The sequence below is a fragment of the Oncorhynchus clarkii genome, chromosome 6 (assembly GCF_045791955.1).
Source record: "Oncorhynchus clarkii lewisi isolate Uvic-CL-2024 chromosome 6, UVic_Ocla_1.0, whole genome shotgun sequence".
In the NCBI taxonomy this organism is placed as follows: domain Eukaryota; kingdom Metazoa; phylum Chordata; class Actinopteri; order Salmoniformes; family Salmonidae; genus Oncorhynchus; species Oncorhynchus clarkii.
In genome coordinates this window covers 9,540,153-9,820,152 of record NC_092152.1, presented here as the reverse complement: position 1 = coordinate 9,820,152, position 280,000 = coordinate 9,540,153, and the positions used below count along the sequence as shown (strand labels likewise).

The 280,000-nt window shown below is 43.2% G+C and overlaps 8 protein-coding genes across 17 annotated transcripts in view; 2 read left to right on the top strand and 6 right to left on the bottom strand.

Moving 5' to 3' along the window:
- The window catches only part of LOC139410599 (pikachurin), a 44,106-nt gene extending 28,959 nt beyond the window's left edge, over positions 1–15,147 (bottom strand). Inside the window, exons 1-6 of one of the 2 annotated variants that reach the window (XM_071155906.1) lie at positions 14,645–15,147; positions 9,002–9,111; positions 5,561–5,647; positions 4,907–4,933; positions 2,473–2,590; positions 339–474 (exon numbers count right to left, since the gene is read on the bottom strand). In XM_071155906.1, the coding sequence (XP_071012007.1) occupies positions 339–474; positions 2,473–2,590; positions 4,907–4,933; positions 5,561–5,647; positions 9,002–9,111; positions 14,645–14,750 (584 nt within the window). In that variant the 5' untranslated portion in view covers positions 14,751–15,147. Of the gene's footprint in view, positions 1–338; positions 475–2,472; positions 2,591–4,906; positions 4,934–5,560; positions 5,648–9,001; positions 9,112–14,644 lie in introns of those variants that run through there. The other variant, XM_071155905.1, reaches the window with a different exon arrangement.
- Positions 15,148–50,821: 35,674 nt separating this feature from the next.
- Positions 50,822–52,194, top strand: LOC139411900 (glial cell derived neurotrophic factor b). The gene is made up of 2 exons (XM_071158652.1): positions 50,822–51,020; positions 51,689–52,194. The coding sequence occupies exons 1-2, from the start codon at positions 50,822–50,824 to the stop codon at positions 52,192–52,194; spliced, it is 705 nt and encodes a 234-aa protein (XP_071014753.1).
- Positions 52,195–81,677: 29,483 nt separating this feature from the next.
- Positions 81,678–100,718, bottom strand: LOC139411899 (kinetochore protein NDC80 homolog). Its single transcript, XM_071158649.1, has 17 exons — positions 100,597–100,718; positions 91,435–91,530; positions 91,268–91,348; positions 88,852–88,969; positions 88,513–88,685; positions 86,976–87,078; positions 86,468–86,557; positions 86,292–86,385; positions 86,075–86,175; positions 84,686–84,830; positions 84,232–84,437; positions 83,926–84,078; positions 83,746–83,835; positions 83,557–83,649; positions 83,135–83,265; positions 82,505–82,607; positions 81,678–82,367 (listed from the first exon to the last, which is right to left on the bottom strand). Exons 2-17 carry the CDS (start codon positions 91,521–91,523, stop codon positions 82,239–82,241), a joined length of 1,899 nt encoding a protein of 632 aa, XP_071014750.1. The 5' UTR covers positions 91,524–91,530; positions 100,597–100,718; the 3' UTR covers positions 81,678–82,238.
- A 7,639-nt stretch (positions 100,719–108,357) lies between these two features.
- On the bottom strand, positions 108,358–123,857 carry LOC139411898 (kinetochore protein NDC80 homolog). The gene is made up of 17 exons (XM_071158648.1): positions 123,746–123,857; positions 115,664–115,759; positions 115,497–115,577; positions 115,148–115,274; positions 114,748–114,920; positions 114,528–114,630; positions 114,035–114,124; positions 113,859–113,952; positions 113,641–113,741; positions 111,984–112,128; positions 111,530–111,735; positions 111,224–111,376; positions 111,044–111,133; positions 110,854–110,946; positions 109,666–109,796; positions 109,040–109,142; positions 108,358–108,901 (listed from the first exon to the last, which is right to left on the bottom strand). Exons 1-17 carry the CDS (start codon positions 123,751–123,753, stop codon positions 108,773–108,775), a joined length of 1,923 nt encoding a protein of 640 aa, XP_071014749.1. The 5' UTR covers positions 123,754–123,857; the 3' UTR covers positions 108,358–108,772.
- Positions 123,858–124,017: 160 nt separating this feature from the next.
- Positions 124,018–166,683, bottom strand: LOC139410598 (NIPBL cohesin loading factor a). Its single transcript, XM_071155904.1, has 48 exons — positions 166,525–166,683; positions 164,306–164,370; positions 164,010–164,163; positions 163,698–163,863; positions 163,472–163,572; positions 162,401–162,515; positions 162,016–162,170; positions 161,679–161,806; positions 161,404–161,494; positions 160,758–161,219; positions 159,395–160,381; positions 158,976–159,146; positions 158,434–158,616; positions 154,477–154,548; positions 154,289–154,378; positions 154,067–154,167; positions 153,889–153,975; positions 153,506–153,734; positions 153,066–153,217; positions 151,888–151,968; positions 151,416–151,516; positions 150,310–150,442; positions 148,316–148,398; positions 148,039–148,174; positions 144,030–144,173; positions 143,773–143,859; positions 143,404–143,630; positions 139,911–140,013; positions 139,377–139,475; positions 139,026–139,172; positions 138,603–138,737; positions 137,758–137,856; positions 137,548–137,601; positions 137,312–137,420; positions 136,858–136,988; positions 135,338–135,478; positions 134,967–135,060; positions 134,612–134,766; positions 134,334–134,424; positions 133,723–133,896; positions 133,153–133,343; positions 131,780–131,887; positions 131,305–131,505; positions 129,188–129,334; positions 127,322–127,698; positions 126,817–126,991; positions 126,407–126,592; positions 124,018–124,944 (listed from the first exon to the last, which is right to left on the bottom strand). The coding sequence occupies exons 3-48, from the start codon at positions 164,071–164,073 to the stop codon at positions 124,591–124,593; spliced, it is 7,617 nt and encodes a 2,538-aa protein (XP_071012005.1). The 5' UTR covers positions 164,074–164,163; positions 164,306–164,370; positions 166,525–166,683; the 3' UTR covers positions 124,018–124,590.
- An 11,019-nt stretch (positions 166,684–177,702) lies between these two features.
- On the bottom strand, positions 177,703–218,508 carry LOC139410597 (excitatory amino acid transporter 1-like). Its single transcript, XM_071155903.1, has 10 exons — positions 217,869–218,508; positions 216,148–216,443; positions 214,757–214,894; positions 201,039–201,243; positions 200,376–200,418; positions 189,565–189,839; positions 188,326–188,559; positions 188,032–188,226; positions 186,617–186,751; positions 177,703–183,621 (listed from the first exon to the last, which is right to left on the bottom strand). The coding sequence occupies exons 2-10, from the start codon at positions 216,326–216,328 to the stop codon at positions 183,414–183,416; spliced, it is 1,614 nt and encodes a 537-aa protein (XP_071012004.1). The 5' UTR covers positions 216,329–216,443; positions 217,869–218,508; the 3' UTR covers positions 177,703–183,413.
- A 12,314-nt stretch (positions 218,509–230,822) lies between these two features.
- Positions 230,823–246,861, top strand: LOC139410596 (G-protein coupled receptor-associated protein LMBRD2B-like). Of its 9 annotated transcripts, none has more exons than XM_071155898.1 (18): positions 230,823–230,957; positions 231,230–231,483; positions 231,744–231,844; positions 233,802–233,900; positions 234,012–234,179; positions 234,326–234,536; positions 235,212–235,286; positions 235,422–235,535; positions 235,693–235,876; positions 236,443–236,624; positions 236,925–237,058; positions 237,291–237,396; positions 243,203–243,300; positions 243,538–243,644; positions 243,887–243,933; positions 244,197–244,296; positions 244,515–244,611; positions 245,538–246,861. In XM_071155898.1, exons 2-18 carry the CDS (start codon positions 231,310–231,312, stop codon positions 245,599–245,601), a joined length of 2,061 nt encoding a protein of 686 aa, XP_071011999.1. In that variant the 5' UTR covers positions 230,823–230,957; positions 231,230–231,309; the 3' UTR covers positions 245,602–246,861. The 9 variants fall into 9 exon arrangements, 7 of the variants coding, with proteins under 7 accessions (XP_071011999.1, XP_071012002.1, XP_071012003.1 ...); XM_071155902.1 differs by having other exon boundaries at positions 230,867–230,957; positions 234,326–234,561; positions 235,213–235,286; positions 245,538–246,858; XM_071155895.1 differs by lacking the exon at positions 230,823–230,957 and having other exon boundaries at positions 231,026–231,483; positions 234,326–234,561; positions 235,213–235,286; positions 245,538–246,858.
- Positions 246,862–252,445: 5,584 nt separating this feature from the next.
- LOC139410595 (sperm flagellar 2) overlaps positions 252,446–280,000 on the bottom strand; it is a 57,755-nt gene continuing 30,200 nt past the window's right edge. Inside the window, exons 23-38 of the mRNA XM_071155894.1 lie at positions 265,669–265,807; positions 265,319–265,456; positions 262,966–263,129; positions 262,380–262,448; positions 262,021–262,150; positions 261,772–261,934; positions 261,230–261,355; positions 260,545–260,683; positions 260,162–260,391; positions 258,412–258,518; positions 257,084–257,266; positions 256,586–256,678; positions 254,490–254,660; positions 253,653–253,847; positions 253,040–253,162; positions 252,446–252,714 (exon numbers count right to left, since the gene is read on the bottom strand). Of these exons, the coding sequence (XP_071011995.1) occupies positions 252,649–252,714; positions 253,040–253,162; positions 253,653–253,847; positions 254,490–254,660; positions 256,586–256,678; positions 257,084–257,266; positions 258,412–258,518; positions 260,162–260,391; positions 260,545–260,683; positions 261,230–261,355; positions 261,772–261,934; positions 262,021–262,150; positions 262,380–262,448; positions 262,966–263,129; positions 265,319–265,456; positions 265,669–265,807 (2,236 nt within the window). The 3' untranslated portion in view covers positions 252,446–252,648. The remainder of the gene's footprint in view (positions 252,715–253,039; positions 253,163–253,652; positions 253,848–254,489; positions 254,661–256,585; positions 256,679–257,083; positions 257,267–258,411; positions 258,519–260,161; positions 260,392–260,544; positions 260,684–261,229; positions 261,356–261,771; positions 261,935–262,020; positions 262,151–262,379; positions 262,449–262,965; positions 263,130–265,318; positions 265,457–265,668; positions 265,808–280,000) is intronic.

The following is a 280,000-nucleotide window of genomic DNA, read 5'->3' as shown; positions in this document are numbered from 1 at the left end:
AGATATTTGCTTGGATGTACACTAAAACAGACCACATCTAGGCACATCTGGGCTCCCGAGTGGCGCAGCGGTCTAAGGCACTACATCTCAGTGCAATAGGCGTCCCTACAGTCCCTGGTTCGAATCCAGGCTGTATCACATCCTGCCGTGATTGGGAGTCCCATAAGGTGGCGCACAATTGGCTCAGCGTCGTTAGGAGAGCGTTTGGCCGTCATTGTAAATAAGAATTTGATCTTAACTGACTTGCCTAGTTAAATAAAGTTTAAAGAAAAAAGTAGAAGACTGACTAGAATTGTTTACCACTAAGTGTAAGCTAAATAGTCACTGTATAAACGTACCTGATGTAAGCAACAAGAAAGTGTAGAACTGGTGCACTTCCCTCACTCTCACCCTGTGTCCACGACAACGCAAGCTCTGTGTCCGATACGGCCACGACAGTGGGCTGTGTGGGAGGGGACGGAGGCATACACATCTCTGCAGATGGGAAAGAACAACCCTGTCATGTGACATTTAAATGTCCCGCTGAACTCAATGTAAGATCATGCTCGATGTACAAAGTCAAATAAATTCATCCTAGAGGGGGAATTACAAGGAAGGAAACAATAAACAACAACATGACAACAGGAAGAAAATGAATATACCACCACATCCTGTATACCATACATGATATTAATATACCACCACATACTGTATACCATACATGATATTAATATAGCACCACATACTGTATACCATACATTATATTAATATAGCACCACATACTGTATACCATACATGATATTAATATATACATACTGTATACCATTATATTAATATAGCACCACATACTGTATACCATACATGATATTAATATAGCACCACATACTGTATACCATACATGATATTAATATACCACCACATACTGTATACCATACATGATATTAATATACCACCACATACTGTATACCATACATGATATTAATATACCACCACATACTGTATACCATACATGATATTAATATACCACCACATACTGTATACCATACATGATATTAATATACCACCACATACTGTATACCATACATGATATTAATATACCACCACAAACTGTATACCATACATGACATTAACACAGGGTTTCTTGTACTTTTTCTTCACACAACAACAACAAAAAGTTGACACTAGAAAATTCAGGGGATCCAACTTATAAAAATGTATATTCCTTATATATTCCTTGTGTATTACCGCTGTGTGTTCATTATTCACAGAATGTTAGGTCCCGCTGGTTATCTTTACACACAATAATGTATAAGGTGTAAAGGGATCTTAGTTGACACTAAAAGGTAGTGTTAAAAAAAAAAAAAGATTACAGATTTTCTCAAGGGACCTCATTTGAGTTTCAGACCCCACGTTTGGGAACCACTGCATTAACACATACACATCAAAATCAAATCACATATTATTGGTCACATACACTTGGTTAGCGGATGTTACTGGTCACATACACATGGTTAGCGGATGTTACTGGTCACATACACATGGTTAGCGGATGTTACTGGTCACATACACATGGTTAGCGGATGTTATTGGGCCACATACACATGGTTAGTGGATGTTATTGGTCACATACACATGGTTAGCAGATGTTATTGGTCACATACACATGGTTAGCAGATGTTATTGGTCACATACACATGGTTAGCAGATGTTATTGGGCCACATACACATGGTTAGCAGATGTTATTAGTCACATACACATGGTTAGTAGATGTTATTGGTCACATACACTTGGTTAGCGGATGTTATTGGTCACATACACATGGTTAGCAGATGTTACTGGTCACATACACATGGTTAGCGGATGTTATTGGTCACATACACATGGTTAGCGGATGTTATTGGTCACATACACATGGTTAGCAGATGTTATTAGTCACATACACATGGTTAGCGGATGTTATTGGTCACATACACATGGTTAGCAGATGTTATTAGTCACATACACATGGTTAGTGGATGTTATTGGTCACATACACATGGTTAGCAGATGTTATTGGGCCACATACACATGGTTAGCAGATGTTATTGGTCACATACACATGGTTAGCAGATGTTATTGGGCCACATACACATGGTTAGCAGATGTTATTGGTCACATACACATGATTAGCAGATGTTATTGCGAGTGTAGTGAAATGCTTGTGCTTCTAGATCCGACAGCGCAGCAGTATCTAACAGGTAATATCTAACAATTCTACAGCAAAACCTAATATCTAACAAATTCCACAACAAAACCTAATATCTAACAAATTCCACAACAAAACCTAATACACACAATCTAGTAAAGGAATGGGATTAGAATATATAAATATAAAATATATGGATAAGCAGTGACAGCACACCTCAGACAGGTCTAGCTTGTAGAGTAAAAAAAAAATACAGCACAGTATTGTGGTCACCTTTGCTGTCACCTCTGCTGTCACCCTTGATTACCTTGTGAAGAAGTGCTGATGTCCCTGGGCATGCTAGGTCGGCCCTCGCCTGCCCATCCATATGCACCAACACTAACTCTGTACTGGGTGGCAACTTTAAGGTTACCAATGTCCACATCCTAGGAGAAAGGGTGCGAGAGAGTGAGAGAGTGCATAGTAAGCTTGTCTGCTTTGAAACTTCCATTCACACACAGCACCAGTCAAAAGTTTGGACACACCTACTCATTCAACGGTTATCTTTATTTTTGCCATTTTCTACATTGTAGAATAATAGTGAAGACATGAAAACTATGAAATAACACATATGGAATCATTTAGTAACCAAAAAAGTGTTAAACAAATCAAATATATATTTTAGATTCTTCAAAGTAGAATGCATACTCTTTGTCACGTCTGCTCCTGGCGCTCGAGGGCGTCAGGTTGCCCTGCATCCCGCCTACCTCGCTGCAGCGGGATTGACAGGTGTCTTGCCTCAGCCGGATTGTCTGGCTTCCATGCCTCATCCGGCTCGCCAGGCTCTCACGCTCCTGCCGGTTTGTTGGGCTCCCACGCCCCAAGCGGCTTGCCCAGCACTCATGTCTCGGCCGGTTCACCCAGGTGGGATGCCGGGTGACGCCCCAAGGGGGGGGGTTACTGTCACCTCTGCTCCCGCTATTCCCTCTTCCCTGGTGCTTGAGGGTGCCAGGCTGCCCTGCATCACGCACTCCTTCCATCCATTACGCACACCTGCCTTCCCTCGTCATGAGCATCAGCGATATTGGACCTGGACTCAATTATCACCTGTTTATTTCCTCCCCTATATTTGTCAGTTCCCCAGCTCTGTTCCCAGCTGTTGCATTGTATTGTTTTTATCTGTAGTATTAGTTTGCTGACGCTGTTCCTGTCTTGTTCCATGTCCGTTATTTATTACATGCTTTACTCCCCATACCTGCTTCGTCTTTCCAGCGTCATTCCATGTGACACTCTTGGCATTCTCTCAACCAGCTTCACCTGGAATGCTTTTCCAACAGTCTTGAAGGAGTTCCCACATATGCTTAGTACTTATTGGCTTCTTTTCCTTTACTCCGTGGTCCAACTCATCCCAAACCATCTCAATTGGGTTGAGGTCGGGTGATTGTGGAGGCCAGGTCATCTGATGCAGCACTCCATCACTCTCCTTCTTGGTCAAATAGCCCTTACACAGCCTGGAGGTGTGTTGGGTCATTGTCCTATTGAAAAACAAATTATAGTCCCACTAAGCGCAAACCACATGGGATGGCATATCGCTGCAGAATGCTGTGGTAGCCATGCTGGTTAAGTGTGCCTTGAATTCTAAATAAATCACTGACAGTGTCACCAGCAAAGCACCATCACACCTCCTCCTCCATACTTCACGGTGGGAACCACACATTCGGAGATCATCCGTTCACCTACTCTGCATCTCACAAAGACACGGCGGTTGGAACCAAAAATCTCCAATTTGGACTCATCAGACCAAAGGACAGATTTCTAATGTCCATTGCTCGTGTTTCTTGGCCCAAGCAAGTCTCTTCTTATTATTGGGGTCCTTTAGTAGTGGTTTCTTTGCTGCAATTTGACCATGAAGGCCTGATTCACGCAGTGTCCTCTGAACAGTTGATGTTGAGATGTGTCTGCTACTTGAACTCTGTGAAGCATTAATTTGGACTGCAATTTCTGAGGCTGGTAACTCTAATGAACTTATCCTCTGCAGCAGAGGTAATTCCGGGTCTTCCTTTCCTGTGGCGGTCCTCATGAGAGCCAGTTTCATCATAACGCTTGATGGTTTTTGCAACTGCATTTGAAGAAACTTTAAAAGTTCTTGAAATTTCCCTGATTGACTGACCTTCATGTCAGTCAAAGTAATGATGGACTGTAGTTTTTCTTTGCTTATTTGAGCTGTTCTTGCCATAATATGGACTTGGTATTTTACAAAAAAAGGGCTATATTCTGTATACCAACCCTACCCTGTCACAACGCAATTGATTGGATCAAATGCATTAAGAAGGAAATACATTTCACAAATTAACTTTTAACAAGGCACACCTGTTAATTGAAATCTATTCCAGGTGACTACCTCATGAAGCTGGTTGAGAGAATGCCAAGAGTGTGCAAAGCTGTCATCAAGGCAAAGGGTTGCTACTTTGAAAAATCTCAAATATAAATATATTTTGATTTGTTCAACACTTTTTGGTTACTACATGATTCCATATGTGTTATTTCATAGTTTTGATGTCTTCACTATTATTCTACAATGTAGAAAATAGTACAAATAAAGAAAAACATTTGAATGAGTAGGTGTGTCCAAACTTTTTACTGGTACTGTACATACAAAGACTGTAGATAAGATTACATTAGACAACAATTATGTAACGTTAAAGTTTTACACTCAAATATGTTTGGCACAAGTAGCACAGTTCTGTCTGAATACTACTTACAAAACTTGCTTGTCCATCCAATTGCCCCTAAGAGAGAATAAAAGCCAAAATAATAAATAAGTAATTATGTTGGATTAAGTAGCATAAAACAGTCAACTATTTGTTTTCCAAGAAACACTATGTCCTCAAAACAGATTAAAAAAACGTATACTTTTAAAAGAATTCCACCAGATGCCTAATCATCTACTTCTATCACCCATTTATTTGTTCAGTTACTGTCAGGACAAATCCATACTGTTACAGTTACTGTAAGGACAAGTCCATACTGTTAGAGTTACTGTAAGGACATGTCCATACTGTTATGGTTACTGTAAGGACATGTCCATACTGTTATGGTTACTGTAAGGACATGTCCATACTGTTATGGATACTGTAAGGACACATCCATACTGTTACAGTTACTGTAAGGACAAGTCCATACTGTTATGGTTACTGTAAGGACAAGTCCATACTGTTATGGTTACTGTAAGGACATGTCCATAATGTCCATACTGTTATGGTTATTGTAAGGACATGTCCATACTGTTATGGTTACTATAAGGACACATCCATACTGTTACAGTAACTGTAAGGACATGTCCACACTGTTATGTCCATACATATACAGCTAACAGTATCACTGCCATCACTCTGAGGAGAGGACACATTACTTACGGTGGTCAGCATGTCCAGACTGAGAGGCACCTCCAGCGTCACGGCAGTACTCACTGGCCGACTGTTCCTCATCTCTGTGTAGAACACCTGACAAACACACACATACACACGAACGCACACACACACACGCACACACAGCCTGGGTTCAAGATTGTGCAGTATACTATCGTCAGGCTTAGAAAATGTACAAGGTGGCAACAAGGTGAAGTGCCCTTCTGTGAAGTGGAGAGAATGGTAAGTGGGGTAGTGTATGGCAGAGGTGTGTGTGTGTGTGTGTGTGTGTGTGTGTGTGTGTGTGTGTGTGTGTGTGTGTGTGTGTGTGTGTGTGTGTGTGTGTGTGTGTGTGTGTGTGTGTGTGTGTGTGTGTGTGCGCACATGAATGGCATGTATGCAAGTGTGTGTGTGCATGTACTTGTGTGTGTACAGGTGTGTGTGTACAGGTGTGTGTGTGTGTTTGTTTGTGTGTGTGTGTGTACGTGTCTCACAGCTAAAGCCTGGGTCCAGTACAATAAGCTTCCCTTTATGTGAATGAGGAGCAGAAATATAATCCTGTCCTCTCTTTATGTGAATGAGGAGCAGAAATATAATCCTGTCCTCTCTTTATGTGGAAGAGGAGCAGAAATATAATCCTGTCCTCTCTTTATGTGAATGAGGAGCAGAAATATAATCCTGTCCTCTCTTTATGTGGAAGAGGAGCAGAAATAGTATCCTCTCTTCTCTTTATGAAGAAACAGGAGCATCAATGCTTCTTGATCCACGATGGTAATGAGGCCTTAGCTGACGTTCACCACAAGGTCATCAGACTGCTGTCAAATAAGAGACACGGTGTGTCCCAAATGGCACACTATTCCCGACTTAGTGTACTACTTTGAGTAGTGATGGGGGGAAACATCGATACAGTTACATATCACAATGTTAAGTGTTGATTTGTAAAAAATGATATGGACACACTGAACACACAGATCCATAGATTATGGCCTAATTAATTTATTTTAATTGACTGAATCCTTTATATGAACTTTAACTCAGTGAAATCTTTGAAATTGTTGCATGTTGGTTTATATTTTTGTTCAGTGTATATACAGTTAATTCGGAAAGTATTCAGACCCATTTTGTTACATTACAGCCTTATTCTAAAATGTATTAAATCATTTTTTTCCCCTCATCAATCTACACATAATACCCCATAATGACAAAGCAAAATCGTTTGCTAATTTATTAAAAAAACTGAAAAATGACATTTACATAAAAATTCAGACCCTTTACTCGTACTTTGTTGAAGCACATTTTGCAGCGATTACAGCCTCAAGTCTTCTTGGGTATGATGCTACAAGCTTGACAGACCTGTATTTGTGGAGTTTTTCCCATTCTTCTCTGCAGATCCTCTCAAGCTTGGATGGGGAGCGTTGCTGCACAGCTATTTTCAGGTCTCTCCAGAGATGTTTGATCGGGTTCAAGTCCAGGCTCTGGCTGGGCCACTCAAGGACATTCAGAGACTTGTGCCGAAGCCTCTCCTGCATTGTCTTGGCTGTGTGTTTAGGGTCATTGTCCTGCTGGAAGTTGAACCTTCACCCCAGTTTGAGGTCCTGAGTGCTCTGGAGCAGGTTTTCATCAAGGATCTCTCTGTACTTTGCTCCGTTCATCTTTGTCTCGACCCTGACTAGCTACCAGTCCCTGCCGCTGAAAAACACCCCACAGCATGATGCTGCCACCACCGTGCTTCACCATTCGGATGGTGCCAGGTTTCCTCCAGACGTGACGCTTGGCATTCAGCACAAAGAGTTCAATCTTTGTTTCATCAGACCAGACAATCTTGTTTCTCATGGTCTGAGAGTCTTTAGGTGCCTCTCAGCAAACTCCAAGCGGGCTGTCTTGTGCCTTTTACTGAGGAGTGTGTTCCGCCTGGCCTCTCAACCATAAAGGCCTGATTGGTGGAGTGCTGCAGAGATGGCTGTCCTTCTGGAAGGGTCTCCCATCTCCACAGAGGAACTCTAGAGCTCTATCAGAGTGACCATCGGGTTCTTGGTCACCTCCCTGACCAAGGCCCTTCTCCCCTGATTGCTCAGTTTGGCCGGGCGGCCAGCTCTAAGGTGAGTCTTGGTTGTTCCAAACTTATGCCACTGTGTTCTTGGGAACCTGCTGCAGACATGTTTTGGTACCCTTCCCCAGATCTGTGCCTCAAAAGAATCCTCTCTCGGAGCTCTACGAACAATTCCTTTGACCTCGTGGCTTGGTTTTTGCTCTGACATGCACTGCCAACTGTGGGACCTTAAATAGACAGGTGTGTGCCTTTCCAAATCACGTCCAATCAATATAATTTACCACAGGTGGACTTCCATCAGGTTGTAGAAAAATCTGAAGTATGATCAATGGAAACAGGATGTACGTCAGCTCAATTTGAGTCTCAGGGTCTAAATACGTATTATTATTTCAGTTTTTTTATTTTTAGTCAAGTTTATAAAATGAGCTTTGTCATTATTGGGTATTGTGTATAGATTGCTGAGGAATTTTTATTTATTTAATCCATTTTAGAATAATAAAAAGTTAAGGGGTCTGATGACTTTCCCAAAGGCACTGGAAATATGTTTTTGTTTTGTTGCTAGGTAGCGTTAGCAAGAGCTAGTAGGCTGTACCTACACCTAAACTATATTTTTGATCCTGTAGCATGTTTTCCATCTTCTTTTTAAATAGTGGGCCAATATGTATTTTATTTCCATGAGTGCTCCGTGACTAATCAAAACTAATGTTCTCATGGTCTCTCTGCAGCAGACATCCACCACCGTGCTTATTATGGAAAGGGGGATACCTAGTCAGTTCTACAACTGAATGCATTCAACTGAAACGTGTCTTCTGCATTTAACCCAACCCCTCTAAATCAGAGAGGTGCGGGGGGGCTGCCTTAATCGACATCCACGTTTTCCCGGTACATATAGTGAGCAATATGTTTGGAACATCAAATCGCAATAAAATCACAGTATCGAATCACAATACATATAGAATCATGAGAATCGCAATACATATCGTATCGGTACCTAAGTATCGTGAGATCCCGGGCCATTCCCAGCCCTACTTTTGACCAGGGCCCAGAGGGCTCGGATCCAAAGTAGTGCACTATAAAGAGAACAGGATGCCATTTGGAATGCGGCCATTCACACAGTTGCAGATAGAGACAGTTATGCTTGACCTCATCTCATGTAACATTAAACAAATAAGTCTGCTTGAAAACATCCATCTGTTCTGGGTAGTGAACTGCACACCACGTTCCGTGTACTGTGTATGGTCACATTCCAGACCCACGACATTGCTGTCGAGCTGATGCGGGTATCAGATTGCAATATCATATGATATGTTAAACCAGGCACTGTGAGATGTGACAGACGACTGCAAAGTGGTCGGCCCGAAACGTGACCACTGTGTCGGTGTATGTAAGCCAACTGTTACCTTGTAGCCTGTGATGGTGCTAACATGACGCCGGGGCATCTTCCACCGCACACTGAAGGCTGTGCAGTTCACCATCTCCAACTGGATGTCCAAAGGAGGGCTGAGGCGCTCTGTATGGGACAGGAAATGATGTCATCACAATGAGTCAAAGTTAAAAGGCAGTGGGACTCATTAGGCCAAAATACCAGCAACAGTGTGTGAAAACCTTGTGAAGACTTACAGAAAACGTTTGACCTCTGTCAATTGCCAACAAAGGGTATATAACAAAGTATTGAGATAAACTTTTGTTATTGACCAAATACTTATTTTCCACCATAATTTGCAAATCAATTCATTAAAAATCCTACAATGTGATTTTCAGTATTTTTTTTTCTCATTTTGTCTGTCATAGTTGAAGTGTACCTATGATGAAAATTACAGGCCTCTCTCATCTTTTTAAGTGGGAGAACTTGCACATTTGGTGGCTGACTAAATACTTTTTTGCCCCACTGTAAGAGTGATCTACAACCAATATGTAATCATAAATACAGTACAAATACTGTCCCTCTGTGAATGAGTTCAAGAGTCAAAACGCACACATTCTGTTATAAAAATGATGTGTTTGACTGCCGCAACAGATACACTGCTAATATTTGACATGACAATGCCTCGGCAGACTACCAGAATTTTCAGAAGACCTAATGAATCTCTTCATATAATGCCCTTCTTGAGTAAACACCCATAGAATAAAGCTCTGATGCAAGTCTGGGGTGTGGAAGTGACCACAGTAATGGTGTATTCCACACCCCAGACTTCCGAGGTGATTTCATTTATATTTCAGACAGCACCTTTAATAAGGCTTATTGAATGATGACACAAAAGATGCATTTGCTCTGCCATGGCTAATAATCACAATCAGCCCCATTCTTCATAGTAAATTCCTTGTGATGCTGATGGTCTCATTGGTCTTTGCCTAATTATTTTCCCTGATGTGAAAGTGTGGAGAGTTAACACTTGTGTCATCAGTATGGCTCCTGAAGAGGACACATAACTGGGTACCCTTTCTGTCTGAATGGATCTCTGAGCGCTGAAATGGAATCCTATTCCCTATATAGTGCACTACTTTTGACCATTGCCCATGGGTAGTGCACTATGTAGGGAATAGGGTGCAATTTTGGGATACAGACAAACCCAGGCAGCCAGAATAAAACACTACATAGTAGATACATGTACCAAAACTTCCGCTGTGACTCACTCGCTGGAACCTAATGTCAGCACTGCACTTAGAACAGACCTTTTCAGAGCAGTGAGAATAGAGGAGGGGAGGGGAGAAGAGAGGAGGGGAGGGCAGAGGAGAAGAAAGGAGGGGAGGGGAGAGGATTAGAGAGGAGGGGAGGGCAGAGGAGAAGAGGGGAGGGGAGAGGAGAAGAGAGGAGGGGAGGGGAGAGGAGAGGAGAGGAGAGGAGGGGAGAGGAGAAGAGAGGAGGGGAGGGCAGAGGAGAAGAGAGGAGGGGAAGGCAGAGGAGAAGAGAGGAGGGGAGGGCAGAGGAGAAGAGGGGAGGGCAGAGGAGAAGAGAGGAGGGGAGGGCAGAGGAGAAGAGAGGAGGGGAGAGGAGGGGAGGGCAGAGGAGAAGAGAGGAGGGGAGGGCAGAGGAGAAGAGGAGGGGAGGGCAGAGGAGAAGAGAGGAGGGGAGGGCAGAGGAGAAGAGAGGAGGGGAGGGGAGAGGAGAAGAGAGGAGGGGAGGGGAGAGGAGAAGAGAGGAGGGGAGGGGAGAGGAGAAGAGGGCCAAGCAAGGACAGATTTCCACTGGGGTAAATGTCCGATAGGGAGCAGACCTCCATGGCCAAATGGAAAGGACATGTAGGGAGCCTGCACTGCTCTCTGAGCAGATAATGCAGTATGTGAAGTTGACTTGTTCCTGTCCCCAGGTGCACTTGGGTAGGTCATGTAGAACTGATTCTTAGAATCAAATTTAATAGAATTGAAATTATAGAATAGAATAGAATGCTCACGGATCTCCATGCAGACAGTACATGATGTGATAATGTGGGGGTCTGTAGTAAGATGTAGTGATTTAAGATCGTTTTTAGGATGTTACAAAGCATTTCCCGGTACGTTACACCAAGACTGTGCAGCGTCCAGGATAAAAAAAGACAGTTATGTCACACAAGAGTTTGTCAATCATCCTTTTGTTTCCCTTTCCTCAAGCTACTATGTTTTTCTGAAGAAGACTAAAAGGCAACTTTGCAAGCCTTTAAGGCAGGGTTCCCCAACTGACCATTTGAGGCAGGGTTCCCCAACTTGCCTTTTTAAAGAGGGTTCCCCAACTGTCCTTTAAAGCAGGGTTCCCCAACTGGCCTTTTAAGGCTGGGTTCCCCAACTGGCCATTTGAGGCAGGGTTCCCCAACTTGCCTTTTAAGGCAGGGTTCCCCAACTAGCCTTTTTAAAGAGGGTTCCCCAACTAGCCTTTTAAGGCAGGGTTCCCCAACTGGCCATTTGAGGCAGGGTTCCCCAACTGTCCTTTTAAGGCAGGGTTCCCCAACTGGCCATTTAAGGCAGGGTTCCCCAACTAGCCTTTTAAGGCAGGGTTCCCCAACTGGCCATTTGAGGCAGGGTTCCCCAACTTGCCTTTTAAGGCAGGGTTCCCAACTATCCTTTTAAGGCAGGGTTCCCCAACTGGCCATTTGAGGCAGGGTTCCCCAACTAGCCTTTTAAGGCAGGGTTCCCCAACTGGCCATTTGAGGCAGGGTTCCCCAACTTGCCTTTTAAGGCAGGGTTCCCAACTAGCCTTTTTAAAGAGGGTTCCCCAACTGTCCTTTTAAGACAGGGTTCCCCAACTAGCCTTTATATCTGTTTGGGCTTCTTGCGGTCAACTTGAAGTATACAAACTATTTGTAATTATGTTGCGGTTCGCTGACCAGCCGCTCAAATAAACATCGGGCAAAAACGTCGGCTGAGTCTAGTTGATGATCCTTTAGCTTTAAGGCTAAATTAGTCCGTCATTTTTCAGATGCCGACAGGTAGACAGGTTCCAACAGGGTTCTTCAGCTGTCCCCATAGGAGAACTATTTTTGGCTCCAGGTAGAATAATTTTGGGTTCATGTAGAACCCTCTGTGCAAAATGGTTCTACCTGGAACCAAAAAGGATTCTTCAAGGGGTTCTCCTATGGGGAAAGCCAAAATAATAATTTTAGGTTCTAGATAGCACCTTTTTCTTCTAAGAGTGTCGACTGTCTCAAATGGCACACTATTCCCTATGTAGCACTATGTAGGAAAAAGGGTGCGATTTGGGACGCCGCCCCCAGTCTTGTGTTTTAGAGGGGATGTGATTCATGTGGACACGTCCCTGTCAACCTCCTCGTAGAATGTGATCAGAATGACTGGAAACACACCGCAGAATACAAAGACATACCGCCGTCGCTGCCCGAAAGAGATCAGGATACAAGCTGTGTGTCAGAAACAACTGCTCTGAGCACAGTCTACACTACAGGGAGATATAATAGTCTCAATCCAAAAGCCTTAGAGGTCAGGCGGACAGAGCAACACACTATCACAGGAAATAGAGAAAGGCACAGTAGACTAGAACCCAAACTTTGTAGCACTTAATATCCATGAAAGACATATTTGTTGTTGTTGTTGATGAAGGTATGCTCTGATACACTCCTGCTGACCAACATCAGGTCACCAAGCTGCAGTAAAATGAACACACTGCAACATTCTGAATGCTCCTCTATAGTGATAATGTTCATTGATGGCCAGTGAGCAGGCCACAAGTTAACGGTTACTAATTGAGATGAATGTCAAATGAATAACTGACTTAAATAACACCTGTGAGGTGTTATAAAAGTAGGCGGGGTTTCTGTATAAGCACTTTGTGACAACTGCTTATGTAAAAAGGGCCTAAGGATAAATACATCGATTGATTGATTGATTGATTGATTGATTGATTGATTGATTTAACAACAGAGTACGGCACATCCAAGGATGTCGTTCTTTGACTGCAGTAAGAGGGACATTTTAACTTGGTAGTCATTATAGTAAGTATGGTGCAGTAAGTTTACATCTCATTATACAGTAGGACTGGTGCAATAAGTTTACATCACATTATACAGTAGGTCTGGTTCAGTAAATTTACATTACATTATACAGTAGGTCTAGTGCAGTACGTTTACATCACATTATACAGTAGGTATGGTGCAGTAAGTTTACATCACATTATACAGTAGGTCTGGTGCAGTAGGTTTACACAACATTATACAGTAGGTCTGGTGCAGTAAGTTTACATCACATTATACAGTAGGTCTGATGCAGTAAGTTTACATCACATTATACAGTAGGTCTGGTGCAGCAAGGTTATATTACATTATACAGTAGGTCTAGTGCAGTACGTTTACATGACATTATACAGTAGGTCTGGTGCAGTAAGTTTAAATCACATTATACAGTAGATCTGGTGCAGTAAGTTTACATCACATTATACAGTAGGTCTGGTGCAGTAAGTTTACATTACACAGTAGGTCTGGTGCAGCAAATGTACATCACATTATACAGTAGGTATGGTGCAGTTGGTTTACATTACATTATTCAGTAGAACTGGTGCAGTAGGTTTACACTGAATTATTCCGCAGATCTGGTGCAGTAGGTTTACACTACATTATACAGTAGGTCTAGTGCAGTAAGTTTACATCACATTATACAGTAGGTCTGGTGCAATAGGTTTACACAACATTATACAGTAGGTCTGGGGCAGTAAGTTTACATTACAGTATACAGTAGGTCTGGTTCAGTAAGTTTACATTACATTTTACAGTAGGTCTGGTGCAGTAAGTTTACATTACATTATACAGTAGGCCTGGGGCAGTAAGTTTACATTACATTACACAGTAGGTCTGGTGCAGTAGGTTTTGCCAGAGTAATATCCGTCACTCTGCAATCATGCCACTTTGTTAATAAGTACAAGAGGGCACATTTTTGTGTTTTACGTTTCAAGGGCTGTGCATTTTTTATGGTGCATGTCATACAGTGGTTAGACAAACTGTAGCTGGTAAGGGATGTGTAAAATGGAGGAAGGGAGGTGTAAAGCCTCTGTGTGTGCCCATGTAATAACCAATGCAGCATGTGTGCTCAGCACAGGAGTCTTTGGGTATCCAAAGGTCCTCATGTGGTAAATCAAGTCATACAACACATACACCAAATATACCATGTTCCTCTATTCTCTCAACCACTACTACTCAGTATAAATTGTGTACTTCTGAAAATCCCCTTCCTTACTGACAGGAACAACACTGACATGTGCCTGGCACTTGGCAGCTAGTATGAGAATGCGCCTGTCACCTAGTATGATAATGTGTCTGTCACCTAGTATGATGACACAGACTTGTTTCAGATTAGCGTTATTATGAGTTATTACCATATAGTAAGTAATATGGCTAATTGTTCTACTGTATTCCAAAACATGTAACAATTCATGTACTATATGGAAATGACAATCAGAAAATTGGTCATAGTTCCTTTTGATTCTGCTGTAATTGATGTAGGCCAAATGAATATTCACAAAATTATAATATGTATGATTTTGTCTTTGATGTTAATTAAAATCAGAAGAAACATCTCTTGACCTAGGCCTACATATCAATCGAGAATATGATCAATAGTCAACTTACCCGATCTTCGAACGTTTGTCCTTTTCGCAGAAAAAGAAACGTTGATCATGCATATTGAAAAAAACAATATATAAAAAACGCTCCTCTGTTTACTGGTAAACTCCATATCTTTGTCTAAAGTTAAAAAGGTCAAATGGTCATTTTAGGCTACATGCAACAACAAAAAACTCCTTGCGCTTAATTATAAGAACTGACGAGAGACGCAACTGATCAAAGTTTCTGATGACAAAGACAATTAGTCATTCAAAGTTCCTCACAACCTGCTCTCAAAGAATGCAAATGAAAAGGAAATGATGTTTGGAAGGCAACTGAGGTTTGACACGGATAAGATTGCAAGCTATTAAGATCAATTGAACGCACCACGAGTTACTGTGACATTGTCGACGCGCAAATGGAGACAAGTGTCCTGCGTAAACGTTAAAAAAAACACAATCTGGAATTCCGAGTGGGTACTAATTTTACGCGCGACACTCTTCTTCTTGTCATTCGTCTTGTGATTTAGAAGTTTGCGAAATGGCAGAGGAGAGCCGAAACGTGGGGACATTTAGAGCTAAGAGGATAACAGGAGTCTAATCCACCCAGCTGGAGACTTGGCAGCTCACTACAGCCACTCAGACTAATATAGAAACACACTGACCGCGCGCGTAATAGAAAACAAATAAACAATGAATTAATGAATTAAATTCAATATTTCATATGAACTTTTAAAGAGAATTAGGCTTTTTTGCACAAAAATTGTAAAAAACAAATTACTGGAGAATGAGAATATAAAGGTATTGTAGTCTTCCATAGGCTATGCTACTGTATGTAGTGCTGACTCTAATTTCAAAACAATGACCCGCTGACTCGGGTATAACTAATTTGACCAAGTAAAAGGACTGATTGGTAAACTCAATTTTCTTGTTGGGAAATTACTTGGGTTCTCTCGCTGTGAGTTAATGCTCACTGGTAGATACGTTTTCTGGGGAGATCAGACAAATGGCTTAAGTAAATTTGCCAATTCCCTCCTCCCCCATAGAAGAATCCCATGAAGAACTCCTGTCTTATTTCCCCGGGAAATGTATTGTTACTTTATTGAAAACATAGGCCATCTTGCAAAGCACATAATAAATCCAATCAAAGCTCTTCATAAAATAGAAGATGTCTACTCTGTTGTGATAATCCTGCTCATCATAAAGTTCAGAGGCCTCCTTTCAAATGTCCCGTATCAAACCGTTTTAATTATTCCATGAGATAAATCCCAAATGGCACCCTATTCCCTATCTATATATTACGCTACACTACTTTTGACGAAGGCCAATAGGGCTCTGGTCACAGTAGTGCACAATATTGGTAATAGGGTGCCAGTCAGGACGTAAATCCATGTCAAACACATTCTATTATTCTAACATGGCACAGATACACCTTGTTCGGTGTGGAATCCATGTTGTGGGATTAGTCTGTTACATCTACACTGACAACGTCAATGACTGTTCTGTGGTCAGTCTTATCAACACTCCTCTTCAACCTCTATTATTTTCCCCTGCAGGTCACCACAACCGTAACCTTCCTTGCCTGGGAAGGAAATGAGGAATCACAAGGAGAAGTCAAGAGGAAATTGTTGAATTCATTACCGAAGCACAGAAATATTCTACTATTTTTCCTCTATAGGGTTATAGGAGAGTCAAGTTGATCTCTTATTTTCTAATGAAACCAAGATAAGAAAGTCGAATAGAAAAAAAGAAAAATGAAAGAAAGTAAAATAGAATGAGATACAGTCTAGGGTTAGTCTACACTGAGTAGACAAAACATTAAGAACACCTTCAGTCTAGGGTTAGTCTACAATAAAAATATGAAGAACACCTGCTCTTTCCCTGACATAGACTGACCAGGTGAATCCAGGTGAACCCTATGATCCCTTATTGATGTCACTTGTAAATCCACTTCAATCCGTGTAGATAAAGGGGAGGAGACAGGTTAAAGAAGGATCTTTAAGCCCTGAGACAACTGAGACATGACTTGTGTATCTGTGCCATTCAGAGGGTGAACGGACAAGACACAATATTTAAGTGCTTTTGAACAGGGTATGGTAGTAGGTGCCAGGCAGGAGCACTGGTTTGTGTCAAGAACTGCAACGCTGCAGTTTATTTAACACAGCAGTTTCCCATGTGTATCAAGAATGGTCCACCCCCGAGAGGACATCCAGCCAACTTGACACAACTGTGGGAAGCATTGGAGTCAACATGGACCAGCATGCCTGTGGAACGCTTTCGACACCTTTTTAGAATCCATGTCCAGATGAATTGAGGCTGTTCCGAGGGCAAAAATGCAAGTATTCAGACCTCTTGACCTTTTTCACATTTTGTTAGGTTACAGGCTTATTCTAAAATAGATTTTTCAGAAATGTTAGCTGATTTATATTGAGAAAAAAAATGGAAATATTACATTGACAGTGGCAAGAAAAAGTATGTGAACCCTTTGGATATACTTGGAATACCTGGATTTCTGCATAAATTGGTCATCAGAACTAGAACTTCATCTAGGTCACAACAATAGACAAACACAGTCTGCTTAAACTAATAACACACAAACATCTATATGTTTTCATGTCTTTATTGAACACACTGTGTAAACATTCACAGTGCACGGTAGAAAAAGTATGTGAACCCTTGGATTTAATAACAGGTTGACCCTCCTTTGGCAGCAATAACCTCAACCAAACGTTTTCTGTCGTTGCGGATCAGACCTGCACAACCGTCAGGAGGAATTTTGAACCATTCCTTTTTACAAAACTGTTTCAGTTCAGCAATATTCTTGGGATGTCTGGTGTGACCTGCTCTCTTGTGGTCATGCCACAGCATCTCAATTGGGTTGAGGTCAGGACTCTGACAGCGCCACTCCAGAAGGCGTATTTTCTTCTGTTGAAAACATTTTGTTATTGATTAACTTCTGTGTTTTGGGTCACTGTCCTGTTTCATTACCAAACTTCTGTTGAGCTTCACTTGGCGGACAGATAGCCTAACATTCTCCTGCAAAATGTCTTGATAAACATGGGAATTCCTTTTTCCACCAACGATAGCAGTCTGTCCAGGCCCTGAGGCAGCAAAGCAGCCTCAAACCATGATGCTCCCTCCACCATACTTTACAGTTGGGATGAGGTTTTGATGTTGGTGTGCTGTGCCTTTTGTTCTCCACACCGTGCTGGGTGTTCCTTCCAAACAACTCAACTGTAGTTTCATCAAACCACCGAATATTTTGCCAGTAGTGCTGTGGAACATCCAGGATGCACTTTTGCAAACTTCAGATATGCAGCAATGTTTTTTTGGACAGCAGTGGCTTCTTCCGTGGTGTCCTCCCATGAACACCATTCTTGTTTAGTGTTTTACGTATCGTAGATTTGTCAACAGAGATGTTAGCATGTTCCAGATATTTCTGTAAATATTTAGCTGACACTCTAGGATTCTTCTTAACGTCAATGACCATTCTGCGCTTTGCTCTTGCAGTCATCTTTGCAGTACGGCCACTAGGGAGAGTAGCAACAGTGCTGAACATTCTTCATTTATAGACAATTTGTCTTACCGTGGACTGATGAACACCAAGGCTTTTAGAGACTTTTGTAACCCTTTCCAGGTTTATGCAAGTCAACAAATCTCAATCTTAGGTATTCTGAGATCTCTTTTGTTCACGGCATGGTTCACATCTGGCAATGCTTCCTGTGAATAAAAAACGCACATTTTGTGAGTGTTTTTTATAGAGCAAGGCAGCTCTAACCAACATCTCCAATCTTGTCTCATTGATTGGACTCCAGGTTAGCTGACTCCTGACTCCAATTAGCTTTTGGAGAAGTCATTAGCCTTGGGGTTCACCTACTTTTTCCAACCTACACTGTGAATGTTTAAATTGTGTATTCAACATAGAAAAATACAATAATTTATTCGTTTAAGCACACTATGTTTGTCTATCGTAGTGACTTAGATGAAGATCAGATCAAATTTGATGACCAATTTATGTAGAAATCCAGGTAATTCTAAGGGGTTCACATACTTTTTCTTGCCACTAAACATAAGATTTCAGACCCTTTACTCAGTACTTTGTTGAAGCACCTTTGGCAGCAATTACAGCATAGTCTTCTTGTATTTGGGGAGTTTCTCCCATTATTCTCTGCGGATCCTCTCAAGCTCTGTCAGGTTAGATGAGGAACATTGCCATACAGCTATTTTCAGGTCTCTCCAGAGATGTTCGATCAGGTTCTAGTCTGGGCTCTGGCTGGTCCACTCAAGCCACTCCTGTGTTGTCTTGGCTGTGTGCTTAGGGTCATTGTCCTGTTGGAAGGTGAAACTTTGCCCCAGTCTGAGGTCCTGAGTGCTCTGGAGCAGGTTCTCATTAAGGATCTCTCTGTACTTTGCTCTGTTCATCTTTGCCTCGATCCTGACTAGTCTCCCAGTCCCTGCCGCTGAAAATCATCCCCACAGCATGATGCTGCCACCAACAGGGATGGTGCCAGGTTTCCTCCAGGCGTGACGCTTGGCATTCAGGCCAAATAGTTCAATATTAGTTTCATCAGACCAGAGAATCTTGTTTCTCATGATCTGAGAGTCTTTAGGTGCCTTTTGGAAAACTCCAAGCGGGCTATCATGTGCTTTTTACTGAGGAGTGGCTTCCGTCTAGCCACTACCATAAAGGCCTGATTGGTGGCGTGATGCAGAGATGGTTGTCCTTCTGGAAGGTTCACCCATCTCCACAGAAGAACCCATCAGGTTCTTGGTCACCTCCCTGACCGAGGCCCTTCTCCTCCGATTGCTTAGTTTGCTATAGGAAGAGTCTTAGTGGTTCCAAACTTCTTCCATTTAATAATGAAGAAGGCCACTGTGTTCTTGGGGACCTTCAATGCTGCAGAAATGTTTTGGTACCCTTCCCCAGATCTGTGCCTTGACACAATCCTGTCTTGGAGCTCTACAGACAATTCCTTTGATCTCATGGCCTGTTTTTTGCTCTGACATGCACTGTCAACTGTGGAACCTTATATAGACAGGTGTGTGCCTTTCCAAATAATGTCCAATCAATTGAATTTACCACAGGTGGACTCCAATCAAGTTGTAGAAACATCTCAAGGATGATCAATGGAAACAGAATGCACCTGAGCTCAATTTTCAGTCTCATACTGTAGCAAAGGGTCTGAATACTTATGGAAATAAGGTATTTCTATTTTTTATTTTAAAAATGATATAAACATTTCTATAAACCTGTTTTCACTTTGTCATTATGGGTATTGTGTGTAGATTGCTGAGGATAATTTGTTCATCTTAAAAGGGTTAGGGTTAGAATGTAGATGCCTACCGTATGGATGTATCCTTTTAAAAGGGTTAGGGTTAGAATGTAGATGCCTACCGTATGGATGTATCCTTTTAAAAGGGTTAGGGTTAGAATGTAGATGCCTACCGTATGGATGTATCCTTTTAAAAGGGTTAGGGTTAGAATGTAGATGCCTACCGTATGGATGTATCCTTTTAAAAGGGTTAGGGTTAGAATGTAGATGCCTACCGTATGGATGTATTCTCTTAAAAGGGTTAGGGTTAGAATGTAGATGCCTACCGTATGGATGTATCCTTTTAAAAGGGTTAGGGTTAGAATGTAGATGCCTACCGTATGGATGTATTCTCTTAAAAGGGTTAGGGTTAGAATGTAGATGCCTACCGTATGGATGTATTCTCTTAAAAGGGTTAGGGTTAGAATGTAGATGCCTACCGTAGGGATGTATTCTCTTAAAAGGGTTAGGGTTAGAATGTAGATGCCTACCGTATGGATGTATTCTCTTAAAAGGGTTAGGGTTAGAATGTAGATGCCTACCGTATGGATGTATCCTCTTAAAAGGGCAGTAATTATTATTTTTGACTATTACATACAGGCCGTGATTGGGAGTCCCGCTGGGCGGCGCACAATTGGCCCAGCGTCGTCCGGGTTTGGCCGGAGAAGGCCTTCATTGTAAATAAGAATTTGTTTTTAAATCACTTGCCCAGTTAAATAAAGGTTCAATAAAACAAATGTTTTAATTATGTATTGATAACTACACCATATTTAAATGATATTTTTTGGGAATACCTATTATTCTTGTATTGAATTGACTATTCACAAGATACTTTAGTCAAACTATTGTTCACAACCATACTGAATATACCATCCTCACAGAGAAAGCCTCTATGGCCTCTACTTCTCCGGTCACATTCCTACAGCAGACATCAAATCAGACACAATTCCTTATTTTTCAAACCAATGTCTTTGTTCATTATCACATCTTTATAGGATCCTGTGGTGCCCCTGGCTACTAATGTGGCCTCCTTGTATTCAATTTAGAACTCTCCAGAGCAAAATGCTAAAGAGCAAGCCTGTGTCCCAAATGGCACCCTATTCCCTACGTAGTGCACAACTTTTTACCAGAGCTTTATGGGCCATGATCAAAAGTAGTGCACTAAATAGGGGGAAAGGGTGCCATTTGGAATGCAATGATCTCTAACGCCTTGCATACACATCATATCTCCCTGCAAATTAAGACATCAAATTCAGGAACCAGCACCAAACAAACTAGCTTGATGATTTGTGCAATTGTTATAAGCTCTGAGGAGAAAAGATAACATTGTTGTTAGTCATTAAAGTTCCATACCCATATACCCAAACCACCCAGTCATCAGTGTTATGGCTTTTTCTCATCTGTCTTCACACAGCAGTATGGTTTCTCTGTCTCTAAAGGCTGGTAGACGGTGCTCTGGGTTTGGCAGAGTGAGAGTTCACAGCAGTATGGTTTCTCTGGTTCTAGGGGGTGATAGATGGTTGCCTGGCTACCCAAACTCCTTGCTACGGCCAAACGCTACGCCACAGACGTTAGTTTCTTCTCCGCAATGACAATGAATCTGGATGAGTACGTCCATAATGATTTCTATAATGGAAATCCATTCTAGACCATCTGATTGGTCCCAGAAATGGATGAGTTGGGCCAGAGCCAGGACACACGTGGGTAAATCGCTGTTTAGAAAATTCGGCATTGGCATTGATACTCTGATTGGTTAGAGATGATCCAATCGCTGATGACTTTGTTTTGTACAACAGCCCTCATTTTGACAAACAACTTCAATGATGGCCGTCTCAAGTGGAAGCTTGTAGTGAACGATAGAGCAGAAGAAGAATTCAGTTTGAGTCGTCAGATAGATGGTGGGGGGGTGTCACAACAGTATGGTAGATATAGATGCCTCTGTCCTGGTTATGCTGGCCAGCAGGGCTGGACTGTTGTGAAAAATAGGCCCAGGCATTTCTAATTTCCTTTTTACCTTGAGGCCCCCACAACCGGACCCGTTTTTTCCTCGAGGCCCCCACTATTAGCCAGATAATGTTAATTCTACACAGGTAAAGGCAGGTAGTGGTTAAGCGCGTTCGGTCAGTAACCGAAAGGTTGCTGGTTCAAATCAATGAGCCGACTAAGTGAAAAATATGCCGATGTGCCCTTGAGCAAGGCACTTCCCCCTAATTGTGCCTGTAAGTCGCTCTGGATAAGAGTGTCTGCTAAATGATTCATATTATAATGTAAAACCTCCCAGAGTCCATTTCTTCTGGCCAGGCCTAACCCTGCTGGAAACAGGACATCTGCTCTGATGAGATACAGCCAAGAAACCCAATGCACAGGTTCTAGACTACACAACCTGGAGGAGCAACCACGAAATCTGGCAATATTTAATGTCTTATTGAGAAAGTTTATATAAACTAAAAGAAGAGGACACGTAACAACAACGTCTGACCACCATCTTTCTGTGTCATCCTCAATGATTTTATGTCTGCACCTTGTCTGTGATATGTGTTTATAAAATGATCAAATAAACATTTTACCAACAAACCAAAAAACGGTTAGCAGTGCTGCACTGTCATGGAGTTATAATTTTATTAAGGTCATTGCTGTGAATACGGCGTTTTCGCCCCGTTCCGCCCCTCTAGAAATATATTTCTCAAAACTATAGATCCAAGTGATCAAGTTTATGCGCATGTGTTATTTTACGCACCATTGCTTTCTATGTAGCTAACCGCTCACACCTCCCTTCACATTTCTCTCTTTACTCACCCTCTTCTGAACCACTAGCCTATGTCTCTGAATCATATTTCTGAACAGCTGAAATAAACAAGCAGGGCGCGGTCGCTGCACATTGCATTGGAGCAAAAACAATCTTCGTTTTGTGTGATGATGTAGGTCTCTTTGTCATCTTTGTAGTTGCTGCCATATCGTAGCCACTAGTCAGAGTTCCTGAAAAATAACATGACAACAGTGACTGCCTGTCTGCCTCCTGCTTAGCCAATGTTTGCCGTGATGATGAAAATAATAAGACGACATCGCAAATTAGACTGCGTGTCTGTGGGCGCGTTTAAGTGGTAAGGCGAAAGCAACTGACTGTAGACTAAAGTCAAGGAGTGTAGTCGTGGAAGGTGCATCTGCGGTTTCCCAACGGCAAGGCTCAGATCAACATGGCAGCGTTGCCATTTTTTCTTAAAGTTTTTCTTTATAATATCGAAATAAACATGCCTCACATACACTCACAAAAATGTAAATCCTACACTATAAGACCAACAGTATGTGGACACCTGCTCGTCAAACATCTCATTCCAAAATCATGGGCATTAATATGGAGTTGGTCCCCCTTTGCTGCTATAACAGCCTCCACTCTTCTGGGAAGGCTTTCAACTAGAAGTTGGAACATTGCTGCAGGGACTTGCTTCCATTCAGCCACAAGAGCATTAGTGAGGTCGGGCACTGATGTTGGGGAATTAGGCCAGGCGATGGGGTTGTGGTCAGGGCCCTATGCAGGCCAGTCAAGTTCTTCCACACCGATCTCGACAAACCATTTCTGTATGAACCTCGCTTTGTGCACAGGGGCATTGTCATGCTGAAACAGGAAAGGGCCTTCCCCAAACTATTGCCACGATGTTGGAAGCACAGAATCGTCTAGAATGTCATTGTATGCTGTAGCGTTAAGATTTCCCTTCACTGGAACTAAGGGGCCTAGCCTGAACCATGAAAAACTGACATTGCTTCCAGAGGCAGGTTGGAACTCAGTAGTGAGTGTTGCAACCTAGGACAGACTATTTTTATGAGCTAATGTATGTGTGATGTGAAATGGCTAGCTAGTTAGCGGTGGTGCGCGCTAAATAGCGTTTAAATCGGTGACGTCACTTGTTCTGAGACCTTGAAGTAGTGGTTCCCATTGCTCTGCAAGGGCCGCGGCTTTTGGGTAATGATGCTTCGTGGGTGACTGTTGTTGATGTGTGCAGAGGGTCCCTGGTTCTCTCCCGGATATGGGCAAGGGGACGGTCTAAAGTTATACTGTTACACTAAGTTCTTCAGCACTCGGCAGCTCCCTTCTGTGAGCTTGTGTGACATACCACTACGCAGCTGAGTCATTGCTGCTCCTAGAAGTTTCCACTTCACAATAACAGCACTTACAGTTGACCGGGGCACCTCTAGCAGGACAGAAATTTGTCAAACTGACTTGTTGGAAAGGTGGCATCCTATGACGATGCCACGTTGAAAGTCAATGAGCTCTTCAGTAAGGACATTCTACTGCCAAGGTTTGTCTATGGAGATTTCATGTCTGTGTGCTCGTTTTTATACACCTGTCAGCAACGGGTGTTACTGAAATAGCCAAATCCACTCATTTGAAAGGGTGTCCACATACTTTTGTGCCTTCGGTAGGTATTCAGATCCCTTGACTTTTTCCACATTTTGTTACATTACAGCCTTATTCTAAAATTTATGAAACAGTTTTCTTCCCCTCATCATGTTACACACAATATCCCATAATGACAAAGCAAAAACACGTTTTTAGCCATTTTTGCTAATTTATAAAAATAAAAAAAATAACATAAATATATCACATTTACATAAGTATTCAGATCTTTTACTCAGTACTTTGTTGTTGCACCTTTAGCACTGATTACAGCATCGAGTCTTGGGTATGACACGACAAGCTTGGCACACCTGTATTTGTGGAATTTCTACCATTCTTCTCTGCCGATCCTCTCAAGATCTGTCAGGTTGGATGTGGAGTGTTGCTGCACAGCTATTTTCAGGTCTCTCCATGTTCGATCGGGTTCAAGTCTGGGCTCTGGCTGGGCCACTCAAGGACATTCAGAGATTTGTCCCAAAGCCACTCCTGTGTTGTCTTGGCTGTGTGTTTAGGGTCATTGTCCTGTTGGAAGGTGAACCTTCACCCCTGTCTGAGGTCCTGAGTGCTCTGGAGCAGGTTTTCATCAACAATCTCTCTGTACTTTACTCCATTCATCTTTCCCTCAATCCTGACTAGTCTCCCAGTCCCTGCTGCTGAAAAACATCCACACAGCATGATGCTGCTACCATCATGCTTCACCATAGGGATGGTGACCGGTTTCTTCTAAATGCTTGGCATTTAGGCCAAAGAGTTCAATCTTGGTTTCATCAGACCAGAGAATCTTGTTTCTCATGGTCTGAGAGACTTCAGGTGCCTTTTGGCAATCTCCAAGAGTGATGTCATGTGCCTTTTACTGAGGAGTGGCTTTCATCTGGCCACTCGACCTGATTGGTGGAGTGCTGCAGAGATGGTTGTCCTTCTTGTAGGTTCTCCAAGCTCTACAGAGGAACTCTAGAGCTCTGTCTGAGTGACCATCGGGTCATTGGTCACCTCCCTGACCAAGGCCCCTCTCCCCCGATTGCTCAGTTTTGCCGGACGGCCAGCTTTAGGAAGTGTCTTGGTGGTTCCAAACTTCTTCCATTTAATAATGATGGAGACCACTGTGTTCTTGGGGATCTTCAATGCTGCAGAAATGTTTTGGTACCCTTCTCCAGATCTGTGCCTCGACACAATCTTGTCTCTGAGCTCTACGGACAATTCCTTCGACCTCATGGCTTGGTTTGCTCTATCCCGGAAGCTGATGACAAATCCCGCTATGCCCTCCGACGAACCATCAAACAGGCAAAGCATCAATGCAGGACTAAGATCGAATCATACTACACCGCTCTGATGCTCATCGGATGTGGCAGGGCTTGCAAACTATTACAGACTAGAGAGGGAAGCAAAGAGCTGCCCAGTGACACGAGCCTACAGTACTAGATGAGCTAAACTACTTCTATGCTCTCTTCGAGGCAAATGGCACTGAAACATGCTGTCCCGGAAGACTGTGTGATCACTAGGGATGAGTATCGTTAAGATTTTAACGGTATTGCTACTCTTACCGATACTGCTTATCAATCTGTACTTTAACGGTATTCTTATCGGTTCTTTTTGTTATTTTTTACGAGAAAAAATAAAATAAAAATTAAGAACAGAATTAACGTTGCTTTATTTTCTGAAATGTTAAATAAATCAAACAAACAATTATTTACAGCAAAAGAAACAGCAATGTTTTGAACAAATCACTATTATACAATCTAATGTTGTGATGATGGAAATGTAAAACAAATTAAATAAACTATATTTTCCTGCTAAATAAAAGACAGTCGAATAGAGCAACACGGGGGGTCATGCATGTAGGCTGCAGAAGATAAGACAGCCCATATAGAGCAACACGGGGGGTCATGCATGTAGGCTGCAGAAGATAAGACAGTCGTACAGAGCAACACGAGTGGGTCATGCATGTAGGCTGCAGAAGATAAGACAGTGGTATAGAGCAACACGGGTGGGTCATGCATGTAGGCTGCAGAAGATAAGACAGCCGTATAGAGCAACACGGGGGGTCATGCATGTAGGCTGCAGAAGATAAGACAGTCGTACAGAGCAACATGGGTGGGTCATGCATGTAGGCTGCAGAAGATAAGACAGTCGTACAGAGCAACACGGGTGGGTCATGCATGTAGGCTGCAGAAGATAAGACAGTCGTACAGAGCAACACGGGTGGGTCATGCATGTAGGCTGCAGAAGATAAGACAGTGGTATAGAGCAACACGGGTGGGTCATGCATGTAGGCTGCAGAAGATAAGACAGCCGTATAGAGCAACACGGGTGGGTCATGCATGTAGGCTGCAGAAGATAAGACAGCCGTATAGAGTACACGGGTGGGTCATGCATGTAGGCTGCAGAAGATAAGACAGTGGTATAGAGCAACACGGGTGGGTCATGCATGTAGGCTGCAGAAGATAAGACAGTGGTACAGAGCAACACGGGTGGGTCATGCAGGTAGGCTGCAAAGGACTAGCAGTTCTTAGCAGTTCTTCTCGAGAAAGATCAACATATTTGCCTTCTCTGGCAGAAGTCGGGACCTCTCCTGGCTTATTGTATTCCCTGCAGTTGAAAATACCCTCCTGCAAGGTGTGGAGGCTTGAGCACAGAGGTAGCTTGTTGCAATGTTTGTGAGGAGGGGCAGAGTAGCTCTCTTCTCCCACCACTACATCACCGGCTCTTCAGCCATGGGGATGGGAGGCAGGCCTTTGTAGAGCTCGACCTCAGAGAGGTTCTCCCACAACTTCTCTTTGATGGTTGCCACAAACGTTGTATCTTCATGCTTCACAGTGAAGTGCTCTTCCAGTTTGTGGAGGATGGGTTTGATCTGTCCACAGGTGGCATTCTTTTCACATGACACACACAGTGTGGATGTATAGAGGATTCTCATGAGCTGGACAAACTCCTCAGACTTATGGAAGTCCTCATCCTTCACACGATCCAGGTTGTCCTTGGTCATTGCTTTTCGCAATCATGGGTCCAAGGCTGCTGCTTGGATCGCTGGATACTGCTCCATGAATCTTTCTATCATTAGATAGATTTCCATCTGGTCTTGACATCAAGGATGAGTGAGTGTTGTGGAAGGCCTGAAACAACAAAAAACAACATACATTTAATTACTGCACACTTGAATATTTAATTAAATTGTTAAATGTGGGAATTTCAAAATAATACTTCAATAGATTGAACTGTATTCTTACCAAGGACCTACTGCTTTTCCTTCAAGACTGTTTTGGACACCGAGCATCTCTTAAACCACACAACCAGCTCTGATTGGGGCTGGATATCGAGGATCTCTTAAACCACACGACCAGCTCTGATTGGGGCTGGATATCGAGGATCTCTTAAACCACACGACCAGCTCTGATTGGGACTGGATATCGAGGATCTCTTAAACCACACGACCAGCTCCGATTGGGTTTGGATATCGAGGATCTCTTAAACCACACGACCAGCTCTGATTGGGTTTGGATATCGAGGATCTCTTAAACCACACGACCAGCTCTGATTGGGTTTGGATATCGAGGATCTCTTAAACCACACGACCAGCTCTGATTGGGTTTGGATATCGAGGATCTCTTAAACCACACGACCAGCTCTGATTGGGTTTGGATATCGAGGATCTCTTAAACCACACGACCAGCTCTGATTGGGGCTGGATATCGAGGATCTCTTAAACCACACGACCAGCTCTGATTGGGTTTGGATATCGAGGATCTCTTAAACCACACGACCAGCTCTGATTGGGGCTGGATATCAAGGATCTCTTAAACCACACGACCAGCTCTGATTGGGTTTGGATATCGAGGATCTCTTAAAACCTCTTACTTCTACCCCCTCCTTTTTCGAAAATTCTGTTAAAAATCGCGCAACTTTTCAGCGTCCTGCTACTCATGCCAGGAATATAGTATATGCATATGATTAGTATGTGTGGATAGAAAACACTCTGAAGTTTATAAAACTGGTTAAATCACGGCTGTGACTATAACAGATCGTGTGTTTCATTGAAAAACGCAAGAAAAACTGCTCTCTGAAAGCTAAAAATAATTTCCATAAGTCACTTCCACGAGTTGTTAAAAGAGAACAGAATTTAATATCGACCTGCCTGTAATTCATACAAATTCCACACGATGGCGCCATTGTCCTCATTTTCAATTGAATTAATTGTTGGAAAATCCATCTATCTGGCATCCATTTTCCCAGTCTTGACCCGGATGTAGTTGATGAAGACATTATCAGCCATTGTTTTGCAAGTGAAGACCTATTGAAAATACATCGCCCTGTAATCATTTTGATAGATTATAAACGTTTACTAATACCTAAAGTTGGATTACAAAAGGATTTCGAAGTGTTTTGTGAAAGTTTATCGTCGACTTTTTTAATTTTAAAAAATTACGCATCGTTTAAAAACAATGTTTTTTTCTGAATGACACAGCTTCCATACAAAGCTATTTTGGGTATATATGGACCGATTTAAACGAAAAAAAGACCCAATAGTGATGTTTATGGGGCATATAGGAGTGCCAAGAAAGAAGCTCGTCAAAGGTAATGAATGTTTTATATTTTATTTCTGCGTTTTGGGTAGCGCCGGCTACCGCAAAATCTGTTGTTTACGTGTCGTGCTGGCATTTTGGGGGGTGCATGCTATCAGATAATAGCTTCTCATGCTTTCGCCGAAAAGCATTTTAAAAATCTGACTTGCTGGCTAGGTTCACAACGAGTGTAGCTTTAATTCAATACCCTGCTTGTGAATTTTGATCAAAGATTGAGTTGTAACGAGTACATTTAGCATTTAGCGTAGCGCATTTGCATTTCCAGGGGCATACTTGAGACGTCTGCGTCTCAAGTATGGTCAAGAAGTTAAACCACACGACCAGCTCTGATTGGGTTTGGATATCGAGGATCTCTTAAACCACACGACCAGCTCTGATTGGGTTTGGATATCGAGGATCTCTTAAACCACACGACCAGCTCTGATTGGGTTTGGATATCGAGGATCTCTTAAACCACACGACCAGCTCTGATTGGGTTTGGATATCGAGGATCTCTTAAACCACACGACCAGCTCTGATTGGGGCTGGATATCGAGGATCTCTTAAACCACACGACCAGCTCTGATTGGGTTTGGATATCGAGGATCTCTTAAACCACATGACCAGCTCTGATTGGGGCTGGATATCGAGGATCTCTTAAACCACACGACCACTGTTCTGTTTCGGGCTGCCCATTTATCAATGGAAGTAATTTGGTAGATTTTCTGCACTGCCAGATTCGATGTGTGTGCAAAGCATCCTATTTTTTAGCATGTGTAGCCTCTTGATGGCAACATCCATATTGCCAGCATTATCAACAGTCACAGCTACAATCTTGCTCGGCTCCGTCTCAAACTCTTCCAGCATGTCTGAGTTTTCCTCTGCCACAACTTCGCCAGTTTGCGATTTGTACACTGCCCTGGTGTGAAGGATCTTCTGTTTTACACTGCCCTGGCTTGTGTAGTGCACTGTAACAGTGAGATAGTGGTCCTGACAGAGCGCTGGTCCACCCGCCTGATGTGATGGCTATCTTTGGCACGTCCTTCAGCTCAGTGATGACTTTGGCCTTTTCTAGGTAGGAATTAAATGTAAATGAAAAGTGTCACTGAGGTAACTCCTGGACGGTGGGGTATATTTGGGGTCGAGTGCCTTTGTCACGCTGGTATAAATGATTCGGGAGACAGACACAGGAATGTGTAATATTTTTTTTTATTGTACCCAAATTACGGCATGTCGTGTAAAGGCGAAGACCAAACAAACACTATACAAAAACACAGGGTTGAAACCCAAACAAAAGAGCAAGGAGTACCTCGCATAAATAACACACGCGCACAATGATTAACACACTGCGCAATCCAGAAGGGCACGAAAGCCCAAAAAACACAGCACAGGTACTCACACGCACCAACGGACATTGTAACAATAATGGACAGCCCAATGGAAACCAAAGGGCACACTTATACCAGTACTAATCAGTGGGAATAGGGGACAGGTGTGCGTAATGAAAGTTCCGGAGGGATCCGTGACAGCCTTGCTCATGAGGTAGGATAAGGGAGGTAAGGCAATAAATGGGCCATGGTGGCGAAGTAATTACAATATATCAATTAAACACTGGAATGGTAGATGTGCAGAAGATGAATGTGCAAGTAGAGATACTGGGGTGCAAAGGAGCAAGATAAATAAATAAATACAGTATGAGGATGTGGTAGTTGGATGGGCTATTTACAGATGGGCTATGTACAGGTGCAGTGATCTCTGAGCTGATCTGACAGCTGGTGCTTAAGCTAGTGAGGGAGATATGAGTCTCCAGCTTCAGTGATTTTTGCAATTCGTTCCAGTCATTAGCAGCAGAGAATTGGAAGGAAATTCGGTCAAAGGATGAATTGGCTTTGGGGGTGAACAGTGAGATATACCTGCTGGAGCGCATGCTACGGGTGGTTGCTGCTATGGTGACCAGTGAGCTGAGATAAGGTGGGGCTTTACCTAGCAGAGACTTGTAGATGACCTGGAGCCAGTGGGTTTGGCGGCGAGTATGAAGCAGGGCCAGCCAACGAGAGCATACAGGTCGCAGTGGTGGGTAGTATATGGGGTTTTGCTGACAAAACGAATGGCACTGTGATAGACTGCATCCAATTTGTTGAGTAGAGTGTTGGAGGCTGTTTTGTAAATGACATCGCCAAAGTCGAGGATCGGTAGGATGGTCAGTTTTATGAGGGTATGTTTGGCAGCATGAGTGAAGTCAGAACCGTCCAGAGTAGTGATGCTGGACGGACGGACAGGTGCAGGCAGCGATCGGTTGAGCATGCATTTAGTTTAACTTGCATTTAAGAGCAGTTGGAGGCCACAGAAGGAGCGTTATATAGCATTGAAGCTCATCTGGATGTTAGTTAACACAGTGTCTAAAGAAGGGCCAGAGCTATACAGAATGGTGTTGTCTGCATAGAGGTGGATCAGAAAATCAATAGCAGCAAGAGCAACATCATTGATGTATACAGAGAAGAGAGTTGGCCAAGAATTGAACCCTGTGGCACCCCCATAGAGACTGCCAGAGGTCCTCCGATTTGACACACTGAACTCTATCAGAGAAATAGTTAGTAAACCGGGCGAGGCAATCATTTGAGAAACCAAGGCTGTTGAGTCTGCCAATAAGAATGTGGTGATTGACAGAGTCGAAAGCCTTGGCCAGGTCGATGAATACGTCTGCACAGTAATGTCTCTTATCGATCGTGGTTATGATATCGTTTAGGACCTTGAGCGTGGCTGAGGTGCACCGATGACCAGCTCTGAAACCAGATTGCATAGAGGAGAAGGTACGGGGGGATTCGAAAAGGTTGGTAATATGTTTGTTAGCTTGGCTCTCGAAGACCTTAGAAAGGCAGGGTAGGATGGATATAGGTCTATAGCAGTTTGTGTCTAGATTGTCTCCCCCTTTGAAGAGGGGGATGACCGCGGCAGCTTTCCAATCTTTGGGAATCTCAGACGATACAAAAGAGAGGTTGAACAGGCTAGTAATAGGGGTTGCAACAATTTCGGTAGATCATTTTAGAAAGAGAGGGTCCAGATTGTCTAGATTGATTTGGTGGGGTCCAGATTTTGCATCTCTTTCAGAACATCAGCTATCTGGATTTGGGTGAAGGAGAAATGGGGAGGCTTGGGCGAGTTGCTGTGGGGAGTGCAGGGCTGTTAATCGGGGTAGGGGTAGCCAGGTGGAAAGCATGGCCACCCGTAGAAAAATGCTTATTGAAATTCTCAATTATAGTGGCTTTATCGGTGGTGACAGTGTTTCCTAGCCTCAGTGCAGTGGGCAGCTGGGAGGAGGTGCTCTTATTCTCCATGGACTTTACAGTGTCCCAGAACTGTTTGGAGTTTGTGCTACAGGATGCAAATTTCTGCTTAGGCTTAGCTTTCCTAACTGCCTGTGTATATTGGTTCCTTTCTTCCCTGAAAAGTTGCATATCACGGGGGCTATTTGATGCTAATGCAGAACGCCACAGGATGTTTTTGTGCTGGTCAAGGGCAGTCAGGTCTGGAGAGAACCAAGGGCTATATCTGATCCTGGTTCTAAAATTTTTGAAATGGGCATGCTTATTGAAGATGGTGAGGAAGGCACTTTTAAAGAATGACCAGGCATCCTCTACTGACGGGATGAGGTCAATATCCTTCCAGGATACCCGGGCCAGGTAGATTAGAAAGGCCTGCTCGCTGAAGTGTTTTAGGGAGTGTTTGACAGTGATAAGGGGTGGTCGTTTGACCGCAGACCCATTACGGATGCAGGCAATGAGGCAGTGATCGCTGAGATCTTGGTTGAAAACAGCAGAGGTGTATTTGGAGGGCAAGTTGGTTAGGATGATATTTATGAGAGTGCCCGTGTTTACGGATTTGGGGTTTTACCTGGTGGGTTCATTGATCATTTGTGTGAGATTGAGGGCATCAAGCTTAGATTGTAGGATGGCCGGGGTGTTAAGCATGGCCCAGTTTAGGTCACCTAGCAGCACGAGCTCTGAAGATAGATGGTGGGCAATCAATTCGCATATGGTGCCTAGGGCACAGCTGGGGGCAGAGGGTGGTCTATAGCAAGCGACAATGGTGAGAGACTTGTTTCTAGAAAGGTCGATTTTTAAAAATAGAGGCTCGAATTGTTTGGGTACAGACCTGGATAGTATAAGACAGAACTCTGCAGGCTATCTCTGCAGTAGATCGCAACACCGCCCCTTTTGGCAGTTCTATCTTGTAGGAAGATGTTATAGTTAGGGATGGAAATTTCAGGGTTTTTGGTGGCCTTCCTAAACCAGGATTCAGACACGGCTAGGACATCCGGGTTTGCAGAGTGTGCTAAAGCAGTGAATAAAACAAACCTAGGGAGGAGGCTTCTAATGTTGACATGCATGAAACCAAGGCTTTTACGGTCACAGAAGTCAACAAATGAGAGCACCTGGGGAGTAGGAGTGGAGCTAGGCACTGCACGGCCTGGATTAACCTCTACATCACCAAAGGAACAGAGGAGTAGGATAGGGGTATGACTAAAGGCTAACAGATCTGGCCATCTAGTATGTTCGGAACAGAGAGTAAAAGGAGCAGGTTTCTGGGCGTGATAGAATAGATTCAAGGCATAATGTACAGACAAAGGTATGGTAGGATGTGAGTACATTGGAGGTGAACCTAGGAATTGAGTAATGATGAGAGAGATATTGTCTCTAGAGATGTTTAAACCAGATGATGTCACCGCATATGTGGGAGGTGTAACTAAATGGTTGGTTAAGGCATATTGAGCAGGGCTAAAAGCTCTACAGTGAAATAAGACAATAATCACTAAACGGGACAGTAATGGACAAGGCATATTGATATTAGGGAGAGGCATGCGTAGCCGAGTGATCATAGAGGTCCAGTGAGTGGTTGGGCTGGCTGGAGACATGGTGATTCAGACAGCTAGCAGCAACTAGCAGAAGGGCCTTAGAAGGACGTCGCGACGGAGGAAAGTCTGTTTTAGCTTCCGCCTACATGATGTTGGTTCCTGTTTCAGTCATGTCTTTGGTCACGTTCGCATGGGTCAAACAAAAACACCTTAATGATTGGTTGACAATAGAGCCCCCCCCACAATGCAGGTGATGGCTGAAGGCTGAAGAGCAACTGCAGAAACTTGCAGTAGACTGCAGTCAACCTTTGAACTTTGATCACATGATTTCCGTTAAGTTCATGCAAGTCGGACAATTTTTATCCCCATAATTCAACACGTTTTAAAAGGCCTTGCAAAAGTAATACGCTCGGACGTGCCCTGTGTCTTGCCTATGTTTGATATGTTGCCTCCCCACTTGAGTATTGCATTGGGGCAAAAAACTATTTGTGAGATTGTGCAAAGATGTTGATCATGTCTATTATGTACAACATGTAAATACAACCACCGACTTTTTCCTCATTTGTGATGCTCAACTCAGCACGTCAAGGCCACTACATCTCCAGTTGAGCAATTCAGCGCGTCAAGGCCACTACGTCAGTTGAGCATCACAAATTAGGGAAAAAGTCGGTCATTGTACTCAATAAAAGTTTTTATTAAAAGTATGAATTTCAGCACCTCCATGAAGAACTGTAGTTGTACAGGACAAACATAGGTACAGGTAAGCATTTTCAGAATTTACCATTATTTTTTTTAAATATGTTTTTTGCATTTTACCCCCTTTTTCTCACCAATTTTGATCTTGTCTCAAGGTCGAGTCATGCGTCCTCCGAAACATGACCCGCCAAACTGCACTTCTTAATACCCGCCCGCTTAACCCGGAAGCCAGCTGCACCAATGTGTTGGAGGAAACACGTTCAACTGATGACCGAGGTCAGCCTGCAGGCGCCCAGCCCGCCACAAGGAGTCACTAGAGCGACATGAGCCAAGTAAAATCTCCCCGGCCAAACCCTCCCCTAACCTGGACGACGCTGGGCCAATTGTGCGCCGCCCTATGGGACTGCAGATCACGGCCAGGTTGTGATACAGCCCGGGATCGAACCCGGGTCTGTAGTCACGCAGAATTTACATTTTTCCAAGAATTGACTGATGATGGCTCAATGTTGTTGCTAGCAAATCGCATGACCAGTTAAGCCTAACTCCCTTCCTAAAAAAAAAAAGAACATGAAATCGTGCTTCTGCTTAATAGCCTACTGAGGCAAGGAACGCAATATCCGAGTCGACCATGTCCTTTGTATACAACATGAAGTTTGTAGGCTACACCCGACCAAGGTGTTCATTGCCGATCAAGAAAGGGGAAGCGGCAGGGGACCGAGCACTGAGCAGCAGCTAAATAGGCAGAAGAGTGGGTATAGAAAGTGGGCTGCAGCAGCAGCATAAAAAAACATCTCAGTATCTTTAGCCACGGCAAATCGGGTTTCCAGAACTGCCACCACTCCGTTTTATTAAACACAACAAACACATTATGAATATTAGGATTGTTGTTATGATTATTTCCCGAGGAATGGCCTTAACTGACCCTGAGGATTAGTAGTAGTAGATTAATCCTCCATCGTGCAAGTAAGGGTGTAATAATTGGTTGACCTGCAGTTACAGAGGTTGACCCACTAGTGATGTCATGATGTAATCAAAGAATGAAATCCTGCATGTGTATTATAGAACTCTATCAAAACAGAAAAACAACATTCAGTATGTTAGTAAGAGACTGCTTCGGGACAAGTGCAATGTGTACGGAGACGGAGAGATCCCAGCTAACCAGTTTTAGTTCCCAGAACATTGTGGAAGAACAAAGGAGAACCTTTAGGCAACGTTACAGGAACGTTCTGTACTCGCTGGGATAGACCTTTACTCTGTCTGAATGGGACAGACTGTAGTTCACAGGATCATCATAGAGACAGGCTGATAGAATCCTACTTCTTTCCCTGTGGATTACTTCCTAATATATCACTGTCAATAAATCTCACAATGGAGATTATACAGTACATTGGAAAGATTAGAAGGTGCCCTAGTGTCAAGGTGACCATGTGCTTGTGTATTGGTTAAATTAACTCCTCAGCTTGAAATACCACCACCCGTGCTATCAAATCAAAGCTTTTCGGTGGCGCAACAGACTAAGGTGTTGACAAGAGGGCAGTCACATGTGTTCCTGAGACAGAGGATCCAATATTGAATGCCAGTGTGGGCTCATGAGGAATGAAGTGGTACTGTTAAGCAAGCAGCGTGGCGCCTGTTACACTCAGGCCTCTGTATCGTCTGCATGCAATGATATGAACAGGCGTATCACACATCTGTTTGTTGCCTACAAGCAGATAGGTGTTTGCCCCCTGTAAATCCAGTCAATGACCTTTCTGACTTGTTTCTTATCTATATATTTATTTGTCTCAGAAAGAACAAGCAAAGCCAGAATGTAACAGGCCTAGATACACAACCGCTGGTCTCTAAAAGGAAACGAGATGACACAGTAAACCCTTCATGAAATTCTACCTTCAACTCCCTTCTCTGCTATGTGATATTATTTACTTCCATATAAAATATCCTAGTCTGCCCTCTAGTGGACTTGAACTGTAAATGTAAATGTTTCTGAAGGTAAAAACCCCTGTGGGTCCCAGTGAATCAATAAACCAATTGACTCTTCCTGAAACAACCATTAAAAAAAACAATACCCCTTGCCTATAGAATGACATGCTAAACTCCTGCTACATGTACATTCATATTAGATATGAATAGGAGAAAACTGTAGGCTCGGATGGTGATGAGTGAGCTATGCCCGTTCAATGGGAAGTCATCATTTGGCCACTGTGGCCACTGTGGTTGCAAAATAGCACCACTTGACCTTGTCCTCCACAGCCACGTTATGTTTCCACCTACAATCTGGTTTGATCTAGCTTGCATCCAAAATGGTGCCCTATTCCTTACATGTAAGGGCTGTCCCTACTACAGCAACCCTTGTCTGCTACCTGAACGTCTCAACAACACAAAGACCCACATGATATCTGCTGGGAACGCAGCCCTCCAATGGGAATAACAGCGATTGCTGTCAAGATAACACTTCTAGCCAACTAATGAATGTCCATGTTGAGATCTTGAGAGGATAGTTAGTTGTGGCTATTATTCCTTTCCATCTCATATTTCTCAAATGAATAGCAACACCTCACGGCGCAGCGCCTTCCCCCTATTTGACCTAGATAGTTTGTGTGTATGTATTGATGTTTAGGCTACGTGAGCCTTTTTAAAACATGTATGTAGTTCTGTCCTTGAGCTGTTCTTGTCGATTGATGTTCTGTATTATGTCATGTTTCCTGCTTTGTGTGGACCCCAGGAAGAGTAGCTGCTGCTTCCGCAACAGCTAATGGGGATCCTTATAAAATACCAAAATGTCATAAAATCAAGGCGGAATTACAAGAAACCTTCAGGACCATTTTTTTAGGCCTACTTGAAGACTAATAAAATATCAACAGTAATAATGGGATGATCTAATGATATTTATTTGCTGTAAAGCATCTTCGTTTTTAACTTCAACTTGAGATCTATCACTTTCCCTGGTGTGTTATCGTCATCACTCTGAAAATAAACTTCGTAATGGCTGCACTTCAAAACGACTGCGTTTCAAAATGGCTGCGCTTCCAAAATGGCTGCACTTGAAAACACGCAGATGGAAGCATACAGACACACCCACACATACAGTCCATTCAGAAAGTATTCAGACCCCTTCCCCTTTTCCACATTTTGTTACGTTACAGCCTTATTTTAAAATTGATTAAATCCAAAAATGTATCATCAATACCCCATAATACCCCATAATGACAAATTGAAAACGGGTTTTTAGAAATGTTAGCAAATGTACTAAAAATAAAATACAGAAATACCTTATTTACATAAGTATTCAGACCATTTGCTATGAGACTCGAAATGGAGCTCAGGTGCATCCTGTTTCCATTTATCATCCTTGAGATGTTTCTACAACTTGATTGGAGTCCACCTGTGGTAAATTCAATTGATTGCACATGATTTGGAAAGGCACACACCTGTCTATATAAGGTCCCACAGTTGACAGTGCTTGTCAGAGCAAAAACCAAGCCATGAGGTCGAAGGAATTATCCGTAGAGCTCCGAGACAAGATTGTGTCGAGGCAAAGATCTTGGGAAGGGTACCAAAAACAGGTCTGCGGCATTAAAGGTCCCCAAGAACACAGTGGCCTCCATCATTCTTAAATGGATGAAGTTTGGAACCACCAAGACTCTTCCTAGAGCTGGGTGTCCACCCAAACTGAGCAATCGGGGGAGAAGGGCCTTGGTTGGGGAGGTGATCAAGAACCTGACAGAGCTCCAGAGTTCCTCTGTGGAGATAGGAGAACCTTAGAAGGACAACCATCGCTGCAGCACTACACCAATCAGGCCTTTATGGTAGAGTGGCCATACAGAAACCACTCCTCAGTAAAAGGCACATGGCAGCCCGCTTGAAGTTTGTCAAAAAAAACAAGATTTTCTGGTCTGATGAAACCAAGATTGAATTCTTTGGCCTGAATGCCAAGCATCATATCTGGAGGAAACCTGGTACCATCCCTACAGTGAAGCATGTTGGTGGCAGCATCATTCAGGAGCGAGGGAAAGATGAACGGAGCAAAGTACAGGGGGATCCTTGATGAAAACCTGCTCCAGAGCGCTCAGAACCTCAGGCTGGTGCGAAGGTTCACCTTCCAACAGGACAACGATCCTTAGCACACAGCCAAGACAGTGCAGGAGTGGCTTCTGGACAAGTCTCTGAATGTCCTTGAGTGGCCCAGCCAGAGCCCGGACTGGAACCCGATCGAACATCTCTGGAGAGACCTGAAAATAGCTGTGCAGCAATGTTCCCCATCTAACCTGACAGAGCTTGAGAGGATCCGCAGAGAAGAATGGTGACAAGCAGACAAGCTTGAAGACTAATTGCTGCCAAATGTGCTTCAACAAAGTACTGAGTAAAGGGTCTGAATACTTATGTAAATGTGTTGTTTCAGTTTTTTATTTTTAATACATTTTCTAAAAAAATCTAAAAAATGTTTTTTTTTGCTTTGTCATTATGGGGTATTGTGTGTAGATTGGTGAGGGGGGAGGGGAACAATGTAATACATTTTCGAATAAGGCTTTAACGTAACAAAATGTGGGGAAAATAAAGGGCTCTGAACACTTTCCGAATGCACTGTATATACATTCATGTTACATATACATCACAAATGCTGCTCTCATACTCTTATTTAGTATTGCTAATACTGCCCAATTTAAACACCGGCGCCCACAACCCCTCCTTTTCTATATATGTTTATTAAATATTGGATTATAAATTGTGTCTTCCTGTATTATACTTATGCTGAAATGTTCATTATATTCTAATGAGCCATTTGACTTCATGTTTGTATTCTTCTATTTTATTATGTCTTATTTTTGTTGCGTTGTCGAGAAGGAACTTGCAAGTAAGCATTTCGATTGGACGGTGTATCTAGCATGTGTATCCTGTACATTCGACTAATTAAATTGAAACTACAGTATGTGAGGTAAAAGCAACATGACCTCTGTGTCTGCAGCAGAACATGGTATGTCTCCCAGTAGGCCTCCTGACTCAAGTCTACTACAAAATACTGTTGCACTTCTGCTCCTGAACCCAGGGAACCAGCTGGACCTTAATACCAGTACATGTGGTGTGGATTACATCAACATCACCAGCGGCCACTTTCTCCCCCCGTTTAATCACACCCCCATTACAACTGTCAGATCGTCCCTCTAGGAAGCTGAGTACAGCAGGGGTGCAGCCCAAATGGCACCATATCCCCTATATCGTACACTACTTTTAACCAGGTTCCCACCTAAGTTCACTACTGTATCTAGGGAATAAGGTGACATCTGGAACGTAACCCCAGGAGTTTCATGTTAGAGGCATAATGGAGGTAAATGCCCCTTACAATTAGTCGTGTGAGTGAAATAATATCTAGACTGCCTTTCGGCCTCTGTCAGTCTTGTTGTGTCCCAATTATCTTTCCTGAGCACGTGCACTTGTTCATTTCCCTTCATGGATTTGAAGGGAAATGAATGATGTATGGAAACTCCCACTAGCCTATGCCTACACCAATCCAACGCTTTTAAACTTGTGGGGAGTAGAAAACGATTGCACACTTCAGGAGGAAAGAGATATCATTGGGACACCCCCATTGAGTCCAGCAGGGGAGGAAGTGGGTGCCTTCTTAGTGGAGTTGAAGCATGAGGGTAATTGCTTTGTTTTTTTTCTTTCTTTTTTTCAATCAGCAAGGAGTCTAATTGGTGAAGAGGGGACTCTAACGACTAGACTTGCTGTTGCACCCATCGACAATGTACAGTACTTTATATGGGAATTGCATTTGTATGACCAGTGTGTCCCACTGGTTGATGCTTATTTATAAAAACCCTCTTAGGCCTCACCCCCCCCCTATCTGAGATATCTACTGCAGCCCTCATCCTCCACCTACAACACCCGTTCTGCCAGTCACATTCTGGTAAAGGTCCCCAAAGCACACACATCCCTGGGTCGCTCCTCTTTTCAGTTCGCTGCAGCTAGCGACTGGAACGAGCTGCAACAAATACTCAAACTGGACTGTTTTATCTCGATCTCTTCATTTAAAGACTCAATCATGGACACTCTTACTGACAGTTGTGGCTGCTTCACGTGATTTATTGTTGTCTCTACCTTATTGCTCTTTGTGCTGTTGTCTGTACCCAATAATGTTTGTACCATGTTTTGTGCTGCTGCCATTTTGTGTTGCTACCATGTTGTTGTTATGTTTTGTTGCTACCATGTTGTTGTCATGTTTTGTTGCTACCATGTTGTTGTCATGTTGTGTTGCTACCATGTTGTTGTCATGTTGTGTTGCTACCATGCTGTGTTGTCATGTGTTGCTGCCATGTTGTTGTCATGTTGTGTTGCTACCATGTTGTTGTCATGTTGTGTTGCTACCATTCTGTGTTGTCATGTGTTGCTACCATGTTGTTGTCATGTTGTGTTGCTACCATGTTGTTGTCATGTTGTGTTGCTACCATGCTGTGTTGTCATGTGTTGCTGCCATGCTATGTTGTTGCCTTAGGTCTCTCTTTATGTAGTGTTGTCTCTCTTGTCGTGATGTGTGTTTTGTCCTAATATAAATATATTATTATTTATTTATTTTAATCCCAGCCCCCGTCCCCACAGGAAGTCCCTTTTGGTAGGCCGTCATTGTAAATAAGAATGTGTTCTTAACTGACTTGCCTAGTTAAATAAAGGTTAAAGAAATAAAAATGTTTTAAAAAGTGTCACTTTGGTAATTCATAACACTGCATCTCCAGATCTCAACCCAGTGAACCCTGAGACAATGGAACGTCCGGATTCTGCCCCTCTCACAGCTTTCGTCAATTATTAACATTTGGTGAATAAACACGATTTAACTGGAGAAATATGTCTTACTGATAGAAAAGTAGTAACAGTTTTCTCTGACTGGGAGATTTTCATAGGAAAAACAATGAATGTATTTTCTATAGACAGAAATACACAAAATACTGACGTTTACTGGCCTCAGTGAGTGACTGGGGAAAAAGTTCACTGAGAACAAATGTGGTATTCCAAAATGTTGATCTATATATCCTTCTACAGGATTATACAGGATTATACAGGATATAACTTCCCTGAAACAATTCATCTTCAGGCCATTAGGATCCAAAGGCCTTGACAACATTACAGCCTTTAGTTCTCTCTGGACTTTGTAACAAACATATGAGGTGAATGCAGTGGTGTAAAGTACTTAAGTAAAAAATACTTCAAAGTACTACTTACAGTAAGTCGTTTTTTGGAGGGTATCTGTACTTTACTTTGCTATTTATATTTTTGGAAACTTTTACTTCACTACATTCCTAAAGAAAATATTGTACTTTTACTCCATACATTTTCCCTGACAACCAAAAGTACTTGTTACATTTTGAATGCATAGCAGGACAAGAAAATATTCAAATGCACTCACTTATCAAGAGAACAGGTGGTCATCCCTACTGCCTCTGATCTGGTAGACTCACTTATCAAGAGAACAGGTGGTTATCCCTACTGCCTCTGATCTGGTAGACTCACTTATCAAGAGAACGGGTGGTCATCCCTACTGCCTCTGATCTGGTAGACGCACTTATCAAGAGAACAGGTGGTCATCCCTACTGCCTCTGATCTGGTAGACTCACTTATCAAGAGAACAGGTGGTCATCCCTACTGCCTCTGATCTGGTAGACTCACTTATCAAGAGAACAGGTGGTCATCCCTTCTGCCTCTGATCTGGTAGACTCACTTATCAAGAGAACAGGTGGTCATCCCTACTGCCTCTGATCTGGTAGACTCACTTATCAAGAGAACAGGTGGTCATCCCTACTGCCTCTGATCTGGTAGACGCACTTATCAAGAGAACAGGTGGTCATCCCTACTGCCTCTGATCTGGTAGACTCACTTATCAAGAGAACAGGTGGTCATCCCTACTGCCTCTGATCTGGTAGACTCACTTATCAAGAGAACAGGTGGTCATCCCTACTGCCTCTGATCTGGTAGACTCACTTATCAAGAGAACAGGTGGTCATCCCTACTGCCTCTGATCTGGTAGACTCACTTATCAAGAGAACAGGTGGTCATCCCTACTGCCTCTGATCTGGTAGACTCACTTATCAAGAGAACAGGTGGTCATCCCTACTGCCTCTGATCTGGTAGACTCACTTATCAAGAGAACAGGTGGTCATCCCTACTGCCTCTGATCTGGTAGACTCACTTATCAAGAGAACAGGTGGTCATCCCTACTGCCTCTGATCTGGTAGACGCACTTATCAAGAGAACAGGTGGTCATCCCTACTGCCTCTGATCTGGTAGACTCACTTATCAAGAGAACAGGTGGTCATCCCTACTGCCTCTGATCTGGTAGACTCACTTATCAAGAGAACAGGTGGTCATCCCTTCTGCCTCTGATCTGGTAGACTCACTTATCAAGAGAACAGGTGGTCATCGCTACTGCCTCTGATCTGGTAGACTCACTTATCAAGAGAACAGGTGGTCATCCCTACTGCCTCTGATCTGGTAGACGCACTTATCAAGAGAACAGGTGGTCATCCCTACTGCCTCTGATCTGGTAGACTCACTTATCAAGAGAACAGGTGGTCATCCCTACTGCCTCTGATCTGGTAGACTCACTTATCAAGAGAACAGGTGGTCATCCCTACCGCCTCTGATCTGGTAGACTCACTAAAAACAAACGCTTTGTTTGTAAATTATGTCTGGTTATCTGTACATTTTGAAAACAAAAACAAAACTGTTTTACTTAATATATGAAATTTGAAATGATTTTTACTTTTACATTTGATGCTTAAGTATATTGAGAACCAAAAAGTTTTGGATTTTTACTCAAGTAGTATTTTACTGGGTGACTTTCACTTTTACTTGAGTAACTTTCTATTAAGGTATCTGTCCTTTTACTCCAGTATGAGAGTTGGGTACTTTCTCCACCACTGGGTGAATGATGTTGATGAAGCCAGCGTGATCTAAGGCATTTACAAAAAACAGCATCAAGCGTGGAGCAGAGCAACCGCTAAACATTGACATCTCTCTCTGGGAAAAACAAATGCTGAGCCAGAGCAGGTCAAAACTGGGAGTTGATACTTCACCTTCAAATTTAGCCAAATGGGTTGGTCCATCTTCAGCCCAATGAGCCAGTCTAAATTGGGGGTTTTGTACAAAATGATGATTAATTAGCTGATGAGAGTAGAGAGGACTGTACCGTGATGACAGTAGAGAGGACTGTACCATGATGAGAATAGAGAGGACTGTACCATGATGAGAGTAGAGAGGACTGTACCATGATGACAGTAGAGAGGACTGTACCTCTGATGACAGTAGAGAGGACTGTACCATGATGAGAGTACAGAGGACTGTACCATGATGACAGTAGAGAGGATTGTACCATGATGGCAGTAGAGTGGACTGTACCACGATGACAGTAGAGAGGACTATACCTCTAATGCATGCCTGATATGACAAAGATCCTTTCATCATCCTCTCCTTCATTTTTTATTCTGTTATTTTTTACTATGTGACATTAAGTAAGCCTTATCTGAGCCAGAATGGCCCATCGGTCATCTCCTGTTTCTGTAGCGTGAGTGAGGCAGCTTGATGTACAAGTACACCCCCTGGACAAGGTGAAATGGAAGGCACAAAAGCCTTGTGATAAACCAAGGCCTATCTTGACCACTAAGCTACAGAGACACAGAAACAGCTCCAACTCTAGCCCTGCCATTTGGATGCCTGTCAGGCACTGTGGCTGCTGGTAGCGTTTAAAACCTTGGAAACTGGCCAACACTAGTAAACTGCTTTAATTGACTTCTACAAGACTACACACAAGTAGAAGCATATAGTACTTTGACAAATAGAAAAGGCAAACACTAATCATTTGTGTTCTTTGTACATGTGGAACATGACAACACAGGGATATCTCGCTGAGATATACCCCAAACCGGGGGTATTCAACTCTTACCTTACGAGGTCCTGAGCCTGCTGGTTTTCAGTTCCACCTGATAATTCATTGCTAATACCTGGTGTCCCAGGTCTAAATCAGTCCCCAATTAGAGGGGAACAATGAAGAAAAGCAGCAAAACTGGCTTTGAGGTCTAGAGTTGAGATTGAGGGCCCTAAACTATTAAGCTAAATGTGGATAGGCCTATCTCAGAACACCGTATTAAAGTTACACAGAGAGACAGGGTTGTGTTTGACGAGAAACAAAGACCTCCTGTGGAAAATGTGCTTATATTAATGATGTCTTGTCTAATACCACACAAACCATCTAAATGATGAAGACAAACAGACTACAAAAGGGAAGCATAGCCGTGAGCTGCCCAGTGACACGAGCCTACCAGATGAGCTAAATTACTTCCATGCTCGCTTTGAGGCAAGCAACACTGAAGCATGCGTGAGAGCATCAGCTGTTCCAGAAGACTGTGTGATCACGCTCTCCACAGCCGATGAAAGTAAGACCTTTAAAAAAGGTCAACATTCACAAAACTGCATTGTTGGTTTAGGGCTTGTAAGTAAGCATTTCACTGTAAGGTCTACTACACCTGTTGTATTCGGTGCATGTGACAAATAACATTTGATTTGATATAAATGTTTATTCCTCAGTAAAAACACAAGTTACTTCTTATCATAAATGATTTGAGTTTACAAATGGACTGTTCTAAAGGGCAATTCCTTTATCATGTATTTATGTTGTGGGTTGGTTATGGACTCTTTTGTACTGTATCTGGGAAAATATAGTGTCACGTTGTGACCATAGTTCTGTTATTTTATTCTTTGTTTTAGTATGGTCAGGGCATGAGTTGGGGTGGGCAGTCTGTTTGTTTTTCTATGTTGGTTTTTGAGTTCAGCCTAGTATGGTTCTCAATCAGAAGCAGCTGTCAATTGTTGTCCCTGATTGAGAATCATACTTAGGTAGCCTGGGTTTCACTGTTGGTTTGTGGGTGTTTGTTTTCCGTGTGGTCCACACGGTACTGTTTCGGTTTTCGTTCGTTCACTTTATTGTTTTGTATTTCAGTGTTCAGTTCGTTTCATTAAATATTACATCATGAACACTTACCACGCTGCGCTTTGGTCCGATCCTTCTTCCACCTCTGAATGCCGTTATACAGTGGGGCAAAAAAGTATTTAGTCAGCCATCAATTGTGCAAGTTCTCCCACTTAAAAAGATGAGAGAGGCCTGTAATTTTCATCATAGGTACACTTCAACTATGACAGAAAAAAATGAGATTTTTTTTTCCAGAAAATCACATTGTAGGATTTTTATTGAATTTATTTGCAAATTATGGTGGAAAATAAGTATTTGGTCACCTACAAACAAGCAAGATTTCTGGCTCTCACAGACCTGTAACTTCGTCTTTAAGAGGCTCCTCTGTCCTCCACTCGTTACCTGTATTAATGGCACCTGTTTGAACTTGTTATCAGTATAAAAGACACCCGTCCACAACCTCAAACAGTCACACTCCAAACTCCACTATGGCCAAGACCAAAGAGCTGTCAAAGGACAACAGAAACAAAATTGTAGACCTGCACCAGGCTGGGAAGACTGAATCTGCAATAGGTAAGCAGCTTGGTTTGAAGAAATCAACTGTGGGAGCAATTATTAGGAAATGGAAGACATACAAGACCACTGATAATCTCCCTCGATCTGGGGCTCCACGCAAGATCTCACCCCGTGGGGTCAAAATGATCACAAGAACGGTGAGCAAAAATCCCAGAACCACACGGGGGGACCTAGTGAATGACCTGCAGAGAGCTGGGACCAAAGTAACAAAGCCTACCATCAGTAACACACTACGCCGCCAGGGACTCAAATCCTCCAGTACATGTCCAGGCCCGTCTGTTGTTTGCTAGAGAGCATTTGGATGATCCAGAAGAAGATTGGGAGAATGTCATATGGTCATATGAAACAAAAATTGAACTTTTTGGTAAAAACTCAACTTGTCGTGTTTGGAGTACAAAGAATGCTGAGTTGCATCCAAAGAACACCATACCTACTGTGAAGCATGGGGGTGGAAACATCATGCTTTGGGGCTGTTTTTCTGCAAAGGGACCAGGACGACTGATCCGTGTAAAGAAAATAATGAATGGAGCCATGTATCGTGAGATTTTGAGTGAAAACCTCCTTCCATCAGCAAGGGCATTGAAGATGAAACGTGGCTGGGTCTTTCAGCATGACAATGATCCCAAACACACCGCCCGGGCAACGAAGGAGTGGCTTCGTAAGAAGCATTTCAAGGTCCTGGAGAGGCCTAGCCAGTCTCCAGATCTCAACCCCATAGAAAATCTTTGGAGGGAGTCGAAAGTCCGTGTTGCCCAGCAACAGCCCCAAAACATCATTGCTCTAGAGGAGATCTGCATGGAGGAATGGGCCAAAATACCAGCAACAGTGTGTGAAAACCTTGTGAAGACTTACAGAAAAGGTTTGACCTCTGTCATTGCCAACAAAGGGTATATAACAAAGTATTGAGATAAACTTTTGTTATTGACCAAATACTTATTTTCCACTATAATTTGCAAATAAATTCATTAAAAATCCTACAATGTGATTTTCTGGATTTTTTTTCTCATTTTTTCTGTCATAGTTGAAGTGTACCTATGATGAAAATTACAGGCCTCTCCCATCTTTTTAAGTGGGAGAACTTGCACAATTGGTGGCTGACTAAATACTTTTTTGCCCCACTGTATATAGGCCTAGAATTTTTATCCTGAATGACATGAATCCAACTACAGATGTTTTTTGTCAGTGGAAAGTGAAAGCCCCGGGGGTAGTTTCACCTCGTACAGATCTAGGATCAGCTTCCCCTCTCCCAATCCTAACCTTAACCATTAGTGGGGGAAATGCAAACCTGACTCCAGATATTATATAGAAACCTGACCCCAGACATTCATAGAAACCTGACCCCAGACATTCAAGAATAATTCATTATATTTCTAGGATTGTCAAACATTCCTTAACCATGTGCCCACATTTGTTTTTCAGTTAAATCCTGCAACTGTTTTCACTATCCTACCTGACATTTCGGCCATTCTTATCTTCACATTATCAAGCCATGTGTTGAGATAACCATCAATATGTCATATCAGATCCTAAGTTACAGTTACAATTCCTTTGAAATTGCTGTAATCAGATGAACTCACATAACATGACATTGTAATGACACCGTGTGCGTGTTCCAAATGGCACCCTATTCCCTTTATAGTGCACTACATTTGTAGGGCTCTGGTAGAAAGTAGTGCACTGTATAGGGAATAGGGTGCCAATTAGTGTTCCAAGTGGCACCCTATTCCCTTGATATTGCACTACATTTGTAGGGCTCTGGTGGAAAGTAGTGCACTATATAGGGAATAGGGTGCCAATTAGGATGCATTCGGCCTTTGACAAAACCATGGCATTTTGATGTACTGTATAGTGTTTGATGTTGAGGGAGGAAAATGCTGTTCTAAATATAACGTGTGTACAAATGGCTTTTCAATTGACCAGTCGTGCTCTTTACGGCTGGGTGGGTGTACACAGTAGATTCACCGTAAACAAGTTTAACGACATCTGGCAAAAGGACACTTGACACGCACGCAATGACACACAAAGTCCCTGACCACTCTGTTCTTTGACCTGGTATATGGAGACCGTGATACGGCCTCAGGAGGCGACTCCCCCTATACAGCTTCATTCATGGCAAAGTCCTAAGCTTACTCATTAACACTCCTCCTACCCCTCTTCTCTCTATCCAGTGTTTCCAACAGGGTTTCCTATAGGCGGGGCAAAGGCTTTAAGCAATATTCCAAACTGCCAAATATTGACACCGAACTGAAATTCTCAAGTCAAACTTTGGAATTGGGGAAGGACTTCTCCCTGTATAAAGGACTTTTATGTGTATAAATAAGTCAATGGCATTGCATCAACTAAGTTCCCTAAAGACTAAGACAGTTTGTCTTCCTTCTCATGGAGGTGTGTTTTAGGTTAAATGTCTAAATTACACCGATTCTTGGCAGGATGTTCAGTCCAGTGAAGTCATATGATACCCACCCGAAGTAAGCGATATGCGTCCACAATTACTCCCCTGGTGGAAAACGTTATTTGCTGGTCAAGCTCCGTTTAGAGTTCAAACTCAGAAGGCAGAGAAATAGGTCGCTTGGCGAATTTTAGTGGGAACGTGACCAAATATTTCAATACAATCTTCGAAGAGTTGATTCCTTTCTCTTTCTAAACATGCCTCATCCAACATAAATCTATAGCTCAGAAATCCAAGCTGAAGGCATCTAGTGCTCTGTGAGGAACTGCTCCTGTCTTTCTGTGCGCAGGCATTTTGGTAGAGGGACTTGTTAATGAGCTCCCTCACTCTCGCCGTACGTATGAAGCAACTGTTGAAACAGAGTGAGCCCTCTCTTTTACTATCAGCACACAGTGAGCGTAACCCCTCAACAAACAGTAAACCTCACATTTCATTTGGACCTTTATCCATATGACAACATGGATGATGATTGTGGCTGTCCTGGGCCTGTATAAGATGGATGTCACATCAGGATGACATAGGGGGCCGTTCGGGCACTGTAAAGTATTGTTCGGGGCCGTATTTGTGGAGTAACTGTTTTTCTGGGTGATTTGAGATGGGTTTTTTTGTGCTTCCAATGACTGTGTTTTTGTATTTTAATTTAATGTACAGTGCATTCGGAAGGTATTCAGACCCCTTTCCCTCATCAATCTACACATAATACCCCATAATGACAAAGCAAAAAACAGTTTTGAATGTTTTAGCACATTTATTTTTTTATTTCACATTTACATACAGTAGGAGTCAAACGTTTGGACACTCCTACATGTTGAGATGTGTCTGCTACTTGATCTCTGTGAAGCAATTATTTGGGCTGCAATTTCTAAGGCTGGTAACTGTAATGAATGTATCCTCTGCAGCAGAGGTAACTCTGGGTCTTCCTTTCCTGTGGCAGTCCTCATGAGAGCCAGTTCTTGAAATTTTCCAGTTTGACTAAGCTTTATGTCTTAAAGTAACGATGGACTGTTGTTTTCTCTTTGCTTATTTGATATGTTCTTGCCATAATATGGACTTGGTATTTTACTAAATAGGGCTATCTTCTGTATACCAACCCTACCTTGTCACAAAACAGCTGATTGGCTCAAACGCATTAAGAAGGAAAGAAATTCCACAAATGAACTTGAACACAAGGCACACCTGTTAATTGAGATGCATGAAGCTGGTTGAGAGAATGCTAAGAGTGTGCAAAGCTGTCCTCAAGGCAAAGGGTGGCTACTTTGAAGAATCTAAAATATATTTCGATGACAGCCTACCAAAAGGCAAAAAGCCTCCTGCGGGGACAGAGGCTGTGATTAAAAGATTTTTAAAAATAATAATAATAATATTGGACAAAACACATCACAACAAGAGAGACACCTCAACACTACATAAAGAGAGACCTAAGACAACAACATAGCAAGGCAGCAACACTATGCACAGTAATCACATGGAAATTAAAGATATCCTAAATGCTCATGACCTCAAAACAACTGTAAAATAGGCCTATAGTGCAAAATCATAGTATCTCCAGGAAATGTGTAATATGCATCTTTAAACTAACTGGAGTTATGAGTCTCTTCTTTAATCCGATGTGCGCAACCACATCATATTAACAACATTTGAGAGTGGATTCATAAATACAGTTGCCTACGGTTTTCAGTATTTCTCTTGAAGACAACCACTGCAATCTACTTCAATAAAGTATGTTGGGTCATTTCTCATGTAGGATAGTGACCGAGAGCAGCACACTAGAGAGGGCGGATTGCGAGACGTCAGCACTCCCCAACCCCACTGTATAAATCTGCTCCACCCGCTGACTCCCTCGACACCAAGACCAGTAGGAGCTGCGCGGATTTCTGAACAATGAGGACCACCAACACTAATCTCGAAGCTAGTTTACTTCACACTAACTGGTTTACCTACCCTGAGAAAGACTTAAACGAAATGGAATTGTACTAAACAACAACTATGGTGTAGATGAAGCATTTTCTTTTTCTTTGGACATAATTCACATTGGACATCGCATAGGCTACCAGTTTATGCCAAGCAGTTATTATTGGACACTTTGTAGAAGTGTAGAGTAGGTGAGTGACTGACATCTGGAATTGAGGAAAAAAACGGTCGCTTCGCAGCGCATGGACAGGTTGTCATCGTCAAATTGGATTGAAATTCTATATTATCCTAATTGTTAAATCTTTCAATGGGTTTTAGATATTGAACTCTAAAACATATTAATTTGTATTCAGCATCTTAAAAAAAGTTGGCATGGACCTGATATAAATTGAGGATAACCATCACCCACCCATAGGCTTATCGCCAAGGGAAATGTTTACTCGGTATTTATGTTCCAACGGGAATTTCTTTGACCCAGGGCAGGTTCCGCAACTGGACTAAGTTCTACAATGAAGTTATGGGACACATTTACCACCTGTTTCGTGCTGCTGAGCAGCGTACACACGAGCCCTCTCCGGAACCGACCGTCCACAAAAAGAACACGCGCTTCAGAGAGTCTCCATGACTTCCCGCCAATGCAGCTCAGTATATTTTCAACCAAAAGTCCAGAAACAGCCTACAGGGAAGAGCGATCTGTAGAAACACAATGTAAGTTCAGACATTCTCATTTCTGGAATTAAATCTTGCTACATAAGTAGGCCACATCACTGACTTGGCTGCAATAGGCTTGCCTCTTGGTCAGACTGGTTTTGCACAACACATTTAATAGTGTTATTTGTTTCAGAAGCACGAATATTAGAATAGATCATTCCCAATGACATAAATACAAATACCAATTGAATGTCCTGAGTTCCCGCACTAACACCCTGGACCAGAGCTAGGTATCAGCTAGGTGCACGTATCTTATCATCTGACCAACATTCAGATGACAGGACCAGTCAATAACTCTAAAATCACACGACTCTCCGTCAGATGTAAAGATGCACTCAAATATATTGACGCCCTTGCACAGTTCGCTAATTATTCTAAATAGCCATTCAAACAGTTTTGAAAAGAGAAAACAGAACAATCTGCTCCATTGCCACAATATTTGACCACATCTGTAGGATAATTTCAAAGAACATATCTTGTAGCCTATTGGTACACAAAATATCGTAGTTTTATGGGAATTCCCCCTTCTCACTTTGTGTGCATAAATGATATACAATTTCTGTGAGAAGTTTTATACTGCTGCGGATTAGGTATGTACCCAGTCTTTTCAGGATGTGCATAGTATATACCGCAGACTCTAATTTGCTAATTTCTCTCTCTGACAGATAACATGGTTGAGCTTCAGCCAGAGCAGTTTGAGGATGTGGTGGATTTCATCAAAGTCACCATCAGTAGACTGAAAAGCTCGCTACACCTGGGCACGGGCTCAAGGATACGAATGAAACGAGAGAGAAGGAAAGGAGGGAAGGGAGCAACCAGAGGAAAGGACCAGAGGGAGAGGTCTGGGAGCGGACGAGGGAGAGGGAGAGGGGGCAGAGGACAAGGCTGTCTGCTCAAACAGATCCACCTGAATGTGACTGACCTGGGCTTAGGTTATCAAACCAGCGAGGAAATGATCTTCCGGTACTGCAGCGGACCTTGCAGGAACTCGGAAACGAACTACGATAAAATCCTCAACAACCTCACCCAAAACAAGAGGCTCCTGCCGGAAACGCCACCTCACGCTTGCTGTCGACCAGTCGCCTTTGACGATGACCTGTCCTTCCTGGATGACCACTTGATGTACCATACAATGAAGAAGCATTCTGCCCGAAGGTGTGGCTGTGTCTGACCTCTAGCCTCTTGTGTCACTAAGAAGAGAGTCAATAGTAGTGAGAGAACATGGCTTGGATCAAAACCAAGATACATATTGTAGAGGCCATCCTGGATCCATTAAAGGTACATGAAATGAAAGGGCCTACCAATGCTTTGTGTTGTTGATAGGATGATTTAAGAGGCATGCCATACCTCTCCATTGATGATTATATCCCACCACTAACTGATGACATCAAAATCAGGATGATTATATCCCACCACTAACTGATGACGTCAAAATCAGGATGATTATATCCCACCACTAACTGATGACATCAAAATCAGGATGATTATATCCCACCACTAACTGATGACATCAAAATCAGGATGATTATATCCCACCACTAACTGATGACATCAAAATCAGGATGATTATATCCCACCACTAACTGATGACGTCAAAATCAGGACGATTATATCCCACCACTAACTGATGACATCAAAATCAGGATGATTATATCCCACCACTAACTGATGACGTCAAAATCAGGATGATTATATCCCACCACTAACTGATGACGTCAAAATCAGGATGATTATATCCCACCACTAACTGATGACATCAAAATCAGGATGATTATATCCCACCACTAACTGATGATGTCAAAATCAGGATGATTATATCCCACCACTAACTGATGATGTCAAAATCAGGATGATTATATCCCACCAAACTCAGGATGATTATATCCCACCAAAATCAGGACGATTATATCCCACCACTAACTGATGATGTCAAAATCATACTTACTCTATGGATGGTTTTAGATACTGACAATGGACTTAACATGTACAAATAATACTGAAGTACAGTGTGTACAATATTTAGAAATATTTAATTAACTTATTCTTATTTATTACAGTTTTTTATAATAAAGGAATTATCTTCTTGTTATTTATTTCTATGTAATTTCCTCGATAAGTGCCAAAGGTTTATTAAGTAATGGATAAAAGGTCCATATTATAGGGTTTTGGGGAGAGTAGGCTATTCTATATCCTGGGCCCAGTTTTTTTTAATGCATGGAAACAGAATGAATAGAACAGACAAATCGTTGACTTGAATGTGGGCTCCCGTCCTATTTGTATGCATTTAATCCTATCCGATGGGCGAAATCCGCATAGATAACTATTGAAAAACTGGGCCCTGGGTACAGTACCAGTCTGTTTAGCATGGCCTGTGTGTCGTCTATTATTGTCCTCCCGCATCCTGCTCGACTTCGATATAACCATAGTGGTTCCACATCATCATCATCATCATCAAAAAACATATCAAATCAAATTTATTTATATAGCCCTTCGTACATCAGCTGATATCTCAAAGTGTTGTACAGAAACCCAGCCTAAAACCCCAAACAGCAAGCAATGAAGGTGTAGAAGCACAGTAGCTAGGGAAAAACTCACTAGAAAGGCCAAAACCTAGGAAGAAACCTAGAGAGGAACCAGGCTGGCCAAAAGAGACCTGCTATCCTGCTCTGGTCTTCAAGGTTTGTGTGCTTGTGCTTTAGTCAGTTGATTGTGTGTTTTTTTTGTTCAGACTAGTGCGCTTGTCTGTATTTCAATTATGTTATTCTGGTAAAAAAAAAAGGGAAGGTGTTCTTTATTATTCAGGGTTGAAGAGTTGTGTGCTGATCTTATTAAGTTGTATTACTGAACCAAAGTTCTCAACAAAAAAAATTATACAATATTTGTTTTTTTATAACTTTTTATTGGTTCCACCCGCTGTGTCTTTGGGTGACAACTGAATGTCAATTCATAGGCCATATCACTTTTCTTTTCCATTTTAGATTATTAGTCATTTAAAATAGTTTGCTGGTTGTAAATCAATACCTGGGAATCTTCCGGCTAGCATACATTGAAGAATGTATCAACGCCAGTGGAAACAGATTGTAGAGAGGTGAATTAAACAACATGATAGGTGAATGAGGGGAGAAACACTTTCTTTTCCCATGCTTTCGAATACACCACTAATAGGCCTACAGTCCAATTCAACATTGCTACATTTTCCAAAACGACTAGCCAAAATATTTTGGACGGCACTACATAGGTCTATCCAGCAAATTAATTTCAAAAGGGTGTGGATGAAATGACTACACCCTAGGTTTGACAACACCTTTAAGATCCTTCGCTGTACAGATCCTCCCTTTTTGAGCTCTGTAAACCTTATGCAGTTGAGAAAAAGAGTCAGATTTGTACTATCAAATCTGTCCTTACACATTGCATTGTTAGGCTCGGGGCTGTGCATCACTCCTGTGCCCCAATCAGGGCCCACTGCCCTCAATGGATGCCCTAATGACATAATTTCCCTCTCCACTTCTTATGGAATCTTATAACATGTCTGTCATTTCTGGTCCTGATGACATGGTGTGTGAGGGTAAAGCTTTGTGGATTATACTACAGGGCTACTTCACTGGGCATTACACTCCTCCATGGGTTTAGTTTAGTGACGTCTGATCCCCTGACTGGCTACATGCTAACCACTGGGGACTTTGCTATGATCCTTTAAAAGTATAATATTGATCTGGGCAATTATTTTGTACGCCTGATTCCCACTATAGGGCCGACCCGAATCGCACTGCGCTGGCTTAGACACAGTTCTTAACACGTTGTCCTCTCCAACACTGTTCCAACAACTATGGTGGATGTGTAACCAGGCCAGACCAGTACATCTCGGCTTGGCCCTGTACTGTGAACCAGACTTTACTATCTACAAATACATAGGCAGGTCTACACAGTGGCAGGTCTACAAAGAGAAAGGTCTACATAGAGAGAGGTCTACACAGAGAAAGGTAGGTCTACACAGTGGCAGGTCTACAAAGAGAAAGGTCTACATAGAGAGAGGTCTACACAGAGAAAGGTAGGTCTACACAGAGAGAAGTAGGTCTACACAGAGAGAGGTCTACACAGGGGTAGGTCTACACAGAGAGAGGTAGGTCTACACAGAGGTAGGCAGGTCTACACAGAGAGAGGTAGGTCTACATAGAGAGAGGTCTACACAAAGAGAGGTAGGTCTACACAAAGAGGTTGGTCTACACAGAGGTAGGCAAGTCTACACAGAGAGAGGTAGGTCTACACAGAGAGAGGTCTACACAAAGAGAGGTAGGTCTACACAGAGGTAGGCAGGCCTACACAGAGAGTGGTCTACACAAAGAGAGGTAGGTCTACACAAAGAGAGGTAGTCTACACAAAGAGAGGTAGGTCTACACAGAGGTAGGCAGGTATACACAGAGAGAGGTAGGTCTACACAGAGAGAGGTCTACACAAAGAGAGGTAGGTCTACACAAAGAGAGGTAGGTCTACACAGAGGTAGGCAGGCCTACACAGAGAGAGGTCTACACAAAGAGAGGTAGGTCTACACAAAGAGAGGTAGGTCTACACAGAGGTAGGCAGGCCTACACAGAGAGAGGTCTACACAGAGGTAGGCAGGTCTACACAGAGGTAGGCAGTTCTACACATAGAGAGGTCTACACAGAGAGAGGTAGGCCTACACAGAGAGAAGCAGGTCTACATAGAGAGAGGCAGGTCTACATAGAGAGAGGTAGGTCTACACACAGAGAGGTAGGTCTACACAGAGAGGTAGGTCTACACAGAGAGAGGTAGGTCTACACCGAGAGAGGTAGGTCTACACAGAGGTAGGCAGGTATACACAGAGAGAGGTAGGTCTACACAGAGAGAGGTCTACACAAAGAGAGGTAGGTCTACACAAAGAGAGGTAGGTCTACACAGAGGTAGGCAGGCCTACACAGAGAGAGGTCTACACAAAGAGAGGTAGGTCTACACAAAGAGAGGTAGGTCTACACAGAGGTAGGCAGGCCTACACAGAGAGAGGTCTACACAGAGGTAGGCAGGTCTACACAGAGGTAGGCAGTTCTACACATAGAGAGGTCTACACAGAGAGAGGTAGGCCTACACAGAGAGAAGCAGGTCTACATAGAGAGAGGCAGGTCTACATAGAGAGAGGTAGGTCTACACACAGAGAGGTAGGTCTACACAGAGAGGTAGGTCTACACAGAGAGAGGTAGGTCTACACCGAGAGAGGTAGGTCTACACAGAGAGAGGCAGGTCTACACAGAGAGAGGTAGGTCTACATAGAGAGAGGTAGGTCTACATAGAGGCAGCCGTTTCAAACGACATTGTCTGTTTCATCAGTGTTGTCTGTTTCATCAGTGTTGTCTGTTTCATCAGTGTTGTCTGTTTCATCAGTGTTGTCTGCTTCATCAGTGTTGTCTGTTTCATCAGTTGTTGTCTGTTTCATCAGTGTTGTCTGTTTCATCAGTGTTGTCTGTTTCATCAGTTGTTGTCTGTTTCATCAGTGTTGTCTGCTTCATCAGTGTTGTCTATTTCATCAGTTGTTGTCTGTTTCATCAGTGTTGTCTGTTTCATCAGTGTTGTCTGTTTCATCAGTGTTATTTTAGACCAGGAGAGAAAACCACACAAAGGGACTAAAATAAAGTGCAAAGCAGTAGGAAGAAGAATGGAGAAGGGAGAGAAGGGAAAATGAAGTCCAATCTTATCAGATGGGGGAAACAGGGAAGCTTTCATGTGAACGTAGCGACAACACGAGAGGGAGGTGAAGATGGAGGGCTGTAGAAGAGGTGGAATAGAAAACATGAGATGTAGTGTGGTTGACATGTGATCCAGCCCTCCCCGTCCCCATGGCCTTGACACAATGACTCAGCCCCATCGACACAACAGAGGAAACAATTACACGTCCAGGAACAAAGAGGTGACCAGATCGTTAGATGAGCTACACCACGGACTATTGTTAGGGTATCGTAGGACACTTGTAAATGCGGGACAATACCCAACGACAGAACCTAGACACCGAGTCCAACCAGCTATCTGGTAACAGAACACAGGTGGTGGTAAAGCAGATGGTAAATAAATGTCTGAGTGACAACACACTCCTTGTCCCCGGGGGTGTATTTCAAAAGAGCTTTTTCAGATACAAACGGCAATTTCTATAATCAGGACCAAATGGTTGATGATCAGTAGACTTGGCTCTCTCTCGGACGCTGCCATGCGTCAATGTGTGAAAAGACAAAGAATGTGGAAAAAATGACCTCGAACATGAGGTGGGAGGATGATAACATCAGATCGGGGGGGGGGTTAGATCTCACCCACAGCCATACAGTTAGTCAACCTCACCATTACTCTTACATGCACCCCCACCCCCTCTCTACAGAGGTCAAACCCAGAGCAAGCCACGGTATCTCTCACGCAGCACCACTTGTCTACTAAAATGACTTGTCTAGTTTCCTTAGAGATTATGTGTTTATTATCCTGCCTTATTTTTTACATTGGAACAAGGTTTCGTAAAAATATAGATATTACATGATTATGGAGAAGTTACTTCCAACTTTACAGTAATAATACTTGTTTTGGCTGCCTGGTATTTTCTGATGAGGTGTAAACTGGAAATGTAATGTAACCTTTTTCAGGTGAGCGTCAGTCAGATGTCTGACTCAAAGCAGGCTTATTAAATATTCAGGTGTGCCAAGCCGGGGGAAACCTGAGTGTCTCACACCTGTGTAACGCTAAGGTGTCTCCCACAGTACAACCAGCTCCCCTCTTACACATAGACTGACTGAATTCAGTCAGAATGTGTCAAGTTCCCCCCATGGACTGCATGCACTGCTGTGTTTCATTGTCATTATACTATATGTGTTTAAGTGTGTATCGCTCTGCATGTGTGTGTGTGTGTGTGTGTGTGTGTGTGTGTGTGTGTGTGTGTGTGTGTGTGTGTGTGTGTGTGTGCGCGCACATGAATGGCATGTATGCAGGTGTGTGTGTGCATGTACTTGTGTGTGTACAGATGTGTGTGTGTGTGTGTGTGTGTGTGTGTGTGTGTGTGTGTGTGTGTGTGTGTGTGTGTGTGTGTGTGTGTGTGTGTGTGTGTGTGTGTGTGTGTTTATTTGCATGTGTGAGACTGTGATTTAAATTAATGCCCTTGAATTTGAGTAACACACGCACAAACACACACACACACATACAAACACACAGAGAAAGAGCGACAGAGAGAGAGACAGAGAGAGAGGAAGAGAGACAGAGAGAGAGGAAGAGAGAGAGACAGAGAGAGAGGAAGAGAGAGACAGAGACACAGAGAGAGGAAGAGTGAGAGAGAGAGAGGAGACAAAGTGACTTTCCATTCGGGAGCCTGGTTGTCTCTGTGGTTCATAGTTAATTGCTCACAGGAGACAGGAGCAGTGTTTGGTGGAAACTGTCCATACTCCTCCTGCACAGTACATTAAGCAAAGAGGTTACTGCTGACGGCCTGTCTCTTTCTCTTTGGACTGAGCGGCATGGTGCCGTGCCATCCAGCAGCACACAGAGGCACACAGAACTCTGGTCAGCATGGGAAGCACTTCTCCTGGGCGTGACGGTGAGGTGGCCTGTCTCTCCTCTCCTAGACCACATGACCAGCAGCAGCACAGCAGAGTCACAGAGGAGACAAACTGTCCTCTAGCTGCCCTTTGGGGGGTCTGATGGAAACACAAGAGAAGAGGGGACGGGAGAGGGCAGGTGAGAGAGGAGAGAAGATGGGACGGGAGAGGGGAGAGGTACATGCCCTGGTACAACCCCTGTTAGCCTGGGATTGGAGCATGAGCCCCCCATGAAGGCACCCTATCCTGTATGGGCTCTGGTCAAAAGTAGTGCACTACATAGGGAATAGGGTGGAATTTAGGAAGCAGCAGTGGACTACGGTGTCACTACAGCTCAGAGTTCCAGGAGAAAAAAAAAGAGTTCATTAAGAGAATGACGTTTCGTCTTTACACGATTGAGAATCGAGTTTCCTTAAGCAAATGCTTGACGGGCAACGCTTGGTCTTCATTAGACATTAGGATGGGGTCCGAGACAGACACTCCAACCTGACTGAAAACACCCAAGGCATGTCAACAAATCATTTTTACTGGTATTCTTTTGCATTGTACACATTCACTCATCGGACGGAAGGATCACCGAAGGCCTTCCAAACAAGACGTCTCGGACAGAGAGAGTGTTCTCACCAGGGTGTTTTACAATCAGGGTTTTACAACCGGTACATACAATTGGGGGCGGCTGTATGAAACCGGTAAACTCCCTCCCTTGAACAAAGCAGATAAATGATGCGTTTCTGGAAGTAGCGGGAAGGAAAGGATGAGGTCTGGATGTAGTGGGAAGGAAAGGATGAGGTCTAGATGTAGCGGGAAGGAAAGGATGAGGTCTGGATGTAGTGGGAAGGAAAGGATGAGGTCTAGATGTAGCAGGAAGGAAAGGATGAGGTCTAGATGTAGCGGGAAGGAAAGGATGAGGTCTGGATGTAGCGGGAAGGAAAGGATGAGGTCTAGATGTAGTGGGAAGGAAAGGATGAGGTCTAGATGTAGCGGGAAGGAAAGTATGAGGTCTAGATGTAGGGGGAAGAAAGGATGAGGTCTAGATGTAGCGGGAAGAAAGGATGAGGTCTAGATGTAGCGGGAAGGAAAGGATGAGGTCTAGATGTAGCGGGAAGGAAAGGATGAGGTCTAGATGTAGCGGGAAGAAAGGATGAGGTCTAGATGTAGCGGGAAGGAAAGGATGAGGTCTGGATGTAGCGGGAAGGAAAGGATGAGGTCTAGATGTAGTGGGAAGGAAAGGATGTCTGGATGTAGCGGGAAGGAAAGGATGAGGTCTAGATGTAGCGGGAAGGAAAGGATGAGGTCTAGATGTAGCGGGAAGGAAAGGATGAGGTCTGGATGTAGTGGGAAGGAAAGGATGAGGTCTAGATGTAGCGGGAAGGAAAGGATGAGGTCTAGATGTAGCGGGAAGGAAAGGATGAGGTCTGGATGTAGCGGGAAGGAAAGGATGAGGTCTGGATGTAGTGGGAAGGAAAGGATGAGGTCTGGATGTAGCGGGAAGGAAAGGATGAGGTCTAGATGTAGCGGGAAGAAAGGATGAGGTCTAGATGTAGCGGGAAAGAAAGGATGAGGTCTGGATGTAGCGGGAAGGAAAGGATGAGGTCTAGATGTAGTGGGAAGGAAAGGATGAGGTCTAGATGTAGCGGGAAGGAAAGTATGAGGTCTGGATGTAGCGGGAAGAAAGGATCAGGTCTAGATGTAGCGGGAAGGAAGGATGAGGTCTAGATGTAGTTGGAAGGAAAGGATGAGGTCTAGATGTAGCGGGAAGGAAAGGATGAGGTCTAGATGTAGCGGGAAGGAAAGGATGAGGTCTAGATGTAGCGGGAAGGAAAGGATGAGGTCTGGATGTAGTGGGAAGGAAAGGATGAGGTCTAGATGTAACGGGAAGGAAAGGATGAGGTCTGGATGTAGCGGGAAGAAAGGATCAGGTCTAGATGTAGCGGGAAGGAAGGATGAGGTCTAGATGTAGTTGGAAGGAAAGGATGAGGTCTAGATGTAGCGGGAAGGAAAGGATGAGGTCTAGATGTAGCGGGAAGGAAAGGATGAGGTCTAGATGTAGCGGGAAGGAAAGGATGAGGTCTGGATGTAGTGGGAAGGAAAGGATGAGGTCTAGATGTAACGGGAAGGAAAGGATGAGGTCTGGATGTAGCGGGAAGGAAAGGATGAGGTCTAGATGTAGCGGGAAGGAAAGGATGAGGTCTGGATGTAGCGGCAAGGAAAGTAGGAAAGGTGAGGTCTGCGCTAGCTAAGGGAAAGGAAGCTGGTCAAAGGAGAACATATTACCTTGATGAAAGCAGCTTAATAGTATCCAGCTGTGCAACCTCTGTGTGTGTCTGTCAGTCTGTGACGTCATCAGTCAGGGACAGAAACACCAACATGCCCTGGCCCCTGACCCATCTAATCAAGAAAGAGAACAGCTCGGCACTAACACTTCATTGAGCCTGGTTTATGTGTAATCCAAACCTTTTTTCCTGACCAAACAAGATGTATACAGTGTAATATAATTAATTACCATTTGGGTTTAATTCAGATTGTTATCAGGGCTCAGTCTGACATCGTTCTGCTTAGGTCTTTTCATCCATTCTAGTATTGAAGTGAATAACAGGATTGCTTTCAATTTGGGCCAACTGTTCATTAGAGAATTCAGGTGGTCATTTATCTCAATTTGTAGTGAGCAAAGCAAACCTACTTCTAGTTCTGGGTTCCACATCATGGTCTTCTAAGCAATGCTGTTGCAGCCAAAATGGACACACCCTGACCACACCCAACTTCTGTTAGTTCCTGTCTGGATCCAGGCAATCCAATCCAGCCAAGTCAATCAAACTATGCTACAGTAGGACATGACCTTCCAAACTCAACAGTTTGTATAATGTGTGCGCTTCTGCAAAAACACAGCTAGCTAAAACAAAAGCATTTATTTATGCCCTAGTTACGGCTTGTGACATTGAGACTTTTCACCCCCTGGGGTGTGCGGGGAATTGAGGCTGGGACGATCGTGCACAGTTCAGCCATGTCAGGTGTGATTGGGCTGGATTGAAGGGGGCTGGGCTGGCTGGGTTTTTAGCTCTGCTCTCACCTGGGTCACAGAGGAGAGGAGAGACGAGCCCTGTAGAGGGAGGGAGGCACAGTGAGGAAAGCCTCTAATCTCCCTCCATAAACAGCCAGACCCCTAACTCAACTCCCCAGGAGAGGAAACATCATCTCTCCGCAGGTCTGTTTCTTTTAGCTCTCCACCTCCTGTGTTTTCAGCACCGGGCCTAGCTGGCTGGGTTGTTGCCAGGTCTCCTATCACACAGCACAGGGTCTAGCTGGCTGGGTTGTTGCCAGGTCTCCTATCACACAGCACCGGGCCTAGCTGGCTGGGTTGTTGCCAGGTCTCCTATCACACAGCACAGGGCCTAGCTGGCTGGGTTGTTGCCAGGTCTCCTATCACACAGCACCGGGCCTAGCTGGCTGGGTTGTTGCCAGGTCTCCTATCACACAGCACCAGGTCTAGCTGGCTGGGTTGTTGCCAGGTCTCCTATCACACAGCACAGGGTCTAGCTGGCTGGGTTGTTGCCAGGTCTCCTATCACACAGCACCGGGCCTAGCTGGCTGGGTTGTTGTCAGGTCTCCTATCACACAGCACAGGGCCTAGCTGGCTGGGTTGTTGCCAGGTCTCCTATCACACAGCACCGGGTCTAGCTGGCTGGGTTGTTGCCAGGTCTCCTATCACACAGCACCGGGCCTAGCTGGCTGGGTTGTTGCCAGGTCTCCTATCACACAGCACCGGGTCTAGCTGGCTGGGTTGTTGCCAGGTCTCCTATCACACAGCACCGGGCCTAGCTGGCTGGGTTGTTGCCAGGTCTCCTATCACACAGCACCGGGCCTAGCTGGCTGGGTTGTTGTCAGGTATCCTATCACACAGCACCGGGCCTAGCTGGCTGGGTTGTTGTCAGGTCTCCTATCACACAGCACCGGGCCTAGCTGGCTGGGTTGTTGCCAGGTCTCCTATCACACAGCACCGGGTCTAGCTGGCTGGGTTGTTGCCAGGTCTCCTATCACACAGCACCGGGCCTAGCTGGCTGGGTTGTTGCCAGGTCTCCTATCACACAGCACAGGGCCTAGCTGGCTGGGTTGTTGTCAGGTCTCCTATCACACAGCACCGGGTCTAGCTGGCTGGGTTGTTGTCAGGTCTCCTATCACACAGCACCGGGCCTAGCTGGCTGGGTTGTTGCCAGGTCTCCTATCACACAGCACCGGGCCTAGCTGGCTGGGTTGTTGCCAGGTCTCCTATCACACAGCACAGGGCCTAGCTGGCTGGGTTGTTGTCAGGTCTCCTATCACACAGCACCGGGTCTAGCTGGCTGGGTTGTTGCCAGGTCTCCTATCACACAGCACAGGGCCTAGCTGGCTGGGTTGTTGCCAGGTCTCCTATCACACAGCACCGGGCCTAGCTGGCTGGGTTGTTGCCAGGTCTCCTATCACACAGCACAGGGCCTAGCTGGCTGGGTTGTTGTCAGGTCTCCTATCACACAGCACCGGGTCTAGCTGGCTGGGTTGTTGCCAGGTCTCCTATCACACAGCACCGGGCCTAGCTGGCTGGGTTGTTGCCAGGTCTCCTATCACACAGCACCGGGCCTAGCTGGCTGGGTTGTTGCCAGGTCTCCTATCACACAGCACCGGGCCTAGCTGGCTGGGTTGTTGCCAGGTATCCTATCACACAGCACAGGGTCTAGCTGGCTGGGTTGTTGTCAGGTCTCCTATCACACAGCACAGGGCCTAGCTGGCTGGGTTGTTGCCAGGTCTCCTATCACACAGCACCGGGCCTAGCTGGCTGGGTTGTTGCCAGGTCTCCTATCACACAGCACAGGGCCTAGCTGGCTGGGTTGTTGCCAGGTCTCCTATCACACAGCACCGGGCCTAGCTGGCTGGGTTGTTGCCAGGTCTCCTATCACACAGCACAGGGCCTAGCTGGCTGGGTTGTTGCCAGGTCTCCTATCACACAGCACCAGGCCTAGCTGGCTGGGTTGTTGCCAGGTCTCCTATCACACAGCACAGGGCCTAGCTGGCTGGGTTGTTGCCAGGTCTCCTATCACACAGCACCGGGCCGAGCTGGCTGGGTTGTTGCCAGGTCTCCTATCACACAGCACAGGGCCTAGCTGGCTGGGTTGTTGCCAGGTCTCCTATCACACAGCACAGGGCCTAGCTGGCTGTTGTAATTAGCAGTAACTTTTTGCTTTTGTTACTGTAAAATGAGAATAAAACGCGCCTGTTTCTTCTATATTTTTTTTAACACCGAAATAATTGCAATGTGGGGAAACTAATAATTAATTAAGATGAATAATTCCTACTGTGATGTGTTTAAGAATGGTACACACAAATAGTTGACCTGAATGGCGTGTGAACGGAAAAAGTTCCTCAAAAGGCTTTTTAGGGGATTTGGAGGGTGCGGGTGTGTATAGTATAATCTTTAGATAAAAGGTAAGAGGTAAGCGCTACACTATAGAAAGTTTTGTGTTTATCCAAAGCATTCTTGTCTGAGTGTATGATGGTAGTGGGCTGGTTAGTTTACGTTAGACTGAGTTACAGTCAGGTCTAGGAGCGGGAGAGGTCTGCTCTGAGAGGGGAAGAGCCGTTCAGCCCCCCATCACCGCTCTGAGGGGGAAGAGCCGTTCAGCCCCCCATCACTGCTCCGAGGGGGAAGAGCCGTTCAGCCCCCCATCACTGCTCTGAGAGGGGAAGAGCCGTTCAGCCCCCCATCACCGCTCTGAGGGGGAAGAGCCGTTCAGCCCCCCATCACTGCTCTGAGGGGGAAGAGCCGTTCAGCCCCCCATCACTGCTCTGAGGGGGAAGAGCCGTTCAGCCCCCCATCACTGCTCTGAGGGGGAAGAGCCGTTCAGCCAGTCAGCCCCATCAATGTGTTATAATTAGCCTGCTATGCAGGATGAAGTTTCCCCTGGTACAGATCTAGGATCAGCTTCCACAATCCTAAACTTTAACCATTAGTGGGGAAACAGCATCTAGGGGCAACTTTACTCTACTCCGTAACCTAAATACTGCTCCCCAAACAGGAAGCACAACCATTTATCAGCAGATCCTTCAAAGATAGCCCACCTTATCTAAACCTGGGCTCCCACGTAGGGTAAGAGAGTGGGTTAGGGGAGGGTAAGAGAGGGGGTTAGGGGAGGGTAAGAGAGGGGGTTAGGGGAGGCAGCATGCATCATGGCTATATTGGCTATAAAAGAACTACTGCAGCCACATTAGCATTATCATAGGAATAGTGGGGAAGTCTCTAATCTGGAGAGGGAAGATAACATTGCTGCTCACCTAGAGCTCTAAAAGCCCTTTCCTCCGACTCCAGTGTCATCAAAATGCTGCTTCTGCCTCATTTTAGATGACCTTTTCATTCTAACTCTTTCAGCTCTCGCTCTAAGTCGGAGTGGGGGAGGGCTATATCTCACAGGTTGAACCAGACCACAGACAAAGTGTTGCAGAGAATGTGCTCCTCGAAATCACAGTTACAGTGAGGGAAACAAGTATTTGATCCCCTGCTGATTTTGTACGTTTGCCCACTGACAAAGAAATTATCTGTCTATAATTTTAATGGTAGGTTTATTTGAACAGTGAGAGACAGAATAACAACAAGAAAATCCAGAAAAACGCATGTCAATAATGTTATAAATTGATTTGCGGACAGCAGACCACTAACTACAGCATACTGGACAGGTACGACAGCAGACCACTAACTACAGCATACTGGACAGGTACGGACAGCAGACCACTAACTACAGCATACTGGACAGGTACGACAGCAGACCACTAACTACAGCATACTGGACAGGTATGGACAGCAGACCACTAACTACAGCATACTGGACAGGTACGGACAGCAGACCACTAACTACAGCATACTGGACAGGTACGGACAGCAGACCACTAACTACAGCATACTGGACAGGTACGACAGCAGACCACTAACTACAGCATACTGGACAGGTACGGACAGCAGACCACTAACTACAGCATACTGGACAGGTATGGACAGCAGACCACTAACTACAGCATACTGGACAGGTACGGACAGCAGACCACTAACTACAGCATACTGGACAGGTATGGACAGCAGACCACTAACTACAGCATACTGGACAGGTACGGACAGCAGACCACTAACTACAGCATACTGGACAGGTATGGACAGCAGACCACTAACTACAGCATACTGGACAGGTACAGACAGCAGACCACTAACTACAGCATACTGGGCAGGCGGAGAGCCTAATAAAGGTTAGGTTATTGCAGAAGAGGACTGCACAATCCTCGCCTGCCATCCATACCCTGTGATGAACTGGGAGGATGGACTATATACACAGTATACTATATACGCACGTGCTCCACAATGTCTTTGTCTAGTATTTGTAAAATTGCTTTGCTAAGAAACCCTGAAATAAATTATTTGATATTGATTAAATGTTGTTTATATCCTTGTCACACCCAAAAAATGTAAAGCAAAAAAAAAAAAAGTATATTTTTTGTTCTGTTGTGAATTTACAAAGTAACACCTCAACAACGAAACAAAGGTGCAGTACTTGTGCAGTGTACTGTGTCATATCCTCAAAATATCTACATCCATATTTACAGTGGCTTGTGAAAGTATTTACCCCCTTGACATTTTTCCTATTTTGTTGCCTTACAACCTGGAATTCAAATGGATTTAGGGTGGGTTTGTATAATTTGATTTACACAACATGCCTACCACTTTGAAGATGCAAAGTATTTTTTATTGTGAAACAAACAACAATTAAGACAAGAAAACGGAAAACTTGAGCGTGCTTAATTAACTATTCAACCCCCCCAAAGTCAATACTTTCTAGAGCCACCTGTTGCAGCAATTACAGATGCAAGTCTCTTGGGGTTTGTCTATATGAGCTTGGCACATCTAGCCACTGGGATTTTTCCCAATCTTCAAGGCACAACTGCTCCAGCTCCTTCAAGTTGGATGGGTTCTACTGGTGTACAGCAATCTTTAAGTCAGACCACAGATTGTCAATTGGATTGAGGTCTGGGCTTTGACTATGCCATTCCAATACATTTAAATGTTTCCCCTTAAACCATTCAAGTGTTGCTTTAGCGGTATGCTTAGGGTCATTGTCCTGCTGGAAGGTGAACCTCCGTCACAGTCTCAAATCTCTGGAAGACTGAAACAGGTTTCCCTCAAGAATATCCCTGTATTTAGCACCATCCATCATACCTTCAATTCTGACCAGTGTCCCAGTGCCTGCCGATGAAAAACATCCCCACAGCATGATGCTGCCATCACCATGCTTCACTGTGGGGATGGTATTCTCGGGGTGATGAGAGATGTTGGGTTTGCGCCAAACATAGCATTTTCCTAGATGGCCAAAAATATACATTTTTATCTCATCTGACCAGAGTACCTTCTTACATATGTTTGGGGAGTCTCCCACATGCATTTTGGCGAACACTAAATGTGTTTGCTTATTTTTTTCTTAAGCAAAGGCTTTTTGTCTGGCCACTCTTCCATAAAGCCCAGCTCTGTGGAGTGTATAACTTAAAGTGGTCCTATGGACAGATACTCCAATCTCCGCTGTGGAGCTTTGCAGCTCCTTCAGGGTTATCTTTGGTCTCTTTGCTGCTTCTCTGATTAATGCCCTCCTTGCCTGGTCCGTGGGTTTTGGTGGGCGGCCCTCTCTTGGCAGGTTTGTTATGGTGCCATATACTTTCAATTTTTTAATAATGGATTTAATGGTACTCTGTGGGATGTTCAAAGTTTCAGATATTTTTTCATAACCCAACCCTGATCTGTACTTCTCCACAACTTTGTCTTTGTTTGGCGAGCTTCTTGGTCTTCATAGTGCCGCTTGCTTAGTGGTGCCCCTTGCTTAGGGGTGTTGCCTTTCAGAAGAGGTGTATATATTCACTGAGATCATGTGACAGATCATGTGACACTTACATAAAGTCCACCTGTGTGAAATCGAACTAATTATGTGACTTCTGAAGGTAATTGGTTGCACCAGATCTTATTTAGGGGCTTCATAGTAAAGGGGGTGAATACATATGCACGCACCACTTTTCCGTTATTTATTTTTTCACATTTTTTGAAACAAGTAATTTTTTTCATTTCACTTCACCAATTTGGAATATTTTGTGTATGTCCATTACATGAAACCCAAATAAAAATACATTTAAATTACAGGTTGTAATGCAACAAAAAAGGTAAAGTGGGGTGAATACTTTTGCAAGCACTGTACCATGGGCCCAACTGACACACTATTTCCTATATAGTGACTTTTGACTTCAGCCCTATAGGCAAAATAAGTGCACCATAAAGGGAATAGGGTGTCATTTGGCATGCAGGCCTTGACATTTATTTTATTTAAGCTTTATTTTGACAGGGAAGACATATTGAGACCTAGGTCTCTTTTCCAAATGTGCCCTGTATAATAGATTTTAAATACAACATACAGTGCATTCTGAAAGTATTCAGACCCCTTGACTTTTTCCACATTTTGTTACGGTACAGCCTTAACCTAAAATGGATTCAAATGTTTTATTTATTTTATCCTCATCAATCTACCTCCTAGACAGGATTGTGTCGAGTCACAGACCTGTGGAAGGGTACCAAAACATTTCTGCAGCATTGAAAGTCCCCAAGAACACAATGTCATCCATCATTCTCAAATGGAAGAAGTTTGGAACCACCAAGACTCTTCCTAGATCTGGCTGCCGGGCAAAACTGAGCAATAAGGGAAGAAGGGCCTTGGTCAGGGAGGTGACCAAGAACCCGATGGTCACTGTGACAGAGCTCCAGAGATCCTCTGTGGAGATAGGAGAATCTGCAGAACTCTACCAATCAGGCCTTTATGGTAGAGTGGCCAGATGGAAGCCACTCCTCAGTAAAATGCGCATGACAGCCCGCTTGGAGTTTGCCAAAAGGCACCTAAAAACTCTCAGACAATGAGAAACAAGATTCTCTGGTCTGATGAAACCAAGATTGAACTCTTTGGCCTGAAAGCCAAGCATCACGTCTGGAGGAAACCTGACACCATCCCTACGGTGAAGCATGGTAGTGGCAGCATCATGCTGTGGGGATGTTTCTCAGCATCATGGACTGGGAGACGAGTCAGGATCGAATGAAATATTAACGGAGCAAAGTACAAAGAGTTCCTTGATGAAAACCTGTTCCAGAGCGCTCAGAACCTCACTGAGGCAAAGGTTCACCTTCCAACAGCACAACAACCCTAAGTACACAGCCAAGACAACGCAGGAGTGGCTTCAGGATAAGGATAACATCTCTGGAAAGACCTAAAAATAGCTGTGTGACGACACTCTCCATCCAACCTGACAGAGCTTGAGAGGATCTGCAGAGAAGAATGGGAGAAACTCCCCAAATACAGGTGTGCCAAGCTGGTAGCATCATACCCAAGAAGACTCGAGGCTGTAATCACTGGTCAAAGCTGCTTCTACAAAGTACTAAGTAAAGGGTCTGAATACTTATGTAAATGTGATATCAGTTTTTTATTTTTAATACATTTGCAAACATTTCTAAAAAGCAGTTTTTGCTTTGTCATTATGGGGTATTGTGTGTATATTAATTATTATTATTTTATTAATATATTTTAGAATAAGGCTGTAACGTAACAATATGTGGAAAAAGTCAAGGGGTCTGAATACTTTCCAAATGCCCTGCCCTGCCCTGCCCTGCCCTGCCCTGCCCTGCCCTGCCCTGCCCTGCCCTGCCCTGCCCTGCCCTGCCCTCACATTAAAATACAAAAATACAGTGATGGGAAGCACAAATAAAGCATCACAAATCACACAGAAAAACAGACACATTCATCCACAAATAATTCCCCAATCAAGACTTTAAATAAACAGCACAGTTGAAAAATATATGGCAAATAGAAATTCGAAATGGATGATGTTGAGAGACAGATGGGCGGGGTTGAATGGAGCTGAAGGGTGGGACTAATAACAAGATAAACAATGTAAAACATACGGGATCTGTAGAATGTATTTAGGTTCGGAACTTTTGTGAAATATCACAGTTACAAATACAAATCAAACTGGATGGACATCAGAAAATAGAGGAAGGACTAAGAACAAACAAGAGAGAACTATTGTAAAGTAGACTGTGTCTGTAAAATGTGTATAAGATGTATAAATTTAAGGTAAAAGCCGAAGTGTTTATATTAGTTTACTCCAATTGGGGGATCGGCGGTAGGGTTTGCGGGGAATAATAATAAAGGTATATTCTTTAAAAAAAGTATATATGTCTACATAGGTATGTGTATGTATATATGTGTATATGTATGTCTATATAGGTATGTATATATGTGTATATGTATGTCTACATAGGTATGTGTAGGTATATATGTGTATATGTATGTCTACATAGGTATGTGTAGGTATATATGTGTATATGTATGTCTATATAGGTATGTGTATGTATATATGTGTATATGTATGCATGCGTGTATGGATATATTTACCCAAAAAAATATGGGGGATTGGAAATGATGCAGACAATTACATTGATGGAAGCAACATTCTTTCCTCAATATTAAGCTGATCCATCCTCTTAAAGATAAATAAAGAAATACAAAAAATACTTTAAATTGCCCAAACGGCACCAGAACATAAAGTTGAAATGAATCTTGTTCCAGCAATACGGTGCATTAAAAGTAAAAACCGATTTACCTAGTTCGGTGGGGAACAGTTAACCAATCCTGTGAACGGACGGGTTAGGCCACTGAGTGTCTATACTTCAACAGCAAAGTTAGATAAGAGGGAAGTTTATGAATTAGGTTCTTGTAAATAAAAAGGGAGTAATGTAGAGATCTATAGCGATCTTTAGCGAAGTCCAGCCAACCTTTTGATACAGGATACAGTGATGAGTATCAAAACTGTCACCTGTAACAAAACTAGGGGCATTATGGTAGGTAGAATCCAAAGGTTTAAGATTAGTAGCAGCTGAAATTTGATAAATAATATCACCCTAATCAAGAACAGATAAAAAGATTGACTGAATAATCTACTTCCAGACATGATCTGTTTCTGGATAAAAAAACTACTTTACATCTTAGCTTCTGTAATAGTGCCTGTGTGTACCTGGTGTAGAGGAGTCAGGCGCAGGACAGCAGATATGAATAATAAATCTAATTTACTCAAATATTCACAAATACAACACAATAAATTGAGCCCACAATAACGGACCGTATTACAAACAATCACTCACTCACAAAGAACCATGGGGGAACAGAGGGTTAAATAATGAACAAGTAATGGGGGATTGAAACCAGGTGTGTAAGACAAGGACAAAACAAATGGAAAATGAAGAGTGGATCGGCGATGGCTAGAAGGCCGGAGACGTCGACGGCCGAACAAGGAGAGGGACAGACTTCGGCGGAAGTCGTGACAGCTTCTTAACCAGCTCATCTATATGTTTTTAAATGTCAAATCCATATCAATCCAAATGCCTAGGTATTTATATACGGGAACACATTAGATTGGAGAACCATCTAGATGAGTTAACATGTAGTTCATCTAAAACATTCTTACAAGTGTTTAAATGCAACATGTATTTAATTTGACCCGTATTAAAGCACAAGTTTTAAATCACCAGCCGTGGCAATAGCATACAGTGGGGCAAAAAAAGTATTTCGTCAGCCACCAATTGTGCAAGTTCTCCCACTTAAAAAGATGAGAGAGGCCTGTGGCCATTTTCATCATATGTACACTTCAACTACGACAGACAAAATGAGAAAAAAAAATCCAGAAAATCACATTGTAGGATTTTTAATGAATTTATTTGCAAATTATGTTATTTTTTGCCCCACTGTACATAACAGTATCTTCTGCATATGGGTGAAGTTTACAGTTTCTAACAGAGTGACCAATGGTGTTTATATTTATATAAATAGTGAAGAGAACAGATCCCAAAATCGGCCCCTGTGGTACATCTTTATGCACATCAAGAAATTCAGACTTAACCTCATCAATCACGCTGGTCTGAGTTCTGTCACTAAGATAATCATGAAACCATGAACAGGCGTCAGAGCTCAAGCCTATCGAGGACAACTTAGTCAATAAAATAGCGTGAGTTTCAAGAGTTTTGACTGGTCCACAAACAAAACAGCACATTTCATTTTAGTGTGTAAAGCTTTGACAAGATCATTAACTACTAAAGTGGTAGCTGTAATAGTGCTATGTCCAGGACTAAACCCTGATTGGTTTACATTCTAAATACATTTCTCAGATAAAAAAAAGAGCAAAGTTGTACATTTACCAAGGATTCTAGAATCTTAGCTGGACAAAGAAGCCTTGAAATGGGGCGATAATGATTAAGATCTCTACTATCCCCGTCCTTATGAAGTGGCAGCACAAGAGCTGATTTACATACTTTAGGAATATTTCCTGATAACAATGATAAATAACGAATGTGGGTTATTGAGCCAACAATGATGGGCACTGCACACTTAAGAAGACCAGGATCCAATTGGTCGGCCTCTGTGGATTTCTTGTTGTGTAATGCTAGCAAAGCATCCAGGACTTTTCTGTAAATATCCTAAAAGAAAAGCTTTGACTATCATTTATCTGATCATTCAGCAAGTTTCTCCCTATCAGCATCCAGCCCAGTATCATTGTGAATAAGCTTAGAAGTTATTCCAGAGCCCGCTGAAATAAATTGGTGTTTAAATGCATTAATAACAGATTTTTTTCCCATAATGAGGCCAGTGTCTGAATTCATTTGTTGTGGCAGAAAGGAGGAAGTAGAACCCTTCAGGGATTTGACAGTTATCCAGAATTTAGCCGGGTTCCCATTACAATGAGAAAGAGAGGTTACATAATAATCAGATTTAGCCTTCATGATTTGTCTTACACAGTGATTGCCCGTCCGTCCGGGCCTAAGCCTGTGTTCCTGGCCTTGACCCAAGCATCCTCTATTTTATGAATTACTTCTGATAATTCAGGAGTGTACCAGGCATTCCATCTACATTTAACCCTTGATTATCCACAATAGTATTAAAGAGATCCGCAAAGAGGCTATGCTAAATCAGGTTCAGGGATAGAGGAAATACAATCTGTTTCCCCCTCGGGTTAATGGGTAAGGGTCAGGGGTGAATGGTATGGTCCCAGGAATGGAACTAACTAATCCAGAAAACAAGTGGCAGTGATCACCAGAGTTCAAACTGTGACTCATAGCCCACTTTACGCAGAACTGGACCAGCAGGATAGGGAGGCCAGTGAACTGGACCAGCAGGATAGGGAGGCCAGTGAACTGGACCAGCAGGATAGGGAGGCCAGGGGACTGGACCAGCAGGATAGGGAGGCCAGGGGACTGGACAAGCAGGATAGGGAGGCCAGGGGACTGGACCAGCAGGATAGGGAGGATAGGGGACTGGACAAGCAGGATAGGGAGGACAGGGGACTGGACCAGCAGGATAGGGAGGCCAGGGAACTGGACCAGTAGGATAGGGAGGACAGGGGATGGACCAGCAGGATAGGGAGGACAGGGGACTGGACCAGCAGGATATGGAGGCCAGGGGACTGGACCAGCAGGATAGGGAGGCCAGTGAACTGGATCAGCAGGATAGGCAGGCCAGGGGACTGGACAAGCAGGATAGGCAGGCCAGGGGACTGGACAAGCAGGATAGGGAGGCCAGGGGACTGGACCAGCAGGATAGGGAGGCCAGGGGACTGGACCAGCAGGATAGGTAGGCCAGTGAACTGGACCAGCAGGATAGGGAGGCCAGGGGACTGGACCAGCAGGATAGGGAGGCCAGGGGACTGGACCAGCAGGATAGGGAGGCCAGTGAACTGGACCAGCAGGATAGGGAGGCCAAGGGACTGGACCAGCAGGATAGGGAGGCCAGGGGACTGGACCAGCAGGATAGGGAGGCCAGGGGACTGGACCAGTAGGATAGGGAGGCCAGTGAACTGGACCAGCAGGATAGGGAGGCCAGTGAACTGGACCAGCAGGATAGGGAGGACAGGGGACTGGACCAGCAGGATAGGGAGGCCAGTGAACTGGATCAGCAGGATAGGGAGGCCAGTGAATATTTAGCCTGGCTCCCAGGAGCATCCTGGAGAAAATATTTAGCCTGGTACCAGTGGCATGCTGGGGGAAATATTTAGCCTAGCACCAGTGGCATGCTGGGGGAAATATTTTGCCTAGCACCAGTAGCATGCTGGGGGAAATATTTAGCCTGTGAGAAGGGAGACTATTAGAGTACCATTCTATCCTATCATGCCAAGGCTGCAGTGGTAAGACAAATCAAGTATTTAACACAAATACACAGACGACATACTCTAATATGGGTCTTTAACCAACAAACAACATACACTAATATGGGTCTTTAACCAACAAACAACATACACTAATATGGGTCTTTAACCAACAAACAACATACACTAATATGGGTCTTTAACCAACAAACAACATACACTAATATGGGTCTTTAACCAACAAACAACATACTCTAATATGGGTCTTTAACCAACAAACAACATACACTAATATGGGTCTTTAACCAACAGACACTAACATGACCAGTGGCTTCTGACTAACAGATGGAGTCATTCCACGTCAAATCAACAAGCCATAGCATCCCACTATTGCATGTTGTGATCAAGTGTATATTTTCATCTCATGGTGATGGTATAGTGTCAAAATCTCTGTGTTCATTTGACATGGAATGACACAAAATCGATTAATCAATAAATACCATTTTCATAGTCTCATCTACAGCAGCACAGTACAGCATACACCCTGACGCCGAGTTGTTCAGAATACAGAATACAGATAAAATATCACTACTTGACATTTAAAATGGGTCAAGTTTAATTTTGTCTGATTCAAATCAAATTGTATTTGTCACATGCAACAAATACAGTGAAATGCTGACTTACAAGCCCTTAATCAACAAATACAGTGAAATGCTGACTTACAAGCCCTTAATCAACAAATACAGTGAAATGCTGACTTACAAGCCCTTAATCAACAAATACAGTGAAATGCTGACTTACAAGCCCTTAATCAACAAATACAGTGAAATGCTGACTTACAAGCCCTTAATCAACAAATACAGTGAAATGCTGACTTACAAGCCCTTAATCAACAATGCAGTTCAAGAAATGCAGTGAAGAAAAAATTTATCAAATCAAATGTTATTGGTCGCATACACATGTTAATGCGAGTGTAGCGAAATGCTTGTGCTTCTAGTTCTAACAGTGCAGTAATACCTAACAAGTAATCTAACAATTACACAACTACTACCTAATACACACAAATCTAAAGGGATGGAATAAGAATATATACATATAAATATATGGATGAGCGATGACCGAGCGGCATAGGCAAGATGCAGTAGATGGTATAAAACACTGTATATACATATGAGATGAGTAATGTAAGATATGTAAACATTAAAGTGGCATTATTTAAAGTGACTTGTTTCTTAAAGTGGCCAATGATTTGTGTTTGTATGTAGGCAGCTGCCTCTCTGTGTTAGTGATGTCAGTTTAATAGTCTGATGGTCTTGAGATTGAAAAACAGCTTCTATCTCTCGGTCCCAGCTTTGATGCACCTGTACTGACCTTGCCTTCTGGATGGTAGCAGGGTGAACAGGCAGTGGCTCAGGTGGTTGTTGTCCTTGATGATCTTTTTGGCGCTCCGGTTTGTACATCTAGTCAGCAAGCGACAACTACTGTAATGTTATCTTCCACTAACCTTACACCAACTTGTAATTAAAATGAATGGAAAACTCCACAGAGGTGTCATTCATCACTTGTTTTGTTCCAGACAGGGTCAGGCTCAGAACCTAATCACACACATTCACCGAGACATAAAAGGAAACGCTTTCTACAACACAAAGGAAACATGTTGAAGACAGGCATAAAATTAACACTTCTATTCACACAGACATTTGAGAGAGTGTTTCCAAGAAATCTGGACATAGAGTTCAGAAGAACAGGATACCTAACCATAGAATTGAACTACATAGTGAAACAACGGAGTATCGCCTCAGACAAGTATAGATAGATACTGAAATAGATGTAAAAATGTCAGAGCGGTTCATAATCAAAGACAAATTTCAGCAAGACAAAATGTTACTTGAGGGCTTTTGACAAGGGGGCAAAAAAAGAGAGTGACAATCGCTCAGGGTTGTGGCCGCACAGAGGCAGGTTAAGAAGAATTCAGAGTGTTTTCCTCTCTCCATCTGTAGAACATCACTTCTGTCTGTCAGGGGACAGATGGGAAAGACGATTAACCCTAATAACATTCAACATTGACACGTACTGGGATGCCTCTAATGAACATGACATAGTACCTGTTGAAAACCACAGATACCTCATGCCAAAATAGCAAATGGATGACGTCATCATGCTTCCTGTGAGTGTCTCTGTGTTCATGTTGCTTAAGAGGAAGGGACAGATGCCTGGCTGCTCTCTGTGTCTCTAGAGAAAAATGCTACATGAAAGAGCATTCACCGTAGCTGTGCTATTGACTTCCCTGGTCGAGGTCAGCAACAGAGCACATTATTAATTCATGTTCCATGTCTTTGGCTCCAATGACCTAGGGAAGAGGGGCTAATGCATCATGCAGTGAGTGCTGTGCTGTTGGCCACAGCCCCATGAGGGTTCAGTGGGAAGGTGTTTCCTCTCTTTCCTCTCTAACTCAACCATAGCGGCGGTCTTTCGGGTGGATCTGTGTCTTTTTTTAGGGGGTAAAACAAGGATGAAGAGCTATTGTAGCAGTGTCAAATAGAGGCTAACTAGGCATCGTGGCACTGTCTAAATCTTTTAAATACACTCATTTACTGCAGTGTGAGTGAAGCCTTTACCAATATTTCACTGAATTATTTCGCTGAATCCAATCTGACCCCTGACCTTTTGCATGCCTTAAACAACTTTGTTAGCAGGTGACTGGGAAGAAGTCTTTCACACCTACGTTGTCCTCACCGTACACCTATCACCTGCCCTGACACCTTCTACGACCACAGACAAACAGACAGCATAGTGCGAACACTTCAGAGGTATTCTTTAAGTGATTCGTTTTTCACTCACAACGGACATAAACTGTCTTACATCCAGTAATAAGGTGAAGACAGCATTAGTCTGGACAGCTCCAGTCCTATATAGCTAGAAAAGGCTTGTGATTAGGGACGGTAACACTTTATATGGGTTGCCTGTTTTGCATGTTATTTTGGCATTAATACGTGTCACATATCAGTTTGTAAACAATGTAAAAAATATAATAAAGCTGCATACAAAAATGGTCTCTTTTTAATTTTTTTGAGTAAGTCAGCTCCAAAATGCAGGAGTTTCAGCCTAGCTCAGTGCTTTCTGTGGTGGTGGGGCAAGACAGCAGAAGATACAGAGTGTTGCGCCGTGATTGGCTCGGGGATCTGTCACTCGTGGGAACACTACGTCACCGCAAAATCTAAGGGGAGAGCTACAAAATTGTAGCCCCTTGGGTGCTGCCATGGAGTTACATTAGAAGTGCCCATCCAAGAAGGCTCAAGGTCATTGGCCGCAGATAAAATGATGTCAAATCATGTTATTTGTAGAGTAGTTTTGATTGGAGTGATCATGTCAACATACTTTCAAAGTCTTAGCTAGCAGTCATCATCATGAATCAATTCGACAATCTACTGGCAAATCCTTTTCAATCCTTGTCATATGAAGAGAAATAATGAAGAGAAATTATAGCTAAAATGTATCAGTGCTCATCGGCTATTGGACAAACATTACACAACTTGGAAATCGCAAATTCAACAATGAGTGGTTTAGAAGGAATCAGTGACAGTGGCTAACTTTAACTTCAAGCATTGCAAAGCAATCACTAGCCTGCTTTTCAGTGGAGTGGCTGTGTGGTCCCAAGTCTGGGATAAAGGAACTCTTTTCCAAGTTTAAAATTATCAAAATTCAACATTGGCCATGCTGTCAATTAAGCATGATTTGTGCCGCGCACAAAACAACTTAACTCGGAACTGCGAAAACCTGAGTCTGGAATAAACGAGCTCCGACTGTGAAAACATATTTTGAACAGTCATCCAATTTGGAATTGTAAATCCGGCTTCTTTTTAGAGCTACGAACTGAAGATCACTGACATCATCATGACTCGACCTTGTCCCCTCCGAGTTCCCAGTTGTTTTGAAAGCACCATAACATGTTGAGAATGTCAGACTTTGATGACAAAATCTTCCCACGAAGGAACCACCGCGCCACCTTCCTGTTCAAGTGAGCACAGCACAAGATCCAAAAATGTATTGTATGCTGCTGCATAAATGTAATATGCCAGGGAGATGTGTATACTGTAGCTAAGAAAGTAATACTCTGTGTATGTTGTGTAGTAAGATGTTAGTAGCCCATGTGCCTCACCCTAATAATTTGGTATATTTACCCCTCTTAATTTCACCTGCTGTTCTGACTTGGTGGTGCACATGTAGCCTATAACATGTTCTAGAGAAACATAATCATTGAATATTGTAAGAGCGGTCATTGTCTGCTTATATGCCCCCTTAAATTATCCTACGACTTTGACTTGGTGTACAGGGATAACACTGAGAACGGCCCATGTTCTGATTCTTATCCTCTCGTCATCCCCTTATGCCATAGTTTGTACATCTCAATTGTCATTAGAAACCACATTTGTTAAGCAAGTCAGTCAAATCAGCTATGTTTTTAAAAGACAGTAAATGAGTCTGAATGAACTGTTTCGCTGCCAGACAAGGCTCTGCTGATAGCCAGGTGTAGCAGTGGTAAGACGTTGGGAAAGCTTTATGTAGGCCATTTGTGTGCACCGTTTGTCCCCGTTATAGTACAACTGTCGCATTGTTTAGTGTTGTGTAGTGGCTTGCTGGCACGCATCCCATGTTTGTTTTTTTTTGCCCCACCAAGATTTACGTAATAAAATCCTCACTGTTTACAAAGCGTGTGTGTGGTGAATCTGCCAGATCAGATGCAATAGAGATGACCAGGGAGGTTCTCTTGATAAGTGCATGAATTGGACCATTTTCCTTTCTTGCTAACCATTCAAAATGTAATGAGAACTTTGTCAGGGAAAATGTATGGAATAAAAAGTACATTATTTTCTTTAGGCATGTAGTAAAAGTTGTCACAAATATGAAGAGTAAAGTACACATACCACAAAACTATTTCAGTAGTACTTTAAAGTATTTTTCTTTAAGTACTTCATACCACTGCAGAGATGTAAAGGAAGGTGCACAGGACAATCCTTAATCAAATATGTAACATCAGAAACTCTCAAGCAGAAAGATAGTTATGGTGTTAAAGTGTCACCAAAAATGGATTCTGAATTTACTGCAATTCTAACTACAACCCACTAGAATAACCCCCGCCCCACATTTCAATTCTAACTACAACCCACTAGAATAACCCCCGCCCCACATTTCAATTCTAACTACAACCCACTAGAATAACCCCCGCCCCACATTTCAATTCTAACTACAACCCACTAGAATAACCCCCGCCCCACATTTCAACTCTAACTACAACCCACTAGAATAACCCCCGCCCCACATTTCAATTCTAACTACAACTCACTAGAATAACCCCCGCCCCACATTTCAATTCTAACTACAACCCACTAGAATAACCCCCGCCCCACATTTCAATTCTAACTACAACCCACTAGAATAACCCCCGACCCACATTTCAATTCTAACTACAACCCACTAGAATAACCCCCGCCCCACATTTCAATTCTAACTACAACCCACTAGAATAACCCCCGCCCCACATTTCAATTCTAACTACAACCCACTAGAATAACCCCCGCCCCACATTTCAATTCTAACTACAACCCACTAGAATAACCCCCGCCCCACATTTCAATTCTAACTACAACCCACTAGAATAACCCCCGCCCCACATTTCAATTCTAACTACAACCCACTAGAATAACCCCCACCCCACATTTCAATTCTAACTACAACCCACTAGAATAACCCCCGCCCCACATTTCAATTCTAACTACAACCCACTAGAATAACCCCCGCCCCACATTTCAATTCTAACTACAACCCACTAGAATAACCCCCGCCCCACATTTCAATTCTAACTACAACCCACTAGAATAACCCCCGCCCCACATTTCAATTCTAACTACAACCCACTAGAATAACCCCCGCCCCACATTTCAATTCTAACTACAACCCACTAGAATAACCCCCGCCCCACATTTCAATTCTAACTACAACCCACTAGAATAACCCCCGCCCCACATTTCAATTCTAACTACAACCCACTAGAATAACCCCCGCCCCACATTTCAATTCTAACTACGACCCACTAGAATAACCCCCGCCCCACATTTCAATTCTAACTACAACCCACTAGAATAACCCCCGCCCCACATTTCAATTCTAACTACAACCCACTAGAATAACCCCCGCCCCACATTTCAATTCTAACTACAACCCACTAGAATAACCCCCGCCCCACATTTCAATTCTAACTACAACCCACTAGAATAACCCCCGCCCCACATTTCAATTCTAACTACAACCCACTAGAATAACCCCCGCCCCACATTTCAATTCTAACTACAACCCACTAGAATAACCCCCGCCCCACATTTCAATTCTAACTACAACCCACTAGAATAACCCCCGCCCCACATTTCAATTCTAACTACGACCCACTAGAATAACCCCCGCCCCACATTTCAATTCTAACTACGACCCACTAGAATAACCCCCGCCCCACATTTTTTTTTTTATTAAAAAAAATCTATAAAAATAGCCTTTGGCATTTAACTATTTGTTAAGGAGTGCTTTGCTCACAGGCATAGCTAACCGTTGTAATGGGGGCTTAACAGAATTGACTTATCAGTGGCGTGGTCTTCTTGAGATGTCTGCAGACAATGAAGAAATGACCACATGCAAAGGTATCAAAGAGTGCCTCCCGAGTGGCGCAGTGGTCTAAGGTACTGCAGCGCTAGCTGTGCCACTAGAGAGTCAGTGTTCAAGTCCAGGCTTTGATGCAGCTGGCTGTGACTGGGAGACCAATGGGGCGAGACACAATTGGCCCAGCGCCTTCCGGGTTTTTTATTTTACCGTTATTTAACCAGGTAGGCCAGTTGAGAACAAGTTCTCATCTACAACTGCGACCTGGCCAAGATAAAGCAAAACAGTGCGACAGAGTTACACATGGGATAAACAAACATACGGTCAATAACACAAAATAAAAATATTTATACAGTGTGTGAAAATGTAGTAAGATTAGAGGTAAGGCAATAAATAGGCCGTAGTGGTAAAATATTTACAATTTAGAAATTAAACACTGGAGTGATAGATGTGCATGAGATGAATGTGCATTTAGAGATACTGGGGTGCAAAGGAGCAAAAAAAGTAATAATAATGGGGATGAGTTAATTGGGTGGGCTATTTACAGATGGGCTGTGTTCAGGTGCAGTGATCGGTAAGCTGCTCTGACAGCTGATGCTTAAAGTCAGCTGTCAGGGGAGGGTTTGGCCGGCATGGATGTTCTTGTCCCATCACGCACTAGCGACTCCTGGGGAGGCCGGGCACAGTGCACGCTGACACGGTCGCCAGGTGTACGGTGTTTCCTCTGACACATTGGTGCAGCTGGCTTCCGGGTTAAGCGGGCATTGTGTCAAGAAACAGTGTGGCTCGGTTCGGGTTGCGTTTCAAGGGATGCACGGCTCTCGACCTTTGCCTCTCGAGTCCGTAAGGGAGTTGCAAGACTAACTAGCAATTGGATACCTTTAAAAAAAAATAGTGGTATCAGAGAGCAGGGTTGTATTCATTAGTGCAAACCATAGCAACAACCGTTTGGTTTCATGTGAATACACATGTATAGGTCATAGAGACCCAAAATAATAGTCCTGTTCCATTTCATTATGTGGTGCAGCCTAGAGTACGTCTATGACTGAGTATGTGAGTCTAAAAGGAAGAAGTAAATGTAGGTACAAACCAACAGAAACTATTTAGGCCGTAGTTTACATCGCATTGCATGGACTAGACACTGTTGTTATGAGTGGGTAACGTGTTGATATCTGAATAAGCATGACTGGCAAAAAACAAACAAACATGGAAATATTGGGGATACGCATCTTTATTTAAAGCATCACAAACTGCAGTGAAAAACAAATAACCATAATATAAATTTCACGCAACCAGAAACTGTTGTATTTTAAATCTAGCTTTACACTGCCCTCTAGTGGCTGATATGAGAACCACCACAAGACAACATTAAAATACTTTACAAAGAGGTTTAACACCCATTATCTAACCCAGGGGTACTTGAACAAAGTAAAACTCCTATTGAAACATGTTTTCTACCAGCACCCAATACAGTCTTCCCATCTGGCCTCACAAGTTCCCAATGATTTAGAGCAGTGACCAGGGAAACTGCAGAAGGCCCTTTGGAACTGATGTTCTGCTCACCGTGGTCAGTAAAGACGTCACTTAGAAGAGAAGAAAAGCTGCACTCATCCCAACAGGCAAAACTGGTTGTCAATGATGTCATTTCAACTAGGTTCTGTTGTCACAACGTCACTAAACCAAGTTTTGCCCGCTGGGATGGTTCCAATGGAATGAATGGAATAACCAAGTAAAGAGTTAGAGCTCATGTCAGCTTTTATAGTAAAGCATGGAACTACATGCTATTTACTTTAGCGATGAAGCTCTCCATAATGTCCTTCATCTTCTGAATGTCCACCTCGTCCTCCCGGAAAGCTTCCGCGTACACCCTGTCTACTCGCTTGTGTTGATCCTCTAAGAATTTCTGGAAATGATCACAATGTGAATTTCAGGCTCAGAAAGACAGTCATTGTCAAATCAAGTTGTTATTGTAAAAAGGAATATCAAGGCAAGGAATAAAATAAATATTAGGGGCAGGTTAGGGGCAAGATGGAGACTGACCTCTACAATGGACAGGTGGTTGGCAGCCGTGGTTAACACACTGGCAAGGTTGTTAACCACAGTCCGCCGCTCCTCATTGGTTTCTTGCAGGACAAGATGGTACCTGTGGAGTAGAAAGACAAATACTGTGGTGGGGGTGGGGGGGTCTATTTTTAGATATGAACAATGAAAACAAACTTCATGTGGTTGTGAAATAATTGTAAAGCCCTAAACATACCGTACGCAAATAAAGTATCATTGTCCGGGCCAGAACGGCTCATAGGGCAGGAGCATATCTCCTGTTTTTGTTGTGTGAGGCAGCTTGATGTACAAGCACACCCCCTGGACAGGACGCTAGTTTAACCCTTGTATCTCTGCACATTGTAAATATGGTATTGGAACTGACCCTGTATATAAACAGTAGCTTATTTACTGTCTCATGTTATTCATGGTTCTATTTCTCGTGTGTTTTTTTCCTACTTTACATTAGTATAATATTTTTACTACTGATATTGATTACTGCAATGTCAGTCAGGAAAGAAAGGCATTTCACTGTAGTTGTGCCCGTGACAATAAAACTTGAAACTAAGCCCTGTAGCCCTCACCATTGTGATTTGGTCCAAAATAATTGGTAGAAGGAGCACTACTCACTGTTGCTGTGCAGCTTTCAGCTGCTCCACAGACTCATCATAGCCCAGGGTCACCTTCTTCTCCAGCAGCTTGCGGTGGGTCTCCACAGACTCCATCTCAGCAGACCACTTCTGCTCCTCATGGGCAATGTCCTACACACACACACACCACAGAGAGAGGGATGTCATTTTTCTAAATGATCAAAAACACAATTTAACCACAGATGTGGAAACAATACATTTAAATAATTGAGGAGAACAAGAAAAGCTGGTTCCATGATGGTCCTTATAAGACAATGAGCTGTCTAGGAAAACCTTGGATGGACCAATGATTCACTTTGACACCACTTCCTGATCAATAAATGACTGGCCTGTGAAGCAATATTTCAGATGGGTTCCTGTATACAATATTCAAACATTTGTAATATTGAAAATATAACCCACCTGCATGTCTTGTTCGAGCTGCTCGTCGAGCCTACGGATTTGCTCTCTCAGTTGTTTCAAGTCATTCGCTTTATCTGAAATATTGGAATTCACCTGAAAGAGAAAAAAGACCCATGTTTAAGAAAAAAACACCCAAAAATGGGACAAAACCGTCGGACTTCTAAGAAACACAGTGAAATGTCTCGGTACCTGTTCTATGGACTCCTCCAGGCTTAGTTTCATGTCTGTCAGTCGACTACACTCCTCGTCCACATCAGTGATCAGTTTCCTCAGTAGTTGCTGTAGAGAATAAGCCACAGAATTAGGTCCAGATACAACACACACCTGTTGTAATAAAGCGATTGTTCGATGAGAACTAAATCGCCATACTTGAATTTGTGTTCTGCATTGAACCATGGTGGACGGTCCGTATTCTGTGGAGGTCCTGATCTCAAAGTCGTGGCCGCATGCGTTCTCGGCAGACACAGGGATGAGCTTCAGTTTGCGGGCAAGCTTGTGGTACTCGGCCAGCTTCACTTCGGCCTAAATCATTAGCAGAGGTTAAGACTGAGAAGACTGTTCAGCACTGGCTCATAGCTAGCTAGTCATTTAAAAATAAATGACTTATTGAACCTTTATTTACCAGACAGATGAGTATAGAATGCAGTCGTATCAGGCCAGCATCCTATTCCTTACCGTCTCCTTGGCCTTGGCCAGAGCGATCTCCTCGTTCCACATGTGCTGCTCGGCCTGCTCCAGGCTCTTGCTCAGGCTGTTGATGGTCTGCTGCAGCTCCCTCTTCTCCCAGTTGATCCTCTCAATGTCTGCGGGAGTGAACTTCTGGGTGGACAAGATGTGTTGGAGCCGGGACTCCTCCTGTTTTAGGGTCTCCACTTGCAGTCCTACACAGGACAACGTTTCAGGATTTCCAGGAGAGTAGCAATTTAAAAAAAGGTATATTTTAATGGATTTTCACATTTCGTTTAAACAGGGAATGAGAGGAAGTGGGGACAAATAGAGAGATGTGTCAAAGGGCAGTAGACCACATATGCAGACACTTTAGAAAGAGAAAAGTGTCCAGGAAGGCTGCATCAATACCGCAAGACCAGCTAAAACACGAGAGTAGCAATGTTTGGTCATGGTTTTTTACCTGATGCTTCCAGCTCCTCGGCCAATCCAGAGGCTTTGTTCTCCAGGTTGGCTTTGAAAGACTCCAGGTTACTGCGATAACTCTGCAGCTTCTGCAGGTCTGTCTGAAGTTTGACTTTCTCCGTTCTTTTGACCATCAATCGGTCCTGCTCCAAAGTGAATAACATGGTTAGAAATATAGTGAATCAAATGGCTCTGTTCAAATGTAACTGGCACGTTTACAGACTGCTTAAACTAGGTGAGATGTGTACAATATTCAGTCGCAGAACTTCTATAAATAATATGGGTATGGGTATGACACTACAAGCTTGGCACAAATCTATTTGGGGAGTTTCTCCTATTCTTCTCTGCAGATCATCTTAAGCTCTGTCAGGTTGGATGGGGACCATCACTGCACATCTATTTTCAGGTCTCTCCAGAGATGTTCTATCGGGTTCAAGTCCGGGCTCTGTCAGGGCAACTCAAGAATATTCAGAGACGTGTTGCCCAAAGCCACTCCTGCGTTGCCTTGGCTGTGTGCTTGTTGTCCTGTTGGAAGGTGAATCTTCGTCTGAGGTCCTGAACAGGTTTTCAGCAAGGACCTCTCTGTACTTTTCTCCGTTCATCTTTCCCTCGATCCTGACTAGTCTCCCAGTCCCTGCCGCTGAAAAACATCCCCACAGCATGATGCTGCCATCACCATGCTTCACAGTAGTGATAGTGCCAGGTTTCCTCCAGACGTGACGCTTGGCATTCAGGTCAAAGATTTCAGATCTTGGTTTCATCAGACCAGAGAATCTTGGTTCTCATGGTCAGAGTCCTTTAGGTGCCTTTTGGCAAACTCCAAGCGGGCTGTCATGTGCCTTTTACTGACGAGTGGCTTCCATCTGGCCACTCTACCATAAAGGCCTGATTGGTGGAGTGCTGCAGAGATGAGTGTTCTTCTGGAAGGTTCACCCATCTCCACAGAGGAACTCTGGACCAAGGCGCTTCTCCCCTGATTGCTCAGTTTGGCGGGGCAGCAAGCTCTAGGAAGAGTCTTTGTGTCTTCCATTTAAGAATTATGGAGGCCACTGAATTTTTTGGTACGCTTCTCCAGATCTGTGCCTCGACACAATCCTGTCTCGGTGCTTGACAGACAATTCCTTCAACCTCATGACTTGATTTTTGATCTGTCAACTGTGGGACCTTATATAGACAGGTGTATGCCTTCCCAAATCATGTCCAATTTACCACAACTTGGAGTCCAAGTTAACACATAAAAATGTTTATCTTTGTCATTATGGGGTATTGTGTGTAAGTTGATGAGGGAAAATATTTTATACATTTGATATTTAGGCTGTAACATAACAAAATGTGGAATATTTTCAGACTGCACTGTATATACAGACCTTAGATTAAAAGGACGAACCGTTTGACTTTCCTTCTCCAGTCGCTCAACCTCACCACTCAGAATCCTGTACTTCTCCTCCATGGATGCGAGAAGCCCTTCGTCAACGTTGTAAAGTCTCTCTGTAAATATAAGTTGGCGTTTTATGCGCTTGTTGCTGGTTATTTTTTATATGTTCATTTGGAAGGAAAAGGCACAACTCACAATTAAAAACAATGACTTTGTCATCACTGCTTACTTAGTTTAGCAAGATAATCTGCATCCTCTTCATCAAACGTATCCGCTCCTTGCATGAACTTGTTGTAGGTTTCAGCGGTGTATTCCATAAAGAGCTAGAAACGGAAGGGATAGTGCAGGGTCAAATAGAGACCTAACATCCTAAATGGTTTTGTTGTGAGTAAGTTGTTTCTGTACCTTGTTGAACTCAACCCCGTCCTCAATCTCAGTGCTTCCGTCAGAGAAATCCGCAAAGAGCAGGTCCTGATCACTCATACAGCAAAAGACCTGCAAAACAACCAGAACAAATTCAAGGAAACATACAGTATTATACAGAGCCACGACTGCATGGAACTCCCATCTTACATGGAGCAAGTGAACAACAAACCTGGTTTCAAAAATAAAGTAACCGTTCACTGCACAGGGCCTCTGCCCCATGTGACCTAACTTTGTTGTTCATGTATTGACAAGTGTAACTAATAGATGCACACACAATCCATGTTAATGTTTTTAAATATGTCAATTGTAAAGGATTTCGTTATGTCGAAGCCCAGTAAGACTAGTGGTCGCCATTGGCGTCAGCTAATGGGGATCCTGATAAAAAATGTTTTTATAAACATCTCTCATTATTCAAACCTTCATTTAGACAGTTAATGTTATTAATGAGTTTAGAGATGAGGTAGTATTCTGCTGTACTAATACCCACCTTCACAGTATCGATGAGCCAGACAACAGCCCCCAAGACCTGTGGCCATGTATGTGGTGCCCCCACAGAGTACATGGAACTTTTGGAGAGAACAAATGGATACCTGCCATCAGAAATATACAGTCAGTATCATAGAATGAGGAATGGGCTAGCGTACAAAAAACAGATGCAAACAGCAAATGATCACATCTGAGTCCCAAATAGCACCATATTCTCTATATAGGGCACTACCTTTGGCCAGGGCCTATAGGGATGCCATTTGGGACACAGACCATTTTTAACATGTACGGCAGAATGAGCTCATTTAAAAAATGTTTTAATGTAACCTTTATTTATCTTGGCAAGTCAGTTAACTTCTTGGGGACAGGGGGCAGTATTTTCATGTCCGGATTAAATGCATGCCCAAATTCAACTGCCTGCTACTCATCCCCAGAAGATAATATATGCATATTATTAGTAGATTTAGATAGAAAACACTGTTTGAATCATGTCTGTGAGTATAACAGAACTTATTTAGCAGGCGAAACCCCGAGGACAAACTATTCAGATTTTTTTTTGTTTTGAGGTCACTCCTTTCAATGGGTTTTCATTGGGAATCCAGATTTCTAAGGGATCTTCTTGCAGTTCTTACCGCTTCCACTGGATGTCACCAGTCTTTAGAAATTGGCTGAGGTTTTTCCTTTGTGGAATGAAGAAGTAGCCCTGTTCAAAACGAGGGTCACTTCAAGTGTACTGTTAAAATAAGGCGCGTGACCAGAAAGCTAGCTACAGTTTGTTATTTCCTCCTGTATTGAACACAGATCATCCCGTCTTCAATTTTATCAATTCTTTAAGTTAAAAAAATAGCTAAAGTGGTATTACAAAAGTAGTTTGAAATGTTTTGGCAAAGTATACAGGTAACTTTTGAGATATTTTGTAGTCACGTTGTGGAAGTTGGAACCTGTATTTTTCTGGATCAAACGCGCCAAATAAATGGACATTTTGGATATATATGGACGGAATTAATCGAACAAAAGGACCATTTGTGATGTTTATGGGACATATTGGAGTGCCAACAAAAGAAGCTCGTTAAAGGTAAGGCATGATTTATATTTTTATTTCTGCGTTTTGTCGCGCCTGCGGGGTTGAAATATGCTTTTCTCTCTTTGTTTACGGAGGTGCTACCCTCAGATAATAGCATCGTTTGCTTTTGCCGAAAAGCCTTTTTGAAATCTGACACGTTGGCTGGATTCACAAGTGTAGCTTTCATTTGGTATCTTACGTGTGTGATTTCATGAAAGTTAGATTTTTATAGTCATTTATTTGAATTTGGCGCTCTGCATTTTCACTGGCTTTTGGCCAGGTGGGACGCTACCGTCCAACATATCCCAGAGAGGTTAAGCACAAATGATTATTTACAACGACAGCCTACCAGGGAACAGTGGGTTAACTGCCTTGTTCAGGGGCAGAACGACAGATATTTATTTTACCTGGTCAGCTCGGGGATTCGATGCAGCAACCTTTCGATTACTGGCCCAACACTCTAACCACTATTTACCCCAAGTCTTTGAGAATCCTGGGGACCTCTTCCTCCACTTTGGAGGTGGGCATCTGGAAGGTGGGGTCCAGGAGGCAGTAGATGAACTCAAAGATCTTTAGGAACTCCTTGGTGGAGGGCGACTGGAGAGACTTGACTGACATTGAACCCGGAAAGCCCTTCTCTGACAGAAACTAGAGGAGAACGAGGGAAATTATGTATCTTTGTGAAAGAGTGCTGATCTAGGACCAGAACCCCCCAGGTCATAGAATCTTATTCATGAGGATAAAGTGACAACTGATCCTAGAGCAGCACTCCTACTCTGAGATACTTTAATGTGCGTATATTAGGAATCCATACCTCACACAACTGTCTGATGCACTGCTGAACATAGGCCTTATCGTGTAAGGGCCGGGGATCCTTCATCTTCTCTGTACCACCAAAGGCGCTGTTGCGAGCCATGCCAGTCCCACTGGTCCTGAAAAGAGTTCATCAGCTTTTTAGCATTCATGGTACCACATAAGCCTGGTTCACATTGAAGTGACTCAAATCCAATTTTTTTGCACATCTGATTCAAATATATGTTATTTTTCCTGCAGTCTGAACAGTCAAACAGCACATGGTAGCAGACATTTCAAGTCACAAATCTGATTCCTGACCATGATGTGTCTGAATGGTCAAATCTGATTGATTTGCCCTCATGGTTTTACAACTGTTGTTTGGCAAATCTTGTTATTTGCTATTTAGTCTGTTGACAGTTTTGACAAGAACATGTGGTAGATAACTAGCTTTTTAATTGTTTACAAACAAATGAGTGAATGTGCTATAGAGCTAATCATCTACCTAACTAGTTAGTTGAATTATGTGGCTAGCCAAAAAGGACTTGTTCTGAAAGATGGATCACCTTGTCCTTTGAGGCTTTAAAAAAGGTGTTCTGACACTACGATTTTGAACATTCAAAGCAACTGTGAAACAACCCTGGCAGGATTTCTTTTCACCGTAGATTTTGCTACATAACTGTGTGATCAATATCACGCCAAATATAAATCACCATTCCACAAACAAACACTGTTTGATTTGTAAATATATACATTGCATTAGATTTTTATAACTGCAGATATGCAGGTCATTTCCAAGGGCCTTCAGTAAAACGCCATAACGACAAAAAGTTATCACGCGTAGAAAGCGATGTAGTCGTTGAAAAAAAGTTGATCCCATTGATGCTGTTGACACAGATCACTGGTTGATGCTGAAAATGAGCCCACGAAGGGGGTGAGTGTAACCGGTGTGAAATGGCTAGCTAGTTAGAGGTGCACGCTAATAGCGTGTTAATCCGTGACGTCACTCGCTCCGAGACCTTGAAGTAGTTGTTTCACTTAATCTGCAAAGGACCGCGATTTTATTGGAGCAAGAGGTAACGATGCTAAGAGGGTGACTGTTGTGGATGTGTGCAAGGGGTCCCTTGTTCAAGCCCAGATTGGGACGAGGAAGGGGAAGGAAGCACTATCGTTATAAAGTCTGATCCCATATCCTCCCCTCTACCTTTCGCATGCCTCTACTGGAGAACTGGTTCGAGGCCTCAGGAACACTTATGTCTCCTTGATGCTCATCGTCTGTGCAGCATGAGACAGCGGATCAATTATAATAATTTACAATAGATGACATATCCTTCACATTTAGTGGTGCTATCACACTGGCCTGCTAATTCAACTATATGGGTGATAAACGGGTGTCCACAGCAATAGTTCTGCAAATAGAGTAATCTAGGGCTTTGATTATTTACGTTGGACATACTATGGTTAACAGACTATGGGTAACAGACTATGGGTAACAGACTATGGGTAACAGACTATGGGTAACAGACTATGGGTAACAGACTATGGGTAACAGACTATGGGTAACAGACTATGGGTAACAGACTATGGGTAACAGACTATGGGTAACAGACTATGGGTAACAGACTATGGGTAACAGACTATGGGTAACAGACTATAATTTCTGCATCCTTGAAAGGCTGACATCAAATATGCCAAACGAGAGGCTGTCAACGATGTATAGAAATCGCTTTCTATGGGTACAACCCCTTTTCTATGAATACAAATCACTTTCTATGGGTACAACCCCTTTTCTATGAATACAAATCACTTTCTACGTGAGAACTTATTTTTCTTATGCCATATCTGTCATGTTTGCGCATATCTCTCCTATGTGCAAATCTTTATGGCAGTCATTTTTATTAAGGCCCTTGGAAATGACCTGCATATCTACAGTCATAAAATAATTCCAACGCAATATATCGATTTACAAATACAAATCAAAAGGCGTTTGTGGATAGTGATTTACATTTGGCATGATATTGATTCCATACATAACTTCTAAGTGATAGGAAGCACAAGCGCCACCACCAATCAGCTTGCACAACCACCGTTACTATGACAACTAGCATAGCCATGTCAGCAAATGAAGGCTGTCAGAACACACAAATCCAATTTGTTCACTTTTAACTTGCTTTTTGGACAGTCACTATTCCAAAACAGAATTGATAAACAAAACTGATTGGAGCAGTAAGGCCTGCAGTGTGAACATGTCCAGAGCTACAATAAAAACCTGTACTGTCTGAGGGACTCGAGGACTGGAGTTGGGAACCACTGAACTTGGCAGTGTGAAATGGCTCCCAATCATATGGATTCACTAACAGGAATAGTCTTTGTCTCGCATGGTGACAGTGATAGAGAACTAGGTGTACCATGGTATTTTAGTCAGTGTAGGGACTTACCGACTACCAAAAAAGCTGGTTCTTCTCTCGGATGTGACAGACTGGGGTTTAGGAATGTTCAACTTTCCGAAGGATTGTTTGCTGTGAACAAATATTGATATGCTCACTTTATTAGCAAATACATATCCCATAAAGCAACTTCCATTGACGTTTGTTTGAACACTAACCTCTGCGGTGTTGCATAAACCATGCTCATTCTGTTGCTTTCAACTCTTTGAGGGAGCTCAGAGAGCCTACTGCTGGATGCTCGGTTCATCCTGGATCTGGTGAAAGAATGAAGAAAAGACATAGCCAGAAAAATACATGTAGGCTATACATCACATATGTCAGAGTCAAGGCCCGCGGGCCACATCCGGCCCGCAAGAAGGTTTTTTACGGCCCCTGGGATGATCTTGATTTATTATTAGAACCGGCCCGCAGCAAGCCGGCAGCCCGCAGATCTTTTACACGCACCAATACTACATTTCCCACAATGCAAAGGTGACGCACCGAGCAGTAGGCTGCTTCATTTCAATATTTATTGGCACAGCAGTCGTCAGCATCACAGTAAAATTAACTTTCAGATACCCATCAAAAATGGCAAAACGGAAGGTGGATACTGAGAACCGGGGGTTTCAAACAAGGTGGGAGTCGGAGTATATGTTCACGAAGGTAGCTGGAAAACCTGTGTGTCTTCTGTGTGGAGAAAGTGTGGCGGTACTGAAAGAGTATAATCTGAGACGACATTATGAAACGAAACACGCGGACACACACGCGGACGCAACTGTCAAGGCCAGTTTTATTTTGGCAGAAGAGATCGCTAAATCAGCCCGGCCATTTACGGAGGGGGATTTCATCAAAAACTGCATGATTAAAGTTTGTGACGAAGTTTGCCCAGAAAAAAGGCAACTCTTTTTAAATGTGAGTCTGAGCAGAAACACCATTGCCGAGAGAGTAGACCAGTTGTCCATCAATCTAAAAGAGCAGCTTGTGAAAAAGGGAAAAGATTTTATTGCATATTCCTTGGCTGTGGATGAGAGCACCGACATTTCTGACATTGCCCAGTTGTCAATTTTCATCCGCGGAGTGGACTCCAACCTAAGCGTGACAGAGGAGTTTTTGGCTTTACGTCCTATGCATGGCACAACTACGGGGCATGATTTGTATGAAGAGGTGTCAAGATGTGTAAATGAGATGGAGCTGCCTTGGGAAAAACTCGTGGGTTTGACAACCGACGGAGCACCTGCGATGTGTGGACACAGGAGCGGACTGGTGGCGAAGATACGGGAAAAGATGCAAGAGGAAAACGCGACAGGTGAGCTGACAGCTTATCATTGTATCATACACCAGGAAGCGTTGTGCGGTAAAGCCTTGAAAATGGAGCATGTAATGAGCATCATCACGCGCACAGTTAACTTTATCAGAGCCAAAGGTTTGAATCACCGCCAGTTCAAGGCATTTCTGACGGAGTTAGAAACGGAGCATGGTGATTTGCCTTATCACACAGAGGTGCGATGGCTAAGCCAGGGAAAGGTGCTTCAAAGATGTTTCGAGCTTCGTGAGGAGATTTGTCTGTTCTTGGACAGCAAAGGGAAAGACACAACACAACTCCGAGACGAAATGTTTCTGTGTGAAATGGCTTTTCTGTGTGACATTACGAGTCATCTGAATGCAATAAACTTGCAGCTGCAGGGTCGGGATCGTGTCATCTCTGATATGTACAGTACAGTGAAGGCATTTAAAACCAAACTGACTCTGTGGGAGACGCAGATGCGGAAAGAAAATTTGAGCCACTTTCCCAGCTGCCAGACCATGAAAGAGAAGCTCTCTACCAGTGCGTTCCCGAGCACACAGTTGGCTGATAAAATAGGTATGCTTGCCGCTGACTTTCGACGCCGATTTGCTGACTTTGAAGCACAAAAAAGCAGGTTGGAACTGCTCGGTAACCCATTTGCTGTTGACGTGGAAAGCTCACCACCAAACCTCCAAATGGAGTTGATTGACCTCCAATGCAATGATGCACTGAGGGCAAAATATGCGGCAGTGGGTGCTGCGGAGTTCGCCCGTTTCCTCCCCGGCACAATGCCCCAGCTGCGCATCCAGGCTGCTCAAACGTTGTCTATGTTTGGCAGCACATACCTGTGTGAACAACTGTTTTCTTTGATGAACCTGAACAAAACATCACACAGAAGTCGACTTACTGCTGAACACCTCCACTCAATTCTGAGGATTTCTTCAGCTCAGAGCCTTACCCCGAACATTGATGAACTTGTGGAAAAGATGGGACACCACCAAGTATCACCCTCAACCTCAAACAAGTGAACATTACTGTGCAATCACATATTTAGAGTTTTTACTCAGTTCAAGTTTAAAAGTTAAAATTTAATATTTGTTTTCACTGCATGTTACTTCTCCTTAAACAAAGTGTTGTTTTTGATTAATAGATTTTTGCACTTTATTTTTTTGTATTTCAATCCAATTATATTTTAAAAATATTTCAGTTGAGTGGATGATAGAAAATTGCTATTATTGTTTTTTCTTTGAAGTAAATTTAGCCCACTTTTGCTAAAATAGAAAATATAGTCTACTGATGGTGCCTTGAATACCGGTTTCTTTCATTTAATGTTCATGTTATGGGGATATTTATATAAAGGAAATTTGTCTTTTGTGTCTGTTGAAAATTAAAGATTACTGACAGAGCCATAAGAAAATATTGCTTTATTTATCTGATCATATTGTAATATATTTGTTAGGTTTTCAGTAGGTTCAATTAGGTTCACTAGACTATATGCGTCATTGAAAATTTTTTAAATGAACATTCGAACAGTCCGGCCCTCGTCTTGTAGCTGATTTTTTTATTTGGCCCTCCGTCCATTTGACTTTGACACCCCTGCTATACATGGATAGCCAGAACAGTTAATGTTTAAATAGGATAGCAAATGTTTCCCAAACCAGTCAACTAACTGCAAATGCCTTCATATGAACAATGAAAGATGGGCACACTAGCCGGAACTGGGAGGGGTCACCCACTTACTAGGGTGACATTGTGCCGGATTGTGCGGGACAGTCCCGCATTTTGTCCCTTTGTCCCGCAAGCAAAAATGTATGTCCTATTCAAATCCTGAAAGAAAATGATCTCTACAATAAATGCTAATAAATATTTTAAAAAAATTCCACGGAAAATACCAGTGTATTTGTGGAGAAATCACCCTGATTAACTCTTTAGTCACATCCCAGTTCACCCTGATTAACTCTTTAGTCACATCCCAGTTTACCCTGATTAACTCTTTAGTCACATCCCAGTTTACCCTGATTAACTCTTTAGTCACATCCCAGTTTACCCTGATTAACTCTTTAGTCACATCCCAGTTTACCCTGATTAACTCTTTAGTCACATCCCAGTTCACCCTGATTAACTCTTTAGTCACATCACAGTTTACCTTTCTACTTATGGCCTTGCCTACACCTAGCAATGTGTTTTTTTATTTAATTATATTTGATTTGGAATGGCAAGCCAAACAAAATTAACTGGGCCTATTTATTATAAGGAATATGAATTCAGAAGACAGACATTAAATATTAAAGCATGAGACCTCTCACTAAAGGTTTCAGTCATACAAAAGTCACACTTAAATCCAAACTGGTTCTCCCCCTTTATTCAGATTACAACTTCTCACTTTGTTATTTGAAAATGAAATAATCCCCAAAATAGTCACTATTTTTAAAACAAGCCATAGAAAGTTGGTTGCAACAAATTGTTAAACTCAAATATATTCAGTGATAAATTTAACATTTTGGGTGGGGGGGGGGGGGATTAAACAGCATAATATTTTTAAATGATATCATCAATAGGACTGGTGGAGTTGTAACACAGGCAGCTAACAAAAATATGGAAATGTCTCCTATACCCCAAATTACAACCAGCATTAATGTAAAAATGAAGGGGGAAAGGAACTTGTTTGTTAGTCCTCCACTAAAGACAAAAACTGGTTCAAAGAAAATTATGAATAAAACTAGTATAGCAAATTTCATTTAAAGACCCCCCCCAAAAAAAGGTACAGCTGTGCCATAATTGCAAAATAGTTGGGAAGACATAGATGTACCAATTCCATGCCACATGGTTTATGAACTGATACAAAAACACCAGATTCAAAACTTTATGTTTTCAATTTAAATTATACAAAAGTCCTGCAACAAATAGAATGTTCGATATTAGGAATACAAACATCCCAGACAGAATATTCAAATCATTTGTTTTGGTACTGTCCATATGTAGCTTGTTTTTGTCAACAGATTCAGGCATGGCTGATGAATTGCAACATTTAAGTGGAGCCAACTCTGCTGGGTGATTTGAAAAGTCAGTCAAAAATCAATAATATACTGTTAGCAAAAATGTTTATTTAATTTACAATCTGTAAAACACTGAGAATAGAAAGGTTCAGAACTTCTGTGAAACATCACAGCAGTTTAAAAATATAAGGCACAAATAAATTGGATGGTATTCAGAGAACGATGGGAAGGGTTGAGGGTAGCTGAAGGTGGGACTAAAAATAACTCAATGTAAAACACACCGTGTCTGTAAAATGTATATAGCATGTTTCAGGGCTGACCCATTCCGATCGGTTGATGGTGGACCAAGATGTTTTATTTTTAAATCGAGCAGTGGCAAATATATGCACTACCTGGCTTGCGTGCAACTGTAGGTCTATAAAATGTGCCCATTCGGGGATTTGATAGTGTTTCTGATTGTCGTAACTCACCATCTCTGTGGAGCTTCTCAGTCATTTTTTCTTTACCTCAAAAAGTAAAATAAGTATGTTTTTACATCCACTGAGAATGACAATAGTTCCTCAACGTGGCCTATTGGAAAAATATTTCCAGCACTCTCCCTTTTGATAACCACTCAACATAAAAAGGGGGGGGGGGTCATGCTCTGATCTGGTAGAAATGTCAAAAAAGGCCTGCAGGATCTGCATCTGTCTGGAGAGCACCGACTCTGGAACAGTTTAAACACCAGCTTCAGGCTGGACCCAAGTTAATAGTTGATACAATGTCTCAAGTTTATTGCAGACAGGCCATTCAAAACTTGGTTGTCGTGCCCTCTTGACGACCGTCTTGGTGTGGTTGGACCATGATAGTTTGTTGGTGATGTGGACACCAAGGAGCTTGAAGTTCTCAACCTGCTCCAGTACAGCCCAGTCGACGTTAACAGGGGCCTGATCGGTCCACCGTCTCCTGTAGTTCACGATCAGCTCCTTTGTCTTGCTCACATTGAGGGAGAGATTGTTGTCCTTGTGCCACACTGCCAGGTCCCTGACCTCTTCCCTATAGGCTGTCTTATCGTTGTTGGTGATCAGACACACTTGTGTCGTCAGGAAAATGAATGAAGGTGTTGGAGTCGTATTTGGCCACGCAGTCGTGGGTGAACAGGGAGTACAGGAGGGGACTGATCTCCAGTGTTGAGCATCAGCATAGCAGACGTGTTGCCTACCCTTACCACCGGAGGGCAGCCCGTCAGGAAGTCAAGGATCCAGTTGCAGAGGGAGGTGTTTAGTCCCAGGGTCCTTAGCTTAGTGATGAGCTTTGAGGGCACTATGGTGTTGAACACTGAGCTGTAGTCAATGAAAAACATTCTCACATAGGTGTTCCTTTTGTACAGGTGGGAAATTTTAATTTTAAATAATTTTAATTTAACTAGGCAAGTCCGTTAAGAACAAATACTTATTTACAATGACGGCCTACACCGGCAAAACCCGGATGACGCTGGGCCAATTGTGTGCCGCCTTATAGGACTCCCAATCACGGCCGGTTGTGATACAGCCTGGATTCAAACCAGGGTGTCTATAGTGACGCCTCTAGCACTGAGAAGCAGTGCCTAAGACCGGTGCTCTACTCAGGAGAACCCGAGTGAGCAATGACCAGCCTTTAAAGCTTCATGGCTAACCGACGTGAGTGCTACGGGGCGGTAATCATTTAGCTAGGCTACCTTCGCTTCTTTTGGCACATGCACTATGGCGGTTTGCTTGAAACATGTAGGTATTACAGAGACTCGGTCAGGGTGAGGATGAAAATGTCAGTGAAGACACTTGACAGTTGGTCTGCCATGCTTTGAGTACACGTCCTGGTAATCCATCAGGCCCCATCAGGCTTTGTGAACGTTGACCTGTTTAAAAGGTCTTGCTCACATCAGCTACCGAGAGTCACACAGTCTTCCCGAACAACTGGTGCTCTCGTGCATGCGTCAGTGTTGCTTGCCACGAAGTGAGCATAAAAAGGCATTTAGCTCGTCTGGTGGGCTCACGTCAACTGGGCAACTCGTAGCTGGGTTTGTTTGTGTAGTCCGTAATAGTTTTCAAACCCTGCCACATCCAACAAGTGTCAGAACCGATGTAGTAGGATTCAATCTTAATCCTGTATTGACACTATGCTTGTTTGATGGTTCGACGACGTCGTCGATGCACTTATTGATGAAGCTGATGACTGAGGTGGTATACTCCTCAATGCCATTGGATGAATCTCGGAACATATTCCAGTCTGTGCTAGCAAAACAGTGCTGTAGCGTAGCATCCGTGTCATCTGACCACTTCCGTGTTGAGCAAGTCACTGGTGCTTCCTGCTTTCGTTTTTGCTTGTAAGCAGGAATCAGGATAGAATTATGGCTAGATTTGCCAAATGGAGGGTGGGGGAAGAGCTTTGTATGCATCTCTGTCTGGAGTAAAGGTGGTCTAGAGTTTTTTTCCCCCTCTGGTTGCACATGTGACATGCTGGTAGAAATGAGGTAGAACTGATTTAAGTCTGCCTGCATTAAAGTCCCCGGCCACTAGGAGCGCCGCTTCTGGATGAGCATTTTCCTTGTTTGCTTATGACCTTATACAGCTGGTAGAGCGCAGTATTAGTACCAGCATTGGTTTATGGTGGTAAATAGACAGCTACGAATAATATAGATGTGAACTCTCTTGATAGATAGAATACCTCAGGCGAGCAATACCACAATACTTTTTTAAATATTAGACATAGCGCACGAGCTCTCCGGCACCAAAACAGTCATTCAACAAGTCCATGTCAGCAAAATGTCTTAGATGATCTAATCTAGCAGCCAGCTAATTTACCAAACTGGTAGTAAGCGTGGTCCAATTACCAACCCTGGTGGGGTCCATTGATCATCAATTATCAGAAACTGCAAACATTTGCCTCCGCCCCATGGCAAAATGTGTAGAATTGAAGGAGATTAACATTAGAACTCTTCACTGTCACAATGGGGGCTGCTAAAAATGTTTTACTCGCAATGTGGGTACATAGATCCACAAGCCAATAATGCCACTCATGAGTTTCTTTTTTTTTGTGGCCCCCACCCCCATCAAAGTTGCCCATCCCTGGTTTGGATCAAAGCTGAATCAATGTCTTGGAAGATCAATGTTTAATTAGTATTCCAAATAACATATCTCATAAGAATTTGTGTTTTGGGGGTTTAGGACACTAGCTGAAGAGTACATTTTTAAAAATATAATGCAGCCAATGCTCAACAGCGTGAGCGACTGGACAGAATGTGCTTTGATTTACATCCCTGTTAGTGAGCATTTCTCCTTTGCCAAGATAATCCATCCACCTGACAGGTGTGGCATATCAAGAAGCGGATTATAAACAGCATGATCATTACACCGGTGAACCTTGTGCTGGGGACAATAAAAGGCCACTAAAAATGTGGTTGTCACAACACAATGCCACAGATGTTTTTAGTTTTTGATGGAGCGTGCCCAGTGGGTGGAACTGGCACCCAAGTTGATGGGCCTATGCCCTCCCAGACCCACCCAAGGATGCTCCCCTGCCCAGTCATGTGAAAGCCATAGATTAGGGCCTAATGAATTTATTTAAATTGACTGATATAACCAAAAAAGTGTTAACCACACATGCAAAGATCATCCATTCACCTACTCTGCGTCTCACAAAGACAAGGCGGTTGTATCCAAAAATCTCCCATTTTGACAAATCAGACGAAAGGACAAATTTCCACCTGTCTAATGTCCATTGCTTGTATTTTTTGGCCCAAGCAAGTGTCTTATTATTGGTGTCCCTTAGTAGTGGTTTCTCTGCAGCAATTCGACCATGAAGGCCTGATTTACACAGGCTCCTCTGAGCAGTTGATGTTGATAAGTGTCTTACTGGAACTCTATGAAGCATTTATTTGAGCTGAAATTTCTGAGGCTGGAAACTAATGAACTTATCCTCTGCAGCAGAGGTAACTCTGGGTCTTCCATTCCTGTGCCGGTCCTCATGAGAGCCAGTTTCATCATAGCGCTTGATGGTTTTTGCAACTGCACTTGAAGAAACTTTAAAAGTTCTCGAAATATTCCTGATTGACTGACCTTCATGTCTTAAAGTAATGGACTGTTGTTTCTCTTTGCTTATTTGAGCGGTTCTTGCCATAATATGGACTTGGTCTTATACAGAATATGACCCTACTTGGTAAATCACCCCTATCTTGTCACAACACAACTGATTGGCTAAAACGCATTAAGGAGGAAAGAAATTCCACAAATTAACTTAAAAAGACACCTGTTAATTGAAATGCATCCCAGGTGACTACCTCATAAAGCTGATTGAGAGAACGCCAAGAGTGTGCAAAGCTGTCAAGGCAAAGGGTGGGTACTTCGAAGAAGAGTCAATGTGTTATTTCATAGTTGATGTCTTCACTATTATTCTATAATGTCAAAAATAGTAAAAATAAAGAAAAACCCTTGAATGAGTAGGTGTGTCCAAACCTGACTGGTACTATATATCCTGATGCATAAATCACGTTAACATATCTACCTCTAACGAGCCAGTATCCATCCCTAAAATTGTAAACAGTGTAGATATAGTTTTATTTCTGTTATTTTTTGTATTACATTGCTATCAATGACTGCATTGTTGGGGTTTACAAGAAAAGCATTTCACTGTACTTGTGACATTAAAACTTGAAACTACACGGTCCTGTAAAATCCTCCTGTTGTCTCGCATTTGGGTATTTTAAATGTGGTCGCCCTACCACTAACCTTCTCAAAAACGCAACGCGACATCAGTGGGGCAAATGTACACTATCAGGACACTTTCGCAAATACTTTCTACTTTATTTATTGTGATAACGTTGGCTAGTTATATTGTTTAACGAATAACATTCCACTGGGGCACCATACAATTAAAAACTACTGTTAGACTTGAAAATCATAAGCTAAATTACAACTAATTTAGCCAACTAACTAAAGTTAATTTACTTAGTCTCTTAGAATTTGCCTGGGGTATTACAATTAAATATTTCTAGCTATAAATTAAATGCAACAACCCATTGAAACGTCTTTCAAACAAATACGTACCTTTCCACTTTCGATAATTTTGAAAAAAATCAGTTTAGCAACTTCTGTTGCTACATAAATAACTAAAGAGTAAAAAAATAAAAATCCGCCCTCTGATTTAAACAAAACGGACGGTCTTCTTCTTCGGAAGGGTTTATCGGCGGTTGGCATCCAAAGTTATGGTGCATTACCGCCACCTACTGTACTGGAGTGTGGGCCAGAGACAGGTTGATGGGGTTGTCCAGGGGGCTGTACAGGGGGCTCTGGGATACTAAAACAGATTGAGAAAAATAGTGTCAAACACAAAGTAGCAGCCAAATAGCCTACAATCTATGGTGGTAAAATGGACAGCACTCTCCAAGGTGCTAATTCATTCAAAGCATTTAGACATTACTGCAGTATGCCCACATACTTGAGTATAGCTGCGGGGCTAACACAAGTCTGCATTTCTTATAGCCTCATTTTCTAGACATAAAGGTACAGCAACATTTTAAGAAGACACTGTAGAACACCCTCCATATGCACACATACTCAGTTGTGGGACTTACAAGACCCGAATATCATATCATTTACAAGACATCAATGTAGCAGCAGAATGAATATCACAATATCTAAATATAACTTAAAATAAAATAAATCCATGTAGGCTACCTTTTCTTATCATTTGTTTATATGGCTTTCCCACTATTCAAATTCAGTAGGGAAAGGACTAGACTAGGCTAAGTGACGTGATTATGTAGGGACCTCTTCACTAGCTGACCACCACTACCAAGACCTGTGTCAAGATCAGTTACATACCCCACTGGCCCTCCCCATAACCTCTATGTACAAATAAGAGAGCAGGTCTGGAATCAGTGTGGCAGGATAGGATGACAACATAGAAAGATCACTAAGCTTTTGCGTGATGGTCTTTCTGGGAGGCAACTTGATGTAATTCTGATCGCGTTTATTAGAATGTCTACAGTGCAAACAGTGAACTAATTCATAAATCATGTCAGGAGAGGTAATGGTTAGCAGATGTTAGTGTGAGTGTAGAAAAATGCTTGTGCTTCTAGTTCTGACAGTGCAGCAATATCTAACAATTCCACAACAAATACTTAATACACACAAATCTAAGTAAAGGAATGGAATAAGAATATATACATATAAATATATGGATGAGCAATGACAGAGCGGCATAGGCAAGATGCAATAGATAGTATAAAATACTGTATATACATATGAGATGAGTAATGCAAGATATGTAAACATTATTAAAGTGGCATTATTAAAATGACTGGTGATCCATTTATTAAAGTGGCCAATGATTTCAAGTATGTATGTAGGCAGCAGCCTACATAGGGGTGTATCCCAGAGCATCTCTCCTTCCTACAGGAAGAACACAACAAGGGGTGTATCCCAGAGCATCTCTCCTTCCTACAGGAAGAACACAACAAGGGGTGTATCCCAGAGCATCTCTCCTTCCTACAGGAAGAACACAACAAGGGGTGTATCCCAGAGCATCTCTCCTTCCTACAGGATGAGGTATGTTGGCTACAGTTGTAACAGCATATGACATTATTTACCAACCAACAGCACCTTATGCAAAGCATCTATTCAACCTCCAATACTATGAGATGTATTATAATAAATATCTATACATATATAAATAAGAAATATCATATGTTGGGTAATACTACATATTTAGTATAACGCTCAGTACAACGGGCCTATACTGACGACAACATAGGCTGTAATATTAACATTCAGAGATAGCCATACAGTCAGAGACGGACTGGGACCAGAAATGGGCCTTGAAGACCCCATTATTAGCCAAACAATTATCATTTTAGTGCAAAATGCCTGATTTAGACCAGTCTACAGATGGACAGGATCGTCTGCTATATAGCCAGTCCCATTTCTGTACTGCCTCACATTAAGCTACTCCCACTGAACCACATCCCAGGCAGGTAAGTAGGTAACAGATTAGAAACCCAACCCCATGTTGTTCAGACAACGACACCGACCTGGGCTGTATGTTATGTTGGCTGAAGTGTGAATGCAAGAGTGAGTCATGCACGTGTCATTATCTTTCTTAATGGGCACCAGATACAGCAGCTGAAACAGCCTGCCGTATGGGATGACTCACTGAGATCCTTGGTGTTTTGATGAGCTTCACGTCATTAACCAGAGTGGCAGTGGTGGAAAAACTGCCCAATTGTCAATCTTGAGTAAAAGTGAAGATAACTTAACAGAATATGACTCAAGTAAAGTGTGTCACCCAGTAAAATACAACTTGAGTTAAAGTAATTGGTTTGAAATATACTATCAAAAGTAAGTATGCTTTAGTAAATGAATTGCTAAAATGTACTTAAGTATCAAAAGTAAAAAACATATTTTAAATTCCTTATATAGAGCATACCAGACTGCACCATTTTCTTGTTGTTTTTTTTTTAGCTTGGGTCATACTCCAACACAGACATCATTTACAAACCAAGCATGTGTGTTTAGTGAGTCCGCCAGATCAGAGGCTGTAGGGAGGTTCTCTTGATAAGTGTGTGAATTGGACCATTTTCCTTTCCTGCTAACCATTCAAACTGTAACGAGAACTTAGTCAGGGAAAATGTATGGAGTAAAAAGTACATTATTTTCTTAAGGAATGAAGCGAAGTAAAAGTTGTAAAAAATATAAATAGTAAAGTACACGTACCCCCAAAAAACAACATAAGCAGTTATTTTGTCACAACCTGACCTTAGAGATCCTTTTTATGTCTCTATTTTGGTTTGGTCAGGGCGTGAGTTGGGGTGGGCATTCTATGTTTTCTATTTCTGTGTGGTTGTCAATCAGAGGCAGCTGTCTATCGTTGTCTCTGATTGAGAACCATACTTAGGTAGCCTTTTCCCACTTGTGTTTTGTGGGTAGACTGTTTTGTTTGTTATTTATTTTTATTAAAAATCATGAACACGTACGACGCTGCACCTTGGTCCTCTTCTTCAAACAGCCGTTACAACTTTTAACATATTTTTACTTCAGTACTTGACACCACTGCAGACATAAAGGATTGTACACAGGACAGTCCTTAATCAAATTTGTAACATCAGAAAGTTGGTTATGGAGTGATATTAGTGCCACCAACAATGGAGTCTGAATTTACTACAACCCACTAGAATCCATAGTTGAGTGGAGTTGGAGGGCATTGGACCTTGTTGCTGTAGTTTAATGAAGACTACAGGCAGGGACGGACTGGGACCAGAAATAGGCTTTGGCATTGCTAACACAGAGGACCATATATTGTGTGTATATATATATATATATATGTGTGTGTTTTTTAAAGAGTGCTCTACTCAGAGGCATAGCTAACCGTCGTAATGGGGGTTTAACAATTGACTCATCAGTGGCGTGGTCTTCTTGAGATGTCTGCAGACAATGATGAACTTACCACATGCAAAGGTATCAGAGAGCAGGGTTGTTTTCGTTAGTGCACATCGTAGCAAAACGTTTTGTAAAAATTACAAATGTTGATTTCTAGGGAATACACCACAGCGACCCAAAATAATAGTCCTGTTCCATTTCATTATGTGGTGCAGCCTAGAGTACGTCTATGACTGAGTATGTGAGTCTAAAAGGAAGAAGTAAATGTAGGTACAAACCAACAGAAACTATTTAGGCCGTAGTTTACATTGCATGGACTAGACACTGTTGTTATGAGTGGGTAACGAGTGGGTTATGAGTGGGTAATAAGCATGACTGGCAAAAAACCAACAAACATGGAAATACTGGGTGTCATGACGTTGACCTCTTTGGATACAGCGAGCGCCATCCCCCGCTCTCTGCTTCTACAACCAGACTGCTGTAGTCAGAGAGGTCGTAAATTCCTGAGGAGAAGACCCTGCCTCATGGCCACACAGTATAAGAGACAGAGTGATTTTTCATAGAGAACAAGGAATTTCTTCCACCTCACAGAACTTGAGGTCCGAACAAATTTCATGTTCCGGACAAGGTATAAAAGATCGGTGAAGAATCCAGCTACGAACTGGTCCGTTTGTTACAACTTGGTGAAGCTCGTGGGAGACGGTGTGACCACATTTCCATAACGCTGTTTATATAATAGCCTCAGATATGAGGTTTACATCTAATTATTGTATAAGATGAATGAGTGAGTATGATACTGTTTGTAAAATTGTGTAATGTGATTTTGGACTGTTTAATGAAGGAAACTCCAATTCCCTTTTGAGTTTAACTAAATCAGAGGAACGCCCCTGAGCCCAGTTAGGGTCAGACATCCTGGGACAGACCCTTTTCTGCAATTCCGAATAAAACACAACTTTGAGAAATTCTCAGTCAGACCATGTTTCTCTTAATCACGGGAGTACAAAGGTTGCAGACCATTGCTGAATCTTTTAACCATACCACGTGGTTAAACTCTTAGACTGTCGATACCGACAGAATAAGAACAAGTCTTTGATATGAATTACTAGTCTGCAGCTAGGAATTCGGTATCATTGAACGCGAAGAACGACAACCGCCGAAACATCCATTCTATAACGAATGAATGTCACTCTGAACAATTCACTCTAACAACAGAGGGAGCGATGGACAATTGTACAAAAGAAACAAACTTTTCACCAGCGATCAAGACGACACACTGAGAGTAAATATATATATTGATTGCAATTGTTCCCGAATGAGTGAGCGTTCATGTAAAGGATGAGCATTTCTATTGTTATAATTATTAACTCTGTAGTGACTTCTTGGTCGACCACCACTTCCCTTTTGTCCACCAAGCCGCGATTCCGATTTAGCCCAAGAGGTCACATTCTCCCATCATTTCTTGTAACCATATTTACTGTTTGTTTATGCATTTCTGTGAATTACTTAGTTAGTAATAAATAAATGATTTAAGACAATTGAATCCTACAGACGAAGAACCATATATGTGACATTTACAAAAAAAATGAGATATACATGAACAATCATTATTGGACACCCTTTTTCTATAGTGAACCGGTTTCACAAGCTTTCCACGCGCTAATTAACAATAATTTTAAATTTAAAGATAGGCTCTCGTGGAATAACCGTTTATGTGCACCACTCAGAATGGACGGACAAGCGCACAACCTTTCTGTTGCTGATGAAAATCGCAGAAATGTGGGAAAGAAACGTAAAACAAAACTAAAAGAATGGAAAGACAGGCAAAGGAAGATCTTACGGGATGCGGGAAAACCCTATACAAATCGTAAGGGTCAAGAAAAAAACTGGGAAAAGCTGTCCAAAAAAGGTATGTGGAAGAACCGTATATCAAACAATCAAGCTAGCTAGCTATAGAGTACAGTAACTAACATGTATGTTGTGGGTTGTCTAATTTGTAACTATAGAGAAAACATATTAGCTAAAGTTCGTTGGCTACTAACTCATTCATTATCGTTACAAATGTTATTGCTAGATTATAGAAGAAACATAGCTAGCTACTTTTTCTCCGTCCACCGGATGATTCGACATGGCTACAGTAGCTAGTTACACTGTATCCTGCAGGGAAGAGCGTGTTCCACGACGTGCAGAAAGGAGTGTGGAAAGTGACTGATGAGCGCAAGCGGCATCTGTTCAACAGTTTCTACACTGCCCCATACGAGAAACAACAAGCGTTGATTCTCTCCGGCTTAGAACAGGTTAGAAATAAGACAAAACGCCTATTATTACAATAGCTATATTGAACACTTGCATAGTTTAACTTTGACAGTAATGATACGTACATTAACGTTAACTCTAAAAGTGCTGTGTTACACAATGGTGCAATACAAACTCATTCTCTGTATAGATTGGGAGTGTTTTGTAGTTCTATGGTATGTTCACATTGAGGGCTTCATTTTAAATGAGACTAAGATTTCATGACTCAACTTTTAAGAAAAGTCATCATTGCTAAAGTTGATAGACCACCTTTAAATGAACCTCCATACAAATGAATGAACTGCATATTGCATTTAAGTTATTTACATGAAGGGCGTCTGTACTTGAAAGTACTTAAAACATCATATCAGGTGTTAAAACAGGACATCTTACAAGAGTCATGCAAAATGTCACACTGTTCTTCCACAAACTGAAATCATCACTGGAGATATACTGTTCTTCCACATTCTAAAAATTAAAACGGCAATAAAAAAAATATTTTTTGAAATAACAAATAAATATAAATTGTTGTTGGAAGATATGGGTATGGTGAATTATTTGTCAACCATAAAACACCTAATGTGGTACACACAATTAATAATATAAAAATAACTGATTATCTTAAAATGGAAAAATTGTCACATATATGGTTCTTCGTCTGTAGGATTCAATTGATGTATGGATGACTCATAGTGAAGACTGGGTTCGTGCAAATAACCAACAATTTACGACGTTTGGAATGAGACTAACATGAGGTAAAGTAAATAAGTCATTAACCAGAAGACGATGTCTCAGATATGAAAATATCTAAAAAGTTAGTTTAGGAAATTATCACTTTAATCTGAACATTTTCCTTGGTGCCCCGACTTCCTAGTTAATGACAGTTATATGATTAATCAGTTTGATTGCTTAATACTAATTACAGAGATAAATGCTTTGATAAAAAACTAAGTCTTCAATTTAATGATAGTAAAGACAGGACATGGGGATACATATCTTTATTTAAAGCATCACAAACTGCAGCGAAAAACAAATAACCATAATATACACTACCATTCAAAAGTTTGGGGTCACTTAGAAATGTCCTTGTTTTTGGTCACTTAGAAATGTCCTTGTTTTTGGTCCATTAAAATAACATACATTGATCATAAATACAGTGTAGACATGGTTAATGACTTGTAGCTGGAAACAGCGTATTTTTATGGAATATCTACATAGGCGTGCGAGAAATTGCCAAGAAACTGAAAATCTGGTACAACGCTGTGTACTACTCCCTTCACAGAACAGCGCAAACTGCCTGTAACCAGAATAGAAAGAGGAGTGGGAGGCCCCGGTGCACAACTGAGCAAGAGGACAAGTACATCAGTGTCTAGTTTGAGAAACAGACACCTTACAAGTCCTCAACTGGCAGCTTCATTAAATCGTACCCACAAAACACCAGTCTCAACATCAACAGTGAAGAGGCGACTCCGGGATGCTGGCCTTCTAGGCAGAGTAGCAAAGAAAAAGCCACATCTCAGACTGGCTAATAAAAATAAAAGATTAAGACGGGCAAAAGAACCCAGACTATGGACAGAGGAACACTGCCGAGAAGGCCAGCATCCCAGAGTCACCTCTTCACTGAGACTGGAAGTGATGGTTGCTGATAATGGGCCTCTTGTACGCCTATGTAGATATTCCATAAAATACCAACTGTTTCCTGCGACAAAAGTAATTTACAACATTAACAATGCCTACACTGGATTTCTGATACATTTTATATTATTTTAAATTGACATTTTTTTGTTGCTTTTCTTTCAAAAACAAATACATTTCTAAGTGACCCCAAACTTTTGAACGGTAGTGTATATTTGGCGGCAGGTAGCTTAGTGGTTAGAGAGTTGGGCCAGTAAACAAAAGGTTGCTGGAACGAATCCACGAGCTGACAAGCTACAAATCTGTCATTCTGCCCTGAAAAGGGCAGTTCAGCCACTGTTCTCCGGTAGGCTGTCATTGGAAAATAAGAATTTGTTCTTAACTGACTTTCCAAGTTAAATTAAGGTTAAATTTTAAAAATATTCCAGCCGACCAGAAACTGCTCTAATGTAAATGTAGCCTTACACTGCCCTCTAGTGGCTAGACAGATAAGAAACACAAGACAACAATAAAATACTTTTTATTTAGGTTTAACAGAACACCCATTTTCTAACCCAGGGGTACTTGAACAAAGCTAAACTCCTATTGAAACATGTTTTCTACCAGCACCCAATACAGTCTTCCCATCTGGTCTCACAAGTTCCCAATGATTTAGAGCAGTGACCAGGGAAACTGCAGAAGGCCCTTTGGAACTGATGTTCTGCTCACCGTGGTCAGTAAAGACGTCACTTAGAAGAGAAGAAAAGCTGCACTCATCCCAACAGGCAAAACTGGTTGTCAATGATGTCATTTCAACTAGGTTCTGTTGTCACAACGTCACTAAACCAAGTTTTGCCCGCTGGGATGGTTCCAATGGAATGAATGGAATAACCAAGTAAAGAGTTAGAGCTCATGTCAGCTTTTATAGTAAAGCATGGAACTACATGCTATTTACTTTAGCGATGAAGCTCTCCATAATGTCCTTCATCTTCTGAATGTCCACCTCGTCCTCCCGGGAAGCTTCCGCGTACACCCTGTCTACTCGCTTGTGTTGATCCTCTAAGAATTTCTGGAAATGATCACAATGTGAATTTCAGGCTCAGAAAGACAGTCGTTGTCAAATCAAGTTGTTATTGTAAAAAGGAATATCAAGGCAAGGAATAAAAATAAATATTAGGGGCAGGTTAGGGGCAAGATGGAGACAGACCTCTACAATGGACAGGTGGTTGGCAGCCGTGGTTAACACACTGGCAAGGTTGTTAACCACAGTCCGCCGCTCCTCATTGGTTTCTTGCAGGACAAGATGGTACCTGTGGAGTAGAAAGACAAATACTGTGGTGGTGGGGGTCTATTTTTAGATATGAACAATGAAAACAAACTTCATGTGGTTGTGAAATAATTGTAAAGCCCTAAACATACCGTACGCAAATAAAGTATCATTGTCCGGGTCAGAACGGCTCATAGGGCAGGAGCATATCTCCTGTTTTTGTTGTGTGAGGCAGCTTGATGTACAAGCACACCCCTTGGACAGGAAGCTAGTTTAACCCTTGTATCTCTGCACATTGTAAAATATGGTATTGGAACTGACCCTGTATATAAACAGTAGCTTATTTACTGTCTCATGTTATTCATGGTTCTATTTCTCGTGTGTTTTTTTCCTACTTTACATTAGTATAATATTTTTACTACTGATATTGATTACTGCAATGTCAGTCAGGAAAGAAAGGCATTTCACGGTAGTTGTGCCCGTGACAATAAAACTTGAAACTAAGCCCTGTAGCCCTCACCATTGTGATTTGGTCCAAAATAATTGGTAGAAGGAGCACTACTCACTGTTGCTGTGCAGCTTTCAGCTGCTCCACAGACTCATCATAGCCCAGGGTCACCTTCTTCTCCAGCAGCTTGCGGTGGGTCTCCACAGACTCCATCTCAGTAGACCACTTCTGCTCCTCATGGGCAATGTCCTACACACACACACACACCACAGAGAGAGGGATGATAAAAAACACAATTTAACCACAGATGTGGAAACAATACATTTAAAATAAATGGCTTCATCAATAAGTGCATCGATGACGTCGTCCTCACAGTGACCGTACGTACATACCCCAACCAGAAACCATGGATTACAGGCAGCACCCGCACTGAGCTAACGGCTAGAGCTGCTACTTTCAAGGAGTGGGACTCTAACCTGGAAACTTATAAGAAATCCCGCTATGCCCTCCGACGAACCATCAAACAGGCAATACAAGATTGAGTCTTACTACACCGGCTCTGACGCTCGTCGGATGTGGCAGGGCTTGCAAACCATTACAGACTACAAAGGGAAGCACAGCCGAGAGCTGCCCAGTGACATGAGCCTACCAGGCGAGCTAAACTACTTCTATGCTCCCTTCGAGGCAAATAACACTGAAACATGCATCAGAGCACCAGCTGTACCAGAAGACTGTGTGATCACACTCTCCGCAGCCGATGTGAGTAAGACCCTTAAAAAACATTCACAAGGCCGCAGGGCCAGACGGATTACCAGGACGTGTACTGCAAGCATGCGCTGACCAACTAGCATGTGTCTTCACTGACATGTTCAACCTCTCCCTGTCCGAGTCTGTAATACCAACATGTTTTAAGCAGACCACCATAGTGCCTGTGCCCAAGAACACTATGGTAAACCTGGCTAAATGACTACCGACCCGTAGCACTCTCGTCTTTAGCCATGAAGTGCTTTGGAAGATTGGTGATGGCTGAAGTCAAAATCAACATCCCAGAAACCCTAAATGATCAAAAACACAATTTAACCACAGATGTAGATACAATACATTTAAATAATTGAGGAGAACAAGAAAAGCTGGTTCCATGATGGTCCTTATAAGACAATGAGCTGTCTAGGAAAACCTTGGATGGACCAATGATTCACTTTGACACCACTTCCTGATCAATAAATGACTGGCCTGTGAAGCAATATTTCAGATGGGTTCCTGTATACAATATTCAAACATTTGTAATATTGAAAATATAACCCACCTGCATGTCTTGTTCGAGCTGCTCGTCGAGCCTACGGATTTGCTCTCTCAGTTGTTTCAAGTCATTCGCTTTATCTGAAATATTGGAATTCACCTCAAAGAGAAAAAAGACCCATGTTTAAGAAAAAAACACCCAAAAAATGGGACAAAACCGTCGGACTTCTAAGAAACACAGTGAAATGTCTCGGTACCTGTTCTATGGACTCCTCCAGGCTTAGTTTCATGTCTGTCAGTCGACTACACTCCTCGTCCACATCAGTGATCAGTTTCCTCAGTAGTTGCTGTAGAGAATAAGCCACAGAATTAGGTCCAGAAACAACACACACCTGTTGTAATAAAGCGATTGTTCGATGAGAACTAAATCGCCATACTTGAATTTGTGTTCTGCATTGAACCATGGTGGACGGTCCGTATTCTGTGGAGGTCCTGATCTCAAAGTCGTGGCCGCATGCGTTCTCGGCAGACACAGGGATGAGCTTCAGTTTGCGGGCAAGCTTGTGGTACTCGGCCAGCTTCACTTCGGCCTAAATCATTAGCAGAGGTTAAGACTGAGAAGACTGTTCAGCACTGGCTCATAGCTAGCTAGTCATTTAAAAATAAATGACTTATTGAACCTTTATTTATCAGACAGATGAGTATAGAATGCAGTCGTATCAGGCCAGCATCCTATTCCTTACCGTCTCCTTGGCCTTGGCCAGAGCGATCTCCTCGTTCCACATGTGCTGCTCGGCCTGCTCCAGGCTCTTGCTCAGGCTGTTGATGGTCTGCTGCAGCTCCCTCTTCTCCCAGTTGATCCTCTCAATGTCTGCGGGAGTGAACTTCTGGGTGGACAAGATGTGTTGGAGCCGGGACTCCTCCTGTTTTAGGGTCTCCACTTGCAGTCCTACACAGGACAACGTTTCAGGATTTCCAGGAGTAGCAATTTAAAAAAAGGTATATTTTAATGGATTTTCACATTTCGTTTAAACAGGGAATGAGAGGAAGTGGGGACAAATAGAGAGATGTGTCAAAGGGCAGTAGACCACATATGCAGACACTTTAGAAAGAGAAAAGTGTCCAGGAAGGCTGCATCAATACCGCAAGACCAGCTAAACCACGAGAGTAGCAATGTTTGGTCATGGTTTTTTTTACCCGATGCTTCCAGCTCCTCGGCCAATCCAGAGGCTTTGTTCTCCAGGTTGGCTTTAAAAGACTCCAGGTTACTGCGATAACTCTGCAGCTTCTGCAGGTCTGTCTGAAGTTTGACTTTCTCCGTTCTTTTGACCATCAATCGGTCCTGCTCCAAAGTGAATAACATGGTTAGAAATATCGTGAATCAAATGGCTCTGTTCAAACGTAACTGGCACGTTTACAGACTGCTTAAACTAGGTGAGATGTGTACAATATTCAGTCGCAGAACTTCTATAAATAATATAGAAATCTATAAATACAGTGCATTCGGAAAGTATTCAGACCACTTGACTTTTGCCACATTTGTTCCATTCAAGAATAGATTCAATTGTGATTTTTCACCCTCATCAAAATGCACACAACACCCCGTAATGACAAAGCAAACACAATTTCTATCAATTGTAGCAAATTTTTGCAAAATAAAAAACCAAAATATCACATTTACATAAGTATTCTGACCCTTTACTCAGTACTTTGTTGAAGCACCTTTGGCAGCAATTACAGCCTTGAGACTTCTTGGGTATGACACTACAAGCTTGGCACAAATCTATTTGGGGAGTTTCTCCTATTCTTCTCTGCAGATCATCTTAAGCTCTGTCAGGTTGGATGGGGACCATCACTGCACATCTATTTTCAGGTCTCTCCAGAGATGTTCTATCGGGTTCAAGTCCGGGCTCTGTCAGGGCAACTCAAGAATATTCAGAGACGTGTTGCCCAAAGCCACTCCTGCGTTGCCTTGGCTGTGTGCTTGTTGTCCTGTTGGAAGGTGAATCTTCGTCTGAGGTCCTGAACAGGTTTTCAGCAAGGACCTCTCTGTACTTTTCTCCGTTCATCTTTCCCTCGATCCTGACTAGTCTCCCAGTCCCTGCCGCTGAAAAACATCCCCACAGCATGATGCTGCCATCACCATGCTTCACAGTAGTGATAGTGCCAGGTTTCCTCCAGACGTGACGCTTGGCATTCAGGTCAAAGATTTCAGATCTTGGTTTCATCAGACCAGAGAATCTTGGTTCTCATGGTCAGAGTCCTTTAGGTGCCTTTTGGCAAACTCCAAGCGGGCTGTCATGTGCCTTTTACTGACGAGTGGCTTCCATCTGGCCACTCTACCATAAAGGCCTGATTGGTGGAGTGCTGCAGAGATGAGTGTTCTTCTGGAAGGTTCACCCATCTCCACAGAGGAACTCTGGACCAAGGCCCTTCTCCCCCGATCGCTCATTTTGGCAGGGCAGCAAGCTCTAGGAAGAGTCTTTGTGTCTTCCATTTAAGAATTATGGAGGCCACTGAATTTTTTGGTACGCTTCTCCAGATCTGTGCCTCGACACAATCCTGTCTCGGTGCTTGACAGACAATTCCTTCAACCTCATGACTTGATTTTTGATCTGTCAACTGTGGGACCTTATATAGACAGGTGTATGCCTTACCAAATCATGTCCAATTTACCACAACTTGGAGTCCAAGTTAACACATAAAAATGTTTATCTTTGTCATTATGGGGTATTGTGTGTAAGTTGATGAGGGAAAATATTTTATACATTTGATAATTAGGCTGTAACATAACAAAATGTGGAATATTTTCAGACTGCACTGTATATACAGACCTTAGATTAAAAGGACGAACCGTTTGACTTTCCTTCTCCAGTCGTTCAACCTCACCACTCAGAATCCTGTACTTCTCCTCCATGGATGCGAGAAGCCCTTCGTCAACGTTGTAAAGTCTCTCTGTAAATATAAAGTTGACGTTTTATGCGCTTGTTGCTGGTTATTTTTTATATGTTCATTTGGAAGGAAAAGGCACAACTCACAATTAAAAACAATGACTTTGTCATCACTGCTTACTTAGTTTAGCAAGATAATCTGCATCCTCTTCATCAAACGTATCCGCTCCTTGCATGAACTTGTTGTAGGTTTCAGCGGTGTAGTCCAGAAAGAGCTAGAAACGGAAGGGATAGTGCAGGGTCAAATAGAGACCTAACATCCTAAATGGTTTTGTTGTGATTAAGTTGTTTCTGTACCTTGTTGAACTCAACCCCGTCCTCAATCTCAGTGCTTCCGTCAGAGAAATCCGCAAAGAGCAGGTCCTGATCACTCATACAGCAAAAGACCTGCAAAACAACCAGAACAAATTCAAGGAAACATACAGTATTATACAGAGCCACGACTGCATGGAACTCCCATCTTACATGGCGCAAGTGAACAACAAACCTGGTTTCAAAAATAGGCACAAGGACTCTGCCCCATGTGACCTAACTTTGTTGTTCATGTATTGACAAGTGTAACTAATAGATGCACACACAATCCATGTTAATGTTTTTAAATATGTCAATTGTAAAGGATTTCGTTATGTCGAAGCCCAGTAAGACTAGTGGTCACCATTGCCGTCGGCTAATGGGGATCCTGATGAAATTTTTTTAATAAACATCTCTCATTATTCAAACCTTCCTTTAGACAGTTAATGTTATTAATGAGTTTAGAGATGAGGTAGTATTCTGCTGTACTAATACCCACCTTCACAGTATCGATGAGCCAGACAACAGCCCCCAAGACCTGTGGCCATGTATGTGGTGCCCCCACAGAGTACATGGAACTTTTGGAGAGAACAAATGGATACCTGCCATCAGAAATATACAGTCAGTATCATAGAATGAGGAATGGGCTAGCGTACAAAAACCAGATGCAAACAGCAATTCGATTCGATTACTGGCCCAACACTCTAACCACTATTTACCCCAAGTCTTTGAGAATCCTGGGGACCTCTTCCTCCACTTTGGAGGTGGGCATCTGGAAGGTGGGGTCCAGGAGGCAGTAGATGAACTCAAAGATCTTTAGGAACTCCTTGGTGGAGGGCGACTGGAGAGACTTGACTGACATTGAACCCGGAAAGCCCTTCTCTGACAGAAACTAGAGGAGAACGAGGGAAATGATGTGCCTTTGTCAAAGAGTGCTGATCTAGGACCAGACCCCCCCAGGTCATATAATCTTATTCATGAGGATGTAAAAGTGACAACTGATCCTAGAGCAGCACTCCTACTCTGAGATACTTTATAAATATTTGGGCCGGTCTTGAAAGACTTAAAAGTTCAGTGAAATTTATGTTTTAAAAATGTGCGTATATTAGAAATCCATACCTCACACAACTGTCTGATGCACTGCTGAACATAGGCCTTATCGTGTAAGGGCCGGGGATCCTTCATCTTCTCTGCACCCCCAAAGGCTCCAAAGGCGCTGTTGCGAGCCATGCCAGCCCCACTGGTCCTGAAAAGCAGTAAGGCCTGCAGTGTGAACATGTCCAGAGCTACAATAAAAACCTGTACTGTCTGAGGGACTCGAGGACTGGAGTTGGGAACCACTGAACTTGGCAGTGAGAAATGGCTCCCAACCATATGGATTCACTAACAGGAATAGTCTTTGTCTCGCATGGTGACAGTGATAGAGAACTAGGTGTACCATGGTATTTTAGTCGGTGTATGGACTTACCGACTACCAAAAAAGCTGGTTCTTCTCTCGGATGTGACAGACTGGGGTTTAGGAATGTTCAACTTTCCGAAGGATTGTTTGCTGTGAACAAATATTGATATGCTCACTGTATTAGTAAATACATATCCCATAAAGCAACTTCCATTGACGTTCGTTTGAACACTAACCTCTGCGGTGTTGCATAAACCATGCTCATTCTGTTGCTTTCAACTCTTTGAGGGAGCTCAGAGAGCCTACTGCTGGATGCTCGGTTCATCCTGGACCTGGTGAAAGAATGAAGAAAAGACATAGGCAGAAAAATACATGTAGGCTATACATGGATAGCCAGAACAGTTAATGTTTAAATAGGATAGCAAATGTTTCTCAAACCAGTCAACTAACTGCAAATGCCTTCATATGAACAATGAAAGATGGGCACACTAGCCGGAACTGAGATGGGTCACCCACTTACTAGGGTGACATAGTCCCAGATTGTGCGGGACAGTCAGGCATTTTGGCACTTTGTCCCACAACCAAACATTCATGTCCTGTTCATATCAAATCCACGATAATTGAGAATTTCAATACGGATTTTTCTACAGCTGGCCATGCTTTCCACCTGGATAACCCTACCCCGGTCAACAGCCCTGCACAAGGCCTAACCGTTATCATATCCGCCATCGGTAAGAGAGGGCCTGTTTGGCCCTGTCTGGGGGTATCATCGGATGGGGCCAGTGTCTCCTGACCCCTCCTGTCTCAGCCTCCAGTATTTATGCTGCAGTAGTTTTTGTCGGGGGCTAGGGTCAGTCTGTTATAACTGGAGTATTTCTCCTGTCTTATCCGGTGTCCTGTGTGAATTTAAGTATGCTCTCTGTAATCCTTTCTTTCTCTCTCGGAGGACCTGAACCCTACGACCATGCCTCAAGACTGCCTGGCCTGATAACTCCTTGCTGTCCCCAGTCCACTTGGCCGTGCTGCTGCTCCAGTTTCAACTGTTCTGCCTGTGGTTATGGAACCCTGACCAGTTCACCGGATGTGCCACCTGTCCCAGACCTGCTGTTTTCAACTCTCTAGAGACAGCAGGAGCGGTAGAGATACTCTCAATGATCGGCTATGAAAAGCCAACTGACATTTACTACTGAGAATTTCAATAAGCATTTTTCTACGGCTGGCCATGCTTTCCCCCTGGCTACCCCTACCCCGGTCAACAACACTGTAAACCCCACAGCAACTCGCCCAAGCCTTCCCCATTTCTCCTTCTCCCAAATCTAGTCAGCTGATGTTCTGAAAGAGCTGCAAAATCTGGACCCCTACAAATCAGCCGGGCTTAACTGCCCTTTTCAGGGGCAGAACGACAGATTTTTACCTTGTCAGCTCGGGGATTCAATCTTGCAACCTTACAGTTAACTAGTCCAACGCTCTAACCACCTGATTACATTGCACTCCACGAGGAGACAATATTGATCAGAGTTACCTTGTCCTATGGATTAGAGGTCGACCGATTAATCGGAATGGCCGATTAATTAGGGCCGATTTCAAGTTCATTACAATCGGAAATCTGTATTTTTGGGTACCGATATATATATATATATATTTGTTTTTTATACCTTTATTTAACTAGGCAAGTTAGTTAAGAACACATTCTTATTTTCAATGACGGCCTAGGAATGGTGGGTTAACTGCCTTGTTCAGGGGCAGAACGACTGATTTTCACCTTGTCAGCTCAGGGGATCCAATCTTGCAACCATACAGTTAACGAGTCCAACGCAATAACAACCTGCCTCTCTCTCGTTGCACTCCACAAGGAGACTGCCTGTTACGCGAATGCAGTAAGCCAATGTAAGTTGCTAGCTAGCATTAAACTTATCTTATAAAAAAACAATCAATCATAATCACTAGTTAACTACACATGGTTGATGATATTACTAGATATTATCTAGCGTGTCCTGCGTTGCATATAATCTGACTGAGCATACAAGTATCTAAGTATCTGACTGAGCATACAAGTATCTAAGTATCTGACTGAGCGGTGGTAGGCAGGCGTGTAAACATTCATTCAAACAGCAGACAGGCGTTGTGTAAACTGTTTATGATTCTTATTCAAACGAATTAAAATTGCAGCTAGTTAGCGCGCGCTAATTGTCATTGTGTTGCGTTGAAGCTATACTGTTACACTGGCAATCTAAAGTGCCTATAAGAACATCCAATTGTGCGTCAATAATAACTACAACCTAAAACTTCTTACCTGAGAATATTGAAGACTCATGTTAAAAGGAACCACCAGCTTTCATATGTTCTCATGTTCTGAGCAAGGAACTGAAACGTTAGCTTTCTTACATAGCACATATTGCACTTTTACTTTCTTCTCCGACACTTTGTTTTTGCATTATTTAAACCAAATTGAACATGTTTCATTATTTACTTGAGGCTAAATGTATTTGATTGATGTATTATATTAAGTTAAAATAAGTGTTCATTCAGTATTGTTGTAATTGTCATTATTACAAAAAAATAATAATAATCGTCCAATTAATCGGTAATCAGCTTTTTTGGTCCTCCAATAATCGGTATCTGCGTTGAAAAAATCATAATCGGTCGAACTCTACTATGGATATCTACACAGTTATAAAATTGGCAAGGTGGTGTAAGCCTACACGAAACACAGACCTTATGTTAAGTGAATCTAAAAATATCTTATGGAATGAATGAATGAACCGCTTTTCAGATTTTTCTAGAAGGTGTCATGGGAATTATGACTCGCACTTCGGTAGTCAATTCTTACCATGCCCATTATTAAAATAGGATTTCCTGCATATAGAAATTACAGTTTTTGTTTTGAACATTCATCACAGGTAACTTAAACTCTATTTTTATTCAAACAGTTGAGAGTATTTGTCTCCTAAGCAGACTCTTCAGTATCGTTGTCACTTCAGAGCTGTGTGTGTTTTACAGATGGCAGAGGAAAGCAGAGCACCAGTGTGGGACTATTACATGGAATTGGCACCAGGGAAAGCAAGGTGTCTTACTTGTGATAAAAGATGTAAGCATGGGGTCAGCAACGGCTAAATCAAAAATACCACCAACCTGTGGAATCACCTTAAGAACACCCACCCAAAAGCCCAAAAGGAAGCAATGATGAAAAAAGCAAATGCAAATTCTTCACAAGGAAAAACTGATGACACATCGCAGGCTACAATCGTACAACATTTTAATAAACAAGCAAAATGGCAGGACAAAGACCCAAGGGCCAAGAAGATGGATGTAGCAATTATTGAGATGATTGCCACTGACAACCAGCCATTCACAGTGGTGTGACAACCAGCCATTCACAGTGGTGTGACAACCAGCCATTCACAGTGGTGTGACAACCAGCCATTCACAGTGGTGTCTGACGTTGGTTTTCAGCGGCTGATAACTCTCGCTGAACCCTGGTACAGGATCAAAGACAAAACATTATTTAGCACAGAAATGCTAGATAAAACACATGAAAGAGTTGTGATGAAAGTGAAGAATCTGGTGGCACCAGTCAACGCTCCACACATGGCATTCACAACGGACTGCTGGTCAGGCACTACAGAATCCCCGATGAGCCTTACTGGACATTTCATTGACAATGTTTGGACAAGAAAGCAGGTTGTGCTGAATGTCAAGACTATGAATGGATCACACACAGGAAACTACATCAGAGAGATGTTTTTGACCATGTTGGAATACTAGGAAATCCACACAGCACTACGCTGGTCCTCAGGGACAGTGGGCCAAACATGGTGAAAGGTATGAGACTGGCAGAGCTTCCAGACTTCAGCTGCAGTGCACACACCCTATAGCTTGTAATCAATGATGGCCTATCCAGTCAGAGAGCTGTGCTAGACATTATTGTCATGTTGAAGAGCTGTGCAACTCACTTTGACCATTCTGTACTGGCCAAACAGAGGCGGAGGGCCATTCAGGAAGAGCGTGGGCCTTCCCAAACACAGCATCATCCAAACAGTTCAAACTCACTGGAACTCAACACTACACATGTTGCAGAGGATGTTTGAACAGAGGCGTGCACTGAATGCGTATGCAGGTGAATACGGACACATCAGCGGTTTGTCTGCTGCACAGTGGGACATTGTCTCTAACCTAATTGAGACTCTGGCACCTATGGAGGAGGTGACACTGGAGATGAGCCACTCCCAACTCTACAGCAGCATACATCATCCCCAGTGTGTCGGTGCTGAAGCTGATGCTACAGCAGGAGGGTTATTCTACTCAACGCATTGAAAACCTTACAGAAGACCATGTTGGACAGTCTGACAAGGAGGTTCTCCAAGGCCGAGGAGACAAAGTGCCTGGTGCTGGCAACTGTCCTGGATCCACATTACAAGAGCTATGCCTTCACCTCAGGGACAGCACTAGAGAAAGCAAAAGAGTGGCTGAAAGAGGAGTCTGACCGACTAAGGAAACAAAATCCCAGAGCCACAGCAGAAAGGACGAGTGAAGAGGAGGACCCTGATCCAGGTGCAAAAAAAACAAAGAGTCCAGGTAGATCAGCCACCCAGTCTGGTGGACAGCCTCTACGCTAGAATCCTTGGAAGCCAAGAGGGCAGGGCTGAAGACCAGGTAGATCAGCCACCCAGTCTGGTGGACAGCCTCTACGCTAGAATCCTTGGAAGCCAAGAGCGCAGGGCTGAAGTCTAGGGCAGTTTTGAAATTGAGTTGGAGCGTTACCTCACAGAGCCTGTCATTGACAGAAAGAGCGGCTTCCCTTTGGAGTGGTGGAAGCAGAATGAGGACAGACTTCAATCACTCACTCCACTGGCAAATAAGTTTCTCTGTCCCCCACCTTCTTCAGTCCCAAGCGAGAGAGTGTTTAGTGAGGTGGGAATCATTTATGATAAGCGGAGGAGCAGACTGACGGGACCATGCAGAAAAGCTCTGCTTTCTGCACTACAACCTAAAACTTCTTAACTGGGAATATTGAAGACCCATGAAAGCTGGTGGTTCGTTTTAACATGTTCTCATGTTATTTGAGACTAAATTGATTTTATTTCTGTATTATATTAAGTTAAAACAAGTGTTCATTTTTCATTCAGTATTTTTGCAATTGTCATTATTATAAAAATGTGTGCGTATATATATATATATATATATATAAAAATATTTAAAAAAACGGCCGATTAATCGGTATCGGCTTTTTTGGGTCCTCCAATAATCGGTGCCGGTGTTGAAAAATCATAGTCGGTCGACCTCTATTCTGTATACTCCTGGCCCTTCTTTGGACATTGTGTTAACTAACCTCCAGACGAGCTTCAATGCCATAACTCTCCTTCCGTGGCCTCCAACTGCTCTTAAATACAAGTAAAACTAAATGCATGCTCTTCAACCGATCGCTGCCCACACCTGCCCGCCCGTCCAGCACTCTGGACGGTTCTAACTTAGAATATGTGGACAACTACAAATACCTAGGTGTCTGGTTAGACTGTAAACTATCCTTCCAGAATCACATTAAGCATCTCCAATCCAAAATTAAATCTAGAATCAGCTTCCTATTTCGCAACAAAGCATCCTTCACTCATGCTGCCAAACATACGTTCGTAAAACTGACCATACTACCGATCCTCGACTTCGGCAATGTCATTTACAAAATAGCCTCCAACACTACTCAGCAAATTGGATGCAGTCTATCACAATGCCATCCATTTTGTCCCAAAGCCCCATACACTACCCACCACTGCAACCCGTATGCTCTCGTTGGCTGGCTCTCGCTTCATATTCGTCACCAAGCCCACTGGCTCCAGGTCATCTATAAGTCTCTGCTAGGTAAAGCCCCGCCTTAGCTCACTGGTCACCATAGCAGCATCCACCCATAGCACGTGCTCCAGCAGGTATATTTCACTGGTTACCCCCAAAGCCAATTCCTCCTTTAGCCGCCTTTCCTTACAGTTCTCTGCTGCCAATGACTGGAACGAACTGCAAAAATCACTGAAGCTGGAGACTCATATCTCCCTCACTAGCTTTAAGCACCAGCTGTCAGAGCGTTTCACAGATCACTGCACCTGTAAACAGCCCATCCAACTATCTCATCCCCATACTGTTATTTATTTTGCTCCTTTGCACCCCAGTATCTCTACTTGCACACTCATCTTCTGCACATCTATCACTCCCAGTGTTTAACTGATAAATTGTAACTATTTTGCCACTATGGCCTAGTTATTGCCTTTACCTCCCCTATCCTACCTCATTTGCACACACTGTATATAGACTTTTTCTATAGTATTAATGGGCCTATTTATTATAATGAATATGATGAATATGAATTCAGAGGGCAGAATTAAATATAAAAGCATTAGACCTCTCACTAAAGGACCCCACCCCCATCGAAGTTGACAATCCCTAGTTTAGATCAAAGCTGAATCAATGCCTTGGAAGATCACAATGATTCATTTGTATTCTAAATAACATAACCAAGTATAATAGCATAGCATTACTGTTACACCAAAAGCATCACCTCATAGGACGTTAGCTGAAGAGTAAAAAAAAAAAATATATACACATATCATGCGGCCAAATGCTCAACAGCGTGCGCCACTGGGAAGAATGTGCTTATATTTAGTGAACAAAAATATAAACGCAACATGTAGTGTAGGTCCCATTATTATTTTTTTATTTTTTTGTTGAATTTTTACCCCTTTTTCTCCCCAATTTCGTAGTATCCAATTGTTGTAGTAGCTACTATCTTGTCTCATCGCTACAACTCCCGTACGGGCTCGGGAGAGACGAAGGTTGAAAGTCATGCGTCCTCCGATACACAACCAACCAAGCCGCTGCTTCTTTAACACAGCGCACATCCAACCCGGAAGTCAGCCGCACCAATGCGCCGGAGGAAACACCGTGCACCTGGCCACCTTGGCTAGCGTACACTGCGCCCAGCCCGCCACAGGAGTCGCTGGTGCGCGATGAGACAAGGACACCCCTACCGACCAAGCCCTCCCTAACCCGGGCGACGCTAGGCCAATTGTGCGTCGCCCCACGGACCTCCCGGTCGCGGCCGGTTACGACAGAGCCTGGGCGCGAACCCAGGACTCTGATGGCACAGCTGGCGCTGCAGTACAGCGCCCTTAACCACTGCGCCACCCGGGAGGCAGGTCCCATTATTTTAATGAGCTGAAATAAAATAGCAGAAATGTTCCATACGGACATAAAGCTTTCTCCTTTGCCAAGAAAATCCATCCACCTGACAGGTGTGGCATATCAAAAAGCTGATTAAACGGCATGATCATTACACAGGTGCACCTTGTGCTGGGGACAATAAATGGCCACTCTAAAAAAATGTGCCGTTTTGTCACACAACACAATGCCACAGATATCAAGTTTTGAGGGAGAATGCAAATGGAATACTGTCTGCAGGAATGTCAACAAAGTTTTAGAGAATTTGGCAGTACATCCAACCGGCCTCACAACTCAATTTCAATTTACTTTTTGGCTAGTTAAATAAAGGTTAGATATTAACTGTAGTTAGTTAAATCTTTGCAAGTTGCGTTTATATTTTTGTTCAGTATAGTTGAACACTTATCTGCTCAAGAAACAGTAATTCAAGTAAATACAAATTCTCATGAAACGGAGATCAAATGAGCATGCAGACGCAGTTCAGACATTCCGCTGCTAAAACGTGAATAATCATCATTCACGCTTGACAGTGATGCCGTGGCCAATTTTTTTGTTTATTAGATAACTTATGCCTAACAATATCCGTGTTTAAGACAACTTGGTGTATTACATAGTTATTTATTACTGCTTTGTTGGGGGTTAGAGCTTACAATGAAAGCATTTCACTGTACTTGTGCATGTGACATTAAAACTACACGGTCCTGTAAAATCTTCCTGTTGTAAAACTACACGGTCCTGTAAAATCTTCCTGTTGTCTCGCATTTGGGTATTTTTAATGTGGTCGTTACCCCTAACGTTCTCAAAAACATAAAGTCGACATTCGGATCAGTCGACATTCGTGCGGCAAATGTACACCATCATGACACTTTCACATGCAAATACTTAACTTTTTTCCTGTGATATAACGTTAGCTAGCTATATTGTTCAACGAATGACATTCCACTGGGGAAATATACAATTAACGTACTTACTAGACTTGTAAAGCATAAACTAATTTAGCAAACTAGCTAACGTTAGCTAGGTAATGTTAGAATTCGCCTGAGGCATTACAAATAATTATTGCTAGCTATAAATTAGATGCAACAACCTATTGAGACGTCTTTCAAATAAATACGTACCTTTCCATTTTCTATAAATGTAAAATAATCCGTTCAGAAAATGTTGCTTTTACGTAGGTAGCTAACGAGTCAAAAAAATCCGCCAAAAACTTTAAGCACAACGGACGCTAGTGACGACATGAGTTTCGACGGAAAGCGCAATGGGTCAGATGGGACGTGCGTTCAAGTTCAAAGCAATTTGCTTACTTTTAAGGGTTCCAAGCGGCACACAATAATGACCATAAGTTTCTTTTTCAAACAATTAAATAAGTATTTAACACTAACAAGACAAGTGACAAAGAGAAGTAGAAAATTTATTGCAGTATTTGTTCCACCATAAGGACTAGGATCCCATTGTTCTCTTACAACTAGGGTGACCTTATACAACAAAATCTACCTTTACAAAATATCATCCTGCAAGTAGCCCACAGATACTGCATGCGTGGCTTGAAATATAATAAATTATACCCAGAAGACTCTGCCATTTAACAGCATGGACAATTAAAAGTAAACAAAAAAAAAAATCAGATCTCAGAGAATATCTAAGCTAAAGAAAGCCACCGGGTACTAGTTTAAATTCAAAAAACACTTTAATAAGACCATCAAAAGGACTAATTTCCAACATTCACGTAAGATTTTATTCTATTTTTTTTTCTTTACAGATGTTTTATTTTTTCTGAGATATAAACATTTGTAGTTTTCTGTGTTAAACCTATAATACAGTGGGAGTAGAAATGAAACAACCTAGGTTCTGCTGCACAACAGCGAAGGAGCCTCCAACAATGTTTGAGTAACATTTCCCTCTGGTTTGGCGGTGGGTGGATGTGATCGTAGAAATAGGGGGTGTTGGTTCAATGCAGGGTTCATTAACTGGAAGTCCCCTCCTTGGCAGCGTACAGTGACCGTAAAGTCTGCGCCATTTTGTTACTCAGTTTGTGGTTACTGGTCAAGGCGATTTTTTTGTAAATGATGTCAGACTCCTTAATAGTGTCCACCCAAGGCACCGTTTTGCGTCCGTCCCGTTTCTTGGCGTCGGCCCAGGGGCCAGAGTAGGAGCCGGACATCCAGTGCACGCTGTAGCCTGTGCTGATCTTCTGGATGACCCGGGCGAGCTGCGGACGGTCCTTGTGCTTGGGGCAATGGATGGCGATGACGTCCATAGAGTCCAAGCTCTCGTTGAGGTTCCCGGGGTCCCCCGAACGTCTCGCCCGCCGAGAGGACTGAGGAGAGAAGAGAATAGGCGGTTACATTCGAGCTCTATCCTGGGTACATACAGGAGTTTATTCGGGCTGGGTTGCAGAGCTATAAAATATTCATCTAGGGATTAAAGATACCAAATTCCAAGATTAGGCTACTAAACAGTATGCTTTAGTGCATCTTGGATGCTTTACAGTGCCTTCAGAAAGCATTCACACCCCTTGACTTTTTAGACATTTATTTGTTACAAAGTGAGATTAAAATGAATTTAACCGTCTTTTGTCAACGATATAAACCAAATACCCTGTTAAAGAAGAAAAATTCTAACTTTTGTAAAACATTCATAAAAATAACACTAATATATCTTAATTAGATTCAACCCAGAGTCAATACGTGTTAGAATCACCTCTGGCAGCGATTACAGCTGTGAGTCTTTCTGGGTAAGTCTCTAAGAGCTTTCCACACCTGGATTGTGCAACATTTGCCCATTATTCTTTTCAGAATTCTTCAACCTCTGTCAAATTGGTTGTCGATCATTGTTAGACAACCATTTTCAGGTCTTGCCATAGATTTTCAAGCATATTTAAGTAAAAATTGTAACTCGGCCCCTCAGGAACATTGTATAGTGTATATTTGGCCTTGTGTTTTAGGTTATTGTCCTGCTGAAAGGTGAATTAATCTCCCAGTGTCTGGTGGAAAGTAGACAACCAGGTTTTCCTCTAGGGTTTTGCTAGTAGCTCCATTCAGTTAATTTATCCTGAAAAACTCCCCATGGCATTAACAATTACAAGCATAACCATAACATGATGCAGTCACCACCATCCTTGAAAATATGGAGAGTGGTCCTCAGTAATGTGTTGTATTGGATTTGCCCCAAACATAACTTTGTATTCAGCATATAAAGTTCATTTCTTTGCCACATTTTTTGCAGTATTACTTTAGTTCCTTGGTGCAAACAGGATGAAATGTGTCATTGTGTACAGGCTTCTATCTTTCACTCTCAATTAGGTTTGTAATTGTGGAGTAATTACAACGTTGTTGATCCACTCTCAGTCCTATCGCAGCCATTTACACTAACTGTTCTAAACTCATGGGGAAACATTTGAGCGGTTTCTTTCCTCTCCGGCAACCAAGTTTGGAAGGATTGCCTGTACCTTTGTAGTGTAATTAATAACGTCACTATGCTCAAAAGGTGTATTATTTAGACTTGCCTTAACAAAGGGGTTGAATATTTATCGACTAAAAAGACATTTCAGCTTTTCGCTTTTAATTTGTAAACATTTCTAAAAACGTATCACTTTGACATTATGGGGTTTTGTGTGAAGGCCAGTGACAAAAATAAATAAATCTCAATTTACTCCATTTTAAATTCAAGCAGTAACAACCAAATGTGGAATAAGCCAAGTGGTGTGAATCCTTTCTGAAGGTGCTGTATGTATTTAGTGGTAAAGGCTGGTAAAGGAAAAGCATGGCTGTGGGTCTCACCCCAGGGTTTCTCTCATCTTCTTCACTCTCGTCATCCTCATCATACTCTACTGGTGCAAGATGCCCGTGGCCGGCCCCTCCAAGCAGTGCGCTTATGGCTTTGTTCCGGATGTTGGCGCTGGCCTGTGCCGCCTCGCCCTCCTCGTCCTCCTCGTCTGGGTCCAGGTGTTCCATCAGGGTTTTGAACTAGTGGGACAAGAGAGGCAGAGGATTATCGGGTCATTCCATGTGCACGTTTTTTTTTTAACATCCATCCACATTTTCTTCCGATTCATAAATTCGTGCTACAAAAGTAGTTGAAGACTTGAAAATGTTGAAAAGGGACCTGAAAATGACTAGCTAGAAAGTAGAGGCAGTATAACTCTGTCCGTGTTTGGGACATGCAGGTGGTGCCAAAGCCTAACACTCACATCCAGGTACTGCTTGACTATCCTCGTCTTGATATCGTGAGTGAACACCACGTTGGCCCAGTTGTTGGACAGGAAGTCGATGGTCTGTCGGGGCTTGAAGTGGACGTTTGTCTTTCTGTTCACCGCCTTGTCGTACACTTTGGCTGACTCAGTCGGCGAGTACTTCTGGATTTTGCTGCAGACAAGGAGAAAGTGAGTGAGTAGTCCATTGTGCATTAATTATCTGAAGTCCATAGCCACATCAAACCAATCAAATGAGTGATCAAGGGGAGTTCAAAGGTGGTTTGTCATAGCCAGACAATCAATTCATTTAAGAGATTTTGCCCTCAGAGATTGAGTATTTGAACCTGGATTCAAATACTACTCAAAATGTTATGCTTTAGCCTAACAGGAGTATTTGAAAGGATTTAGAATAGTATTTGAACCCACGTCTGCCTGTAAACCTTAGTAGGGATGTCATGTGTGAGGCACCTGTAATTGGTATTATAAGTCACGTTATATACACCTGTCTGAGAAGCTGTAAAGGTTCTTGAGGTGCTGTTTGAGCACGAGGAGCAGCAGGATGCCCTGCGAGGCGTTGGCAAAGTCCAGGAGCGACGTGGCGTTCTCGGGCAGTCGCCGCATCACCCGGTCCACATCTTCCACGTCCAGGTCTTCCAGGTCTAAATCCGACTCCGAGCTGGGTTCCTCCACAGCCACCGGCCTCTTGGACTTCTTAGGCCGCCGCACCACCTCATCGTCATCATCAGGGTTTGAGTTTTCATCGCTCCTGGGGGAGTCACAGATCTCCTTGTCCTCGTCCTCCTCCCCGCCAGAGCCGTTCTTTGACTGGCTCTCCTTTCTAACTTTGGGCTCGCGGCGCCGCGGCTCCTTCAAAAGAGACTGGGGAGAGAATGAGAGCGGGGAATCTGTCAGCAAATTGTCTATTTGTGTGAATTCTAAAATGGGTACTGTGTGTATGTCTTTACAAGTATATTTGATCATGTTAAGATAGGCTGGACACATTACATTTTTAAATATTTTTTTTCTGATAACTAGTTAATTGCATCTGCCGTGGAGCCCAGTTTCATAATATTACCATATGTCCCAGCTGCCTGCCGTAGTTTAAGTAATCACGAAAAAACAGGTCTTATTTTAGGGCATTTTTCACCCTGCCAGCTCCCATTAGTTCTATTGAGCAGCGTGGCACCAACTTGCCTTCCAAACATTCTATTTCCAGCTTATTGTTCTACATCACAATGCCTGCTTTGCTATTTTTGGAAATGAGACCTGCCCACGTTGTTTGTGGTTAAAATGTAAACAAACAAAAAAACTACTCATGGAACTCTGAGATTGTCCCATTGTTTCCTATAGGGAAATATAGGCATGTTTGTATTTTGCCAAATATCTCGCAATGTGTATAGATTTTAAAAAAACAACATTTGATAGCATTTTAAATCATGAGAATCTCCTCTTTCTAATTATGTAAGGCTGGAAAGTGTATTCCGTTGTCATCAAACACTAGCCCCGAAAAACCTTTTGCCCTTGGAACGCTGAGCTCCTCCCATTGTTTTCCTATGGAGAGGCATGCTGGTATATTTCGCGAAATATCTCACAATGTGTATATTTCGATTTTTTTCAAGTCAGAAACCATTTTTAAATAATGATAATCTCCTCTTTCTAATTATGTAAGGCTGGGCAGTGTATTCCGTTGTCATCAAACACTAGACCAGAAACAATCAGAAGTTGCCATTTTTTCCCTACTTCCTCGTTATGCAGACATAAGCACACTTGACACCATCGAGGTGCGGAAGTTAACTTTCTACACAAGTTATTTTTCAGTTTTGTCCTAAGAACAGATTTTAGTGGTCAAATAAAAAGGGATACATTTTTTGGTGCCATTTAGGTGAAATGGAATTTTAAGCATCACTCCTGTCAAAAACATGCTCTGCCAACATTCCATTCCATTCATTCATTTGCTATGGGCTCGTGCTAGTGTTCCAGCTTAGCCAACGTTCCATTCCATTCATTTGCTATGGGCTCGCGCTAGTGTTCCAGCTTAGCCAATGTTCCGTTCCATTCATTTGCTATGGGCTCGCGCTAGTGTTCCAGCTTAGCCAACGTTCCGTTCCATTCATTTGCTATGGGCTCGCGCTAGTGTTCCAGCTTAGCCAACGTTCCGTTCCATTCATTTGCTATGGGCTCGCGCTAGTGTTCCAGCTTAGCCAACATTCCATTCCATTCATTTGCTATGGGCTCGCGCTAGTGTTCCAGCTTAGCCAACGTTCTTTCGACATTTTCAGCCTTGGGTGAATTTTGACTCATTCTACTGTCCAGCCTAGTTAAAAGTACAAGGATTGTGTGTGTGTGTGCGCGTGTGTGTGCTCCTGACCTCTTTGAAGGTCTGCAGCAGGTTGCTGCCGGACACAGACAGTGTGATGTCTATGTGGTGCATAATGAAGAGGGGCTCCTCCTGGCTCTGGTAGGGGAAACAGGCCAGGTTGTCGGCTATGAACAGCAGCATGTTCACTTCAGTCTTCTGTAGAGGCACAAGAGACACAAACCATCAGTCAAACGCGCACATTCATACACACGCGCATACCAACAACACACTGTCACACTCATATGCTGCCGCTACTCTTTCCTTTAATCCTACTCTTATCTATCCTGATGTCTAGTCACTTTACCCTGCCTTCATGTACATATCTACCTCAAATGCATTATTATTATTATTATCTATCCTGATGCCTAGTCACTTTACCCTGCCTTCATGTACATATCTACCTCAAATGCATTATTATTATTATTATTATTATCTATCCTGATGCCTAGTCACTTTACCCTGCCTTCATGTACATATCTACCTCAAATACATTATTATTATTATTATTATTATTATCTATCCTGATGCCTAGTCACTTTACCCTGCCTTCATGTACATATCTACCTCAAATACATTATTATTATTATTATTATCTATCCTGATGCCTAGTCACTTTACCCTGCCTTCATGTACATATCTACCTCAAATACATTATTATTATTATTATTATTATCTATCCTGATGTCTAGTCACTTTACCCTGTCTTCATGTATATATCTACCTCAAATATTATTATTATTATTATTATCTATCCTGCCTAGTGCCTTCATGTACATATCTACCTCAAATACATTATTATTATTATTATTATCTATCCTGGTGTCTAGTCACTTTACCCTGTCTTCATGTATATATCTACCTCAAATACATTATTATCTATCCTGGTGTCTAGTCACTTTACCCTGCCTTCATGTATATATCTACCGCAAATACCCTGTATATAGCTGCACATTGATCTGGTAGTCCCTGAATATAGCTGCACATTGATCTGGTAGTCCCTGTATATAGCTGCACATTGATCTGGTAGTCCCTGTATATAGCTGCACATTGATCTGGTAGTCCCTGTATATAGCTGCACATTGATCTGGTAGTCCCTGTATATAGCTGCACATTGATCTGGTAGTCCCTGTATATAGCTGCACATTGATCTGGTAGTCCCTGTATATAGCTGCACATTGATCTGGTAGTCCCTGTATATAGCTGCACATTGATCTGGTAGTCCCTGTATATAGCTGCACATTGATCTGGTAGTCCCTGTATATAGCTGCACATTGATCTGGTAGTCCCTGCATATAGCTGCACATTGATCTGGTAGTCCCTGTATATAGCTGCACATTGATCTGGTAGTCCCTGTATATAGCTCCACATTGATCTGGTAGTCCCTGTATATAGCTCCACATTGATCTGGTAGTCCCTGTATATAGCTGCACATTGATCTGGTAGTCCCTGTATATAGCTGCACATTGATCTGGTAGTCCCTGTATATAGCTCCACATTGATCTGGTACTCCCTGTATATAGCTCCACATTGATCTGGTAGTCCCTGTATATAGCTCCACATTGATCTGGTAGTCCCTGTATATAGCTGCACATTGATCTGGTAGTCCCTGTATATAGCTGCACATTGATCTGGTAGTCCCTGTATATAGCTCCACATTGATCCGGTAGTCCCTGTATATAGCTCCACATTGATCCGGTAGTCCCTTTATATAGCTCCACATTGATCTGGTAGTCCCTGTATATAGCTCCACATTGATCCGGTAGTCCCTGTATATAGCTCCACATTGATCTGTTAGTCCCCGTATATAGCTCCACATTGATCTGGTAGTCCCTGTATGAAGCTCCATTCTTGTGTATTTTATTCTTTGTGTTCCTATTTTAATTCAAATCTAACTCTGCATCGTTGGTTAAGGGCTTGTAAAGCAAGAATTTCTCCGTTGTATTCTGCACGTGACAAATAACATTTGACTTAAAACAACAGTAAGTTTTCTTCTTTATTTACACAGGAAGCCTATCAGGAAAGGAGACCTGGCCAAGAGGCCAACGCCGTAAGAAAACAACATAAATCTAACTAGCAAGCAAATAGTCTATTGATAAAAGAGGTGGGGTTTGGATGAGGAGACTCACGGAGCTGTCGTCAAACAGGTTGAGCAGGGAGATGAGGAAGGCTCGCCGGTGCTGCCGGTTCCCTCGGACCATGGAGAAGAGGTGGGCGCAGAGGGCCGAGGTGGTCTCGTCATGCCGGAAGCCTCGGATGATGCTCTTGCGGGACGCCATGATGGCCTGCTGCACCTGGTAGGACATCTTCATCCCAGCCACTGCCTTCATCTGTAGGAGGGGAGACGCGTCGTCAGCTAAAGCTGATAACACCAGGCCCAAATGGCACCTTATCCCCTATATAGTGCACAACTTTAAACCAAGGACAATAGGGCTCTTGGTCAAAAGTCTTGCACTATATAGGGAGCCATTTATGACGCATCCTTTGGTCACCCGGTGAGGGGTTCAAGACGCGGCGTTAACCATCTTTGAACTGTATGGGAGGAGTTTGAGGATAAATGGTTAAACGTTTGGAGGTGTGCTACCATTTAGAGTATGGACTCACGTGAATGAATCCGGTGTACTTCTTGTCGATCTCCACCAACTGCTGGTCCGCTTTGTTTCTCATACTGGGCTCGGGGTCCGTTCCCATGGCGATAAGATACGGTACACACTGGAGAAAAGACACTGGTCTGAGGGGAAAACATCCTAACAGGGGTCTGAGGGAAAAACATCCTAACACAGAGGGTCCTCTTTTTATATTTGAATAAAAACACTCCCCTTATTAAAAAACTTTTTTTTATTGTGATAGCCTATAGTAAGTAAAGCATTAGCTTGATTTTATTTAATTTGAGGGACCTTGGAGCATGTTGTTTTGAACCTAATTTCCTGAAATTCTACGTAGGCTATTTGACGATAATAGATAAGGGAAATAAAGACCCGATTTCCCCAAATATTATTTAGCTAACAAATGTTTTATGATCATTTATATGAACCCTCAATTTAATTTTACAGAAAGTGATTCAATCAATTGATAGCGAGTCACACATTGCATAAAATTACTTCCCAAGCAAAGTCCAATTTCTTTGACTCCTCGACTTTAGGTCATAGCTCTGCTTCTGAATGTCAGAGAGAAACCAAATATTATTCCCATGTGTATCAGAGTCGAGTCTTCCTCTGTCATTGCTGACTTATGCGTAGTTTTAGATCGGTATAAATAATTGCGAATTGTATATAACATATTTTTCAAAAACATCCTAGCACAGGGGTATTCAACCGTGTATCTGCGGATCCCTAAATACTGCAAGAGGTCAGAAAAATATATACAAAAACTTAATTTAAAAAAAAAAAAAGTTTTTTAGGAATATCGCTTGCAACAGAATAAACAAAGTTTGAATTACATATCTACAACAGAAAATAGGATATACTCTTTCTAAATGTAAACTTCAACTAACATTGAGCAGATTACACTGAAAAAGCACCCGTGAATAGGCTACCCGTGCCGCTGGCTATTGGTTAAGCTTTCTTGACATGGACATACAGTATGGCTAACCTTTGTTTAACAAGCTAAACAGCTGCTCTTAGCAGTTGCTGGCTAATAATACACTTCCTCTTCCAATTATCTACCAAATATTTTCATTTTAAATATGTTGATTGCTTCTCCTTGCCATCATCAAAAAGTTAAGCTAGCGTATGATGGGGTCCCTGGGACGCCGGTTTGCCTGGGAGGGGGTCCCTGGGACGCCGGTTTGCCTGGGAGGGGGTCCCCGGGCAAGAAAAGGTTTCAGACCCTCTGTGCTAACACACACTGGTACGAGGAAAACATCCTATGGAATGGGCACTTCATTCCAATATTCTCCCAGTAAAGAAAGAGTGTCACAGACAGGGTTATAGACTGCCAAAAGGATTCATTTTTCCCCCCAAACAAGCATGGTTTACCTGCACGGGGTGGATGAGGCCCTGGTTGAGGGTGAGTGCGATGACGTTGAGGGCAAAGTGGCGCACGCTGGACTGGGTGTGGAAGAAGGCTTCCAGCACCTGCTTGAGGTACAGCTGCATGATGGAACTGCTCATGCCCGATGAGATATCCCCCATCTCCTTCAGGTCCTCCTGCTTGGACAGCTTCTTCCCTGCATGGCGAGAGACAGACAGAGTCACCAACGGCTGAAGACAGAGCAGCACACATCGTTAAGAGAAGACTGCTACCAAACCGTTAAGGCTCAGTTTGACACGTACGGCATAGGATTGGGAATATTTGTTTGTCACGTTAAAAGGGGCAATCTGAAAAAACCTTTTGATCTCATGTATGGTTGAGTCCTTGCTTCCATAACTCCACCTATGCATTTGAGTGGTTATATTTATCCAGCCCCGTCCCTAAACCGTTCTCCAAAACAGTGGCGGGGTGTCTTGTTGTTGTTTGAACAGATCAAGCTATGCAAAAAGCTGTGAGGCTGTAAGAGGGTGTGCGAGTGGGTTGGTTTGGCTTCGGAGCAGGCAGTGGTTACTCACACTGCTGGTCAGCCTCCTGCATGCGCGAGTCCTCCTCCTGCAGATAGGTCTGCAGGTTCTTCAACACCTGGATCTTCAAGTTGACCGAGGTGCTCCTGTCGGCCAGGATTCCGTTGTACAGGGTCTTCACCTCCGGGGAAAACATCTGGCTAGGGTGCATAATCACCAGGAAGCCTGTGATGGAGCACAGGATGGAAGACCACGGGTGAATTCATTAGTTCAAAACATTTTGCAACAAAAAAGAAAAACAAGCAGTTCTTATTGAACAACTTCAGGTAGGTCCATCCCCATTTAATGCCGTTTGCTTTCTAATGAATATACCCCTGGAATTCATAGCGACCCAGAACAAAAACGCAGGACTGCGTTCAGAAAGACACAACGTTGTAGAATGTTCAAATAGACATAGATAGACATGTTGGTTTGGCATAATATAACATAATATTCAAATGTGTAGAATAAGGAATCAACTCAGCTCTACTCATAACTTTCTACAAAGTTGGCCTACTGAATGTTGGCCCCAGTCCAATTTTAGAAGAGGTGAGGAGGAATCAGAAGGTGAACCCAGCAGGCCATGGGGCGGGGGGGGGAGGCAGGTGTGCGTGATATTTTACCTAAGCCGATGATAGCCTTGGTCTTCACCTCCTCGTCCTCATGTTTGGTAAAGTAGAGCAGCAGCTCCAGCACCTTCTCTTTGATTACCACCTGGACAGAACAGCCCGAGGGAGAAGAAGAGATTATGATTGATGAACCAGGTTGGAAGCCCAGGTCAGCCCAGGTTGGAAGGTTGGAACCAAGGTTGGAAGCTTAAAAAAGTGATTTCTTATTCCCAGTTATTTTACATACATCCATATGACTGGAGTTCGGTTTGAATTATAAAGGAGTCCTTTACCTTGGTGATGCCCTTGAACTCCTCCATGTCGAACTCAAAGTGTCGACACAAGGCTCCCACGGTGAAGAGGGAGCGCAGGAGGGCCGGCTTGTTGGCAGCCAGAGCTGTACTGTTGGGATCTTCCTGGTGCTGCGTCTTCAGCTTGGTCAGAGCACCTTCGAAGAACACAACACGGCTGGGTTATACTAGATATTCTCTAGATGGATTTGAAATGCATTGTATCCACATGGCTGAATTGTCAAATCAAATCAAATTCAAAAACGCCTGCATGTTGTGTGTCAGTCATAACACAGACAGAGCTTGAACACACCAGGAGTAAGCTGAGGAGATGGTGTGTGTGTGAGTGTGAACTCACCATAGTATCTGTTAAAGCAAGACCACACAAACTTATAGTTGTGGGTCACCTTGTTGACCACGGCACCGAGGCAGCTGACACAGTGTTGGACAACCTGGCAGAGGACGGAGGGGGGGGGGGATATGTTCAGTTGTTTAGCAACAACAATACTACCATCTAGCCTAGTAAAAAGCATGAGCTCATTTGAAATGTGCAGGGCATGCGATCCAACATTCAAGTAATTTCTTCAAAATTCCCAGAAATCACGGTTGGGGATGAAGCAGGCAAATCAAGAAATTGTTCAACCAATATTTCTGGAAAAGCTAGGAATTCTGGGAAAGTTCCTGGAGTTTCGCAACCCTATATATCCAGAACACTAGGACTCTACGCACCGTCATGCCGTATTTGATGATGAGTTTCATGAGGTCTTCCTCTATGGTGGTGAGGAAGGTCTCAGAGGGGTGCTCCAACAGAGGGATCACCAGCTCCAGGATCTTGGCCACGTTACAGATCACCATGAAGTCGCTGGCGTTCTGCACCACAACACAGCATTAATACTCAGGTTTCCATACAATCTTTATATGAACATAAAGTACACGACAGGCCTGATGGAAACAGCAAATTTGAACGGTAAACTTTCCAAATGTCGACAAAACAAAACACACTAGACAAGGCGGGATCTTCGTGTCAGTAAAATTAATTATGCGAGAAATGTCAGTGGAAACGCCTTTATGTGCAAATATTGATATAATAACCATCATATCAAAGTGAAACTTGGGAGTCACGCGATTTATATGTTGTGTGGTCCTCCCACTACGACTCAGGAAAACATACAGTTTAATAAACTACTACTGATGAACTTCACAGTGTGGTGAAAGGTGAGCTTGATGCTCCGTTCAATAAATATCTAGGGTCTTGTTCTGGTTAAAATAATCTTGCTCATCATGTAGGCTATACCTGCACTGTATCTGCACGCTGTTTGCTAGAGAAAAGCTGCCAATACCACAGTGGGCACATTCACTATTTAACACAAAATGTTTAGTGACAAAACCATCAGTAGAGTTGAAAATGTTATCGAAACCCATTTAACTTGTGTATTTTTATTTTAAAATCGGTACGTGGGAATTTAACCGCAGGTTATTTTTATGTGCCCTACATCATCGCACAACATCTCTGGTGGGGAAATTAGCATATTATTTTTATGTGCCCTACATCATCGCACAACATCTCTGGTGGGGAAATTAGCATATTATTTTTATGTGCCCTACATCATCACACAACATCTCTGGTGGGGAAATTAGCATATTATTTTTATGCATATTTTTGAATATATTCATGGAAATGTGTGGCCAACTGGATGGAAACCTAGCTTGTGATGCAATCACAACACTAGAGGTGACCTTCTTCACACTGTGGTCTGAAATGTGCATTTTACAATAAACACCACAGAGCCATCCAAACATTTCAACCAGTACCATCATGTTCTCTCTCATTATGTGGAATTGTTCTATAGTATATACTGTATGTAAATTACTTGTTCATTATTTTGTATATATATATATATTCCGTATAGACCTATTCTACCTCCCAAGTGGTGCAGCGTTCTAAGGCACTGCATCTCAGTGCTAGAGGCGTCACTACAGACCCCGATTCGATTCCAGGCTGTATCACAACCGGACGTGATTGGGAGTCTCATAGGGCGGCGCACAATTGGCCCAGTGTCGTCTGGGTTAGGCCGTCATTGTAAATAAGAATTAGTTCTTAACTGACTTGCCTAGTTAAATAAAATGTTGAGGTCAGCACCATTTTACCAGGTCAAATGTATAAATAAAGGCGATTCTGATTTGATAGGTTTTGCATCGTGACTTTTTTTGGGGGGGTGGGAGACGAGGGCTCTTTGGGATAATCTCACATTGCACTTGGTGGTCAGGTAGGGTTGCATGGTCATGGCGTGTTTGACGATGAGCTGAGCCCGGATCTTGCTGAACAGGAAGAGAGTGGTGATGCAGGACACGAGGCGCGTGGAGTTCACCCCTTTACTTTCTGAAAGAGGACAAGAATCACGTTACATTAAAGAAATCCACTCATGGCCGGCCAGTTTGAGAGCCCTGGGTTAAAGGGATAGTTCATCAAAAACTAGATATTAGTATTTTGTTCATAATGGGTCAATCACCCAAAAAAGTATGCACGTCAGCAATCAAGTTCTCAAGATGGAGAGCGCTTTCAGGACAAAGCAAAAACTGTGATGGGTTTTTTGATGGATTTGTTTATGAGTGATTAGATAGTTTCAGTGATCTATCCTTTTAAAAAGTGTCCTCTGGAATTGGCGGGGGAAAACAAGTCAAAACAAAACTGAGGCAAGTTACCTGTAAGAGACTCCTCGTATTTGAGGATGTGCTCCACAAGATTGTCCACGAGCTGCACACAAGCCTTCTGGGCCGGTTTGTAGGCAGCGTCTTCCTCCACTTTCAACAGCTGACAGAGGAGAGAAGTGAGCAGAAAGACAAGGAGGTTTGTAGCCCCAACGGCACTCGAAGAGATGCATTCTGGTGAATACGACAAGGCGGCGGCACTCCGACAAAAAAAAAAAAAAAAAACTTACATTTTGAAGGAGTTGCTCGAACCAATCGTAGCCCGTGTCTTTGCAAGCCGTGACCTGCAAAACACATTGAGCATGTTAACGATCGCACAATCCAAGATGCAGTCGGATGTAGGACAATAAACCAGAACATCTGCAAAATGACTTGCATGTAAACAACACATCAAATGATTTGAGTTTAACTGGATGACAACAGCGTTGACGTGCACTCACCACGTCTGTTATGTTGAGAATCTTCCTGGTCATAGTGTCTTTGTCGTGGGCCGGGGTCGGGGTGAACCACAGCTTCTGGAATGTTTCGTTTACTAGTTTCTGTCATAGGGACAAGTATCACAGTTGAGTCAATACGGCACACATGGAGACGATGAAGCTTCAAGTTCTTACAGGAGGTAAGTGTGTATATTATTGTCTCATTGACTTTTTCATTTTTTTTTACCTGCACTGTTGGAGCATAACAACTTCAACGTTCCACCGATGCAGATATAAATCGTAGGGTACAGTGACATTCTTATGCTGTGCATGTGATTAATAAAGTCATCTAATCTACTGTGTAGACAGCTTCTTCTCAGAATACACAACTACTCAACTAGCGGACAATACAGCAGTTTAAAAAAGGTCCAGTATAGCGTTTTGTGTATGACTGATTCCAGATAGGAATGTTAGTTATAGAACTGTCATTCTCATTGAATGTAAGTCCGATAAGCGGTAGATCCATTCTATACGCCATATTTCTATGCTTCCCCTCCGTAAGTATTTTTTTTTCTTTTCTTTTCACTTTTGTTTATGTACATCAGCTTCAAACAGCTGAAAAAAACTATATTTTTTGGGTTATAGAAAATATACATATCCTGTGTAAAAAAAATATTTCACAGCAGTTTAGATGGTATAATGATTCTCTACACAACACGTCGCTTGTTGTGTCACAAACTGAAATTAGACAAACGCGAAAATGTTTTATATTTCGACACATTGCACCTTTAAGCCTAGAAACAATAGGGTCTGTAGTTTCTTTGATCCTGGTCAGGATCAACTCTGGACCCTAATGATAAGAACAGTACCTTAATGCCCTCCTCGTCGTTGACCCGACGGATCATCCTCACACACATCTCTGTAATCTTGTTGAAGGTGGGCTGCTCCAGACAGATGTCTCTCAGGATCTTAATCACCCTCTTCCTCACGCTGATGCCCGTGTCCTGAGGAAGAGATAGAGCATGCAGAAACTTACTGACCGTCTCGTATCTCAAGTATACAACTTTAAAAAGTAAAAGGCTGTACATTTTTAACTGAGCGCCAGTGGTGGGTGCAATACTTTTATTTAGCCAATAGGTGGCAGTGGAAGACAACAAATGTGCATGAACATGAGGTGAACTATCCATAAAGTCTCAAATGGATTGACGGAATCCAGTGCAACACTCTTCAGCTGAGATCGCTTTTTCAAACACTTGGGAAGTGTGCGTTAAGATGTGTTGCTCGGGGCTCACCAGAATCCTCTCGATAAGCATGTCGTAGTACTGCTCAGTGAGCTGGGGTCGGCTCAGCACGAAGCGGCCCAGAAGCTCCACGGCCGCCTCGCGCACGCTGGTGGAGTTGTCCATCAGACGGCCATGCACTCCGCGCTGCATGTCCAACTGCACACACAGACAGGGGAGAACAAGGTTAAAGGGAACACACCACAAAAAAATAAAAAATAAATTGTATTTTGTTCATTCCGTCCACTGTTAACGCACCATTTCATCCGTCAAGTTTTAAAAATAGAACACATACAAAGCAAAAAAACATGTTTCTTTCACACTGCCACAGGACAAGACTGGTCACACATTATACACTCTTACCCTGGAAAGAATGCTAGGATCCACAGAAACCACCTCAGACAGACATTTCATGGCTTTTGTCCGGACAGCGATTGCACTCTCCCCCAGGACTCGCAAGATCTAGAGAGAGAGAAAGAGGGTAATGGAAAGAGAGAGAGAGATGGGGGGTAATGGAAAGAGAGAGAGAGCGAAGAGAAAGAAGAAGGGAGATGGAGAAAGTGAGTGAGAGAAAAGCCATGGTGTTGCTCATTGTTACTCACTGCCTGGTAGGACAGAGCAACATCAAGAAGGAGAGCTAATATGGTATCAGGTACGACCCTCTGTCCATACAATGGTATTCATTATGATCTAGAAGGTGAAACTGATGGAAACGAGATCTATACTCCAACTCTGAGAAGCATTTTGATTATGGGCCCTGAGTTCATTTAACAGCTTCAAATCAAACATTATTTAAAACCACAACACTATACAGTAAAAACCACAAAATAAAGTACATAAATGAACAGAAAGCAACAAAGCAGATGAATAAAAAGAACATGCTTGTGGGTTTCTTGCCTGGGTTAAGTAAATATCAAAGCTCTGGGCGAACGGCCTCATGGAGGCTAAGTAGCGGACGATGAGACAGGAGTCGTCGTAGTCCACCGTGTCAGAGTTCATTCTGCCAACACAGAACCGGTTGGGGAAAACAGTTTTAGGATTTACATCAACCACTGGGGGCCCATCTCCTTTTTTATTCCACCTTTATTTAACCAGGTAGGCCAGTTGAGAACATCTTTATTTAACCAGGTAGGCTAGTTGAGAACACCTTTATTTAACCCGGTAGGCCAGTTGAGAACATCTTTATTTAACCCGGTAGGCCAGTTGAGAACACCTTTATTTAACCCGGTAGGCCAGTTGAGAACACCTTTATTTAACCCGGTAGGCCAGTTGAGAACACCTTTATTTAACCCGGTAGGCCAGTTGAGAACATCTTTATTTAACCCGGTAGGCCAGTTGAGAACACCTTTATTTAACCAGGTAGGCCAGTTGAGAACATCTTTATTTAACAAGGTAGGCCAGTTGAGAACATCTTTATTTAACCAGGTAGGCCAGTTGAGAACATCTTTATTTAACCCGGTAGGCCAGTTGAGAACATCTTTATTTAACCCGGTAGGCCAGTTGAGAACACCTTTATTTAACCAGGTAGGCCAGTTGAGAACATCTTTATTTAACAAGGTAGGCCAGTTGAGAACATCTTTATTTAACCAGGTAGGCCAGTTGAGAACATCTTTATTTAACCCGGTAGGCCAGTTGAGAACATCTTTATTTAACCCGATAGGCCAGTTGAGAACATCTTTATTTAACCAGGTAGGCCAGTTGAGAACATCTTTATTTAACCCGGTAGGCCAGTTGAGAACATCTTTATTTAACCCGGTAGGCCAGTTGAGAACATCTTTATTTAACCCGGTAGGCCAGTTGAGAACATCTTTATTTAACCCGGTAGGCCAGTTGAGAACATCTTTATTTAACCAGGTAGGCCAGTTGAGAACATCTTTATTTAACCCGGTAGGCCAGTTGAGAACATCTTTATTTAACCAGGTAGGCCAGTTGAGAACACATTTATTTAACCCGGTAGGCCAGTTGAGAACATCTTTATTTAACCAGGTAGGCCAGTTGAGAACACCTTTATTTAACCCGGTAGGCCAGTTGAGAACACCTTTATTTAACCAGGTAGGCCAGTTGAGAACACCTTTATTTAACCAGGTAGGCCAGTTGAGAACATCTTTATTTAACCAGGTAGGCTAGTTGAGAACAAGTTCTCATTTACAACTGCGACCTGGCCAAGATAAAGCAAAGTGCGACAAAAACAGAGTTACACATAAACAAACGTACAGGCAATAACACAAAATAAAATATTTTTCTATTTATGTACAGTGTGTGCAAATGTAGAAGAGTAGGGAGGTAAAGGCAATAAATAGGCCATTGAGGCTAAAATAATGACAATTATCAATACTTGAGTAATAGATGTGCAGATGATGATGTGCAAATAGAGATACTGGGGTGTAAAAGAGCAAGAGGGTAAGTAATAGTATTTACAGATAGCTGCTCAGACAGCTGATCCTTCACATCAGGCTATACAACAGCCTTGTTACGGAGATGGTTCAGCATCGTAATATAATTATATCCATAAATGAATAGATATTCTAGAAATATAATATATATAATTACAATGACTAACACTATTCCACTGGGTGGTCTGACCTAGGGTTGTGCAGGAATACAGATGTTCATATCTTAATTACCATCCTTCTCCCATTTTTGGATATTTACACGTTTGTGAACGAGAGACATTGTGCAAATGAACACAAAACGTATGACGCATGCTTTTTCTGATGGAACAGCAGAACAGGCGCTACGCTGAGATGACTAGCCAATTAAACCACACAAAAAACAGCTGGTCTCACCTGCTTCTACTTCCTCCTGTTGTATTTACAAACTAACACGTGACTGGCTCAACTGTTGTGATTGAACTACGGTAAGATTTACAGTGTAAACAGAGTATGTGAGCGGAGCAGAGCTGGGGAGAGAGATTCCCAAAGGCCGGAGCGTCGGCATTCTCGCCCGCAGCGCTCACTTCACAAACTCAGGACATGCCTGACAAAGCATGCATTGTCATTGTAGCAAAGTATTTCTAAACTAAAATGTTTTGTTCATGTTGGTGCTATTATCAATACTATAGGCCATAACTGACTTTTGGCCCAAAAGGCCTGGCATTTTCCCACGTTCAAGGAGCTTTCCGGTTTGATTGGGTTATTTTGCCTAAAAACCTTTAAAAAATTAAATTAAATAAAAAAAACTCTGCATCCCCTGCCCAGCCTGGCAAGAGTGGCCCAAAGGGTGTTAATCATCCCCAGTGGCTCTGCAAGTGTGGAGAGGATATTCTCAACTGCTGGCCGGCTTCTCCAGGCACCATCACGAGCCTGAAGACACAGACTGGCCAGACTCCTGCTTCTAAAGATGAATTCGGAGCCTATGCATAATTTACTATAATGATTGACTACAACAAAATGTTTTAATGCAGCAGGCTTTATGTCCCTGACAGAATAGTGTGTCACTGGCAAACGCTTCACAATGTATTTATTTGTATGTTATAGCCTTGAAATAATGTAAATAATACAGCCTAAATCATTCAGGCTCCCTGTCTGGCTCCTGACCTATTTACAGTGTTTATATGCTGTTTAATATGACATGTAGCCTATTTATCGTGTTTATATGCTGTTTAATATGACATGTAGCCTATTTACAGTGTTTTTATCATGTTTAATATGATATGTAGTCTATTTACAGAGTTTATATGCTGTTTAATATGACATGTAGTCTATTTATAGTGTTTATATCATGTTTAATATGACATGTAGTCTATTTACAGTGTTTATATCATGTTTAATATGACATGTAGTCTATTTACAGTGTTTATATGCTGTTTAATATGACATGTAGTCTATTTATAGTGTTTATATCATGTTTAATATGACATGTAGTCTATTTACAGTGTTTATATCATGTTTAATATGACATGTAGTCTATTTGAAATGATGTGCATTTCTTACATTCATCTTTTCATGTTGTTTATTTAAATACTTTTCATTCAAATCATATGGTTTGGTTTCAATACTTCTAAACCAAATGGTAGATCCAGGTAGTCACAACAATAGATGGATGTTGGTTAAACTGGGATTTTAATGAATGGAGTGAATATGGAGCAGCAGTTTATTTTCTTGTGAGCGCTGTTAGCGAAGGGGTTGTAAAGGATGTGGCACGCGATGACTGAGATTTCCAACCACACAACTCTGCTCAAATACTCTGAATGTAAGATAATGTGACAGGAGAACGGAAGAACGGGATCTGATTTATCTCCTAACATATTTCACTAGTTGACTGCAGGTTAACCTAAAAAGCAGCTACAAATAGTCAAATGTATTGAACTAGAAACAGTTAACAGTACTAACGGTATTAAAAAAGTATTTCCAAATACCTCGGGACAGACAGACACACAGACGTGCAGTACCTCAGGGTGGTGAAATGGGAGGGGACCGTCTTTATGATCTTGCGGAGGAACTTCTTGCGTGCCTCGGCCCGCTGCATGACCTCCCCAATGGTCTCGATGTCCTTGGCGTGGTGGCCAGGGCCGTCCGACGAGTCCTCTTCCCGGTCCCGTTTCTGGCTCTTCATGGTCTTCTCGGTCTCTATGGTGGTGTCGCGGAACCACTGCGCTATGTAGAACTTCCTGGCAAACTGGCAAAAGCAAAGTACACAGTTAGTAGAAGGAAATCTCTAATTAATATATTATTTGTTAAGCATCTATTCCTTCCAAAAAAATAATCTCAAAGTTGATCAAAATCAAAATATTGAGCGTAGTGGTGTAACACAAACTGACCAATAGTGAAGGGTCGGTCTCTGTGTTCTCCTCCATGTAGTCCAGAAGGGCTTTCTGCAGTTGCTGGGTCTCGTCGTCACCTTGGGTCTGTGTGGGAAAAGGAAAAAAAAATTCAAAATGTTCCAACCCTTCTGCGCGTTTGTTCCCCCCGCGCCTCTGTCCCGTCCCCACCTCCGCCATCCTAATTGGTTGGCCGCCTTCAAGTCGTGTCCACCTCAATGCAGGTTCTGAGAAACAGCAGTCATGTTGTTCCCTACCTCTTTCAGGATGCGGTCAATGGATCGCTGGTCCATCTTGCTGGTGACGGCATCTTTGCGCAGGCGAGCGGCCACCGTGCCTAGATAGTCCAGGGAGGCAACCCTCAGGGTCATCTCCGTCTGCTTGTTACTGAACTGGTGCACCTGTGAGTGAGTGGGTGAGTGAGTGAGTGAGTAGGGTACAGAGAGGGAGGCAGGGAGGGAGAGAGAGAAGGGGGTGAGGAGCAGAAGGGATGGATGGAGAGAGAGGTGATGGGTCAGGGCCTCTACTCTGATGAGGTAGATGCACCAAGCAGAACAGTAGACAGTTGGACTAGTATAGTAGTATTACTGCGTTTGTGGTTACTCTTTTGACAGGGAAAGTAGAGCGAATACCCCAAGACCAACCAATAGGATTCTTCCTAACGAATCCAGCAACATTGTACATATGGAATGATCTACGGTAGATGTAAAGTTAAATGTTTTAAGTATCACTGTATTTCTGTTATTACGGAGCTATCACTTTTATTAGTGCGCCTGCGCAAAAAGTATCGTTGTAGACGAACCTGGCCTGAGTGCAATGGCAACCATGGATAGTGTTAATGTGGTGGAGTTAACGTTGTTAAACTGGAACCTCGTCGTTGTGTCATTTTGAATTAACTTTGTAGTTATTAACCATCCTCTGCTACCAATGTGGCACCTCGCTTCGACGAGAAGAGGTTCTAAAAAAAGTTGTGAAAATGAACTTGGAATCTGGACAAGAATAGGCAAGTGGTATTGTGGTGGTGGTATTATCGCTCGAAGGAAGAGCGAGATACAGCACTGGGAAAATTCGTTGAGGATTGGAACAAGGACGACGGTATGGGAACTTCGATGAGGACACTGGATTCTGTGTGTCTTAAAAGAGAAAGACGGTGCCTACGAGACATATTCAAAAACTTTTGACAGTGTTACTAAAGACATTTCGGTTGCGTTGACGGGCTACATAATTGATCTCGAACAGAGGTACAATAGGATGCTCATGTAAGTTACGAGATGGTTCTCCCGGGTGCAGTGTTAGCTTTCAAGTTGCTAGATACTGCATGTCTGGATGGTAGGGAGAAACAGTTGGCTTTGTTGCTAGATACTGCATGTCTGGATTGTAGGGAGAAACAGTTGGCTTTGACTGCTTGTACTGTGCTGACTTTTGCGTCAATTTAGTCGGGCACTAAAAAAATAATTTCTGTTGAATAAGACGTCTGTCGCACCGATAACAGATGGAATGTGAGTGAGTGACGCAGCATGACACTGAGCAGCAGAGAAAAGGCTCCAACAAGTCATGTTCTCAAGACAACCAGACGAGGGCGCCATTGCCATATGGACGGAGATCAAAATGTGCTATTTGTCAAAGCACTTACCGTTTGTGTTGAAGACTGTCCTCGTAAAAATGAACAAGTTAAACTAACAGAGGAAAATGTAAACACAGAGATAGAGCAGTTTTCAAACCAATCTGCTTCTGATACTGACATCTTTATAGTTGAATCGTTAGGATCAGCTGTGATTGATGCTGCATGTACTGCACAGTTTGTGGTGCGAAATGGCTTGACAGCCATGTCAGTAAACTAAATATGAAAGACGTACAACATATGATTGACACGCCAAGCAAAAGAGCTTTCAAATTTGGAGATGAGAGAATCGTCCATTCTACCAAGAGAGTCAAGATACCAGCAACAATGTGTCAGACTAAGAGTCACATTGAAACAGATGTGGTCCCTACAGATATCCCCTTACTATTAAGTAGGGTTGCACATTTTGGGGAATATTCAGGAGGTGGAAACTTTCCGTGTGAATTAACGGAAATATATGCAAATTAATATTAATACCATTAAAATCTAAATCAAATTTTATTAGTCACATGCACTGAATACATGCACCTTACAGTCCGCGACATGGCTGGATTTCATTTTCTAATCCGTGATTGTCTGTTGACCCTGCCACATACGTCTGGTGTCTGAGCCGTTGAACTGGGACTCATCTTTGTGCCTATTACCAATGCTTGATTGCATTGCGGAGGGAATAACTACACTGTTTGTATTCTTCTATACTCCTAGTCTTCTAGCCCTGGTAAAATGCAGTGGTTCGCGCTTTCAGTTTTGTGTGAATGCTCCCATCTATCCACGGTTTCTGGTTGGGGTAGGTTTTAATAGTCACAGTGGGTACAACATCTCCTATGCTCTTCCTGATATACCAATACGGTGAATGTCGAGTTTGTGTCGATATTTCCTGAACTTATCCCAGTCAGTGTGACCAAAACAATCTTGAATTGTGGATTCCGATTGTTCAGACCAGCGTTGATTCGTCCTTACCACGGGTGCTTCCTGTTTGAGTTTCTGCCAATAGGAGGGGAGGAGCAAGATGGAATCGTGGTCCGATTTGACGAATGGAGGGCGGGGAAGGGTCTTATACGCAGTCTGGAAGGTAGTATAGGAATGGTCGAGCGTTTTAGCAGGGCGAGTACAACAATAAATACATTTTCCTCAAATTTGCTTTGTTAAAATCCCCAGCTAGAATAAATGCAGACTCAGGGTATGTGGATTCCAGTGTGCATAAAGTCCAGTGAAGATCTTTGAGGGCCGTCGTGGTATCGGGGGATATAAACCGGTGGCTATTATTGACAAATTCTCTCAGGTAGCTTGAGAAATACAAATAAAAACTGTCACACAACCCATCTGTAATGGGTAACGTAAATAATACTTGAAACCTTTAAATACTTTGCTGCTGTTTAATTTGTCTTTAAAGTGGGAGATTGTTAAGTTCATGTTTTAAGTATCACTATATTTGTTATTACGATGCTATCACGCTTATTAGTGCGCCTGTGCAAGTCTCTCGTTGTAGGTGAACCTGGCCTGAGTGCAATGGCAACCATGTATTGCGCTAATACGGTTGAGTTAACCTCTCTAAGGTATGTGGGACGCTAGCATCCCATCTGGCCAACATCCAGTGAGGTTGCAGAGCGCCAAATTCAATTACAGAAATGCTCATTATAAAAATTCAGAAAACAAACCATATTTTACACAGGTTTAAAGATTAACTTCTTGTTAAACCAACCACAGTGTCAGATTTATAAAATGCTTTTCGGCGAAAGCATACCTAGCCCAGAACATAGCCCAGTTGACAAATTATTACAAACAGTAACCAGCCAAGCAGAAGAGTTACAAAACTCAGAAATAGAGATAAAATGAATCCCTTACCTTTGATGATCTTCATATGGTGGCAATCAGAAGACATTCATTTACTCAATAAATGTTCCTTTTGTTCGATGAAGTCTCTTTATATCCAAAAACCTCCGTTTTGTTAGCGCGTTTTCTTCAGTAATCCACAGGCTCAAACTCAGACTCAAAAATCAGACAAAAAATCCAAATTGTATCCGTAAAGTTCAAAGAAACATGTCAAACGATGTTTAGATTCAATCCTCAGGTTGTTTTTTTAGCCTAAATGATCTATAATATTTCAACCGGACAATAATGCTGTCAATATAAAAGGTAAACAAGAAATGCACATGCGCCTGAAAAAAAACTCTGTCACATTAGGGTCCACTCCTTCAGACTGGTCTTACTCACTCATTTATAAGAATACAAGCCTGAAACGATTTCTAAAGACTGTTGACATCTAGTGGAAGGCATAGGAACTGCAAATGGAGTCCTAAGTCAATGGATACTGTAATGGTATTGAATAGAAAACTACAAAACCCTGCCAAAAAACAACTTCCTGAATGGATTTTTCTCAGGTGTTCGCCTGCTAAATCAGTTCTGTTATACAGACACTATTTTAACAGTTTTGGAAACTTTAGAGTGTTTTCTATCCAAATCTACCAGTTATATACATAACATATCTTATGGGCCCAAGTAGCAGGCCGTTTAATTTGGGCATGCTTTTCATACAAAATTCCAAATGCTGCCCCCTACCCTAGAGAGGTTAACGTTGTTCAACTGGAACCTTGTCGTTGTGTCATTTTGAGTTAACAGTACACAGGCAGCCAGTCAGGACTTACCAGCAGTCTGCCTAACAGGCTCAACAGTAGCTCGGCAGCGGGCCACTCTGGCTTGTTGACCGTGGAGAGCAGGTCCTGGACAAAGTTCTCAAACAGAGGCCTGTAGTCCTCCTCGCTCCCCTGCTTACTGCCACATCTGGCCACGACAAAACACAGAAAGAGAAAGAAGAGGGAAAGAGGCTGTTAGGTGGACATTACACTAAACACAGCCAATGGGGTCATGAGGAGATACAAACAAAGAGAGGACAAACTATCTGGAGATGAAAGACAATCTTACTTTTTGAGGAACACCGAGAGGAAGTTCTGGGCTGTCCTCATGGCCGTCTCGTAGTTGTTGGTGATCAGCAAGTCCTGATCTACCTAGAACAAATCAAACATTTACAGAAGATTGTTAAAATAAGGATGCTCTTCACTAGGAAACGCAGTTTTGAGAATCTCAGTTTCAAAAATATATCTGTGATATATAGTGTTGGAGAGGGTACAGCCGTGGCCAAAAGTTTTGAGAATGACAAATACTAATTTCCACAAAGTTTGCTGCTTCAGTGTCTTTAGATATTTTTGTCAGATGTTACTATGGAATGCTGAAGTATAATTACAAGCATTTCATAAGTGTCAAAGGATTTTAGTGATGATGATGCAGAGTGCAGTGTTGACCCTTCTTTTTCAAGACCTCTGCAATCCACCCTGGCATGCTGTCGATTAACTTCTGAGCCACATCCTGACTGATGGCAGCCAATTGTTGCATAGTCAATGCTTGGAGTTTGTCAGAATGGGTTTTTGTTTGTCCACCCGCCTCTTGAGGATTGACCACAAGTTCTCAATGGGATTAAGGTCTGGGGAGTTTCCTGGCCATGGACCCAAAATATTGATGTTTTGTTCCCCGAGCCACTTAGTTATCACTTTTGCCTTATGGCAAGGTGCTCCATCATGCTGGAAAAGGCATTGTTCGTCACCGAACTGTTCCTGGATGGTTGGGAGAAGTTGCTCTCGGAGGATGTGTTGGTACCATTCTTTATTCATGGCTGTGTTCTTAGGCAAAATTGTGAGTGAGCCCACTCCCTTGGCTGAGAAGCAACCCCACACATGAATGGTCTCAGGATGCTTTATTGTTGGAATGACACAGGACTGATGGTAGTGCTCACCTTGTCTTCTCCGGACAAGCTTTTTTCCGATGCCCCAAACAATCGGAAAGGGGATTCATCAGAGAAAATGACTTTACCCCAGTCCTCAGCAGTCCAATCCCTGTACCTTTTGCAGAATATCAGTCTGTCCCTGATGTTTTTCCTGGAGAGAAGTGCTGCCCTTCTTGACACCAGGCCATCCTCCAAAAGTCTTCGCCTCACTGTGCGTGCAGATGCACTCATACCTGCCTGCTGCCATTCCTGAGCAAGCTCTGTACTGGTGGTGCCCTGATCCCGCAGCCGAATCAACTTTAGGAGACGGTCCTGGCGCTTGCTGGACTTTCTTGGGCGCCCTGAAGCCTTCTTCACAACAATTGAACCGCTCTTCTTGAAGTTCTTGATGATCCGATAAATGGTTAATTTAGGTGCAATCTTACTGGCAGCAATATCCTTGCCTGTGAAGCCCTTTTTGTGCAAAGCAATGATGACAGCACATGTTTCCTTGCAGGTAACCATGGTTGACAGAGGAAGAACAATGATTCCAAGTACCACCCTACTTTTGAAGCTTCCAGTCTTTTATTCAAACTCAATTATCATGACAGAGTGATCTCCAGCCTTGTCCTCGTCAACACTCACACCTGTGTTAACGAGAGAATCACTGACATGTCAGCTGGCCCTTTTGTGGCAGGGCTGAAATGCAGTGGAAATATTTGGGGGGGGATTCAGTTTATTTGCATGGCAAAGAGGGACTTTGCAATTCATCTGATCACTCTTCATAACATTCTGGAGTATATGCAAATTGCCACCATACAAACTGAGGCAGCAGACTATGAAAATTAATATGTAATTCTCAAAACTTTTGGCCACAACTGTACACCTTCCACAAAGCCTAGTTGGACATTGGTGGCGCCATTGAATTGGGCCCTCTTTCTAACTCTATGGCGTTACATTTGGTGGCGGTGGAGTGTTTTGGTGCATTCAAGACAACCCTGGAACAACAACAAAAAATAAACCGTCATAACTCGGAAATCCCAAGTCGGAAACTCTGGCATCATCCTAGAGCTTCAACTTCTCTGACCTAAAGATCACAATGTGAGCTTGTTTTATCCCGAGTTTACAGTGGTCACGATCACACCATTTCTCTGCGTACCTTGCTGTCGTACTCGTCCTCCATGTCGTCGCGGTCGTTTGGGAGGTGTACCACGCACTGAATGAGCTGTAGCACCAGGGCTGTAACCATTTGGATGTACATGGGCTCACCGTCCCTGTCGCTGCTGTTCAGCCTGCCCAAACAACCAACAGCGTTTCAGAGTTATTTGTTGATTTACTCCCTTTATTTAACCAGAGGGTGTATTCATTAGTGCACTCCTCCCTTTATTTAACCAGAGGGTGTATTCATTAGTGCACACCTCCCTTTATTTAACCAGGGGGTGTATTCATTAGTGCACACATCCCTTTATTTAACCAGAGGGTGTATTCATTAGTGCACTCCTCCCTTTATTTAACCAGAGGGTGTATTCATTAGTGCACACCTCCCTTTATTTAACCAGGGGGTGTATTCATTAGTGCACTCCTCCCTTTATTTAACCAGAGGGTGTATTCATTAGTGCACTCCTCCCTTTATTTAACCAGGGGATGTATTCATTAGTGCACACCTCCCTTTATTTAACCAGAGGGTGTATTCATTAGTGCACTCCTCCCTTTATTTAACCAGAGGGTGTATTCATTAGTGCACACCTCCCTTTATTTAACCAGGGGGTGTATTCATTAGTGCACTCCTCCCTTTATTTAACCAGAGGGTGTATTCATTAGTGCACACCTCCCTTTATTTAACCAGAGGGTGTATTCATTAGTGCACCCCTCCCTTTATTTAACCAGGGGATGTATTCATTAGTGCACACCTCCCTTTATTTAACCAGAGGGTGTATTCATTAGTGCACTCCTCCCTTTATTTAACCAGAGGGTGTATTCATTAGTGCACACCTCCCTTTATTTAACCAGGGGGTGTATTCGTTAGTGCACACCGTAGCAAAACACTTAGCAATGAAAACATTTTTTGCGTTTCTTATAAGTTCAGGTACGTCCCACCCCGTTTTGTCCCGTTTGTTTCCTAGTAAATACACCCCAAGTCTTTCAAGACAAATTCCCTTTAACTGCAACGGTGAGTTTTGACACAGTGGGGAAATGTTTAAATGACATGATTTTGTAGCACCTTTCCTTCCTATGTTATATGGGCTTGGTTATGGTTCTATTTACCTGAAGTTGCGGAGACTGCGTTTGCTGGTGGGCAGTCTGGCCAGAGATGTGAAGATCTCTTCCAGAATCAACTGCCTGTGCTTCTCATAGCGGGAGAACACCTAGCCACGGACACAAGGTTAAGGTCAATCTGACACAGCGTAACCCAAACTCGGTATTCTGGATTCCAAGGAGTGCACATTTTGGTTTTTGCCCTAACACTACACAGCTGATTCAAATGATCAAAACTTGATGATTTGAATCACCTGTGTAGTGCAAGGGCCAAAAAAACTCAATGTGTACCCCTTGGAGTCCCGAGGACAGAGTTTAGGAAACCCTGATCTAACACTTTGTTAGAATAAATCATGCTTTTAGCCGCCTACAAAATGACATTTTGAGTGAAATGACCGGCTAGAATTTACAGCTCACACCCATGCGACCAATAAAACAAATATAAAATTCTCACTCTGGAGCCTTGGAAGGGAACACTTACCGCCGTCACCAGCTTGATGGCACACAGCTGCAGCTCACTGACACTCTCCACAAAGAAAGGGGTGATACCCATTGAGGAGATCTACCACGGGGGGGGGGGGGGGGGGGAGAAAGAAAGAAAGAGAAAGAGAGAGAGAGAGAAAGAGAGAGAGAGAAAGAGAGAGGGGAGACAGCGGAGAGAGAGAGAGGGGAGACAGCGGAGAGAGAGAGAGGGGAGACAGAGAGAGAGAGGGGAGACAGCGGCGGAGAGAGAGAGAGGGGAGACAGCGGCGGAGAGAGAGAGAGGGGAGACAGCGGCGGAGAGAGAGAGAGGGGAGACAGCGGCGGAGAGCGAGAGAGGGGAGACAGCGGCGGAGAGCGAGAGAGGGGAGACAGCGGCGGAGAGCGAGAGAGGGGAGACAGCGGCGGAGAGAGAGAGAGGGGAGACAGCGGCGGAGAGCGAGAGAGGGGAGACAGCGGCGGAGAGAGAGAAAGGGGAGACAGCGGCGGAGAGAGAGAGAGGGGAGACAGCGGCGGAGAGAGAGAGAGGGGAGACAGCGGCGGAGAGAGAGAGAGGGGAGACAGCGGCGGAGAGAGAGAGAGGGGAGACAGCGGCGCAGAGAGAGAGAGGGGAGACAGCGGCGGAGAGAGAGAGAGGGGAGACAGCGGCGGAGAGAGAGAGAGGGGAGACAGCGGCGGAGAGAGAGAGAGGGGAGACAGCAGCGGAGAGAGAGAGAGGGGAGACAGCGGCGGAGAGAGAGAGAGGGGAGACAGCGGCGGAGAGAGAGAGGGGAGACAGCGGCGGAGAGAGAGAGGGGAGACAGCGGCGGAGAGAGAGAGGGGAGACAGCGGAGAGAGAGAGAGGGGAGACAGCGGAGAGAGAGAGAGGGGAGACAGCGGAGAGAGAGAGAGGGGAGACAGCGGAGAGAGAGAGAGGGGAGACAGCGGAGAGAGAGAGAGAGGGGAGACAGCGGGGAGAGAGAGAGGGGAGACAGCGGGGAGAGAGAGAGGGGAGACAGCAGGGGAGAGAGGAGACAGCGGAGAGAGAAAGAAGACAGCGGAGAGAGAGAGAAGACAGCAGAGAGAGAAATAAAAATAAAATACCATTATTGCTGAGGTCCTGTCTTAATGTGGATTACTGATTAATGCAATGATCCAAACATCAGAGGCTGGTTTGAGGAAAGAGGGAGAGCTGGCTACCTGGAGGATGGTGGTGTCGGTGAGCAGCTGAATCTCCAGCAGCTCAGAGATGTTGCTGACCATGTCACACACCTTGTTGTACAGCATGACAATGACCCGCTGCTTGTGGGTGGAGCACTTGGCCCGCTTGGCCTTGGAGCTCAGCAGTCCACCTGTTGCAGGGGACGAGAGAGTGATGCGCTGCCGTCTTGAACAAATCGCATCTCAATAATAGACCACTCTGGAAATACGTTTTTTTCATGTGTTCATCTTCTGGTGTTCGAAAATCAAATGGAAAACAATTCCATTCTATGTGACCCGCGGTCTGTTTGTAAACAAGATGGGAATAATGGCTGAGGAAATTGGTGAGGGCGTTTCAGACGAACGTGTGTGTGTGTGTGTGTGTGTGTGTGTGTGTGTGTGTGTGTGTGTGTGTGTGTGTGGTTATTAAGCTAGCTGACCTCCGTGAGGGTCCACCCTATAGACAGGGTCGTACTGGGGGTAGAGGGTGTTCTGCAGGTGGAACTTGGTGTACTGGAGAACCCTCTCGATCACGTCCTCCATGTATACCGCCTTGGGCATGTGGGCGGACGTCATGATGTTGAGGGCCGTCAGACAGGCGTCGGCCGACTTGGTCACGCGCTCCATAATGAGGTCTCGCCACAGCTTCTCCTCATCTTCGTCGTTGTCCTGCGTGTGTGTGTGTGTCAGAAAAGAAGGGGTGGTAGACAGGAGCAGAGTTCAGCCGATCAAACAAAATGCTTACAGAGTATAGGCTTATCGGTAGTGGAGAATAAATTATCCCCGAAGTTGTAATGTACTGGTGTGGGAAGAAGACACTCACGTGGCTCATGAGTGTCGAGAGCCTGGCCCCATCCTGGATGTTTTTCTCCAGGATATTCAGTACCTTCACCAGCTTATCCGACGGTATCTGTGAACCAATCGATTTCAAGGAAGAGAGATACATTTGAAAGGTAATTCGAACAGGGCCATGACATCATCAACAAGTGGAAAAGGCCTACCCTGCAGGTGATGCCCATGGCCTTGATCTTGGCCGACTCGCTGCCCAGCTCGTTCAACTGCTGTTTACCCAGCAGCAGCTCCTGTGGGATCTCATCGTCGTCTATTAATTAAGGATCAGAGAGAGGAGGGTTTCAAATATACTGGGCTCTACACTCAGGGAAGTGGCTAGAGGACATTAAGTTAGATTAACAACAGAGAAACCGTAGAGAGATCTAACTTACCCATCTGCGTAAAGTCCACATCCTCCAGATTCTCTAGGATGTTGTCAACGCTGGAGGAGAATCTTTTGAATGTGGACGAGTCCATCAGTTCTAAGAGGCAGAAAGTCAACGTCATCAGTCATCATAATTCATCGTTGTATAGCAACATGATCATTCGCGATCAAAATGGTAAACCAATGAACAGCTACCCTGGTGAGTGAGCTTGGGCTCATAGGCTTTCCTCTTTTTCTGGTTCTCTTTTTTCTTCATCTGCCTGGCAACTGAAAGAGATAGAAAGAGCATCATTTAATTTCAAACAATATTACATTGGTCCCTTAACCATGTTAATGCTCAGACCACGTCAACAGAATCATGCAGAAACAACCAATTCCTTTGATGAACAAATGTTAAATAATGCAAATATGTGCAAAACAATATGTGAACAACGGTTGCATTTCGTCATTATAAATAAGACAGGAAGCAATGTGTGAAATTCACTGTGGACCTCAAGTAAAATCACAAACCCACAATGCAATGCTCTCTCTCTGGACAGGGCCACGAGTGCCTAGACTGCAGCTTGCTGATAGCTAGGTAACGTTATTGTCAGCGTCCAAATGTTGAACTTTTTTTTGTTGTTGAATGATGTTCACTGAAGCACACACCTACACGTTTAAGCTTAGAAAATAGATCTAGCTAGCTACAGTAGCTAGCAAGTTATGTCCCTTGATCAACCTAATGTAAGCATGAAATGCCTATAAGCTATTAAAATGTAGTGAATAATCAGTTCGGCGCTAGAAGGACAGCTAGCTCACGTTTCAATTAAGTTGCGGGCGAGCTATAGGTAGTAGATACGGTTGGACTATGTGGCTTGCCAGCGACTATGTGGCTTGCCAGCGACTATGTGGCTTGCCAGCGACTATGTGGCTTGCCAGCGACTATGTGGCAAATTAGCACAAGCCAAGCACTGTACTAAACAGCTGCCTGTCTGGAGAACGAGGAACATAGATAGTAGGAGTGTGCCAAGTACTCAAAACTAGTATTATAAGGAACATTTTCCAAATACGATTATGACATGTTTTGTTTTTTTCATTATCTGTCACTGGAAAAAATAAATGTTCAGCTGCCAGCGCACATCTCTTTCCCTCAATGTGAAACGCTGTGTGCGCCAAACAGCTATTGGCTAGTTCTTCCGTCTGTAATGAAACAGGCGGGGTCATCGGTTGAGCCTGCTGCGACGATTGAATTAGATTAGAACAAGCCGTTCTCTCCCTCTGATCACACTCACACAGTCACCCGTCTCAGATCACAAGTCACCCCTTCTCCAAACATCGTGTACGAATCAGAATCCGGGGCTTGTTATTGTTGATCAACAAGTTATTTCCTGTCGACTTTGCTGAGGCCATATGGTTGTTTTGGTCTACTTGGTGTTGTTTAGTGGGCCCTAGGCTACTTTGTCCGTAAAATGATTCCATTGCTGGCGACGTCTGTTATGTTGTGATCCAAGCCCATGCTCGTTTGCCATTATTATTTATTCTCAGCCAGGCAAGTTTACCGAGCGACACATCATTAGAAATTAAAATGACTAATGTAGATTGATTATTTGAATTGTACAAATGTTGTGGCATAAATGTCAGGAGAGAAAAGTTAGGCTCCTCTCGAAAGTATAATATATATATATATATATATATATATATATATATATATGGGGCAAGAGAATTAGCCTACCTATCTAAATGTGTCTAGAATAAATGCAGGCTGTAATAGCCAGCATTAGGCTATTTATTAGCCTTTAGTCTTTATTAAATCACTGATAATGGAATAGGACTAAGTCAATAAATCGTACGCATTGTCATCTTTCAGGGTGGTTTACCTTTGAACAATGTGTGAATGAGTGAAGGAACATAACGATGCACTCAGTGATAGAGCTGTAGTGAAGGAACATAATGATGCACTCAGTGATAGAGCAGTAATGAAGGAACATAACGATGCACTCAGTGATAGAGCTGTAGTGAAGGAACATAATGATGCACTCAGTGATAGAGCAGTAATGAAGGAACATAACGATGCACTCTCAGTGATAGAGCAGTAATGAAGGAACATAACGATGCACTCTGAATGATAGAGCAGTAATGAAGGAACATAACGATGCACTCAGTGATAGAGCAGTAATGAAGGAACATAACGATGCACTCAGTGATAGAGCAGTAATGAAGGAACATAACGATGCACTCTGAGTGATAGAGCAGTAATGAAGGAACATAACGATGCACTCAGTGATAGAGCAGTAATGAAGGAACATAACGATGCACTCAGTGATAGAGCAGTAATGAAGGAACATAACGATGCACTCTGAGTGATAGAGCAGTAATGAAGGAACATAACGATGCACTCTGAATGATAGAGCAGTAATGAAGGAACATAACGATGCACTCAGTGATAGAGCAGTAATGAAGGAACATAACAATGCACTCTGAATGATAGAGCAGTAATGAAGGAACATAACGATGCACTCTGAGTGATAGAGCAGTAATGAAGGAACATAACAATGCACTCTGAGTGATAGAGCAGTAATGAAGGAACATAACGATGCACTCTGAGTGATAGAGCAGTAATGAAGGAACATAACGATGCACTCTGAGTGATAGAGCAGTAATGAAGGAACATAACGATGCACTCTGAGTGATAGAGCAGTAATGAAGGAACATAACGATGCACTCTGAGTGATAGAGCAGTAATGAAGGAACATAACGATGCACTCTGAGTGATAGAGCAGTAATGAAGGAACATAACGATGCACTCTGAGTGATAGAGCAGTAATGAAGGAACATAACGATGCACTCTGAGTGATAGAGCAGTAATGAAGGAACATAACGATGCACTCTGAGTGATAGAGCAGTAATGAAGGAACATAACGATGCACTCTGAGTGATAGAGCAGTAATGTGCACTTGAGTTACTGGCTTCAACGACATTTAAAGCACACTTCCTGGTTTTCCGATCACAAGTAAATCCGATTACGAGTATCAAGTGAGATAAAACAGATACAATTTCGACAAGACGAGAATGCCGAGATCCACATACCCCTAACAGACATACCCCTAACTCTATGTGGTGTAGAGTATGTAAGTAAAAATACTTTAAAAGTACTACTTAAGCCTCCCGAGTGACGCAGTGGTCTCAGGCACTGCATCTCCGTAGGGGAGTTGCAGCGACGGGACAGGACTAACTACCAATTGGATACCATGAAATTGGGGAGAAAAAAAATCTAAAAAAGAAAGTTAAGTAGTTTAGGATATTTATACTTGGCTATTTATATTTTTGACACCACTACATTTCAAAAGAAAATCATGTTCTTTTTACTCCATACATTTTCCCTGACACCCAAAAGTACTTCTAACATTTCGAATGCTTAACAGAACAGGAAAATGGCCCAATTCATACACAGAGAAAGTCCCGGGTCATCCCTACTGCCTCTGATCTGGCAGACTCACTAAAACACAAGTGCTTCGTTTGTAGATGGCGTCTGAGTTTTGGAGTGTGCCACTGGCTATCTGTAAATACATTTTTTTTCTTCTTTTTAAAAAAAAGTTAATCGTGCCGTTTGGTTTGCTTAATATAAGGAATGTGAAATGATTTATACTTTTACTTTTGATAGTTAAGTATATTTAAAACCAAATACTTTTAGACATTTACTTTAGTATTTTACTGGGTAACTTTCACGGAAGTTATTTTCTACTCACCTATCTTTCCTTTTACTCAAGTATGACAATTGGGTACTTTTTCCACCCCTGCAGATAGCTACTTCTAACAAAGATATTATGCCATCTACTGGCTGTGTGTAATGCAGTCCAACTTGCTAAAAGTGCTTGGCTGGTGATTGCATCGTCGCTAGCTAGTTTGCCATCTGAAGCAGGTAGCTGGGGATTGTATTAGCTACCTAGCTACAGTGAATCCAGCTAGCTAGATAGGAATAGGTGAAGCTTTGTCTCTCTGCCCCAGCTCACCCCTTTCGCAGCGTGTCATCATAAGCAACTTCGCAGTGCATGATGGGAGAATGCAGCTCCTACTGTATTCCACAAGCGTATGGGACAGTGTATTTAAGAATTACAAATAGCTAAACTGGCAGTCATAAGTCGGTCAATGCAGGTTAGAGGGAGGGAAACTCACTGTCACTCATGCTGGGTGGGGGCGACTCCTCATCAGAAGAGTCCCGGTAGCAGCTGTTTGAGCCTCTGCATCCCTCTTGGAAGCCCTTACTCCGCCTATGGTCTCCAGAGCCCCTCCTCTCCCGCTCCGGCTCATACTCCCAGGCCTTGTCCCCCCGGTTCTTCCTCTGGCGCTTCCTGGCAGCTGTGGAAAGACACACACACACACACAGTCAACTCAGCACGGAGTCACTACCTGGGGCGGCAGGGTAGCCTATTGGTTAGAGTGTAGAGGCGCCAGGGTAGCCTAGTGGTTAGAGCGTTGGACTAGTAACCGGAAGGTTGCAAGTTCAAACCCCCGGGCTGACAAGGTACAAATCTGTCGTTCTGCCCCTGAACAGGCAGTTAACCCACTAGGCCGTCATTGAAAATAAGAATTTGTTCTTGACTGACTTGCCTAGTTAAATAAAGGTAAAATAAAAAAACTACAGACTATTCTATACATGGTGTTGTTGACTGAGAACCCTGACAGACTAGACTGCATATTGTCTATAGTTTACTCACATTCCCCGTTGGAATCGTCGTCTGAGTCGACCTCTGTGTACTTGGGCTTCTCTTTGACCGTACTCCGCTTACGCTTGTTCATCTTCACCCTCTCGCACAGCGGCATGGTGGACTCCATCTCCGCCAACAGTTCAGGAGGAAGCTCTTCCAGCACAGACTGGTCTAGTCCACCTACAGGAAGACGGTGTCATGGGGTCTTATTGAAGAAGAGGCTGGCAAGAGGACAAGCTATAGCCCGTCGACATGTGAGAAATTCATTGAATAACCTCAAAACAAAGTCTGAATTCCTTTGTACAGTGCCGGATGACTACAATGACTACAGATTATTACAGACTATTACAGACTACAGATTATTCACCAAATATTTGCATAGGGTGATTAAATTGAGAGAATGAGCGCACAACTGCAGCCATCTTTACCTTTGCCTGACTTTCCTGAGAGGAACCTGTTCTTGCCAGACTTGGAGCCGTGACGATCCTTAACTCTGATGATCCTCTGCACCTCATCAAAAGAGAGCTTCTGCAGCACCACGACAGGCTTGGGTCTCTTACTTATGTGGTCCACTAGCCCCCGAACCCCCAGCCGCTCCAGCTTGACCCGGGGCTGGCCCCAGCCTTCTGCCACGTCCACAGCTCCGCCGTCCCGCTTCATCTTGGGGATCACAAAGTTCTTCAGACCCCCAGACCCTTGCCCCCCCAGCAGGTAAGCAGGGAACTCTGACTTTCTCTCAGGCTGTAGTTGTTTGAGTCCATCTGGGCGGTTTCTGGCCGCCTCTCCTCCGCTGGGGGACCTGAAGCCGGGTCTGTCGCTGCGAGGCCGCCCACTGGGGTCAAAGCCACCTCCACGGCCCTCCTGTTTGACCCTGGGGCTGTCCGGCCGGTAGCGCTCCTCTGGCGAGCGCCTGTCTTCATTCCTGTGCCGCCTCTCTCGGTCTCTGTCCCGCCCGTGCTCTCTGCTCGATGACTTAGGTGTGTCAGGGCGCCGGTCTTGCTTTCCGTCATGCCGGTGCCTGGATGGCTCACGGTGGTTATCGTGTTTGTCCATGCTGTTCTTGATGACCTCGGGTCGATTGTCGGCTTTGAGCCGGAGCACCCCGGCCGTGTCGGATCCTTCGGCTGCAGGGCCCTCGGCAGGCTCCTCGGGCCAGCGTTGTGCCTCCAGGGCCGGGATGGGCGCAGCCATGCAAGGGTCAAGCTGGCCGTCGGCCCGGCCCGCCTGTTGCAGGTCGATGCTGACCATGAGGGCTGGTCTGCTAGCTCCGTTTCCTGCCGCTGTAGCCTCCTGGGGGATCAGTTTGCCTGCATTGCCCCCTCCTCCACTGCCTGGCGCACCAGTGGTGCCTGCGGTGCCCCCTGCTCCAGGCTCCAGTGGAAACGAGTCTTGCTTTCGCTTCTTCAGGGGCTTGTCTGGAAAGGAACAATCACAGGCACACAACTCCATTAAACTACAAAAGTCCCAGAAGTACAACACTCAGAAATAAATGGAGAAATTAGCATGAAATCAGATGAATAGCACTGAAGCAAATCTACGAGACGAAGTCATCAAGAACAAATCCTTTTCTTTGAAAAGATGTTGGAGGAATGCATTTGAAAAACAATAAAACGGACAAATACACTCCCATGCATTTTAAGGTGCGAGAGCTCCTTTTAGAGCTCTCTGAAAGCTATAAGATGTACAATTACTCTATAGAAGTAAAGAAAATGCAGATGTTCATTACTTTAGAGACTGAGCATCAGCCAAACAGGGCCTAAATACAGGGGGGGTTACTGGTAGTATACACACCTTTATCCTGCACCTCTTTGGAGCAGCGCTCCCTCTCACTGGCTGACTCACGCTCTATCCTCTCAATCTCCGCCAGGGCGTCCAGCTCCGCCTCATCAAAAGGCGACGAGAGAGGGCCCTCCTGCCCTTTAATAACCCCCACGTTCTGCAGCACAGGGACCTGCTGGCACCCAAGCTCGCCCTCTAGGTCAGAGTTCTGATCCATCATGACTGGCAGCAGCTCACCAGAGGGGTCCTCCACCTCCTCCGACTTCACCCGTGACAGCGACAGCGTCAGCTTGGTGGTGTCCTTGGAGGGCGAGGTGACGATGTCGTACGCATCCTTGTCCTCTTTGCCCACCAGCTTCTTCTTCTGCTGTTTCTTCCTCTGGTCGGGAGACTCCAGTAGCAGGTCCGGAGGGCCTTCCCGGGGGGACATATACGGAGGAGGAGACTGAAGGATGAGCGGCGGCCTTGAGCCAGCTGAAAAGACAGTCAAAAGTGATGCTCACATTTATGTAATTAAGTTTGAAATGAAGGTCGCCACAATTATAAGAAACAGAAAAAGGCATCAGTCATTGCAACCGAGAATCTGGAGGTGTGGTAAAAATAGCATGAAAAGGGAGTTGGGCTGCCAAGGAAGGAGCTGGTGTCTGTCCCTGTGTACCTTTGGGTGTTCCTTCGTTTCCCACGGGTGAGCACCCAGGCTGAGGCGACCTCAGAGGGAACGAGGCGTTTCTCATGGAGGGGTCACTCTCCTGCAGATGGAGACGGCAGAGTGAGTGACAAGGCAATGCTTAGTGAGAAACTCTGTATGAACGGTTTTTGTTTTGTGGGCTATAAAAGTTCCCTCTAACATTTAGTCAGAAATACAGGGTAACATAATGACCCCTTTACTATTGATTCAGGATCTAAGTCATGGTTTGGAAGTGCGGGCGGTACCTCGTTCCCCAGTCTGTGAACTATACTCATGTAGTCCTCCTGTCTGTCTGGGTGGTGGTGGGCAGCGTTGGTCATCGGTCCCTTGCTCTCATGGATGTTCCTCATGCCTCCAGGGACCATGGGGCTGGCTACAGACAGTACACAAGTGACAGTTCATATCACTCAATCGTGTCGCTATGATGGAATTAAGTTAAAATTAACGATTTTTGAGTCTTCTTTGCTCGTGTATCAATTATCGGTGCATTTATTGTGGCTTACAGGCACATTTACTAACAGTACACAATCAAATATCTGAACAATGGTGTATTATCACCCCACCAACACACACAAGGCTTACCTTGCTGTATCTGTTGGTGCTGATTGTAGCTGGGGGGGTGAGGGTACTGCATGAACCCAGCTGGGCTCTGGGGAGTGTATGGGCTGGGCACAGGGCTGTTCTGCTGGGGGATGAACCGACTCCCTGAGCTCGACTGTGGGGAGACAAATCCCCGGCTGCCATGGGAGACAGAAGATCAGGAGACCAGGATCAGATGGTGTGCCAGTGTTTTTTCACTAGCTATGTGAAATTCACTACCTATGTGAAGACAACCTAAAACATGTCAAACATCAGATTCTATTGAATGTAATTTGCTAGGATATATCAGAGGTCTGTGACATAGTGGGGGAAAACCATGGAATAGGGTCCAAGATTACAATCGCCAATGTATAGAGACATCACTCACCTGGATGGATTAGGAGACATTGAAGCCTGCTGAAAGTTTGCTGACTGGGCTGGGCTGCCATGCATGGAATTCTGTATTGGTTTGTACTGTTGCACCATCGGCTGCTGCATGACATCTGCAAACAAAAAGGACAACAAATAAACCCAAATAAATGGTTAAGATACTAGTTCATTTGAGACAATACGATTGAATTCTAAGTACCCAAGTAACTTGAACTAATAGTTCAATGGTCCAAGTTTTGGGTATAAAACACAAATTGGTGGTGAAGATAGGGTCTTGATTTGATATACTAAAAGGAACATTTCTACACTCAGTTCCTCTTACAAATTGGTAAATGCAGCGTCGACAACCAGCAGCTACTAAAGGGTGCGTTTCAATAGTAAATCAAAAAAAGGTGCACTAAGCAGAAATCACTCTGCCTTTTCCTTGTTCCTAAAATTCAAAATAGTTCACCTAATTTCAGTTAATGTGACCAAACTATCAAGTATAGTGTAGAGAATCACTGTATCATCTAAACCACTAAAATATATTTTCCATAAACAAAATTATTGTATTTTCAGCTGTTTGAAGCTGGTGTACAAAACAAAGTAAGAGGTAAAACTGAAATTTAAAAAAGCAAAGAACAGAAAGAGCGCACATAGAACAGATCTACTGCTTCTTAGACTTGCTTTCAACGAGAATGACAGATCTATAATTGACATTTCTGTGAATTTGGTCAGATCGCCCAAAGAAAGTGACATATTGCAGCTTTAATCCATTAGCCAATCGACACTGTCCATAAAGACTTAGAAAAAGGAAATTGATTTGTTTAAGAAAATAAAGATCTTAAAATGACAGCTTCCCCCTAACCGTAAAAAGCACCAAATTAGCCTTTCACTTTAAGGTTGAGGGCAAGGATTTGTCTTCTTTCATTGCTCACTCCAGGTCGCAGTTGTAAATGAGAACTTGTTCTCAACTGGCCTACCTGGTTAAATAAAGGTGAAATAAAAAAAACTCAAATCCATATCTGTCTTCCGTTTGTTTAGAGTAACATTTGTTTACAAAACAAAGTGGCCTTCAAAGTGTGTGTACTTTTCTCCCTGAAGATGCCGGGGTTCCTGGACAGCACCGTCTGGAGCAGCGCCGGCACGTCGCCCTCTGGCTCATCACTGCCCAGGTTGTCCTTCAGCTCTCTGTGGGGGAAAGGCAGCAGGTCGTGTCAAACATGTGCTCACAGAAAGACAGACAGACAGACACGGCCATTGACGCAAAATATCTGCATCGTTGAACCATTAATGACTTGGGGTTGAATACCCACATGTGCTCTGTGGAAACCTGGTTAAGACCGTGGGCCAGCTGGGAGACCAGGTTCTCGTCCCGGCAGGCCAGCAGGCAGTTGACCTCCTCTGCGATCCTCCCATTGTAGAGCAGGCTTTTGGTGGTGGTGGCTGGGAGAGGAGAGGGCAGGGGTAGCTGATTCAACACTGCAACAGAGAAAGAAGAGGGACGCCGGTACAACAGACAGACATATGTGTTTTATTGCGACAGTTCATCACATGATGTTACAGCTGGAAATGACTAATCTCGTAGTTAATTCTGTGTGGAAGTGAAATAGAGCAGGAGGACTTACAGTCTGTAAGGCTAGCGATCCCAGCAAGAGTGGTGATGGGAACATGAGGCATATCCCCATTCATGCTGAAGGTGGGGGGGGGGCGGGGCAGTGTGGCGATACACAGGTTGCTCAGCGTCACAGCCGCCAGACCAGTACTCACATCTCCTTTGTTCTGGAAGAGAAAAAGACGAGGGATTCACTGTTGGCTACTTCGAAACACGGGAGGGGCTGAAAAACATAATGCTAAACTCAATACGAGAAATAGACCATACGTGTGACTCCTAAACCATATCATTGCAGTCCATTTGAAATACCTTTCTGTAGGGCACTGTTCTGTATGGATTAAAACCAAGGACATTTCAGGAAGAAGTCCACAAGTCTGAGGGGGAAAAAATGGCATAACATTTAATTGAAAAATTCGGCAAAAAAAATGATAGTGATTTAAATGTAAAAGTGTCAACTAGCTCCAAAACTCTTGGCTTGATGTTGCAGTTCACGTTAAAACCAATAGTGGAAAAACAGATAAATGTGGCGTTGGTGGGACATTTGGCTATGTTCTCTAATAAACTGCAGTCAGAGGCTACACTCTAATCACAACACATTGCCTTCTCATTATCAACAGAACAGCTCAATGAATGGCCCAATGTTAGCCCAGGTGTTGAGTCATACTGCCACCCACTCATCAAAGCATTCACAGCCCAGAGCTGAAAAAAAACCATCAGAACAAAATAATGGCCCAAAACAAATGCAACACAACATATGTCACTGTTTTGTCTCTTACAAACAGACCATGCTAAATCTATTAAGCTTTTTCATACTTAGAAAAGTAGATCTAGAACTGAAGTAAAAGCATTGTACACTGCTGCTACTGGCCGTTTATTATTTATGCATAGTCACTTTATCCATAGCTACATGTACAAATTACCTCGACTACACTGTATCGCCTCACACTGACTCGAAGGTATATAGCCTCGATGTTATGTAATTTTATTGTTACTTTATTTTGAAAAAAACATACTGTAGTTTATTAACTAAATATTTTCTTAACTCTATTTCTTAAACTGCATTGTTGGTTAAGAGCTTGTAAGTAAGCATTTCACGATAAGGTTGTATCCGGCACATGTGACAAATAACATTTGATCTACTTGAGTCCAGGATTGTGCTGAACTACCAAACTAACAATAAATGTCATGATTCATCAACTATAACAGTAGGAATCTCTCCGGGCTCCTCGGTTTAATTCAAAATATGATTTATTTGGTCCAACACTTTCTACAGGGATTTTGGACTTAGAAAGATTGTCTTCAAACTCTAAACTTTAAGTATTTATTCTAAGAAAATAATGTTTGGTGTAGCCTCAGAAGATACTGACCGATGATTTGACAGAGACAAATATAATTTGTTAGTGTAATATTGAAATCGCACACACACAAAGTAAACAATTTGACCCTAGCTTCCCTATACACACATACAGTGACAGTCGTCAGTAGCCTGCCATACTACTGACAGCTGGGAGACTGACAGGCCAGAGCACAAAGGAACAGATGCAGTGATGACTTGGGGGGGGTGGGGGGGTCATCATCAATAATATTACGAGATCAACGCAATAGTGCTTGAAAACTTAAGGGGATTTTATTTGTTTTGTTATGCATTTAAACCACAACTAAATCAATGGACATGTTTTTCCTCAATTTGTCATGTTTATGAACGACTGATAACTAGCTAACAGTACCGCGTTAGCTGATGTTCACCAAACTAATTTAATAGTAGCTAGCTAATTGCCCCACATTTCAGTGGTGAACTTTATAAAGGAGTAACGTTACGTATTGAAAACATGAGGTGGCTAAATAAAATCCTCAGTATTTATTAACATATTTTACGTTAGCTTGCTAAATTAACGTTATGTTCTTACGCGAACCAACCAACACAATATTATCCAACTCAATGTTGTTGATATATCGTTAGCCAACTGTCTAGCTAGTTACTGTAATCAATTAAATAATCGGGTTAGATTACGTTAGCCTAGCTAACTAGTTAGCTATTTATCTTTACTTGTGGCAGGTCGGATTAACGTTCGTCAGCTAGCTAGTTAGCAAACAATAGTCGTTGCTATTTTGATTAGCAGTTAGTTACTAGCTACGTTGATCAACTACGCTAACTTTAGCTAACGTATCTAGTTAAACATAAAATCAGTAAAGTCCTTGCTAGCTAACTAGCTAGTTAGCTAACCTGCGCTGGCCTAATATCTCGACATAGTTAACTATTTTTTACCAGACAAGCGATTTGATAATTCGGGTATATAACGTTAGCAAGCTAGTTAACTACCTAATACTCGGGCTCGGGGCCTACCTACTAAGCGAGCAAAACGTACAGTAGTAACGTTAGCAAGTGGCAACGATGATAAACATGACGAGGAGAGAAACTAGCTAACGTTAACTGGCTACGTCAGTTAGCTAATAAACAACGCGACTTTAGTTTTGAGAATTGGCTTATGAACATCAAACATTTATTGATAGTTTACATCACCATTTACCTTGTGATTTTTTTTTTGTTGTTGCTACGCTAGGTTGTCCTGGTCTGTGTGTCTCTCTAGCTCCCCCTTTCTTCTCTCTTGCTGCTCCTCCAACAGACCTCCGTTCTTGACTTGCCAGCTAACGTTAGCCGTCCAGCTAAACTAGCAGTCAACAATAATCTGGGTTGGGCAGATTCTTTCTTCTTCCGTCATACGGCGGGGTTGAATGTTTGAACGGAAGTATATTGGGGACACATTCGTTCGGTTTGAGTTTCTGTCGGTCTAAACCGACATGGATAAATCTGTGGCCAATTTAGCTTGTATATGTGTGTGTGGGGGGGGGGGGATAAAATGTTTAAAAAATATGACGATTGTTGCGGTGAGACTTCTCTCTTAGAACAAAATGCCGACCGGAAGTGCCGCCGTCGGAGTGACCTCCATCGGCGCCAAAACGAGATGCCAAGTTTGAAGGAATCACCAGTGTGTGGCGCAAGACAAACAAACCTGAAACAAACCCACAATCTATTTTAAATAATTGAACGTAAGTGTTTATAGATGACTATAGCACTGTTTGACAGCATGCCCCTGGCAGTCATCTACTAAACACCCTGGAATGTGTCATTTCAGATCATAGGTCGCAAGATAAATGAGACAAGAAAAGATAACGTTATGGGCAGGGATTTAAAACTCTCTGGGAATCCTCCAATGTAAAATCTTATAAATGTTTTAATGTTAAAATGATTTCACTCAATTTCATTCTTTGAATGATTTCCCAAGGGGTTTTCACTCCCATATCCCTGTTTCCATTTCCACCCCTGGTTATGGGTGATAGTGGAATGAAGGACCTTGTGTTCTTGTTGGGAATCAGTTGTATTGTTTTGTTGAATCTGGTGTGTTAACTTTAGGCTGTGACAAAAGCCTGCATCCCAATTTCTCAGGGCAGGCTTGAAGAACACTAGCTAGGCCTACATGAAGAATGTTTGCATAATTGTTTATATTTGTTATAATAGGCCTATGAAAACAATGTCATCGCATGAGGCCTGACAGTGCAGTGTGCACAAACATTATTCCATCTGTGATAAAGTGGAAGTTCTTCAACGGCTGAGGCGCAAACTCATAACCCTCAGCATAGGCCCACTCAAGAGGCATCATCAATAGGTCTACCACTGACCCAGAAAAAACAAGGCATTTCTGGATCCGGGGCAACAGCAGGCCTACTTCTAGGTCTCAGGATGCACTTATCTGTTACTAGGCCTACACATCCATCATTGGCCGACCCTCCATATGCTCTTTCTATTTTCAAAAGATTCAAATTCAAAGGCATATGCCCTGGAAATGTAAGCAGAGTCTAACTGTGTTACAAAATGGTGGGTAACACGTTGACCTTATATAGTGTACCAAGAGTTTCCCCTTTGTTTACGGCCATACCAGGCTGAATATGCCCGAAATTGGAGGCTAAGCAGCAGGGTCGAGCCTGGTTAGTAGGGCCTGCTTTGATTGGAGACTATGTAAAGGTTTTTGTATTTCTGTGTATTTGACAGTCTCTCAATTTAATTAATTGAGCAATCAAATATTGAATTAGAATGTCATAAGAGGAAATGCTGGCACAGGGAGGGAATAGCAGCATCTTGGAGCCTTCCTTCCCTGTGTTGATGTGTAGTGAGTTGCTGGCTCACATAGCGCCTGCATTGGTTTCACTCAGCTCACACGGGGAGGAAGTAAAAGGAGGAGGCGCGCAGAGATGAAGGAGAAGCATAGAGATAGATAGAGGACACATCTTTGCATCCATGCCATTATAGCGTCGGTGACCGCATGGGCAGCGCCATTGAGGCTATCTCCATTTTGAAGTAGTCAATTATCTTCTTCAAGATTGGCTGATCCCTCCTTTTCTGCCAATGAAGTTGGAAGTCCCACCCTGTTGACTACATTAAAATGGTGGAAACTCTTATTGGCGCTGCCCATGCTAACATGGCCTTTTGGCCACTAGAGGCCTCTATCATTCTTTATGAGGAGAAGCTACTTGTGAGCAACTTATACCCTGACCGGCTGGGCTACATTGGTTTCAGGAGGGGGAAGCATTTTGGAGCCTTCCTTCCCTGTGTTGATGTGTTGTAAATACTTGTGCATTTAGTGGCTGGTCAGCTGCATTGACTTCACTTAATAAGTCATGCAAGGAGGAAGGAGGAGCCTTACGGTGATAGGAAAGTATCCAATCGGAAGGTGTGATTACTGCAAGGAAACAGTGGAACATGTGCTGATACAGTGTGGGGCCCAGTATGAGAGGGAACGAGAGAGACTGAGATAATGTTTGAGGGAGATGGGGATACAGGAATTGAGTTTAAAGGGCATACTGAGTAGAACATCGTAAAAAAAAGTGTGGGCAGCATGAGAGGGAAAGAGAGAGACAGATACGGTGTAGTCAGTATTAGAGGGAAAGAGAGAGATTGATACAGTGTGGGCAGTATGAGAGGGAAAGAAATAGACTGAGATCCAGTATGAGGGAGAAGTGGCTACAGGAATTAAGTAGAACATTGTAAAAAAAAAAAATATTAATAATTAAAATGGGGCTTGCAGGTAGGCTTTAGCCCCTCCCTGTCTCTGGTCTCTCTCAATGTGTTCCAGTACCTCAGAGCCCCCTGGATTACCCCCCCAACCGGTCTCTGGCCCACACTCTAGTACAGTTTGTAGCAGTAATGCACCATAACGTTGGATGCCAACTGCCGATAAAACCACAGAAGGAGAAGAATCAGCAGCAGAGAGGTAGGAGGAGGGAGTTAGTTGCCAACAAGACAAGTTATTTTATGGCACAGGTTTTTGTGTACCACTTGGAGAGGGAACCTCTCAGTCAAAGAGAAGATGTTGGATAAATTACAACACTTTGGTGGCGGACAAAACTTAATTTGACAAGAGTGAGGATGAATTGCCTGCGGTGGGAGGTGTGGTGAAGATGGCCTAGGTTGAGCCTATTCCCAATGATGATGAAAAGGATTCTGGCCCAGTGGGAGTGAAGTTTTTTGGAGAGAATGGATCCTTGCCTTCTGGCGGATCCATATGTGATGTCAGGTTGGGTTGAGAAAAGGTTGTGGACCGTTGAGTCAGGGAAAGTAACTCGAAGTGGACTCGTGATGATTTCTTGTGTCTTCCGTGCAGAGGGAGCGGGCGGTCCAAACCACACACCTAGGGACAAGAACTGTGACTTGCTTTGCTCTCCGGAGCAGGGCGCCATTTAAAGGAATGTTAACTGGAGTGGCGTTAAGCGTTGAGGAGGATCAACTAAAATGGAAGATTCCCGGTGTATGTGACTTCCACCGTTTGGTGCGACGCAGACCAGGTGGAGAGCGTGCTGTAACAGAGAAGACACTGTCTGTTCGGCTGATGATCCAGAGTCTTTACCCAACCAAGTCAAGGATGTGTCAATTATCCTGTGAGAGCTGTTGTCCCAAACCCATTACGGTGTTTTAGGTGCCAAGCTTATGGTCATGTAGCAGCAGTGTGTAGGAGGGAGATTCCTAGATGTGAGAAGTGTGCAGGAGGACATGAGACAAAGGAATGTGTAGTATTGGTGGACAAAGTTGTGTGTGTAACTGTAGGGGTACCCATGGTGCTGGAGATCAGAGGTGTGCGGTGAGAGAAGGGCAGGTTGAGGTTGCCAAGATCAGAGAAGTACAGAAGGTGTCGTATGTTGAGGCAGTGAAGAGAGTAGTAGAGGAAGATGGTTCCAGGGTGAGGGATTCTGAGAGGATCCCTGTGAGTTGGCCGAGGCCAATAGCGAGTGATAGGAATAACATGTTCTTCAGTAAGTTTGGCTTCTTAACATTCATAGCCATGGTTATTAACTGTACCACAGAAATGTAATAGAATGTTAGAATGCAGAAGAGTTACAGGGGGTAGTGGTAGTGTTCTGTCCTCCCAGGCTGTTGGCCTGATGTAGGATTAGATAGGGTTAAATAGTGGAATGGAGTGGTGTTTTAATGAGGATTAGATATGATTAAAAAGTGGAATGGAGTGGTGTTTTTTATGGGGATTAGATATGATTAAAAAGTGGAATGGAGTGGTGTTTTTTATGGGGATTAGATAGGGTTAAATAGTGGAATGGGATGGCGTTTTAATGAGGATTAGATAGGGTTAAATAGTGGAATGGAGTGGCGTTTTAATGAGGATTAGATAGGGCTAAATAGTGGAATGGAGTGGCGTTTTAATGAGGACTAGATAGGGTTAAATAGTGGAATGGAGTGGTGTTTTTATAAGCATTAGATAGGGTTAAATAGTGGAATGGAGTGGTGTTTTAATGAGGATTAGATAGGGTTAAATAGTGGAATGGAGTGGTGTTTTAATGAGGATTAGATAGGGTTAAATAGTGGAATGGGGTGGTGTTTTAATGAGGATTAGATAGGGTTAAATAGTGGAATGGGGTGGTGTTTTAATGAGGATTAGATAGGGATAAATAGTGGAATGGAGTGGTGTTTTAATGAGGATTAGATAGGGATAAATAGTGGAATGGAGTGGTGTTTTAATGAGGATTAGATAGGGTTAAATAGTGGAATGGGGTGGTGTTTTAATGAGGATTAGATAGGGATAAATAGTGGAATGGGGTGGTGTTTTAATGAGGATTAGATATTGTTAAATAGTGGAATGGAGTGGTGTTTTAATGAGGATTAGATAGGGTTAAATAGTGGAATGGGGTGGTGTTTTTTTTACGACGGCTAATAGTTTTTGTATTACCAAGTATAATTGATTGTACAGTAGGTGGCGGCATGCACCTCTTACGCTTGTTTGCGGACCGCCATAATACCATAGAAGAAGAAAAGGAAGAAGAAGAAGAAGAAGAAGACGCAGTGGTAAAAGAGCAGCATCTCGGAACCTTCCTTCCCTTGGGTTTTCTAATTTGGGCAAAAATCTGTGCTCTCTCATCCGTTACCCAGAAACCGATAGGTAGTCGAGGAGTGTGTTAATTAATTTAGCAGGGAAACGGAAGACGGTCCATCCCTCCTCAATAGCCTCCTTTTGGCGAGGAAGCACAAATGTATCCTAACAGTCTCTGACTAACAGTCAGAGTTTTGAAATCTGCCATACCCCCTTTGAATCAGCTATTGGTTTCTCAAACGAGAAAAGCATGCAAACATTTAAAAACCATATGCTACTTATGATATATGAAACCATATTCTTCTTATGATATATGAAACCATATTCTTCTTATGATATATGAAATTATATGATATGATATGAAATGATATGCTACTTATATGATATGAAATATTCTACTTATGATATGAAATGATATGCTACTTATATGATATGAAATATTCTACTTATGATATGAAATGATATGCTACTTATATGATATGAAATATTCTACTTATGATATGAAATGATATGCTACTTATGATATGAAATGATATGCTACTTATCCCTTTATCTATAAAATGTCTAGCACAACTAGCTAAATTAGTTTTATCACTTTATACATTCATTTTGAGATTCCACTCTTGACTCCATTTGCCTGATGACGTGTGATTGGAGGAGAGTCATTTCATACAAGCGCATTTCCATCCACTTTCCCTCCACTAACCAGGTTTCCATCCACTTCCCCTCCACTAACCAGGTTTCCATCCACTTCCCCTCCACTAACCAGGTTTCCATCCACTTCCCCTCCACTAACCAGGTTTCCATCCACTTCCCCTCCACTAACCAGATTTCCATCCACTTCCCCTCCACTAACCAGGTTTCCATCCACTTCCCCTCCACTAACCAGGTTTCCATCCTCCACTAACCAGGTTTCCATCCACTTCCCCTCCACTAACCAGGTTTCCATCCACTTCCCCTCCACTAACCAGGTTTCCATCCACTTTCCCTCCACTAACCAGGTTTCCATCCACTTCCCCTCCACTAACCAGGTTTCCATCCACTTCCCCTCCACTAACCAGGTTTCCATCCACTTCCCCTCCACTAACCAGGTTTCCATCCACTTCCCCTCCACTAACCAGGTTTCCATCCACTTCCCCTCCACTAACCAGGTTTCCATCCACTTCCCCTCCACTAACCAGGTTTCCATCCACTTCCCCTCCACTAACCAGATTTCCATCCACTTCCCCTCCACTAACCAGGTTTCCATCCACTTCCCCTCCACTAACCAGGTTTCCATCCACTTCCCCTCCACTAACCAGGTTTCCATCCACTTCCCCTCCACTAACCAGGTTTCCATCCACTTTCCCTCCACTAACCAGGTTTCCATCCACTTCCCCTCCACTAACCAGGTTTCCATCCACTTCCCCTCCACTAACCAGGTTTCCATCCACTTCCCCTCCACTAACCAGGTTTCCATCCACTTCCCCTCCACTAACCAGGTTTCCATCCACTTCCCCTCCACTAACCAGGTTTCCATCCAACCTTTTTATGTGAATAAAGTATGTCCGATTAAATAACTTCATGCCTGATGGATAAAGCTAATTTGTCAGTAAACTTTCCAAATGTCGACAAAACAAAATATGCTAGACAAGGTGGGATCTTTTTGTGTTGGTAAAACTAATTATGCGAGAAATGTCAGTGGAAACGCTTTTATGAGCAAATATTGACATAATAACCATAATATCGAAGTAGGCTTGGAGTCACAGGATGACATGTTGTGTGGTCCTCCCACTACGACTCGAACCGAAGTTTATTAGGCTACAGATGAAAGTTATGATGAACCTCCCAGGGTGGTGAAAGTGAAAGAGGATGAGCTCGATGCTCCTTTCCAATAAATCTGGAGGGTTTATTCTGGTGACATGATCATCAATCCTTGGCTGCCGTCCAGCAAATATAAATAATCTTACTATTTTGTCCATAATAATCTCATCACGTAGGCCAGGGGTGTCAAAGTCATTCCATGGAGGGCTGCTGGTTCATCTTCTCCTCCTTCTTCTTCTTTTTCTTCTCCTCCTTCTTCTTCTTCTTCTTCATTTGGCAAATCGCAACCAACTGGCAGGTGTGTACACCGCCACCTACTGTACTGGAGTGTGAGGCTGGTCACGACCTATCTATACCCACATATTCTCTTAACTAACCCTGAATTTCTAATAAAATAAAGTAATTCCCTACAAATCTCACTACGACCATCACTCCCACCCAAAATACCACCCACTCCCCTTTCCCGTCCAACCTCTCTGACCCTATCAAACAACCTATCCCTTTCTACATCATACATTTCACAATATAAAAACACATGATCAACCATTTCCTCTACCATTCAGCCATTACACATTCCAGGACCATGTTTCCCTATCAATTTCATAGATTAATTCAATCTCATATTCCTAATATCATCCTACACAACATAACTTCCTCCCTTCTGTTCCCATTATATGACACTATCTCCCGTGCACATTTCATTGTACAATAAAATGTCTGCCCTTACTACTTTCATCCCATTGTCTCTGCCAGCAATCTAACCCATTTTCCAGAGTCAATGTTCTCATTTCCTCTCTACCCAACTGCACCATTATATCCACAATATTCTTTCTCACTGCTCTTTCTGCTATTATATCTACCATATCCTTTCCATTAACTCCTGTATGAGCCGGAATCCAACAGAACTGAATTTCAATACCATGTCTTTGTAACCCAAACAACAGCATCATTATTTCTACCCATAAATCCTCACGTTCGGACGTTCCTGATCTTAAACTAAACTAAACTGATGCAGAGTCCCAACATATTACTAGTCTTCTTGATTGTGCCTCCTCTATCCATTGGACTCCAACAATTATAGCAACCGTTTCTGTTGAACATGCAGATAAATAATTTGTTAGTCTCTTGCATAGATTAATATAGAAATCAGGAATGAATACACCTGCTCCTGTCTTCCCAATCATGAGATCCTTTAACCATCTGTATACACTGCAAGACAAGAATAAAATGTATTACTACTATATTGACCCACTATTGTTCCTACATTATCTTCTCACACCACTGTTTCTTTTCTTCTGTCAGGCTCAGATCAACATGTGGTCTTGTATAAAACCACAGTGGCACATTTCCTATTGCCACAGATGGCCTTATAACAACATCTCTGAGTCCATATTCATCAACCCTTTTTCCAATCTCTGGGCCAAAACCCCTCTTTTGATATTGTTCATATTCCCAGCACTCTTCCAGTACTGACAGTATATGATGGTCTACCATACTACCCTTCAATCCAGTATGCCAGGGCTGGCTTAACTCTTATAAGGGATAGTGGCATTTACCCAGTATCTACTTGTGAAGCCTCAACCGGTGTAGTTTTAAATGCACCACCGCACATCCTGAATGCACTCGCTTGCATCCTATACTATTGACATCACTTCCTTCATTGGCAAAGCTTTGGTCCTCTCAGTACTAACTTTAACGATTGCATCAAGGCTGGTTCTTCATTTTCTGAATCCACTCTGGTGTGGACTTAATAGACCCCTATGTCCCAGATAATACATCAATCTGCCTACAATCCTGCTGGATTTAGGTTTTTCCTTTCTATTAAGACCTAAACAACCAGGTGAGGGGAATTCCTTACTAATTAGTGACCATAATTCATCAATCAAGTACACGGGAGGAGAGAAAACAGACAACCGGCCCTCCGTGGAATGAGTTTGACACGTGATGTAGGCTATACCTGCACTGTATCTGTTAGCTGATAGCTAAGGTACGTGTCATGCCAAAGTGGGAACATTCGCTACAGCTTAAAACACTTCCTTTTTTTGTGTGACAACACCATCAGCTGAAAATATGATGGAAACTCATTTCACAGATTTTTTAAACAGGTACATTTTCTATTTGTTTATTTTATTGAACCTTTATTTAACTAGGCAAGTAAGTTAAGAACAAATTCTTATTCACAATGACGGCCAAACCCTCACCCTAACCCGGACAACGCTGGGCCAATTATGCGCCGCCCTATGGGACTCCCGATCACGGCTGGTTGTGATACAGCCCTGGATCGAACCCGGGTCTGTAGTGATGCCTCTTGCCTTGCGATGCAGTGCCTTAGACCGCTGCGCCACTCGGTCCCCAAAAGTTATTTTTATGTGAGCAGAAAAGTAAATAAATAAAAACAGTATGGGGATGAGGTAGGTAAATTGGGTGGGCTATTTACCGATGGACTATGTACAGCTGCAGCGATCGGTTAGCTGCTCAGATAGCAGATGTTTAAAGTTGGTGAGGGAGATAAAAGTCTCCAACTTCAGCGATTTTTGCAATTCGTTCCAGTCACAGGCAGCAGAGAACTGGAAGGAAAGGCGGCCAAATGAGGTGTTGGCTTTAGGGATGATCAGTGAGATACACCTGCTGGAGCGCGTGCTACGGGTGGGTGTTGCCAAAGCTGTTTGAAAAGACTGCCTGAAATGTCAGCCTGTTTGGGTGTGATGGAGCTTTGACCTGCCTGGTGACATCACCAGGAGGTAAATTAGTTAATAGACCAATAAGAAATAGTTCCAAACCTCTCTGCCAATAATACCTAGTTTTGAGTTTTCCCCTCCTTACTCAGACCACTCCCAGACAGTCCCAGCAAAGTTATAGCTTGAGAAATTGCTCTTTGCTAATTGAAAACAATCACAGTAAGGTACTTAATTGTTACCCAGAAATAATTTGATATGAAAAAAAATATTAATAATTAAAAACGGCTGCATTTTACCTTTAAATATATTTTAGAAAAATATGTTAGGCCCAATTTTAAATATTACATGTATCCTTAAAATGCACACAAATATATATTTTAAATCATTTTTTTTTGTATGGGAGTTCACACTGACAACAAGCTGTTGCTTTTTAGGCTGAATCAAATACACTGAATCGCTTTAGAATATTGAGGTTTACTGAGGAGCGTTTGAAAATCAAGTGAAGAAGCAGTTATAAACATGTCCTCAAGATGTCAGCAAAAACCCAATTTATTCACATGTGTCAAAGCAACGGTCTAATCAGTTCCTGATTAATTTGGGCCTTACTTACACACTCCAACAGAACCACACTGTGATGTGGCACCTCCAGTTTCTCCCCTTCACAGGACCATATGTCATATATTGTACATTTGGGATACGTGTTGAGTGGGAATCTACACTCTGATATTAGAAACCACACTCTGTTACAGGCTTATGTTCATGTCAATTACATTCTGTAGCTGCATGAATTAAACTTTTTGATTGGTGATGAGTATTTTACCCTGTGCCCATAGAGGGTGAATGTCCATTTTTTTCTTCAAAATGGTGAATTTTAAACTGCTGCATCTTACATAGTGCTGTCCAGGGGGAGTACTTGTACATCAAGCTGCCTCACACTACACAAACATATACAGTGAGCTCCAAGAGTATTGGGAGTGTGACACATTTTGTTGTTGTTTTGTCTCTGTACTCCACACTTTGGATTTGAAATGATACAATGACTATGAGGTTAAAGTGCCGACTGTCGGCTTTAAGTTGAGGGTATTTTCATCCATATCGGGTGAACCATTTAGACATTACAGCACTTGTTGTACAATCGTGAATAATGATGAGTGAGAAAGTTACAGACACACAAATATCATACCCCAAGACAGGCTAACCTCTAACCATTACAATAACAGGGGAGGTTAGTATTTGGGGGGGGGGGGGGTATGATGATATTTGTGGGTCTAACTTTCTCACTCATCATTATTCACGATTCATTCAAGACTATACATAATCATGGTAGCATCCAGGGGCGTAGGCATGGGTGGGCCTGGCTGGACACAGGCCCACCCACTGGCGAGCCAGGCCCGGCCAGGCTCAGATTGAACAAAAACAAAAAATATACACTTTTATATATATATACAGTACTGTGCAAAAGGTTTAGGAAGTTGTGAAAAAATGCAGTAGAGTAAGAATGCTTTCAAAAATAGACATGTTTTGAAGGCAAAGGCTGATCACACCAAATATGGATTTGATTTAGATTTTTCTTCTATTCACTCACTTTGCATTTAGTTAATTTGATAAATATAATCTATTAACATGTCTATTTTTGAAAGCATTCTTACTTTACAGCATTTGTTCACACCTGCCTAAATATTTTGCACAGTACTGTATATACACTCCTCTCGCTACATTTAAAACCTGTATTTCTATGCCAACGTGCATATCATCAATTTCAAGAATATCAGATCACATGGTTGTTTTAAAAAAAATAGTAAAAGTAGAGAAAAGGACAGGTGATAACACGAGGACACACAAAATGACACAGGTCTTTTAAAGGTCCATGTTTTATTAAAAACTATACAAATAAAAATCTACATTTCCTGTCAGTTTTTGGGGGGGGGATTTTTATGTTTTGTCGTTAATTATTTGAGGCGCTAACAAACAAACATATTAAACACGACACCAAAATCAATTGTAAACAAATGTTCAATCTTTTCAAAAGTTTGTTTCACATAGCTTCCACTTATTAGCTGGTGTAGATAGATATGGGATTTGGGAATGCTTCCTAAATGACACACTATTCCCTATGTAGTGCACTACTTTTGACCAGGGCCCATTGGGCTCTGGCCAAAAATAGTGTAATATAAATAGGTTACTACGTATATAGGGACTGGGGTGCCATTTGGGACGCAGTCAGGGAGTTGTTTAATAGCTAGAGAGGTTCTTAATAGTTAGGGAGGCTCTTAATAGCTAGGGAGATTCTTCATAGCTAGGGGGGTATTTAATAGCTAGGGCGTTCTTAATAGCTAGGGGGGTTCTTAATAGTTAAGGAGGTTCTTAATAGCTAGGGGGTTCTTAATAGTTAGGGGGGTATTTAATAGCTAGGGGGGTATTTAATAGCTAGGGAGGCTCTTAATAGCTAGGGAGATTCTTCATAGCTAGGGGGGTATTTAATAGCTAAGGAGGTTCTTAATAGCTAGGGAGTTCTTAATAGCTAGGGGGTTCTTAATAGCTGGGGGGTTCTTAATAGCTAGGGGGTTCTTAATAGCTGGGGGGGTTCTTAATAGCTAAGGGGGTTCTTAATAGCTAGGGGGTTCTTAATAGCTGGGGGGTTCTTAATAGCTAGGGGTTCTTAATAGCTAGGGGGTTCTTAATAGCTAGGGGGTTCTTCTAGTTCTCAAAGGAATGTCTTTACAGAAACTTCACAGCCATCATCCTCCTAAAGTCATCTTTTACTCTTCAAATTCTATATATACATATATCAAAACCTTTTTTTCTATACAAAACAATTTCTATCAAAGACATTGAGAAGAAATATAAAATTCTCACTATATGAGTTTTAGAGCGTGATTACATGTTCTATTAGTTAATTCAATTTTCATGTTAATTCAAGTTGTATTTGTCGCACCTTTAGGGTATGTCACATAACAACCACACTCAATTCTACATTCTAGATTTTCTTCTGCCCAATCATTACGACAGTATAACCATAGAACTGGGAAGTACAATTTAATAGGATCTCGATTAGAATAATAGACTGAAAAGTTTAAAAGCAGAAAAGTACCAATTACCTTTAGTGCTCTATTTACAGCTGGCTCTAAGGAGGCGCGAGTGTCAAAGGCACGTTAGTTTGCAATTTCCTCGTGTAAAAACTGGCGCACTGGCATTTTCCAGGCCTCATGCCAGGTTTGGCAAATTAGCTGTTTAACATCAGCTCGATGGCGTTGAGGTGGTGCGGTGGGATGTGGGGGGGTGCCAATATTTGATGTGTGTACTTAAAAACGAGCGCAAGTGACAATTTTAACAGTTCTAAAGGGACGTTTTAAGACCCACAAAAAGCAGGTCTTAACAGAGTTGATAATGGAACGGATGTTGAGAGAGGAAGCACAGCCTATCCTGCCATGACGCACAGTGCCCATAGAAGGAAAGCTGTGCCTTTTGTGCTGGTGAATCTCATATTTATAAACATAAAAAAACGATTGGTTCCCCCCTATTTCGTTTAATTTGCTAGAAAACCAAGCACAACCTATCCTCCCTTTAATCAAGGCTGGTTTAGCAGGATCACATTGGTGTTGCTTTTTATCCTGGACATTATCCAAGTAGCTTATGATTAAAGGTGCTTGAAATTGTCTACCTGAATTTCGCTTGTTCAAGTAGGCTATCCATCCCTTCTCCTATTACCGAAGATGCGCTCCTCCAAATGATTCAGTCTTCCTATAATGCTATGTTAATGGACGATTTTTTGAGAATCTACCTCGCACATAGGGAACGATACAATTGACAGGAATCTAGTATTTCGTTTACTGTAGATGTGCAAATGTTATGCGTGAAGACATGTAGGCCTGCGTGTTCACACAGTACCATGGGACGAAAGAAGCGATTTATGATATCATGCTTCTGACCCGATCCTATTTAGAAATATTGTTGTTTGAAAAACGTGTTGTTTAACGTTTAACGTTGTTTAACGTGTTGTTTAACGTTTGATTAACTTGATTAACGTATTATTAAGATTTACCTTCCATGTGTTTATGGTGAGGCTGGTTTAAGGCTCAAATGCAATGCAATTTAATCTGCTATTTCTGGAGAAGTGCAAATATGATCTGTGAGATGGTTCCATAATGTTTGCAGAACATTACATTTGCGAGCAGTATAACGGTGAGCGGACATGACCCTTTTCTCTTCATAATGGATCTTTATCCCGTTTGGATGCGCGTAAAACCCTCCATTGTCTAAATTGCCTTGTCTGTATTATACGCCCAACGCAGCAATTACGGTGCCTGTAACTGTATTTAAACATAGCCTATTTAAAACAAGTTGTGGTTCAAATTTAATTAGAATTTGATTAGAATGATATACTGTCTTCTTTGGCTATATCCTCTATGTCAATAGCCTAGGGAATGTAATATGACTTATTGACTACATTTTGCGTGTCCATGTCCAGCATGAAATAAACAGTACGCCTAGCCCCTATTTTAGTGAGAACGCTACAGCCTATGTTAACAATGTATTTCCATATTGAAGCAATGCAACTAGATCAATGTGGACTGCAAACATGTTCAACATATTTAGTTAATATGGGGGCAGGCTATTTAAGGAACTAGGTTATAATGGGACTAACATTCGAATTAGAGTTGACGACAACACAATACATAAAAGACGGTAAATGCACAACTTCAAGCAACCATGGAGCATGTTCTGATTGGCCAGTGAGGGGCCAAGTCTCGACACACCACAACAGGATTATTCATCAAAACCCAGCCCTTTCATGCCACCGCCAGCTATTGGGCTCATTGCATTACGTTTGTTAAAATAGAGCCCTTAGACATCAAGGGTTTCAGTATCAAATCATGAAACTTGTTAAACTGTAATAGGGATCCCTGTAATGTCTTTACACAAAAAGGCATGACCAAAATTGTAACATACAGAAATTGTTTATATTTTTTGGTACGATTATGATTATGTGAAAATGTCATACTGTTCAACTCCCACCTCAAGTTGAAACTAATATGTTGGCAGTTTTACAAAGAAAAACCTCCGTGTAAAAAGCTCTGATGCAAAGGGTTTGGCAACCTATTCTGGTTTGTCAGCCGTAAAAAAAAAAAAATGATGACAAAAGCAAGAATGAAAGACCACATAATTTCCCATCTGACTTTATCAAAAATAAATCATCTCTGTCAAACTGTTGAACTTTAAACAGCATCAAAGGGTATGGTAAAGGCATCTTATAGAAGAGTGGCAGGGACTCTTAGTTATTCCCTACCCAGAAAACAGGGGATGCACTGACGACAATCAGCTCTGTTCCCAGTTAGGTTCCTTAAGGGTTCGGGATGGTCCCAAGGGAACATTCTCCTGGGGGACCTTTTTATAGTTCCTAGTTTGTCCCGAGGACGTTTTTAGGACGTTGTGTCATGGTAGCCTGAAGGTCCCATGAACATTCTTGGGATGTTGTGTCATGGTCCCCTGGAAGTTTTTGTCGCGTGATGGTCCCATGTGTCCTAAACCGTTATAAGTAATATGGTAATATGTAATATAGCGGTTTTCAGGTAAGTGGTTCATCTAAAATAGTGTAAAAATCTATAATTAATGATTACATTTGACATGATCACTTCGTACTGACTTTTCAATATGACCCCAACTTCATTTCTAACTCACAACCTCTGGATTTAGGATATGCTGATCAGGGGATGATGTGTAATGAAACTAATGAAACATTTCTTTGCGACCTTTAGGGGACGAACAGGAAACTAGACAAAAACCTCCAGGAGGGACCATGACACAACGTCCTGACAACTTTAGGCGACCATTTTGTGACATCCTGGGGATGTCCTAATGACTCATTATTGTTTGCTGGGTATCTAATTCAGAAGTTCAACATTTTATGTATTTAATTCATACTAGGCACTTAAAACCATTGATTTACAGTAGGGTCCGAAATTGTTGACACCCATAAAGATCAGTGGTGTAAAAATACTTTAAAGTACTACTTAAGTAGTTTTGGGGGGGAATCTGTACATTACTATTTATATTTTTGCCCCTTTTACTTCACTACATTGCTAAAGAAAATAATGTAATTTTTACTCCATACATTTCCCTGACACCCAAAAGTACTCGTTACATTTTGACAGGAAAATGGTCCAATTCACACACTTATCAAGAGAACATCCCTGGTGATCCCAAAAGCCTCTGATCTGGCGGGCTCACTAAACACAAGCGCTTCGTTTGTAAATTACGTCTGAGTGTTCCCCTGGCTATCCGTCAATAAAAACTTTTTTTGTTTAATTGTGCTGTTTGGATTTCTTAATGTAAGGACTGTGAAATGGTTTATTTTTTAAAATGTATTTTACCTTTATTTAACTAGGCAAGTCAGTTAAGAACAAATTCTTATTTTCAATGACGGCCTAGGAACAGTGGGTTAACTGCCTTGTTCAGGGGCAGAACAACATATTTTAACCTTGTCAGCTCGGGGATTCGATCTATACTTTTACTTTCGATACTTAAGTATATTATAAACCAAATACTTGTAGACTTTTACTCAAGTAGTATTTTACTGGGTGACTCTCACTTTTACTTGAGTCATTTTCTACGAAGGTATCTTTACTTTTACTCAAGTATGACAATTGAGTACTTGTTCCACCACTGTTAAAGATGAGCAAAAAATACTGTTTAAAATAATTTAAATAGTGAGCTATGTTGTATGCTCCATTTCTTTTTAAAATGATACTATTTTGTACTAATACAATTGCTCAGCGAAATGGATATTGTTTAACGAGTGATATATATATATATATATATATATATATATATATATATATATATTTTTTTTTTTTTACCTCCCCTTGCGAAAATAGTGACACTGAGCCTTTTTCTAAAAATGTGTTATAAGATTGGAGAACACATTGGGATCTTCGACCATTCCTCCATACAGAATCTTTCCAGATCCTTGATATCCTTTGTCTGCACTTATGGCCTGCCCTCTTCAATTCAAAACACTGGTATTTTCATGTCAGTCCATAAGCTCAAGATCCCTCCCAATGTGTTCTCCAACTCAGAAAATATTTTATCAAAAGGCTCAGTGTCGTTATCCTCACAAGGTATTGAAAACAGGGGTGTCAATAATTTTGACCCTTACCTTTTTGAAAAAAGAATACATGACTTGTTAAACAAAATCTATTTTTCCGCACAATTCTATAAGTATAACATAACATAACTGTCCTTTTTTGTGCATACAATATAACTCAGTAATTTAATTATTTATTTGATACGGTCATTTTTGTTGATTTTTTATCAACGGTGTTAATGATTTCAGACCCCACTGCATCTTCTTGATTAGATCAATATCAATAAGTTATTCAATGAAATCTAATCAGCACGAACGGCTGCAGAACTCTTGATCAAATAAAATACATCCTGTACATACTCTTGGTTCAGCTTCTTGGTCTAAACAAACACTATCATTTTTTTTGTGTGTTTTGAGGATTGATATGGGTTGCTTCCCTTTACCATGGGATTAAAAACACCACAGTGGTCAAACTGTTGGTGCTACATCTTGGTCTCACTGACTGGAGGCTTCTCGTTTTCATGCTCGTTCTCGTGGGCGATGAGCTGGTATGATTTCTTGTCTTTCTCCTCCACCACAGAGTTCCCCATCTCCGCATCCTTGGATTGTAACTCATGACGAGACAGATACTCAACAATACCTGTGCCAATCGAGTCTCCCAGCACGTTAGTGGTGGTACGCAACCTGTCTCTGTATAAAATGGAGGCAGTCCAGTTGTTAGAGATAATATACCGTACAGAAGGGGAATGTAACACTCAGAATATTACTCTTTCAGCTTTCCTACGAGGGACTCATTTTCTAAAATATTTGTCTCCCCAAAGAAAAGGCAAGGTTTGCACAGAGGCAACACTTTGGTGTGACATTTGGCAAAGGCATGCATGCACTACCCAGCCTATTTCTCAGAGAGAGAAAAAAACGGTTCATTTTCCATTGGAGGTTTGGCAAACTAAAACCAGGTGTATCATTTCACATACTGGTGGACATAATTTGTATTTAATGGGATTTATTAGGGATGCCCATTACGTCCTGCCAAGGCAGCAGCTATTCTACCTGGGGTTTATTAGGGATGTCCATTAGTTCCTGCCAAGGCAGCAGCTACACTTCCTGTGGTTTATTAGGGATGTCCATTAGTTCCTGCCAAGGCAGCAGCTATACTACCTGTGGTTTATTAGGGATGTCCATTAGTTCCTGCCAAGGCAGCAGCTATTATACCTGGGGTTTATTAGGGGTGTCCATTAGTTCCTTCCAAGGCAGCAGCTATTCTACCTGGGGTTTATTAGGGATGTCCATTAGTTCCTGCCAAGGCAGCAGCTATTATACCTGGGGTTTATTAGGGATGCCTATTAGGTCCTGCCAAGGCAGCAGCTACACTTCCTGTGCTTTATTAGGGATGTCCATTAGTTCCTGCCAAGGCAGCAGCTATTCTACCTGGGGTTTATTAGGGATGTCCATTTGTTCCTGCCAAGGCAGCAGCTATTCTACCTGGGGTTTATTAGGGATGTCCATTAGTTCCTGCCAAGGCAGCAGCTATTCTACCTGGGGTTTATTAGGGATGTCCATTAGTTCCTGCCAAGGCAGCAGCTATTATACCTGGGGTTTATTAGGGATGCCTATTAGGTCCTGCCAAGGCAGCAGCTACACTTCCTGTGGTTTATTAGGGATGTCCATTAGTTCCTGCCAAGGCAGCAGCTATTCTACCTGGGGTTTATTAGGGATGTCCATTTGTTCCTGCCAAGGCAGCAGCTATTCTACCTGGGGTTTATTAGGGATGTCCATTAGTTCCTGCCAAGGCAGCAGCTATTTTACCTGGGGTTTATTAGGGATGTCCATTAGTTCCTGCCAAGGCAGCAGCTATTCTACCTGGGGTTTATTAGGGATGTCCATTAGTTCCTGCCAAGGCAGCAGCTATTCTACCTGGGGTTTATTAGGGATGTCCATTAGTTCCTGCCAAGGCAGCAGCTATACTACCTGGGGTTTATTAGGGATGTCCATTAGTTCCTGCCAAGGCAGCAGCTATACTACCTGGGGTTTATTAAGGATGTCCATTAGTTCCTGCCAAGGCAGCAGCTATTATACCTGGGGTTTATTAGGGGTGTCCATTAGTTCCTGCCAAGGCAGCAGCTATTCTACCTGGGGTTTATTAGGGATGTCCAGTAGTTCCTGCCAAGGCAGCAGCTATTATACCTGGGGTTTATTAGGGATGCCTATTAGGTCCTGCCAAGGCAGCAGCTACACTTCCTGTGGTTTATTAGGGATGTCCATTAGTTCCTGCCAAGGCAGCAGCTATTCTACCTGGGGTTTATTAGGGATGTCCATTTGTTACTGCCAAGGCAGCAGCTATTCTACCTGGGGTTTATTAGGGATGTCCATTAGTTCCTGCCAAGGCAGCAGCTATTTTACCTGGGGTTTATTAGGGATGTCCATTAGTTCCTGCCAAGGCAGCAGCTATTCTACCTGGGGTTTATTAGGGATGTCCATTAGTTTTAGCCAAGGCAGCAGCTATTCTACCTGGGGTTTATTAGGGATGTCATTAGTTCCTGCCAAGGCAGCAGCTATTCTACCTGGGGTTTATTAGGGATGTCATTAGTTCCTGTCAAGGCAGCAGCTACACTTCCTGTGGTTTATTAGGGATGTCCAGTAGTTCCTGCCAAGGCAGCAGCTATTCTACCTGGGGTTTATTAGGGGTGTCCATTAGTTCCTGTCAAGGCAGCAGCTACACTTCCTGTGGTTTATTACCGATGTCCATTAGTTCCTGCCAAGGCAGCAGCTATTCTACCTGGGGTTTATTAGGGATGTCCATTAGTTCCTGCCAAGGCAGCAGCTATTCTACCTGGGGTTTATTAGGGATGTCCATTAGTTCCTGCCAAGGCAGCAGCTATTCTACCTGGGGTTTATTAGGGGTGTCCATTAGTTCCTGTCAAGGCAGCAGCTACACTTCCTGTGGTTTATTAGGGATGTCCATTAGTTCCTGTCAAGGCAGCAGCTACACTTCCTGTGGTTTATTAGGGATGTCCATTAGTTCCTGTCAAGGCAGCAGCTACACTTCCTGGGGTCGAAATATATTAAAGCACTTACATTACATATAAAACAAAATATAAAACACTACATCATGTAACATTATTACACCACTACATATCTACAATACAAAATATATAATACAACAATATTATGATTATCGTTGAACACAATGGGTATGTTTAAATAACCTCCGAAAAGAAAAGTGGAAACGCTCAGCCACTTATGCATGAGATCTTTAGAGGAATCACATGTCGATAGAATCAGAAACAGATGGATTGGGGAGAATGGAATGTGAAGAGAGTCTCTCACTACCTATACTGACTGAGTATTCCCTAAGGCTTTGGTTTCTGTCCAGAGATGGACATTAAGCTAACCCGTTAGTCACTGGCTAGTTGTCAGACCAGGCTAGTAGAACATATATCAAAATATAGGCAGAAATCTGTCTTCTTAAATATGGCATGGCATAGATGTTGGATCCTTGGCTAGTGGAACAACACATGGGCTGGTAGAAACTGCAGTCTACTAGTCCAGCTGGTCAGGACCCCAAATCCTACAATTCCATCCCTGTGTCTGACACTGTCCACACAGTAAATATCCAAACTTCTTTAGAAGATGATCATATCAGTCAAACTATAAATAATTGTTACAGAAAATAGACTGTACTCACAGGAACCAATCCACTGCAATGATGAGGGTGATGTCATCAGTGGGCAGTCCAACAGAGGTCAGCACAATCACCATGGTGACCAGTCCCGCCTGTGGTATCCCAGCTGCACCGATACTTGCTGCGGTGGCCGTGATGCTATTCCACAGGACAGAGAGACACAACCAAAGAAGTAGATTAGATTAGATCAGGGTTTGTCAAACTCAGTCCTCAAAGGGTGCATGGTTTTTTGCCCTGGCACTACACAGCTGATTCAAATAATAAACTAATCTAGTGGGGTGGCAGGTAGCCTAGTGGGGTGGCAGGTAGCCTAGTGGTTAGAGTGTTGGCCTAGTAACCGAAAGGTTGCAAGATCAAATCCCTGAGCTGACAAGGTAAAAAAAAATCTGTTGTTCTGCCACTGAACCGGCAGTCAGTGAAAATAAGAATTTGTTATTAACTGACTCACCTAGTTAAAAAAAACTAATTTAACATGTACTGTTTGGGGTCCTGAAGACAGAGTTTGGGAAACATTGGATTAGATGAACACACTAGCTGCCAGTCCCACCTGTTATGCCATTCTAGTTCTGTGGACACATCACTTCTGTAAGACACTTTTCGCTTAAAAGGATTAGCCTTTTTTTCTTCAATTTACCCAAATCTACCTGCATGGAGCTCAGGCCCTGAAGCAAGAATATGCATATTCTTGGTACCATTTGAAAGGAAACACTTTGTTGTTTATGGAAATGTGAGAGGAATGTAGTAGAATAGAACACAATAGATCTGGTGAAAGATAATACAAAGAAAAAAAACAACCGTTATTTTGTATTTTTTTTGTAGCATAATCTTTGAAATGCAAGAGAAAGGCCATAATGTATTATTCCAGCCCAGGTGCAATTTAGATTTTGGCCACTAGAAGGCAGCAGTGTATGTGCAACGTTTTAGACTGATCAAAGGAACCATTGCATTTCTGTTCAAAATTTTGTGTCAAGATTGCCCAAATGTTCCTAATTTGTTTATTAATAACTTTTCATGTTCAAAATTGTGCACTCTCCTCAAACAATAGCATGGTATTCTTTCATTGTAATAGCTACTGTAAATTGGACAGTGCAGTTAGATGAACAAGAATTTAATCTTTCTGCCAATATCAGATATGTCTATGTCCTGGGAAATGTTCTTGTTATTTACAACCTCATGCTAATCACATTAGCCTGCGTTGGCTCAACCGTCCCGTGGAAGGGACACCGATCCTTAACAAACCCTTGACTCATTCAGTTTCAAAGAAACCAACCTCTGCAGCTCCTCCTTTTCCCAGAAGCTTACTAAATCCCAGAAAAATATTTTTTAACTTCCATGAATTTGCATTGATGTTAGTGGGAGACTAAGCGTAAGTCATGACTCATCCCAAAGAGCTTGGTTAATGGACTGGATGGACATACCTTATAGTGAGGATCTGTCCAAAGTTCATGTCCATGTTGTTGACCTGGGCTATGAAGAGAGCCGCGATAGCTTCGTACAAGGCGGTGCCGTCCATGTTGATGGTGGCACCCACTGGCAGCACGAAGCGTGTCACTCTCTTATCTATCCCATTGTTCTCCTCCAGACACTTAAAGGTGATGGGCAACGTGGCTGAGCTGAGTTTGAACAGGAGGAAAGGCGAGAGAGAGAGAGACAGACGAGACATTTGGAGTCAGTAAAAGTCAGATCTACTGTCTATCACCATGACAACTCACCTAGATGAGGTCCCCAACGCGGTGATGAGAGCCTGCAGGAGTCCACAGATGAAGACAAAGGGATTCTTCCTTGTGATCACAAAGTAGAGTGTGGGCAGTACCAGGAAGGCATGGATAGACAGGCCAATAATGACTGTTATAGTGTACATGCCCAACTGGCCGCCCGTTTCTGTGATGTCATCCATCTCCACTATCTTCCCAGCGATGAGAAACAGGATACCAATGGGTGCATACCTGATGCAAAAAAAATGCAAAACAAATCCCACGTCAAATTTAGGCTCACAATACCAAGCGAGTGCTACATCACGTTATTGTGGTACCGTCAAGATCAACACATTTCCACTATCACATAGTACACAATAACAAGTTCTACTTTTCTTATTTTTTGAAGTATTTTCTCTTTATTGGATAGATATAGAGGTTAATTAAATGGGTGAGAGACCGGTACATTGAGATTTCAATTCCCAGTAACGCTTTAATTCCCAACCAGCCTGTAATTCCCAACCACCCTGTAATTCCCAACCAGCCTGTAATTCCCAGCCACCCTGTAATTCCCAACCAGTCTGTATTTCCCAACCAGTCTGTAATTCCCAGCCACCCTGTAATTCCCAACCAGCCTGTAATTCCCAACCAGTCTGTAATTCCCAGCCACCCTGTAATTCCCAACCAGCCTGTAATTCCCAGCCACCCTGTAATTCCCAACCAGCCTGTAATTCCCAACCAGTCTGTAATTCCCAGCCACCCTGTAATTCCCAACCACCTTGTAATTCCCAACCAGTCTGTAATTCCCAACCAGTCTGTAATTCCCAACCAGTCTGTAATTCCCAACCAGCCTGTAATTCCCAGCCACCCTGTAATTCCCAGCCACCTTGTAATTCCTAACCAGCCTGTAATTCCCAGCCACCCTGTAATTCCTAACCATCCTGTAATTCCCAGCCGCCCTGTAATTCCCAGCCACCCTGTAATTCCTAACCAGCCTGCAATTCCCAACCAGCCTGTAATTCCCAACCAGCCTGTAATTCCCAACCAGCCTGTAATTCCCAAAAAGCCTGTAATTCCCAGCCACCCTGTAATTCCCAGCCACCTTGTAATTTGAACTCTCCGGGGTGAGGTTTCCTCTAGGTACAGATTTAGGATCAGCTTCCAGTCCCACAATCCTAAAACTGAACCAAGATCAATGTCTAGGGGCAACTTCGCCCTAAACCGAATTCAAACCATGCCTAACACTGCACCACGCACCACATGATAATGGCCACCAGTCTCATGATAGCCTCGTTGAGACAGACAAAGAAGTCCTTGAGGGGCTTTCCCTGCTCCTTCATGCTGCCAATGATGAGACCGAAGCATATGGAGAACACGACCAGACCCAGGGCATTGACCCCGTTCACCTGCCCCGGGATGGGGATCACCTCCTCCCGCATGATATGCTGCCCCTGAGTCCCGTTCAAGACGAAGAGGGTATCGTTCACCGTCATCTTCACATGGACCACTCTCTTTCCGTACTGCGTTTTAAACTGTAGGGCAAAGGTGCAAAGCTTTATTGATTTTTGTTCAGTGTTTATACAGTGTATTCGGAAAGTATTCAGACCCCTTGACTTTTCCACATTTTGTTACGTTACAGACTTATTCTAAAATGGATTAACTAGTTTTTTCCCCAAATTACACACAATACCACATAATGACATCACAATACCACATAATGACAAAGCAAAACCGTTAAAAAAAAACTGAAATATCCCATTCAGACTTTTTTCTCAGTACTTTGTTGAAGCACCTTTGGCAGCGATTACAGCCTGAGTCTTTTTGGGTATGATGCTACATGTGTGTCTTGGACTATCATTAATGTGAAGACTTAAATTATCAAATCAATTGTCTATGTGTAATTATTACATGATTAAACTAACGCCATGGGAAAATGTTGTTTAAAGAGTTACTATTTCCAGAATTTAACAGTCACTTATTAATGTATTACCACATCATCAGTCATATTCTGAAGGTCGCAAACTCTTGGATATCAGCACGAACCCTAGTATAAATGATGAATCAGTGATATACCAATTGCTTAATTATTTATTTACTAACTAACTAAATAATCACACAGAAGTGCATAAATACACACAGGATAGGTTATACATTATACATGATATAATGAAAGGTCCCTAGTGGACTAAACCAATATGACGGCTTGTTACACCAAATGAAAAGGGAGGGGCAGGTGAGAAAGAGCGGCAGGAAAAACAAAACGACTCCACTATCGTACACACAGCTGATAACTATGCTCATGGAAATGCTAATACCTTGCACATGAATGGCCGCTCATTCGAAAATAATTGCAATTTACACATCCGAGTGACCATCGGATTCTTGGTCACTTTGTTGTCTCTGTTGAAATCGCCAGTCCGTCTGCTGGAGAGTCAGTCGACAGAAAGTCTCTGGTTTGTCCCCCAGATCCTTTGTAGTTGTAGCGTCTGTCTGTTGCAATGGATATGGTCGTTTGATAGGGAAATGTTCTCCTCTCGTCTTCGGTCGAGTTTCCTAGACTATTTTACATATACAGCTGCGGACTGTGAATGTGTAGTCTTTAGTTTTGTAGAGATTTTCTTCTTCTCTGTTGAAAGTTTCAGAGTTCTAGCCATTACGTGCCTCTCAGCTCAAGCTGTTGGTCTCGTTGGCCTAATGTACATTTGGTTGGAAGTGGGTTTTATACACTCTGGGACGCCGATGTAATTTGTGGGCGTGGCCACTGACTTGGTTAAGACTTCAAATGAAAAACAATTCTCTCATTTTTTTTTAACCTTTATTTAACTAGGCAAGTCAGTTAAGAACAAATTATTTTTTTCAATGACGGCCTAGTGGGACGGAACAGTGGGTTAACTGCCTGTTCAGGGGCAGAACGACAGATTTGTACCTTGTCAGCTCGGGGACTTGAACTTGCAACCTTGCAACCTACTAGTCCAACACTCTAACCACAAGGCTACCTTGCCGCCCCATTTAGAAGGCTAACATCACATTACGTCTTCTCACAAATAGTTTCACATTTAATAATATATGTTCCTCCACATTTGGATGTGAGTCTGATAACGGGTAAATATATACAGTCAGAGATACAGTTATGTTGTTCCACCGTCTTTAGTTACATCACAAATTATTACCAAATTCGACAGGATTGTTCTTTAAATACCCATGGACCATTCCAAATGTTTGGAATACAGAAATACTGTTTACTGAACTGCAACGTCTCTCCCTGTGGTAACAAAGGGATTTCACTTCCATTGCTGAGAGTGGGAGAGAGAGTTTTCCTGCAGGTATTTATGACCATCATAAAACTGTGGAGAGAGAGAGAGAGAGAGAGAGAAGGGGGTGCCTATGATTCTTCCCCCAAGAGCATGTCATGACACTTGGCACAACTGTATTTGGAGAGTTTCTACCATTCTTCTCTGCAGATCTCCTCAAGCTCTGTCAAGTTAGATGGTGAGCGTCATTGCACATATAATTTCAGGTCTCTCTAGAGATGTTCGATCGGGTTCAAGTCCGGGCTCTGACTGGGCCACTCAAGGACATTCAGAGACATGTCCCGAAGCCACTCCTGCATTGTCTTGTCTTGTAGTTGTGTGCTTATAGTCATTGTCCTGTTGGAAGATTAACCTTTGCCCCAGTCTGAGATCCTGAGCGCTCTGGAGAAGGTTTTCATCAAGGATCTCTCTGTACTTTGCTCAGTTCATCGTTCCCTCGATCCTGACTAGTCTCCCAGTCCCTGCCACTGAAAAACATCCCCACAGCATGATGCTGCCACCACCATGCTTCACCGTAGGGATGGTGACTCGTTTCCTCCAGACTTGATGCTTGGCATTCAAACCAAAGATTTCAGCCTTAGTTTCATCAGACCAGAGAATCTTATTTCTCAAAGTCTGAGAGTCCTTTAGGTGCCTTTTGGCAAACTCCAAGCGGGCTGTCATGTGCCTTTTACTGAGGAGTGGCTTCCATCTAGACACCATGAAGGGCTGATTGCTGGAGTACTGCATAGAAGGTTCTCCCATCTCCACAGAGGAACTCCAGAGCTCTGTCAGAGTGACCATCGGATTCTTGGTCACCTCCCTGACCAAGACCCTTCTACTCGATTGCTCTGTTTGGCCAGGTGGCCAGGTCTAGGAAGAATCTTGGTGGTTCCAAACTTCTTCCATTTAAGATTGATGAAGGCCACTGTGTTCTTGGGGACCTTCAATGCTGCTAAAAAATGTTGGTTACCTTCCCCAGATCTGTGCCTCGTCACAATCCTGTCTCAGAGCTCTACGGACAATTCCTTCGACCTCACAACTTGGTTTTTGCTCTGACATGCACTGTCAACAGGGGGACCTTATATAAACAGGTGTGTGCCTTTCCAAATCATGTCCAATCAATTGAATTTACCACAGCTGGAATCCAATCAAGTTGAAGAAACAGCTCAAGGATGATCAATGGAAACAGGATGCACCTGAGCTCAATTTCGAGCCTAATAGCAAAGGGTCTGAGTACTTATGTAAATAAGTTATTTCAGTTTTTATTTTTTAATAAATTAGCAAAAATGTCTAAACACGTTTTTGCTTTGTTAATATGGGGTATTGTGTGTAGATGGATTAGGATAATTTAAAAAAAAATCAATTTTAGAATAAGGCTGTAACGTAACAAAATGTGGAAAGTCAAGGGGTCTGAATACTTTCCAAATCCACTGTATACGGGTAGGTAGATTTCTATGAACAGATTAACAATGAAAAAAACCAACACACTTTATTACATAAAAAACCTGGTCCTCTGTAGCTCAGTGGGTTGGGGCATGGCACCTGCAATGCCAGGATAGTGTTACGGTGCGTGAATGAGGACCCAAAAGCGAATTAACTTAAACAGAGCTTCTTTAATTACCAAACATAGGTAGGCTCAGACGGACCGGCAGATTCCGACAGGACAAGACAAGGTTACAGCAAACATGACGACAGTCTGGTTCAGGCATGAAACACAACAAACAAGAATCCGACAAGGACAGGAGCAGGAACAGAGAGAGATATAGGGACCTAATCAGAGGGAAAAAGGGAACAGGTGGGAAAAGGGGTGACGAGGTGGTTAGGAGGAGACAAGGCACAGCTGGGGGAAAGAGGAGGAGAAAAGGTAACCTAACAACGACCAGCAGAGGGAGACAGGATGAAGGGAAAGGACAGAGACAAGACACAACATGACAGTACATGACAGTACCCCCCCACTCACCGAGCGCCTCCTGGCGCACTCGAGGAGGAAACCTGGCGGCAACGGAGGAAATCCTCGATCAGCGCACGGTCCAGCACGTCCCGAGAGGGAACCCAACTCCTCTCCTCAGGACCGTACCCCTCCCAATCTACGAGGTACTGGTGACCACGGCCCCGAGGACGCATGTCCAAAATTCTACGGACCCTGTAGATGGGTGCGCCCTCGACAAGGATGGGGGGGGGGGGGGAAGACGAGCGGGGGCGCGAAGGACGGGCTTGATGCAGGAGACATGGAAGACCGGGTGGACGCGACGAAGGTATCGCGGAAGAAGAAGTCGAACTGCGACAGGATTAATGACCCGAGAAATACGGAACGGACCAATGAACCGCGGGGTCAACTTGCGAGAAGCCGTCTTAAGGGGAAGGTTCTGAGTGGAGAGCCAAACTCTCTGACCGCGACAATATCTAGGACTCTTAGTTCTACGCTTATTAGCAGCCCTCACAGTCTGCGTCCTATAACGGCAAAGTGCAGACCTGACCCTCTTCCAGGTGCGCTCGCAACGTTGGACAAAAGCCTGAGCGGAGGGGACGCTGGACTCGGCGAACTGAGATGAGAACAGCGGAGGCTGGTACCCGAGGCTACTCTGAAAAGGAGATAGCCCGGTCGCAGACGAAGGAAGCGAGTTGTGGGCGTATTCTGCCCAGGGGAGCTGTTCTGACCAAGACGCAGGGTTGCGAAAAGAAAGACTGCGTAAGATGCGACCAATAGTCTGATTGGCCCGTTCTGCTTGACCGTTAGACTGGGGGTGAAAGCCGGAAGAGAGACTGACGGAAGCCCCAATCAAACGGCAAAACTCCCTCCAAAATTGAGACGTGAATTGCGGACCTCTGTCCGAAACGACGTCTGACGGAAGGCCATGAATTCTGAAAACATTCTCGATGATGATTTGTGCCGTCTCTTTAGCAGAAGGAAGCTTAGCAAGGGGAATGAAATGAGCCGCCTTAGAGAACCTATCGACAACCGTAAGAATAACAGTCTTCCCCGCTGACGAAGGCAGTCCGGTGACAAAATCTAAGGCGATGTGAGACCACGGTCGAGAGGGAATAGGAAGCGGCCTGAGACGGCCGGCAGGAGGAGAGTTACCGGACTTAGTCTGCGCGCAGACCGAACAAGCAGCCACGAAACGACGCGTGTCATGCTCCCGGGTGGGCCACCAAAAACGCTGGCGAATGGAAGCAAGCGTACCCCGAACGCCAGGGTGGCCGGCTAACTTGGCAGAGTGAGCCCACTGAAGAACGGCCAGACGAGTAGGAACGGGAACGAAAAGAAGGTTCCTAGGACAAGCGCGCGGCGACGGAGTGTGAGTGAGCGCTTGCTTTACCTGCCTCTCAATTCCCCAGACAGTCAACCCGACAACACGCCCCTCAGGGAGAATCCCCTCGGGGTCAGTGGAGGCTACTGAAGAACTGAAGAGACGAGACAAAGCATCAGGCTTGGTGTTCTTAGAGCCCGGACTATAAGAAATCACGAACTCGAAACGAGCGAAAAACAGCGCCCAACGCGCCTGACGCGCATTAAGTCGTTTGGCAGAACGGATGTACTCAAGGTTCCTATGGTCAGTCCAAACGACAAAAGGAACGGTCGCCCCCTCCAACCACTGTCGCCATTCGCCTAGGGCTAACCGGATGGCGAGCAGTTCGCGGTTACCCACATCATAGTTACGTTCCGACGGCGACAGGCGATGAGAAAAATACGCGCATGGGTGGACCTTGTCGTCAGAGAGGGAGCGCTGAGAAAGAATGGCTCCCACGCCCACCTCTGACGCGTCAACCTCGACAACAAACTGTCTAGAGACGTCAGGTGTAACAAGGATAGGAGCGGATGTAAAACGATTCTTGAGGAGATCAAAAGCTCCCTGGGCGGAAACGGACCACTTAAAGCACGTCTTGACAGAAGTAAGGGCTGTGAGAGGAGCTGCCACCTGACCGAAATTACGGATGAAACGACGATAGAAGTTCGCGAAGCCGAGAAAGCGCTGCAGCTCGACGCGTGACTTAGGGACGGGCCAATCAATGACAGCTTGGACCTTAGCGGGATCCATCTTAATGCCTTCAGCGGAAATAACAGAACCGAGAAATGTGACGGAGGAGGCATGAAAAGTGCACTTCTCAGCCTTCACAAAAAGACAATTCTCTAAAAGGCGCTGGAGGACACGTCGAACGTGCTGAACATGAATCTGGAGTGACGGTGAAAAAATCAGGATATCGTCAAGGTAAACGAAAACAAAGATGTTCAGCATGTCTCTCAGGACATCATTGACTAATGCCTGAAAGACAGCTGGAGCGTTAGCGAGGCCGAAAGGAAGAACCCGGTATTCAAAGTGCCCTAACGGAGTGTTAAACGCCGTCTTCCACTCGTCCCCCTCCCTGATGCGCACGAGATGGTAAGCGTTACGAAGGTCCAACTTAGTGAAAAACCTGGCTCCCTGCAGGATCTCGAAGGCTGAAGACATAAGAGGAAGCGGATAACGATTCTTCACTGTTATGTCATTCAGCCCTCGATAATCTATGCAGGGGCGCAGAGACCCGTCCTTCTTCTTGACAAAAAAAAACCCCGCTCCGGCGGGAGAGGAGGAGGGGACTATGGTACCGGCGTCAAGAGCTACAGACAAATAATCTTCGAGAGCCTTACGTTCGGGAGCCGACAGAGAGTATAGTCTACCCCGGGGGGGGGTGGTTCCCGGAAGGAGATCAATACTACAATCATACGACCGGTGTGGAGGAAGAGAGGTGGCCCTGGACCGACTGAACACCGTGCGCAGATCGTGATATTCCTCCGGCACCCCTGTCAAATCACCAGGCTCCTCCTGTGAAGAAGAGACAGAGGAAACAGGAGGGATAGCAGACATTAAACATTTCACATGACAAGAGACGTTCCAGGAGAGGATAGAATTACTAGACCAATTAATGGAAGGATTATGACAAACTAGCCAGGGATGGCCCAAAACAACAGGTGTAAAAGGTGAACGAAAAATTAAAAAAGAAATGGTTTCACTATGATTACCAGAAACAGTGAGGGTTAAAGGTAGCGTCTCACGCTGAATCCTGGGGAGAGGACTACCATCCAGGGCGAACAAGGCCGTGGGCTCCTTTAACTGTCTGAGAGGAATGTCATGTTCCCGAGCCCAGGTCTCGTCCATAAAACAGCCCTCCGCCCCAGAGTCTATTAAGGCACTGCAGGAAGCTGACGAACCGGTCCAGCGTAGATGGACCGACAAGGTAGTGCAGGATCTTGAAGGAGAGACAGGAGTAGTAGCGCTCACCAGTAGCCCTCCGCTTACTGACGAGCTCTGGCCTTTTACTGGACATGAAGTGACAAAATGACCAGCGGAACCGCAATAGAGACAGAGGCGGTTGGTGATTCTCCGTTCCCTCTCCTTAGTCGAGATGCGGATACCTCCCAGCTGCATGGGCTCAGCACCCGAGCCGGCAGAGGAAGATGGTAGTGATGCGGAGAGGGGGGCGACGGAGAGCGCGAGCTCCTTTCCACGAGCTCGGTGACGAAGATCAACCCGTCGCTCAATGCGAATAGCGAGTTCAATCAAGGAATCCACGCTGGAAGGAACCTCCCGGGAGAGAATCTCATCCTTTACCTCTGCGCGGAGACCCTCCAGAAGACGAGCGAGCAAGGCCGGCTCGTTCCAGCCACTGGAGACAGCAAGAGTGCGAAACTCAATAGAGTAGTCTGTTATGGATCGATTGCCTTGACATAGGGAAGACAGGGCCCTGGAAGCCTCCTCCCCAAAAACAGATCGATCAAAAACCCGTATCATCTCCTCCTTAAAGTCCTGATACTGGTTAGTACACTCAGCCCTTGCCTCCCAGATTGCCGTGCCCCACTCACGAGCCCGTCCAATAAGGAGAGATATGACGTAGGCGACACGAGCAGTGCTCCTGGAGTAAGTGTTGGGCTGGAGAGAAAACACAATATCACACTGGGTGAGGAACGAGCGGCATTCAGTGGGCTCCCCAGAGTAACACGGCGGGTTATTGATTCTGGGCTCCGGAGATTCGAAAGCCCTGGAAGTGGCCGGTGGATCGAGGCGGAGATGGTGAACCTGTTCTGTGAGGTTGGAGACTTGGGTGGCCAGGGTCTCAACGGCATGTCGAGCAGCAGACACTTCCTGCTCGTGTCTGCCTAGCATCGCTCCCTGGATCCCGACGGCTGAGTGGAGAGGATCCGAAGTCGCTGGGTCCATTCTTGGTCGGATTCTTCTGTTACGGTGCGTGAATGAGGACCCAAAAGCGAATTAACTTAAACAGAGCTTCTTTAATTACCAAACATAGGTAGGCTCAGACGGACCGGCAGATTCCGACAGGACAAGACAAGGTTACAGCAAACATGACGACAGTCTGGTTCAGGCATGAAACACAACAAACAAGAATCCGACAAGGACAGGAGCAGGAACAGAGAGAGATATAGGGACCTAATCAGAGGGAAAAAGGGAACAGGTGGGAAAAGGGGTGACGAGGTGGTTAGGAGGAGACAAGGCACAGCTGGGGGAAAGAGGAGGAGAAAAGGTAACCTAACAACGACCAGCAGAGGGAGACAGGATGAAGGGAAAGGACAGAGACAAGACACAACATGACAGTACATGACAGATAGTGGGTTTGATTCCTGGGACCACCGATATGATAAATGTATGCACGCATGACTGTAAGTCTCTATGGATAAAAACATCTGCTAAATGGTATATATTATTGTATAATATGTCATGTACACTGAGAGTAGAAAACATTAAGAACACCTGCTATTTCCATGACAGACTGACCAGGTGAAGGCTATGATCCCTTCCTGATGTCACTTGTTAAATCCACTTCAAACATGTCACACCCTGACCATAGTTTGCTTTGTATGTTTCTATGTTTTGTTTGGTCAGGGTGTGATCTGAGTGGGCATTCTATGTCTAGTTTGTCTATTTCTATGTTTGGCCTGATATGGTTCTCAATCAGAGGCAGGTGTTAGTCATTGTCTCTGATTGGCAACCATATTTAGGTAGCCTGTTTTGTGTTGGGTTTAGTGGGTGGTTGTTTCCTGTCTTTGTGTTTGTTGCACCAGATAGGGCTGTTTCCTGTCTCTGTGTTTGTTGCACCAGATAGGGCTGTTTCCTGTCTCTGTGTTTGTTGCACCAGATAGGGCTGTTTCCTGTCTTTGTGTTTGTTGCACCAGATAGGGCTGTTTCCTGTCTTTGTGTTTGTTGCACCAGATAGGGCTGTTTCCTGTCTCTGTGTTTGTTGCACCAGATAGGGCTGTTTCCTGTTTTTGTGTTTGGTGCACCAGATAGGGCTGTTTCCTGTCTCTGTGTTTATGTTGCACCAGATAGGGCTGTTTCCTGTCTCTGTGTTTGTTGCACCAGATAGGGCTGTTTCCTGTCTCTGTGTTTGTTGCACCAGATAGGGCTGTTTCCTGTCTTTGTGTTTGTTGCACCAGATAGGGCTGTTTCCTGTCTTTGTGTTTGTTGCACCAGATAGGGCTGTTTCCTGTCTCTGTGTTTGTTGCACCAGATAGGGCTGTTTCCTGTCTCTGTGTTTGCTGCATCAGATAGGGCTGTTTCCTGTCTCTGTGTTTGCTGCACCAGATAGGGCTGTTTCTTGTCTCTGTGTTTGCTGCACCAGATAGGGCTGTTTCCTGTCTCTGTGTTTGTTGCACCAGATAGGGCTGTTTCCTGTCTCTGTGTTTGTTGCACCAGATAGGGCTGTTTCCTGTCTCTGTGTTTGTAGCACCAGATAGGGCTGTTTCCTGTCTCTGTGTTTGTAGCACCAGATAGGGCTGTTTCCTGTCTCTGTGTTTGTTGCACCAGATAGGGCTGTTTCCTGTCTCTGTGTTTGTTGCACCAGATAGGGCTGTTTCCTGTCTCTGTGTTTGTTGCACCAGATAGGGCTGTTTCCTGTCTCTGTGTTTGTTGCACCAGATAGGGCTGTTTCCTGTCTCTGTGTTTGTTGCACCAGATAGGGCTGTTTCCTGTCTTTGTGTTTGTTGCACCAGAAAGGGCTGTTTCCTGTCTCTGTGTTTGTTGCACCAGAAAGGGCTGTTTCCTGTCTCTGTGTTTGTTGCACCAGATAGGGCTGTTTCCTGTCTTTGTGTTTGTTGCACCAGATAGGGCTGTTTCGTTTTTTTTTCACGTTTATTGTTTTGTATTATGTTCATGTTTAGTTGTCTTATTAAAAAACATGAACCTCAACCACGCTGCATTTTGGTCCTTCCCAGGAAGAACCCCGTTACAAAAGAGTGTAGATGAAGGGGAGGAGACAGGTTAAAGAAGGATTTCTAAGCCTTGAGACATGGATTGTGTATGTGTGCCATTCAGGGGGTGAATGGGCAAGACAACAATTATTTAAGTGCCTTTGAAAGGGGTATGATAGTATGTGCCAGGTGCACCGGTTTGTGTCAAGAACTGCAACAGCGCTGCTGGGTTTTTGACACTCACCAGTGCATCAACAATGGCCCACCACCCAAAGGACATCCAGCCAAGTTGACACAACAGTGGGAAGCATTGGAGTCAACATGGACCAGCATCCCTGGGGAATGCTTTCGACACCTTGTAGAGTCCATGTCCCGACGAATTGAGTCTGTTCTGAGGAAGGTGTTCCTAATGTTTGGTGTATTCACGATAAGCAGTGGACTTTGATATTTCCCTGTGGGTTATACTACTAGGCTTCGTTAATACTATCTGGAAACGGCACTGATCTGGGTTTCACATTGTTCCCTTTGTACAAATATGTCAGTGAGATCGATGTACGGTCCAGGTTTACATTTTGGAACAGAAAAGGACTTACCTGCTGTGTGCAAGCTTGCACAATGTTTGGAGGGAACATGTTTCTAGAAGAGAGAAACAAACCAATCAAATCTCACTACTGAAAAAGACTATTATACTTGCTTTTTATTTTCCTTTATAGTGACAAACTGATCATTCATGTGAATGTAAGAGAAAATTAGAAAACAACAACAGAACAGCAACAGGAAGCAACAACAGAATAGCAACAGGAAGCAACAACAGAACAGCAACAGGAAGCAACAACAGAATAGCAACAGGAAGCAACAACAGAACAGGAACAGGAAGCAAAGACAGAACAGCAACTGGAAGCAACAACAGAACAGCAACAGGAAGCAACGACTGAACAGCAACAGGAAGCAAAAACAGAACTTCAACAGGAAACAACAGCAGAACAGCAACAGGAAACAACAGAACAGCATAAGGAAGCAACAACAGAACGACAACAGGAAACTACAACAGAACAGCAACAGGAAACAACAACAGAACAGCAACAGGAAGCAGTATAAATTACAGTTTCGACTCTAACTCAACACCAAGTGACCTCGTCAGCAAGTTTCGGATCTCTTGGCGTAACGGTTAAGGTGTTGGGTTGACAATCGCTGGACCTGGGTTTGAGTCCCGGTCAGGGCACCACCCTGAATACACAACAATAATTATGGCCTACCTGATGAGGTCCAGGAAAGCGTCAGCAGGGCTGACCTGCTCGATCTTCTGCTGATTTTTGAATTCGTCCTTGGAGCCCTTCCCAGGGTGGATGATGAGCACCATGACGATGCCGATGAAGACTGCGATGACTGTGGTGGTCATGTAGTACACCACTGCCCGCATACCCATCTTCCCAGAGGCACGGCTGTCCAATGCTGCAATGCCTGGTGAGACAAAAAGACTGCCTGGTGAGTCAGTCTGAGAATAGAGAAAACACTTGATGACAATCCCAGACCTGCCATGCTCACCAAGTTTGTGTCCCAAATGGCTCCCCATTCCCTCTATAATGACTAGGGTGCTATTTAGGACACAGGCCACCACTATCCCCTGACGTTTTCTAACACAGGAATTGAAACTAGCTGTGACTTCCAGGCTGGACTGCTTCAGCTGAGTCGCTGTACCTGAGTTTGAATCTCTTTGACGGGATGTAAAGGATTTTAAAGTGAGACGTTTTTTTAAATTGTTATTCTGGGGAGGATAACATACTGGGACAATAAGCTTGCTTCAATAGCAATGACGTTAGTTAGCGACATATTTTCAGTGTCAGCTGTTCTTATGTTCAGCCTTTTGTGTGAATGAGATGTGATGTATGTGTTCTTTTCAGAGGTGCACCGTGTGACCCCTACATGGCCCCCAGTCTCTATCCTCTGCTCTCCCCCTTTACACACTAATCTTATTGCCTGCAATTCTCTTTCTTTACTCCCCCCCCCCCCTTTTCCCTTTCGGACAACCCTGGGAAAACTTGTTGACTTAGTCCAGCTTGCACAGCTACATTGATTCTCCCCCATCTCTTTGGCAACAAGAAATGCAGCCACCGCATTTTCATCCTTTAGAGTTAAATAATTACTTTCTCATTCAGAGAATGTTCATTAAACCAAAGTGCTGTACACCCTTAGGAAAAGGGTTCCAACAGGGTTCTTCAACTGTCCCCATAGAAAGAACCTTTTTGGTTGCAGGTAGAATCCTTTGTGGTTCCAGGTAGAACGCTTTTGGGTTCCATGTAGAACCCTCTGTGTAAAGGGTTCTACATGGAACTCAAAAGGGTTATAAATGAAACCAGAAGGGTTATTCAAAGAGTTCTAGAGGAGAAGAGAGTAGGGGAGACAGTGTGATGTTAGAGCTATGCCAACTAAAATTCACAGCCATCCAGCACAATACCTATTCAGTTCCTTTAGGTCCAGGAACAATGAGCATGAGGCCATTAACTCTGTATAGGTTCTGTCCTAAATGGTACTCTATTCACTTAAAAGTAGTGCACTATATAGGGAATAGGGTGCCTTTTGGGACACATGCCCAGATCTCTGGCATTAGCACAACAGACAAAAGTGAACTATTTATTTGAAGCCTTGTCAGAAGTAGAAGTTCCCTGCAGGGTTCCTTCATTTATTGAACTGATGCAAATGCAGATAGTCTGTCTGATGTTCTATATTGACTTAGACCTTTTATGAACAGTGATTTTTAGGACCATTTTTTTTTATGGCAAAAACATCTTGAAGACAACTGATCGTGCCAATCAAGGCACTGTTTAGGCCTACATTGCCAACTGTGCATCAACAGTGTAGTGTTTACTTTAAAATGAGAGATTATACATACATCCAGATGAGCAAAACAGAGGCACAGTGCATTCAGAAAGTATTTCAGACCCCTTGACTTTTTCCACATATAGTTACATTACAGCTTTATTATAACATTGATCAATTGTTTTACCCCCCTCACCAATACCCCAAAATGACAAAGCAGTGACAAAGTTTTTTTTATTTTAAATACATTTATAAACATTTCAAAAAACCTGTCTTTTGCTTTGTCATTATGTGGTATTGTACGTAGATCGATGGGGGAAATACAACTATTTCATACATTTTAGAATACGGCTGTTAACGTTACAAAATGTGGAAAAAGTCAAAGGGTCTGAATACTTTCTGAATGCACCGAGTTAGTGTAAAAAACGTATTAGTCTGATTTAGCCATGGGCTAGAACTAACGAGTGGGTTGATGTGAGCAGAGGCCCCACCACACACCCCTTGTATAACCTCCACAGCCCCACCCCCTATCTCCCAATTCATCCACCCACCCACCCTTTAAACCTCTGCACTTCCCTCTTATGTGGGGTCATGAAATGCCTGGCCACAATATGTTAGTTTTTTCTCTTCTAGAAAGCAACGGAAGGAAATGCAGTGTTTTGTGTGTAGTAAGAGGACAAGGAGGGAGAGCCATGAGGGCCCTTGTCACAAGCAGACCACACATAGCAGTAATTAGAGCAGCTGACGCAAAGAGGGAGAAAACGACAGAGGCCTCTCTCTCAATTCAATTGAAGTTTAAATTTAAGGGCTTTATTGGCTTGGGAAACATATGTTACCATTGCCAAAGCAAGTGAGGTAGATAAACAAAAGTGAAATAAACAATTTATTTAACTAGGCAAGTCATTCTTATTTTCAATGATGGCCTAGGAACAGTGGGTTAACTGCCTGTTCAGGGGCAGAATGACAAATTTGTACCTTGTCAGCTCGGGGGATTGAACTTGCAACCTTCCGGTTACTAGTTCAACGCTCTAACCACTAGGCTACCCTGCCGCCCCAAAATAAACATAAAAAAATGTACAGTAAACATTACACGCACAGAAGTTCCAAAAGAAGAAAGACATTTGAAATGTCATAGTATGTCTATATACAGTGTCGTAAAGATGTTTTTTTTATGTATTATTATTTCTCCTTTATTTAACCAGGTAGGCCAGAACACCTTTATTTAACCAGGTAGGCCAGAACACCTTTATTTAACCAGGTAGGCCAGAACACCTTTATTTAACCAGGTAGGCTAGTCGAGAACAAGTTCTCATTTACAACTGCGACCTGGCCAAGATAAAGCAAAGCAGTTCGACACATATAACAACACAGAGTTGTTGGAGTAAATGGAGTACATGGAGTAAAACAAACATACAGTCAATAATACAGTAGAAAAATAAGTCTATATACAATGTGAGCAAATGAGGTAAGATAAGGGAGGTAAAGGCAATACATAGGCCATGGTGGTGGTGTAAATACAATATAGCAATTAAAACACTGGAATGGTAGATTTGACAGTAGGTGAGTGTGCAAAGTAGAAATACTGGGATCTAAATGAGCAAAATAAATAACTAAATACAGTAGGGGAAGAGGTAGTTGTTTGGGCTATTTATAGATGGGCTATGTACAGGTGCAGTGATCTGTGAGCTGTACAGGTGCAGTGAGCTGCTCTGACAGCTGGTGTTTAAAGCTAGTGAGGGAGATAAGTGTTTTCAGTTTCAGAGATTTTCGTAGTTCGTTTCAGTCATTGGCAGCAGAGAACTGGAAGGAGAGGCGGCCAAAGGAGGAATTGGCTTTGGGGGTGACCAGAGAGATATACCTGCTGGAGTGCGTGCTACAGGTGGGTGCTATGGTGACCAGCAAGCAGAGATAAGGCGGGGCTTTACCTAGCAGAGACCTGAGGATGACCTGGAGCCAGTGGGTTTGGCGACGAGTATGAAGCAAGGGCCAGCCAACGAGAGCGTACAAGTCGCAGTAGTGGGTAGTATATGGGGCTTTGGTGACAAAACGGATGGCACTGTGATAGACTGCATCCCATTTGTTGAGTAGGGTGTTGGAGGCTATTTTGTAAATGACATCGCTGAAGTCAAGGATCGGTAGGATAGTCAGTTTTACGAGGGCATGTTTGGCAGCATGAGTGAAGGATGCTTTGCTGCGAAATAGGAAGCCAATTCTAGATTTAACTTTGGATTGGAGATGTTTAATGTGAGTTTGGAAGGAGAGTTTACAGTCTAACCAGACACCTAGGTATTTGTAGTTGTCCACATATTCTAAGTCAGAACCGTCCAGAGTAGTGATGCTGGACTGGCGGGCAGGTGCAGGCAGCGATCGGTTGAAGAGCATGCATTTAGTTTTACTTGTATTTAAGAGCAGTTGGAAGCCACGGAAGGAGAGTTGTATGACATTGAAGCTCGTCTGGAGGGTTGTTAACACAGTGTCCAAAGAAGGGCCAGAAGTATACAGAATGGTGTCGTCTGTGTAGAGGTGGATCAGAGACTCACCAGCAACAAGAGCGACATCATTGATATATACAGAGAAGAGAGTCGGCCCAAGAATTAAACCCTGTGGCACCCCCATAGAGACTGCCAGAGGCCCGGACAACAGGCCCTCAGATTTGACACACTGAACTCTGTTGCAGAAGTAGTTGGTGAACCAGGTGAGGCAATCATTTGAGAAACCAAGGCTGTTGAGTCACATCTGTTGATGTGCAAATGGTTAAAGTACAAAAGGGAAAATAAATAAACATAAATATGGGTTGAATTTACAAAGGTGTTTGTTCTTCCCTGGTTGCCCTTTTCTTGTGGCAAAAGGTCACAAATCTTGCTGCTGTGCTGGCACACTGTGGTATTTCACCCAATAGATATGGGAGTTTGTCAAAATTGGGTTTGTTTTTGAATTCTTCGTTGATCTGTGTAATCTGAGGAAAATATGTCTCTAATATGGTCATACATTGGGCAGGAGGTTAGGAAGTGCAGCTCAGTTTCCACCCCGTTTTGTGGGCAGTGTGCACATAGCCTGTCTTCTCTTGAGAGCCAGGTCTGCCTACTTTCTCAATAGCAATGTTCACTGAGTCTGTACATAGTCAAAGCTTTCCTTAAGTTTGGGTCAGTCACAGTAGTCAGGTATTCTGCCACTGTGTACTCTCTGTTTGGGGCCAAATAGCATTCTAGTTTCCTCAGTTTTTTTGTTAATTCTTTCCATGTGTCAAGTAATTATCTTTAAGTTTTCTCATGATTTGGTTGGGTCTAATTGTGTTGCTGTCCTGGGGCACTGTGGGGTCTGTTTGGGTTTGTGAACAGAGCCCCAGGACCAGCTTGCTAAGGGGACTCTTCTCCAGGTTCATCTTTCTGTAGGTGATGGCTTTATTATTATGGAAGGTTTGGGAATCGCTTCCTTTTAGGTGATTGTATAATTGAATGGCTCTGTTCTGGATTTTGATAATTAGCGGGTATCGGTCTAATTCGGCTCTGCATGCATTATTTGGTGTTACGTTGTACACTGAGGATATTTTTTGCAGAATTCTGCATGCAGTCTCAATTTGGTGTTTGTGAATTCTTGGTTGGTGAGTGGACCCCAGACCCTCCCTCTCTCTCTCTCTCTACCTCCGTCTCTCCCTCTCTCTACCGCTGTCTCTTTCTCTCTCTCTCTACCTCCGTCTCTCTCTCTCTCTACCTCCGTCTCTCTCCCTTTCTCCCTCTCCCATCTAACAAACAACATAATTTGAAGGACAGGCAATATCAGAAATTATCTAGATATTATGGTACAATTTATCAGTAACATATTGGGATATACACTAAACAACATATGGATATTGGCAGGAAATGGAACACGCTGTTGTACATGTCGATCGAGATCTTTCCAAACATGCTCAAAGGGTGACATGTCTGGTGATTATACAGACCATGGAAGAACTGGGCCATTTTCAGCTTCCAGGAATTGTGTACAGATCCTTGTGACATGGGGCCATTCATTATCTTGCTGAAACATGAGGTGATGGAGGAGGATGAATGGCACGACAATGGGCCTCAGGATCTCGTCACAGTATCTCTGTGCATTCAAATTTCCATCGATAAAAAGCAGTTGTGTTCGTTATCCATAGCTTATGCCTGCTCATAACATAACCCCAACGCCACCATGAGGCACTCTGTTCACAACATTGACGTCAGCAAACCGCTCTCCACCCGACACCATACATGCTGTCTGCTATCTGTCCGGTACAGTTGAAACCAGGATTCAACCGTGAAGAGCACACAACTCCAGTGTGCCAGTGGCCATCGAAGGTGAGCATTTGCCCACTGAAGTCGGTTACGACGCCAAACTGCAGTCAGGTCAAGACCCTGGTGAGGACGACGAGCACGCAGGTGAGCTTCCCTGAGACGGTTTCTGACAGTTTGTTCAGAAATGTTTTGGTTGTGCAAACCCACAGTTTCTGTCAGCTGTCTGGGTAGTTGATCTCAGACGATCCCGCAGGTGAAGAAGCCGGATGTGGAGGTCCACGGCTGGCATGGTTACATGTGGTCTGCGGTTGTGAGGCCGGTTGGACATACTGCCAAATTCTCTAAAACAACATTGGAGGCGGCTTATTGTAGGAAAATGAACATTAAATTCTCTGGCAACAACTCTGGTGGACATTCCTGCAGTCCGCATGCCAATTGCACACTCTCTCAAAACTTGACACATTTCTGGCATTGTGTTGTGTGACAAAACTGCACATTTTTAGAGTGGCCTTATTGTCCCCCAGCACAAGGTGCACCTGTGTAATGATCATGCTGTTTAATCAGCTTCTTTATAAACCACACCTGTCAGGTGGATGGATTATACTAGGAGAACTGCTCACTAACAAGGATGTAAATTTTTTTTTAAATTGTCCACAAAATATGAGAGAAATAAGCTTTTTGTGCATATGGAAGATTTCTGAGAATATTTCAGCTCGTGAAAAATGGGATCAACACTCGTTGGGTTTATGTTTTTGTTCAGTATAAAAGTGTCAAACCCCTTTAACTGTTGTATGTCACAATATATTTAAATGTTTCACTCTTCTTACAATGTTGCAATTCCGAAGTTGTACGTAACATATTTTGTACCATCAGAAGTCCAAGCTCAACCACATCCATCCATTTTATCACGTCCATGTTTGCATTTGATGGGATCCCCAAAAAGTTTCCCTATATTCTATACATGTCGTAGTCTGAATCAAAGTGTTTATTTCAAGTCTCAATGTGGCAGCCACCCAGTGTTAACATCGATGTCATTCTCTAACCATAGACTCCAATGTAGTCAGGCAACAAGAGTTTCCCATTTCATGGCGTAAATCAAACCCTGCGGCGGTTTTATGAGCCAATGACCAACGTAATGTTTCCTACAGCTGTTTAACACAGTAATGCTAGATGAGGAAACACTTTCACAGATGTAATAATACTGATAAGATTCTATATTTCCAGAAAATAATTGCCCAATATGCTCCTTAGTAAAGTTATTCTCTTCTTCACTGTGTTTTTGGGGGGTTTACTTTAGTCTACACTAAGTTCACAGTATCAAAGAGACCCAAACATTTCCTTTCACATTCAATGGATTTTTCCTCCATTGTCAAATTCTGAATTATAGATTAAATTGCAACCAGTAAAAATGGGGAAAAAACATCCCCCTCACGTTTTTAAAGTGTGAAATGCTTTTTTTGGGAAACATATCTTACTGGAAGAGTCTCTGTTCATGAGGTGAGAGAAAGGCTGCTTTGTCTCTCCAGGCTGACTCTGCATGGCCACCGTGACCCTTGACCCTACTCGACCCTTGATCCTACTCGACCCGAGTCGGAAGCTCCTGTTGGGTGAAGAGACCGGCGACCACACAGGAGCAGCACCACCTAGTCTCACAACAACCCCTGTTCAGTTCACTCTTCCCCTTCATTACTCTCTCTCCATTCCATCTGTTCATCTGTAACTCAACACTCAATCACCTATCTTTACTCCCCCAAAACAGATCTGAAGGTTTATGCTCGATACCACAACTTCCCAGAGCTCAGTCTGAACACAGATCCTATTAAATGACAGTCTGGCTGGCTAGCTAACAAACATACTGTGCAGATGTACCTACAAATGCATTGATTAAAGATCCAATGCAGCTGTCTTTATCTCAATATCAAATAATTTCTGGGTAACAATTAAATAACTTAGCGTGATTGCTTTCAATTCTAATGTTCAAAAATAAACAAAAAGGAGGGGTCTGATTGGAGAGGGGAAAACTGAAAACGAGTTGTTACTGGCTGAGTGGTTTCAAACTCTCTTTCTTATTGGTCTATAAACTAATTGACTGCTTGGTGATGTCACCAGGAAGGCCAAAAGTCCATCCCACCAGTCTTTTCAAACAGCTCTTACACTAAAAGGGAATTATCATCATTTTCACAACTACACAGTATTATTCTATTTGACATTTAGTCATTTAGCAGATGCTCTTATCCAGAGTGACTGACAGATAATGCATTTTAAGATAGCTAGGTGGGACAGCCACATAGTAAGTACATTTTCAAATGAAGCATGTGTTTTGTTAGTCCACCAGATCAGGGGCAGTAGGGATGACCAGGGATGTTGATAAGTGCGTGAATTAGACCATTTTCAAAATGTAATGAGTACTTTTGGGTGTCAGGGGAAATGTATGGAGTAGAAATTACATTATTTTCTTCAGGAATGTAGTGAAGTAAAAGTGGTACTTTATAGTATTTTTTACTTAACCTCTACGGCATCGGTGACACTACCACAGGACGGTTGAGCTAACGTAGGCTAATGTGATTAGCATGACGTTGTAAGTAACAAGAACATTTCCCAGGACATAGACATATCTCATATGGGCAGAAAGCTTAAATTCTTGTTAATCTAACTGAACTGTCCAATTTACAGTAGCTATTACAGTGAAATAGTACCATGATATTGTTTGAGGAGAGTGCACAGTTATGCATTTGAAAATGTATCAATAAACCAATTAGGCACATTTGGGCAGACTTAATAAAAAATGTTTAACAGAAATACAATGGTTCATTGGATCAGTCTAAAACTTCACATACATTGCTGCCGTCTAGTGGCCAAAATCTAAATTGCACCTGCGCTGGAGTAATACATGATGGCCTTTCTCTTGCATTTCAAAGATGATGGTACAAAAAATTACAAAAGAACAGTTGTTTTTTCTTTGTATTATCTTTGTATGATTGTATGATTCACCTACATTCCTTTCACATTTCCACAACCTTCAAAGCGTTTCCTTTCAAATGGTACCAAGAATATGCATATCCTTGCTTCAGGGCCTGAGCTACAGGCAGTTAGACTTGGGTATGTCATTTTAGGTGAAAATTGAAAATAACAGTCTGATCCTTAAAAGGTTTTTAAGTACTTTACACCACTGTACATACTACAGGGATTTCTTGAAGAGCTTTGGTCTGAAAACACAGAGCTTTGTTTACTATAATGTATCATGTGACATTAGCTCAGAGGATATGTTAATGAAGAGCTGCACGGTACAAAGAGTGTTATTATAGGCCAAGAAGACTTAAAGGGAACTGGGCCAGCCCTCTGTCTCACTCACTGTGAGCAACCACTCAGAAGCCACATGCATAACGCCCACTTCCTGTCAAATACAAACAAGCAGACACGACCAGGTACGAGCCCGTCCCGGAATCACTGATGTTTTGGTTTGACTTTGTACATTGGCTAAGAATTGGGACAAAGAAATACAAATATCTGTCTTTGGATCATGACCTTCCAGTAAGGTCATTTAGAAGCACATCTGGACCCCAAAAAACATGCAATGGTAAACATAGAATAGTGTTTGCTCTCAGGTTAGGTCCTAAATACCACCTTATTCCCCTAAATAGTGTACTTGGCCTGAAGAAAAGAAGTTCACTATTTAGGGAATAGGGTGCCATTAGGACGTGACCACAGAGGTACATGGTAAAGTCAAGAATCAACAAACAAAGTGTTCACCTAAATCACATAGCAATATCTATCAATATATACTGAACACAAATATAAACGCAACAATTTCAAAAATTTTACTGAGATAAAGTTCATGTGAGGAAAATCCTAATCTATAGATTTCACATGACTGGGCAGGGGTGCAGCTATGAGTGGTCCTTGGAGGGAATAGGCTTACCCACTGGGGAGCCAGAACTAGCCAATCAGAATATGTTTTTCTGGACAAAAGGGCTTTACTACAGACAGAAATACTCCTCAGCACCCACCCAATGGCGATTCCGCAGGTGAAGAAGCCGGATGTGGAGGCCCACGGCTGGCGTGAGGCCGGTTGGACATGCTGCCAAATTCTCTATAACGACATTGTAGGCAGCTTATGGTAGAGAAAGGAACATTCAATTCTCTGGCAACAGCTCTGGTGGACATTCATGCAGTCAGCATGCCAATTGCACGCTCCCTCATATCTTGACACATACAGTATGTGGCATTGACAAAACTGCACATTTTAGAGTGGCCCTAAATTGACCCCAGCACAAGGTGCACCTGTGTAATGATCATGCTGTTTATCAGCTTCTTGATATGCCACATCTGCCAGGTGGATGGATTATCTTGACAAAGGAGAAATGTTCACTAACAGGGATGTAAACAAGTTGTGCACAAAATTAGAGAAATAAGCTTTTGGCCTATTTTGTGCCTATGGAACATTTCTGCGATTTTTGGATTTCAGCTCCTGAAACATGGGACCAAAAATTTACATGATGCATATATATTTTTGTTCAGTGTAATATTGTAATATTGTAAGGATACAGTGCATTCAGAAAGTATTCAGACCCCTTCCCCTTTTCCACGTTTTGTTACATTACAGCCTTATTCTAAAATGGATTGAATAAAAAAAATCCTCATCATTCTACACACAATACCCCGTAATGACATCACAAACCCCATAATGACATCACAATACCCCATAATGACATCACAAAACCCCATAATGACATCACAAAACCCCATAATGACATCACAATACCCCATAAGGACATGGCGAAAACAGGTTTTTAGAACTTTGTGCTAATGTATTAAAAATAAAAAACAGTAAGTATTCAGACCCTTTGCTATGAGACTCGAAATTGAGCTCAGGTGCACCCCGTTCCCATTGATCATCCTTGAGGTGTTTCTACAACTTGACTGGACTCCACCTGTGGTAAATTCAATTGATTGAACATTATATGGAAATGCACACACATGTCTATATAAGGTCCCACAGTTGACAGTGCATGTCAGAGCAAAGACCAAGCCATGAGGTCGAAGGAATTGTCCGTAGAGCTCAGAGACAGGATTGTGCCGAGGCACAGATCTGGGGAAGGGTACCAAAACATTTCTTCAGCATTGAAGGTCCAGAGAGGTGACCAAGAACTCAATGGTCACTCAGACAGAGCTCCAGAGTTCCTCTGTGGAGATGGGAGAACCTTAGAAGGACAACCATCTATGCAGCATTCCACCAATCAGGCCTTTATGGTAGAGTGGTCAGGCGGAAGCCGCTCTTCAGTAAAAGGAACATGACAGCCCGCTTGGAGTTTGCCAAAAGGCACCTAAAGGATGCTTAGACCATAAGAAACATGATTCTCTCGTCTGATGAAACCAAGATGGAAGTCCTTGGTTTGAATGCCAAGCATCACGTCTGCAGGAAACCTGGCACCATCGCTACGGTGAAGCAGGGACTGGGAGACTAGTCAGGACTGAGGGAAAGATGAACTGAGCAAAGTACAGGGAGATCCTTGATGAAAACCTGCTCCGGAGCATTCAGGACCTGAGACTGGGGCGAAGGTTAATCTTCTACCAGGACAATGACTCTAAGCACACAGCCAAGACAACAAAGGACTGGCTTCAGGACTAGTCTCAGAATGTCCTTGAGTTGCCCAGACAGATCCCGGACTTGAACCAGAACGAACATCTCAGGAGAGACCTGAAAATAGCTGTGCAGCGACGCTCCCTGTCCAACCTGACAGATCTTGAGGAGATCTGCAGAGAAGAATGGGAAAAACTCCCCAAATACAGGTGTGCCAAGCTTGTAACGTCATGCCCAAGAAGACTCGAGGCTGTAATCGCTGCCAAAGTACAGCGTAAAAGGTCTGAAAATTTAAATGTTATATTCGTTTTTTATTTTGAAGAAATTAGCACAATTTATACAATGTTTTTGCTGTGTCATTATGGGGTTTTGTGATGTCATTATGAGGTATTACAGTGCCTTGAGAAAGTATTCGGCCCCCTTGAACTTTGCGACCTTTTGCCACATTTCAGGCTTCAAACATAAAGATATAAAACTGTATTTTTTTGTGAAGAATCAACAACAAGTGGGACACAATCATGAAGTGGAACGACATTTATTGGATATTTCAAACTTTTTTAACAAATCAAAAACTGAAAAATTGGGTGTGCAAAATTATTCAGCCCCTTTACTTTCAGTGCAGCAAACTCTCTCCAGAAGTTCAGTGAGGATCTCTGAATGATCCAATGTTGACCTAAATGACTAATGATGATAAATACAATCCACCTGTGTGTAATCAAGTCTCCGTATAAATGCACCTGCACTGTGATAGTCTCAGAGGTCCGTTAAAAGCGCAGAGAGCATCATGAAGAACAAGGAACACACCAGGCAGGTCCGAGATACTGTTGTGAAGAAGTTTAAAGCCGGATTTGGATACAAAAAGATTTCCCAAGCTTTAAACATCCCAAGGAGCACTGTGCAAGCGATAATATTGAAATGGAAGGAGTATCAGACCACTGCAAATCTACCAAGTCCTGGCCGTCCCTCGAAACTTTCAGCTCATACAAGGAGAAGACTGATCAGAGATGCAGCCAAGAGGCCCATGATCACTCTGGATGAACTGCAGAGATCTACAGCTGAGGTGGGAGACTCTGTCCATAGGACAACAATCAGTCGTATATTGCACAAATCTGGCCTTTATGGAAGAGTGGCAAGAAGAAAGCCATTTCTTAAAGATATCCATAAAAAGTGTCGGTTAAAGTTTGCCACAAGCCACCTGGGAGACACACAAAACATGTGGAAGAAGGTGCTCTGGTCAGATGAAACCAAAATTGAACTTTTTGGCAACAATGCAAAACGTTATGTTTGGCGTAAAAGCAACACAGCTCATCACCCTGAACACACCATCCCCACTGTCAAACATGGTGGTGGCAGCATCATGGTTTGGGCCTGCTTTTCTTCAGCAGGGACAGGGAAGATGGTTAAAATTGATGGGAAGATGGATGGAGCCAAATACAGGACCATTCTGGAAGAAAACCTGATGGAGTCTGCAAAAGACCTGAGACTGGGACGGAGATTTGTCTTCCAACAAGACAATGATCCAAAACATAAAGCAAAATCTACAATGGAATGGTTCAAAAATAAACATATCCAGGTGTTAGAATGGCCAAGTCAAAGTCCAGACCTGAATCCAATCGAGAATCTGTGGAAAGAACTGAAAACTGCTGTTCACAAATGCTCTCCATCCAACCTCACTGAGCTCGAGCTGTTTTGCAAGGAGGAATGGCAAAAAATGTCAGTCTCTCGATGTGCAAAACTGATAGAGACATACCCCAAGCGACTTACAGCTGTAATCGCAGCAAAAGGTGGCGCTACAAAGTATTAACTTAAGGGGGCTGAATAATTTTGCACGCCCAATTTTTCAGTTTTTGATTTGTTAAAAAAGTTTGAAATATCCAATAAATGTCGTTCCACTTCATGATTGTGTCCCACTTGTTGTTGATTCTTCACAAAAAAATACAGTTTTATATCTTTATGTTTGAAGCCTGAAATGTGGCAAAAGGTCGCAAAGTTCAAGGGGGCCGAATACTTTCGCAAGGCACTGTATGTGTAGATTGATGAGGAAACTTTTCATCTGTGTTTTTAGGGCAGTAGTAGCAGTTAATTTATTATAGCTGCTTGTCCAGCTAAACCATTCATGTTTTCTCAGCAGTAGTATTGCAACAGTATAGACGATGTTGGTAGAGTTAAAGCCATGGTATGAGCAGTGGGCACACTCCTGGATGAAGTACAGATCTAGGATCAGCTTCCTCTTCCCCTAAACTGACCCAAGATCAGCGTCTAGGGGCAACTTCACCCAACTCCAGTGTGGTGTGGTGGAACAGGCGGTTCTCCGTCTAACCTGTGATGAGACTGGACACCAGCAAGGGAAGCACCAGCATCTGCAGCATCCTCATCAGCAGCTCTCCAGGAAATGAGAAATACTTCACCTCGCGGTAGGTCATCTTGTACGGCCGCAGTGCAAATCCCAGCCCTATACCTGTCAAATAAAATAAACAACCTCATCTATATAAATAGTCTGACTGGAACAGATGCATGCAATTATCCATCCACAATAATCCCACAGATGTATATCTCGTTAAAGAGATCTACACTGAGTGGACAAAACATTAGGAACACCTACAACCACACCCTGTTCAAAGGCACTTATATGTTTAGTCTTGCCCATTCACCCTCTGAATGTCACACATACACAATTCATGTCTCAAATGTCTCAAGGCTTAACAATTCTTCTTTAACCTGTCTTCTCCTCTTCATTTACACTGATTAAAGTGGATTTAACATCAATAAGGGATCATAGCTTTCACTTGGATTCACCTGGTCAGTCTATATCATGGAAAGAACATGTTTTGTCCACTCAGTGTATATGGGATTGAAAAAAGGCTTCCGTTTGCACGAAAACTCCTAACACAAGTTGAGGATGTGTCCCAAATGACACCCTATTTCGCCTACATAGTGCACTACTTTTGACCAGAGCCTACGGTTGTAGCGCACAATATAAGGTATAGGGTGTGATTTGGACCACTCTATTAGTGTGATCCTGAATTTCAACATGACTCCAGGTGGCAGGGTTAGGGTTCAGGAAAGGAGGAGCAGGCACTTCAATTGACCCTTTCTCTGGGGGCTGTGTGTGGAATTCTATCACAGAGCTTTTCCCGGCTATGATCCTGCTGGGATAGGCTAAGGGGTTAATGGGTAGAGGTTAGAGGTTAGAGGTTAGTGAAGGGTTCCTCCACTCACTTCATCTGACTCGCCATTATTCTTCCCTGGGAGCATGAAGGCATGGTGGGAAGTTACACTGCTATCAGATGCACTGATGTCACAGCAGATTATCAATCGTGACCAAATTCTCCCATTTTGTATGATGTGAGAAGGAGAATATGAAAACATTGATTCTAAGTGGATACCAACCTTCAACACAATGCATTTTCACATTTTGTTAAACTAAATCTAATAATGTGTTTGTGTGTGTGTGTGTGTGTGTGTGTGTGTGTGTGTGTGTGTGTGTGTGTGTGTGTGTGTGTGTGTGTGTGTGTGTGTGTGTGTGTGTGTGTGTGTGTGTGTGTATTTGTGAGTGCATGTGTAAGAGAGAGAGAGAGAGAAAGAGAGAGAGCAAGAGAGAGAGAAAGAGAAAGAGATAGGATGAGGAATATGAAGAAATTAATACCAACTCTGTTCTTCCTGGCCCTTTCTCATTTCTCAAACTAAAAGGCTAAAAGACACAACACTTGCCGATGATGACCGCAGCGACAGTGAAGATCACAAAGGCGTTTCTGCGGAAGAAACCCTTGACGTCATCCTTAGTGACACTCTCCACCCTCTGCACAGCCTTCAGGGAACGGGACTGGAGGCCATCGCGGATCTGTCTGACTCGGCTTCGGGCCTGCGGGTTCTCCCCGTTGCTCTTGGTCATAGTTGCTGATAGTGCTGTTGCTGGTACCACTATATTCCCAACACCTGTGAGGACCTATAGATCCTGATTCTGTGTCCGGCTCCCCACACTGGTCTTAGAGCTGAGATGAGACAATCTGGGGAGGGAAGGAGGGTGGAAAATGTAAGAGAAGAAGAGGGCTATAATATGTATTTGTTTAATTCATGTTTTATTGTCACATACACCAGATAGGTGCAGTGAAATGCATTGTTTTACTGGGTCAGCCACCCCTGGAGCAAATTAGGGTTAAGTGCTTTGCTCAAGGCACATCCACAGATTTTTCATCTTGTCAGCTCAGGTATTCAAACCAGCAACTTTCAGTTACTGCCACCCCAAATCATCACACTTACCAACCACAATCTCTGGACCAAAACCTGGTGCAAAGCCCACCAGTGGAAATGTACCATAATGATCCATTGAAAAATCCCTATTAAGTATCAGACAACTAAAACCCCCAAACTGTACAGTGTGTAGACCTACACGTTCCAATGATCATCACAAGTTAAACTCTCAAGGGGCAAGTGGGAATGAACAGAAAGAAAAGGGAACTTTCCCAAAACAACATCAAATGACATGGATTGGATAATATTTTCACAGAAAGTAAGTCATATAACCTAAAGAAAGTCATCTATCCATTGCCATCGATCTGATCACCAATAATTGACTTTTAGATTTCAGTTTTAGGTGAACATCTGTGATATATACTGTATGTACGTATACAAAATAAATAAAACAAAGATGAATATGTCTGAACTGAAAATATAAGGAATACAGACAAGTTCTTTATGTAGTAGCTGTTGTAGTGTAGGAGCCAGCCTGGTCTCATAGACTAGACGTAACAGAGTAAATTTAAATCCGAGATGCTGAAATTAGCATAATATGTTATCTTTGGTATGGTTACATAAGACATACGGTTACATATAACAAACGTCTAGCAATGCAAAGGTTGCATGTTTTGAACCCTAACCTTAGCCCTAGCCTAGCTAACGTTAGCTACCCAGCTAACATTAGTCACAACTATTTGAAATTCGTGGCATTTCATACATTTTACAAATTCGTAACATATTGTACAAATTGTAATTCGCAACATGATATAACAAATGGATGATGGACATTCAAAAATTAAGACATACCATAGTAAACGTAACACATCATGCAAATTTGAGTTTTCTTGATTTACTTTTACTATGTTACGTCTACCCCTGAGTCCAGGTTGGCTACATTGCTCGGGCTACAATGAAACAACATAGAACTGAAGGAAGCAAAACTCCACTGCCTTAGTAATGCCACATGTGGAATCACAGAATGTTTTTGTTCAGTCTGAGCTGCCAGATAGTGAGTAATCAATAGAAAGCAACCAATAGTGAACTGCCAGATAGTGAGTAACCAATAGAAAGCAACCAATAGTGAACTGCCACATAGTGACTAACCAATAGTGAGGTATGAGTAAACAGTAGCACACAGCCAGTGGTTCAGTCCGATAAACACATTTTAAAAAGTGTGAAGAGAGTTGCTACTGTACCTTTAAACTTTGGGATACCTTCCTTTAGGGAGTCATTTCTTGGCCTTTGCAGGGTTATTTGGGGTAAATCTCAGTCAATAAACAGAGAAGAGGAGCTCTTTAAGTCGGATCTGGTACAACCAGTGCTGGAGAGGAGGGAGAGAGGGAATGAGGGAGAGAGGGAATGAAAGGGCCAGTGAGCGAATGGAGGGAGGAGGTGCAGAAAACTCTCTCACACGCTGGAGGCTCACTGAAGAGGGAGGAGATTGTAATCTCCTCCAAGGAACACCTCCCTTTCAGACAGAGGGGCTTGAGGGAATAATGAGGTTTTGCCACAGCAGGGAAAAAGAGGCCTTCTTAATTTTCTTCTTTCACATGCTTTTCAAGCTTCGTCAGTTCAGCTTGATTGGACATGAAAAAGCAGAATCAGACACGAGACCAACAGCTGTGCTATAGCCATCTAAAATAATTCCTTTGTCGCTTCCTCCCGAATTCCAGAAGGAACCATCAAACCAATTAACATACAGATATGGCAGTTATGACATAGGCATTCTAATGATTAGAATTCTGCTGTTCCTGCCTCCCGAGTGGCGCTACACATTGTCGCTACACATCTTCCTCCCAAATTCCAAGAAGATGACTCCCTCAGTCATGTGCAGTTGTGTTGATATTTGATATCCAGTTTGACCCTATGCTAGAAAACTCAGAATCAAGCGTAGAGTCCAAGCAAATATTGACCGTGTTGCTGTGGTTTTATGTAACGTTACACTGAAAGAAACACAGGCCTAAAATATACAGTCAGATAGTAAAATAATCATTGCGGGGGACTTGAGGGCCAAAGCTCAAACCACTAGGCTACTTGCCACCCCATATGACTTAAATTAATAATACAAATAAAAACATTGGTAAGAGGGAAAATAATTGGCTGTGACGGTACAACACAATACAATACATGCTCTTTCTAGACTACTGGATACTGTATCTCCAAACGTACACATGCCTACGGAACAAATACACAGTAAGTCAAGGCAGTGACATAACAACACTGGCAGCGTTGAACAGCTAATCTGTTCTATTTAACGTTTCTCCTGAGGTCCCCGGACCCTCGTCGTCTCAGTGGAGAACCAGTACAAAGAAGCCCTCAGTCAAGCTGTCAGGAACAATACAGTACATCTGAGCACAAGATCATTTGTCAGTGGACAAACAGCTCCTGAGTGCCAAATTTCGGTGAGAATCCCCACAGTGCTGCGGTCTCCCCCTGGGGCTTGAGAACGTCTGGATGATTCTCATCACCTATAGTATACTTATTAAACTACACTGGCTGGACTAGGGACCACACTCAGGGGCCTCTCAGGGAAGAGCACAGCTATGGAAAGCTTTCTGCATTACAGGAAAACGAGGGCAAAGTTTATGAGAGAAAAATAAATACAGGACTACTGATGGATAATAGAATATGAATCAGTTGTATGTCACATGTAAGATTTTCACCACATTTATACGTAAGTAATCAATACGGAGTCGATTCAGTGGTCTGATCCCATATCTGTATAGCAAACTCAGACTGATCTGGGATCAGGTTATTGATTCAGTTGATGAGTGATCAAGTTGTGGGTGAAAGGAAGGAACCATCAAACCAATTAACATACACATATGGCAGTTATGACATAGGCATTCTAATGATTAGAACACTGCTGTTCCTGCCTCCCGAGTGGCGCAGCGATCTACCACTACAGACCCGGGTTCGAACCCAGGCTGTGACTGAACCCAGGCATGCCATGATCATTACACAGGTGCACCTTGTGCTGGGGACAATAAAAGGCCACTCTAAAATGTGTAATTTTGTCACACAACAAAATGCCACACGTCTGAAGTTTTGAGGGACCGTGCAATTGGCATGCAGACTGCAGGATTGTCCACCAGAGCTGTTGCCAGAGAATTGAATGTTCAATTTTCTACCATAAGCCACTTCCAACATGATTTTAGAGAATTTGGCAACTGGCCTCACAACCGCAGATCCGGTGTATGGCCTCTTGTGGGTGAACGCTTTGCTGATGTCAACGTTGTGAACAGAGTGCCCCATGGTGGCAGTGGGGTTATGGTATGAGCAGGCATAAGCTACGGACAACGAACACAATTGCATTTTATCAATGGCAATTTAAATGCACAGAGATACTGTGATGAGATCCTGAGGTCCATTGTTGTCCCATTCATTCGCCGCCATCCTCATGTTTCGGCATGATAATGCACAGCCCCATGTCGCAAGGATCTGCACACATTCCCTGGAAGCTGAAAATGTCCAAGTTTCCTTAATGTTCAGTATGATGTTTCCTTATTGTTCAGTATGATGTTTCCTTGATGTTCAGTATGATGTTTCCTTATTGTTCAGTATGATGTTTCCTTGATGTTCAGTATGATGTTTCCTTGATGTTCAGTATGATGTTTCCTTAATGTTCAGTATGATGTTTCCTTGATGTTCAGTATGATGTTTCCTTGATGTTCAGTATGGTGTTTCCTTGATGTTCAGTATGATGTTTCCTTAATGTTCAGTATGATGTTTCCTTGATGTTCAGTATGATGTTTCCTTGATGTTCAGTATGATGTTTCCTTGATGTTCAGTATGGTGTTTCCTTAATGTTCAGTATGATGTTTCCTTGATGTTCAGTATGATGTTTCCTTGATGTTCAGTATGGTGTTTCCTTGATGTTCAGTATGATGTTTCCTTGATGTTCAGTATGATGTTTCCTTGATGTTCAGTATGATGTTTCCTTGATGTTCAGTATGATGTTTCCTTAATGTTCAGTATGATGTTTCCTTGATGTACAGTAGGGTGTTTCCTTTGATGTTAATTTTTCAGCCTTACTGTAAATGTTTCTCATCACAGTGGCTTTTACAAATGTAAAAGAATAAGCCGTAAACACAAACATTTGTCATTGAGATGCCTAAGTACATTATCTTAGCGTCAGTGAGGTTCTGCCTGGAGGAAGGTTTGAGCTCGCTAAGTCTCTTCATGCTGTAATGCTGTGGAGTCTGGTGAATAGATTCTGTCTGAAATGCAGAACAGAACAAATTCTGGTATTTCTGTCCCATTTGGTCATGGGGTGACAGTAGGGGCTTATAATGGCCATTGTCATCGCACGTCATGTGAATTTGAAGGGTGTTATCCCTGTGATTGACTGACAAATCAACATCTTTGCATGAAAAATGATATTTAGTGAAAACACTTTTACAAAAAAATCACTCATTCTTTTAGGTGAAAACGGTTCAATTACTAAGATGTCAAGGGTGGAAAGTGATTCATTCTAGGCCTGGATGAGCAAGCAGAGTGAAGTAGACAAAAGAATAGTTAACATTTCCTTAAGACATGGCTCTCTCAAGATGAAATCAAAGTTCAAGTTTGTTCTTGTTTCACATTAGTATTTCAGTTCTGTAAATCATTTCCACACCTCGTTTCATTTTCTAACACTTCCAGCTTGTTTGAGGGAGGGAACTTGTTTGAGGGAGGGAACTTGTTTGAGGGAGGGAACTTGTTTGAGGGAGGGAACTTGTTTGAGGGTGGGAACTTGTTTGAGGGAGGGAACTTGTTTGAGGGAAGGAACTTGTTTGAGGGAGGGAACTTGTTTGAGGGAGGGAACTTGTTTGAGGGTGGGAACTTGTTTGAGGGAGGGAACTTGTTTGAGGGAGGGAACTTGTTTGAGGGAGGGAGCTTGTTTGAGGGAGGGGACTTGTTTGAGGGAGGGAACTTGTTTGAGGGAGGGAGCTTGTTTGAGGGAGGGAACTTGTTTGAGGGAGGGAACTTGTTTGAGGGAGGGAGCTTGTTTGAGGGAGGGAGCTTGTTTGAGGGAGGGAACTTGTTTGAGGGAGGGAACTTGTTTGAGGGAGGGAACTTGTTTGAGGGAGGGAACTTGTTGAGGGAGGGAACTTGTTTGAGGGTGGGAACTTGTTTGAGGGTGGGAACTTGTTTGAGGGAGGGAACTTGTTTGAGGGAGGGAACTTGTTTGAGGGTGGGAACTTGTTTGAGGGTGGGAACTTGTTTGAGGGAGGGAACTTGTTTGAGGGAGGGAACTTGTTTGAGGGAGGGAACTTGTTTGAGGGTGTGAAATAGGTGTGCATATTTACTTGGCTACCTGGGAGTTAGCGTTCCCTCCATGGTTGCATATTCACTACAACTCAAACCCATTTTATGTCACTGACCACCTAATGCCCCAAGAAATAGGCTGTAATGGACACCGTCACAAAACGTCCCGAACTAGCTTGTACCCTGCCCTCGATTTCAGTGTGTAAACGTATACCTCTTTGTGGAGATATCCTCGGCTAAAGCTACCATAGGTGGGCTGGGGAGTGGCCCCTCCCAGGGGGTGCTGAATCGGGGGCAGGTTATGGGATCCGTGCTCTACGGTGCCACTCTAGGGACCAGCAGCACTGTGCCCGCTTTGTCCCACACCATCTTTGTGCCCAAGGTTTCCCATGGATCAAACTTCAAACAAAGGTCTCAACGTAGCCGTAGTCTGTTGTTTAGAAGAGTCCAGGACAAGGCAAGTGGGTTGTTCTCATATCTGAATGGACCCTACTTCATCTGCCCACGGCTGGTTACTTGTCTGTCTGAGAAACACACTCACATCTTCCTGTACATCACCAGAAATATCCAGTGTATTTCGTAATCTGCTCAGGAGGAGTCCATTTTCAGTTTCATTGGCAACAAGGGCTGAAGAGTTCCTCTTTCACAAGCCCATGGTGTAATTATTATGGTGCCAAGGGGAGTTATCAGAAACCCAGTAGCAGCCTTTGTTAGTTCCCTGTTTAAAGTTACCTTTCTTTAGAAAGGAGGAAAATACTGCTGATCTTTTATCCCCCATATTACACTGGTATTGTTTGATAAAAACAATTGACATGAGAAGCCATCAATATCATAAAATATCAAGGCATGACATTCTGGATAAAAACAACCCCTAAATCAGAGAATAGGTTGCTCTGTGAGAATTCCTACTGCTTTCCTAGCCCAGCCTGTTTAAAGGGACAGTTCACCCAAATTACAAAATGACACAGTGAACAGGTCAACAAAACCAATCACACCTTGTCCATAGATGGCTTACAGGGCAAAGAAACCAAAATGTAGTTTTGTAATTTGAGTGGACTATCCCTTTAACATTCTAAAAGATGTGGGCATGGCCTTGTGATTGAAACATAATAGAAAGAGGATGATAGTAGATATACTTTATTGGAGAATAACAGCTTAGAATTGTTCTTATCTGATTATATTGTTTTAATTATAGTCAGTGAACTGCAACTCAGTTAGACATGTCATGTAAACTGCATTACTGTAGTATTTGTGAAATGTAATTTGTGAAGAAAGAAATATACCTATCATAACAGTTTGACATTTCTCTGTAGAAAGTAATACATAGTTAGTAGTTAATAGTATATCGTGGTGAAGATAATGTAATTAAAGTATCCACGTCAGCCTGGTTGTGAACCCAGAGACAAGAGTGTGAACTACTCCCCATTACATATGTTTTTAATGTCGTTCATATAGCTGCCGAAACTCACACGTGTCTTATTCTACTGACAATGAAACACTTATGGCAGGAAGGTCTGTAGCCAGTCACACGGCTGACTTTACCTCGTAGCTACTGGGATTCTCCTTTGTAAGTGAAACCTTTACGTGTAACGACGTTTTGAGTTAATAAGACATTGCGGGTTTTATGTGGCAGATCGGTTTGTCAACAATCCTCCACAGAGATCAGCGTCACAATGTTGACATCAGTGCCACCTGGTGGTTATCCTTAGGAAATTCAGAAAAATGCATTTGCGAACATTTCCCTACTTTTTCCAAGGTCTTTGACCGCTCATGGAAAATGTTTGCATCAACTTCCCTGCATGAATATGTGATTGAATAGGAAGGGCTAGACCCTCAAGTAATACGTTGACTTGGCTGGAGAGAGAGGAGACTCGAGGCCATGGAGGTGGTAGAAATAACACATCTAATACCGAATTGCGAGAGGAGGTTCAATCTTACATGCAATGGCATAGTACAAAATATGGTAATCAGAATAGCACGGTATAATACTAATCTGAACCCTGGGGGCTAAAAGGCAAATAGCTTAAAGGCAGAGAGCAAATTAGTCTCGAGATTCTATAGCAAATCTGAACGCTATATACAGTGCCTTGCGAAAGTATTCGGCCCCCTTGAACTTTGCGACCTTTTGCCACATTTCAGGCTTCAAACATAAAGATATAAAACTGTATTTTTTTGTGAAGAATCAACAACAAGTGGGACACAATCATGAAGCCGAACGACATTTATTGGATATTTCAAACTTTTTTAACAAATCAAAAACTGAAAAATTGGGCGTGCAAAATTATTCAGCCCCTTTACTTTCAGTGCAGCAAACTCTCTCCAGAAGTTCAGTGAGGATCTCTGAATGATCCAATATTGACCTAAATGACTAATGATGATAAATACAATCCACCTGTGTGTAATCAAGTCTCCGTATAAATGCACCTGCACTGTGATAGTCTCAGAGGTCCGTTAAAAGCGCAGAGAGCATCATGAAGAACAAGGAACACACCAGGCAGGTCCGAGATACTGTTGTGAAGAAGTTTAAAGCCGGATTTGGATACAAAAATATTTCCCAAGCTTTAAACATCCCAAGGAGCACTGTGCAAGCGATAATATTGAAATGGAAGGAGTATCAGACCACTGCAAATCTACCAAGACCTGGCCGTCCCTCTAAACTTTCAGCTCATGCAAGGAGAAGACTGATCAGAGATGCAGCCAAGAGGCCCATGATCACTCTGGATGAACTGCAGAGATCTACAGCTGAGGTGGGAGACTCTGTCCATAGGACAACAATCAGTCGTATATTGCACAAATCTGGCCTTTATGGAAGAGTGGCAAGAAGAAAGCCATTTCTTAAAGATATCCATAAAAAGTGTCGTTTAAAGTTTGCCACAAACCACCTGGGAGACACACCAAACATGTGGAAGAAGGTGCTCTGGTCAGATGAAACCAAAATTGAACTTTTTGGCAACAATGCAAATGTTATGTTTGGCGTAAAAGCAACACAGCTGAACACACCATCCCCACTGTCAAACATGGTGGTGGTAGCATCATGGTTTGGGCCTGCTTTTCTTCAGCAGGGACAGGGAAGATGGTTAAAATTGATGGGAAGATGGATGGAGCCAAATATAGGACCATTCTGGAAGAAAACCTGATGGAGTCTGCAAAAGACCTGAGACTGGGACGGAGATTTGTCTTCCAACAAGACAATGATCCAAAACATAAAGCAAAATCTACAATGGAATGGTTCAAAAATAAACATATCCAGGTGTTAGAATGGCCAAGTCAAAGTCCAGACCTGAATCCAATCGAGAATCTGTGGAAAGAACTGAAAACTGCTGTTCACAAATGCTCTCCATCCAACCTCACTGAGCTCGAGCTGTTTTGCAAGGAGGAATGGGAAAAAATGTCAGTCTCTCGATGTGCAAAACTGATAGAGACATACCCCAAGCGACTTACAGCTGTAATCGCAGCAAAAGGTGGCGCTACAAAGTATTAACTTAAGGGGGCTGAATAATTTTGCACGCCCAATTTTTCAGTTTTTGATTTGTTAAAAAAGTTTGAAATATTCAATAAATGTCGTTCCACTTCATGATTGTGTCCCACTTGTTGTTGATTCTTCACAAAAAAATACAGTTTTATATCTTTATGTTTGAAGCCTGAAATGTGGCAAAAGGTCGCAAAGTTCAAGGGGGCCGAATACTTTCGCAAGGCACTGTACATGTGCCATTATAAATGTTGGTTGATACGAAACTGATACAGCTTTCAGTTGAACAATGAGAACAGTGAAACATTTGCTACTTCGGGTACAGACAGTGTCAGATTGAGTTGAGGCCTCTGTCCTGTGAAGCACAGATAAGTATGGAAAACACTTGTATACTTAGGACCATTTGGAGTTACGTGTGTTCACTGAAGTATGTTATTCGTGATATGATTGTAAGCGAAGACATGTAAAAAGATGTGACATGTAAGACATGTAAAAAGATGGTTCTCCACCGTCATCAAAGGATGTTTACACCTCACAAATTGATTAGGAGACGAGTGAGAGATGCTTACTGGCAGTGCCAGTCTGGCCAATGAGGTTCTTCTATATGAGGACTAATCCCTTGTAGTCTGACAGGCTCCTTTGCCCTGTGTGTGTGTGTTACTGGGGAAGGGGGTTAAATTCAGGATGTAGACAGATGGCTTCACTAAGCTCCTGAGAGAGAGAGAGAGAGAGAGAGAGAGAGAGAGAGCGAGAGAGAGAGAGAGCGAGAGAGAGCGAGAGAGAGCACTTTGCCACACACCATCATTGGCAGTATGGACAACATGAACTACTACCATGGAGTCTGATTGAAACCAAACTGCACAAACAGGACACAAGCAATGGATGACCTACTTGAAGATTGGCCACAATCTCTGGACATTTTTGGATCATTATGGTTGAATTTACTCGGATGTCCAGAGAGCGTGGATGACTGGAGCGTCTGTCTGTGTCTGCTGGAACATCTCAGCTTGGACCTCATTGGACAACTAGACTTTCTCCTGGAGGACAGAATGGTGTGTTTTAACTTTCTAGGGCCTCTGGGCTCTGAGGATGCCTATGTTTGGATGTTTTCACATTGCTGAACTTGAATGTTATGTGTCATGAGAGCAGGCCTGCGCCTGTATACACGGGCATACACTTGAAAAGGTCCCAGAAGACCTGAAAACAACCAGTCGTGTAAGCGTTCATATAATCTTCCAAGTTCCTTGATTAAATGTATACAAAATGACATTCCACCTGAATGCAACATCAAGTGGGAAGGTGATGAGAAACAGGAAGGAATGCACAGATTGAAATTGAAATCGGATCAAAGAAATGAGGCTGTCTCAGGTGGAATAGAGACTCAAATAGTATCTCAATGTAGGTGACTACATAGAAATGAGTTCCTCAACCACCTGATCATTTTCTTGGAGATGTATGTTTGTGACCCTGTAGAGCTCTGGAAGAGCCAGGATTTAAATGAGTGTTTTTCTTAATAAAAACCCATTTGTTTACACAGCACACCTGTGTCTTTACCTTTGAGTCATTTCCTGTGCCCGACCCCCATAGACAGTGTAAACCCCTTGCACTGTCACAATGAGTGTCTCATGTAGAGATGTAGTCTCAGCTTACATAACTCTCAGTAGGTCTGTATCCCAATGCAAGTGTCTGAGGCTGGGATAAATGGATACATCCTGTAGAAACCCGTTAACATGGTTTTAGGATGCCTACTTTACAGTTAGGCCTTCAGATTTGGTCTATAGCCATTGATCGTTCAAGAATATAACTTTTAAAGGCTGTCTTACCCCATGCCTCAGAACCCAAAATATATTTCTCCATTGTTTGTTAAACATATAATTTTGATCTGAATGGTCAGGCCTTGCATCCATTGCTCCATATCCGAATTTGAGAGTGGTTCCATTTTTCCAGCTCCATGCCCCATTAGTTCGTGTGGGCATAATATTGTATTTATTTAATTTAACCTTTATTTAACTAGGCAAGTCAGTTAAGAACAAATTATTATTTACATTGATGGCATATTATGTAGCCTACATAATTTAAATAGCCTACAGAATATTAGATAGCCTACAGCTATCTGAGCAGCTTACTGATCGCTGCAGCTGTACATAGCCCATCCAACTACCTACCTCATCCCCATATTGTTTTGATTTACTTTATTGTTCTTTTGAACACCAGTATTTCTACATGCACATCATCATCTGCACATCTATCACTCCGGTGTTAATTTGCTAAATTCTAATTACCTCCCTACTATGGCCTATGTATCAATTTATCCCAGCCTCAGACCCACTGTATATAGATTGTTCTATTGTTATTCACTGTACGTTTGTTTATGTGTACCTCTGTGTTGTTGTTTTTGTCGCACTGCTTTGCTTTATCTTGGCCAGGTCGCAGTTGTAAATGAAAACTTGTTCTCAACTGGCCTACCTGGTTAAATAAAGGTGTTCTCAACTAGCCTCCTGTACCTGGTTAAATAAAGGTGTTCTCAACTAGCCTCCTGTACCTGGTTAAATAAAGGTGTTCTCAACTGGCCTCCTGTACCTGGTTAAATAAAGGTGAAAAGAAAAAAAATAAACATAATTTAAACTAGCCTACAGAATATCAGATAGCCTACATAATTGAATTAGCCCACAGAATATCAGATAGCCTACATAGTTTAATTAGCCCACAGAATATCAGATAGCCTACATAATTGAATTAGCCTACAGAATATCAGATAGCCTACATAATTGAATTAGCCCACAGAATATCAGATAGCCTACATAGTTTAATTAGCCCACAGAATATCAGATAGCCTACATAATTGAATTAGCCTACAGAATATTAGTCAACATAATTTAAATAGCCTACAGAATATCAGATAGCCTGCATAATTGAATTAGCCTACAGAATATTAGTCAACATAATTTAAATAGCCTACAGAATATCAGATAGCCTACATAATTGAATTAGCCTACAGAATATTAGTCAACATAATTTAAATAGCCTACAGAATATCAGATAGCCCACATAATTGAATTAGCCTACAGAATATTAGTCAACATAATTTAAATAGCCTACAGAATATCAGATAGCCTACATAATTGAATTAGCCTACAGAATATTAGTCAACATAATTTAAATAGCCTACAGAATATCAGATAGCCTACATAATTGAATTAGCCTACAGAATATTAGTCAACATAATTTAAATAGCCTACAGAATATCAGATAGCCTACATAATTGAATTAGCCTACAGAATATTAGTCAACATAATTTAAATAGCCTACAGAATATTAGATAGCCTGCATAATTGAATTAGCCTACAGAATATTAGATAGCCTACATAATTGAATTAGCCTACAGAATATTAGTCAACATAATTTAAATAGCCTACAGAATATTAGATAGCCTACATAGTTTAATTAGCCTACAGAATATTAGATAGACTACATAGTTTAATTAGCCTACAATATTAGATAGCCTACATAGTTTAATTAGCCTACAGAATATTAGATAGCCTACATAGTTTAATTAGCCTACAGAATATTAGATAGCCTACATAGTTTAATTAGCCTACAGAATATTAGATAGCCTACATAGTTTAATTAGCCTACAATATTAGATAGCCTACATAGTTTAATTAGCCTACAGAATATTAGATAGCCTACATAGTTTAATTAGCCTATAATATTAGATAGCCTACATAGTTTAATTAGCCTACAACATTAGATAGCCTACATAGTTTAATTAGCCTACAGAATATTAGATAGCCTACATAGTTTAATTAGCCTACAGAATATTAGATAGCCTACATAGTTTAATTAGCCTACAGAATATTAGATAGCCTACATAGTTTAATTAGCCTACAATATTAGCCTCAATCGTTTATCTCCTAAAAAGTGGCGGCCTCACTGCTTTGTTGCGGTTTCAGATTGTCCATTGAAATTCATGAAGACAGTCCTCTCTATAAAAGCACTAAAGGTGTCATTTTTTTTACCCCAAATTGGAAATGATGGCAAAATTACACTTCCTGTCGAACATTAACACATTTACTTTTTATAACCTTTTGTGAGACAATGAGCATATATTTGGCCAAATTCGATGTTTAAAAATATATGTTTTTGTATGTTTTTAACAGTTATTTCACTCAATCCAGAGCAACTTGTCATAGGCATGTTGCTGTTATTCATTTAAAGTGTTGTGTTTCTGTGATACTCAGAGGCTGAGAAATTGGCGATTGAGCTTATTTTATGTACCAGTACGATCTAAAATAACCACTGATATGCCTTACAGGCGATTTGGCCACCAGTGTCATCAGACTTGAGCTTTCAACTTAGTTCCAAATGTATCTGAAAGATGAGACTATCAATTTGGTATAGAGCCATTGACTGGAATTTAAAATATATAGTGGCTGCCACACCCCCAGGGGCCAAATCTGGGTTGGCTCCATATCTCTATATTTTCAGGGTACATACATCTACCGCTGTCCCAGATTTTGTGATTTTATCACAAACTTTGAGTCCACATTTTCAGTTTAGTAGCACACCACTAGTGTACAAAACAGATTATTTTTCATTCCTCCATATTAACACAGAAATCATCTTAAATTGTTTTGTTTTTATGTCGGTAACTAGCAGCTCGACAAAGTCCTACAATTTCAGAAAGATTAAAAAAAGAAGAAGTTTAAAACAGTTTTGACACCTCGTTTTTTTGACCCCTTGGAGTTTAAGGGGAAATCTCCGATTGGTTTTATTAATAGTAATAATACATTATTGGACTTTGATATTATTAATATACTGTATATCCATCAATTATTGGGGAATAGGCTAAAACATATACATGTCTCATGTGTTTAGTTCAACTGAGTAGACCATCAGATCCCAAAACATAAGCTTGTTTTACTACATTGTATACAGCCTCAAAAGATGGTTAAAACTCTAAAATGTTGATCTCAGGGTCAGTAAGCCTACATGCATCCTTGGCTCTGTCCATTCATTTGAGAGACGGAACAGTACATTTCTCCAGCCCATTTCTCAAGCTGTTTTTCCAAAACAATGGCGGAGTGTCCACTGTGTTTTTGTTTGAAATGCAGATGAGGCATACCTATTCAAAAAATGAATGTCCCATTCAAAAAACATAATATGATGCTAGCACACACGTGTCAAAGACATTTCACTGAGGGCCGAGTGTCTGCGAGTTTTTGCTCCTCCCTTGTACTGGATCGATGAATTATGGTCACTAATTAGTAAAGAACACCCCTCAGCTGGTTGTCTAGGTCTTAATTGAAAGGAAAAAAACAAAAAACCCGCAGACACTCAGCCCTCGGTGGAATGAGTTTGACACCTCTGTGAGCTAGAGGGTGTACGCACATAGCCTACATTTCCCGACATGCCAAGTTGGTCCAGACACGCGTACTGTTGCTTAACTGTTTCAAAGGTTGTGTACGCGGATTCCACTTTTCGGGAACACAGTGTTATTGTCAGATTATTATACGTGAGAGAAGAGACCGGCTCGAAGAATTTCACCTGGGGTTCAAGGATCGAGGTCAACTTAATATACTTTTATTTGTGGCTTGATATTAACAATACTGTTAACCTTAATTAATTAAATCAACCAAAAATATCGCTAACGTTAATTTATTGGCTACTAGTCCTTATAGGCTAGATTAGAACATTACATTTTCAACCTATTAGGAAAATGTTATATAACGGGTAAAACAGATGAGTCATATTTGCATTTAGCCTACACAGCCCTTTGGATTTGTTCCGTAGCATTGTCAATGTGTTTGTATTGCTACCTATGTACCCGCCCCCCAGTCTGTGCAGGGTTCACACAGACACACAGACAGACAGTGTGTGAAGGTGATGGCACAGTATGTGGGTATAGCAGCAACAGGATGAGCGGTGGAGCCCTGGGTATCGAGATTGTGCTGGTCTTCTTCCTGCCACTTTTTCTCCTGCATCGCTATGGACACTTCCGCAAGCAGCACCCACTGGTGCTGTTCGGGACCCTCCTGTCCTGGTATCTCTGCTTCCTCATCGTCTTCATCCTTCCCCTGGATGTCAGCACGGTATGTTGCCCCTACCCGCCGATCGTGAGTCAGTTTAGTATTTCCCCCACTATTGGTTAAGGGCAGCTGATCCTACATCTGTACAGAGAGGAAACTTAACCCCAGAGTGTATGAAAATCTGCTCATGTAGGAAGCTGTCAGTAGGGGTGTTAAAGTGATGAATAACTGTTACTCTGTCATGTAAAATAGTAGGACATTAAATTGTGTGTGCGTGCGCGTGCGTGCGCGTGTGTTTGCGTACTCACACGTTCTTATTTCAGACCATATATAACCAGTGTAAGATTGACAACGAGAAACCCAGGTCTCTGACCAGTTCAGACCCCTCTAATCAGACATCCAACTCCTCTGTCTTCCCTACAAGGTACAGTACCAACACATCTGTTTCAGGACGGTATCGTATCCCTCAACTAAACAACCTGTTACGCTATGCACTGAACGCCATTGACTAAATTCATGACCAATTTCTGTAGTGACTGGCTTCAATGTAGCGTAAGAGGGCTCTAGTAGAGGAACTCCCTAACTATGTACCTGGACCAGAGATATAGTTGAATTCGGAAGTTTACATACACTTAGGTTGGAGTCATTAAAACTCGTTTTTCAACCACCCCAGAAATTTCTTGTTAACAAACTATAGTTTTTGCAAGTTGGTTAGGACATCTACTTTGCATGACACAAGTCATTTTTCCAACAATTGTTTACAGACAGATTATTTCACTTATAATTCACTGTATCACAATTCCAGTGGGTCAGAAGTTTACATACAGTAAGTTGACTGTGCCTTTAAACAGCTTGGAACATTCCAGAAAATTATGTCATGGCTTTAGAAGCTTCTGAATGGCTAATTGACATCATTTGAGTCAATTGGAGGTGTACCTGTGGATGTATTTAAAGGCCTACCTTCAAACTCAGTGCCTCTTTGCTTGACATCATGGGAAAATCAAAAGAAATCAGCCAAGACTACAGAAAAAAAATTGTAGACCTCCACAAGTCTGGTTCATCCCTGGGAGCAATTTCCAAACGCCTGAAGGTACCACGTTCATCTGTACAAACAATAGTACGCAAGTATAAACACCATGGGACCACGCAGCCGTCATAACGCTCAGGAAGGAGACACGCTCTGTCTCCGAGAGATGAACGTACTTTGGTGCGAAAAGTGCAAATCAATCCCAGAACAACAGCAAAGGACCTTGTGAAGATGCTGGAGGAAACAGGTACAAAAGTATCTATAGCCACAGCCAAGTCCTATATTGACATAACCTGAAGGGCCGCTCAGCAAGGAAGAAGCCACTGCTCCAAAACCGCCATAAAAAGCCAGACTACGGTTTGCAACTGTACATGGGGACAAAGATCGTACTCTTTGGAGAAATGTCCTCTGGTCTGATGAAACAAAAATATAACTGTTTGGCCATAATGACCATCGTTATGTTTGGAGGAAAAAGGGGGTGGCTTGCAAGCCGAAGAACACCAACCCAACTGTGAAGCACGGGGGTGGCAGCAGTATGTTGTGGGGGTGCTTTGCTGCAGGAGGGACTGATGCACTTCACAAAATAGATGGCATCACGAGGGAGGAAAATTATGTGGATATTTTGAAGCAACATCTCAAGACATCAGTCAGGAAGTTAAAGCTTGGTCGCAAATGGGTCTTCCAAATGGACAATGACTCCAAGCATACTTCCAAAGTTGTGACAAAATGACTTAAGGACAATAAAGTCAAGGTATTGGAGTGGCCATCACAAAGCCCTGACCTCAATCCTATAGAACATTTATGGGTAGAACTGAAAAAGCTTGTGTGAGAAAGGAGGCCTACAAACCTGACTCAGTTACACCAGCTCTGTCAGGAGGAATGGGCCAAATTTCACCTAACTTATTGTGGGAAGCTTGTGGAAGGCTACCTGAAACGTTTGACCCACGTTAAACAATTTAAAGACATTGCTACCAACTACTAATTGAGTGTATGTAGACTTCTGACCCACTGGGAATGTGATGAAAGAAATAAAAGCTGAAATAAATAATTCTCTCTACTATTATTCTGACATTTCACATTCTTAAAATAAAGTGGTGATTCTAACTGACCTCAAACAGGGAATTGTTACTCGGATTAAAGGTCAGGAATTGTGAAAAACATTATTTAAATGTATTTGGCTAAGGTATGTAAACTTCCCACTTCAACTGTGAGTCCCCGCTGGACTGTCTGCTGACAGCTTTATGACTTGTGTTTATGCAACGGTTGTCCTGTATTCATGTGGTTTCCTTTACAATGTGTACATAGTGTTGTCTCTTAGGAGGATGACCTGTGCTGCTGTCTCTTTTAATTACAGCACACCTAAAGTATGTCACAAACCATGGAGCTATATTCCTGATGGAATTCTGCCAGTGTTCTGGCGCGTGGTCTACTGGACCTCTCAGTGTCTGACCTGGTGAGTTCTACTGTCCACCCACCCTGACTGCAATAGCAACCATTTACCAGTGTATGTTTCCACTCTATTTTTGGCTAATGTTGTTTTTGTTGTTTTTATTTGTCTACTCAGGCTGTTGCTCCCCTTCATGCAGTCCTATGCAAGCTCTGGGGGCTTTTCTATCCCCGGTAAGATTAAGACGGCCCTTATCGAGAACGCCATCTACTATGGCACCTACCTGGTCATCTTTTGCTCCTTGCTTATTTACTTGGCTGCCCATCCCCAGTGGCAGCTAACCTGGTGAGTAAACTCCATCACACCTTCTGCATCCCTGTCCCGTCCCCCATCTTAAATCAATCCAACCCAATCTAAACATTAGCCATTCGTAGGGAAAATGCAAATCTGACCCTAGATCAGCATGTAAGCGTCTCTGTCTTCTCTTCCAGGCAGGGTCTGCAAACCATTAGCATCGCAGCAGCAAACACCTGGGGGCTTTTCCTCTTGGTGCTGTTGCTAGGTTATGGCCTGGTGGAGATCCCGTGCTTGTACTGGAACTCCTCTCGCCACGGTTACCTGTTGGCCAAGACCTACTTCAAGGCGGCCAAGCTGGCGAAGGAAAAGTCAGACGCCGAGGAAAACATGGATGACGCCATGGAGGTGAGATGGACGAGAAGAACTAAAGGAAGTCGTAAAGTATGATGGTTTTCAAAGGTCCACTCAGCGACGTGTCCGTAAGTATAGCGGGGCAGACCTCCAACACAAACAAAGACAGTACGACGCAAGGGGCTAATCTCGGCAGCATTTGTTCTCGCGTTGTATGAGAGAGGAGCGCACTCCCGTGCAGATGGTAAATATTGTGGCTCCCTGTGTGCCCTGGTTAAATTTATAGAATGGGGTGACCATCAAATCAAATGTATTTAAAAAGCCCTTCTTCGTACATCAGCTGATATCTCAAAGTGCTGTACAGAAACCCAGCCTAAAACCCCAAACAGCAAGCAATGCAGGTGTAGAAGCACGATGGCTAGGAAAAACTTCCTAGAAAGGCCAAAACCTAGGAAGAAACCTAGAGAGGAACCAGGCTATGTGGGGTGGCCAGTCCTCTTCTGGCTGTGCCGGGTGGAGATTATAACAGAACATGGCCAAGATGTTCAAATGTTCATAAATGACTGACGCCCACCGTTATCTGTGAGGCAGTTCATAACAGATCAGCCTCTCGCTTTGCACTCTCTCTGGTGTTTACACTACTCTTTATAGAGACAGTCATATCGCTGCGTAGAGGTAGGACAAATCAATGCATTGTTTTAGGCCATTGAATTAATTTCTCTTTGACAGGAGGTGGCAAATGTCAACGAATCAATCGGGTACGGTCACCCCCTAAGGATCAGCATTGACACTATTTTGAGAAAGGTAAGAATGTCAGAACAAAGTTGAATATGTCCGTGTGTAAATCAGCGGTACAGCCTACAATAATGATAATTAATCATGTTAACTGTTAATATGAACGACTAAGTCTAAAATCTAAAATAAGCACATCCATTTTAGTGTCCCATGGAAATCCAGGAGAAAATGGTGAGGCCGAACACAGAGGACAGTGAGGAGGAAAGCACACAGAGGACCTATCCTTCCAAAAGGAGCCTAGTGAAGCTTCATAAGCAAGTAATTATGGGTTGAACCCCCCCCCCCCCATGTTCTGAAATGTCCCTTTACCTGGTCAGACGGTGATTGAATTCGACTCACATTGTTGTTGTGAAAGTAACCCATGATGTACATAGTGTCTAGGAGTGGGGTGATCCTAGTATTGTGTGTTGGCCAGGTGATCTGTGCTGGCCAGAGACACAGTCAAACCCAGGTCCAGTGGGCGATCCTTCTGGAAGAGGCCTTCCATTTAGAGGACGTGTGTAAGAATGAGACCAATACCTCCCATCAGTTTGTCCATAGTTTCCTCTCCTCCCAGCCACCTGGCTGGCTCGGCAAATACCTGTACACTCCTACCATAGGTGAGTTCAAGTAGGGGACAACGGAGTTCTTCAATAGTCCTTCAATAGGCTGTGTTCCAAACGGCAGCCTATTCCCTATGTAGTGCACTGCTTTTGACCAGGGCCTATAGGGAATGGGATGCTATTTGGGATACAATTTACTGTATGCCTACTGTCTAGCCACGGTCAGCTTACCTGTGAACACGTTGAACTCTGGCTGTCGTGAAAGGACTGTGTTGTGGACGCTGTATTCAGGCCCTTTAGAAAATCCACTTATCAAATGTACACAGAGAATGACTTTATTCGGTATCTTCAACAGACTGGCTCTTGATATTCATCAATTGTGTGTGTGTGTATTATTATCTATCCTCATGCGTGCCCCTCCCTGCCCCAATACTCTTGCCAATATCTGACTGAAATGGGAACTTTTCAAAAGAGTAAACTCACACTCCTTAATTTACCCGGAGCATGGAGCAAAAAGTACACTTATTTAGAAAGAAGCAAAAACTCCTCACACCAGTAATCTTAACGCGTCCAACAACTGAATGGATCTATTTAGCAACATTTGGTGTGATGTTTTTCTACAGAGTGGTACTGGGAGTGTGTGCTGCGACAGTGGTGCTACCGGATGCTGGCACTACTGCTGTCTCTACTCTCTGTGGCTGTGGTGTGGTCTGAATGCACGTTCTTCAGCACACATCCTGTCCTCTCTCTCTTCGCCGTCTTCATCCAGTTAGCAGAGAGTGACTACAACTACTTGTACATAGAGGTAGATATTATTTGGAGGATTCTGTGTGTATTGTTAGCCTGGGTGCCAGTCTGCAGAACACAAGCTGATTTGGGACCGGCTAGTTTATTGTCATGTTGATCTGAAAAATGTCTTACCTGCGACAATAAAGTAACTAATACTATTACTACTACTAGATGTTTAGGATAGCATAGTTGCAAACACAGTGTGGATAAATTACATACATGAAAATGTAGAAGTATAAGAGGAAATATGGAGAAAGGTTTTTCCGTTGAGTACCAACGAGCCAAATGATCGTTGTGATGTTCTGTCCACCACCAGATGGCGTGCTTCCTCACTATTTTGTTCCTGTGTGTTTGTGTCTACTCCACCGTGTTCCGCATCCGAGTCTTCAACTACTACTACCTGGTACCTCATCATCAGACAGACGCCTACAGCCTACTGTTCAGCGGAATGTACGACTCTCACCGCTAAAATATACCGCGTTTTTGTGAAGGTGTGTCTATGGTGTCCATTTTAGGACAGCCTCGAAAAGAAGTCAAGCTGAGACTGCGGCTGTCCTAATATGGACAGCGTAGATGTCACTATTTGAGCTTGGTTCTAGAGCTTTAGAACTCTACAACATTTCAGTCTACATGTTTGTCTGACTATCACTTTGAGTATCGTGTGTATACCGTTAAAACGCAGGTTGTTCTGTCGACTGACTCCTCCGCTGTGTCTCAACTTCCTGGGTCTCATCCACATGGACGCCTCCATTTCTCACCAGCAGAGAATAGAGACAGCATACACCACAGTGAGTCACACCCGGTGTGCATCCCAAATGGCACCCTATTCAATATCCACTGCCCTACAAACACAAAACGCAGTAACTACGGCAACAGTCAAAATTAAAATATATATATATTTTTTGCTAACCAGCCAAATAGGTTGTAGGTAGATGAACTGATGTATCATATTATTATGAAGTAATTTTTTATGCATATAAACTATGACCACTGATTTGATCTATGACCCCTCAAATGTTTTTTTTGCAAATGAAAGACAGATATATAATTTATATACATATTCACACCCCTGAGTCAATACATGTTAGAATTACCTTTGGCAGCGATTACAGATGTGAGTCTTTCTGGGTAAGTCTAAGAGCTTTCCACACCTGGATTGTACAATATTTGCACATTATTCTTTTTTAAATTCTTCAAGCTCTGCCAAGTTGGTTGTTGATCATTGCTAGACAGACATTTCAAGTCTTGCCAAAGATTTTCAAGACGATTTAAGTCAAACTAACTATGCCACTCAGGAACATTCAAAATTGTCTTGGTAAGGAAAGGGGGATACCTAGTCAGTTGTACAACGGAATGCCTTCAACTGAAATGTGTCTTCCACATTTAACCCAACCCAACCTCTGAATCAGAGAGGTGCTGAGGGCTGCCTTAATTTCCATCCACATTTTCAGCAACTCCAGTATATACAGTGCCTTGCGAAAGTATTCGGCCCCCTTGAACTTTGCGACCTTTTGCCACATTTCAGGCTTCAAACATAAAGATATAAAACTGTATTTTTTTGTGAAGAATCAACAACAAGTGGGACACAATCATGAAGTGGAACAACATTTATTGGATATTTCAAACTTTTTTAACAAATCAAAAACTGAAAAATTGGGCGTGCAAAAGTATTCAGCCCCTTTACTTTCAGTGCAGCAAACTCTCTCCAGAAGTTCAGTGTGGATCTCTGAATGATCCAATGTTGACCTAAATGACTAATGATGATAAATACAATCCACCTGTGTGTAATCAAGTCTCCGTATAAATGCACCTGCACTGTGATAGTCTCAGAGGTCCGTTAAAAGCGCAGAGAGCATCATGAAGAACAAGGAACACACCAGGCAGGTCCGAGATACTGTTGTGAAGAAGTTTAAAGCCGGATTTGGATACAAAAAGATTTCCCAAGCTTTAAACATCCCAAGGAGCACTGTGCAAGCGATAATATTGAAATGGAAGGAGTATCAGACCACTGCAAATCTACCAAGACCTGGCCGTCCCTCTAAACTTTCAGCTCATACAAGGAGAAGACTGATAAGAGATGCAGCCAAGAGGCCCATGATCACTCTGGATGAACTGCAGAGATCTACAGCTGAGGTGGGAGACTCTGTCCATAGGACAACAATCAGTCGTATATTGCACAAATCTGGCCTTTATGGAAGAGTGGCAAGAAGAAAGCCATTTCTTAAAGATATCCATAAAAAGTGTTGTTTAAAGTTTGCCACAAGCCACCTGGGAGACACACCAAACATGTGGAAGAAGGTGCTCTGGTCAGATGAAACCAAAATTGAACTTTTTGGCAACAATGCAAAACGTTATGTTTGGCGTAAAAGCAACACAGCTGAACACACCATCCCCACTGTCAAACATGGTGGTGGCAGCATCATGGTTTGGGCCTGCTTTTCTTCAGCAGGGACAGGGAAGATGGTTCAAATTGATGGGAAGATGGATGGAGCCAAATACAGGACCATTCTGGAAGAAAACCTGATGGAGTCTGCAAAAGACCTGAGACTGGGACAGAGATTTGTCTTCCAACAAGACAATGATCCAAAACATAAAGCAAAATCTACAATGGAATGGTTCAAAAATAAACATATCCAGGTGTTAGAATGGCCAAGTCAAAGTCCAGACCTGAATCCAATCGAGAATCTGTGGAAAGAACTGAAAACTGCTGTTCACAAATGTTCTCCATCCAACCTCACTGAGCTCGAGCTGTTTTGCAAGGAGGAATGGGAAAAAATGTCAGTCTCTCGATGTGCAAAACTGATAGAGACATACCCCAAGCGACTTACAGCTGTAATCGCAGCAAAAGGTGGCGCTACAAAGTATTAACTTAAGGGGGCTGAATAATTTTGCACGCCCAATTTTTCAGTTTTTGATTTGTTAAAAAAGTTTGAAATATCCAATAAATGTCGTTCCACTTCATGATTGTGTCCCACTTGTTGTTGATTCTTCACAAAAAAATACAGTTTTATATCTCTATCTTTGAAGCCTGAAATGTGGCAAAAGGTCGCAAAGTTCAAGGGGGCCGAATACTTTCGCAAGGCACTGTATTTGGCCTTGCGTTTTTAGGTTATTGCCCTTCTGAAAGGTGAATTTGTCACTCAGTGTCTGGTGGAAAGCAGAATGAACCTGTTTTTCTCCTTAGTCCTTGAAGATGATAAGCATACCCATAACGGGATGCTGCCTTCACCATGCTTGAACATATGAACAGACCTCCCGAGTGGTGCAGTGGTCTAAGGCACTGCATCACAGTGCTACCTGTGCCACTAGAGATTCTGTGTTCGACTCCAGGCTCTGTCGCAGCCGGCCTCGACCGAGACCCATGGGGCGGCACACTATTATCATTGGGTTTACTTGATAGCTACCTACACAAATAGCTAGCCAGAACAAAGTGTTAATAAGATAAATTCATTTAAAAAGATTCAAATCAATACAAATAAGTTGTATTGGCCAGCGTCGTCCGGGTTAGGGGAGAGCTTGGCCGGCAGGGATGTCCTCGTCCCATCATGCACTAGTGACTCCTGTGGCGTGCCAGGCACAGTGCACGCTGACATGGTCGCCAGGTGTACGGTGTTTCCTCCGACACATTGATGCAGCTGGTTTCCGGGTTAAGTGGGCATTGTGTCAAGAAGCAGTGCGGTTTGGTTGGGTTGTGTTTCGGAGGACGCACAGCTTTCGACCTTCGCCTCTCCCGAGTCTGTACAGGATTTGCAGCGATGAGACAAGACTGCAACTACCAATTTGATGACACGGAATTAGGGAGAAAAATTGTGAAAAAAATAAGAGTGGTACTCAGTAATGTGTTGTGTTGGATTTACCCCAAACATAACACTTTGTATTCAGCACATAAAGTTAATTTCTTTGCTGTTTTTTTTTGTTGCAGTTTTACTTTAGTGCCTTATTGCAAACAGGATGCATATGTTTTATTCTGTACAGGCCATTCACTCTGCCATTTAGGTTAGTATTGTGGAGTAACTACAATGTTATTGATCTATCCTCTGTTCTCCTATCACAGCCATTAAACTCTGTAACTGTTTTAAATTCCCCATTGGCCTCATGGGGAAATCCATGAGCGGTTTCCTTCCTCTTTGGCAACTGAGTTAAGAAGGATGCCTGTATATTTGTAGTGGCTGGGTGTAATTAATAACTTAACCATGCTCAAAGGGATATTCAATGTCTGCTTTTTAGCAGGTGCCCTTCTTTGCGATACTTTGGAAAACCTCCCTGGTCTTTTTTGTTGAATCTTTGTTTGAAATTCAGTGCTCGACTGAGGGACCTTACAATTGTCTGTATGTGTGGGGTCCAGAGATGAGGTAGTCATTAAAAATGCATGTTAAACACTATTATTGCCCTCAGAGCAAGCCCATGTGACGTATTGTGATTTGTTAAGCATTTCTTTGTCCTAAACTTATTTAGGCATGTCATAACAAAGGGTTTGAATACTTATTGACTCAAGACATTTCAGCTTTTCATTTTTTTATTAATTTGTAAACATCATTCCACTTTGACATTATGTGGTATTGTGTGTAGGCCGGTGACACAACATTTCAATTTAATCCATTTTAAATTCAGGCTGTTAACACAACAAAATGTGTAAAAAGTCAAGGGGTGTGAATACTTTCTGAAGGCACTGTATATGGTTAATGCAAAGGCCAAGTGCAGTATCTACAATCTAAATGTGTTGATCCAACTTTCTTGTTGTTTTTCTGTTTGATGGGAACTGTTTGAGAGTTCTAACTACATTCCACCTGTATTTAATGATATGTAGTTGTGTTTTCATGTTTTGAATGTTGTATTGTAGTAACCCTCAATAATCCTTTCGCCATGGGACTATTTCATCACGCAGAATGTTTATACTAAATATTTGTCTTTGCAGCATCTACAAAATCGAAATGTGTTTATTCAACTTCCTTGTTGTTTTTTCTGTTTGACTTTGTATGGTTATTTATTTGACTTAGGGGTCATAGGTCAAATCAATGGTCATGGTTTATATGCATAAAAATAACTTCATAATCGGATGATACATTTTTTATTTATATTTATTTATCCCTTATTTTACCAGGTAAATTGACTGAGAAAATGTTCTCATTTGCAGCAACGACCTGGGGAATAGTTACAGGGGAGAGGAGGGGGATGAATGAGCCAATTGTAAACTGGGGATTATTAGGCAACCGTGATGGTCATCAGTGTATCACTTATCTACCTACAACATATTTGACATATTTGGCTGGACAGTAAATGCATTTTAAAGACATTTTTCTCCGTGTCATTGTTTGCGTACGTACTGCTCGTTGCCTTTGCTTGGCAGAGTGGGAAACGGGAGGCAAAACATGGTGTGAAAAAGCTGAAGTGCAAATGTCACACTCCATTTTCTCTGAAACGGAACATATTTGAACCAGGACACTTTGCCACAAGATAAAACAGATACAGCAAAGCCTTATTTTAGTCTTAACTACATTTTTGACCAAAAGTGTAGTTTCTGCGTTTTGACTTTTGTAGGGCAGTATAGACCCCACAGGGGAGGTGTCATAATACCCATAAAACCTAGCGGTCAAACAGGGAAATGGTTCCAATCGTTTTTCCACCATTCATTTTTCCTGTAGTGCATTTTAGAAACACTTTTAAAATATGGGTTGTGGGAAAATTGATTGAATTATGTCTAGGTTTTCTGAGTATTATGACTCATACTGTGGTAGTCTATAGTGCACTACTCTAGACCAGAGCCCTATTTCCTATGTTGTGCACTACTCTAGACCAGAGCCCTATTTCCTATGTTGTGCACTAATCTAGACCAGAGCCCTATTTCCTATGTCGTGCACTACTCTAGACCAGAGCCCTATTTCCTATGTCGTGCACTACTCTAGACCAGAGCCCTATTTCCTATGTCGTGCACTACTCTAGACCAGAGCCCTATTTCCTATGTCGTGCACTACTCTAGACCAGAGCCCTATTTCCTATGTCGTGCACTACTCTAGACCAGAGCCCTATTTCCTATGTCGTGCACTACTCTAGACCAGAGCCCTATTTCCTATGTCGTGCACTACTCTAGACCAGAGCCCTATTTCCTATGTCGTGCACTACTTTGGACTAGAGCCCTATTTCCTATGTCGTGCACTACTTTGGACTAGAGCCCTATTTCCTATGTCGTGCACTACTTTGGACCAGAGCCCTATTTCATATGTCGTGCACTACTTTTGACCAGAGCCCTATTTCGTATGTCGTGCACTACTTTGGACCAGAGCCCTATTTCCTATGTCGTGCACTACTTTTGACTAGAGCCCTATTCCCTATGTCGTGCACTACTTTTGACTAGAGCCCATTTCCCTATGTCGTGCACTACTTTTGACTAGAGCCCTATTACAGTGCCATTTTGGGACGTAGCCTCGGTCACATGGGCTCTCTCATTGTAAAGGAAAACTAGTCAAGTCGTGAGGAACCCACTTGGCCTGTTACTGAACAATCACCCTACTGGGATTTATTTAATCAGCTAGACATTCTAGGTATCGGAGTCACTATTTTCTCAACTCCTTTTTTTTTATTTCTTGTGTCTACCAGATCATGGGCTCTATGCGTCTCCTCTCCTTCATAGCAGATGGTTTCTACATCTATTACCCCATGCTCATAGTCCTCCTCTGCATCGCCACCTACTGCAGGTATGTCTTGTCTGCAGGTCTATTTGACATCCTCTCCAGGGGATTCCCATCATAAGACAACAGGATCTGTATTGACATTTGTCTCATAGTGGTGATCTAGGATCAGTTTGGAAGTTATATGCTTTAACAATCAATGGCTATATTCATTTAAAAGTCCAGAAATGGAACCCCAGATTGCCTCCTTTACCTAACACATGGTCGTGTGTTTTTCTTCCTCCCCTCCCTGTGTATTTTCAGCCTGGGTACCCGCTGTCTCAACCTCCTGGGGTTCCCACAGTATATTAGTCAGAGCGATGACTTGACCTCTGAGCTGGTGGAAGAGGGCAGAGAGCTTATCAGAAGAGGTACTATTGTAGTGTGAAGTTGCCTCTAGACTCCGATCTTGGATCAGTTTTGCATTGGTTGAGGTCAATATTGTGGGAGGGGCAGCTGATCCTAGATCTGTAACTAAGGGAAACTTCACCCCAGAGCAACAGTTGTACACTCAGCCTGGATGCCGTTTGAGAAGCTCTCCTTTTGGAGTCCAGTGTGGATAAGACCAAGTCTGGGACAATGTTGCCACTATCTCTGTTTGTTGTTGTTGCAGAAAGAAGAAACCGACAGAGAAGCGAGGATAGGGAGAGTCGGAAACGAGTGAGCACGGTCCTTTTCTTATTTGGAGTCTTCTCTGGACACTGGAGAAGACCCCATATCAATGTTCACACCACTGCATTCCCAAACTATGAACCACCCGCCAGCTCATTGGGTTCACTGTCTATGTAAAATGCTCCGGCATGAAGTTTACCTTAGGTACAGATCTAGGATCAGCTTCCCTAATCCTGGATGCAAAAACTGACTCAAGAACTAGCGTCTAGGGTCAACTTAACCCTACACCATGTAAAGTAACTGTTTTTCAGGGATGGAGAGAGCGCTATGGAGAACAGCGAAATGTGAGGAGGAGCAGAAATGGTTATTCCGAGTTAAAGGACAACGACTCTCCCTCAGACAACAGTGACAGTGAGTATGATCATTTTCAACAGACTTAAAATATTGAATGCTTATGGCATAATGCCTAATGCATTATAGCCGTCAATCAAATGTTATTTTGCATCCCAAATGAACACTGTTCCCTATGTAGTGCACTACTTTCTCTATAGGCCCTGGTCAAAAGTAGTGCACTACATTGGGAATATGTTGCCATTTGGGACTCAAACTTAAATGTGTGTTCTCTTCAGCTGCCCAGTTGACCAGGAGAGAGAGCGGGGATCACACTGGGCTACTTCAGGACGTGGACACCACAAGCCTAGATCCTAGTGATTCTCCAACCCAGAGGTACTAGATCCTAGTCATTCTCCAACCCAGAGGTACTGTGCCCTAGTCATTCTCCAACCCAGAGGTACTGTGCCCTAGTCATTCTCCAACCCAGAGGTACTAGATCCTAGTCATTCTCCAACCCAGAGGTACTAGATCCTAGTCATTCTCCAACCCAGAGGTACTAGATCCTAGTCATTCTCCAACCCAGAGGTACTAGATCCTAGTCATTCTCCAACCCAGAGGTACTAGATCCTAGTCATTCTCCAACCCAGAGGTACTGTGCCCTAGTCATTCTCCAACCCAGAGGTACTAGATCCTAGTCATTCTCCAACCCAGAGGTACTAGATCCTAGTCATTCTCCAACCCAGAGGTACTAGATCCTAGTCATTCTCCAACCCAGAGGTACTGTGCCCTAGTCATTCTCCAACCCAGAGGTACTGTGCCCTAGTCATTCTCCAACCCAGAGGTACTAGATCCTAGTCATTCTCCAACCCAGAGGTACTGTGCCCTAGTCATTCTCCAACCCAGAGGTACTGTGCCCTAGTCATTCTCCAACCCAGAGGTACTAGATCCTAGTCATTCTCCAACCCAGAGGTACTGTGCCCTAGTCATTCTCCAACCCAGAGGTACTATGCCCTAGTCATTCTCCAACCCAGAGGTACTAGATCCTAGTCATTCTCCAACCCAGAGGTACTGTGCCCTAGTCATTCTCCAACCCAGAGGTACTAGATCCTAGTCATTCTCCAACCCAGAGGTACTAGATCCTAGTCATTCTCCAACCCAGAGGTACTAGATCCTAGTCATAGTACCTCGTGGACAGTGGATGACAGACTGGCGCCCAGGCTAGTGCATTGTGGGAAAACATTGTTTTATTATAATGGCAGTAGAAGAGAAAGGGGAATGATTGATCTGATATTAATTCTCCTTGGTCTGTCCCTCTCTAGGTACGCAGGAGGACGTTACCTCTCCCTGGCGTCCTCTCGGACACCCATTTTCAACAATGTCTGAGAGGAGCCCCTGCTCAGAGGCTGTGGGACTGAACTGACCTTTCCTCATTGCCCACACGGCTGCTAGAGTTCCATGGATATTTTCTTCTTCCCTTTTGTCCTTTAGCCTGTTTGTCTGGAGATAGATATTTATTTAATGCACATTGGGATCATAATTAATAAGATAACATGGACCAGGGGGTCCTGATCTGAGATCAGCACTCCAACTGTGGTTCCAGTAGTGCCCCAAGAGCAAAACATTGTCTGACCTCAGGAACAACTGTGACTTTTAACCTTAGGAACAAGGGATGCATTAGGGCCCCTGACCAAGTGCTTACCTTTTCTCCCCCTCCTTTGATTTCCGTTTGTGTTTTTAGAACCCATTCATTCTGTAACGACTACTCAGTCATTTTATTTGACCTTTATTTAACTAGGCAAGTTAGTAAAGAACAAATTCTTATTTTCAATGAGGCCCTAGGAAAAGTGGGTTAACTGGTCTAGGAACAGTGGGTTAACTGGTCTAGGAACAGTGGGTTAACTGGCCTAGGAACAGTGGGTTAACTGGCCTAGGAACAGTGGGTTAACTGGTCTAGGAACAGTGGGTTAACTGGTCTAGGAACAGTGGGTTAACTGGTCTAGGAACAGTGGGTTAACTGGCCTAGGAACAGTGGGTTAACTGGTCTAGGAACAGTGGGTTAACTACCTTGTTCAAGGGCAGAACGACAGATTTTTACCCTGTCAGCTTGGGGATTTGATCTTGCAACCTTTACGGTTACTAGTCCAACGCTCAACCACTAGGTTACGCTGCCACTCATCTCACAATGCCTCTTCTTTGCCAGGGTATGTATGAGTTTTTAGGGTACAATGATAATACATGTCTTCTTTCTAGGAGATTTTCCTGTGCCTTGATTCTTCTGAAGTCATAATGGATGTGCACCCTAGTTTTGCTCCATTTTAAATGGTTTTATTTCCATAAATGCTGCATATTTAAATATCGATGTCCTTTTATAGATGTACTGTCATTTTTGAATCAACAAGTACTGACTGCACTGTCGTTGTTTATGAATAATAACTAAGCTCAGTGGTGTTTGATGCTTGGACCTTAAGGGTGAGGATGGTGTGAACCATGTTAACCAGTAAGAACTGTGTGAGTCAAGGTTTGATTATGTAAAATCCCCCATTATATCTCAGATCCAGTTTCAATAAATCATCCCCCCCCAAAAAATTGTGAAACTATTTTGTCAAATATCAATTCAATTAAAGGTCTGTATTTGTAAATTAACTTTGATCTATATTATTATTGATGGTTTATGGTGATGAAGGGATGACTTGACCTCCTCATGCCTGCTACTGGGAGACTGCAGGTCTTGTGGGCCGTGCAGTATGTGTGGAGGCTACTATGGTTCTATGACTGCATTCCAAGGGGCTCAGGTCATAAGTAGTGCACTGTATAGGGAGCCATTTGGCACACAGCCTATGTGTGGACTGGTGGACCCCATACTGTGGTGTAGGGGGTGGATCCCAAAGTCCCTCCTCGTTATTAAGGGGACGTGAAGATTCATGTTTTGCTATGTGTCTAAAAACTCTTGAGTATACGCTGCACAAGCTATCTATATCAGTCTTTGTGGTTAAGCCCTGGCTGTTGTGAGAGTGTGCTTGCAGACTGGGTCTGAGTCAGACTGAAACTAGATAGAGAAGTAACCACTGTCTGGTTTTGACATGTTGATCTTGAGTGACAGACAATGCTAATAAATTCAGAGAAGCTACTGTACTAGGTTGCCTTATAAGGTAACCTCAGCTTATTGATACACACATACGTTGACGTAGGGGATGATACCACTAGGGAGTGAACACATGTATAAAATCAGCTGTGCCCTTAGGTGGGGTGCAGAACTTACTCGGAAACATGCGTGCCATGTTCCCGTTGTCAACTTGTCTGCAATTGCATTAATAAAGGTTTTTGATTTATTTACTTAAGGATATTGCTGATTTCACCAATAAGCAAATGATTGACAAGGAACCTACCCCGACAGTGGATGTCCTTTGGCTCCAGTGTTCTTCTCTGTAGGGGTTAAATGTAGCCCTGAGGCAGGGCAGGGATTACCCATGTTTCACAGGAACTGACCCAGAGAAACCCATTCTGTATTCTCTATTGAAATCCATAACAAACTTCAATGGCTTCAGCCGATCCTGACCGGCCACTCTCTGTACAGTCTGTTCCCTTCTTCGCCATGTTCTCGTGCGAGACGGGCCTGTCTGAGGAGAGAAGACTCGCCAGCACCTTCATCTGCCTGACAACCCTCTCTAATCGCTTATTATTTCCCCTAATCTACAGTACCAGTCAAAAGTTTGGCGACACCTACTCATTCAAGGGTTTTTATTTATTTTTGACTATTTTCTGCATTGTAGAATACTAGAAGACATCAAAACAACACATATGGAATCATGTAGTAACCAAAAAAGTGTTCAACAAAATATATTTCATATTTGAGATTCTTCAAAGTAGGTTGGGAGGGGCCAAGTCCCACTCTGGTTCTCACGGGGACTGAGGCCGGGCAGTGACCACACTGATCTCAAGGATGGGGAGGGGCTAGAGGATGGGGAGGGGCAGTGACCATGCTGATCTAAAGGATGGGGAGGTGCTAGAGAATGGGGAGGGGCAGTGACCACTCTGATCTAAAGGATGGGGAGGGGCTAGAGGATGGGGAGGGGCAGTGACCATGCTGATCTAAAGGATGGGGAGGTGCTAGAGGATGGGGAGGGGCAGTGACCATGCTGATCTAAAAGATGGGGAGGGGCTAGAGGATGGGGAGGGGCAGTGACCACACTGATCTCAAGGATGGGGAGGGGCTAGAGGATGGGGAGGGGCAGTGACCATGCTGATCTAAAGGATGGGGAGGTGCTAGAGAATGGGGAGGGGCAGTGACCATGCTGATCTAAAGGATGGGGAGGTGCTAGAGGATGGGGAGGGGCAGTGACCATGCTGATCTAAAGGATGGGGAGGGGCTAGAGGATGGGGAGGGGCAGTGACCATGCTGATCTAAAGGATGGGGAGGTGCTAGAGGATGGGGAGGGGCAGTGACCATGCTGATCTAAAGGATGGGGAGGTGCTAGAGGATGGGGAGGGGCAGTGACCATGCTGATCTAAAGGATGGGGAGGTGCTAGAGGATGGGGAGGGGCAGTGACCATGCTGATCTATAGGGTGGGGAGGTGCTAGAGGATGGGGAGGGGCAGTGACCATGCTGATCTAAAGGATGGGGAGGTGCTAGAGGATGGGGAGGGGCAGTGACCATGCTGATCTAGAGGATGGGGAGGGGCAGTGACCACACTTATCTAAAAGATGGGGAGGTGCTAGAGAATGGGAGGGGCAGTGACCATGCTGATCTAAAGGATGGGGAGGTGCTAGAGGATGGGGAGGGGCAGTGACCACACTTATCTAAAAGATGGGGAGGGGCTAGAGAATGGGGAGGGGCAGTGACCACACTGATCTCAAGGATGGGGAGGGGCTAGAGGATGGGGAGGGGCAGTGACCACTCTGATCTCAAGGATGGGGAGGGGCTAGAGGATGGGGAGGGGCAGTGACCACTCTGATCTAAAGGATGGGGAGGTGCTTGAGGATGGGGAGGGGCAGTGACCATGCTGATCTAAAGGATGGGGAGGTGCTTGAGGATGGGGAGGGGCAGTGACCACTCTGATCTAAAGGATGGGGAGGTGCTTGAGGATGGGGAGGGGCAGTGACCATGCTGATCTAAAGGATGGGGAGGGGCTAGAGGATGGGGAGGGGCAGTGACCATGCTGATCTAAAGGATGGGGAGGGGCTAGAGGATGGGGAGGGGCTGCTAGGGTTAGGGTTAACTTAGGCTGCTAGGGTTAGGGTTAACTTAGGCTGCTAGGGTTAGGGTTAACTTAGGCTGCTAGGGTTAGGGTTAACTTAGGCTGCTAGGGTTAGGGTTAACTTAGGCTGCTAGGGTTAGGGTTAACTTAGGCTGTTAGGGTTAGGGTTAATTTAAGCTGCTAGGGTTAGGTTTAGGGTTAACTTAGGCTGCTAGGGTTAACTTAGGCTGCTAGGGTTAGGTTTAGGGTTAACTTAGGGTGCTAGGGTTAGGGTTAACTTGGGCTGCTAGGGTTAGGGTTAACTTGGGCTGCTAGGGTTAGGGTTAACTTAGGCTGCTAGGGTTGGGGTTAACTTAGGATGCTAGGGTTAGGGTTAACTTAGGGTGCTAGGGTTAACTTAGGCTGCTAGGGTTAGGTTTAGGGTTAACTTAAGCTGCTAGGGTTAACTTAGGCTGCTAGGGTTAGGCTTAGGGTTAACTTAGGCTGCTAGGGTTAGGTTTAGGGTTAAGTTAGGATGCTAGGGTTAGGTTTAGGGTTAACTTAGGCTGCTAGGGTTAGGTTTAGGCAGAGCCATATATTTAAATCTAATAGTTGACAGTTGAATAGTTTGTTGACAATGAATTGAACATCTATTAACTATCTATCAGAGCATGTGCAGACCAGCTGGCTGGTGTGTTTACGGACATATTCAATCAATCCCTATCCCAGTCAGCTGTTCCCACATGCTTCAAGAGTGCCAGCATTGTTCCTGTTCCCAAGAAAGCTAAGGTAACTGAACTAAATGACTATCGCCCCGTAGCACTCACTTCCGTCATCATGAAATGCTTTGAGAGACTAGTCAAGGATCATATCACCTTCACCCTACCTGACACCCTAGACCCACTCCAATTTGCTTACCGCCAAAATAGGTCCAAAGACGACGCAATCACACTGCACACTGCCCTAACCCATCTGGACAAGAGGAATACCTATGTAAGAATGCTGTTCATCGATTACAGCTCAGCATTCAACACCATAGTACCCTCCAAGCTCATCATTAAGCTCCAGGTCCTGGGTCTCAACCCCGCCCTGTGCAACTGGGTCCTGGACTTTCTGACGGCCCGACCCCAGGTGGTGAGGGTAGGAAACAACATCTCCACCCCGCTGATCCTCAACACTGGGGCCCCACAAGAGTGCGTTCTCAGCCCTCTCCTGTACTCCCTGTTCACCCATGACTGCATGGCCATGCACGCCTCCAACTCAATCATCAAGATTGCAGACGACACTACAGTGGCAGGCTTGATTACCAATAACGACGAGACGGCCTACAGGGAGGAAGTGAGGGCCCTCGGAGTGTGGTGTCAGGAAAATAACCTCTCACTCAACGTCAACAAAACAAAGGAGATGATTGTGGATTTCAGGAAACAGCAGAGGGAGCACCCCCCATCCACATCGACGGGACAGTAGTGGAGAAGGTGGAAAGTTAAGTTCCTCGGCGTAAACATCACGGACAAACTGAAATGGTCCACCCACACAGACAGCGTGGTGAAGAAGGCGCAAGTCACCAAAAACACTGACAAACTTTTACAGATGCCCAATCGAGAGCATCCTGTGGGGCTGTATCACCACCTGGTACGGCAACCGCTCCACCCACAACCGTAAGGCTCAGAGGGTAGTGAGGTCTGCACAACGCATCACCGGGGGCAAACTACCTGCCCTCCAGGATACCTACAGCACCCGATGTCACAGAAAGGCCAAAAGAATCATCAAGGACAATAACTACCCAAGCCACTGCCTGTTCACCCCGCTACCATCCAGAAGGCGAGGTCAGTACAGGTGCATCAAAGCTGGGACCGAGAGACTGAAAAACAGCTTCTTTCTCAAGGCCATCAGACTGTTAAACAGCCATCACTAACATTGAGTGGCTGGTGCCAACATACTGACTCAAATCTCTAGCCACTTTAATAATTAAACGTTGGATGTAATAAATGTATCACTAGTCACTTTAAACAATAACACTTTATATAATGTTTACAAATCCTACATTACTCATCTCATATGTATATACTGTACTCGATACCATCTACTGCATCTTGCCTATGCCGTTCGGCCATTTCTCATCCATATATATATATATATATATATATATGTACATTGTGGTCTACAGCAGGTCAGCCACCAGGGGGAGACTCGTCGAGGCCTGGTGACAGACGGAGTATACATCACAAGGCGATGGCTCCATCTGCTGGACGTGCCAGGTCTCGACGGGCTCGCCGCCCAGGACTAATTGGGGCCGATTGGAGAGTTGGTGATTAATCAAGGGTTGATTGCTCACCAGCTGTTCAAGCCCCATAACGCTGCCAGAAAGGCAGCAAACAGGGGGAAGTAAGATGACTTCCGTGTAGTTGGAGACGGTGCCCGAGCTAAGACGAGGGAGTTTGTGTGCCCGACAGGATACAGCAAGACCCGGAGCCCAGAAGACGGTATCCCGGAGAGGGTGTCATGGGGGAGACCTATCCTTTTGATTTATTGTTTAATAAACACCCTTGAAACCGAGCTAATCATACTCTGTCCGTGTCTGATCTGTGTAAACGTCTTGACCCAACCTCCTGGTCTGCCACAATATATTCTTATTCATTCCTTTACACTTGTGTAGTTGTGAAATTGTTAGCTTACTTGTTAGATATTACTGCATGGTCGGAACTAGAAGCACAAACATTTCGCTACACTCGCATTAACATCTGCTAACCATGTGTATGTGACAAATAAAATTTGATTTGATATTGGGGACAATGTTTGTTGATGATATGTTAAAGCCACAATCAGCAGGGTAGCCTAGTGGTTAGAGCGTTGTGCTAGTAACCGGAAGGTTGCAAGTTCAAATCCCCGAGCTGACAAAGTACAAATCTGTCGTTCTGCCCCTGAACAGGCAGTTAACCCACTGTTCCTAGGCCTCATTGAAAATAAGAATTTGTTCTTAACTGACTTGCCTAGTTAAATAAAGGTAAAATAAATAAAAATTATCAGCATAACAAAAACAACAAAGTCTTCATTTTTGTGATTTTAATGAAACACTTCAAGAAAGAGGCATGTAATTCATAAACTGAAGGTTAACATTTTGAAATAATTAATTCTAATTATTTTACTTTATAATGCACTGTATAATTTGTAGAATTATTTTTAAATCAACTGCATTTCTAAGCGGATGGGAATCTCAGGTTGGCTTGTGAGAGTTAACTGCGTGGTACATTTATCTTAAGACATCATCAAAGACAGAGGCTCCCCTTCGCTCTGTTGGACCTGCAGAGCTCGGTGAATATCCTGGGAATGAGAGGGAGAGCATGGAGAGGTTAGCTTGATCACTGTTCAATAGGAACGTGAAGAGGGACTGTCTTTCTTTATGGGCTTGGACCTGGATTCAAATAGTAGTCGTTTTCTTTCAAATATTTGAGCTGTGCTTGATCAATCTTGGGGACCAATGAAACAGTCCCAAAAGCACACAGATCTCACCCATTCGGCAGAACCAAACAAACATTCAAAGTATGTGAAAGAAAGCCGATACTATTTGAACCTAGGTATCGTGTTGTGAATACTATACAGTGTGTTTATCTTTTGAGTGTGAAGTTTTCTATTGGTCCATACTAACAATGAGTTGGTATTGAGCAGAGCCCTCGATCAGATCTTGTATGACCGGATGCTGGGATAGGATGGAGAATGGAATCTTGTCCTCAACCTTGTACCCCAGTTCTCTGTAGACCTTCACAAAGTCCTGTGGGTAAAGAACAATCCTAGACTTAACAAGCAGCTCCAAAACAAACATGTACACATTTTCGTTCAAAAGACAGATTGATGTCCCGGCATAGCCAGAAGAGGACTGGCCACCCCTCAGAGCCTGGTTCCTCTCTAGGTTTTGGCCTTTCTAGGGAGTTGTTCCCTAGCCACCGTGCTTCTCCATCTGCATTGCTTGCTGTTTTAGGCTGGGTTTCTGTACAACACGTTGAGATATCGGCTGATGTAAAAAAGGGCTTTATTAATACATTTGATTGATGGATTGATTGTTGAAATCGTTCATCAATCAGCCAGGTAGTTCAGTTCATCCCAGTAAATCAAAATGAGGTTATTTTTTATTTTTGCAAATGCATTTCCAAAATGCTACCAATCACTGAAGTGTTAGGTAGGAGTGGGTAAGAGTGGCAATATAATTTTAATAATATATATATATATATCTTACAGTAGGGAGTGAAACTCTTGTCCTGTACCTCTTTATATTCATCAGGACTCTTCCAGTTGGGATGGAAGCGGTTCTGGCATGCCCCCCAGGCTCCCCCGTGACAGATAGCTCGGAGGAGGGCAGGCATGGACACCCCCTCCTCCCCTCTTGGCCCCCCCTGAGGCTCCACCTCCTCCTCTAGCTCGGTTGACTCACTCAGCCCCTCCTCCATGTAAGGCACCGACTACAAATTCACAGTTAATCAAAAAAAACAATGGATAGAAATGAGCAGATGCTCTGAGCTATCCCACCAAGGCCAAGCTACTGGTACTACTGCTACAACTACTACTGCAACTACTGACACTACTACAATAACTACTACTACTGCTATTGCTACTACTGATACTGATACTATTACTGCTACTACGACTATTAGTGCTACTGCTATTACTACTACTACTGCTACTTAGTTATCAACATACCATACAGTATGTTGATGACACTGGACTTGAAACATATGCAAATGATAGGACTATGAGGTGTAGTTAAGACCAAAACGGTACCATATTCCCCTATATAGTACACTCCTTTTGACTAGAGTCGGGACACTATATAGTACACTCCTTTTGACTAGAGTCGGGACACTATATAGTACAGTCCTTTTGACTAGAGTCGGGACACTATATAGTACACTCCTTTTGACTAGAGTCGGGACACTATATAGTACACTCCTTTTGACTAGAGTCGGGACACTATATAGTACACTCCTTTTGACTAGAGTCGGGACACTATATAGTACACTCCTTTTGACTAGAGTCGGGACACTATATAAGGGAATAGGATGCTGCTTCACATGCAGCCTTGGATGCAGAGTGACGAAGCCAACCTTAAGAAGTCTACTGCTAGACTGGTGACGAAGCGGTTGTCCCATGACGACACTGAGAGCTCGGACAAAGCCCTGCGTAGGGTCAGGGTGGGCGGCGAAGTACAGCAGCATGGTCACGTAGTCGACACGAGCTGGCGAGCAATCGGGGTCGGCGAAAAGCAGGAAGAAAAACTGCAAGAAATATTTGCAGATGAGTTATCAATGCAACATTGTGTGATGATTTGTATTGTTCCATTTATAAATTCAAGCAGTTGGTTGTTGTGAGACCTGGGTTCAAATACTATTTAAAATAATTTCAAATGTCTTATTTGGGCTTGATTGAGCTTGCCTGGCACAATGGAACCAATAGAATAGTCACAAAATTGCAAACCCTGCCCATCTGACACTCCAGGCAGGCTTAACTCAGCACTAAAAGTATTTAAAAGATTTCGAATAGTATTTGAATCCAGGTCTGGGTGTCGTTGCTACAGTGCCTTGCGAAAGTATTCGGCCCCCTTGAACTTTGCGACCTTTTGCCACATTTCAGGCTTCAAACATAAAGATATAAAACTGTATTTTTTGTGAAGAATCAACAACAAGTGGGACACAATCATGAAGTGGAACGACATTTATTGGATATTTCAAACTTTTTTAACAAATCAAAAACTGAAAAATTGGGCGTGCAAAATTATTCAGCCCCCTTAAGTTAATACTTTGTAGCGCCACCTTTTGCTGCAATTACAGCTGTAAGTCGCTTGGGGTATGTCTCTATCAGTTTTGCACATCGAGAGACTGACATTTTTTGCCATTCCTCCTTGCAAAACAGCTCGAGCTCAGTGAGGTTGGATGGAGAGCATTTGTGAACAGCAGTTTTCAGTTCTTTCCACAGATTCTCGATTGGATTCAGGTCTGGACTTTGACTTGGCCATTCTAACACCTGGATATGTTTATTTTTGAACCATTCCATTGTAGATTTTGCTTTATGTTTTGGATCATTGTCTTGTTGGAAGACAAATCTCCGTCCCAGTCTCAGGTCTTTTGCAGACTCCATCAGGTTTTCTTCCAGAATGGTCCTGTATTTGGCTCCATCCATCTTCCCATCAATTTGAACCATCTTCCCTGTCCCTGCTGAAGAAAAGCAGGCCCAAACCATGATGCTGCCACCACCATGTTTGACAGTGGGGATGGTGTGTTCAGCTGTGTTGCTTTTACGCCAAACATAACGTTTTGCATTGTTGCCAAAAAGTTCAATTTTGGTTTCATCTGACCAGAGCACCTTCTTCCACATGTTTGGTGTGTCTCCCAGGTGGCTTGTGGCAAACTTTAAACAACACTTTTTATGGATATCTTTAAGAAATGGCTTTCTTCTTGCCACTCTTCCATAAAGGCCAGATTTGTGCAATATACGACAGATTGTTGTCCTATGGACAGAGTCTCCCACCTCAGCTGTAGATCTCTGCAGTTCATCCAGAGTGATCATGGGCATCTTGGCTGCATCTCTGATCAGTCTTCTCCTTGTATGAGCTGAAAGTTTAGAGGGACGGCCAGGTCTTGGTAGATTTGCAGTGGTCTGATACTCCTTCCATTTCAGTATTATCGCTTGCACAGTGCTCCTTGGGATGTTTTAAGCTTGGGAAATCTTTTTGTATCCAAATCCGGCTTTAAACTTCTTCACAACAGTATCTCGGACCTGCCTGGTGTGTTCCTTGTTCTTCATGATGCTCTCTGCGCTTTTAACGGACCTCTGAGACTATCACAGTGCAGGGGCATTTATACGGAGACTTGATTACACACAGGTGGATTGTATTTATCATCATTAGTCATTTAGGTCAACATTGGATCATTCAGAGATCCTCACTGAACTTCTGGATAGAGTTTGCTGCACTGAAAGTAAAGGGGCTGAATAATTTTGCACACCCAATTTTTCAGTTTTTGATTTGTTAAAAAAGTTTGAAATATCCAATAAATGTCATTCCACTTCATGATTGTGTCCCACTTGTTGTTGATTCTTCACAAAAAAATACAGTTTTATATCTTTATGTTTGAAGCCTGAAATGTGGCAAAAGGTCGCAAAGTTCAAGAGGGCCGAATACTTTCGCAAGGCACTGTATGTGTACCTTCCGTAGATTAGCCAAGCGATCGTAAGGAAGTGGCTCAGACAGGTCTTCGGGAATGGACAGTGCTCGCTCACTGGGGAACCACAACTCAACCTAATAATGAAGCAAGAAAATATGATTCATTCATACATGTCAACCAGGTATCACAGTATGAGCGACAATGTCAAGTCTTCACCTACCACCTGTAATGATGTGTAATTCATGAATTTTGGCAGCCATCATTTGATGCTAACCAAGACATAAAGATTTGACTGCCACATGTTTAAAAAGTGCTAATATCACTGTGTGTAATGGGAAACGTGATGGTGATAGTAGAGTTTGTTGAAGAGCTGGTAGTGTACTGTAGGTAGGTGGTATATGGTGAAGTTTCCCCTTGATGCTGATCATGGGTCAGTTTAGCATTTCCCCCACTGATGATTAAGGTTAGGATTGTGGAAGGAGAAGCTGATCCTAGATCTGTACCTAGGGGAAACCTCACCCCATAGCGTAGGAAGGTACCTTTAAGTACTGCTCTTCAGTCAAAGACCCTGTGGCCCCAGCGTCCTCCATCTTGAAGCGGGCCAACACTTGCAGCAGCTGAGGCAGAGTAGGGGTGGGCCAGGGGAGGGCGGCACTCAGCAGGAACTGACGCCAGTCCAGCATCTCTGTGTTCTGGGTTAGCATAGACACCAGCTCCACCAGCTACACACACACACACATTTCACACAAACACAAACAAACACACACACACACTCCATGTCTGTTCATGAGAACATGACTGTTTGTGGCCGTGATGACACCCTAGTAGCCATGTTGTGAGTCAGCCAGCCAGTCAGTCAGTCAGTCAGCCAGCCAATGGGTCAGTCAGTCAGTCAATCAGTCAAGCCAATGGGTCAGTCAGTCAGCCAGCCAGCCAGTCAGTCAGCCAGCCAGCCCATGGGTCAGTCAGTAAGTCAGCCAATGGGTCAGTCAGTCAGCAGGTCAGTTAGTCAGTGAGTCAGTCAGCCAGTCAGTTAGTCAGCCAGTCAGTGAATCAGTCAGTGAGTGAGTCAGTCAGCCAGTGAGTCAGTCAGCCAGTCAGTGATTCAGTCAGTGAGTCAGTCAGCCAGTCAGTTAGTCAGCCAGTCAGTGAATCAGTCAGTTAGTCAGCCAGTCAGTGAATCAGTCAGTGAGTCAGTCAGTGAGTGAGTCAGTCAGTCAGTGAGTCAGTCAGCCAGTCAGTGATTCAGTCAGTTAGTCAGTCAGCCAATGGGTCAGTTAGCCATTGGGTCAGCCAATGGGTCAGTCAGCCAGTCAGCCAATGGGTCAGTCAGCCAATGGGTCAGTCAGCCAATGGGTCAGTCAGCCAATGGGTCAGTCAGTGAGTCAGCCAGCCAGTCAGTCAGACAGCCAGTCAGTCAGCCAGTCAGTCAGTGGGTCAGTCAGTCAGTCAGTCAGACAGACAGTGGGTCAGTGAGTCAGTCAGTCAGACAGACAGTCAGCCAGTGGGTCAGTGAGTCAGTCAGTCAGCCAGCGGGTCAGTGAGCCAGTCAACCAGCGAGTCAGTCAGTGAGTTGGTCAGTCAGTCAGCCAGTGAGTGAGTCAGTCAGCCAGCGGGTCAGTCGGTCAGCCAGCGGGTCAGTGAGCCAGTGGGTCAGTCAGTGAGTTGGTCAGTCAGTCAGCCAGTGAGTCAGCCAGTGAGTGAGTCAGTCAGCGTTGTCAGCCAGCCAGCCACTGGGTCAGTCAGCCAGTCAGTCAGTCTGTGAGTCGGTCAGTCAGTCAGTCTGTGAGTCGGCCATTCAGTCAGTCTGTGAGTCGGCCAGTCAGTCAGTCCGTCAGCCAACCAGACAGCCAGCCAGTGAGTGTACCTGAGACTCTGAGATGTGCATCCAGGGGTCTGGCAGAGCGTTGGTCCCCATGTTCAGAGAGGTGATCTCCTGCAGGATCTCCCAGAAGTCAGTACTGCACTGCACACCTGACGGGACACACAGAGTTGATGGATGAATCTCAAGCGTATCAGTTGACAAATCCTTGATTCCTCGCATCCTTTCTCCTCACCTCCTTATTAAAATGCATTGGAGGAGGTCAGAGGAGAGAAACCTCAGATCTCCTCCTCCAATGCGTTTTGAGAAGGAAGTGAGAAAAAAGGACATGAGGAATCAAAGAAATACAATTGAGATTCACATAAATCAGGGGAATCCAACGACCCACGTACATTACCATTCAAAAGTTTGGGGTCACTTAGAAATGTCCTTGTTTTTGAAAAAAAATGAAAAAATGTTGTCCATTAAAATAACATAAAATTGATCAGAAATACAGTGTAGACATTGTTAATGTTGTAAATGACTATTGTTGCTGGAAACGGCAGATTTTTTATGGAATATCTACATAGGCGTACAGAGGCCCATTATCAGCACTCCTGTGTTCCAATGGCACGTTGTGTTAGCTAATCCAAGTTTATCATTTTAAAAGACTAATTGTTCATTAGAAAACCCTTTTGCAATTATGTTAGCACAGCTGAAAATGGTTGTGCTGATTAAAGAAGCAATAAAACTGGCCTTCTTTAGACTAGTTGAGTATCTGGAACATCAGCATTTGTGGGTTTGATTACAGGCTCAAAATGGCCAGAAACAAAGACTTTCTTCTGAGAAATGAAGGCTTATTCCATGCGAGAAATGTTCAAGAAACTCAAGATCTTGTACAATTCTGTGTACTACTCCCTTCACAGAACAGCGAAAACTGCTTCTAACCAGAATAGAAAGAGGAGTGGGAGGCCCCGGTGCACAACTGAGCAAGTGGACAAGTACATGAGTATTTACGCCTCACAAGTCCTCAACTGGCAGCTTCATTAAATAGTACCTGCAAAACACCAGTCTCAACGTCAACAGTGAAGAGGCGATTCCGGGATGCTGGCCTTCTAGGCAGAGTTGCAAAGAAAAAGCCATATCTCAGACTGGCCAATAAAAATAAAATATTAAGATGGACAAAAGAACAGACACTGGACAGAGGAACTCTGCCTAGAAGGCCAGCATCCCGGATTCGCCTCTTCACTGTTGACGTTGAGACTAGTGTTTTGCGGGTACTATTTAATGTTACTATAAATATATAATTACCAGTGGCGTAAAGTACTTTAGTGAAAATACTTTAAAGTACTACTTAAGTATTTTTTGTTGGTATCTGTACTTTACTATTTATATTTTTGGCAACATTTACTTTTACTTTGCTCCATACATTTTCCCTGACACTCAAAAGTACTCGTTACATTTTGACAGGAAAATTGTCCAATTCACACACTTATCAAGAGAACATCCCTGGTCATCCCTACTGGTTTGCTTAATATAAGGAATTTTAAATGATTTATACTTTTACTTTTGATACTTAAGTACATTTTAGCAATTCCATTTACTTTTAATGCTTAAGTATTTTTAAAACCAAATACTTTTAGACTTTTACTCAAGTAAGCATTTTACTGGGTGACTTTTACTTGAGTCATTTTCTATTAAGGTAACTTTACTTTTACTCAAGTATGACTATTGAGTACTTGTTCCACCACTGATAATGACATAGATTAGTACATATACTTGGGTAATACTGTGTGCATATATTAATGTTGCAGACCTGTGGGCGCCACCTTGCGTAGCTGGCGGTAGAAGGCCTCCAACTGAAGGATGGTGAGAGTGCTGTCTGTGGGAAGCTCCAAAGGGGCGGGGCGGGGAGGGTTAGGGGGGCTGACAACAACCCGCATGTCCCCGTTCAGGAAGAAGTCTGTGCATACCAGCATCAGCTCACTCTGGAGCTTGGCGGCCGACTCAATGTGGTGACGCACCACCTCAGCCAGCTGGTCAATGCTGGGGGGACAGAGAAGTAGGGTGAAGTTGACCCTAGATGCTGATCTTGGGTCGGTTTAGCATTTTATCCCCACTAATGGTTAAGGTTAGGATTGGGGAGGGGAAGCTGATCCTAGACCTGTACCTAGGGGGAACTTCATCGCCGGAGTATACCTGTTCATCTCAGACAGGAAGCGGGCTCCCAGCCACTCCTCCATGGTCCTGAAGGCCTGCTCTGCCTGTCTGTGCAGGACCCTCACCATGCACAGAGCACAGGCTTTGACCAGCTCCACGCGCACCTTCACTGCACTGTCTAGGAGGGTGGGGTGGAGGGGCACGTAAAAGCCTTTATATTTGTTATGGATCCCCATTAGCTGCTGCCAGCTACTCTTCAGTTATAAAATTTTAAAAACATTACAATACATTCATTACAGAATTCACAACACACTAAGGCCCATACTTCACTACCACGTATCTACAACACAAAATCCATGTGTACGTGTGTGTATAGCGCGTATGTTATCATGTGTGTGTATGTGTATGTGTCTGTGCCTATGTTTGTGTTACTTCACAGTCCCCGCTGGTCCATAAGGGGTATTTTTACCTGTTTAAAAAAAAAATCTGATTTTACTGCTTGCATCAGTTACCTGATGCGGAGATTCATGTAGTCATGGCTCTATGTAGTACTGTACATTTCCCATAGTCTGCTCTGGACTTGGGGATTGTGAAGAGACCTCTGGTGGCATGTCTTGTGGGGTATGCATGGGTGTCCCCGCTGGGGAAGGCTGCATCCACCCTATTACCTATATAGGGAATAGGGTGGTATTTGGGCTCTACAGCCAATGCTGTAGTTTGGTACCTTCATGGTCGAGAGCTGCAGCATACTCCTGTCTGATTTTGTTCCGTATGGCCCTCTTGCAGACCTCCTCTGAATCTTCCTCTGGGGCAGGGGGTGGGCTGGGCTCCTGAGCAGGGGAGGGGGGGCCTAAAAAAGGAAGTCACCCAAATTACACATCAAAATAAGGCCTGGCGTCATTTTCAAGAGAAAATCCTCAAAACTGTTGACACAAAAATAAATATGCTTGACACATACTGATGTGCAGGGATCCCAGTCCCATCAAACAAACAATGCTGATCATAGTAGCTTGTGACAGTAGATCATGTACTCAATTTAAAGAGGGACACTTCTTATGAACGGTGAGAGGAGACGATTGTGGAGTGAGAGAGAGTACGGGGCAAATCCAAATCTGGACCTTGAAGCTGGTGATTTTCATTGTAAAGGACTGATTTAGACCTGGAACACCAGTTGGGTACGATTATTTTCAGGTAGAACAGAAAACCAGCAGTACTCCGGACCTCCAGGCTCGGATTTGAATACCACTGGGGTAGAATAAGTCCAACCTTTCTTCTTGGTGCCAGCTTTCTTCTTGTCCTTGCCAGAGTTGGCTGCGGCGGCTGCAGTGGAGGCGGAGGCTTGGGACATTCTCTGTAGCCGTTCTCTATCCATCTGCTGCTGAGCCTCCTCATTCTCCTCTGCCTCGCGTTGAGCCGCCTCCACTGACACCTGGACACACACAACTACCCATGAGAAACACATACATACGCTCACACACAAACACACACACACACACTGCACACACACTTCTTCACCATGTTGTTGATGGCTGTCAGAGCAGTCTGATAGATGTCATGCAGCAGCTTCTCATCGGGGTCCTGGAAGCCCTTCTGTTTCATAGAGGCCACTTCGGTAGAGGGAGGTCTGCGGGGAATCAGTGGAACACTGCAACAACAGACGAACAAAATCACACGATGCAAAACGCATCATCAATGGAAGTTCTTGCTCTGTACTGAAAGTGCCTTATCTTGAAAACCTGACTGCTGACATGCAAAACAAAACAGTGGACTTATGTGAAACAAAGTTCTACAATATTGTTTTAGTAGGAAATATCCCTTTGACGTGTCTATATTTGACCAAGGTGAGAGGTACATTGGGCAGTGCTTTCTCTTACACTTTGGTTTTCTTCTTCTCGTCTCCTTCACAGTCTCTTTTACCAGCACTCTTGGTGACTCTTTCAGAACTGGAGGGACAGGAGTGTTTGATGATGAGACGACAGTAACAATTGATGAAAACCTTATACTGTAAATTCCCCCAAAATAAGCAAAGGTATTAACTATTGAAATAGCTGTGACTCTCCCTGACTGGCATTGGGCATACCAGATCAAATGGGTCCGTGCTGTGATTGGCTGCGCAAAAGGCCACTTCATTATGCTCTGCATAAACGGATAATAACTGACAGAAAATGTGGATTTGGGCTAGGGGAGAGCAGCTAGCTAGGTCAGTTTCTATTATACATCAATGGAGAATAACTGTCAGAAAAGCAGGTGTGTATTCATTAGGGCGCACCGTAGCAAAACATTTTTCAATGAAAAAAACTGTTTTGCAACCAAAACAGGAGTTATATTATTGGACGAATGTAGATTGGTCCCTCCCTGTTTGCTTCCATTTGGTTCAGAATGGTTTCTAGTGAATACACCCTAGGTATTTCGGATGAATCTGGACGAATCCCTTCCCCTGAGCAGCAGCCTTCTGCTTGCCTCTTGGATTTGTCAGTCTGGGTTCCTGGCTCCTCCAGCGCCACGATGTCTAGCAGTGGAATACAGGTGAATTCTGGCCCCGCCTCAGACAGCACCTGTTTGTACATGCCTGTGTAGTAATCCCGCAGGAGACGTAGAGAGTCCTGGAATCGGTCCACTTCCACCTGGAGGAGGACAACATTAGTACATCAGTGTGCGTTTCAGCCAAGGAGCTAACAAACCTCGAAATGGAGATAAAAACCAAACCTGAAACATTCCCGTTTTCACTAATACACGTAAGCAATTGCACAGTCGCTCATGACAGATTTAACAATTAGGGACGGTTTCCCACATATTAAGCCTAGTCCTGGATTTAAAAATATATATATACACAGTTGAAGTCGGAAGTTTACATTCACCTGAGCCAAATACATTTAAACTCAGTTTGTTCACAATTCCTGACATTTAAACCTAGTAAAAATTCCCTGTTTGAGGTCAGTTTGGATCACCACTTTATTTTAAGAATGTGAAATGTCAAAATAATAGTAGAGAGAATGATTTATTTCAGCTTTTATTTCTTTCGTCACATTCCCAGTGGGTCAGAAGTTAACATACACTCAATTAGTATTTGGTAGCATTGCCTTTAAATTGTTTAACTTGGGTCAAATGTTTCAGGTAGCCTTCCACAAGCTTCCCACAATAAGTTGGGTGAATTTTGGCCCATTCCTCCTGACAGAGCTGGTGTAACTGAGTCAGGTTTGTAGGCCTCCTTGCTCACACAAGCTTTTTAAGTTCTGGCCACACATTTTCTATGGGATTAAGGTCAGGGCTTTGTGATGGCCACTCCAATACCTTGACTTTATTGTCCTTAAGTCATTTTGTCACAACTTTGGAAGTATGCTTGGAGTCATTGTCCATTTGGAAGATCCATTTACGACCAAGCTTTAGCTTCCCTGACTGATGTCTTGAGACGTTGCTTCAATATATCCACATAATCTTACTTCCTCATGATGCCATCTAGTTTGTGAAGTGCACCAGTCCCTCCTGCAGCAAAGCACCCCCACAACATGATGCTGCCACCCCCGTGCTTCACGGTTGGGATGGTGTTCTTTGGCTTGTAAGCCTCCCCCTTTTTCCTCCAAACATAACGATGGTCATTATGGCCAAACAGTTCTATTTTTGTTTCATCAGACCAGAGGATATTTCTCCAAAAAGTACGACCTTTGTCCCCATGTGCAGTTGCAAACCATAGTCTGGCTTTTTATGACGGTTTTGCAGCAGTGGCTTCTTCCTTGTTGAGCGGCCTTTCAAGTTATGTCGATATAGTTATGTCGTTATACCATTTATCGACATAGAAGTTATGTCGATAACCACACGGTGGTTGGAACCAAAAACCTCAAATTTGGACTCATCAGACCAAAGGACAGATTTCCACCGCTCTAATGTCCATTGATCGTGTTTCTTGGCCAAAGCAAGTCTCTTCTTCTTAATGGTGTCCTTTAGTAGTGGTTTCTTTGCAGCAATTCGACCCTGAAGGCCAGATTCACGCAGTCTCCTTGGAACAGTTAATGTTGAGATGTGTCTGTACTTGAAATCTGTGAAGCATTTGGGCAGTTAACTCTAATGAACTTATCCTCTGCAGCAGAGGCAACTCTGGGTCTTCCTTTCCTGTGGCGGTCCTCATGAGAGACAGTTTCATCATAGCGCTTGATGGGCTTTGTGACTAGACTTGAAGAAACTTTAAAAGTTCCTGAAATTTTAAAGCATTGATTGACCTTCATGTCTTAAAGTAATGATGGACTGTCACTTCTCTTTGCTTATTTGAGCTGTTCTTGCCATAATATGGCTGTTCTTGCCATTTCAGGACTACCTCATGAAGCTGGTTGAGAGAATGCCAAGAGTGTGAAACGCTGTCATCAAGGCAAAGGGTGGCTACTTTGAAGAATCTCAAATATAACATATATTTAGATTTGTTTAACACTTTTTTGGTTACTACATGATTCCATGTGTTATTTCAAAGTGTTGATGTCTTCACTATTATTCTACAATGTAGAAAATAGTAAAAATAAAGAAAAATCCTGGAATGAGTAGGTGTCTCCAAACTTTTGACTGGTACTGTATATATATATATATATATATATATATATATATATATATATATATATATATATATAAAAAAATGTTTTATTGTCACATACACCAGTGATACGCTTTGTTTTAAAGTGCAGTGATGTGTTGTTTTAAAGGGACAGCCATAGTAGTATTTCAACTCATTTCAACTTGCTTTTTATTGTCAGCTGGCAAGCGCATGTGATATTTGGTTCTGGGTGATGCTGAGATAACATGTTCATGGACAGGATGGGAGGAGCATCACCTGCATTAGTGTGGAGAAATGGTTGATGAGCACCGCCGTGTGGTCTTCCAGCCAGCCGTCGCACATGATCGCCGCCCGCTCCTGCCCCGCTTCTTCCTTACGCTTATCACAGATGTCCCACAGACGCTCGCGCAGGTCCTGCAGTGTCACGACACCAGATGAGACAGATAGACAAACACAGACAGAAGGACAGACCGACGAGACAGAAGGACGGAGGGACGGATAGACAGGCGGACCAACATAGCGACAGACAGACTCTCAGTATTGACAGGCAAATGGGAAAAACAACAGACATGAGCAAATGTCATAACAGACACGGCTTTGATGGCGTTTGTGTTACTGTAGCCTACATCCAGACGCTGGTGCAGCTCTGCCTTGGTCTCCTCGTCATCTCTCATGTCCTTGGGGATGCTGTTATAGTTCTGCTGCCACTGGGACACAAACTCTTGCTTCAGGTCGGGCCGTCGGAGGTACTGCTTAAACTCCTCTCTGCAAGCGTCACAAGATAAGAGTTAGAGTTACTTCTCTCTGTTCACACTGTACATATCCCAAATGCAGTGTGGCAGACGGCAGGAAGAGGTGAGGGGAGTGGTAATCGAGGAGAGATATCTTGCAGGTCGCTTGCTCCACCCCAAAGCCTTATATGGACTTCCTGCTCCAACGAGGCAAGACTGTAAATCGTTAAGCCAGGGAGTGCTTGGGGATAAAGGAGGAAGCAGCCTTCACAAAGAGGGCATAGGAGGTGAGAGACAAGAGAGGTATGAAGGGTGAGAGAAACGAGAGCAACAAAAAAAATCTGTGTGATTGCCTGTTGTGACCTGGAATGTTGGATTGCCCCCCTTATGTGCTGGATTGGCTGAGGACCCGAGTGTGAGGATAACCCTTGGAAAACAGAATGGACAAAGGGAACAGCTTGTGGATTGTGAGGTGATTGGTGAATTCCCCGTGCACCAAAATCCCTAATAAACTTCCCCTTTGCGTTCTATTTGTGCTACTGGTTTTGTTATTGAACTAGGTGACATGGAAACCCCACACCCTTCATCTTTTTACAGCAGGAGTATAGATCAAAGTCATTCTCACTGATGCGAGATCAGATAAAAAAACAACAGACATGACTTGAAATCACTGGACACTTTGATAATGTTTACATATTTTTTGTATTACTCATCTCATATGTATATACTGTATTCTATCCTACTGTATCTTAGTCTATGCCGCTCTGACATTGCTCGTCCAAATATTTCCATTCCTTTGCTTTAGATTTGTGTGTATTGTTAGATATTACTGCACTGTTGGGAGCTAGAAAAATAAGCATTTTGATACACCCGCAATAACATCTGCTAAACACGTGTATGTGACCAATGTAATTTGGTTAGAGATCAGCACAGATTAAATGTTGTTAGATGGTATATCAAGTCAAATACATTTTAAGTGCATTTAACAGACATCACTGTTCTAAGAAAGGAGGTAATGATACCGTAGCCTGGTCCCAGATCTGTTTGTGATATAGGAGTTTACAGATCTGGGACCAGGTGAATAATATGGGTTTGTCAGAGTTGGGTTAAATTCGGAAGATACATGTCAGTTGTACAACTGACTAGGTATTCCCTTTTCTCTTACGTCCATTGTGCACTAAACGATGTCAAATGTAATTTTATGGGAAATGCTTACTTATGAGCCCCTAACCAACAAAGCAGTTAAAAAAAAAAATACAGATAAGAATAAGAAATAAAAGTAACAAGTAATTAAAGAGCAGCAATAAAATAACAATAGCGAGACTATATACAGGGGGGTACAGGTACAGAGTCAATGTGGGGGGCACCAGTTAGTTGAGGTAATATGTAGATGTAGGTAGAGTTATTAATGTGACTATGCATAGATAAGAGAGTAGCAGCGGTGTAAAAGGGGAGACACACAATGCGAACAGTCTGGGTGGCCATTCAACTAGATGTTCAGGAGTCTTATGGCTTGGGGGTAGAAGCTCTTGGACCTAGAATTGGCGCTCCAGCTTGTCGTGCGGTATCAGAGAGAACAGTCTATGACTAGGGTGACTGGAGTCTGACCATTTTTAGGGCCTTCCTCCACTTGGCCCCAGTGATGTACTGGGCTGTTCGCACTGCCCTTTGTAGTGCCTTGCGGTCGGAGGCTGAGCAGTTGCCATACCAGGCAGTGATGCAACCAGTCTTGATTCTCTCGATGGTGCAGCTGTAGAACCTTTTGAGGATCTGAGGACCCACGCCAAATCTTTTCAGTCTCCTGAGGGGGAATAGGTTTTGTCGTGCCCTCTTCACGACTGTCTTGGTGTGCTTGGACCATGTTAGTTTGATGGTGATGTGGACACCAAGGAACTTGAAGCTGTCAACCTGCTCTACTGCAGCCCCGTCGATGAGAATGGGGGCGTGCTCGGTCCTCCTTTTCCTGTAGTTCACAATCATCTTCTTTGTCTTGAACACGTTGAGGGAGAGGTTGTTGTCCTGGCACCACATGGCCATGTAGGCTGTCTCGTCGTTGTCGGTGATCAGGCCTACCACTGTTGTGTCTTCGGCAAACTTAATGATGGTGTTGGAGTCGTGCCTGGCTGTGCAGTCATGAGTGAACAAGGAGTACAGGAGGGGACTGAGCACCCACCCCTGAGGGGCCCCTGTGTTGAGGATCAGCGTGGCGGATGTGTTGTTACCTACCCTTACTACCTCGGGGCGGCCCGTCAGGAAGTCCAGGATCCAGTTGCAGAGGGAGGTGTTTAGTCCTAGGGTCCTTAGCTTATTGATGAGATTTGAGGGCAATATGGGGTTGAATGCTGAGCTGTAGTCAATTAATAGCATTCTCACATAAGTGTCCCTTTTGTCCAGGTGGGAAAGGGCACTGTGGAGTGCAATAGAGATTGCATCATCTGTGGATCTGTTGGAGCGGTATGCAAATTGGAGTGGGTCTAGGGTTTATGGGATAATGGTGTTGATGTGAGCCATGACCAGCCTTTCAAAGCACCTCATGGCTACAGACGTGAGTGCTACGGGTCGGTAGTCATTTAGGCAGGTTACCTTAGCTGCTAGGAGCGCCGCCTCTGGGTGAGTGTTTTCTTATGGCGGAATACAGCTCATTCAATGCTGTCTTAGTGCCAGCCTCCGTCTGTGGAGGTATATAAACAGCTACAACAAATACAGATGAAAACTCTCTAGGTAGATAGTGTGGTCTACAGCTTATCAGGCGAGCAATAGCTTGAGACTTCCTTAGATATCGTGCACCAGTTGTTAATTACAAAAATACGTAGTCGCAGTCCCTTGTCTTACCAGACACCACTGTTCTATCCTGCCAGTACAGCGTATAACCAGCCAGCCAGCTGTATGTTGATGGTGTCATCATTCAGCCACGACTCCATGAAGCATAAGATATTACAGTTTTGAATGTCCTGTTGGTAGTTTAATCTTCCGTTAGGTCATCATTTTTATTCTTCAAAGATTGCACTTTTGCTAGCAGAATGGAAGGAAGTTGGGGTTTATTCGATCGCCTACAAATTCTCAGAAGGCAACCCGCCCTCTGGCCCCTTTTTCTCTGCCTCCTCTTCACGCAAACTACGGGGATCTAGGCCTTTTCCCGAGAAAGCAGTAAATCATTCACATCAGGCTCATTCAGACTTGTTAATTCTTAAGGCTAGGGGGCAGTATTCGGAAGTTCAGATGACTGACGTGCCCAAAGTAAACGGACTGTTACTCAGGCCCAGAAGCTAGGATATGCATATAATTGGTAGCATTGGATAGAAAACACTCTGAAGTTTCTAAAACTGTTAAAATAATAGTATGGGTCACAGTCCATTCAAATGCTTGTCTATGGGATATTCAAAGGAATTCCTCCCAGATTGCAGTTCCTATGGATTCCACTAGATGTCAACAGTCTTTAGAAAGGGTTTCAGGCTTGTTTTCTGAAAAATTAATTAGTAGTTGTAGTTTTTCAAGGTGGCTCTCATCTTGACTGTAGTCTTGTGGCGTGCTTGGATGAGGGTGCGCACCTCGTTATTTATCTCCGGTATTGAACATACTACATTCTGTCTTAAATTGTATCATTTATTTACATATTAGGGTACCTGGGGATTGATTAGAAACGTTGTTTGACTTGTTTGGACACAGTTTATTGGTAACTTTCGGATTCCTTTGTCTGCCCGTTGAACGAGTGGAACGGGTGGATTACTGAATCAAACGCACCAACTAAACTGACTATTTTGGTATACAAAGGACTTTATCGAACAAAATTACCATTTGTTGTGTAGCTACGACCCTTGGGATTGCAAACAGAGGAAGATCTTCAAAAGTAAGTGATTTATTTTATCGCTATTTCTGATTTTTGTGACGCCTCTGCTGGTTTGGAAAATGTTTTTAATGCTGGTGTATGAGGGGCGTTGTCCTCAGATTTCGCCGGATGTTGTCGAGGTGGGTCAGTAGCGCCCCACCTAGCCCAAAGAGGTTTTAAAGGAAAAAATGGTATTCTGCCAGTCCGTGGTGAGTAATCTCAGTCCTGATGTCCAGAAGTTATTTTCGGTCATAAGAGACGGTAGCGGCAACATAATGTACAAAATAAAAAAGTTACAAACAACGCAAATAAACAAACAAAAAACACAATCGGTTATGTAAAACGTCAGCCTTCTTCTCCGGCGCCATTGTTAAAACTTCTTAGCGCTAGGCCCACTTTTTTCTCCACTTCCTGCCTGAATGACGTGCCCAAAGTAAACTGCCTGTTGCTCAGGCCCTGAAGCTAGGATATGCATATAATTGGTACCATTGAAAATAAAACACTTTTAAGTTTGTAGAAATGTTAAAATAATGTAGGAGAATGTAACACAATAGATATGGTAGGAGAAAATCCAATGAAAAACCAACCATATTTTTGTGTTGTTGAGAGAGACCATCCTCTTAGAAATGCAAGAGATAGGTCATATTAAAAATTAGCTCCCTGGATGCAATTCCTATGGCTTCCACGGGTGTCAGCAGTCTATGTTCAAGGTTCCAGGCTTGAAAATGTCAAAAAACAAATAAGAAATAACAGTTTTAGTAGGACAGTCTTGGAAGTTCGTGTTTGCGCGTGCCATGAAACCATTATGCACCTGCTAAAATCAGTTTCCTATTGAACATACTTCTTTCCGAAAAAAATATTATAGTTTGATTACATTTTAAACCACCGAAGAGCGGCTCTACACCATTAGAGCGAGACCAGCTGCGCTTGGCCCGCGACTGGAAAATGCTAGCTGACATTGGCCGGCAACTTGTGTTTCCTCCGGAGATCGCAACCACCACCCTAAGACCTGACATGGTGCTCTGGTCCCGTTCGCTCAAGAAGGTCTTCATCATTGAGCTCACAGTACCCTGGGAGGACTCAGTAGATGAGGCTTATGAGCGAAAACATTTGCGCTATGCCGATCTAGCTGCCGAAGCACGGCATCATGGCTGGAACACAGAAGTCCGACCAGTGGAGGTGGGCTGCAGAGGTTTTGTGGCAACATCTACAACCAGACTGCTTAGAGACCTGGGAATTAAGGGCCAGAGCCAGCGTTCGGCAATCAAAGCTGTATCGGAGGCGGCAGAAGGCAGCAGTCAGTGGCTCTGGATGAAGAGGAAAGACCCCAGCTGGGCCCCGAAGTGAGAAGGCCAGGAGGTATGCGGTCAACAATGCTTGACTCAGGGAGGAGGACGCCCCTGCCATGCATAGTCCCATGGGATGTTGGCTATCAACAACAAGGCAACTCCCATGACTAATTGGGAATGGGACGCAAGCGTAGGATTGATCACCCTGTCGCTGGCCGCCTTTGGGGAGGGTGTATAGTGTGAAAGGCCGAAACACCCTAGGAACCAAAAGGTACACTACTGACGATGCGCTCCCCAAATTTCACCAGGCTCACTGTTCATTAACTCTTGGAAGTGCTTGCACAAAAGGATAGTAACATCTCATCCTGTGTTCTTGGAATCTAGGGTGAGTAAATATAAACGTTTTCTGACTTGTTGAAACAAAGTTTAGGGGTAGATTTTCGGATTCCTCCTTCCTCGATGGCCCAAACTAAACTGACTTTTTTGGATATAAAGAAGGATTTTATCTAACAAAACGACACTACAGGTGTCAGCTGGGACCATTTGGATGACAAATCAGAGGAAGATTTTCAAAAAGTGAATATTTAATCATTATATGTGAATGTATGAAACCTGTGCCAGTGGAAAAATATTTTGATGTGGGGCGCCGTCCTCAAACAATCACATGGCATGTTTTCACTGTAATTGGAATAGGGTGACTGGAGTCTGACCATTTTTAGGGCCTTCCTCCACTTGGCCCCAGTGATGTACTGGGCTGTTCGCACTGCCCTTTGTAGTGCCTTGCGGTCGGAGGCTGAGCAGTTGCCATACCAGGCAGTGATGCAACCAGTCTTGATTCTCTCGATGGTGCAGCTGTAGAACCTTTTGAGGATCTGAGGACCCACGCCAAATCTTTTCAGTCTCCTGAGGGGGAATAGGTTTTGTCGTGCCCTCTTCACGACTGTCTTGGTGTGCTTGGACCATGTTAGTTTGATGGTGATGTGGACACCAAGGAACTTGAAGCTGTCAACCTGCTCTACTGCAGCCCCGTCGATGAGAATGGGGGCGTGCTCGGTCCTCCTTTTCCTGTAGTTCACAATCATCTTCTTTGTCTTGAACACGTTGAGGGAGAGGTTGTTGTCCTGGCACCACATGGCCATGTAGGCTGTCTCGTCGTTGTCGGTGATCAGGCCTACCACTGTTGTGTCTTCGGCAAACTTAATGATGGTGTTGGAGTCGTGCCTGGCTGTGCAGTCATGAGTGAACAAGGAGTACAGGAGGGGACTGAGCACCCACCCCTGAGGGGCCCCTGTGTTGAGGATCAGCGTGGCGGATGTGTTGTTACCTACCCTTACTACCTCGGGGCGGCCCGTCAGGAAGTCCAGGATCCAGTTGCAGAGGGAGGTGTTTAGTCCTAGGGTCCTTAGCTTATTGATGAGATTTGAGGGCAATATGGGGTTGAATGCTGAGCTGTAGTCAATTAATAGCATTCTCACATAAGTGTCCCTTTTGTCCAGGTGGGAAAGGGCACTGTGGAGTGCAATAGAGATTGCATCATCTGTGGATCTGTTGGAGCGGTATGCAAATTGGAGTGGGTCTAGGGTTTATGGGATAATGGTGTTGATGTGAGCCATGACCAGCCTTTCAAAGCACCTCATGGCTACAGACGTGAGTGCTACGGGTCGGTAGTCATTTAGGCAGGTTACCTTAGCTGCTAGGAGCGCCGCCTCTGGGTGAGTGTTTTCTTATGGCGGAATACAGCTCATTCAATGCTGTCTTAGTGCCAGCCTCCGTCTGTGGAGGTATATAAACAGCTACAACAAATACAGATGAAAACTCTCTAGGTAGATAGTGTGGTCTACAGCTTATCAGGCGAGCAATAGCTTGAGACTTCCTTAGATATCGTGCACCAGTTGTTAATTACAAAAATACGTAGTCGCAGTCCCTTGTCTTACCAGACACCACTGTTCTATCCTGCCAGTACAGCGTATAACCAGCCAGCCAGCTGTATGTTGATGGTGTCATCATTCAGCCACGACTCCATGAAGCATAAGATATTACAGTTTTGAATGTCCTGTTGGTAGTTTAATCTTCCGTTAGGTCATCATTTTTATTCTTCAAAGATTGCACTTTTGCTAGCAGAATGGAAGGAAGTTGGGGTTTATTCGATCGCCTACAAATTCTCAGAAGGCAACCCGCCCTCTGGCCCCTTTTTCTCTGCCTCCTCTTCACGCAAACTACGGGGATCTAGGCCTTTTCCCGAGAAAGCAGTAAATCATTCACATCAGGCTCATTCAGACTTGTTAATTCTTAAGGCTAGGGGGCAGTATTCGGAAGTTCAGATGACTGACGTGCCCAAAGTAAACGGACTGTTACTCAGGCCCAGAAGCTAGGATATGCATATAATTGGTAGCATTGGATAGAAAACACTCTGAAGTTTCTAAAACTGTTAAAATAATAGTATGGGTCACAGTCCATTCAAATGCTTGTCTATGGGATATTCAAAGGAATTCCTCCCAGATTGCAGTTCCTATGGATTCCACTAGATGTCAACAGTCTTTAGAAAGGGTTTCAGGCTTGTTTTCTGAAAAATTAATTAGTAGTTGTAGTTTTTCAAGGTGGCTCTCATCTTGACTGTAGTCTTGTGGCGTGCTTGGATGAGGGTGCGCACCTCGTTATTTATCTCCGGTATTGAACATACTACATTCTGTCTTAAATTGTATCATTTATTTACATATTAGGGTACCTGGGGATTGATTAGAAACGTTGTTTGACTTGTTTGGACACAGTTTATTGGTAACTTTCGGATTCCTTTGTCTGCCCGTTGAACGAGTGGAACGGGTGGATTACTGAATCAAACGCACCAACTAAACTGACTATTTTGGTATACAAAGGACTTTATCGAACAAAATTACCATTTGTTGTGTAGCTACGACCCTTGGGATTGCAAACAGAGGAAGATCTTCAAAAGTAAGTGATTTATTTTATCGCTATTTCTGATTTTTGTGACGCCTCTGCTGGTTTGGAAAATGTTTTTAATGCTGGTGTATGAGGGGCGTTGTCCTCAGATTTCGCCGGATGTTGTCGAGGTGGGTCAGTAGCGCCCCACCTAGCCCAAAGAGGTTTTAAAGGAAAAAATGGTATTCTGCCAGTCCGTGGTGAGTAATCTCAGTCCTGATGTCCAGAAGTTATTTTCGGTCATAAGAGACGGTAGCGGCAACATAATGTACAAAATAAAAAAGTTACAAACAACGCAAATAAACAAACAAAAAACACAATCGGTTATGTAAAACGTCAGCCTTCTTCTCCGGCGCCATTGTTAAAACTTCTTAGCGCTAGGCCCACTTTTTTCTCCACTTCCTGCCTGAATGACGTGCCCAAAGTAAACTGCCTGTTGCTCAGGCCCTGAAGCTAGGATATGCATATAATTGGTACCATTGAAAATAAAACACTTTTAAGTTTGTAGAAATGTTAAAATAATGTAGGAGAATGTAACACAATAGATATGGTAGGAGAAAATCCAATGAAAAACCAACCATATTTTTGTGTTGTTGAGAGAGACCATCCTCTTAGAAATGCAAGAGATAGGTCATATTAAAAATTAGCTCCCTGGATGCAATTCCTATGGCTTCCACGGGTGTCAGCAGTCTATGTTCAAGGTTCCAGGCTTGAAAATGTCAAAAAACAAATAAGAAATAACAGTTTTAGTAGGACAGTCTTGGAAGTTCGTGTTTGCGCGTGCCATGAAACCATTATGCACCTGCTAAAATCAGTTTCCTATTGAACATACTTCTTTCCGAAAAAAATATTATAGTTTGATTACATTTTAAACCACCGAAGAGCGGCTCTACACCATTAGAGCGAGACCAGCTGCGCTTGGCCCGCGACTGGAAAATGCTAGCTGACATTGGCCGGCAACTTGTGTTTCCTCCGGAGATCGCAACCACCACCCTAAGACCTGACATGGTGCTCTGGTCCCGTTCGCTCAAGAAGGTCTTCATCATTGAGCTCACAGTACCCTGGGAGGACTCAGTAGATGAGGCTTATGAGCGAAAACATTTGCGCTATGCCGATCTAGCTGCCGAAGCACGGCATCATGGCTGGAACACAGAAGTCCGACCAGTGGAGGTGGGCTGCAGAGGTTTTGTGGCAACATCTACAACCAGACTGCTTAGAGACCTGGGAATTAAGGGCCAGAGCCAGCGTTCGGCAATCAAAGCTGTATCGGAGGCGGCAGAAGGCAGCAGTCAGTGGCTCTGGATGAAGAGGAAAGACCCCAGCTGGGCCCCGAAGTGAGAAGGCCAGGAGGTATGCGGTCAACAATGCTTGACTCAGGGAGGAGGACGCCCCTGCCATGCATAGTCCCATGGGATGTTGGCTATCAACAACAAGGCAACTCCCATGACTAATTGGGAATGGGACGCAAGCGTAGGATTGATCACCCTGTCGCTGGCCGCCTTTGGGGAGGGTGTATAGTGTGAAAGGCCGAAACACCCTAGGAACCAAAAGGTACACTACTGACGATGCGCTCCCCAAATTTCACCAGGCTCACTGTTCATTAACTCTTGGAAGTGCTTGCACAAAAGGATAGTAACATCTCATCCTGTGTTCTTGGAATCTAGGGTGAGTAAATATAAACGTTTTCTGACTTGTTGAAACAAAGTTTAGGGGTAGATTTTCGGATTCCTCCTTCCTCGATGGCCCAAACTAAACTGACTTTTTTGGATATAAAGAAGGATTTTATCTAACAAAACGACACTACAGGTGTCAGCTGGGACCATTTGGATGACAAATCAGAGGAAGATTTTCAAAAAGTGAATATTTAATCATTATATGTGAATGTATGAAACCTGTGCCAGTGGAAAAATATTTTGATGTGGGGCGCCGTCCTCAAACAATCACATGGCATGTTTTCACTGTAATTGGAATAGGGTGACTGGAGTCTGACCATTTTTAGGGCCTTCCTCCACTTGGCCCCAGTGATGTACTGGGCTGTTCGCACTGCCCTTTGTAGTGCCTTGCGGTCGGAGGCTGAGCAGTTGCCATACCAGGCAGTGATGCAACCAGTCTTGATTCTCTCGATGGTGCAGCTGTAGAACCTTTTGAGGATCTGAGGACCCACGCCAAATCTTTTCAGTCTCCTGAGGGGGAATAGGTTTTGTCGTGCCCTCTTCACGACTGTCTTGGTGTGCTTGGACCATGTTAGTTTGATGGTGATGTGGACACCAAGGAACTTGAAGCTGTCAACCTGCTCTACTGCAGCCCCGTCGATGAGAATGGGGGCGTGCTCGGTCCTCCTTTTCCTGTAGTTCACAATCATCTTCTTTGTCTTGAACACGTTGAGGGAGAGGTTGTTGTCCTGGCACCACATGGCCATGTAGGCTGTCTCGTCGTTGTCGGTGATCAGGCCTACCACTGTTGTGTCTTCGGCAAACTTAATGATGGTGTTGGAGTCGTGCCTGGCTGTGCAGTCATGAGTGAACAAGGAGTACAGGAGGGGACTGAGCACCCACCCCTGAGGGGCCCCTGTGTTGAGGATCAGCGTGGCGGATGTGTTGTTACCTACCCTTACTACCTCGGGGCGGCCCGTCAGGAAGTCCAGGATCCAGTTGCAGAGGGAGGTGTTTAGTCCTAGGGTCCTTAGCTTATTGATGAGATTTGAGGGCAATATGGGGTTGAATGCTGAGCTGTAGTCAATTAATAGCATTCTCACATAAGTGTCCCTTTTGTCCAGGTGGGAAAGGGCACTGTGGAGTGCAATAGAGATTGCATCATCTGTGGATCTGTTGGAGCGGTATGCAAATTGGAGTGGGTCTAGGGTTTATGGGATAATGGTGTTGATGTGAGCCATGACCAGCCTTTCAAAGCACCTCATGGCTACAGACGTGAGTGCTACGGGTCGGTAGTCATTTAGGCAGGTTACCTTAGCTGCTAGGAGCGCCGCCTCTGGGTGAGTGTTTTCTTATGGCGGAATACAGCTCATTCAATGCTGTCTTAGTGCCAGCCTCCGTCTGTGGAGGTATATAAACAGCTACAACAAATACAGATGAAAACTCTCTAGGTAGATAGTGTGGTCTACAGCTTATCAGGCGAGCAATAGCTTGAGACTTCCTTAGATATCGTGCACCAGTTGTTAATTACAAAAATACGTAGTCGCAGTCCCTTGTCTTACCAGACACCACTGTTCTATCCTGCCAGTACAGCGTATAACCAGCCAGCCAGCTGTATGTTGATGGTGTCATCATTCAGCCACGACTCCATGAAGCATAAGATATTACAGTTTTGAATGTCCTGTTGGTAGTTTAATCTTCCGTTAGGTCATCATTTTTATTCTTCAAAGATTGCACTTTTGCTAGCAGAATGGAAGGAAGTTGGGGTTTATTCGATCGCCTACAAATTCTCAGAAGGCAACCCGCCCTCTGGCCCCTTTTTCTCTGCCTCCTCTTCACGCAAACTACGGGGATCTAGGCCTTTTCCCGAGAAAGCAGTAAATCATTCACATCAGGCTCATTCAGACTTGTTAATTCTTAAGGCTAGGGGGCAGTATTCGGAAGTTCAGATGACTGACGTGCCCAAAGTAAACGGACTGTTACTCAGGCCCAGAAGCTAGGATATGCATATAATTGGTAGCATTGGATAGAAAACACTCTGAAGTTTCTAAAACTGTTAAAATAATAGTATGGGTCACAGTCCATTCAAATGCTTGTCTATGGGATATTCAAAGGAATTCCTCCCAGATTGCAGTTCCTATGGATTCCACTAGATGTCAACAGTCTTTAGAAAGGGTTTCAGGCTTGTTTTCTGAAAAATTAATTAGTAGTTGTAGTTTTTCAAGGTGGCTCTCATCTTGACTGTAGTCTTGTGGCGTGCTTGGATGAGGGTGCGCACCTCGTTATTTATCTCCGGTATTGAACATACTACATTCTGTCTTAAATTGTATCATTTATTTACATATTAGGGTACCTGGGGATTGATTAGAAACGTTGTTTGACTTGTTTGGACACAGTTTATTGGTAACTTTCGGATTCCTTTGTCTGCCCGTTGAACGAGTGGAACGGGTGGATTACTGAATCAAACGCACCAACTAAACTGACTATTTTGGTATACAAAGGACTTTATCGAACAAAATTACCATTTGTTGTGTAGCTACGACCCTTGGGATTGCAAACAGAGGAAGATCTTCAAAAGTAAGTGATTTATTTTATCGCTATTTCTGATTTTTGTGACGCCTCTGCTGGTTTGGAAAATGTTTTTAATGCTGGTGTATGAGGGGCGTTGTCCTCAGATTTCGCCGGATGTTGTCGAGGTGGGTCAGTAGCGCCCCACCTAGCCCAAAGAGGTTTTAAAGGAAAAAATGGTATTCTGCCAGTCCGTGGTGAGTAATCTCAGTCCTGATGTCCAGAAGTTATTTTCGGTCATAAGAGACGGTAGCGGCAACATAATGTACAAAATAAAAAAGTTACAAACAACGCAAATAAACAAACAAAAAACACAATCGGTTATGTAAAACGTCAGCCTTCTTCTCCGGCGCCATTGTTAAAACTTCTTAGCGCTAGGCCCACTTTTTTCTCCACTTCCTGCCTGAATGACGTGCCCAAAGTAAACTGCCTGTTGCTCAGGCCCTGAAGCTAGGATATGCATATAATTGGTACCATTGAAAATAAAACACTTTTAAGTTTGTAGAAATGTTAAAATAATGTAGGAGAATGTAACACAATAGATATGGTAGGAGAAAATCCAATGAAAAACCAACCATATTTTTGTGTTGTTGAGAGAGACCATCCTCTTAGAAATGCAAGAGATAGGTCATATTAAAAATTAGCTCCCTGGATGCAATTCCTATGGCTTCCACGGGTGTCAGCAGTCTATGTTCAAGGTTCCAGGCTTGAAAATGTCAAAAAACAAATAAGAAATAACAGTTTTAGTAGGACAGTCTTGGAAGTTCGTGTTTGCGCGTGCCATGAAACCATTATGCACCTGCTAAAATCAGTTTCCTATTGAACATACTTCTTTCCGAAAAAAATATTATAGTTTGATTACATTTTAAACCACCGAAGAGCGGCTCTACACCATTAGAGCGAGACCAGCTGCGCTTGGCCCGCGACTGGAAAATGCTAGCTGACATTGGCCGGCAACTTGTGTTTCCTCCGGAGATCGCAACCACCACCCTAAGACCTGACATGGTGCTCTGGTCCCGTTCGCTCAAGAAGGTCTTCATCATTGAGCTCACAGTACCCTGGGAGGACTCAGTAGATGAGGCTTATGAGCGAAAACATTTGCGCTATGCCGATCTAGCTGCCGAAGCACGGCATCATGGCTGGAACACAGAAGTCCGACCAGTGGAGGTGGGCTGCAGAGGTTTTGTGGCAACATCTACAACCAGACTGCTTAGAGACCTGGGAATTAAGGGCCAGAGCCAGCGTTCGGCAATCAAAGCTGTATCGGAGGCGGCAGAAGGCAGCAGTCAGTGGCTCTGGATGAAGAGGAAAGACCCCAGCTGGGCCCCGAAGTGAGAAGGCCAGGAGGTATGCGGTCAACAATGCTTGACTCAGGGAGGAGGACGCCCCTGCCATGCATAGTCCCATGGGATGTTGGCTATCAACAACAAGGCAACTCCCATGACTAATTGGGAATGGGACGCAAGCGTAGGATTGATCACCCTGTCGCTGGCCGCCTTTGGGGAGGGTGTATAGTGTGAAAGGCCGAAACACCCTAGGAACCAAAAGGTACACTACTGACGATGCGCTCCCCAAATTTCACCAGGCTCACTGTTCATTAACTCTTGGAAGTGCTTGCACAAAAGGATAGTAACATCTCATCCTGTGTTCTTGGAATCTAGGGTGAGTAAATATAAACGTTTTCTGACTTGTTGAAACAAAGTTTAGGGGTAGATTTTCGGATTCCTCCTTCCTCGATGGCCCAAACTAAACTGACTTTTTTGGATATAAAGAAGGATTTTATCTAACAAAACGACACTACAGGTGTCAGCTGGGACCATTTGGATGACAAATCAGAGGAAGATTTTCAAAAAGTGAATATTTAATCATTATATGTGAATGTATGAAACCTGTGCCAGTGGAAAAATATTTTGATGTGGGGCGCCGTCCTCAAACAATCGCATGGCATGTTTTCA

Coding starts and splice junctions, on each gene's coding strand:
- LOC139411900 (XM_071158652.1), top strand. CDS start 50,822: ATGAAGTTATGGGACACATTTACCACCTGTTTCGTGCTGCTGAGCAGC. Junction 51,021..51,688: donor GCGATCTGTAGAAACACAAT/GTAAGTTCAGAC, acceptor TCTCTCTGACAG/ATAACATGGTTGAGCTTCAG.
- LOC139411899 (XM_071158649.1), bottom strand. CDS start 91,523: ATGAACCGAGCATCCAGCAGTAGGCTCTCTGAGCTCCCTCAAAGAGTT. Junction 86,558..86,975: donor GGCTCATCGATACTGTGAAG/GTGGGTATTAGT, acceptor GTTGTTTTGCAG/GTCTTTTGCTGTATGAGTGA. Junction 86,176..86,291: donor AGATTATCTTGCTAAACTAA/GTAAGCAGTGAT, acceptor TTATATTTACAG/AGAGACTTTACAACGTTGAC.
- LOC139411898 (XM_071158648.1), bottom strand. Junction 113,953..114,034: donor ACGGGGTTGAGTTCAACAAG/GTACAGAAACAA, acceptor TTCCGTTTCTAG/CTCTTTCTGGACTACACCGC. Junction 109,797..110,853: donor AGCTCGAACAAGACATGCAG/GTGGGTTATATT, acceptor GTGTGTGTGTAG/GACATTGCCCATGAGGAGCA.
- LOC139410598 (XM_071155904.1), bottom strand. CDS start 164,073: ATGAATGGGGATATGCCTCATGTTCCCATCACCACTCTTGCTGGGATC. Junction 153,735..153,888: donor TCTCGACACTCATGAGCCAC/GTGAGTGTCTTC, acceptor ACACACACGCAG/GACAACGACGAAGATGAGGA. Junction 124,945..126,406: donor AAGATGAGAGAAACCCTGGG/GTGAGACCCACA, acceptor TTCTCTCCTCAG/TCCTCTCGGCGGGCGAGACG.
- LOC139410597 (XM_071155903.1), bottom strand. CDS start 216,328: ATGACCAAGAGCAACGGGGAGAACCCGCAGGCCCGAAGCCGAGTCAGA. Junction 214,895..216,147: donor TGTCGCTGCGGTCATCATCG/GCAAGTGTTGTG, acceptor TTTATTTGACAG/GTATAGGGCTGGGATTTGCA. Junction 186,752..188,031: donor GGACAGATCCTCACTATAAG/GTATGTCCATCC, acceptor CCTGTGGAATAG/CATCACGGCCACCGCAGCAA.
- LOC139410596 (XM_071155895.1), top strand. CDS start 231,193: ATGTGTTTGTATTGCTACCTATGTACCCGCCCCCCAGTCTGTGCAGGG. Junction 237,059..237,290: donor AGCCTACTGTTCAGCGGAAT/GTACGACTCTCA, acceptor GTTAAAACGCAG/GTTGTTCTGTCGACTGACTC. Junction 243,645..243,886: donor CAGAGAGCTTATCAGAAGAG/GTACTATTGTAG, acceptor TTGTTGTTGCAG/AAAGAAGAAACCGACAGAGA.